The sequence below is a fragment of the Eublepharis macularius genome, chromosome 2, assembly GCF_028583425.1.
Source record: "Eublepharis macularius isolate TG4126 chromosome 2, MPM_Emac_v1.0, whole genome shotgun sequence".
Lineage (NCBI taxonomy): Eukaryota > Metazoa > Chordata > Lepidosauria > Squamata > Eublepharidae > Eublepharis > Eublepharis macularius.
Window position 1 is genome coordinate 153,517,708 of NC_072791.1, and position 237,138 is coordinate 153,754,845.

Here is a 237,138-nt window from a genome sequence, read left to right on the forward strand (position 1 = left end):
GCACCATAAACTGAACCCAAAAGCAAATAAGGCGGCCATATGGCACCCTCCAAATCAAGTACAGGGACTCACCCCAGATCATAAATGCACTGCCAGACTAAGCAACCGTTGAAGTTCCCAGGCTGACATCCATGGCCACCTCAAATATACATTACAGCAGTCCATTCTAGAGGTTACTGTAGCGTGGACTGGCATAGCTAGGTCAGCAGGAAAGGCGCCAAATTTTGTGCCAAGCAAAGCTGGAAAGAAAATGCACTTTCCCCAGCCATACCCATTTGCTTATCTAACCAGAGAGCTGGGCCCAACACTACTCCCAAATTCTTCAGTTGATTCTAACAAAGAAACCTTATTAAGAATGGGCAGCACACCCTCTGTTCAGCTGCTATGGACATATTGTCCCCTGCTATACAAAATGCATTCATGGTCTGCTATGTCCACCAAGGGGCCAAGGCCATTCCAGGATGGGCAGGTCCCACCATCCACTGGGAATGACTGCCTTCCCGTGGTTTTACCCTAAATGAACTTCAGTGACACTTCAAAGATGTGAGCCTATAAAGACCTGAGAAAGCACCTATTTGGTGATGGGAGGTCAGGAGACAGCAGAGGGTCTGAAAAGACACACTGATGCCTTGACCTGTCTTCCTGAGGCTTCTCATCTCTGCCTGTACTGATGTTTCCCATTGCTGAAAACTCCATCATTAGTTCAGTCCTGCAATATCCAGATTCCCGCTAATACTCTAATCCATTGCCCCTTTGCTACCCTAGTCTTGGGCTCTTATAGCACAGTACAGAATTAGGGATGGAGCCTCTGCTAATTCAGGGGCAAGACATTTTCAAGCTATTTTCTCTCTCTTTCCCACTTGCCACTTCAATCAATACCATCCCAACTCCTCCTCTGCCACATTACTGCAGTCCCCTGATGCATTATGGGGCAACCTCCAGGAACAGCAGAAATATATAACATGAGCACATAAAGGTCCATGTAAGCTTGATCCAGCACCTTAAGAAATACCTTCTCCCTTTTGGAACCCAGTGATACATCAAGGTGATGCCCTGCTTCATATTCCACCTAGCTGAGAAGGGAAATATGTGAGAGCACAGAGCAGGTTCTTCTAAGTTACAGCACCTCCTTTGTCTAAAGTTGCCAACTCTGGGCTAGAAAGTTCCTGGAGATTGGGGGGCGGGGTGGACTCTGGGGAAGGTGAGGAGCTCAGTGTGGTATAATGCCATCAAATCCAACCTCCAAAGCAGCCATTTTCTCCACGGGAACAGATCTCTGTTGTCTGAAGACCAGTTATAAGTCCAAGAGATCTCCAGGCCCCACCGGGAGATTGGCTACCCTACCTAAAGAGCTCCTTCCCTAAGCGTGCAAATAACAAACATTACAAATCATAAATAACACCATTTTAAAAAAATCAGCAGGCTTTTATGGGTGGGGCTATTGCATTTACTAAATGTATTGTTTTAAATTCCTGTTGATCACTTTGATTTTAATGTAATAGTAAACATAATGTAAATGTAAACTACTTTTGGACCTTGCAAAAGGGAAGAGGAAAAACCAGAATATAAATAATTTTAAAAAATTAATTAAAACCACCATACCCTTCCTTAATTCCTGTTTCTGAAGTGGCATTTATGAAGAGCTGCAGGCATGGATGAATTAACTAATATGCAAAGTATACTACTGCAAAGCACTTCCCCCAGTCCCTCCATTCTGCGTTAAGCCCATCACCCCGCTTTCAACTTGGAAGTGTGTGGTGGGAAAGGCCACAGAGCTGTGGGGAAAATGAATTTGGTTTAAGTGGCGAGTGCCAACTCCTGGGGGGAGGAATGTGTCCTTTATCTTGGAAACTGTTCGCCTCGGCTCTCCCTTCAGCGATTCAGTCCCTAGCTGCAAAAAGCCCTCAACCATGCAGCCGCGATAGCCTTTGCGAAGGAGGTCGGGGCGGAGCCCCCCCCCCCCATTTCCAAGTGGATCCGTCATTTCCCTTGAATCCAATTCCTCCGACGGATCCCCCTCCCCACCACCTTCTCCTTCCCGCTGCGTGCCCCAGCCCTGGCAACAGTCCGCGTCTCCTTTGAGCACCGAGAAGGTATCAGACGTGCGTGCACTAAATGAGAGCTCTTCAGTTAACGACTCCGGCTGAGCAGCGAGCACGGGGCATGCGGGCAGATTGGCGCTGAGAGAGGTGGGCTGGCACGCAGCTGGGCGCTGAGAACTTTGGAGAGGCCGCGCTAAGCCGCTGATTAACTGCTCGGGCAGCCTGCCAGCCCAGGGGCCCCGTGACTAGCATCGGCCTCTACAGGCAGGCTTTTCTTTGGGCCTCTGGCCCGAACACATCCGCTTTTTAAAAAATCGCCCTCTTTCCACACGAGGCAGCCGCTCTCACGCGGCCCCAGCTGGCAAGAAGACGTGGCGTTGCACGCGTCCAGCGTCTCGTTGAAACACGACTCCTGTCGCGCGTCCAATGCTGGCCACGCCGGAGATCCACAGCGAGGCAAAACCATTTCTTGCGCCCACTGCGACCTTTTAGCCCCTCACAGGCTAGTAGGCCGGTGACCGTTGAACTGTTACGGCAAATAACGCGTAGTTTATTTGCACGGCTAACAGGCGCGTTTCAGCCCTCTGCGACTGCAAAATTCCCCGAGAAAGTGATGTTGCCCCGCCAGTGTCACATTTAAATCAAGCCCAGCATTGCATGCTGTGGAGATTTCATGCCCAGTTTAAACTGGGAGTATGCAAAGTCAAAGGAGTCGATTCTTAACCCGTCGGCCTCAAGTCCAAACGGCTCTCTCTGGCCGTCGGGAGTGCCCCTACCTGATTAGTCCACACAGTCGCGGCCCCTGCTTAACAGAAGCAGCGCTTGCCAACGCCGGGCTCCTTCTCTCCCCTGCCTCCCCAGGCCTCGGGAGTCTGTCGCTTCCGGACGCTTATTAATTGGGCTCTTTGACCCGCCACCCAAATTGGCAACTGCAGCGCATTGAATCACCTCTTGAGCACAGTTTGTCCAGGCAGAGACTGATGCCCCCTGCCTGCTGCCATGGTAACGGGTTTCTGCCAGCAGCGGGGTCAATGCATGCAGGACCATCGATTGGTGGGGGGGGGGGCATGGTGATAATCCCCCGCAAACCAGTTTGGAGACTTTCTGACTTCTAAACCCAGCACCAGGAGCAGTCGGCAATGCCACCTATTCCCTTGGGAGCCAATGAAAGAAGTCCAGCGCTTCTACTCACACTCCTCTGGAGACAGAACTGTGAGAAAGAGACAGGAGCCTTTCTGCAGCTCGCAGGTTTGAGGCCCGCAGCATCTCTGCATAGACTTACACGGCCGCTCAGAGCCCTCAGTTCCGGGCAGGGATTCCCGATAGCTCCCTGCCCGGCTCCAGAGGGTTAAACTGATTTGCATTCCGCGCCATGCGCCAGCCGGGAATTGCACTTTTATCGGCCTGCGGTGGCGGCAGCGCTGAATTGGGCTTGGGAACTCTATTTGTGAACGAGCGCGAGCGCCCCAATTATTCCCGGGGAGATAAACGCGGTGGCTGGTGCCTCATTAACATTCCCCAGCCCAGGCTGCCTTAGACGGAGCTCGCTGGTGCGGCGTATTGATAAAAAGAAAGCAGCTGGGAGACGCAGAATTTGCTGCACTCGACGCTATGTAAACACGCACGCCCAAATGCACGTACCTACACAGATTAAGGCACACAATAATTGTGTGCTGCGCACGTCCACCCTCCTAACAGCTGCACATGCACTCACAAGGAGTCACCCAAAGGAGTGCGCATTCACACTTTGTGCATGCAGGAATATTCAGCTAGGAGACCCAACCGACTTCCATTCCCTGAAGCCATGGGAGATTCTTAACTCCTGTTTCTTGAAACAACCATTTTTTTACAGGCTATATCTCTGCTTCCTGAAGCTGCCATTTCCCCCAGCCATGCTGGACAATGAAGAAAGCAGAAACCCCCATCTTTCTTTTCAAATATACTCTGGAGGAGAGGCTATGTTACTTAAAGCATAACATTCCCTGGAAAACATAATTTAATTTAATAATGCTAAGACTAAAAGGCTGTAGGAAAAGATGGAACCAAGTGACATGGCTTCACTCAATAAAAAGCCATGGCGTCCATTTTGCAAAATCTTAATAGAACTGTTAAGGATAGGTCGTTTTGGAAGTCCATAATTCATACGGTCACCATAAGTCAGAAGCAACTTGATAGCACATATGTGTGTTTATATGTAAAGTGTGCTCAAGTCACAGCCAACCCATGGCGACCCCACTCAGAAAACAGGTTGTTTACCAATCTCACCCTCTGCATAGAACCAAATACTTTGATCTTTGGTGCTCTCCTGTCCAACTACTAACCAGGATGGACCCTGCTTACCTTCCAATATCTCACAAGATCAGAGATCCAGAAGGGTTAGCTGTGTTAGTCTGCAGTCTTAAAATACTAAAGAGTCCAGTAACACCTTTAAAACTAACCAATTTTATTGTAGCATAAGCTTTCAAGAACTACAGTTCTCTTCATCAGATGCATCTGACAAAGAGAACCGTGGTTCTCGAAAGCTTATGCTACAATAAAGTTGGATAGTCTTAAAGGTGCTGCTGGACTCTTTACTATTTCACAAGATCAGGCCAGCCTAGGCTATCCAGGTCAGAGTTTCTGCAGCCATACATAAGCCTTTACTAAGGAAATTTTGGGAACAGGAGAAGTTTTCTCCCCAAACTGAAAGTTGGTCAGCTTTAGAAGGACATCCCTGAATCCAGAGCTCTTCATCTCCCTTGGACAAAGACTGGCGTTACATCAGAGCCCTGCTAACTTATTAGAGTTCTGTCAGTAGTAGAGTGAAAGATCAGCACTTTGTGCTACACAGAGGCCAACATGGCTCTTCATGGAATGCCAAGCAACAAAAAGTTCAGGAAGAGAGACTAGGGGTGCTATGAAACCACTAAAGTGCACTTTCCCCTCCCCTTCAGTGCCAGCCACATTTACCCACATATTCCTGGTATAGAAAACAGGCAAAACTTAAAAGGAATTTTCCCTCCTGACATTTAGTGCCCTGGCATGGGTAGCAGTTGCAGGGCCTGTGCCACATGGAGGCAGGGGCCCCATTGCCTCCCCTGTGTCTTCAACTCCAGTTAGCAGCAGCCTCGGCAGCCCCCTGGGGCTGGCTATTGGATTCTGCTTTGCTGAGCAGAGCCTATCGATCTAACAGTAATTAAAGTTGCTCCAAACTCCTACTCAAATTCAGCCTTGCACAGTTTGGTGTGTGTGAGAAAACACCCTTGGCCTGCAGAGAGAGGGAGGGGCAATATACCAGAACTTGGTTTCTGTGTACCTAGGGGACAGGGCTATGAGGCTTGTGTCTCTGGAGGGTTTGGTTGTGCCTTGTGGGACAAGCTCTGGGTGTAATTTGAGACACAGGGCCTGATGCTGTTGATCCCATTTCTGCTGCCTGGGATACCCTTGAGTGGCACAGATGTGCCTGTATGTTTCCTGGTGTTATTTGACTTCACAGGGCAGGGGGTGTTTCATTTTTCTGTGCCTTGGACTTAGGCCTACTTTATACATTATGCATTCCTTGCAGAACAATTCTGTGCAAGTTGACTTGCCAACCTCCAGGTGGAGCCTAGAGGTCTCCTGGAATTACAACTGATCTCCACAGTACAGAGATCAGTTCCCTTGGAGAAAATGGCTGCTTTGGAGAATAGACTCTGTGGCATTACACCCTGCTGAGGTTCCTCCTGCCCCCAAACCTCCCCCTCCCCAAGCACAAATCCTAAATCTCCAGGAATTTCTCAACTCAAGAGTTGGTAATGCTGTGTATAAGAAATAGCAGGAAATCAGAAGTTGTGACAATTGGACACAAGTTTGTTTCATGGCACATAAGTGTCAATGTGTTTATTAAATCTGCATTCCATGGTCTGTACATGGAAGTTATTTCCAATTTCTACTCACAGCAATCCTGTGAGAGATTAAAAGTGGTGATTGGATCAGGGATTTGTGAAGTTTTGAACTCAAGTTTCCCAATTTAAGATTATCCTTATCCAGTATCCACTATTGCTTATACACGAGGAAGCCAATTGCACAGGAGTGAAAACCTCATGTATTGTCACACCACTTCTTGCACATTTCACAGAAGTGATTTACATCAAGTAGGAGATGTGTAATCTGGAAAACAGCTCCATGAGACAGCAACAAGGAGTCCCAGCTAGGGAAAGACCTGTGTTTTGTCAAGAAGAGCAGAGTCAGAATTAATTCCTCTCTTAGGTTCAGAAAGGATATTGTTAGTGTACTCCTAAGTAGATGTGAGCTGGCAAGAAGTTTTGCTTGTATGGGAAAGGGATGGAGTTTTTCTCAGATACAGTTTCTGAAATCCCAGTTTGGGAGTGATCTCCAGTGTTCTCAAGACTTCATAATGGAGAAGCGCTTTTCTCTCCCTCTGCTCTCACACTGATCTGGCTGGTGCTGCAGTCCCTCCCTCTAGCTCCATGCCATTCCCAACATAAAAGGAGAGAGCCAAAGGACCAGAACAACCCTATATACTGATAGCTCTCCTCTGCTTCAGACGAGGCATCATAGCCCTGCCTTGGTTGAGTTCAGAGAACCCCAGCTAGAGCACCACCATCCAAGTTGTTGCCTCAGGCTCTCTGCCGAGATCTCTTGCATGTGGAGACACACGTAATTGATAGCTTTGGGCATTTTTTTCCTGTCCTCATGCAGTGTGATCTGTAGTTCATTTTCATGCTCTTGCCATCCTTATGCGGTGAGCTATTCATATTCCTGTTTAAGAAGTTGGGGGACTGAGGCCAAGACCACCATGAAGGGAGGTTTCCAGGGTGCATCCGTAGATCGTGCTGAAGGCAGAGTGAGTGCAGCCAGAAAGTGGGTTCCATTTGGGAGAAAGAATGCATGCTGGCTTACAGAATGTAGGGACTGAGCACAAAGGATTGGGAAAGGAGCAACCACTTTTAGATGAGAGAGGAAAAGGACTCTGATTATTACCACTTGAAGATTACCACTTGAAGATCCAGGCACTCAAAAAGGGTTAGCAAAAGGATAGGGCTCCACCAATCAATCTGAGCCTGAAACCCTTGGCCCAGGAGCAAAGGTAGCGTGGGCAGCTTGCAACCTACCAAGCCAAACACAGTCTACCAGCCACGCATTCTGGCCTGCCAAGTGTTTGACAGCTCCTCCTCCCACCCCGGATTAATCACATCCCAAGCACTGCAGGCCTAAAAAGGTGGGGGGGGTTCCATATTCATGGAACTAGCAGCAAGTACAGAATCTGTGATATATGGGTTGGAACATGGATCAGATGGCAGAGTCTCAGCTGAACTCTCCCTCCCCCATGGATGTACCTGCACTGTCCTGCAATCTTCTCGAGCAACCTGGCCACTTAGCATGCAGAGGAATGCCTGTCCCAGAGATGCCAGCCTCACATGGGACAGCACGCACTGTCTCTGTGCAGCAGCCAACACGGCACTCAGCCCCAAGGACACCATCTCCTCCAGACACAAGGCAAGGGCATCTGCCTCTTTACATTCCACAAGAGTAACCCCTCAGATGCGGCAATGCCCTCTGCTGGGAGATGCTGGGGCTGACATACCCTCCCTTAGCTCACCTTTGCAGCATACTCTGTACTGGACATGTTCAGGCCATGCTGGGCCACAAGGCTTTGGAAAGGTCACTTCCCTACTATCAATTACACCTCAGAAAGTGCTTGAGGGACAGCTCCATCTATACTGCCCCACACTCTGGCACCTTATACACAAGGAGTTAGCCATGTTAGTCTGTAGTAACAAAATAGTAAAGAGTCCAGTAGCACCTTTAAGACTAACCAACTTTACTGTAGCATAAGCTTTCGAGAACCACAGTTCTCTTTGTCAGATGCATGTGACGAAGAGAATCCAGTATTTTATATTACTGTTCTTGTTATGCCTTTCTCACTGAGATCCAAGGTGGATTACACACTGCCAAGTAGATATAATCAATAGCTAGGACATTCAGTGAGCAAAATACAATATGATCAACAGTTAGGACATTCAATGAAAAACAATACAATATAGTACAGTAGCAGTAAATTTGAAAATGAGCATAAAGCTGAACACGGAAATGAAACCTTTGTGAAACAAAGCTTAATTAACATGACATCTTTAGCAATGTCAGACTACCCAACAGGAGGATATCTACATCAGCAGAGAGTACTCAATAGCATAGTCTATAATTCCTGTCTTCTTACCAACCTATCTGAGCTATTTCTTATGACACAGCCCTATAATCTGAGTAGAAAGTCCTCTGGAACAATTCAGTTTTGCATAGTCTGTGGAAAGCCGAGAGTGGAGCTTTTCTGACCTCCTCAGGCAGGCCATTCCACAAGGTAGTACTCTTTAATCACGTTGACTGTGAGTACGACAGGCTGCTTATAGTGCGTGATAGAGTAACTAATCTGTGTTGAGATTTGGGGGGCATGTCCTAGGAACAATATGAATTGCTGTCTGTGATCCTGGAGTGGCCCAACCACTTGCCACAGAGAGACGATCAGAGGTCAAAGGGTGTGAGTTTGTGTGCGTGCAAAGGAGAGACAGACAGACCAAAACATGTTTCTTGTGCTATAGGAGTGTATAAGTAAAATTCGATACTCAACAGGAAATTCAATTCTTAGCACATTTGGTAGCTAAAATCTTAGTATGGGGACACTGCCCTCTGCTGCCATGCAGCAGCACTGCCAACCCCAATCCAGCCCAGACCTTATTCTGAACCTGAGGGGCCTGGTGGGGAAGGAACCACCACATACACTAATCATATAGACAAACGCCATGTGGATTCGTGGTGGAAGGCCAGTGTTTAGGGCTTGCTTTGACCTGGGGATGTTTGGCAAAAACCATGTCGGAGAGCCTGGCAACTGGAAATCAGGTCAGGCTCAGAACAAGACCTGGGCATGAGTTGAGAGAGTAAGATAAGAAAGGCAGGAAACATCATAGTTATCTTGAATGACTGTTGGGGTGTGGGATGCTTCATATACCGTAGCCTGCTCCCCTATCCCAACAGTGACACCCGGCATCCCCGAAAAGATGTCATAAAGACTGGGAAATGGGCTACAACTTTCTGCAGTGACTCGTGCCTGATGAGGACCACTTGAGGAAATGTTAAGACCTACATTAGCAGCAAGGGAGCTGTGTAAAACTACAAAGATTTCAAGGGCAGTGAGCATGTTGGGCACACTGTGGTTCAATAGCAGGTTTGGTGAGCTTGGAGTAGAAACAGTCATCACGTTCACTGGAGGCTGGAAGGCAGTGGAAGAGATTAAAAGAGCCCTTCCTGAGCTCCCAAAAACTCCTTCTGCTGAGAGAAAGTAGAACTCATCAGGAGAATGCCACACAAACTCACTTGTGAAACTGTGCTCCTTGATTGCGTTCTGTGCTAAAAGTGTAGATTCATATCTGTCTTCTCCCATGAGCCAAATGGACACTAGAGTGGGACTGCTAGGCCCAGAATTAATCTCCCCCACTTTGGTAAAGGGAGGATACATACATGTACATGCAAGCCAAGTTCACACGAACAGATATTTCAGTTTAAAAAATTAAACCTATTTTTCTCCTGCACGCTTAGGATTGGGAGAAGTAAAATTGCCACTGCTTTCTGGCAGGTTTCCAATGCCTAACAGCAGCACAAGAGGCAGAAATTCAATAATGCAGCATTTCTTGGCCCAGAGAAGCAGCGATGAGGAAAGTTTCACCTATTGGATTTCTGCCTACCACACAGTTACCCACTTCTTCAGCTCCTTCAGGCCATTGCAAGACAATTCGGTCATGCACCAGCAAATCATGTTATGCCATTCGCTTCCCAGCCTGAGGATAATACCAGGAGCCAGGCAATGACTCAGAGCTGGACTAATGGATTCTTGCACACCTAACATGATTTCTGGGGTGGCATTTCCCTACGCATTTCTGTGTGCAAGGGAGAAAAGAAGCATATAGACTTCAAAAAGGAAGGAAACACAAATGTCTTCTTGGCATTTCTGTTCTGTTCTGTGCACTGCTCCAATCAGGAGCCTTGCTTTTTCTAGGCCTAGCCTCCTCTGTCTAGGGCCCCCGTTGGAAGAGACTGACCCCACTTCCTATCACTCCCCAACACAACTCTTCCCATTCCAAGCTTTGTAACTTTCTCATTAGTATTATGCTGGCCTTAAAGTTGCTCTAAATCTAAGATGAAAATGCACCCTTGGAATTATTTTCCTCACTTTTAATTTATACTTACCTCAGGCTATAACAAGAAATCATGAGGCGTTGTTTATGCAACTCTGGCAACTATGTATTGGAACATTAACAATAGAGGTCCAACAAGGTCAGACACACAGAAACACCCAATTCAGCATGATTTTGTTTCTCTCTCTCTCTCTCTCTCTCTCTCTCTCTCTCACACACACACACACACACACACACACACACACACACACACACACACACACACAAAAGGCCTAAGGTAGCTCAAAGCTGCACTCTGAAATACAGTCAATTGAATGGCTTAAATAAAAAGATCATCTATCCTCAGCCTCAGCCTCATTGTGTTTGTAGCCCACCTTTCCTTTCAAAAAATTAGAGCCATTTGTATGGCAGCGCTCAGGCTACATACACTTTGCTCGAGTCATGCTAGAGCATTTGATGTTCAAAAGCCACATGCTCAAAAGATATGCACAGGTCCCTGATCTCAAAGCATATTTCAGAGCAGTGGTGGATAGTATTTCTGGAGTGACTACCTTGGAGTTAGGGTTGCCAGCTCCAGGTTTGGAAATTCCTGGAGATTTTTGGAGTGGAGCTTGGAGGATGGGATTTAGGGAAGGAAGGGGCCTCAGCAAGGTACAATGCCAGAGAGTCCAATGTTCAAAGTTGCCATTTTCTGTAGGGAAACTGACCTATGTGGCCTGGAGATAAGTTGTAATTCTGGGAGTTCTCCAACCACTACCTGGAGGTAGACAACTCTACTTAGAGTACTTTTGACTCCAGTCCAGGCCTGTACAACTTGTGACCCTCCAAGCCAAATGAAGTCCATCAGCAGGTATGGTGGCCTGCTAGGCACTTAATACACCGTTTTGAGTTGGGTCCATGGGCACCTTGGGGGGAAAGGGAACAAGCACTGTGCAGCACTGGAGGCTAGGTCAAGTCTATGCCACAGCCAATGAATTCTGATGCATACAATTCCCAAGTGCATGGTTTTTATTTAGGCCCCTTTCCCTCTCCTTTTGCCAGTGCCAAGATACTTTTTTCAAGGTGAAGTACCTAATTCTAGCTGCTGAATTTTAGAATCCCTCAGGAAAGTCACCTTCAGCCACTCCAACCCTCCAAACCTAGGCAGAGAGAGCTCTGCTTTTTTGCATCTAGGTGGGCAGAGCAGCAGTTGTTGATACCACCTTCTGCTTCTGGGCTTAATTTTTACAAAAAACATTCAGAGGGAGAGGGCGGGGAAGCAGCTGGCAATGGCTGCTGCTATTCCTTACTGTCTCAAGGCGAAGGTGGGCAGATCAGCTGGTAGTAGAGGAGAATAAAGTGCTTTCCAGTTAGTGCACAGGGCTGAATACAGGAGGCCGTTTGGTTGTGGTGCCTGGACTATAGAAACTCCTGGCATGTGCATGAGTGAACCAGCCCTTGTCCTTTGTGCCTCAGCTACTAGTGACACCTTTATATACAAGAGGAAATGTTCCCAAGGATGCTGCTGTTCCTTCTCCCTGTAGCAGCCACTTTAAGGGCTGTCTCTGATCATGGGCCTGGCTGGTGCGTGACTATGTTGAGCCACTGATGCTAAAACCGGAGTTGATTTGAATTGCCCATGCCTTCATTGATTTATTCAGGCAGCCAGCCGCCTGTTCTGTTTTTCTAAAAAAATCTTCACAATCAGCTAATAGTGGGTGCCACCCTGAACTTCTCAGAGGAAGAATGGAGTAAAAATCTATTAAAAACAAAGCAACTCTGAGAATTTCAGGGAGCAATGTGCAATGACCCTAAGTACCTGTACGGGAAGTCAATCCTATTGAATTTGGAGTCAGCATCAAAATGAGGGGTAGGGTTTGCTCAAGAGACCAGTTGTATTCCTTCAAAACAGTAAGAGGGAGTGAGATGCACAGAAGGAGCACTTTAGTGTCTCCTGCCTAGGATGTATGACAGCAAACCACAGCACACGTCAAAAACAGCATTGTTTGGGGAGGGTTATGGGTACATTTGGACAGCATCAGTTTAATGCTGCTAAGGGCAATAATAAACAGGACAGCAAAGAACACATGATACCTTTGGTTGAAGCTGTGACCAGCGTTCTCGGTGGCCCCATTGGCTGAAGGGCCTTGACCACTAATGCACTTTCCTGTTTAAACTAGCCAAGATCATATATAGCCTGGATAATCATCAATAGGTTCAAGTAGTTTGTTTCCTGAATGAAGGTATCCAAAACCAAACCCCGAAGTATGTAAAGCTAGGGGGTCCCCCCCCCCACATGCATTTTTGCACTTACCAAGACTGAATCTTATTATCCACTCTCCCACTGTTATAAGATCCCCATGGAACTCCTCACAATCTACTTTAGCTTTAACTACCATGAATAATTTATCATCTGCAAATTTTGCTGCTCCCCAGTTCAATCCCTTTCCCAAGTCATTAATGAGTATGTTAAAAAGCAGAGGTCCTATTATAGATCCTTGAGGCTCCCCGTGGTTTCTTTCTCTACACTGTGCAAATTGACCATTTATGCTTACCTTATTTCCTATCATTCAGCTGCTTGTTAATCCCCAAAAAGATGCTTCTGCTTATGCCACAACTACTTAACCTTTTGCAGAAGCCTTTTGATGGAGGACTTTACAACCTGTTTTATGAAAGTCTAATTACACAAACCTTTATTCCACTTACTTTCTCTTTCAAGATTCCAGGACAGTTGATAGGCAAGATTCCCTGTGCACAAGCTTCTTTAACTCTTTTATCATGCTAGATTTTCGTCCTGGAATCATCAATATATATCAAAGCAAGTCCCTGACATCCACAAGACAAAGGTAACACCTGCTGGGAAGGCCAAAGACTTGAGGGACATTGTGCTTCCCACATTTGACAGGGTTCAATCGACTCCTGCTGACTTGCTTAAGAGCCTAGGATTTATACTGGACCCCGCATTGCTGTGTTGAGAAGCAATGCAGCCACAAAAACACTTTTCACAAGTTCATTTAGCTTGGAAGATGGCTCACTATGTTGACTTAGCCAGTCTGGCCATATGGATCCATGCCAAAGTGACTCTGAGACTTTATTGGTTACCTATCAGTTACCGTGTTCAATTCAAGGTACTGGTTATCACATACAAAGCCCTTCATGGCCTTGGACCCTCCTATATGCAGGACCACCTCTCCTGATATGCTCCACCAAGACAACTTCACTCATCTGAAGGTACCAGCCTGCAAATGGGTAAGGTAAACAACCTGCACATACACCTTTTCTGTACTAACAGCCACCTTGTGGAATGGCCTGCCTGAAGAAGTTAGGAAGGGCATTTTTATAAAGGAATGAGACTACAGTTTAACAGAACAGGTCATGCAGGCATTTATAAAGGGAATCAGGGCTGTAGTCGATGCCGCTGTGTTATGGTGTGTGTTGTTTATTGTATGTGCTAGCCTGCTCTTACTATAATGCTTTCTTCTTGTTATTCCTTTTCTGCTTTGTTTGACATATCACATCTGGTACATTTTTGTATTTCTAATTTTGTAATCCTAGTCCCATTACATTTCCTTATATTTGATTGCATTGTTTTAAACTGTGTAATTTTATGTGGTGGCCCCCACTTTATGGAATGGCCTGCCTGAAGAGGTCAAGAAAGCCCTCACTCTCCTTTCTGCAAATTACAAAAAACTGAATTTTATACAGATAATAAGGCTGTGCTATAATAAAATGGTTCAGAGAAATGCTTTGATAAAGGGATAGGGACTGTTGACTATAGTTCTGTGTACTGTCTGATGCTGCAAGTATGCTCCTCGTGGGTAATTTCCGTATTATTAAATATGTCATGTTAAATTGCTTATGCTTTGTCTCAGCAGTGTTTCAGTACTGTACCAGATTTCTGCTTGTTTTCAAATTTCTGTAATTCCTACCCTATTGTATTGTTTATTGAATGTCCCAGCCATTCATCATATTGACTTACACTGTGCCATCTGCCTTGCGTTGCAGTGAGAAAGGTGGACTATAAATAATGTAAATAAATAAAAATAATCCACCTTCAGTCTCAATGTGAAAGCTATAAACAAAGTAAGTATCAGGCAACAGAATCAAGGGAGGAGCTATGCAGATGAGGGGGCAAACTTGATTCACAATGTCACCCACTGAGTTCTATAAGATGCATTCCGAAGATTGTCATGAGGGCTGAAAAGCGGGGGGGGGGGGAGCTCTTCTCTACCCATCTATTAAATAATTGATGCCCACACCAAATCTGGTCACTTCACCTCACAAGACACTAATGAGATAGCCACTGGTCCCATTTCCCAGAGGCCTGCAACTCCAGAGTTTTCCAGCTTTTGAAACATATATACCGAATATAGCAGGTCAAAGTCAAAATGGTCCAGGCACAAGCCAATCAAGCTGTCATCTGTGGCCCTTCCAGCCACCACAGCAGAAACCACTCTGCTCAGACCCAGCCAACAGCATCAATAAAGTGCTGATTGCTCGACGTTTCCTTCTCTACCAACCAGCTGCAGTGCAGGAAGAGGCAACTGGTGAGCTGATATTCAATGCTGTCGTAGCTCTACTTGCTCCTGACCACCAGTGGCCCTCCAGCAGAGCAGCCTACTGGAAACTTTCCCTGTAAGTTAAATGGCCAGTCCTCCCCTGGTAGAGCTACATGGAACAAAGGTTAACTAAGGCCAAGTTAGGGGGATGCAAAGCAAATCCTAGACTAACACAAAGCAACAGAAGGCTGACGTGTAAAAGGTTTTAATTACTGTGAATTTACTCAGGCCTCATTCCTATAAATGCAGGATGTATACAAAGAGGAAAAGATTCTACTTCTTTCCCAGTAAGGAACTCTAGTCACATAATAGGTCTTTAATTGGTTAAATGTCAAGACCAAGGCAATCACACAGTATTGCAACAGGACCTGAGCAAATGGAATTCCACTCCCTGCAGGAATTGCCTGTACTTGTGACAGCCTCACTTCAGGTCAACCATTTCCTCCACTGCTGCTGTTGGTTCACCAGTGTGCTCAAATTCTTGAGACTGGAAGGAGCCAGCCAATGCGGAAGGAATGCGGACCTAAACCCTCTCTTGGATCCCAGCAAAGGGAGTTGCTTTGGGTCGTCCCTCACCCTCCACCCCCGCCTCGATCATCTGAGGCTAGATAGATGGAAACATGACAAAGGGCCTTTTCAGTTATGGCACCAAAACTATGGAGTTCTCTGCCTAGGAAGATTAATTTGTTCCTTCTGTCATTGTCTTCCACTAGTTGGTCAAGTTTGTTTTTTGTTTTGTGTGGCAATTCCTTGTTTATTTTGATTGCTGTTTTTACATATGTACTGTTTTAAAGTTGATTTTTAATTACTTTTTGACCTTGCACTACCTTTAGGGCCCTAATTGGATGGAAAGGTGGGATAGAGATGTTTGAATAAAATAAAATACAATTGCTGTCTTTAGGCACTTATGTACTTTGAACCTTAGCATCCACTACAGCCCTCACTATACAGCTGTAATGTAGGGTGGGACTTTGGCTTCCTACTGGAATAATTCTGCAGTCATCGCTTTGAAGATTCAACATGACAGAAGGCATTGTAGTGATGGCGAAGAAAACTGGATTTTACCATTTTAATAGGGCTTGTAAAAATTATGTTAAGAAAACGTTCTAATCTATTTGTAACCACTGTCTCTGCAACCTTTTATGAAAGGGACGGATGGTAAAGTCCAGAGCAGAAATGTGCCCGCACCTTCAAATCCTAACAGCAAAGTGGATACCTTCTGCATGCTACAGACTCCATTCTGTTTGATCCCCAAAGCACCTGCTGAACACAGGCTCCAGTCCTCGTGGGAAACTATTTGAAATTAATGGAAAGCTAACACCCCCCCCACCTTTCCTCCAGAAATGCATGCCGTATCCAGCTGCTGTTGATCCCCCAACCATTTCTCCACATTCCATTGGAGCCTTAAGATCAAAGCTTCACCCAGCAGCAGAAGTTATCTGAAAGCAGACCTAGCCTTTGAGCCTCTCACGCTGCCCCCCTCTCTGTCCAAGGCTGGAACCCTGTTCCTTGACATAAGCAACCACTGACAAATTAGACAACATCCGTATGGCCGCTTCCTCTGAGGCTGGTTTAGAGCCCTATTGCAGTGGAAGAAGCAGTGCCCAACAAAAGGGGGGGGGGAGCTAAAGGGTGCAACACTATGGGAGTTCTGCTAGTCTTTTTGCCACATGGGCTGCACCACCTGCTCTGACCCTACAATGCCCTCAGTCTATCTGCATCCAACTCTGGGTTATCAGCCAGGATGCTGTGGGGCTGCTGGGAATTGGGTGTGTTAAATGAGAACTCCTAAGATGCAGGGGTCATACAGATATGCCCTATTGTGTCTGAGTGGTCTAGTGAGTGAGAGAATGCCACAACTCTGATGTTTCTAAACCCCTTTCCCACCATTTCTTCCATCATTTGTCAGGTAGCACCATGACCTCAGGCCATGGCTGGCTTCCTTCTTTCAGAGGAGAATTTGCAGCAGTTCTAGAATGAAGAGAAAACGACTCATTTCAAATGCCTGCAGCCCAAGAGAGAAACTCCTTTTCCCTCGTCCATGAGTAGGCCTGGAGATGCCAGAACGGCAGGTCTAGACAGGAAGACAGGATGGGTCTGGAGAGTGGATCTGATGATGTCATCACATGCGACCACATTAGGACGTGCTCAGCCCTCCCTTTTGGGGGCTGCAGGAGGCTACATCTAGGTCCTTCAGAGAATGATTTGATTCTTGAAACTGCGACTGAGCTCTTTGTGGGGAAGGACAATGGAATTCAGAATGACCACTTCAGCAGGGATGGTCACATTGCAACCTGTCGAGGAAGGGACATGAGAGGCATCAGCGAGAAAGCAAGAAAATATCATCTCACAAGAGAACTTAAAGAGCTGCAGCGGCAAGACACTCCACCCATCTGCTGCTGCACCAAGGGCCACTCAGTGGTTACCTCCACTGCCTGCCCTCCCCACCCCAAGCTAACACCACAGCAAGGGAAGACAAGCCTCGCCTCAGCTATCAGCTAAAGAAAGAGCAGCTGTGGGGAACAGAGGCAGGTTCCCCCACTCCTCCCAGCAGACAAGTTGTGTTTGCAGCAGTAGGGAAAGAGGGACATTCTGGCCCCTGTCACCAGCCACCAGGAACAAGGGCTACTGGGTAATGATACTGCCCCATCACCTGTCAGAAAAGCCGCAGTGGAAGAACAGTCTGGCCTGAGCTGGATCCAAATGCCTGTTAACTTTCACCCCTCCCCCCTTCGCTCGTGTGTCTCATTTTTCAGGCTGAAAGCAGGGGCCAGGGTCTTACTGTCATTTGCACACAATTCCTGCTGCCAGCACTGTTACTAATTTTTAATTGCTGGAGATAATTTTGTCTGGAAAACAAAATATAAATATAAATAAAGGCAGGAAGGTCTACCTGATATAGAGGGGAGGGGAAGGAAGCTTACTGGGAACTGCAGCAAAGGGGACAGAAGAAGCTTACCCAGAATGGTGATGGAAGGGGTGAGGCGGCCATCTCGAAAAAGTGTCTCACTATCTATCTTTGCATAGGGATCGTTAGGGTTGGGGTCACTGGGGGTGCCCTCCACACGAGCCCATCGTCCAATGGTGCTGTCCCAGCCCACAATGCTGTTCAGTACACAGGTGTGGTCCTAAGGAAAGTGAGGAGAAAATAGATGAGGTACCCCACACATAATCAAAGACTTTCTGCCACAGTAACTGAGGAAGGTGGGGCTTGCTTCCCTACTCTATCTAAGCTGGCCACACCCTGCATGGCAATCTGGAGCCAGGGTAGCTGCAAGGAAAAGCACTCGCATGAACATGAACATGGAGAAAGTGCTAACCAAGAACAGGTGTGTAGAAGGGAGTCAAGGAAGAGCAGGACAACAGTTCCTGGTGCATCCTTCTTTCTAACTTCATGGCTTAGGGAAAGTTTTTGACTGTGCCGTATGTTAAATTTGAAAAAAGGAGTCAACAAGGCTTCAAAGTCTGCAAATGTCCTACCATTCTTAGAAATGGAGCCACATTTACAGCCTCGGCTGCACTGACTGTTGACATCCATACACAAAAATCTACAGCCTATTTCACGGGTTTACACAATCACACATTTAACACTGAGCTTGAAACTTGCTAGTTATAATCACTGAATATGATTTTTTTAAAAAAACTTTACAGTATTGTAGTGCCACCTGCTGGGCATGAACAAAACAATTAGCGTTTACCAAGAAATAAACTCCCCTGACTGATTTACTTCTTGATTTACTATTTTAAGCTGAAGTATGCAGTAACTGTAGCTTTGCACTCCCCAACCCCACAGCCACTAGGGCTGCTATTTTGGCAAGGAGAGAGCTTTTAAAGCCTTTCCTCCCATGCCATTTGCTTGTTAAAACTCCCCCCTGCTGCTTTTATCCTTCAAAAAATTTTTTAAGGCCCTTGAGAGTGGCCTTTAGTGGGAAACTGGCATGTTAGGAAAAGATTTAAAAGTCCCTTTCCTACATCATTCTCTTAGCAAACACTGCATTTGGGAAAGAAAAACCACCTTTAAAACTCTACATGGAACTACACATTGTACCGCTCATCCCAACCCGGCATGTGTGGCAATAATATCCCATTCCTTTAATGAATTTCCTAGGGGCAAATACTACTGTTTGAATTCTGGAGAAGCAGTAGCTCAAAGGAAGGCGTCTGGATCTTCAGCTATACATGAGCAATAAAACTGTGTATTTTATAATAATAATAATAATAACAACATTTGATTTATATATCATCCTTCAGGATGACTTAACACCCACTCAGAGCAGTTTATAACAAAGTATGTCATTATTATCCCCACAACAAACACCCTGTGAGGTTGATGTGGCTGAGAGAGCTCTGGAAGAGCTGTGACTGATCCAAGGTCACCCAGCTGGCTTCAAGCAGAGGAGTGGGGAATCAAACCCGGTTCCCCAGATTAGTGTCCTGCCACTCTTTATTCAGCCAAAAACAGATTTTGACCCAGAGATTAAAAATCTCCCTTGGGAGCAGCACCTACCTGAAGAGAAGCCCCATGCAGAATGATGGATTCACGCACACGCACTCCAGCTCCAATTGTTACCCCTTTCCCAATGGAGACATTGGGGCCTAGCTGTAGGAAAAGTGCATAAGAACATGAGAAAAGCCCCACTGGATCAGACCAGTGGTCCATCAAGCCCAGCATCCTGTCTCACACAGTGACCAACCAGCTGCCCTGGTGGGCCAACAGCATGGCATAGAGGCCACAGCCCTCCCCTGACGTTGCCTCCCAGCAGTGGCATTCAGATGTGTACTGCCTCTGAATGTGAAGGTTCCCTTTAGTCACCATGGCTAGTAGTAGAATAGACTTATCCTCCTATCGCTCAGTGGGCAAAGAGGTATTTCCTTCTGTCTGCCCTGAATCTACTGGCCATCAATTTCATGGATGTCCTTGAGCTCCAGTATGTCATCCACAAATCTGGCCACTATACTGCTCACTCTCAGTTCCAGATAATTCACAAACAAGTTAAACAGCATTGGCCCCACTACCAATCCTTGTGGAACCCCACTGCTTAATTCCTGCCACTGTGAGAAATGTTTATTTATTCCTACTCTCCACTTCCTGTCATTCAATTGATTTTTAGCCCATAAGAGGACCTGTTCTCTTATGCCATGACTGCTAAGCTTACTCAGGAGTCTTTGGTGAAGTGCCTTGTCAAAAGCCTTTTGAAAATCTAACTATATTATGTCTACTGGGTCACATATTTGTTCACTTTCTCAAAGAACTCTAAAAGGATGGTGAGGCAGGACTTCCCTTGGCAGAAGCCGCGTTGATTTTCCCTCAGTAGGCTTTGTTCCTCTACGTGCCTAACAACTGTCTTTGATCACAGTTTCTACTAATTCGCTTGGGATGGATGCCAGGCTAATTGGCCTGTAATGTTCTGATCTCCTCTGGCTCCCATTTTAAAACTTGGAGTAACATTTGCCGCTTTCCAGTCTTCAGGTCCAGTGGCTGATTTTAGTGACAAGTTACACTTATGGGTTATTATATCAACACTCACATTTGAATTCCCTAAGAACCCTTAAGGGTACACCATCAGGATCTGGAGATATGCTGGTTGTTAATTTCCACAATAGATTTAGAACTTCATCCCTCATCCCTTCGATTTGGTTCATTTCTTCAGACTCCTTCCTCAAAAATAATAGCTGTGGCTTGGGTACATGCCACCCACTTTCCACAGTGAACACAAATGAAAAGAATTAACTGATGGCTTCTCTGCCATCTCCCCATTTTCCTTAGCCATCCTTTTATTCCTTGGTCACCCAAAGGCCCAAATGCTTCTGAGGCTGGTTTCCTGTTTGCCTTGATGTTTTCAGCAATCTGCTCTTCAAATTCTCTTTTTGCATGCCTAACTATTAACTTATACTTCTTTTTCTAGATCCTGTGCTTCCTTCTGTTCACTTCATTGGAACAGATCTTCCACTTTTTAAAAACCTTTTTGCCTTTGTATGGGTTCTTTGACTTGGATCTTTAGCCAAGCCAGCATTCTTTTAAACTCAGCACTACCTTTCCTAACCTGGGGAATGCATACTATCCGGGCTTCCATTAGTGTCAGTGCAAATACACTCCAAGCATCCAGGGATTTGACTCTCTTGTGTTTCCTTTTCATCTTCCAACTATTCCCCTCATTTTTGTAAAGTTCCCTCTTATGAAATCAAAGGTTACTGTTTAGGACTTTAGAAGTAACTTTCCATTACAATGCTTAACTTAATACCACTCTGGCACTGCTCCCAACTGGTGCAACAACACTGACATCTCTCAATCAGGTCTGGAGTCCCACTCAGAACCCAGAACAAGATCACTGCTGCTCTGGTTGGTGCTGTGACCAACAGTTCCAGTGCACACTCATTTATGATGTCCAGGGATTTCATTTCTACATCAATGACTTGTTTACCCAGTCAAGGTGAGGGCAGCTGAAATCACCCCAGTATCACATTATCTCCTTTAGTCACCTCCACTATTTCCTTCTCCATCTCAAGAACCTCAAGGATTTGATCAGGTCGGTAATAATACACCCTCCCCATAATACACCCTTAGAACCCAGTATCTACACCCATATCACTTCTGCCAGAGAGATCATTCCCTCAATGTTTTCTAGCTCTCTGATATACAACACAGCACAAAGGGCATCAGTGAACTGGAATGGAGGTTGTTATTTCATACACGTGCTCTATTATGCCTGGGGCACAGTCTCTAGGCTTCTGACCTCACCCAAGATAGCCCAAATACAGCCCCTAGGACTCAAAGCCATGTGCTGGGCACATTATACCACTATACTTACCACAGCAGTTGAATCCACAGAGGCTGTTGGGTGGATGTAGACATTCCCTGTGTGGAAAAGAAACAGTAACAGAACTGGTTTTTCTTCTTAACTGCAGGATGTTGAGCATTAATATTAGGCCCACCAAAATCCTTGTGAAAAGCATTGTGCTTTTCTAAAACCACATGGGCATCCAGCTACAAGGCCAAGTATCTTTGCTATCCCAAACCAGGGTCTCTGGGCATGTTCTGTTCAGGATTACCTTATCCCTCTCCTATAGCTGATTCTGGACCAGGCTGCTAGAGATTCCTTTACAATCCAGCCACCCTATAGGAACACATGCTAAAGGAAGTTTCCCCCCAAGTATAATATGTTTGCAGGTTCTGGCACCAAGGATAATGATCTCTCCTACTTCAGAGAAGAAAGGATGATTGAAGAGAGGAATGAGGAAAGACAGGGCATTCCTTTTATATCCCAATGCCTCAAAGAGAACTATATAGTTTCCTAATCTGAAGGACCAACTCCTCAGGTCCCTCCTCCTTTAGAGTTGATGGGTCTCTCTACTTGAAACAGTGTCTTTTTTGTTGTGGAACACTTTGTACAGGGATTTGTGCCAAACATCCTCAATAAGAGCCAGTTTGGTGTAGTGGTTAAGCGTGCAGGACTCTAATCTGGAGAGCCGGGTCTGATTCCCCACTCCTCCACTTGAAGCCAGCTGGGAGACCTTGGGCTAGTCAGGGCTCTCTGGAGCTCTCTCAGCCCCACCCACCTCACAGGGTGTTTTGTTGTGGGGATAATAATGACATACTTTGTAAACCACTCTGAGCGGCCATTAAGTTCTCCTGAAGTGTGATGTATAAATCGAATGTTGTTGTTGTTGTTATTAATATCCTTCAAATACCAGATAACCTTGTTTACCACTGTAAATTCAGTTTGGTTTCTGATAACCTGAACAACTTCTTTACAGTCCTTGTTTTAATGTTCAATACATTTTGAACTTTTCAGTGACTACAAAATAATGGAAAGGTAGGAAAGAAAACTCAATCAATCCAATGAAATCTATTAAATCTTCAGAAGCACTGCAACAAAAGCAACAGAGACAAGAATAGCATCTGGTCCATAGAAACTTTTTAAGAAGGCCATCACAGAATATGGAGCAACAGGCTCCTGCGCTGAAATAGACAGACATGGCCCAAGACCCCTGGAAATGGAGCTACAAACCCAGGCTCTGGCCTCAGCGATCCTGTTGATATGTTGCCAGAGAAGAGGATTGTTCCTTTTAATTTTGGAGCACAGACTGTGCATCTTGTGTATCTGCTAACAAAATGTGTCTGGATTTGGGGGAGGGGGTGGAGCCAATACCTCGGATAGTGGGCCCACCAGTACGGTTCTGGGCAAGTCTCTCAGGATGGCACTGGCTGTAGCAGCTCAGGTACAGGCGGCTGGCATAGATGGCAGACCTAGCAAAGTAAACCAAGTAGACGTGTTATGTCTGACACCATCACCAAACAGGATGTGTATTTTCTGACTACCTTTCAAGACAGAGTCTTGGAGGCCATCCTAAAGGCACCCAAAACCTAAAACAAGCAGCATTGATTCTACCTTGGACAGGCATGGGGTCTCTCTCTCTCTCTGCAGACAACATTCCCCTAATCCTATTCTACTACCCTCCTCCCCAACTCTGCCTCAAGATGCACAAATTCTTTTCCTTTTCCCCCCAAAATGGATTCTTGCCATCCATGTGACAAACCCAATTAAGATGTGTTAACAGAGAGTGTAGTGTCATGGTAAGAGTGTTGGACCAGGATCCGGAAGAACCAGGTTTGAATCTCCAATGGAAGCTCACTGGGGCCTGTGATCTTGGGCCAGTTATACACTCTCAGCCTAACCTACCTCACTGGGTTGTTGTGAGGATAAAATGGAGAAGAATGATGTGAGCCACCCTGGGTCCCCAATGGGGGAAAAGGTGAGACATAGACGAAGTAAACAAATAAACACTAAGTTCGAAAATAGGATAAGAATAAAGAAAGCCCACTTATGCTGCTTCTGAGAACCATGTTATTAATTTGAAATTCTTTTTGGCAAGATCTGGGGGGTGGGGGAAATTACAAGAAAAATGGGTTACGTTATGCAGGCTGGAGGCTGTGGAGCATTATCATGAAAGAAAAACCTGAGATTAGTGTCCATCCCCCTCAACATGAAGTTGTGTTTTATTTATTTAAAAGATGTGTATGCCACCTCTTCAGACCTGCTTCAGACCAGGCTCACAATAAAAACAGTAAACACAAATCAAGTCAATGAGAATAAAAACAAAAACAATACATCACCAATAAAAACAGCCAATAAAAGCAAGCCAGAGTATAAAAGTGTTTAAAACAGAGCAGTCTAAAATGATGTTGATGAAATAGTATGAAAGCTAGAAGCCAACCATAAGACAGCTAAAAAAGAAGGAACTCCTTAGTTAAAAGCTTGCGTGAAATCTTTTGTCCTGGTATCTAACAGAAAGTAAGGTAGGCACTAGGTAAGCTTCAATGGGGAGGGCATTCTAAAGGCAAGTCACCACCACGACAAAAAATATGTAAATACAATGATAAATAAATTCATCTCACATACACACAGAATATGCACAGACTTGCTCAGAATTACACCCTGCCTCCTTCATACGCCAGAAAGCATCCAGGCTCATATCAGATAGTTTCTCCCTCCCCCTTACCCAGCAGACTTGATCTGGCTCCAGAAACCTTCTGTTTTGTAAGCAAAGAGGCGTCCCTGCCCAGCAAGTGCTGTGAACACATCCTGCTCCAATCTGATGGCCTCCGCTCGCTGCCAGCCATTGGCATTCTCCTCTCTGCAGGGATGGAAGAAAGTAAGAATGAGGGAGTCAGCACTGCCCACTGGAAAGATAATGCCTAGCTAGCAGCAAAAAGAAAGGTTGGCTGAACAGGAAATCGCAAACTGAGGACTGAGGATGGAAACAGTGATGCTTCCCCAGGTGACGGGAACCAAAAAAGCCCTTTCTAAGCCTACGTGCCCCGGGCCTACAAAGCAGAGCCCCACTGACACCTGGGTGAAGAGCATGCAGAATGAAGGGAGAGACTGGAACTTACCCAATGTATGAGCCCCTGAAGGTGGGCAAGTGATGGCAGGAGGGGAAGAAGGAAATGTAGGAAGGAGAGAGACGGGTGGGGGGAGGAGAGAAAGAGATGAAGATGAGTGATCTGCTGCTGCAGGAAGGGCACAAAGGCAGGAGCTGGTCAAGATACTCACAGAAGCAGCTCCTGCTGGTTACGCTGGAAGACGGCACCGATGTGCCGGAAGATGGCAGGCGTGAACAAGTAGATGCCACAGTTGATGAGCTCGCTAACAAAAGTGCTGGGCTTCTCCACATAGTGCAGGACCTGGAGAAGAAAGGTGTCATCTTGGGAGTTTGCCACACACTACTGGAAACTGCTTTGCCTGGAGCTAAGAACCCAAAAGGAGCAGTCCGGGTGCCAGTAAGGGCATGCCAGGGATGTGGCTGCCCACTAGGACACACTCCCTGCCTAGCTTTCCCTCTGGTCCCACACATACCTCATGAGAGTCAGCATTAGCCACGATACAGCCATAGTTCAGAGACTGCTTTCTGTTGGCCTACAGAGAAATAAAATCATTGACACAGGAGAAGTATGGTGGGCTGAAAGAAGGGGGCGTTAGGTGATCAATAATTTACTGCTGACCAGAAGCCGGAAAGGGATTGCCATCTGCAGCCCAGGCAGGGCTGTCAGCCAAGGACAACAGATATGTGATCTTTACTGATCTGAGAACTTACGTAGTGTATAAGCTAAGGCAGACTCCACCTATACCACTTGAAGTACTTTCCAGCCCTGTGCCCATGCATGTGAGAGCCAGCACGACATTCTGAGTGTTGGATAGGGATCTGGAAGATCCAGGTTCAAAACCCAACTCTGCCATGGAAGTTTGCTGAGTGATCCTCTCTGAGCCTAACCTATCTCATAGGAATATTGCTGCTGTGAGGATAAAATGGAGAAGGGAAGGATCAGGGTCATAAGCTGCTTTGGGTCCTCACTGGGGAAAAAAGCAGGGTACACATCTAAATATATAACGCAAAAAACAGAAAAGCAGGTTGAAATGTGCTTGTTTCTATATTAACTGATGGTCATACAGAACAGGGGATTTAAAATGGCATTTCTACCTTCACTTTACAAAGCTTAGGTGAATTTGCTCTCAAAGATTAAATTATGAACTTGGAAGTCCCTAATTTGAATCTTGCCTCCACCATAAACTCAGAGGAGACTTCAGGCAAGTTACCCTTGGCCATTCATTTGTAAAGTAGAGACGATGATGATAATGACGATGACAACAACAGTCCTTGCATCACAGGGTTCCCGCTCCCATTCCCCACTTTCCTCCAAGCAACTCAGGGCTGCTTATATGGTCTACCTTCCTCATTTTATCGTCACAACTCAGAGAGGTGGGTTAGGCTAGACAAGGATGTATCGCCGTGGTTATCCAGTGAGATTCATGGTCAAGCGGGGATTTGAATCTGGGTCCCTCAGGACCTAGTGTCACACTCTAGCCACTGGTCGTTCTAAAGATTATATAGCACTTTCTAATGTTTAAAGTGGTTAACATTACAGACTTGAACCCCACAGCTGATCCTCCCCTACATTCCCCAAGCAGGGCTCCTGTTCCAACCAAGGCTGCCCATTACCGTAGTGCCTAGCATGAGGAAGGTCTCGGGATTGCCACGCAGCCGGTGGAAGGTTAGCATCTCTTCTAGAGGGAATTCGGAACAGACATCAGCGTTCAGCACAAAGAAGGCCTCAGGGCTACCCGAGAGGATCTGGTCCCGGAAGTGGTAGATGCCACCACCCGTGCCAAGAGCTGCATATTCTTGTAGATACCTAGAAAGGAGGATAGAACGGCCTTGTTTGCAGGAGGAACAGTCCATGCCGAGGCTAACGAGTTGACAAAGCGTTCGTTGGGACTCAGTCAGGAAACTCAGGATCTGAGTGGCTCATTCTGAAGCTCTTCCTTACCCTCTCCTTGCCTTGGCCAAACTTATTTATTTATTGTTTGTATCTGTCTGATCAGGGCCCAAAACAGTTTTTCACATTGTTCTCTCCTCCACTGTATCCACACAACAACACTGTGAGGTAGGTGAGGCTCGAGAGATTGTGACTGGCACAGCAAATTTTTAAGGCACAGCAGAGATTCATACTCAGTTGTTCCAGGTCTTAAAGCCAAAACAGATGTTATGGTGCCCATGGGTGCAACCTGTAGGCAGCCAACACCATTTTAGAGGAAAATTTAGCTGTTTAGAAATGGCTGTGAAGGCTGAGTCAGTTATCGGGGGCTGTTTTGGCACTTGAAAAAGTGCAGGGGGAAACGAGATTGTATGGTGCCACCATGCTATAGGCCTGGTCAGGACTGGGCCCTTGTAGCATTTTTTAAATGGCTACATTCTCTAAAATGACGTCAGTGGCCATAGGTTGGGCCTTTGGCCACCATAATGTTTGGTTTAGCCCTTACTCTAACACTAATCACTATGTCATGCCAGCTCTCAAGAGGGTACTCACCTGATGGGAATCTTGAACTCTTGCTGGGCTGACACCAAGAAGCGGCTGAGGGCTTCGTTGGGCTGATAGAACCCAATCAGGAGAATCTCCTTCATGTTAGGAACCTATCAATGACAAGAAGCAATGTGAAATAACACCAGAAGTCACCTCAGGCTCTGCCCAAGAGAGGTTATCTCTCAGTCTTTGTTTGTTTTATAGTACTTTAGAGCTGAAGAGAATATAATGACCCCAGCCTTCCTCTCACCATTGTCATTACCTTAGTGCATGCCTCAATGTGGTGCTGAATCATAGGCACCCCTGCTACAGGAAATAGGGGCTTGGGTACTTCAAAAGACAAGGGCCGGAAGCGAGTCCCTGCAGGAGGCAAAGGTCACAGAATCAGAGGGCTGACATTCACTGCAACTCAATTCTCCCTCCCTAAGACAAGAGCAACCAGCTTGCAAATGCTACCCTTCCAAGATGCCTGGATCCTGCTCCAGGGGAGAGCTTCCCCCTCCAACTGCCATTCATGAAGTAATCAGAAGGGGGGAAGCAAGATGCATCCAGGCACTCCCCTCCACAGCACTGGGATCTAGCTCCAGATAAGAATCTCCTTCCCACAGAATGCTTGTATTTAATATTCATATACCCACATATAACAACAACAACAACAACAACATTAGATTTATATACCACCCTTCAGGACAACTTAATGCCCACTCAGAGCGGTTTACAAAGTATGCTATTATTATCCCCACAACAAAACACCCTGTGAGGTGGGTGGGGCTGAGAGAGCTCCAGAGAGCTCTGACTAGCCCAAGGTCACCCAGCTGGCTTCAAGTGGAGGAATGGGGAATCAAACCCGGCTCTCCAGGTTAGAGTCCTACTACTCTTAGCCACTACACCAAACTGGCTCCCATATATATTATTGCCCTGAACATTTTTGGGAGCCAATGTTGATTGGGAAAAAAAACCTCCTACAGTGACAGATTAGGATCTGGGCAATGTAGGTTCAATTCCCTGGTCTGCCATGGAAACTTGCTGGGTGACCTTGGGCCAGTCACACATTCTCAGGGCTGTTGTGAGGAAAAAATGGAAGAGAGAACAATGTAAACTGCTTTGGGTCCCTACTGCAGAGAAAGGAAGGGTATAAATAAAGTAATTAAAAAAATTATAATAAATAAGCCACTGATCATGATTTGGGTTACGTAGACTGCTCTGCTGTGATTCCTGATGTGGCAGAAAAGTATAAATGATTTTGTATAGAATAGAAGGAAACCTAGGATAATATTTAAAATATTACAAGAGAAAAAAAGCTGAGGTGATGCCAAACAATAGACAAATAAAATTGGAGACAACTGATACTAAGGAAGGAATTCATAATTATTTATGGATTAAGACATCGCTAAAAACCATTCAAAGACAAGATGGACCCCATATTGTGAGAGACGGGTTACTAAAAATATGGTTTCAATGCAGAAATATATTAAGCACACCAATTTCGCCACTGATATGACCAACAGATGCCTATTATGATATTATTACAAGAAATAAAATAGACAGTTAATTATGAATATATGATGGACAACCAAGGTAAAATAAAAACATGGGAAGAAATTCAAGTCCAGGAAAAGAACATCCCATGGTTGATGTATTATCAACTAGTGACCAAGCTTAAAGAACAACCATCCAAAGAAGGACAACGATTAAGAGAGAAAACAATATTTGAACAACTATTCTGTGGCAAGCCCAAAAAAAGGTTAGGAAAAGTATATAAAATCTTATTGCAATATGAAACAGAATCAGAACAGATCAAAAACTGTATGATTAAATGGATGCAAAACTTTGGTGAAAATATTTCAGTGAGTCGATAACAACAACAACAACATTCGATTTAAATACCGCCCTTCAGGATGACTTAACATCCGCTCAGAGTAGTTTACAATGTATGTTATTATTATCCCCACAACAAAACACCCTGTGAGGTGGGTGGGGCTAAGAGAGCTCCTAGAAGCTGTGACTGACCCAAGGTCACCCAGCTGGCTTCAAGTGGAGGAGTAAGAAATCAACCCTGGTTCTCCAGATTAGAGTCCCACACTCTTAACCGCTACACCAAAGTGGCAATGGGAAAACTTATGGACTAAAAAAATTAAATTTAAGGATTGCTAAACGTTAAGAGAAAATTGGAATAAAATATTTTAGAAGGTATATTACTCCTAAGGATATTGCAAAAACTAGTAAGGATTATAGCAGAAAGCGTAATACCAGTGTATGGATGCAACTTTGTATCATATGTGATGGTCACATAAAAAGGCAAGAAGATATTGTAAAGAAATATATGAGAAGATGCAAAAGATATTGAAATTTTGCTTTGTGCTGGGCCCAAAAAATATGTTATTAAATATTTTACCAAGTAATATAATAAAGGAGCATAGCAAACTTTTTAAATATATGATGACAGCGGTGAGAGTAGTATATGCAACAAAATAGAAGGCAGAATTTTGTCCAGACATGACTGATTGGATTAATAAATTGTATGAATATGTGTAAATTGCAAAATTAACTTCTTATATGCATAACAGATCAAACCAAGAATTTCAGCAAAAATGGAAAAGTCTTTTTGAATATGTGCCTGCAAACTAAGGAGAATGACATAAGAAATAATAGATCAATTGTTAGCAAGCTAATACGCTGAACATAATAAGATTGAATATAATGTTGAATATAAATTATAAAAGGCTGTACATGAAGTAGCTTAAGCGTCTATGGGGAAGGAGGGGGGAAATATTATGTAGTTTATTCTGAGGAGCCTGAGCACATAGGTACAGAGGCTTGAACAATGGGAGAATGCAAAGGCATCAAGTGAAGCTGGGCTTCATTTGCTTCAAAGTTCAGCCCCAGAACTTGTTTTCAGTGCCAAGATTCACTCTTTACACAACCTTCTGCAGATACCACCCTGCAGTTGGGTAAAATCAACAGCTGCCCTCACACATGCTTTCTCTGCGGTAGCCTCTACCTTATTATGCCTGAGGAGAGGAGGAAAACTCTTACTTTCCTGGCTTTCTGCAACCTATGCAAAATTTAATTATTCAGGAGGGTTTTCTACCCAGATTATAGGGCTTTGTCATAAGAAATAGCTCAGAGGCCTTAGCAAGGGACAGGGGCTATAGACTACGCCATTGGGTACTATCTGCTGATGTGGATATGCTCTACATTGCTGAACATGTTACAGTTTGTTTCAGGAAAGATTTCATCTCCTTGGCTTTATGCTTTTTTCAAATTTTCTGCTACCATTCCCTATTGTATCTCTCACTGAATGTCCTGTTGTTTATTATTGTACTTCACTCAGTGAATGTCCTAGCTGTTAATTACATTGTACTTCACTTGCACTGTGTAATCCTTCTTGAGTCACAGTGAGAAAGATGAAATAACAACGACAACATTGGAAGAAGACGGTTTGCCTTAGAACATGCTTATACCTCCTTCCCTCCCCTATAAACTACAGTCTCCCATACACAAATTTGTGAACAGGCGTCCAGGACGAAAGCTGCACTCCATCATTTCTCTCCTTCTCCTCTCCAGAAAGTGAAGCGGCGTGTCCCCCCCCCCCCCCATCCTCTTCTACACAACCCTACAGGGAACCCTAAAGGGAAACATCAATTTAAAAACGGATTGAACTTTACGGAGCTGGAAGAGTCAAACGGGGCCACACAAGATGACCGTGGAGGCCTAACTGCAAACAGAATCAGGTGGGGAACAGCTGGGCGGCGCTGGATACTGCTGGCTCTCACCTTTTTGGGGGCCCCCAATGAGGACCACGGCTTTCAGCATTGCGTGAGGCGCCTGGAACAGAGCAGGGGCGGAACTTAACGAAGGCGTCGTCCGTCCTCCTCGGATGGACCAGAAGGGTGGGAGGGCGGCAGAAAAAAACACCGCGGGTTGGCAACGCTTCCCCGGGTTCCCGGCCCCGACGAACACCGAGTCCCTCTTCCGAGCACGTGAGAACGCCACGTCACAGCAAAGCCAGCTTGTGGCTGCAGGGCGGGGCTCCAGGAGAGGGCGGTGTAAGGGAGGGCAGCTCTTCCTCCTGCTTGCGCGTTGGCAGCTTGCGCCCGCCCGGGGGAAGCGGGCACGGCGGCGCAGGGCAGCGATTGCAATGCGGGGGAGAGGTCAAGCGGAGCCTGTTGGTGGGGAGCGGGAGCCCCAAGCATGATTGCAACAGGCAGAGCTTCTCGCTTAGCCGTCAGCCATGTGAAGTTATTTTAAAGAGAGTACGTCTGAGCATGTGCAGATGTTTTTCTCTTGCTATTCAGATAGTATGACCTCTCTGGCTTTGGGAGAACGGTGGGGAGATCAGAGGCCGTCACTTCTTGAGCAATCCGAGGCAAGGCTGTTCTGAGCAATGAGTGCCAGGGAGCCAGTAATCAGTGTCATTATAAACATTTCCAAAATTGTATTGTCGAAGGCTTTCACAGGCGGAGAATGATGGTTGTTGTGGATTTTCCGGGCTGTATAGCTGTGGTCTTGGCATTGCAGTTCCTGACGTTTTGCCAGCAGCTCACACTGTGACACTGAGAGATCTCTGTCTTTTGGTGCTACACCTCTGAAGATGCCAGTCACGGCTGCTGGCGAAACTACAATGCCAAGACCACGGCTATACAGCCCGGAAAATCCACAACAACCATTTCCAAAATTAATTTCTCAAGCTTGGCTCATCTCTTCTGGAAGACCTCTCTCAAAAACAAATATGACAGAGATAACCAAGAGAAACGTCCTTTTAAAAAGCACTTTGCACGTGCTCAGAGGTGTTTTCATTATTATTCACTCACATGTTCTGGAGTTGAGTTCTGGAACTCAGAATCTGTTCTGAGGCTAAGCCCTGGTTTGAAATTAGCCTTATGAGTGTTGTGGACAGACTGAACAATCATATAGCTGTATGGGAGGGGGAGGAGAAACATGCATGGTGTTACTGGCCTGTGATAAAGACACATGGTTGTATGCCACTCTTTTGCTCCCTGTCTTTCATGCCTGTGTCACATGGACAGGGTGGGTAGCAGCTGTGGGGCTCAAACAATTCCTGATATGGTCAGTAAGGACTATTTATATCTTTGGAATAACAAGCTCAGTGGGTGGGTGGGGCTGTGGTGCCCCTTATCACCTGTAGAAGGCGACATTGCTAAGGGAATGACAGCAAAGCCCTGGCTGCAGAATTGACCTGTAGTCCCTGCAAACAGCCAATAGGAACTTATCTTCTGGAAGTGATGAATGCAAGGCTACTGTGGGTGGAATACCAACAGGTCTCAGGCAGAGATCTTTCACTTCATCTCCAACCTGATCATTTTAATTGGATTTTGGGTGTGAACCAGTGACCTCCTGCATGGAAAGCAGATGCTCTACCACTGAACCACAGCCTCACCTACCTTGTATAGAATTATTGTGATGACATGCTGAGAACAGCAACAAAGATTACTTTTGATTCCTGAACCTGATGACAGTCTTGGACCCATTACTGGCTCCAACAATGAGAGAGAAGGCACTATGTGACATCACTAGGGATTTTCAGTAGGATCTGTGTGGAGATCTTCCTGATGGGTGGGGCCATCAAAACATCAGCAATGGAAGCATTGCAGAAAGGTGAGTGAAGCAGAGTGTCTTCCAGATACTTTGAGCAAAGTGCTCTAAACAATGACTCTGGGGACTTTCAATTGCCACAGGTCAGCATAGGATCTGGGTTGCCCAGTGTCATGACAGCTGATCACAACAGATTGATCCCCTGGAAGCTTCATCTTCTTATGAAGCAGTGGCTGGTCAGGTAGGTGATGTCATTGAATCTCTCCGTACAAAATTGGACTTGCTGCCTGAGATCGCTTTTTTAATTTATTCACATAGCTCCAGGGATAGCTAATATCCAGTTGAACACAGTCCTTACCTCTCAGCTTGGAGGACAGTGAATCTACCCTTTACCTTTTCAGCTGTACTACGATATTTTTGCAGAAGATCACAGAGAGAACAACAGCCGAATGTGTAGTACGAAATGTAGCTTTCAGTGCCTAGCAAGCCAGCAGTGTTACTTGTTAAGTCTGCTATACCTCTTGCATAAACATTTTGAAATGCCTAGAGAAAGTAAGTCCAGATTTCTCATCTTGCAGTTCATACAGGAAAGGAAGACACAAACTATGGAGGAGCAAGAGGTTTTGGAACTCTGCATGAGTACGTGTGAAAAATAAAGGATTATGTAGGGCACAGAAGCACTGTTCCTCATAGAGGTCCTTCCCAGAAATCTCTCTTTACTGAGATTAAACTCCCCCTCCTCCCCAATGCACATAAATTCCCAGGGTTTCGATTTCTGGGCCAGGAATACATGGACCACACAGAAAGCCTTGTCTTATCAAGTGGTTTTATTTAGTTCATACAGCAATAAAACAGGCAAGACAAGTCTGGAAGTTCCTGGGGTGGTTCACCGTCTCTGCGGTACCGTTTAAGGGGTGCTGGTGTTTAGGGCATGCTGCTGCCCATGACGCATTTGTGGCAATGCTATTGGCTGGGCATGACCCCATCGGTCCAAGGAATAGAATCAGTCCTGGGGCGGGATGGGGAAGTCTTGCCAGGGAGTCAGGGACCACGTGGTGCAGCTACTGAGGCAGTTACATTGGTGAGAGAATTGAGGGGGCAGTGAGAGAAACAACAGGCTACTCTATTTCATCTTAGGGGGATACCCTAATTCTGCAGCACCATTGAGGGTCCCATTGGTTTTCCCCAGCTCTGAGGGGCTAGGCAGTGCCATTTTCCATCCTCAGTCAGATTCCAGGGTCTGGCAGTAGGATACCCTGGGCCATATTTGGTGAGCATGGAGAGATTTTTTTGTGCGGGGGAGCCATACAGGTGGAGGGCAGGGGCTCAAATCACATCAACACGTGCGAAGGACTGGTCCATGCCCAGGCTGTTCTCCACGAAGACCTCATACTTTCCAGCATCTGCTGGTGTCACCTTCTTGATGGTGAGAGTTGTTGAGTCACTGCCGATATTATAGTACACGCTGCAGAGATGAGAGAAATGGAGCTCTCAAAATAGGAGCCCAGATGTACCCAAAGATGGGGGATACCTTAAATCTTGATGTTACTGTAAACTAACCCTCCTCTTCTCTCCCTGCCCTATGTAAGGTTTCAGACTGAATGCTGATACTTAAACTTAGTCCTGCTCCACCGTATTTGCCCTGCTCCATGTAAAGTAACTTGAGTTCAGTACAAACAAGTACTAAGCGGGCAAGAAATGGGCCCACAATCAATGTTAAGTGAAAAAATCTCACACTCTCTGATCACAGCTGGAAGAACTGTGCACGTTCCTTCCTATGCATTTAGTAAAAAATGCACACATTAAACATTCTCCTTAACAACTGAGGGCTAGATACCTCCTTCCTAAAAAAGAATGACAGTTAAATTCTTGTGATTCTGCATTAGACATAATATTCCACGCTAGAACAACAGCCTTAATTATTTCTACACCTCCTGATTATTAACTGCTGTGGCAATGTAGGCAAAAAAAAGGGGGGGGAATGGAAACCTGGCACTATTCCTGTTTCCTTGCTTCGCACCTGCCTAAATTGTGTTGGTGCTTTTGGGGGATCTCCATGTTCAAAAGCCCAGTTGTGAAGCTCACTCACCGATCATCCTCTTCAATATCCTCCCCATCCTTGGCCCAGCCCACATCTGGTGCTGGCTCCCCGCTGATATGGGCTATCAGGTTGACAGTGCTGCCCTTCTTAGCCTTTGTGCTGTCTGGGCCCTTTTCAATCTTGGCAGGTACTGTGAAGGAGAGGTGGGGAGGTTAGAGTACAGATTTTGCCACTTGCTTGAAAGAAATCCTGCTGCCATACATCTACTATTTTTGGAAAGATAGTAGGAAGGGGGAGAGCCCCATGGTGCAGAGTGGTAAGCTGCAGTACTGCAGCCCAAGCTCTGCTCACGACCTGAGTTCAATCCCGGTGGAAGCCCGGTTCAGAAGCCTGGTTCAGGTAGCAACGCCGTGCCAAGAAAACACTGTGATGTGACGTCCCCCCATGGGCAAGTAATGACTTCTACCCACTAGGAAGGGGGAGGAAAAGCAAATTGGTGGGACTCAAGGAGTGAGCTTGTGGTTTTCATTAAGGGGCCCCTTTTCTTTCTCCTCGTTACTGAAGCACTGCTTTGTTTTACAAATTGCTGTGCTGTTCCTACCACAAATGATGGCCTCCTTTAGAGGACAAGATGAGGTGAGAATTATATGTTGTCAGTGGCTTCCCCATTTATTTGTTTGTGTGTTATTTGTAGTCTGCCTTTCTCATGGAGACACAGATTTCATGGAACACTCCAAGGAGGACAAGTGAGGATTCTAGATTCTCTAGACTTCAGCCTAGACCAGTGTTTCCCAAACTTTTTTTCATGGAGGAACCCTTAAATTAATTTTTCAAATTCTGAGGAACCCTCTACCCATGAAAACATTTATAGGCCAGAAAAAGTTGATGGCAAGGTCTGCAATTCAATTACTTCTAAAATATTGTCATTTGTATTGTTAATGCTTGGTAATGATATGAAATGAACACAGAGATGATACAACTAAGCTTAACCTTAATAACCATGGTATTTCAAAGGATATTTGGAATTTTTCGTGGTATATCTAAATTTTAATTTATTTATTCTATGACTTCTCACAGAACTCCTGATGGTGTCTGGTGGAACCCTGGTTAGGAAATGCTGGCCTAGACTTTAGTGCTGGCTGGGTATACTTAGAGAACAATGTTATTGCAACTGTTCTTGCTGCTTCCAGAGGTTATTTATTTATTTACTTACTTTTTTATACCCTACCTTTTCTCCCCAATAGGGACTCAGAGCAACTTACATCATTCTCCTCTCCTCTTTTTAAATCTTCACAACCACCATGTGAGGTAGATTAAGAATCATCATGTCTTGACTTCTGGCTTGGGATCCATGAAGGTCTAACGCAGCTTAGGGAGCTGAGCTGTCCGAGTCGCTGTTTGTAGGGCTGGAGGGGTGCAAACTGCCCGTAGCCCCCTGTTCTCAGGCGGAGAACAGGCAAGTACGCTCAAGACCTTGAGGGCGCGTTGATCTCGGGTGTGAGGGGAGTTCTATGTAACGAGCCCCCATCCACCCTTGAGGTCCCACCCGAAGAGAGGTTGCTGAGATCTCTGCAGTGACTTTGGAGTCAAATTTTGGCATAAGACCTACATGTCCAAGCTTCAGCAAACTAAGAAGGGAACCTGAATCGATTGGATAATCGAAGCAGCGATTACAACCCAAGAGAAACATTTAAGAAGGTAAAGATTGCTATCTCTCATAACGGGACTGATTACAATAAGAAATAAAGTGACAAAGAGATCTAGAAAACTGCAAAAGACTTGATATATAACTGAGAAAACTCCGGCAAATAAATTATTAAAAAGTGACATTGTAAAGAAAAGTTAAAGCAGAAAAACGACTATTGTTTACATACCTGCGGCTAGAGAGAGATAGTGGACTGTGAGAAAGTTTTAACATCGCGAGAACTGCTGTGAAACGGAGAGGAACAGGAAGTGCATCAGAACCATAAAGAGTTTGGCGAGAAGCGGCTTGTACGCAGCGGAAGTGGAATATCGCCATTTTTGAAGAGGGCAAAGCTGCGGCTTCAAGGAAAACGGAAGTAGGCCATCTTAGACAAGGGTAAGGGCGGTTGCCTCAAAACAAAACCATAGAGAAAAGACGCCCGACATTTTGGACCACGTAAATATCAGTTTTTATAAAAATAACCTAAACGTTGACTTTTAAAAATAAAAGAAAATAATAAAATTGCGCCAAGGAGTTAAGGAAAAGAGCAGACTCATGGGAGCGAAGTAGAGCTAGCCCCACGATGTCAAAGAAGGAATGGCAAATGGCACTGGAAAACCTAGACAAAAAAGTTTCGGAAGGGAACAAAGAGCTTAAAGATATGATGCAAGAGATGGCGAAAAATTTGAAAGACTTTAAAGAGGCACTTAAATTGGAGATGGCAGAACTAGTTAAGAATATGGATCAGGTTCAAAAAGAAATGCAAGTCACACAGCAGAGAGTTAACGCAGTAGAAAAGGCGGCCGATACTTTGGCAGATGTGCAGAGAATGGAGCTGAGAGGCGTGAAGGGAAGAATGGCCGTAGCTGAATATAAACAAATGGAAAGACAAGTGAGATTTCGTGGAATTCCGGAAGTTTTGTAAAAAACAGCCCAAGAGCAGATTACAGAAATTTTGGCAGCATACCTGGGAAAAGAAGAAGAGGAGATCGCAGCGCTTCTGGACGTGGCATACAGAATTAACTCAAAATTTGCAGCTCAAAGGAAGTTACCAAGAGATATGATTGTGCAATTTATAACTAGAAAGACAAAAGAGTTAATTGTGAGTAAACAATTTCAGGACCCATTAGAGGTTGATGGGAAAGTGGTGAGAATCATGAAAGAACTGCCCAGATCGGTGTTGTTGGAGAGGAAGAAGTATAGAGAGCTGGTCCAGATGTTAAAAGACATGAAAATCAGATACAGATGGGAAATACCTGAAGGACTGGCTTTCGAATTTGGTGGTGTAAGGAAAATCATCAGATCTGGCCAGGAGATGGAAAGGTTTATCAGGGACAATGAAAAAGACTTACCAAAAGGAGCTAAAATTTGATCATGGAGTGTAAAATCATATCTTGGAATGTAAATGGACTAAATTCACCTTTTAAACGTAAGACTATTTTCCACTGGCTTTTAAAACAAAAATGTAATATAGTGTGTTTGCAAGAGACACATCAAAAAACAAGATGTGAAATATTTGAAACTTGCAAAACTTGGAAGTGAATTTGTAGCAGCTTCCAAAAAGAAAAAGAGAGGAGTTGTATTATATATAAAGGAGGAGCTACAGCCAAAATTGGTTCTAAGTGATACAGAAGCTAGATATATTGCAGTGGAAATAATTTGGAATTCTAAGAAGATTTTGGTGATTGGAATTTATGCGCCTAACGGGGCAAAAGAAAATTTTTTCAAGGACTTACAGGAACAATTAGATTAATTGACTTATGATCAAATAATTTTGGCAGGTGACTTCAATGGAGTTACAAATTTGGAAGAAGACAAGAAATCTAAAAGTGCACAGAAAAAGAGAGGACTTTTGCCAAAATCGTGTTTTGCGATTAAGGAACAAGAAAGTCTGGAAGATGTGTGGAGGAGACAAAACCCGAAAAATAGACAATATACATTTTACTCTGCAAGACATTTTACACTATCAAGAATTGACATGATCTGGGCCTCCAAAGAACTGGTGGTTTGGACTAGAGATGTGGAGATAATGCCCAAGGTAGGCTCAGACCACAATCCAATTATGTGAAGATTTGGGAAAAATTAAAAAAAAAGAGAACGGAGGATAAATGAAGACTTGCTGCAAACGGAAGAAAATATGGCGTTGTTACGAAGAGAGACCAAATTTTTTATACAGTGCAACTTGAATAAGGATGTACCAACTAACAAGGTATGGGACACATATAAAGCTGTTATTAGAGGAACGCTAATGGATCTGAATGTAAGAGCTAGGAGGAGTAGGGAAGAAAAGAGACTTGAAATTATGGAAAAAATTAAAGCCAAAGAGATACAACTTAAAAAAAGACCAGGAAAAAAGAAAATATTTCAGGATATGAAAATCCTGCAGAAACAATTGACGGCAATGAATAATAGAGAATTGGAGTGGAATTTTAAAAAAATGAAACAGAAGTCGTTTGAAGGTGCAAATAAGCCTGGGAAATATTTAGCGTGGCAATTAAAAAAAAAAAGGAGAAGAAAATCATAACAGGAGGATAAAACATTGACAGATCAATCAGCTATTAGTAGAGCCTTTTTTAAATTTTATGCAAAGTTGTACCAAAAAAAAGAGGTGAACAGAGATTCAATAGCGGAATATTTGGAGAAAGTGAAGCTTCCAGTAATTTCAGAGGAATGGAAAGAGAAGTTAAATAGGGAAGTGACAGAGGAAGAAATAAAAGAAGCTATACAATCAACAAAATTAGGGAAAGCACCGGGACCAGATGGAATAACAGCAAAGTTTTATAGAATGATGGCCAATGAACTGACACCGTTTCTAAGTGAGGTAATTAATGGAATATTACAAGGCCAAAAGATTCCTGATTCATGGAATGAAGCTAATATATCATTGATCCCGAAAGATGGACAGGATTTGACCAACGTTAAGAATTATCGGCCAATCTCGTTGCTGAATAATGACTATAAAATATTTGCGAAAATTATGGCGGAAAGATTAAAGGGATGGAAGTCGGAATTTATTGCAGAAGAACAAGCTGGATTCCTACCTAATAGACAAATTAAGGACAATTTAAGGACAGTAATAAACGCTATTGAATATTACGATAAGCACTGTGATAGGGAAGTTGGTTTCTTTTTTGTAGACGCGGAAAAAGCATTTGACAATTTGAACTGGGACTTTATGTTTGCCACTATGGAAAAGCTGCAAATGGGAGAAAAGTTCATACAAGCAGTTAAAGGAATTTACAAAGACCAGTGTGCAGCGATTGTAGTTAATGATGACTTGACTAAAAAATTGAAAATAGGTAAAGGTACAAGACAAGGCTGCCCATTGTCTCCATTGTTGTTCATTTTGATTTTGGAAATTTTGCTGATTCAAATTCGAGAGGACGATACAATTTGTGGCATAAAAATAAAGAAATTTTCCTACAAAGTCAGGGCATTTGCGGACGATGTAATGTTGATAGTGGAAGATCCAATAGACAATATGCCAAAAATAATGGACAAAATAAAGGAATTTGGTGATTTGGTGGGATTGTATGTGAACAAAAAAAAGTCGAAGATATTGTGTAAGAACATGACGAAGCAAAAACAGCAAGAATTAATGGATATAACGGACTGTGAGGTAACTAATAAAGTGAAATATTTAGGAATTGAGTTGACTGCAAAAAATATAGATTTATTTTAAAATAATTATGAGAAACTGTGGCAACAAATAGAAAGAGACTTGATAAAATGGAATAAATTAAATTTGTCATGGTTGGGAAGAATAGCAGCAGTGAAGATGAATGTGCTACCACGCGTGATGTTTTTGCTGCAAACTGTTCCAATTATCCGAGACTTCAAACAATTTGACAAATGGCAAAGAAAAATTTCAGACTTTGTGTGGGCAGGCAGGAAACCGCGAGTGAAAATGAAAGTATTACAAGATTCGAAAGAAAGAGGGGGGCTGCAACTGCCAAACATAAGATTATATTATGAAGCAATTTGTCTGACATGGTTAAAAGATTGGATAACGCTAAAAGACTGTAAACCGCTGACTTTGGAGGGACATAAAAAGTTGTTTGGATGGCATGCCTATTTGTGGTATGATAAAGTTAAAGCAGACTCTATGTTTTTGCATCACTATATCAGAAGAAGCCTTTTCACAATCTGGAAAAAATATAAGAATTATATGGAAAGTGGTATCCCTTCATGGGTGGTACCATATGAAGTAATAGATCCGAGAACTGTCTATAATTAACAACAATGTTTAACTTATAAAGAGATAATGTCGATAGAACATAGAATACCAAAAATAAAGACACAAGAAGAGTTATCTCCTCACTATGGATGGTTTCAATATAGGCAAATTAGGGATCTTTACAACTCGGACTGTTTAAAGGGAGGAATAAGACTAAAAAACTCGGAGTTAGAAGAAGAGATTTTACAAGAAGGCAAAAAAGATATTTCGAAAATATACAAAATACTTTTAAAATGGTATACGGAAGACGAGACAGTCAAAGTCCAGATGGTGAAATGGCCAATAAACCTTCATAAAGAAATAACAATGGAATCATGGGAATACTTGTGGAAAAATACTTTGAAGATTTCAACTTGTACCAACATTAAAGAGAATGTATACAAAATGATGTATAGGTGGTATTTAACGCCTAAGAAAATTGCGCTTGGAAATGCAAATATGTCAGATAAATGCTGGAAATGTAAAAAGCATGAAGGATCATTTTATCATATGTGGTGCACTTGTGAGGTAGCTAAGCAATACTGGGGAGATATAATAGAAATAATTAATGAGATTTTGCAAACCCAAATAAATAAGAACCCAGAGTTGTTGCTTCTGAACTTGGGAATGGAAGATGTTCCAATGCAGTACAGAACATTGTTATTTTACATGATTACAGCAGCAAGACTTTTGTATGTGCAGAAATGGAAAGTGCAAGAAATACCAACTATAGAAGATTGGATTTACAAATTGCTGTACATGGCTGAGATGGACAAAATGACAAGAAAACTGAAAAATCTGGATCCAGGAGAATATATTGAAGACTGGGAGAAATTGAAACAATATCTAGGAAAAAAATGGGATGTGAAAGGAGGACTGTGGCAGTTTGAGAATTATTAATATGTGATTTTATAAAGGGGAGAGAGAAGTAACTTTACCATTAATGGTGAAATTTAGCTATTAATTAATCTAAGCTAATATTAGTAATAAGGAGATTGTATTAAAAATAGATTAAACAGTGAAATGTAGATTGATATATTAGAAAACTGGAGATATAGAAGAATTTGAATATGCTTAGAATAAGTGATATATATAAGATTTAGAAAAATTATGGTTAAGAGTAATTTGAGAAATAAGATGGGTTAGGGGTTGGAAAGCTGTTGGAAGTCAGTACGGAGGGGGGGAAAGGGTGGAGGCTGATATAATTTAGATAAGACGGGGAATTTGTGTATTGAATAATATTTTATGTACTCACCAATAAAAAATTTTTTAAAAAAAGAATCATCATGTCTTATTACTTAACATGGTGCCTTTTGTCCATGGGACTGCATGATTAGGAAGGGTTATTCTCTGGGTGTTTAAAGCCTTAGAATTTAAAATGTGAAGATATGTTTCTTACAGTGATGTGGACCTCCTCTGCTTTTCCCCTTGTTCATATATTCTTGTAGGAGCTCCCTGAGTTGCAGATTCAGTCCAAAGATCCAGAACCAGAGCGAAACTGGGACTGCATTGTGGAGTTCCCCCAGTTGTTGCATGAATTTGGGGATCACTGTCAAGGCAGCACTGCTGCTATGGGCCAAATGCTATTAATAAATACACTGGTAAGGGGCATGTCCTATTTCTGAAGAGAGCATCCTCTTTCAACCCAGGAATGTTTGGGATTCCCTGGTATGTGATATAAAACTAGACCCCTCCTAGGTGCCAGTCTCAAGGGTCAAGAAGTCCCCTACCCTGATAAACAAAGTGCCCTGTGCAGATCTGGGATCATAGCCTTGTTATGTTTATTCCTGAAAAGACAAAAGTCTAGCTCATTAAATGAGGCACAGGGGCTAGGGTTTTTTTTCTTACACAAGATACATGACTATGAATAGAACTGAGCAGGACTACAGCTTGAAGGAGTAGAACAGGCAGTATCACCTTCCCCGATGAAGTGTGCCAAACTGAAACACTCCCAAAAAGAGGAGCTTCACCAGAATGATTTGGTTGCCCGAGGGATGCCCATGACTAAGTTTAGAAAGGTAGTGTGGCTATGTAAGGAAAGAGAAATGGACCATGTTACCTTCCACAAGGAGACGTGCTGAGTCGAAACACTCTCCGAAGGGGTTCTTCACTGAGATAGTGTACTTGCCCAGGTCAGCAAGGCCGGCGTCACGCACTACCAGTGCTACAATATCAGGGTCCTCAAAGATGTAGCGGTACTTGGGCCCATCCTTGAGCTCTACATTATCTTTGGACCAGCGGATAAATGGGTCAGGGAAGGCACTGATGCGACATTCTAGCTTAGCCGCACTTCCCTCAATCAGCATCACATCTTTGAGGTTCTCCAACACTCGTGGAGGGCCCTTCTCTTTCAGTTCTTTGCGGGACCTGGGAGTGGAAAGAAGGAAGGCACTGGACATTAAAGACTCCTCTTGGGGTCCTGCAGGTTCCCTTCCCGTTAACCGGAGTCTGTACCAGACGTCCTTTCTGTGGGGATACTTTGGGCCAGACCATGAAGACAGATGGGGATGATTGTTACTTGGTAAAATAGCATGGGACATAATTATGCAAGCAACATCTAATACACTTGGAATGAAAATTCCATCGTCAACTGGCCAACCCCCCACCCCCACCCCCACCCCAAAGTAATTTGTTAGTGTGCTTAATTGTTTATTTCACCAGAAAATGTTTTAAATGTCCAAGAGATAGAATCTGACTGATTGGAAAATTCAGACAAATTATATGAATTCTTCTTTCTCTAGCCCCCTTTCCCTCCCTTTCCCCAGAATTGACCCCCCCCCCCATGTCAATGGGGAAAATGGTTGGCTTAAATTCTTTTGATATTGGCCTGCTTATACTGAATTGAATAATCTGAGTTGTTTATTTATAGATGATGCTATGACAAATGGAAATAACCAGGAATAGAGTGAGGCACTCAGTTGGCAACTGATGAACAGTTCAAAGACTGGATTGGGCAGAGGGGCTGGGCTATGTGAGTAGGTGGTAGCATTTAGGGTGCCACCAGGATCATTGTATTGTAGAGATTAACTTTTGGTGGAGAAAAGCTGGAAACTGGCCTGGTAAAACAACAGCCACGTTTCATAGATCTAGAGTAGTTAGTCATGTTAGTCTGTAGTTGCAAAATAGTAAAGAATCCAGTAGCACCTTTAAGACTAACCAATTTTATTGTAGCATAAGCTTTCGAGAACCACAGCTCTCTTCATCAGATGCATCTGACAAAGAGAACTGTGGGTCTCGAAAGCTTATGCTACAGTAAAGTTGGTTAGTTTTAAAGGTGCTACTGGACTCTTTACTATTTAGCTACATAGCAGTGTACCATAAAAGCTCTGGAGATTGGAGTGCCATCAACTCCCAACTTCTGAAGAATTTCTGGCTGGACGGGAAGATGCAAAAGCTAGACGTTTCCCCACTTGCCAGAGTCTTCCTACTTGATGCATTTCTAAAGCTACCCTTTTGCTGTCCAGCTTGCTTCCTGGGTTTTCCTGCATCCCAAAGTCTTCACAGCTGGCTCTGTCACACACCACTTGGACCTCTCTTCCTTAGTCCCATGGCTACATTCTGCTTGGCCCACCCCCATGTTCCATACATAGCCCCAGACTACCACTCCTCATAATACTCCTAATCTGCCCTTCCTTACACTTTGAAGACACTCCTGATGTGTTACCACTACTAGACTGATACATTCAGTCTCCTATTTTAGCTCTGTGAGCTGTGAATCTCCTGCTCTAAGCATACGCCCTGTACCTATTGTTCCTTTCAGCACAGTCTAAGGCTGCTCTTCCCTATACTCTACATTCTTCTGTAAATGTACAGCTAACTGCTGGAGACCCCAGGCTTCTCCCTTCAGCATGCCCCCTGGACATAACTCTTTTAGCCCATGCCTTTCTAGCCAGCTTCCCTTTCCTGGATGCTCCTGATGATAAATGTTTGTTTGTTAAATGTATATGCCACCTTTCCAGGCATCTGGAGGCATCTCACAAAATAGAAACAATACATTAAGTCATAACAACAACAACTTCAAAATTATCAATATTAAAACAAGCCACAAACATAAAGAGCATACAAACAGCATAAAACAAATCCAACAGCCTAGGTGCATCCTACTCAGCTGCTGTGCCCTCCTTACCTGTGCCCACGGTAGGAAGCCTGGATGCGAATGGCAGCATTCTGCACCTGAGCGTCATTAATGTCCAGGGCGAAGCCTGCTGGAGGAGGGGCTGCTGGCTTCTTGGGGGCCATCTGTGGGGGAATAGCGGACTCATCATCACAGAGAGAACACACCCACTTCTCAATGCTGCAAACCCCAATCCTCCTCTGTGCTTCCACCCTATACACAGCTGAGGAGTCTCTGTGAGTGCCATCCCTTACCCCTCCAGAATCTTTCAAGGCAGATCAACTAGACCCATTGGAGGCTGATGAGAGCTGGGACATGTTACTATCCTCTTGTTATTAGAACCCCAATTTAAAACTCCACGAGACAAGAGTTAGTGTTTGTCCCACTGAATGGCTTGAAATCATTAACAGGTGTCCATTTGTGGCCACATCAGGCTGAGGATTACAGTAGTTAAGATGTAGCTTCCTGAGTTTCTGGGGAAAGGTCCCTGGGAGGGAGGTGTTGGGGTGTATGTGTGTGTGTTGGCTAGGTTGTAGCAGGTGTTATAGGAGCCCTGTCTCTGTGCACAAGGCAGAATCTCTTACCGTCAGTAACACCAAGGCAGCTCTTCTATGATGGAAAAGGCCACAGGGCCTTCATCCCTCTCAAATTTATATCACTGGAGGAGAGATACTAGGCCTGTTCATATCCCCAGCTGCATTCTTGCCTTGACGTCTCCTTCTTTGGCAAGGGGGGGCATACCACCTGCCCAAGCGGGAATCTCAGGCACTCCCTTATATAGCCTGTTGCCAGGTACCTGTGAGAATTGGGGCCGCGCTGATTGCAGCCCAGTGCTGTGTAATCACATTGACTAACCCAGGGGACCTGAGATGGAGCAGCTGCATCATTTCTGCCCTCTGGCTGAAAGATGAGCCAGGGAGTGGCAGGCCGAGCCCCCTCCCCGCTGTCTGAATTGCTATCGACATATGCCGCCTTAGGAAGATCAAAAAGGATCAGGAGGGAGGTGAATGGTCTGTGTGTGGGGAACTGGGTGAAGGCTGTCCAAACAACTGGTGAGTCGTAGAGCTTTGTACAACTGGATGAATACTGTACTGTCAGGATAAATTATACAAGCAAGCCGTTCATAGAGCAGCTGACGGAGAACGTGCCTCCATCTCTACTGCACAGTGAATCATTTCATAAGAAGAGCCTCACTGGATCACACCAGTGGTCTATTTGGCTTCCCGGAATGGCTAGTTAGGAGCAGCTGACAAGCTCATCGGTAGGGCATGAAGCCAGCAGTTCTTCCTCTTTGTCCCGTGTGCCATTCAGAGCGATACTGCCTCTGATCAAGGAGCTCCCATTAGCTGTCATAGCTTATATCTCTTGATAGACCTGTACTCCATGCATTTGTTCAGTCTTCTTTTAAAGTCATCTTAGGCAGTAGCCATCCTCATTAGACTTCGTGGCCATGAATTCCCATAATTATGCATTGCATGAAATACGTTCTTTTTCTGTCCTGAATCTACACGAAATCAATTTCATCGAGTGACCTAGCATTATGAGAGAGGAAGAAAAATTCTTTCCGTTCGATACACATGCTATTCCCAAGGAGTGTTTACAAAGTTCTCTTAAGTATGTATGCCCAAGAACAGCCTCTCTCTTGTGGAAAATTGTATCCTTCGATTGCTCCTGTTCTGCAAATAGAGCTTCCACCATACTTAATTTCTCTAAAACTCAGGCATGCGGGGCCCCCAATTTGGAATGAAATCATGGCAGAATAGTAACCACCCCTTATGCTACTGTCCCAATCAGAATGGGGCCCTGCACATCTGATTTGTAGAGAAATAAAAACACTGAGAATTCCCAGTGTCATCAGTAGTTGAAACTAAGATTGCCAACCTTCAGACGGGGCCTGGAGAATTACAACTGATCTCCAGACTATACAGATTAGCTCCCTGGAGAAAATGGCTACTCCAGAGAGCATATTTGGTGGTATTCTACCCTGCTATGGTCCCTTCCCCAACCCCAACCCCAGGCTCCACCCCCAAATCTCCAGGAATTTCTCCATCTAGAGTTGGCAACCCTGGCTGAAATAGAAAGGCATTTAGCACTTTTTTTAAAAAAAGGCCTGGAAAAAAGAGTTAAATCAAACTGCCTCTGGATTCCAGAAACAAAGGATTCTATAGGACAGCAGTCTTCAACTTTTCCAGACAAGAGACCTCCTTTCCAGACAAGAGTCCCACATTCTGCCCTGCCCCCCTGGTAGAATGGGGGACTCCCTGAGCCGCAAACATGTAACATCAGCGTCATGTGAGGGAGAGGATGATCCAGTCTTTGAAACCTGCTAGTACTAAAAAGAAGTTTTCATCATTGCTTTTCATTTCACTGTCTTGCTGCTCCTCAGCATGCACGCAAGAGAGGCAGAGGCACGGGGTCCTGGCTCTCTATACATGTGCACTAGCAGCAGGTACTTCCAAACAGAAACAAATGGCAGCTCTATAGGAAATTCATGACCCCACAATGGGTTGAAAACCATTGCTGCAGGAAAGAATTGGGCTTCCTGTGGTACTTCCAATGCCAGTTCTTACAACCAAACAGGCACGTTGAAAATGTAGGTTGAGGGGATGTGAATAGAACTTGCCATGCATGCATAATACTTCACCATATGCCTGGCTTGCTTTTACCATGTCTCCTCAGAAGGACTGAGACTAGTTCAAACGGTGGCATAATGAATGTTGGCTGATTAGCAAATTGCCTATAGTGTTGCCACATTTTTAACTGTCCCTTCTTCTGTGCTTTTAACACTAGCCAGTCTCACTGCAATCTAGGTGGTGAAAACTTCATCCATTTACTTTTGCTGAAGGCCAGTACAAAGCTGGATACTCTAGCTGGATAGTTTCAGGTAGGTAGCCATGTTGGCCTGCAGTAGAACAGCAAGATTTGAGTCCAGTGGCACCTTAGAGACCGATAAGATATTTCAAGCATTAGACACCCTTGGAAATTCTTGTTGTTCTCTAAAGTGCCACTGGACTCAAATCCTGCAGTTCTAGCTGGATGTGTATGTGCAGCCTTTTGTGTGACCAGTTCATCTTCTGCGTGGATTTGCTCAGCCCACATTTTGAACAGGCCAGTTTGTTCTTACAGTTAAAGCCCTAGAGTAGTCTTGTAATGCAGGTTTCACTAGCATTATCAGGACTGGACTAAAAGTCTTCAGTGAAGAGTCAGTAATCAAAGTCCCATTTCTATTAAAATACCAATGAATTTCAAAGGAAGTGTCTTGAAGGGCTGTATCCTAACAAAATTGTCCACATTGCATCTCTGAACGCGGCTGCCTTGGAGTCTAGGATTTGTTTAATTTCCCCTGTACCAATTGCACACACCCCATGATATCAGGTTCAAATGCTGAGAGAGTCCTGTCCCTTGACAAATTGCACAGAAGGGAGAATGTTACCAGGCAGTACTTTTTCCATGCATGCTGCTGTGATGGGGAAACCCATTCTTGGCAGAATTCTCTTTTCTTTGCAGATATCCTTTCTTGCTTGGACTTCGCAATTGAGATCCAAAGCACTGTGGGGCAAGCAGGGTTTGTGCTCACTTTTGTGTTCACAGAATTCAGTAAACTAATAATGGGTGTTGTGTTGCAACTTTTTCTGTCCCTACTGTTGCAGCCACAACCACCTGTGCTGAATTTCACAAGACAATCCTGCACTGCAGATTCATTTTGTGATTACCAAAGCAGCTCAGCTGCTGTTTTCCTGCCAGATTCTCCTTGCTCCAGTTGAATTCCCCTCAGAGTTGCCAGTTCTGGGCTCTCCCCACCCACACTGATTGACTCAGAGAATCTATAACAACATTAATAATAATAACATTCAATGTATATACTGCCCTTCAGGACAACTTAATGCCCACTCAAAGCAGTTTACAAAGTATGATATTATTATCCCTACAACAAACACCCTGTGAGGTGGGTGGGGCTGAGAGAGCTTCTAGGAGCTGTGACTGACCAAAGGTCACATGAGCAATCAGGACTCTGAAGAGAGAGAGCTATTAAAAGGATAGATAGGTAAGACCAGGGGCCTGTCTGATGTGCTTCCGCAAAACGAGGTCTCGAAGGAACACAAAGTCACTATCCTCCAGGCACTCTTCAACTCAGGGGCAGATTAGCCATTAAGGCCGCTAGGAAAAATCTCAGTGGCCTAAGGGGTGATCTCACACCTCCAAGGCCACCCTGGCCCAGAGCAAGAGGTGGCTCTTGCCCCTTTTAGGGTGGCCCTACTAGTCACCACCACAAGCTAGATGGCTGCCCATCTTCTCATATTTATAGGATTTCAGAACTATCTCCTAACAATAGCTCACAGACTCTCTTCAAAGGGTGCACATTCATGGCTAACTAATTGTCTTATAACTTCAACCACTAGACAAGGTTATTTATATTTGAAGCATCTTCTTAAAGTATATAAAATTGTTATTTCATCCTTGCTACATTTTACCTTAAGAAAGTGTATATAAAATTAGTGATTACAAGCTTTTTATATATATGAGTATCTTTTGGCCTTCAACCAATAAATCCATCCTTGAGTCATATCACCAACTTCTGTGAAGTTACACATTCCTTTCATTCTCAGGTACTCTCTGCACCTGGGCCTCAATACATTGTATATGTTATTTATTTATTTATTTTATTCAGCTTATATCCCACCCTTCCTGCAAGCGGGCTCAGGGTGGCTTCCGACAAAATAACTGTTAAAATGCAATAAAAAACATTTCCCCCCCGAAGAAGAAGACAACGACACCCTCTTCAGGCCCTGCAGAACAGCCTCTGGCAGTACCTCAGTTGCAGGAGCCTCTCCAGGCCTCCAGGCCTCTCTCACCCTTAGGCCAGTTGCAGCCGACGCCCAGGCACAACTCTGGGGAACATTCTGCCAGTGCTGGATCTAGGGTTGCCCGCGCCCGGGGCAACCCTAGGCTGGCGACCTTGCATGCGTGTGCAGCGCGCGCACGCTCCCCGCGCTGCATGATGACGTCATCACGCAGGGCGGATCAGAGGCAGCGTGCAGGGCTGGGAAGCCGCCCGCGCCATTCGCCTACCGGCGAATGGCGCAGGCGGCTTCCCAGCCCTCCGCGCTGCTTTCACCTGCCCCGTAGGACAGGGGGCGGCCGGTTTGCCGCGCACCCCCTGCCTTGCAGGGCAGGCAAAAGCAGCGTGGCGTGGGTGGCCCCGCAGCCCCCTGTGCTGCCTTTTGCCTGCTCTGCAGGACGGGGTGCGCGGCAAGCCGGCTGCCCCGTCCTGCGGGGCAGGCGAAAGGCAGCGCGGGGGGGCTGTGAGGCTGCCTGTGCCCTCTGGCAGCTGCTCCCGGCGCCCCCTCTCTGGGGGCGCCAGGGGCAGACTACCCCCCCTGCCCCCCCTCGATCCGGCGCAGGCGGCTTCCCAGCCCTCCGCGCTGCTTTCACCTGCCCCGTAGGACAGGGGGCGGCCGGTTTGCCGCGCACCCCCTGCCTTGCAGGGCAGGCAAAAGCAGCGCGGCGTGGGTGGCCCCGCAGCCCCGTGCTGCCTTTTGCCTGCTCTGCAGGACGGGGTGCGCGGCAAGCCGGCTGCCCCCTGTCCTGCGGGGCAGGCGAAAGGCAGCGCGGGGGGGCTGTGAGGCTGCCTGTGCCCTCTGGCAGCTGCTCCCGGCGCCCCCTCTCTGGGGACGCCAGGGGCAGACTACCCCCCCTGCCCCCCCTCGATCCGGTCCTGCATTCTGCAGCCACTCAGCAGACTCACCTGTCTCCTGCAGTTGCCCAGATGGCTCCACTTCATCCAGGCTCCCAGGAGGTTGCCATCAGCACAAGCCAGGCAGGCACAGGCCCCAAGATGCCAAGGGAGCCACTAGGGAGAGTTCAGAAGCAGCAGGGGCGAGCCAGGCAGAGAGCAGACCAAATGCCCCACCCTAGGTGGGGATGGAGTGGGTGGGGCCGGGAGACTGCAGAGTCTACCCAGCCCTCCTATCAGATAGGCTGGGAGCAGGGCCAGTCAGGGAGACTGGGTGGCGATTGGGGGCAGAGCCAGGGAGGTGGGGCAAGGGGAGGCCTTTAAATTCAGGTTCCTGTGAAGGCCGAGGAAGATTTTTCAGGGAGAGACAGCTGGAGTGTGCTGCTACTCCCAGGGCAGGAGAAGGAACAAGGTGGTGCAACCCCCTTCCCTGCCTATCTGAGGCCGGAGGACACCTGCCTGGAGAGCTGGTAGGATGGCAGGCCATCAGGAGAGGGCGCCAGTGAGGGAGGAGCCTCACAGATGGTTTACCAAGACAGTCGGTCAAGGAGGAAGAAAAAATAGAGACAGGCCACGAAAGTTTCACTGCTGCTGTGTGCACTTTACACCACACTAGTGCTGGCAGGCAGAGCTCCTGAGGTGGTTTAGTGATTCCAGGGCCCTGGGCAAAAGTCAAGGAAGCCTCCACACCCCCTCTTTCCACCCAACTCACTGATTTTAACCGACCTTATAGGGTTATTGTAGAGGTAAAATGGATTAGAGGAGAATGTTGTAAGTCACTTTGGGTTACCATCAGGGAAAAAATGAAGGTATAAATGAAGTAAAGAAATAATTATACCTATTAAGGCACATAAGCCAAAGTAACCCCCACATCTGTCCAAAAGCTACAGTTGGTCCAGAATGCTGACTGCAGTGGGTTGTAGAGACCATATCTCTCCAGTCTGGCTCCACCTGCACTGGCTTTCAATTTGCTTCCAGTCCCAATTCAAGGCACATATGGCTTTAGGGCCAGCATAACATCACTCCCATGCGAACCTACACAATCGCTTTGGTCATCTTTGGAGGCACTGCTTCAGGTGAGCCTGCCATCTGAGGCTATAGAGCTTCTAGTGTTATGTTTATTGACCCCTCAGTCAGTCATTAAGTTCATTTGGGCCAACCACTCTCCTGGGCTGACCTACCTTACAGGGCTGTTTTGGGAATAAAATGGAGTAGGAGACGGCCATGACCGTGAGCTTCTTGGAAGAAGGGTGGGATAAAACATATAGATAGATTTATTATAGATTTTCTTGGATAAAAAAAATTGAATTGGATATAAAAAAGAACTGAATGGTAGAACAGAACTGATTCACTGATACAAAGGACTATACGCAGCTTCTGGTATAACAGATAGTTCAGAAGTGAAACTTGAAGGATATACAGTAGTTCAGATGTCTCTTTGGAAATATATTAGAAGATTCCTGGATGGCTTCTAGGAAGCATTCTGCCCTGCAGTGTGAGACAGTGTCCTAGGAGAAGCTTTCTCGGCTTGAGAGAACTGCCCTCAGGAGTCATACACAGTACACAGAACCCCATATCATAGATACAGCAGAATCCAATGTAAAACTTGTCCTGGATTGTACAAATTCAGGCTGCAGGTTTCCTAGTCTTGGGTTTTTGGGTGAGGGAGGAATATATCTGTACATAACCCAATGATAGGCCTGTCAGTAGTGCTTATTTTTGTCTCTGACGTGGTACGGAGGATAAACTTTTTTTTATTGTGGACATAAGTCACTTTGTCGTATTAGTTTCCCAGAGATCACACAGAGCCATTGGGGTTATCCACTGCCTTTATTTTGACTCTTGGTTGCTTTGCTTTCTCCACACCAGAAGGAAATTAGCATCTCCACAATCAAAACACACTGGAGCACTGGAGGAGTGGGGGATGAAAAGATGGAGGCCGGGAATCATGGTAGTGGATTCACACAGCCAAGTCTGGACAGGATATAGCATTCATGCAGTAGGACTTGGGCCCTGGCCAAGCTCCTAGACTGGCCTCGAGCTCAGCTCAACAGGTACCATTCTCGCCAAATCCAGGTCTGTGTTTCTCCATCTCTTGGATGTACCCTCTTGGCTCTTGAATGCAGCTGTGAGAACTTCTAGATCTGGGTCTCAAAATGGCTTCCACCATTTCCAGTGAGACATATCAGGTCTGGTTTGCTATGGACCCTTCACAAGCCAAGCTTCATGGCAAAACTGAAAGACCCAGGCCTGTTTCCTCATCCCTGTGAATGAATAATTCTCCAAAGGCAGACAGCTGTCATCCAAGGCCATTAGGAGGAAAGGCGAAAGACCCCCTCCCATCTCTTCCTCTCCAATGAAATCCAGCTCACCTCCCCACCCCCAAACAGAGCCAACATATGCATCCTGGGAAGCCCAAACAGGGGCACATGTTTGCCTAACTGTGGAAGGACAAGGTACATGAGCTTGGAGAGCCTGTGTCTGTTTGTGTAGGGTTCATTACGAGTGTTTTGGAAGTGCCAGGATGGGCTGTGGGCAACAGAGTCTTAAGGGAGTGGTGTGCGCATGTATGGAGTGGGAGAGAGGGCATGTGGGAAGTGGGAACTTCAAGGAGGCGTGCAAGGAGATAAGATGCCAGTGTCTGTATCAGCTTTGAAGGACAAGAGAGGACTACAGTGTGCCTGTCACCTGTAAGTGACAGAAAAGTACATGCTGCAAGAACAAATTTCCAGAGTGGAAAGTGAGGAGTGAATAAGGAGAAACTGCTGGTAGGTGCCTCACACTGCCAACCTTTTGTAGACACTCAACAGATGTGGTTGGCAAGAAACCCCAGGGACATTCCTACTGATTCTTGATTTCTCTCTCCCTTGGCATTCCAAGTTATTGGCTGCTCCTAAGATTGAGGATTGGGGTGGACACCATATGCCCCTTGCCCTGGCCTTAGGGCCCCCAAATAATGAAGAGTTCCATCTTTAACCTGTGTGTCACCTATACAGGTGGGGGCTTGATTTTCCCAGTGCTAAGCCTTCATCACAGGCTCCAAGGTTGATCCCTCTTTTTCTTCTCCCAGCTCAGGTTAATGATGCCCCACTGCCTAGGACTGCAGACAGCATATTGTACGTCTGCTGTTAATCAACAAAAAGGGCTGGTTGCTTCCAGGGACCTGATTTACACAGGGTATAGGTGTAGCACTTTAGGCATAACACACAAGGGACCCTCTGAAGTCCAAGAGAGGTGCTATTTTGATGAGGTGGCTTGCTCACCTTGGCCTAGCAATGTCCTTGCTCCAAAGCCCCTCACAGTTCCCAGAGTAAGTCTCCCCTCCCTGAACACAGCCCCACTGTAGAAAATTTTTGCAACCTGCCATTTTCTGTCGTTGGGCACTGATTCGACCCTCTAAGGCAGCTTATTGCCAGGACTGGTGGGTGGCGTGAAGAATAGCGGCCAGTGCTGACGACTCTTCCTGATCCATGAGGTATATCAACCAGTCCCACCCTGGCTGGGTGGACAGGTGCTTGGCCCATCACGCCCCCTGCTGGAATGTTCTGTTGCTCCTCCGGCAGGGCAGGCGGCTAGGGCATGTGGCTGCTGGCGCCATGGTAGGAGCGCAGTAAGACCTTGTGCTTGGTGGCCACCATGCTGCGCCGACGCTGGTGCTCCACTAAGAACTCTTTCAGGCGACTAGTGGTGAAAGTGAGGGTTTGGCGGCGCAGCTTCATCAGATACGCATCTTGGAGCCAAGGGTTGGCAAAGCAATCCTTGATCGTGGGGCGGCTCCTGCCAGGACAAGAAACACCAGTTGGAAACCGTTCTTTTCTCAGCCCCTTCTATCAGCTAATGGACAAACAGCAGGGAGACTGGTAAAGTTACTTCTTGTAGGAAAGTGGTGGGACTGAGGTCTAAGGTCAGCAGTCTTGTCTGCTAGGATGCCCCCATTCTCGCTCACCAAGAATCCTTGCCTTCAGCCTGCTTTCGTGACCATATTCTGATTTGGCTCTGCAGGCATGACCCTGTGATTTATAATTCTCACTCTACAGTGCCCAAGGTCTGCATCTGAACACTGGAGGAAGCGCTTCCAGCCTAAGCAGCCTTCCCCAATGTTGGTGAAAGAACCACTTGTGTTTGAGGACGGTTTCAGACTTTGCTCAGTGAAGTTGCACGCTATCATCTTTAGGCACTAAAAATCAAATGATGATTTCAGAGATGCGGGATAAGAACTGGCTTCAGGTGGCACTGTGTTAGTGCAGATACCACCATTTGACTCCAGCAGCTCATAGGACTTTGTCATAAGATGCCAGATTGTAGGGTTTCCTTCCCTAAGTAATCGCATTGCCAGACAGTGCGCTGCTTTTTATCACAAGAACTATGGGATGGATCCAGCCATTTTTTCCTAATCTCACCAAATTCTCCTCCTTAGCCAGTCCCTGTCTTACATACCTTTCACCCATGCAGGTCCAAAGATGCCTGGCATAGCCTTTCCAGTGGTCAGAGGGAACCCTCTCATCCACTTTTTTAATCAACAGAAAAGCTGGTTGATCCAACTGTATGATTGCTGCAGAACAATACTGCACAAAAGCACTCATAAACTCCCCTTATCTAAGATCTGGCTTGAAGATCTCTGAAATTTTGGATCAGGCTGGTCTGAAATTGTCTGCATAAGGAAACTCTGCCCTTGCTAACACATGTAGCGATGCTGCCTAGAGCCTTTTCTTTTTAGGCCACTCACCATGGATAGGCAGAGAGGACCTTGCGGATGAAGAGTGCAGCACTCTGGGAGACATTGGGGTATAGCTTGAAGGCATCATAGCGCCCTGCCAGAATCTTGCTCTCTGTCTCCAAGGGATCCACTTCAAGAAATGGTAAGCGACCACTGAGCCTAGTAGGAAGACAAGAAGGTGGATGGAGTGGAAAGTCAGTCCCAAGAGGGCCATGAAATCATTCATCCAAACAGCCAGCTCTGCAAACTACAAGCAGTACTTCCATAGGAAGTGCCATATTGCAGTTATTTACCAGAGCTAAGGGGTGCCAGTCGATGGGACAGCATCCGGGAAATATGATTGCACCCGCATGACCTGCACCTGTCCCTATTGTGGACATGTCCAGATGAGGCAAAAGGAAATATGAGGCCTGCCCATGCCTTTGCCTAATGTATACCACTCATTCCCATCTGTGCTCCCCTGCAGGTCAGATTCTTGCACGCACCCACTCTAGCTTTCACTTACATGATGTATGTGAGAACTCCCACACCCCAGACATCAGCTGCTGAACCAATTGGATCTCCTTTTACCATTTCTGGAGCTGTAAAGGAAAAAAGAACCATAAAAATGACTGCAGGTGGCGGAAAGAGCTGCTTCTTGTCATTGTGCTACAGAGATTCATTTGCTGAACTTAGGCTCCAAGGGAAAGGTGTTGGTGAATCTCCAGTGGTGGCCTAGCCCAAGGAGTGAGCAGCTCCTTGGGGGGAAAAGCAGAGCTGTGGACAGTAAACAGTTCTAGGCTTACAGCCGCAGCACAGAAAGGCAAGCTGAGCATTTGCAAGGAAAGGGGCCCTTGGCTGCAGTGCTGTGTTAAAGCAAAAGGGGATCATTAAGAGAGGCGTGGTATGTCTCAAATGGACAGGAAATGCTCAGGCAGCATGGACAGAGTGAAGCAAAAGGATCAAGAGGGGACAGCAAGAAAAAAGGGGAAAGGATGGATGATGAGCCACAAAAGTGGCAATATGGGAGTGAATTCTGGATGGTGATACTGCCCAGTCATCACGATTTTATCACTCCTGCCAAGGATCATTCACCACAAGGAGGCAGTATTTCAGAGATATTCAGAAGGGCCTTTGAGCCTTGCTCCATGTTGTGGGTTCTAGTCCCAGGCAGTAACTTCAAAAATCCAGCAGTGGGATGTTTTGTAAAGGAACTAAAGGTCTCTCTACACGTGCAGGTTTGGGGTCTGGGGAACGCAGGTTTCTGCAGCCATACAGCAGTTAAAATGTAAAAAGTAAAGAAGAGCCCAAATGGCCTCAGAATGGGGGAGGAGCCCCCTGTGGAGGCATTCTGAGGCCGTTTGGGCTCTCTTATTTTTTAACACCCATTCCCCAAAGGTGCTGTGTGGCTGCATGCAACTTGAGTTGGGTCCAGAGAATCCAGACACCACTTTTTAAAAAACCTGCAGGTCTAGCTTTGCCCTAAGAAAGGTCCCTTCTTTTTTTCTCAGTGTGAGCCCTTTAGAAAAGATGGGCTGGGACAGAAACCAAGTGCTTGATATGACTGGGGGAGGAATTCCCCGCTTGCTACCTCCACAATCAGCCTTCTCACTATCCCTGCCAACTCACTAGCACGTAATTCCCTTCCACTAAAGCTTATGTACTATGGTATATCGACTTCAGCTTGCCTTTCACTCACTCCTTCTGGGCATCCTCCTACCCAATTCTATGATATGCCAACCCACTCAATATACTCACCCATATATTCTAGTGTGCCAGCACGGTGCTCTAGCTGGCGCAGCACCAGTGGATTGTAATTCTGGGCGCTGCCAAAGTCTATTATTTTTACTGTATTTAAGGAAGAGACAATAATGTTGTCAGGCTTCAGATCAAGGTGGATGATGCGCCGTCCATGCAGATACTCCAGTCCCTGGAGGATCTGTGTGACATAGCCTACAACATCCTCCTCAGAGTAACGGAACCTGTAGGAATAAACGGGCAGTCAAGAGGATGTCCACCCCCTGTGTCCACACTGATACCAATAACCTTAAGGGGTGGCCATTAGCCCTGAACAAGACCACTCAGGAGCTTGAGCTGGATGTTAAACACCTCTGATTGCTCTCAGTTACAATCTCCTCTAGGTTGAGTAACAGTTCACCTCCTTTTATGATGTAAATGTGTTGAGATAATCTTCTTAAAACTTTTCTGTACATTCAACCCCATTTGGGGCTGGCTTAAAGCTTTTGGCTGAATTAAAATTTAGGCATGTCTCCATCCACCCTGTCCTCCCATGCTGAGAGGCAGGGTAACATAACGTTGAACTATCAAAGTCTGACCAGGACACCACCTCACTATTTTTCTCTTTAATTTCAGTAATTTAACTATCGTACTGTTGTGGTCCACATAGGGTTGCCAGGTCCAGGTTGGGAAATTCCTGGAGATTTTGGGGGTGGAGCCTGGAAACAGTGGAATTTGGGGAGGGGAGGAGCCTCAATGGGGTATAATGCCACAGAGTCCTCCCTTCAAAGCAGCATTTTCTCCAGGGGAACTGATGTCTGTTGGCTGGAGATCAGTTGTAATTCCGGGAGATCTCCAGCTACCACCTGGAGCCTGGCAACCCTAGGTCCACATGAGTTAACCTGGATTCAATACAGCTTTCCAGGCACCATCACTAACATACATTCAACTAATCTACAAAAAAGCACTTAGGAGGAGGATAAATTCAAAATCCTGAGGAAGGCGCTCCTGGAATTTGGGTGTGAGGTGTTTGCTCAGGGTTTTTTGTATGTGTGTGTGTGGTTGGTCTCACCCTGTTTTGTGTGTGTGTGATATTGGTGGTGTGTCAAACTTAGATTGCAAAAAAGTAGTGCATTTGTAATAGTTACTTTTTTGAATCTCCTGATCCTTAGATCCTGCTGAGTATAACTGTGTGTAATCTGAAAAACAAGCCCCCTTGCAGGTTCAGCCATCTATTTTCTGTTATGTGTCCACCGGGGATAGTGAGGTCTTTTTTTGTGCCTAATGCTTTATCCACTCCCTTTATTGGATTTCATTGCTTTGCCCCCAGCCTGCCCAATGTTCCATCTCATGGAGATTGTTCTAATTTGAATCATAGCCTAAAGATTTTGCAATCCCCCACCTACTCTAGTTCTGTACCATCAGCAAAATCTAACATTCTTTTGAAGTTGTTAATCATAATATTGAATAGTGCTAAATCCAGGACAGAGACACAAAGCATTTGGCTGCCAACATAAAATAAAAATAAAAACAAGGGGCTTTGGAAAGCTCTTGTTTATAGAGAATGGTCTGAAATAAAAATCTCGGCAGTAAAATAAGAGTGTTAGCAGCACAGAAAGGCATCTGGGGTCTTCTGACATTTGACTCTGGACAAATTCCCATAATGATTTTACCATCCTCCTCCTTTATATATGCAGTACCATAAATAAGGTTTGTGATGCTTATACAACACAAACATTTAACAGGCAGGTTCCTGCCCCAAGAAGTTTAAAACAGACAATTAAGCCCAGGGATGGAAGATGTTTTTTATCCAGCTATTCGTCCAAGGGGCATAGGACAGTGTACATGGTCCTCGCCTTTTGACCTCAAAACAATATTGTAAGATAGGTTAGGTTTAGAGAAAGTTACTGGACTAAGGGCACACAGTAAGCTGGGAGTGGGGCACTTCAGCCTGAGTGTCTCTGATCCAAACCCAACTTTCTAAACACTAGACCACAGAGAGAAGAAGTGGTGGGGAAACATGGGTTGAACATGAATATATCCAACTACACATTCATAGGAATCATGAATGTCATAGTGTGGGAATAACTTGCACACTCTTATCTTTCCCAAAAGACTTGATGGATCACTGTGAGGGGGAATCATAATGTGAGCAGCTCCTTCCATAGCTGCTTTTCTGGGTCCTTGTAGCACAGGGTATGGTTGTCTTGCTGGAGCTATACTAAATGGGCCCCTACAAAATCTCTAGAGGACAATGTTGCTGCCTTCATTTTGTGTCAGATTGTAGTCTGGATGAAGATAATATTGTTAAATATTTAGGTAACATAAAGACGACCGGACTAACTGGCCTTCATTTCCCTTCCTCTCTGCTCATTTGTAACTCATCCTCATTAATTGCCCTGAGCAGCCCAAATTGTCAACTCTCATCACAGATTTCCTCACAGATTTCCAGGTCAACTAAAACTGATTAGGATGTACAGAGATCCATAAAAGCTCTTTTGTGCCTTGATCTGTAATTGTATGTGACTTTACCTCCCAAACTCATCTGTTGCCCCATACATCCCCCTCCCAGACCTGCCATGAGACCCCAACACACCTGTCAACAAAGTGGTAGAGAATCTCCTTCCCATTGCAATGTTCGGTTATGAGCACCAGATAACGGGGTGTGATGTAGGCCTCGTGCAATGCCATGATGCGCTCGTGGTGCAGGCCCTTAAGAAGTTCATATTCCTGAAGAACACTCTGCTTACCCTCCGTCTCATAGGGGACAATCTTGGCCATAAAGCGTTTGCCTGTGGCATTCTCTTTGCATTCTCGGATCACTCCAAACCGACCCCTGAACATACATATGGAACATGTTCAGTGTGTGTCTTGAATGCTTGCTTGGCTTGTCCAACTAAGGCACAATCCCCCAACAAAGCTCAAGTAAAGATGAGAAGCAGGGACACAACATTTGATGCAGAGCCGATAGTTTCCCTGTTTCCCAAGCAGCTTGGCTTCTCAAAACCTGGGCCAGTTTCTCAAGTGCTCTGATCAGCATCAAAACCAGTTGTGGTATAGACTAGACATTCCAGTTTGTTTGTGACTGGAGTCTTTTTCCAGCACCACGGTAACCAGTGATGGGGAAACATGAAGCCACTCACTCATCCTCCAACATATCATTTTGTGACATCCAAAGCAGAACATGTACACCCCCCGCCCCATCCCCATGAAGACAGATGCAATGCTCATACATCTCTCCATGGAAGGAAGCTGTACTAGGTTTGCTTGGGACATTACGAAGAGGCACAGAGAACAGAACGTGCAAATAACTTGTGCTTCCTATTCCTCCCCTGTGCTTCAACATCCAAAAGTGCGGTTGGCTCTGGATCTTAAAAACAGCTGATGCATTAAAAGAGCAGAGAGCTTGAAGTTGGTGAAATTCCTTGAGGACTGGTTCAGGTCCAGAGATCACATGGTACTGATGCAATTTGCTTAATCACAAAAATTATATAGCATATATAATTCAAATCCTATCTTCAGAATGCATGTGAGGATTCATAAGGAAGTCATTTGCCAGGAGGAGAGGTGGGGCAGAAAAAAGAGGGAGGTTTTCCCTCCCCCCTGCCTTTCCCATGAATTGTGACCTTGTGGGCAAGGTGAGTGGGAGAGGCAAGTAACAACCAAGAGTTCTTGAGGCACTTTGCTAGACCTCAGTTTCCCTGCCCCAATCCCCCAGAAGAAGCAACCAGTCCGTGGACTACCCAGGCTTTTGCAGTTTTTTTTTTTAAAAAAAGAATTCAGCACTAAAATACTATTATATCAATATAAGGCTATAACTATAGGTGCAGCAGGTTCTCTGAATTCCCAGCTTTCATTTAAAAAGTAAGTCTCTGGCCCAGTGTCCCCCTCCTTTTTCCCATGGAGGAACTCCTAAATTAATGTTTTCAAATCCCAAAGAACCGCTACCTATGAAACATTTAGAGGCCAGAAAAAGTTGATGATGGGGAGTGCAATTCAATTACTGCTAAATTATTGTCAAGAAAATTTATGCCATGATTTCTTGTGGAACTCCTGATGATGTCCAGTAGAACCCCAGAGTTCTCTGGAACCCTGGTTTAGAAATCCTGGTCTAGTCCCTTTCCTTGCAAAAAATATGCATTTTTCCTTATATCTTTGCAAGGGAAGGGACTAGAAGCTTCCATTTAAAAAAACAACAACTGAGAATTCAAAGAACCTGCTACACTTATGTTACAACAGTATATTTATATAATGATATTCTAGTGCTGATTTTAAAAAACATAAAAAGCCCTTGAGGGTGGGAGGAGGACATGGCTGCTACAGAGACGGTCAGAGAAAATGTCTGCCATATAGGCTGGAAAATCCACATTTTCCCACCCACACTGCAGCCATCCAGGGTTCACTGCAATCTTTCCCAAAATTTCAGAGCAAAGCAGGTCTGAGAAAGATTGGAGCAAGACCAGGGAACCCCTTCGAGGTGCACGGATTTACCACAATGTTGTGGGGAAAGGTGAGGGCGGGGGGAGGATGCTCCCCAAAAGCATTGAACTAAGGGCAGATAATCCATGTGGAAATAGCTCACATCTTGTCACAGGCATTTCCCTCCTCCTTAAACTTGGGGATGGCACCTGGACAAAAGCTTGCACTGGCAGCAATTCAGTACTCCCCAGTAGCATAAAGACAGTGTAGCTTTACTACCCTTACCCTAAGAAGTGCTTTATGTTAGAGAAGAAGTGGGACATTGTTTTGATCCCTGGTAGCTTTGTGCAACGGTCTGTCCAGCCCCATTTCTTGCTCTCTATAACTTCACGTTCCCTTCTGGGTTACAAGCAGATTGATAATTTATCAGAGCGCCAATCTGCCAGGCCAAAGTCTGTCAAGAGGATCGAACATTCCCCCACCCCACCTAACCTTGGTGACATTTGGGTCAGAGTTGGCATCCAGTCACTGCAATGTCTGTGGCCAGTTCACATGGACAAGAGAAATTAGTCATCGGCTGACAAGTTCACTACTTCATAAACTTGACTCTATTTGATCAAAGCTATTCAATTCATTCTGCAGAATGAAGTGAGGTAGAAGAATTTTGGACTGCACCCCTGCAGAGTATCAGATTCATGGAGAATAGGTCCGTCAGTGACCATTAGCCAAAATGACCCAGATCCAGAGGCAATACATTTCTAAAGATCAATGCTGAGGCAACATCAAAAGGAGGCCTTGAGCCTCTCTACCCTGTTGGTTGGTCCTCCAGATAACAGGTTGACCACTATATGATGCGGGACTAAATGGACCAGTGGTCTGATCCAGCAGGGCCCATTTTCGTATATGCTCTTATCTTTTTTTAATGCTACCCCATGTAAAAAGTGCACTGCATGTAACAAACCAGCACACTAGAAAGAAGGATACACTAAAACATTCCCCTTGAATGTTTGGATTTGGGAAGTTCTAGACTAACCTCCTTAAGCTTGCTAATTTACTGTGTATGGGAGGGGTGTCTTGAGGGAACATTTATAAAAATGGCAGTCTCCACCTGCAAGCTGAACTGGTTTCTTCCAAAATTCTACCAGTTTGGTTTACCACATCATTCTGCATAACATGTAGAATAGCTGCCTGTTACACCTCTGATGGCTTGATTGCATGAAGTGGCTTCTACAAATCATCTGTCATGCAGTAAAAATGGTTCCATGGACTGTCTAGTAGAGATGAGAGACAGAGGAACAAGTAGATTTTGGTTGCCTATACTGTAAGGCAGCAAGTTAGGTTGCCTTGAGTAGAAAGGGAAGGGTTGACCTCTGAAGTGGGATACAATCCTCTGAAGGGAATTGGAGGGGGAGGGCTGGGACTGCTGCTACTACAACATGGAGACCTCTGTGACATTTAGGATCAAAGAAGATCTCTCTTAGCATTGCTCCTAATACTGAGAATCCCTGCGCAGAACTGACAAGTCCCTTACCTTGCTTTCTCGTCCAGGAAGGTGTAGGGCTTTTGAGGGACCCCCTGGCGCAAGGATGAGTCATCCTTTGCAGCAGAAGTGAGCCTGCCCCTGGCACCACTCCCAGTGTCCCTGCTAGGGGTCATGTTTCGACTCACAAAGCACGCAGAGGAAGGCACCTCCTCTGTAGGGGGGATTGCCAGGGGACTGGATGCATTTTCCGTGTCAGTGGGTGCTGCTGGTGGGTTAGAGACGAAAGAGGTGGCCACATAAGGAACAGCTTTGGGGGAGATGGTCACTAGTGAGTCTGCCATGTTGGTTGGTGATGCAGGGGAGATAGGAGAGAATTTGGAGAGAGAAGAGCCAGGGGTGGTGGCTGGGCCAGGTGAAACCTTGGTGGTCATTGAGGCACTGTGGGCACTGAGAGAAGATGCAGTCCTGGTAGGCTTCAGTGCTGGCTCTGGAGAAGACACTGTGATGGCTGGATATTCAGAAGAAGATGCATCTTTGGAGGACTGTGGCATGGTAGTGGCCTTTTCTTTCTCTGCAGCCAGAGGCTTCTCCTCCTTGGATGGAGCATGTCCAAGTGCAGGCACTGACCCCTTCTGCTTCCTTGGAGGGGTGGAAGGCATTTGGGGCTCTGTGGTTTGGAGTGTTGGCCGTGGAAGCTGGTCAAGAGGGGTCTGAGTAGATCTGCTGGAAGCTACTTTCTCTGTGGCAGTTGTACTCTTCTTGGCAGTGACAGCTGAGTGGGCAGCCTTGGGTTCTGCATGTGAGAAAAGGGAATAAGACAGCCGCAATAAGCAAAACCCTGGTCCAAGCTAAGAGGCACATGAAAATTCATGGTGTGGAATTCTCAAATGGGCCCTTCTCAGCCACTGAAAAGTGAAATGGAAACTACAGCACAGCCAAATGAAGTAAGAAATATCTTCCCTCTTGAGGGAAACTGTGGTCCAGTGCCATGGGGTGGGATTGAAACCAGGTTCCTTTCCACACTATGTTTTTTTAGGATTGCTGTTGCATTGCTCTTCCACTGTAAGGTGAAAATGGAATATACATGTGGTTTGACATGGCAGTTAATATAGCATTGGATTCCTGTTAGGATCGTGCATCTTCTGTCCCCAAGCAAAGGCAAAAGTGATTAGCACCTTACTCCTATCAGAAAGCCAGCTAAGGAAGCCTGCTGGCGTGCCTTGGTGCCTTCCCTGCTGTACCCCCCACTCCCACAGCTTTTCAAATGTGAAAGGAGACAGTCTAGTCAGTCTGTTTCAGCCGACACTTCTAGCTTCTCTTAGAATCTATAGGCAATTTTAGGTAACTCTAGGTAACTCCTACTTTTAAAAAAGTGACAGTAGCACTATTTCACTGCTCTTCTTTTACAGAACTGAAATGTATGAGCAAGCACAAAACAAAATAAAACATCTTGAATTCTGTAAGAGTTCTTACTTCCTAGCCCTTTAGTTCATAATCTTATCTTGTTTATTCTTAGAGATCCTACCATTTGTTTGTTAACTTTTAAATTGATCTGTTACTGGTACTGTTTCTGTGTTGCAAATCAGAGGAATTCAAATCATTTTTTGAAAACTTCCATTCCCACAATCATTTTTTTTAATTATGAATTTATGCTCCACCCCACTTGCTCTAATGGACTGTTTAATTAAACATTTCCTGGTTTCATTATCTTTATGCAATTGGAGCTGTTTAAAAATAATAGGGCAAAGGACTGTGTTGCAGGTCATTTAAAAGTGGCACTGCCACCCAGGGAATGTCAGGGGCAACTGCAACTATACCACCAACCCAGCCACTCTGCCTCACAGGTGCATTGATCCCAGATTACACTGGACAGACTAACATAACAACCTTCAAGACAAAAATATTACTACAAATTGGTTTTGAAAACTGAGAGGGCAGCACAGACAGCACTGACGTCCATTGGATTCTTCAAGATAGCTGCATGATGGCAATTCCAGACAAAATGGCTAGTTTGAAAGCAACTCAGACTATAGGAACTCCAGGCTGTGTACTACCTGGCAAGCACATCCCTACAAATAACAGTCTGACCAGCTGGTATGTTGAGACTGAGCCGGGGGTTCAGCATTAAGAAGACCACATTCTCACCTGCACTCTCAATGAACACCTTCCCTGAGGGGTTGCTGTAGGGTCCTTGTCCAGCCTTGTTGGCGCAGGCAACACGGAACTTGACGTTGCTCCCAACTGGAAGATCTGTTACATTGAAGTAGCAGTCAGCAATGCCTGAGTTGACTAGTTTCCATTCATGCTCCCCTGGGTAAGGAACAGAAGGATATTAGTGGGTGTATTCCTCAGACACAGGGACTTGGTGCTGCTTTTGATGTTTGTTGTGTGGGCTCAGCAGAAGTGGCAAGTAAGAAACTGCACTTTTCTGGTACGGTAGATTAAGGTATGGGTACACTCACCTGTCTAGACAGATGAGGACCTTTGGCTCTTGTTCTTAAATTTAGCCTGACTCCATACATGACTTGAGTAGAACACAAAGAGAATGGAATGGGCCAGGAGAACAGGGAATGTTCTTTTTCTGCCTGCATGCATCATTGGCTGTTTTGGAATGGTCAGGTAACCAGTGAATAGGGTAGCATGTGACAGGTATTGGCTGCACTGTGACCTAATCAGAGGGATACTGCACATAAGGCCATGAGAGCCAATATAGTATCCTATGTAGTCCCTGAAGAGATGTGTAGATGTACTGATCTGCCCAAGGTAGGGCACATTGATCTCTCCGGTCCTTGATGGGAGGAGAAAGGAAGAACTGCCAAAACCGCAGGGTTAGGCACAACACCTCCGGAAGCCCCAAAATGGAGCAAAAGAGGATAGGGATTCAGATGAGGGTATATGTAAAACCACTAGAGTTTCTACAAAGGAAATAGATCCAGAGCTGTGTTAGCTGTGTTAGTCTGCAGTAGCAAAATCGCAGAGTCCTGCAGCACCTTTAAGACTAACCAACTTTATTGTAGCATAAGCTTTCGAGAGCCACAGCTCTCTTCATGATGAAGAGAGCTGTGGCTCTCGAAAGCTTATGCTACAATAAAGTTGGTTAGTCTTAAAGCTCTCTTCATGATGAAGAGTGCTGTGGCTCTCGAAAGCTTATGCTACAATAAAGTTGGTTAGTCTTAAAGGTGCTACTGGACTCTTTGCTATTTTATAAAGGAAATAGAAATGATTGCTGCATCCAACTGGTGCGTACCATCCATCTTGCGTTCCAGAGTGTATGTGCATGGTGCCTGGCTATCTGCTGGCCTCCACAGAACCAAAACTGTGTTCCTGTACTTCTGGGGGATTTCTGGAGTGCCTGGTCTCCCAGGAATCCCTGTTTGGAGCGGGATTGAAAAAGAGAAGATAATTGAGGTAATTGACAAAACACAATAAGTGGGACAGACCTGCCCATAGAGGTCTGGGGGAGTCATGAGACATCCTCCTTCTGCGCTTACGTGCTACAGAGAGTGTGCAGGAGCTGGTGGCAGTGCCCAGGGCATTTGTAGCATTGCATTCATAAAGGCCTGCATCCTTCTTAGAGGCTTTAGAGATGGTGAGCAGCTGACGGCCGTCTTTACAGGCCACAATGTTGAGGACGCCCTCTGATACAACAGCACACTTATCTGCATGAGACAGGAATATTCAACAAACACAACCTCTTTGGACACACCAATAGCATTCCTACAATGCCCTCCATAATCCTCTTCCATCCTGAACTATGTAGCTAACTTCCTATGTAGTTTTGCTTAAATATGTGAGCTTCAAATGCAGCAGAAGTATCTTTGTGCTGGCAGAACCCAAGATGTCCCAATCCCAATGCAATTAAACTGGTGCTTCTGGATCCCACATGTATGCAACTATTTGGGTGGCAACCAATGCCAATCAAACAAGACCTATACCATAGAGATCCAGGGATAGAGTGGTCCCATCTATTTCTGTCATGGTCCTGTTACTCAAATGTATTAGTTTAAAGCATTAATATGTTGCCTTTACATTCAAATAGAATCCCTGAGGTGGCAAATAACAGATATTAAAACATTATAATAATATTTAAAATTAAAACAACTGCTTTCAGTTCAATGCTAGAGCTCTAGGCTGTGTGTCACTTCAGTTTTTTCTTAGCTTTATGGTTGGTCCACCTTCAGTGATATCTCGGTTGTTTGGTAGGATGCCTCTTTGGCTGTTTAGGTGGATGTGAACCAAAATCAACCCCCAGGCATTATGGGACTCTTGGGAGCCAAGGTTGATTCTTGTCGCTCAACACACACATCCGTTCTGCTCCTGATGCCTACCTTTCATCCACAGTATGTGGGGGGCAGGGCTGGCCGCAGGAAGACAACAGAGTTGCACTGCCTCTCCTTCCAGCAACACCTGGTCCTTCAGTTTTATGTGGAAAACTGGAGGGAAGTCTAGAGAGGAAAATAAAGGCAGAAATTATGAACTGGAGGAAGCTGCGAGGCACTTCAAAACTGATAGTAAAAAGTTTAGTAGGCGTATTTTCCTGGGGAGAATGATCACTTGAACAGTCAAGTGGAGGCTACAACTATAGCCCTGGAGAAGAAAAAGTTAGAGAGGACAGCTGAAGTTCTCTGGGGAGCTGGATCAAGCCTTCTCCACTATCATCAATTCCCCCCCCCCCAGAATGGCCCGCTCCAATTTCCTGAGTAATTGTAACTTTCTAGAAAAGAAGAACAGGTGTGAGTAGTTCCCCATTCCCCCAGGTCCCCCAACTGAACTGAGCCTCTCTCACAGCAGTGCCCCATCCCAGAGCCATACCTGACTCACTGAGCACATAGGGTTGGCTCAAAACAACAACACCGTCTCCTCTTAGGTTGGCAGGAAGGTTGGGCTGTGATGCAACCTTGTCCTTCTTGGCTCGGGACATGTTCCAGCGCTCCCAGCGAGAACCACGACGATGGCCATAGCTGGAAACTATGGGGAAAAACACGCGAGAGACAGCTAGACAAAATATTCTGTGAAATGGCTGGAGACCTGTTTGACACAGTGCTGGCTTTCCTTTGCTGTCTGTCCTCCATGCAGGATTTGACACTTACAGCTCCACATCTCACAAGTTCTATTGTCAGCTCCAAGAACCCATTTCATTCTTCCATCTTGGTCTTTTATTTATTTATTAGATTAGAAACTGTATGTGCCACCTCTCCAGAGACCGTCTTGGAACCTTCCTCAATCCCTATTTCTACTATTGTTTTTCTGGAATGTGTACTTCATAACAAGGGAGGATGCTGAGCTGGCATGACAAATTTTGACACCTCCCTTTCTCTTCTCCTTGTGCGTTTCTCCTTACTGAGCAACACCATTTTCTACACATTCATTGACAGAAGGAATGGCTTCCATGGGAGAGGACATGATGAGCTCGACTTCCAAGGCACAGTTGATCCACAGCATTTCTTTAGAAGAAAAAGTCCTTAGCATATGGAATAAGTGTATCAATTGATATACCTTTAAGGGGACCTTTTCACAGTTACTACCAAAGCCCCAAAGAACAAATGCATCAAGACTTGAGTTGGGATTTATATAGTTCTTTTAAAAAAAAACATTCAGTCTTCTAAAAACTGAACCATACGCTTCTGTAAAATTAAAAGAATAATTTCAGCCACAGAGGCACAGATCAATTGTTTAAATTGACCAAGGCTCACCAGAATTTATCACTAGAAGAATTTACTTCCAGTGCTAAGGTTCAGGTCAGAATTCAGCTCTACATCCCTAGCCCCTGCCCCCCCTCACTCACCTGGCTGGTGGGGGGGGGGGAGAGGCACACACACAAAGCACATGCACACTTCCACACCGCGCTCTGATGGGAGGCTGTAGGAGTGCACTTTGCTCACGCACAGGAGGTAAATTCTGGCGCCTCCCCCTCTCCCCAGTATGGCCCCTGGAGACCTGGCAACCCCATTGGGATCAGGGAGAACAACTGCCAGGTTTGACAAAGGACTAAAGGGCAGGGAGACATTGGGAGGTACAAGACCCAACAGTTCCCTCTTTATTAGAAAAAAAGCTTGCCATTGCAAAGTAATCCACAACCAGGCTTACTGTCTGCCATAGTGGGTGGGCTGGGATGTATCATTACCTATCTCACACTCCTGCCATTTTTCTAAAAATGTTAAAATAACCCAGCAAAATAAGTGAAACTCGAGTCAGGACTAGTCTGCACACACAGCAGAATGAGGTACAATTTGGAAGTGGCTGAAAATGGCTGCTCCGCTACAGATTGTATATGTGCAGAGCTAGAGTTAGGAATGAGCTAGTCAAGCTTATTCCCCAACTTTTCTGAGCCTGCGGACACTTTTGGAATTTTGAGAGGAGGTGGGGTGACTGCTACACTAGGATTGCCAGGTCCCCCAGGGTCCAAGGTAGGGTTGCCAGGTCCCCCCCCCTGCCTGGCACCTACCTGCTCTGTTGTCTTTCCTGCATGCACTCTCCTGGGCCCACACGATGGCATAACTTCTGGAAAGTGACATCGTTGCATGGGCCGCGGCCGCTCTGGGAGCGCTCCCGCGCTCTGTGGGGGTCCCCAAATCAGCCCAGATCAGGCCTGAATCATCCCAAAATGGGCTGTTGTGGAGTGCAGGAACACTCCCCTGCTCCTCAGCAGCCGGATCCAGCCTGATTTGGGCCCATATCGGGCCAGATTGGGCCCATGGAAGAGTGCTGTGCTGCCCGGGAGCATGGCTTTGGGAGGCCCGTGCCTCCCCCGCCAGCCAGGTAAGCGGGGGTGGGAGGTGGAGGGTGGGAGCGGGGGATCCCCCATCCCCAGCAGGGGAATGGCAACCCTAGTCCAACCTGTGGGGGGGAGGGGGGAGGCAGCAGTGTAGTCACCCTCACTTGCACACACTCCTTCATAGCACTGGAAAATGATGTTATTTTGATGATGTCATTTTCCGGTGCAAGGGGGAACCTATGGGTCATGCCAGGGGCAATTGATTAAAAATCACCCTCAAGCGCATGCATGCACTGCGCGTGCATGCCTCCCCCAAGGGTGCCTTCCCCCCTTGCCGGCAGGTGAGTGGAGACAGAGGGGCAGGGGCTGAGGACAGGGGGTCCCCATCCTCAGCCAGAGGATGGCATTTCTACCACCACCCCAAAATGGCTGTCAATGAGGTAGCACCAACAACCAAAAGGCTGCCACAGGAGACAACCACTGTGTTTGCCTTTGCTAGTGTTGCCAGCTCCAGTTAGGGAAATTTCCAGACCTTTTGGAGCAGAGCCTGGGGACGGTGTGGCTTGGGGACAGGAGGACCTCAGTGGCAATACAGTCCACTCTCCAAAGCAGCTATTTCCTCAGGGGAATGGATTGCTGTAGTCTGCAGGTCACTTGTAATTCTGGGAGATATCCCAGTCTCCTGGAGGCTAGCAAACCTTGCATTTTGCAGAATGGGAGCTCCACCTTGCGGGGTTCCTCAGGGCGCAATCTTATCTCCCATGTTATTCAATCTCTACGTAAAGCTTCTAGGAGAACTCATTTGCAGCTATGGGATGTCACCAATATGCAGATGACACCCTATTCTATATCTCACTGTCCAGGTCCCCACAGGATGCAGTAGAAATATTGCATTGCTGCCTGACAGCTGTAGTGAAATAGCTAAAAATGAACAAATTGAAATTGAACCCAGACAAGATGGAAATGATGCTTGTTGGGAAGGCAGAGATCTTGAAGGACATTGTACTCCCTACTTTTGATGGAGTTCATTTGACCCTTATAAATTCGATTAAGAGCCTAGGGGTTATACTGGACCCAATGCTACCACTAGAAAAACAAGTTAAGTCAGCTGCAAAAAATGCTTTCTACAACCTCACTCTAGCCTAGAAGATGGCGTCTTACCTCAACATGACTGACCTGGCCACCTGGATCCATGCTATGGTAACATCAAAACTTGACTACTGTAATGCACTATACATAGGTCTCCCATCTAAGTTAACTAGAAGACTCCACTTGGTGCAAAACGCTGCATCCTGAGAAGGAGCATGAACATCACCCCCATTCTGCAGTCACTCCATTGGCTCAGTTGCCATGTTCAGTTCAAGGTATTGGTTATCACATACAAAGCTTTTCACAGCCGGCATACCTATGGGACTGCCTCCCTCCCTATGTTCTTCCATGGCAACTTTGCTCATCTGAACAGGGCCTCTTGCAGGTGCCACCCTGCGCATGGGTGAAATCAACAGCAGCCTGTACATGGGCTTTCTCTGTGGTGGCCCTTTCCCTGTAGAACAGCCTGCCTGAGGTTAGGAGAGCCCCCACTCTCCTAGCTTTCTGTTAATGATGCAAAACTGAATTATTCAAAAAGGCTTTTGTGTTATACGGAGGGGTCTCAGTTGCTCTGCTAATGAGTTAGGGACCATAGACTTCACCCATAGATTTCACCACTATGTTGCCTTATGTACTGCTATGTTGCCTTACATACTTTCTGTTGCTTTAAATATGTGCTCCTATGTCAGCCCTAGAACTGCTTATGTTCTGTTTCAGCATTTATTTAACTCTGTATCGGATTCTTGCTAATGTTATGTCTTTGTAAACTTGTGTTTATTTACCTTATGGCATTGTTTATGAAATTGTCCTTGACACTGACTGTACTATTCTCACACTGTGTAATCCACCTTGAGTCTCAGTGAGAAAGGCAGACTATAAATGATATAAATAAATAAATAAATTTGCAGAGAAGGAGGGAGCTAATAGGCAGTCAACCAGCAACCAGGATTCCAGCAGTGAAGCTTAGGCTAGGAGAAAATAAGCTTAATATGTGGAAGGGACTTGTGAGCCACATTCCTCAGAGAGACTATGACTCACTGTACAACCTTCCCTTCCAAATGCCTAACTTTTGGTTTGAATTTGAGATGAAGATTAATTTTTAAGAGACCCCCCAAAAAGTAGAGAAGGTCATGCGGTTGTCTTCCATTGTATTCCTCTCCTTTCTCAATTTTGATGGAGCGGGGGAGGAGCTTCAAACTTCAGCCCCTAATGGTAGAATTCCCAGTGTTCCACGAACCTGCCTACCTCTGCTATGACATGCATACTGGGTGGTGAACAGTCTCTTTGCAGGAAACAGTATCTCCTCCTCCACTGTTGATCAGGGAACTCACTTTGCAGAAGGTACAGGCCCACAGGAATGTCATCCCTTTCTTCCCCAGATATATAGAGGGATTGCTGTAACAGTTAAAGTTGATGAGCAGAGACACCTTGCAATGTAACTATTGCTGGACTGTATCATTACAGACAGCAGGGTGTTCAGGTGTTTGAAGGCCTGCACAAAATATTTCCTATGTAGAAAATCAGCATGCCAGTATGTTTCTAGGCTAGCCTTTTCCCTTTCATATGTTCCCCTTTCACATTAGTTTTGTATGTTTCAGGAATATTTTAGGCGAGGAAGCATTTAGACAATTTAATCCCATATATAATCTAAAATGATGCAGCTCAGCAACAAGGCACATCACACAGGATTCCTGCTCACCTGCTTTAGTTCTAAAGCTAGAAGATTGAGGTGATGAATCCCTGCACCATCTTCTTTATGCATCTGTACAGCAATATATTCAATATGCCCCCTTCCCCAATGCTTACCATTGCCTGTGGATGTCTCAGACTGGAAGGACTCTGTGGAAGGGACATTGGCAGATTGGGCTGCCAGTTGATTCTGTGGGATGCCCACCTGACGCAGGTTTTCACCCTCAGAATTTGCACGACGTAGCTGAGAGAGCAAAGGAATTCTCTTCTCAGGCTGTCTGATGCGGTCACCAACAGTGACAGTGTGGTCTCCATCAGCATGCTGCTGTGAATGGCTGCGTAGGTGTGTGGAGAGTCGCTCCATGGTGGTGCCAATCTTCCTGCGTACAGCCATGACAGGTGACTCGCTGGATCCGGGGTCTGACTGCAGGCTGTCTGAATCCTTTTTGTCCTTGGACACCAGGCTCCTGGAAAGCCGCTGGCCCTGGACTATGGTTCCCCCTGCTTCTTCCTCCTTCACCTTTCTCCTCTCAGTGGGGGGCGTGCGTCGGAGTCGCATTGACATCCTGCGAATGAAACCAGTTTCTTTCTCCACCTCATGCAGGTCTTGCACTGAACGAGAGCGCTCACCCAGGCGCCGAGAGGCCACAGACTTGGACAGCTCTAGTGGAGCACCCGCTGGGCTTGGCCGATAAATGCCTTCTTCTCGCACCTGGGGCCCCACCAGCTGCCGCTCCTCTGATCTGGAAAGGAGTTTATGGCCCCTGCTGAGGGAGCCTTCCCGGCTTCTCTTGAACTTGGCTTCAAATACCTCTTGGGAATCAATGTCCAAGATGCGTTCAGTACTAGAGGAATGAGCAGGGACAGATGACCCCTTGCCAGATATCGGAGCTGCCACTTTGTCATATACAGCAGTGTGGGATTGTGTATCTGCTGAGGAAACTTGGGGTACACTTTCTGGGGCAGCAGCAGATGAATATGTTGCCTCCTTGTGAGCTGGAAGCATGATGGACTGCATAACCTCGGCATAGGCAGAATTTTTGAGTGTTGAGCTGCCAGGAGTGGGTGAAATTGGTGTGAGTGGTATTGATTCCCTTGAAGGAACTATGGCTTTTGTAGACTTTGGGGTATCAGGTTTGATGAATCTAGTCAATGGCTTGTCCTCAGAGCCCCTTGCTGTTGGTCTCCTCAAGCTAGGCCTAGTACTAGGTTTTATTGACTCTTCCATCTCAGGGGTGGGTGGCTTGGAGGGAACCTCATGGGGTGTGTGTGGTCTGGACTCATTTAAGGCTGAGAGTGATGGCGTCTCTTTTAGTCTCTGGGCCTCAGTGTGTGCCAAGGGGATTTCTAGTGGTGCTCCAGAGCGGCGGTGCAGGATAACAGGCTCCCCATCCCCCTGACTGAATGAGCTGCTCTTTTGGAGGAGGCGCCCCTCAGGGGGCAGTTGCTGAGAGGCTGTCTCGCTAGAGGCTGCACGCACCATCTTATGTCCAGGAGACAGCTGTTTCTCCAACCTGGGAGGCCGGGACACCTTCTTCTCAAGGCCAAGTGTCTCCAGCAAGGGTCCTCTCAAGCCACTTAATTTGCCATCCACAGGGCTGCCACGGAGCAAGCGTTGGCGCATGAGCTCCAAACGCTGAGTGTATTCTTCCTCAGGCAAACCACCCTTCCTATGGTACAATGTTCCAGGACTGGGGCTCCGACGGGGCAACTCCATGGAGGCTGCCTTGGTCAACCTTTTACGGGAATTAGACTGGTACTCAGCTTCATCTGAGGGAAGGTTAAGCAATAGTGCGCTATCTGCAGAACTGCCACGACGCAGCTCCCCCTTGCGTGAAGTCTTGTCTGATGTTTCTGGGGAATCCAGACTAGAACCTTTCTTCAGGGCTTTCCTTGGGTATTCGGCCCTCTTCCTGGCATCACGAGTCTCCTCATCAGAACAGCCAAGCTCCTCAGCCTCTGTAGAGCGCTTCCGTGGCAACATGCTCTTCTGCCTTCTGGCAGAGGATTCCACTTCTTCCTTTCTTTTGGTGTCCCCAGCAGCAACCTGTTCTTCATCCTGCCATTCCATGGATGTACCTTCTTCATCCACTGGAGTACCATCTGGGCCCAGAGGCTCATCATCTGTGGGGATCTCAGTAAGAGACATGCGAGAACCAGAAAATTCAGGCTGATGGGGCATGGGAATATAGGGCAATTCTTCTGGGTCATCAGAGTCAGAAGACGAGGACAGTACTGAAGTCTCCTTGAGAAGGCGTGGCACAGCAATGGACAAGTGGCTGGATGTGTCCTCCAGAAGCTCTGGGATAGGCCGTGGCACCATGTTGCACTTGTAACTGATCTGGGAGCGCTGGGGACAGAGAGCATATTTGGGGTGGAAAAGAAATGAGCTGCAGTTCAAGCCAAAATACAGAGAGTCCTAATCACATCCCCAACTTCCATTACAAGGCTCTGTCCTCTTAGCTTGTGCTGACATACCTATGGAAAGTGCCCTCTCCTGTTGTAGAGTCTAGGAAGCACATAGGAAGTGCAGTACACAGTCAAGAGAGTGTAACATGTATGTTTCACAAATGTTCCAAGGGAGAAAATGTGTTACAAATGCATTTGCAATAAGGACTGTTACGCGGGCACATGCCCATGTCCTGGGACTGACCACAGTTCTCCTAGTTTGTTTTGTGACAGCCTTATCTCACCTTCCCTTCCCATTCTTCTTCAGTGCAAACACTAACCAGCCAGCCCATTAACTACCACCACCTCAAGTGCTGCCCGCACGGGATTTTCCATTCCCAGCACCAACTTTACCTGCCACCTCCTACGAGATATGAAGAGCTTGAGATGATCAGTGCTGATGCTCTTGCCCTTTGCCAGTGTCTGGAAGGAAGGAAGATGGAACCAGGGCCAGTCGGTCAGTCAGAACTAGCTGCTTTTGTTCTATGCCAGTGTGGCAGGAGGCTAAACTGGAAGGAACCCCTCCCTCTAGTTCCTTCCTGAGGGTCAAACTAGGCATGCAGATTTTTAAAGCGTTGGGGTTGGGTTCCTCATACCCAACGGGTTCCCTGCAGCCACACAGCAGCTGTGAGAAACGGCTGTTAAAAATACAAGAGAGCCCAAATGACCTCAGAGCTCTACCACAGGGAAAGGAAGAACTCCTGCCTCCACCCCCCACCCCGCAAGTCATTTCACATGTCAAAATAGCACAGGGGGAGGGTATTTTCCTGTTTTTACTGCTCCACACGCACAGAATACTTGTCGTAGAGCAGCCAGACCCTGGAGACAGCTCTGACTCCTCTGCTGAAGAACAGCTAGATTCCGTATCTATCAGCCACCAGCCAGCTGCAACTGAGCAATCAGACAAGGAATCACAGTTAGGAGCCCTAGAGGTGTGAGTTCCATCCCTTTGCTGGCAGCTGACAGTTCAGGGGCAGCCAGCTGCCCCATCTCCTCCAGGATTCCCCAGTCAGCATAGGAACAGAGGACAGTTACAGTCTCAGTGCAGGTCAGCACACCTCAGAGCTCAGCACAGGCAATCAGTTGCAGAGGAAGGAGAAACATCACCAGAGGCAGCTGTTGCAGGTGTTAGGTAGGGCTCAAAGAGTATAAAAGTATGAGGAAGGAGCCCTTCATTGTGGCTTCAACAGATTCCCTTAGACATTGACCGGCTGCTGTTGTATTGGACTTGCTTCTTGGATAACTGACCTTGGCCTGCTTAGACAACTCTGTAGAATTTGTGAGCTCTGTTTATTCAACTCTGACATCCTGCCTTTGATAACCAGCCCTGTTTTCTGCCTGAGTTAACTCTGTATATTCTGGCCACTGCCCGAAACAGAACAATACTCCACGTGGAACAGCAAAAACAGAGACACCCCCCTCCCTTTCTATTTTGGAAAATGGCTTAAGTGGGGAGGCAGGAGCATTCTGAGGCCATTTGGGCTCTCCATTATTTTTTAACAGCCATTCCTCATAGCTGCTTTGTGGCTGCAGGGAACCCAGACCCAGCTCTTTAAAAACCTGGATGTTTTCTTTGTCTTTACCAGCTTGTAAAGAACTATGAGTATAAGAGCTATGAGTAAAGAACTATAAGCAGACCCCTTTGATAGCAGCAATGCAGCACTTCTTGCCAGTTCTGAAGGACCATTTTATCCAGCTTCTCTCGGATCCATCTGATCAACCTGTCGTTATCCAGAAACAGATCTTCAAAATTTTCTAAGCCCTTGTTCAGTACACATTACCCCTTGAAACTTGCATGTCTAGTTTGACCCTCAGATTTTCTCCTGTCTAGAAAATTACCCCCACTCCACCCCCCCACCCCACACACAGTGTGAGTCTCACTGTGGACTCACCTTGAACCAGGGATGTTCTAGGGTCTGCTCTGCATTGGGTCTCCTGTTTAAAAAAGATAACAAGAAATCAGGGTGTGAAAGTGACATCTGCTAGACTAGACTGAGGGAAAGCTATATCTAGAGGTGTCCACTGTACGTCAACAACACCCTCTCAATCTTCTCCCTCATAAGGAAGAATATCTGATTCCTCCTTTCTTTCCAACACACCCTGTTCCCCAGGATCTAATCATGTTACTCAATGAGCAATTTTCTGGCTTTTTAGGACAGTTGACATCCTCACTACTTGGAGAGAGTGGTATTACTGACACATGGTTTCTCAAAGGGAAGTGGCTGTATCTCTTAGGAACTTGCTATCATCATCATCATCACAATAACAATAACGACAACAACAACAACATTTGACTTATATACCGCCTTTCAGGACAACTTAAGGCCCACTCAGAGTGGTTTACAAAGTATATCATTATTATTCCCACAACAAAACACCCTGTGAGGTGGGTGGGGCTGAGAGAGCTCCAGAGAGCCATGACTAGCCCAAGGTCACCCAGCTGGCTTCAAGTGGAGGACTGAGGAATCAAACCCAGCTCTCCAGATTAGAGTCCTGCACTCTTAACCACTACACCAAACTGGCTCTCTTGGATAACTGACCAAGCAAGGAAGTCAGAATGAGGGTATATTATAATTGGGGGAGGGTTGCCCACAAGTTGTTGGGGGGAAATCTCTTTCCATCTTAGGAGATGGAGGACTGGGACTCTGTGACCTACTGAGAGGTGTTTTTTCCTTTTACTTCATTAGAGGAAAGGATTTCACTTTCTGACTTGGTGAAGGCAAGGCCTTGCTCTCTCTGTAAAGTGAGTGAGGAGGAGGGCAGGAGTCTTCCTTGTGTCCCACCCTAGCAGATTAAGACCCTTCCTTTTGTCCTAGAAGGAACCTCATAAGACCCAGTTACTCACAGGCGATCATTAACCAGCACTTTGATAACAAAGCCCTTTGCCTCGCGCGTTAATCCTGTGAACATGCTCTCCTCAAATGCCACATTGTAGTTGCGGATGTTCATGAGTGTGGTCTTGTCATTTTCACCCACAAATGGGGAAATCCCTGTAAGGCTAGGAAGAGAAACAGTCAGAAAATTCTCAGCAGGTATGTCTGGGGAACAGTTTCTGCCCAACATACATGGATGCAGGTATGGACATTTTGAAGGTTCCCCTGAACCCGAGTTTCAACCATGGGATTAATGTAGGTAGGTTCTGTGGAGAGCACTGGGCCTGGCATATAGGGATGAAAAAATGAAGATTGTAGTATTGCTCCTTGTGGAACCCATTATATGTGATTTGGGGGAGATGGGAATGGCCTGGACAGGCCTAGCCAAATCTGAAGCTTACCAGAGGTATGTGATGACTCCCACTGGCCTGTAACAAAGAAGAGAGACCAAATTTCAGCATTCTCACAGGATATTCTAAGAGCCAGGCTACTTGTCTTTGTTGGCACCTATGTTTGGCAAATCTAAAAGAAGATGCCTGATAGCCCACAACCTTTTGCGGGATGAGTCCACAATGTCAGGCCATTCTACAGCCTGCACTGTTAGGGTTAGCCTTGGATTATGAAGAGCATGCTGTCATTGCCTCAGACTGGCCTCACTAGCCTTGCGCTGTTCTGTAGCAAATAGCAGATCCTGATCTGCAGGAGTCAAGGTGAAGCAAGCTGCACAGTCTGTGGTGCTGAGACACATCTGTTCCTGAAGTGCTTCCATGCATGCACACACCCCCATACACACAGCCTCTGTGCCTAACGTTCTCCATGAAAGCCAGAAATCAAGTGTCCAGCGTAAATGCCATGTCTTTCTACCTTTGGCAGACCTAGATCACTTTCTCATGCACAGGCTAAGCACTTCCATATCCAATAACCCCAGTTCCCTGAACATGCCTGATAGCCAAACTCAGGGTTTCCCCTCTTTAGCTTGCTCCTTTCTTGTATCTTATTTCAGAGATACTTAAGGCACAAACATGCATAGACACATATTACATCATGCAGGTTCCTCTGTTTACCAAACATCCGTGACATTGGAGACAGGACTCTGGCTGATGATCTCAGGGCTTACAAATTCAGGGGTGCCATACTTGCAGTACTGCGGCTCGTCTGGAGTCAGCTCCTGGGCATTGCCAAAGTCACAGATCCTCACCTGATCACTGCCCAGTTCAGCCAGCAGCAGGTTTTCCGGCTATAGAGAAGAACGGCAAGCAGAAGCAGTAAGGAAGTTACCCCAGTTTAAAACCTTAGCAAAAATCTCCCTCAACAGTGAAATGTGCTGACCCGCAGCACGCTCTTACCAGTAATAGCACCAATGGCCAGATATTACATAAATCCAGAGTGGTAGCTGTATTCGTCTATTGCAGCAGTTAAAATGGAAGTTTAGTAACCAAGACTAACACATTTCATCCGGCAACGTGAGCTTTGCCTTACATAAGCCTTTGCTGGAATAAATGTTTTTAGTCTTCAAAGTGCTATTGGATGTCTGTTTAACATGACTTAATTTGTTTCACCAGAGTATTGCCTACAGTTAACCTTGCATTACACAACCCATTCAAATATGTTTGGTAAAAGTGTGTTACTTAGAAGAGCATCCAGCCTTTATTTGGTGGTTGCAAGAGAAGAGGACTCCACGTCCTCCTTAAGAAACCTGCCGTGTGGTTACCCCCCCCCTGCCCCCCCCATGCTTTTTTACACTGGCAAATGTCTCCCAACTGCACTCTCTGTTCTTCCTCATCCTCATTGATATTAGAGCCATTTAATGCCCCATATCACCTCCTAGGAAGCCTCTGAGACTTTCTTGCCAGATCACCTTCCATCTGCTCTTCAATATGCTAACCAGCCGGAGTTTCTGAATTTTGTCAAAGATGCTTTCGGTGGAGGTTTTCTTGCCTCAGGGCACAACTGGCCATGCCTCTGAAGAGCCCCTTACAAATCCAATTTGCACAACCACCATCCTACTTTCTCTTTCCTCTGGCAAAATCCACAGCCCTTGGGCTTGTTCTGTCTTACATCCTCAGAGTTGGAGCCAGAATCCTGCAGTGTGCTGCCTGTGCATGGAGATGCTCCGTGAACCTAATCACAATACCTTTATTAAGGGAACCGTTCTCTGTGCTGCCCTCAGGGGCCTCATCCACTCCAATATAACCTTCACTCATTCAGTTCTCACAGTGATGAAAGCTTTACCCAGAACTCCTAGAATGTTTTGTCTTTACTAAGGAATGTGGCTGAAATGTTTTTTCTGAAGCTTCACTGTGTTTTGCCAGTACTTTGTACTTGTGCATTCAGGTCTGTTTGCACTACTCAGGCATGATTTATATGTTATTGTTGCTGGAAGTCATTTTGGTATTGCCTGGTCTTATACCACCCTGGGTAATATCTGCTAGGAAAAACCACGTGTGATGGAGACAGGACCCCAGCACCATCGTCTAGCAGGAGGTGTAATTGTGGTGAGGGAAATAACCACATAATTAATCTCTTGCGTTTGGCTCTTCTCTTCACTCTCTGGTGTGGAATGGGATAGTATAATAAAAAGTTAGAAGAAGATCAGCCCTAAATCAAAATGCAGATCACTATCCATTTTCTTTACACATTTACATCTGCCTGAATCTAGAAGACAGTTTCATATTGCCACAGTGCATTAGAGTCCAGGCAGTTTCCCTCCCTTTTCACTTCTTGTTCTCTGTACACATTACATTTTCCAGATGTCAGCTGTGAGTTCCCTACTGGGAACTCAATTCTCAAGTGCAAGGGACCCCAAACTGGGACCACAGTTGTCCCTCTGCACCATTTTCCTGACTTGAAATAGCTCCAGAGGGTGCCATTTCCTCGATGGGAAACCCACATGAAACCTAACAGTGAACGTGCAGCCCCCAGTGGGGCAAATAGCAACTGTGCAGCTGTTTCAGGTCAGAAAAATGACACGGGAAGGCTTAGGCCTAGGGTGCCAGACCGCTGGTGGGGGATCCTCATCCCCACTCCCCACACCCCGCCCCCACTTACCTAACCAGTGGGGGGAGGCGCACCTTCCATGCATGCTCCCCCACAGCGCTGTGCACTCCTGTGCACAGCAGCCGCTGAGATCGAGCCCGTTTTGGCCCAGATTGGGGCCACAAGCGTCTCAGAACGGACCCGTTTCAGCCAAAATAGGACTCATTTTGAAGTGCTGCAGAGCACAGGAGCGCTCCTCTGTTCCACAGCGCCCAAAACGGGCCTGGTCCACAGCAAAACAGGCCCGTTTTCAGGTACTGCAGAGTGCAGGAGTGCTCCTGCACTCTGCAGCACCTCAAAATGGGCTTGATCCACAGCAAAACAGGCCCTTTTTTGGGTGCTGTGGCACGCTCCCAGGGGCCGCGCGATGATGTCACTCCCGAAGTGACATCATTGCGCTTGTGGGGACGCACGCGCGCTTTGCACATGTACACCCCCCTCTCCCCCAAGGTAAGTGCCAGGCCCCTATCCCCCGCCGGGAGGTTGAGGGGGCCTGGCAACCCTACTTAGGCCCCTTCTCACTGTCATGGCCCTGAACCAAACTGGGCCCCCACATGCTTGAGAACAGAGTAGAGAAGTCACAGCTGACATCTGATCCATGGGGCAAACCCAGGAAAGATGTATAGAAAATGTCCATAGGCCCTCAGACTATATCTCCCCCAAAGTTGTACTGTCGTCTCTGTACATTAAAATGATACAAACTTGGGTGAAAAATCCTAATTTAAATTTATTTTGATGGGATCTGAAGTTACAGAGACTGACAGGGAAAGATATCTTGGAGTTGGTGAATAGTTAAATGAAAATATTAGCTTGGGGTGTGGCAGCAGCTTAAAAATGGCCGAATCTATGCTAGGGATTAGAAAAGTTCTGAAAAATAGTCAGCCAGCATTATAGTGCCATCTGCATTGCTGTGCCATGCTATGATCTTGGCCTCCCAGGAGTGCTCTAGTTGCTGTGTCTTTATATAATTTCAGCTTTGTGGAAGTTTTATGTGGTTTATAGAACAGTGACTCAGTAGATGCAGACTGCTGTCAGTTTTACTATACTTAATTTGAAAGATTTGGAGTCAGGAAGAGTCCAGCCCCAAATCAGGACATAGACCAGTGCTTGACTTCTTTACATATTCCAAATTGGCCTGGATCTAGTAGACAGGTTTTTCCCCCTTGATAAATAGTGCAGAAGTGTTTGTTGTGCTGCTGTCACAAGTCCATAATGGTACAGGCAATGGACAGAACAGTCTGGCTAAGATTGACCACAGGACATGCTGGGACGGGCTCACCTTAATATCAAGGTGCAGGATGCCATGATGGTGAAGGTAGTTGATTCCCTCCAGGACCTGCCGCATATAGGAGCGTATCTGCAGGGAAAATAACCCAGGGGAAAAAGCCATAGTTAGATATGATCAAAAGTACGCTTCATTAGCTTCCCATATACGGAGTGGGGGAAACTAGAGCCCTCCCCAATCTGTCATTACAATGGATGCCTGTTCTTTCTTAGACCATCCAAATGTCTTTCTGAAAAACTCATCCTAGATGATGAGCAGATGGAGCCATAGACTGGGTTGTTTACACCAAGTAGCAAAGGGAGACAATCATGGAAGAACACAGAAAGAACAAGCTCGTAGAGCACCGTGATCACCTAACTAATGCCAAGGTCATAAAGCCTATGAAGTTAATACAATTTAAAGTGACCGTGCCTAGTGCAACCACATATCTGAAAAACAGTCAAAACGGAGATGTCCATGAGATCCACTCTTAGTGCAATTGCAGTTCTGTTGAAGAACAAGAAGAAGTCCAATGAAAACTAACTGTAACAGCGGTACCGGTGTGTCCACCCGTTTCCTGCTGTTAACTTCATACGCTTTATGACCTTTGCATTACGCACTTTATGGCTATTGTAGCATTCCATTGGTGGCTGACCCTGTGCTTTGAGTGCTCTGGGAGCTTCAGCTGTATTATGACTATTGTATTGTATTTGTATGAACTTGACATTTGACTTGATTTTTGGGAATTTTCTTGTTTAACATTACGCATTTAGTTAGTTGATCACGGTGCTCTACGAGCTTGTTCTTTCTGGGTTGTTTACACCTGCAGGCACTCACTTCAGATTCGCTCACAGAGGATTTCCTTGCTATCCGTTCCAGCAGTTCTTCTCCAGTGCAGCTGTATACTCTGTCAAGGAAAAAGATGTGCACAGAGAAGCAACAGTGCTTTCCAACCTTGTGAACGGCATACCACAATCTTAAGTTATAGACCTACGAAGCTATCAGATTCCTTACAGTGGTGCCCATCTAGGAATTCTGTATCTGGAAACTGCCATAAATTCCTGATAATCAGGTAAAGATCTTGATCACAGGCTGTGATCTGACTTCCTGCAGATGCATAGGTGAGACAGACTACCCCTAGGATCAGGGCCTCTTCAGTTGTGGCACCCCAAGTGTGAATAATTTCTCCCCAGTTATTTGCCTGATGCCAGATCTGATCCATTTCTTGCAGTAAATAAAGATGTTTTTATTAATCCAGATATTTAGTTAAATATTAATTTACAGTCTTTGTGGATTTCATTGGGTATGGGAGTTGGTGAGTTAACATATTTCATGTCTTGAACTTTTTAAAGAGCGTACTTGCTAGGTTTAATTTTAGCTTCTACTTAATGGTTATTTAGTGCTCTGCTATTTATCTGCTCTTATTCGTAGTTTATCTGTGCTCTAATTTGTGTTTGCATTTGTTATTACTTGTGTTATCTTTTAATGGTCACTAGGCTGATTGTTCTTGCTTGTCTTATTATGGTTTATGGATTGATCTACTGAAAAATTGGTGGGAAGGATTTGGATATTTTATTGTATATTGATCTATGTAAGCTGGCCTGAGAAACCTTTGGGCTGAGGGGCGAGATGCAAACAAAATAATTCCACAGACCAAAGCCCAAGATATTGTCTCTCCCCACCAGGTGCCACACATAGAAGATACAGCTCCATGACAATGATAATAGCATTCCTCTTCTCGAAGGCATCATGAAAGTAGACGATATGTTCATGGTCCAGCTGAGCTAGGATGCCAAGCTCACGGCGTGCTGATTTCTTGGCCTTGGCACGGCATGGGATAAACTTGGCAGCGAAGGCCAAACCGGAGCTCTTCTGAGTCACCCGCCTCACATAGGAGAAAGCTCCCCTGGGACACAGGACATACCATTGAGTGAGAAATCATATTCATTGCTTCTCCACTGGATTAACTGGATTGAAGTCACCCCTCCCTTGATGTTGACCCAGCCAGTCGAAAGGGAAGTGCAGGGTGTATGGCAGAGTGAATTACCCTATGGAAGTGGTGGTGAGATGGGGAAACGAGCGGCCTTTGTCTAGAGATAAGATCCACCCCATAATACCAGTCAAGTCACCTTATTTGGTGAAGCATCGCCCATTGTTGTGGGAATACAGGCAAGTCCAGTTCTTATTGGTGTCTCCCATGCCTGAGGGGATAGCCAATTCAAAAAGAACCAGATTTGTACACAAAGAAAGGTAGAGAGGAGGGAGGACAACACTATTGTCTCTTTGTGTAAATTTCCCAAATCTGTGGTTGCAGATTTCCTGTGCTGAGTACATGATAGATCCAGTGATCAATAAGCTGCATGTCCCATGGTATGGCCCGTTAGTGAACTCATGCTTGTAATTCTCAATCTTAACACCCACACATATCCTGCAAGCAAGATTTTCTTTATAGATGCTGGGACAGCCTCCACGAAGAAAAGGTCCCAGGTCAAAATAGTCATAGATTATTATTCCTTTCCCCCTTGTAGGACTATTCCCTCCTCCTCCATTACCTGCTGATTTCCTCGTGTACATCATAATAGTCAGCCAGGCGACGGGTTGTGTGTGATTCCTCCTCTGCCCGTGCAGCATCAGCATCTGGCACCACTGGAAAGCAACAGGGAGCAAGAGTAGTAGAAATAAAGTACAAGCCTCAAACCACCTACCCTACCCCCCTTGCTTATGCACCTTTAAAGCCAACTTCCAACAAATGAAATTCTTTGCAGGATGTAATGAATTCCATGACTCTCAATAAGGACTCAGCTATCAGGGATTCTGGGTCTTGAATGAAGAACCTCATGGTATGAAGCTGAAATCTAGCTTAGTGAGCTATCTCAGAGTGGGTGCACTCAAACTTCAGAGATTTACGAAAGTAATAGGAATGTGCAATCAAAACAGTATGACTGGAAGGTAGTATGAAACACTGGATTGGGTAAGAATAGGATATATACCACCAGGATGCTTGTGTCCTGCTCTTGCAAGAGCAATAAGGATGTACATTTGTAATGAAAACAAAAACAAAAACAAATAAAAGTCTGCATTTTTATTCATTATTATAGGGGGAACTAACAGGGAAACTAATGACATTCATTAATGTATGTTATTCTCAGTCTTGCTGTCTAGTTTAGAGAGTTCAAATAAAGTTCAAAGGGGAAGAGAGTCAGGGTAATGAAACTGACGGATTCTTTGGGTAGTTCATTTATCCAGTATTTCTTGCAAGTTGGATTACTAAAACCTGCGCTTCTTAGGGCAAGTAGTAAGATACGTACCTGCACGGACGACAAGCTCAGCCTTGCAAGACACTTCTCCAGCCAGGTTACGTGCAATGCACGTGTAGACCCCGCTGTCTTGCTCTGTGGTGTTCAGAACAACCAGTGAGCATTCACTTTCTTCATACACGAAGCTCAGGTGGTTGCTTTCAGTTAGCAGCACCTCATCCTGTAGGAGACATTTCAATAAGACAAAGCTACTGCAGGCATCAGGTTAGAGGAAAGAACTTTTATTTTATTGTGGGGTGCCCTTAAGATTCCTGCCCAAGGCTTCCTAATCCTTCCTTCAACTTCTTTCCCCTCTGGAATGTCTCCACATAGTTCCATTACTCATGAATGATACAATCATGACAGTTAACTTGTGCATTCCTGCCTTAGAGAGCCGCTTGGACCTTATGCTGCTGTTGACTGAGCCTGGAGCTACTTTCTCAGATCTTTCTGGCAGCAGCACAAAAGGAGGCACATATTGTTGCACTGGCTGGGTCGGAGCCAAGCAACCCTCCACAGCGGCAATTCAGCTCAGACCCAGCTGGTCATGGCATGGGAGGAGACGATAGGTGAGCTTGTGCCTGTCATTGCTGGACCTGAACTGAGCTCCTTCTCATGCGCTGCTCAGTTTAGCAGGCTCCAGAGCCATTTGAACAGCCCAGTGCAGTCTTGGATCAGTGGAGATTGTCAAATTATTTCCACAGCTCTGTGTGTGGCAGCATAATGGCATAGCCTACTCAATCAGCATCAAAGTGGAGAATGTGCACAACCATTTTCAATGACACTCCTGACTACTTCACAGGGGGCAGAGAAAACTTAGACTGAGAATGGGCTGGGGTTGATGGGCATCAGCAACACTGAGGGGCATGGCTGAGATAGAAAGGGTCCCAAGGTTGAAACAGAAGTGCAGTGAAAGGGCGGACATGGCAAGAGATCATACACTGAAGCTTAAGAATGTCCCTCAGCCATAGGTTGACCCAGGCATGGGCCCGCACTCACCTTATACCACATGATGTCTGGAAGAGGCTTGCCCTCTACCACCACAGCAAACTGTGGTGTCTCACCCACCCCAACTTCAATGTCTTCCATGATCGATTCAAAGCACGGTGCCTCTATTGAAACACAGAAAGATCCACTCAGGTCCCTTAGCCGCCATGAAAATTATCCAGCTCAACTAGCAACTGTTGTTTATCCTACTTCCTCTCCTGGAGATCTCCAGTCTTCTCTCTTAGCCTTATATAAAAGCCTTGGGCTGCACCACTCCAAAAAGGCAGAAGCCTCTGTGATGACAGACTATGCACTGTGCCTGAAGGAACCGTTGGAAGACACATGAGGCATCCAACTTGCTGAAGCTAAGCAGGTCTCAATCTGGTCAGCACCTAGATGGCAGGCCTCCATGGGAAACTAATGTCCACCACCACCAGTTACATAATGGAAGAAAGTTGGGATATGAATGAAACAAATAAATAAATAAACATTGCATCTGGTATGAAAAATCCTGCCCATCTCATTATAAGAATGCTTGAAGTGCATAGGTAAGTCTCTAACCCCATTGATATGGGTCTTCAGGGGACACATTGTACTCAGAGCAGAAACTGAGAATGAAGGTGGGTGAGCATCCCATACCTGCCAGCTCCAAGCTGATGAAGCAGTGGTCATATCCATGCTGGTTGCTCACCTCGCAGGTCAGCTCCCCTACATCCCCCTTGCCAACCCGGAAAAAACGCAATGAATGCTGGTCATCATCAGGCATACTCATCTCCCAGGCAGGGTCACCATCTTTCAGCACCACACCAGATCTAGGAGAGACAGGAAAGAAGATCATGTAGGCGGAAGGCTAAGAATGGCTATCACTGCACAACTTGTTGGCTTAACTCTTGCAAAATCAACTGTTGTTCATCACTTTGCATTGGCCACTGCCTCCATAGCTTCACATCATGTTTTTCTTTCCCCCTTTTTTAAATTAATGAGACCCATTGTTTAAAATAACCTCCAGTGTTATAATCAGGGTTTGCAGTGAAAAGGACTGGACCATGTAGTCGAAAGCTTTTTCTGTATCCAAAAGCAATAGCATATATTCTTGCTTACTTTCCTCCATTAATTTAATAATATCCACTAACCTTCTAGTATTAAAAACCATCTTCTGATGCCCTGAGGAATAGACACACCACCGTCTGCCCTGAAACAGCACTGGACGGAGTCGTTTTCCCACTTTTGCTGCTCCATGTGCACCAAATATTCCATGTGGCACAGCAAAAGTGGGGGAACAACTCCCCCCCCATCATTCTTTTGTTGCAGTAAAATGGCTTGGAGGAAAATCAAGAGCCCTTCCTCTCCCCAAAGTGGCATTCTGAATGGGTTCTCCTTTATTTTTTAAAGCCATTCCCTGCAGCTGCTGTGTGCCTGCAGGGAAACTGAGTTGGGTCTGGGGAACCTGGGCCTAGCTCTTTAAAAACACAAACATGTAGTTTGACACATAGTGGCAAACCGAGGATTGAATCTGAGTGTGAAATAGTCATTAGATTGGCCCTTTAGGAATACTGAATTTAAAATTTTGAATAAGAATATTGTAACTCACCCTGAGCTCATAAAACAGGATGGCTTTTAACAAAACCAAAATATGGACATAGCCAAGAGTGCTCTCTGCAGCCTGTTCTGGGACATTCTCTCTCTGCCTCTTTTCTGTCTCTTCCTGGCTCTCTTCCTCCTCCTCCCCAAACACACGTAATGGCTGACATCATGACAAATGGCAGGAGTCTCTTTAATACCACTCCAATTGGTATTTTACCTAACAACTTGCCAGGAGCTGTGAGCTGGTTATAAGAGTGTAACATGGGGGCTGTCCTACCTCCTCCAGGTGACAGCAACTTCTACATGATTGAGGGTTACAGTGATGCAGACTGGTTGCCCTTCTACAGCATACACAACATCAGGTTTGTCCAGGATCAGGGGAGCCTCTTCTAGATAGGGACCTGCAAACACAGCCATCAGAGCAATAAAAAATACCACTGTAATTGGCAGTGGGAGATGGGACCTCCCAGTTCCCAGCTTTCTAGGCAACAGTTTCTTGTGGACCATTGATCTGGAACCCTGATGTGGGAGATTCTTTCCAAAGGTTGTTCCTGATCTGTTGCATCTAGTGAGTGGGTTCTAGGCCATATCTTCTGAACGGGATAAAAATTTTTGCCAACTGAGCTCTAGGATGCACTCTACCATAATGAGCTTAGTATGAGATAGCTTTGGAAGACTGCGGAAGCTTCAATTAATAAAACATATGGCAGCAGGATTAATGACCGGCACACATTTTTATTAACATATCTTGCCTGTATTGAATCTCCTGGATTAGCTGTCTCTTTGCTTCCAGACACAATGGAAAGTATTGGTTATTACATTGAAAGCTCTTAAATGGTATTTAAAGGACCACTTACACCTATATGAGCCAGTAAACGTCCTTCTCTTTGTTCCTCACCTTCAGAAGCTCAGTCAGGTCACCAATGGATAGGTCGTCTCTGCAAAAACATCTCACCTGCAGAACTCCAACCCCACAGCTGCTTATCTGGCACTAAACTCGAGTTCTTTTAGGTGTAGACTTGAGTGTAGACTTTTTTGTTTGCATTGGTTTTTGGTTGAAGCTTAATTGCACCTGCAGTTTCTGTTACATGGTTTTGCTATTTGCTTGTTGGGCACGCTCCTTAATTTGGTCCTAATTATTACTCTGTAGTGATTTTATGCATTTATTTACAGTGTACACTGCCTCAAAAGCTGTTTAATAAAAATGTATGCAGAGTATATATTTTAATAAATAAATAAATAAAACAGAGTCCTAGTCACATGGGGGTAGGTCTTATGGTGAAACTTCAGGCTTAGAGAGAAAATGCTTATTTTACTCCCTTCATTAGTTATTTAAGAGGCAAATCTATATTATAGACAACTAGTTTAATAGCCAAGACCTCTCCTATCAGAATGCTCACTAAACTACATTTCCGAGGATTCTTCAGGGGAAAACAAGTTGAGTTTCTAGTATAGACAGGCCATAAAATATCATGTATAAGGGGCATAATGGTCCCATTTCAGGATATTTTAGATAAGCTTGGGAGAGGTTATGTGTTAGCATACATATTGAACCACACTCCTCAGCACAAGATGAAGTAAGTGCAGTGAAGACAGCACCAGAACCAAAATTGGAATTATATCCTCTAGAAATGGGGATATTTACTGAGCTAAAAATCAGCCATGGAAAATGCAGGATGTCCGCATTTTATATACAATACAGAACTTGGAAAATGAATGAAAAGGCCACATTCTAACTCCCGCCAGTTCTAACTACTGTCTGTTTCTTGCATAAGTTGGATGACATGCAAAACACTGTCTTTTTCATCTTGAATTCTGCCAGGTGGTCCTCTGAAGGCCATTGTGCATTTTCTTTTTTCCCCCAGATCTGTATTCTACAGCCTACAGGAATTGTGTAATGTACAGATTCATTATTTAGGAGTAGATTTCACAAGGTTGCGAGGCAACAGTTAACCTATGCCTGATTGATTGGGGGGAAAATGCCCCACATTCAAACTGACCATTGTGAGGACACTGGAACTAGATGAAATTTTATTGGCTCTTATGATGGAATTGTTATCAATTATTTGTGTTTGCATGAAGAAATAAGAGTCAAGTTCCGTGGCAAAGAGTTGTAAAACTTCAGTTAGGCTACAAAGTGAGGTCTACTCCATAATATATTTACCACAATACATGTACCTGCAATACATTTATTCATTTATAAAGGTCACCACACGTTTGGTGAGTTGAAGTTGTTAAGTTGCCACCTCAGGAACCCACCTGTGATTTTGTGTGGTCTTTTTGGACCATGGCAACAAGAATGTTTGTATTATAGTCCTGGGAAAGAGGCTTCTAGTATCTGTGGACCATAGAAATGTGATTCAAACTTTTTGAAAGAATGGAGACTATCTAGCTGCCTGTGTACCTATGGTTCTCCATCAAAATAATGGCTTCCACATGGTCCTATAGTTAGTTAGCAATAACTCAAGGAACATGGAACCTCCAGAACTCCAAGACAGGGTATGGGGGCGGGGAACATGTTTCAACTGAATTTTTTTAAAAAAAAACTTTTATGACATACAATTAGAGTTGCCAGGCTATGCACAATTCATTAAAAATAGCTTTTGAACAACCTACTTGAAGCAGCAGCAGCAGCAGCAGCACTCGCTCCCACTCTCTTAGGGTGCTTTGCTTGGCCCTTCCTACCTCTCCTTCCTGCTTGTGCAAAAGGAACTCTGGGGTCGGCAGTTCTTAACAGGATAGACTCGGGAAGCCCCGAAATTCAGAATGTTGCTTGAGATGGCTGTTCTAACACTGCCTCTGACTGGCCCTAGCAAAGCTCACAAGACTGGGATAATAGATACGTAGATACAAGGAAATAAGTTCCCGTAAATAGACATGACCTACAGTTCATCCTCGATTTCCCCCCCCCCCTCATAGTAATGGGGATTGCAGCCTGGGCCAGGCCCCTCTGGACCTCCAGGCCTCAGTAAAGTGTACCCTTTCCCCCATGTAGGGGCCTGGAAGGCAGGGGGCATTGAAGGATTTCGGTATCGTAAGCAAGTTTGTATTTTAATGGAGATGTAGTGTGACCTCAAAGATGCTAGAGACAGCCAGCAATGCCCCTGAGAGAGAAGGCATTCATGGCTCTTTGCCATGGGCTCTGGACAAACTATGACGTACAGTAGGTTGGACTTTTAATCTTCTGTACTGCAACTTAAGTAAACTCTGCAGGCTAATTATAAAACAAGTGTAGAAAGAAGCAAGAGGTTAAAAATGCAACATTTTCTTCTCCTATGATGCCTCTGATGCAAATCATCCGCTTAGAAGGGCACTTGGGTTTACTTTAAACATGCAGCAGCAATATAGTGTACAGTTTGTCCCTTCGCCTTCCTTGCCTTCTCTCTGTCTGCCCCCATCTGCTTTAATGGCATTTCTTTCTCATACCTGCAGATACAGCTCACAAGACCAGATTACAACATCCAAATAGACTGTCCTTGGTCCTGACCTTTCTTCTCACCACCAATCGCTTAGGTGTAAGGGGAGGCAGCTTCTCTTCCAGTTCCCTCCTCCCAGTCATTTCCACCTTTCCCCTTTCTTAACTTTTTTGCCATCTTACCACGATCAAGGAGCTGCACGGGGTCACTGGGAGGAGAGGGTTTGCTGTTGGCCTTGGCTGTCGTTGTCAGGACACGGAATAAGTACCGGATACCCTTGGTGAGAGCCAGAATGGTATAGCTGGTTTCATGCACACCTGTGGCAAAAACTGTCCAGTTGCTGGTGCCCAGGATCTGCTGCTGGAGGGTGTAAGTCACAGAGGCAGGATCTGTAGAGAAGAAGAGAGGAATTCCAGTAGTGCTCACAATTTGGCATCATGTTTGACTCCCTGTCTGTCCCTCTCCAAACCAGCACTGTGGTGGTGGTGAGGAGGGACCTGTTTGCAAGGCAAGGAAATCTCAGCCTATAAGATCAGCTGACAAAGCTTCCTGTTCTGTCCTGCGGCTACATGGCCTCTTTCCCTGTAGCTTGGTTAGCAATCCCTTTGTTGAACATCAGTTTTTCAGTAGCAACAATAACCACAGCTGTGGTTGTATACCGTGATGTTGTAGGAAAAGAGAAGAATGAGGTATTGAGCTCAAAACAGTAATAATTTGGTAAAGAAACAAGCATGTTTCTAGTCCTTATGGCTGTGAAGATATACTCGGGAGAGTGTGGACTCTGCATACTACAATTTCAGAAGCCAGAAGCAGCTGAATAAGATTTCTACTGATTAAAAATGGGTCTTTAATGGCCTGCATAGCTCCTTGTCCCTTCTAATGATGAGTTAAACCAGAAAAAAAAGATGTTGAGCACTGCAGAATGAGTTATATATAATAAAGTAAATTGTGTGGCTTTACTTTAATCAGAATGATTTATACAGGCTGCAGGATTCTATTTTGCTTAGTGCAGATTTTAATTTTTTTTTTTAAGTGAAGAGGACAGCCCTGACAATTACCAGTCAGCGGTAATATGAATATGTTTTCCAATTAAGTTATGCAAATGTGTAATGCCCCTTTATCTGCTAGCGCTATATAGACTTAGGGGGCTGAACAAAATAACAATGTCAGCTATTGGTTTATTTGCAATCAAAGTACCACATTGTGCACACACAAGCCCACTGCACACACTCCCAATCTGTTCTCGCCTGCCCCCCCCCCCCCCGCTTCTTTCTCTCTCTCATACACACAGAGAGATGCCTTCCAGGCCCTGGTTACCAATAGCAGAGTCCAGCCACTTGGGCTTGTTCCATTGCAGTGTGACAGCTCGGCCAGTGACAGTAGCTATGGTGGGTGGCCCATCTGGGGGAGTAGGCACCACATCTGCAAAAGCCAAACATGGAGACAGAACATTTGAGTCATGGAGAAAGAAGAAACGCCAGGATGCTCTGCTGATTGAACCCAAGGGTGCCGTAGGGCCTCCCAAAGCTTAAAGAAATGGAAGTCAGCCCATTGTCTGGAGCCCTCCCCAGCGGAACCCTTTGCTCCAGATGACGCTAGATCCATAACCAGTTCATACAGGGATGGGTCCCCTTTTTAATGTGTAAACCTAGAATGTCACGTTTGACTGAGTCAAACACATATTTGGAAATATTGTGTATCATACAATCACTCATCAGAGCACAAGGTTTGATTGCAGTTCCTGTACAGTAGATATTTGGTGGCAAATTCAGGTCTGCTGCCATTTAATGTGTAAATGGCACTGAAATCACACATGAGAAGGGTTGCCAGCTTCAGGTTAAGAATTTTCTGGAGATTTGAGGTTAGATCCTTGGGAGGGTGGAGTTTGGGAAGGAGAGAGACCTCAGCAGGGTCTAATGCCATAGAGTCCACCATCCAAAACAACCATTTCCTCCAGGGAAAATGGTCTCCATTGTCTGGAGATCAGTCATAATTCTGAGAGATCTCCAGGTCCCACCTGGGTGCTGGCAACCCTACCCACAAAGGAGTGTTCTAATGACTTCAGGACAGCAGCCTGGGGCAGACTGGCCATTAAGACCACCAGGAAAAATCCTGGGGGTTGAGGGCCTGGGAGGGGGGGCACCTTTCCCCTCCAGGGCTACCTTGCCCCCAAGAAAGGGGTGCCCCTTGCCCTGTTAGGGCAGCCCTTACCGCTGCCCCAAGCAAGCTGACTGTCCCAGCCCCATGTCAAGTGGGTGAGCTGCTGCATGGGGCCAGAGAAGCTGGCTCACTCACAGCAGTGGCTCCTCTACTCACTGCCATGGTGAGAGAAGTGTCTTTTGCTCTTCCCCCCTCCCATCCATTGGAGGTTGGGGCTGGGGCACTTCCCAGGGCTGTTTTTGCTTTCCAGTCTGCCCCTAACAGCAGCTCTATTGCCCATTTTGTTTTTGATCTCATTGGATGAAAGAATCACCTTCTATCTTCCTAATAATAGCTACAGGGCAGCAATACACATTCCCCCTCTCTCCCATAATATTAGAGCTTGGGGTGAAGTTGATGGAAATAGATTCAGAATGGACAAAAAAGAAGTACCTTTTTACTCAAAAAGTAATTGTTATGGAATTCAGTGTCAGTGTATGTAATTATGGCTATGATCATAGGTGGCTTCAAAAGTAGATTAGGTAGACTCATGGAAGAGAAGGCCACCAATGGCTACTAGTCATGGTGACTAAAAGGAACCTCCACATTCAGAGGCAGTAAAGCTCTGCAGACCTGTGCTAGGAGGCAACATTAGGGGAAGGCCTTGGCCCCTGTGACCTGTTTGTTGGCCATCCAAGGTTGACCACTGTATGAACCACAGTGTTGGACTAGATGTAACCACTGGTCTGATTTAGCAGGGCTCTTCTTACGCTTTTATGTTACATTCTTATATCAGATCATGCCTTGACACAGGCCATTGTGACATCCTTCCTTTGCACTTCCATGCTGGTGTGAGGGACAGTAATAATAATAATTAAAAGTTAGAGTTATACTCCCTGCAGCTGAGAAGGTGGACACCCAAGCAAAGCATGCAGATGCTAAATAGGAGCTCCCCAAGTGGCCGTCAGTCCTTACCTGTGACATAGAGGTGTGCATAGCAGGTGGCCTTGCCCACTTTGTTGGCAATGACGCTTTTATAAACCCCAGCATGGGCATGGCTGACAGAAACGAAGACCAAGCGGTGTACATCCTTGTCTACAGGGGACAGTGGAAGATGGAGTTGTGGAAGGGGAGGGGAGGGAGGAAGGAACAGAGAATGATTGGGGTTACAATCTAATCCTTGAGGAAAAGCCATTTGGAGCAGAGAGACACCAACAGTGGCATGCTGCTGAGGATATAATGATAAGTACAGCGGGAGAATCTTACAGGTGCTGTTGTAAGATCATGCATTCTCACAGATGCAGTGGATGTGGGTCTAGGTGAGTGCCAGGGGGGCTCGTTCTGTTGTACTCCCAGCTACTGGAATCCCAGCTTTCTGTCAGAGGTGACCCTACTAGGAAGCAAGATGAAGAAGCCACCACAGATAGTAGTTTTCAAGTGCCATTAAGGGGATCATAGGTGGAAACAAATGTATCTGATCCTTCAGGCACAAGCCACTGGGAAGTTTTCCTGCGCAAACCTCACTGAAATAAATGGGAACTGCACAAGAACTCAGCTCCTATTCAGTGGAAATTGCAGAGGAAAATTCCTGGTGGAATGACCCCAAGTTAAGGGGAAGGAGAGCGCCATTTGGATCTTGCATATCAAACATTAATGTGTCATGAGTTGGCCCTGCCTTCTCTTAACTAAGTACTGTGGGAAGGGCTGAGTAGGTGGCCAAAGCTCCAGCTGGTGTTTTCTTGAGCTCAGTCCCATACATGTGTGGGAAACCCAAAGGATGGGGCATACACTGCATCATCCTGCGGTCATCTGTGCTCTCAACGCGCTGGCCGTTGTGGAACCAGGTGATGGAAGGGTAAGGTAGCCCAGCCACTTGGCATTCTAGTACAGCCTCCTTGGAGTCTACCACGTCCAGGTCATGCAGTGGCCGCAAGAAGTCGGGCATGGTGAAACGTTCCACTTCACTCTCTCCTTGTTCTGGTTCCTCTGGAATAGATGGCATCTTCTCTAGTTTGGAGCTGCCAGGAGAAAGGAACAGAAGAAGCATCTAAACTACTGCATGCAGATCAGTGACAGATCTTTCCTCGGGGTTCCCACAGCCCACATAAGGTGGTCAGAACCATAGATATAATAACTCATCCCTACCCTCTAGGCACATGAAAACCCACTTCCCTGAGCAGACCATTACCAAGCTTCACGGGAGACTGTAAACAAAGTTCTAAATAAAATACACCCCAGAAAAGGAGGAATACAAGTTTCCGGTCAATACAGCCTAGGATGAAATAGCACAAGGCAAAATAACTATGAAAGTCATTCCATGGTTAAGAATGACAACCAAACCATTTCAACTGGACTGTAAAACATGAAGCAGACTTGGGTTATAATTGTAAAGCCATTGCAAGAAAAATATACTAGGTCAGACTCATCCCGTAGGGACAGAGTGGGCATTGGGCTAGGGAAAGTGGATCTCAACCACTTTGGCAGCAAAGAGAAGTAACAAAGAATAGAGAACACAGTCAAGCAAAGTCAGCCAAAGAATATATTTTTCACAGCTTTGCAAAGAGACAAATTTAATAATCTGGGACAGGGAGAAAACCTGCAATCCATGCATATTTCAGAGCAGTAGTCTGTAACTATAGCTGCTGCTCCTGCTTGCATAAAATTTGGGAATATTGCTTAGAACCCACAACACTGCAATCACTGTCCCTAATTACAATAAATAACAATATTTGTCTTTAATGAGAACTGTGTTGTTGTGCAATCAAACAAACAATTGTCAGGATAATACTTTGCGTTGTCCTGGACAGCCAAATAACTGTTTACATGCCTGGGGTATCTGTAATTCTCTTTAACAAGTGATTAACTTTCTTGGTCCTTTCTGATGTTCCATATAATCAGTTCAATTGGTCTTAATATAAAATGTCTCTATTTTGTTTTGCTAATGTATCTCATTTTAAGCATGCTAATTATAGTAGCTCATCAACAGACTGTGCTCTGAAGAGCATTTTTAAAACCTGGAGCTGGATGACTCAACAGAGTGCCCTAAGACTGTGGTGCTTGAAAGCAAAGCCAGTTCCCACAAGGGCTGTAAGCTAATAGCACCCTGTCCGACCAGGGTTCTCAAAGGCCCCTATGAAAGGGTGTGGGTGTGGGTGTGAGTTGCACAAGGTTCTTTTGTTGGGCAAAAAGCCAAGATATAGCAGAGCTTGCATTCCAGAGAGCTGCCCGTAAGTCTGGGACAGTGAAAGCAGCAGCTGGACCTGATTCTCATGACTCCCGGATATGGGAGTGTCAATGTCATTCCCAAACAGAACTGTGGTTAGGGGAGGGAGGGAGACGGCCACTGCTCACTGACATGTGTCAATAGACTAGATCGTTTGAAATGCATAAGTTATATATAACTTATATATGAACAAGTTGTTTGTTGTTCAAGATAGAGCTGGGAGGACTAGGAAGCAAGAAACTAAAGGCAGCCCCCCTCCCACTTTAAAATGGTCTAGATCTTTAATACATTAAAACACTCTTCAGCAAGGTATGGTGTGAACTGAATTAGGAGGCCACAGATAGCTTGGCCTCCAAGGCATAGGCAAAGCAGCAATGCCCTGAAGAGACTCCAAGCGCCCACGACACATCCAGCACTGTCCTGCCATTTAATGAGGCCTTTCAGCAACCAGAACAGCCAGCCCTTCTTCCTCTTCCCTTTCTCTCTCCCTCCCTCATTTTACTCACATCTGGGAGCTTGCTGCGGGACGTGGCTCCTCCACATACAGTTCTGCAGAGCATTCAGCCCGGCCGTGCTTGTTGCTGGCACTCACCCCATACTGGCCCTCATCCTCTGAGCTTACGTGGAGGAGAACTAAGGAGTGCAGCCCCCTGTCTTGCTGCAAACGCACAGTTTCCCCCTCTTGCACAGGCTGGCCTGCATCAGATACACACAATAAGAGACCTGGCCCAGAAGGGAAGCAAGCACATAGACAAGTTGCAACCAGTGTGATACGGTGACCCCCAAAAGTCAGAGCCTGAATGGACCTCTCTGCTCCTTGAGAAAGGAAAGAGACTGACAAGAAGCCATGCCCGAAAGGAAATGAAATACCCTTGCCCACTGCCCAAGTCCCAGAAGGGAATAGTAGGCAGTTGGTTTCTCTATCTGCAACCTTCTCTTTTTGTATTTCCAAGACTGGCATAAGCAGTAGAAAACAGTACCAGTTTTCTGTACCAACTCAACTAGACTTTAGAAGTCTTCTGTACTTCCAGATCTCATTAGAAGGGGAAATGGGGACAATTACCAAAGCGAGTCCAGATGACAGTAGGTGGTGGTTCCCCACTAATCTTGCAGTCAAATCTTGCCGTTCGTCCCTCCACCACAGCCACGGTCTCCAATGTGTGGGTGAAGAGAGGCTGGCGTGAAGGCCATACCGTCAGCTTGGCACTGCAAGTCAGCTCATCTGTAAGTCACAGGGAATGGTCAGCAATCGATTCAAGGCCAGTCTCTTCTTCCTTTCTAAGGCCTTGACATGAAGCTGGAGAAAGTAGCTTACTGTTGTTTATCTGAATTTGTCCTAGGTGCACAATCACAATATTCCTCCAGGGTCCTCCTAATACATCTAATTTTGTTTGCTATGAGATCCTAATATTTGGGATTTAGTTTTTCTAACTTTGCTTTTGTGAACTTCACAACAGCCTGGCACATAGAACTAAAGTAGGTGAGTATTTTCTCATCACTTTTATCTTCATGTCATGAAAAGGGTCATCGTACAAAAGTTCTGGATGCCAAGATACTGCTCACACAAGAGCAAAGGCAGAAAAACAAAGAGAGCTATTCATCACGGAGAATTCTCCGGACTCTGACAGTATCTTGTCTACATTCTACAGTAACAGAATCCAGGAATCCCTCAGTGGGGATACATATTGCAGTTATTACATGCTCATCATTTCCCAGTCCTCTTCTATAAATCCCTACAATAGGCACTGTGTTTCTTGGTTATGGTATTTTCATTTGACACTGCTGCCGCCATGGGATATACCAAGTTTAGCCATCAAAGAGAAGGATAATTTGAATGGAGGAAGACTGATCTTCAATTGGGACTTTGCTAATTGTGGCTCGTACTAGGGAATATTACCCAATGTGGTTTCCATCTACCTAATGCAATCTCTTACATCAATCTTGAACTTCATTAATATAAGGACCACAATATTTTTCTTTTGCTCACTTCCTTGTACGACTCCTTAAGTACTGGAAAGACATTTGACTAATTACTGCCTTTTCATATTCACAGTGCCATATTTCCCCCCTCCTTTGTTCCACCAACCCCATGCAACTTGAAAACCTGTTTTGCACCCATTACCATCAAAATGAATCCAATTTATTCTGCTGCACACCCAGTTTCCCATTTTAGGACTAAAACAGCAGACACTGATCTTTGCATCCATGTTTTGAAACAACATTTTCTCTTCCCCCACCCTTTCCTGTACTGAATAGTCATCCTGATAAAGAGACCCAGGGAATTCAAAAGATGCACAGATCTTTGTCATATTTTGGCTAGCCCCAGTGAAAAGGCAATACACAACTTTTACTTTTGGAACTCTCCTGTGGACCAACATGGCTACTTACAACCTTTTTGTCTATTTTTGGGAAATACCTGAAGGAATGTGACTCTGTCAGAAAGAAAAAAGATACTCAGAATGAAAGGCCCATTTGTCTCCATATAAGGCTCTCACTACTATCTCGTCACATATGATGAAGTACACAGGTTGGGTCTGAGACCCCACCCTGTGCCAGATGTAACACAATCACATATTAATTGAGGTGTCTCCTCAATTCCTGCCTGTATGGTGCCTGATTAGGATCAAGAATGTAGCGCATGTGGAGAAGGGGCTTCCGTCTTTACCCTTGCACCATTTTCCCAGCCTGAAAGAGTCCCAGTTGGGTATTACTGGGCCAGGGGAAGAAACTGACATATATCTGATGGAAACCTGAGCTTCTCCAAATAGCACCCTGCCTGAGATTGTTTCAGTCAGGGACGTAGCACAGAGAGGGAGGCTGAAGTCCCTGCATACCATGGCTTCAATGTGAATTGGACCTGCACAGATCTGGGAGACATGCAGCCAAGCTACAAGTGATGCCTTACACAGGTTGGACACTTGTCAGCTTCCCTCAAGTTTTGATGGGAAATGTAGGCATCCTGGTTTTATAGCTTGGCTCTCCATTATAGCTGCAAGACCAGGATGCCTACAAACCTGCCTGCAAACTCAACCTGGCCGCAGACCTGGGGAACATTCATCTGTGGTTTGGCGCCTCTGCCATGACACTTGCTGGGGACCCTTAGGCCAAGAGGATAAAATCAAGGAGGGGAGAAATAATCTGTGATTTCTTTACAGATAAAATTAGATATTTAAAGATTTACACATCTGCTATGTCCTTAGCAGCTAACCTTAGATCAGCTTATTTCCCTCAGCTCCCCATATGCAATGTGGATGCAGTAAACACTAAAGTAGATAACAATGTCAGAGATCCATGAATGGATCTCCCATTTTAAAAGCATTAGTAGCTGTGGGGGAGGGGAGAAGATTTGTATGAGGCCCATGGAATGGAGGTTGTTCACTCTTTCTGGCACTGTTTCCCTGACCTCAATCCCCCCTCTGAGCTGCTGTTTGCCCCAAGGGGGCAGGGAAGCATAAGGCTCTTTATGGGTACCTTATGTTTCGTTTGCAAGCGGCTAGCAGTTATGGGGGTCAGAACTGAGTGCAGAAAACTAGGCATGCAAGAACTGTTCCTTCCGATTTTATAACTTCCGTCTAAGGGGGAGCTAGGGTTGCCAGTCTCCAAGTGCAGCCTCCAAATCTCTTGGAATTACATCTGATCTCCAGATGACAGAGATTAGTTCTCCTGGAGAAAAAGGCTGCATCGGAGGCTGGACTGTATGGCATTATACCCTACTGAGCTCCCTCCCCTCCCCAAATTCCACCCCCCCATATTCTATGCCCAAATTTCCAGGAACTTCCCAACCCAGAGTTGGCAACCCTAGCTAGAGTTCCCCAAGACTATTGTTGGCACTTTTAAAGACAACAAATCATACAATTTGCCTACCACATAGGGTAAGGATTATCCTACATACTTAATATAGGTAAGGATTACTAAGAATGTATGTGAAGAACAAAAAACTCTCTAAAATGCTATAAAATGCAAAGTATTATTAGTGTGTGCTAAGATGTGATAGGTACATGTATGTATACGCAAAGGATATATATTAGGCAAGAATACAGGCCCTGTTCTTTGGGAAATGACACTTTTTCATTCTATTTCCTCCTAAGGAAGGTGTTAGCTCTAACCTCCTAGGATTCCTCACCATCCAGGAAGATGCTTTTAACAGCTCCACCACACAGTTCCCCCAGTGACTCTTGGAACCTGTCTATTTCCTGCTTCCTAATTGATTTACTGCCTAGGACAGAGAGATCATTTCCTGGACAGAAGAGGAGAGGAAGCTGATGTCATGCAGATCAGACTAGAGCTACTCAGAATGAGAAGGAAATCAGGGAGAGTAATTTTCCATATACTTTGCAGTAAAAAATGAAGCTAAACAGAGAAGCAGGTGTGTGTGGGGGGAGGGGAGGGGTTGGCCAACATAAAAATGTGACGTGGAAGCAGTCTTTTGTGTTTATTCCTGCTTTCCTAGTACACGTCAGTGCCTGGAAAGGCCAAAATGACTCATTTCATACACGCATCATTCAATAGCTTCATATCAGAAATCTAAACACTAGACAATAAAGTGAATGTATTTAATTTCTAACAGCACAACCATGTCACTTCTCTCTCACCTTACTCCTTCCCAGATTTCTCTATTTTTTTCTTGATGTTTTCTTGTTTGTCAGGCTATAAAATGGATATAAAATGCTATACTGTGTTAAGAGATGCAGAACTGAGGTGAACTTTCTGTAATGTGGACTCAGGTATTCTGGCACTGACTTTCTCAAGGGAACTGCCAATCGAGAGGCAGGATAGGGTGCAGGTGAAACAATGGCAAAGAGATCTTCCTCATCTTCCTTCTACGCACAACCATTCCTTTGCTGCCCCTATCAGTCTCACCACCTTTGGCAGCCGAAGCTTTCATTTGCACCCACCCCTTTGCTCTTATTCCTGGGTTACTCTCCTCTACTGAGCCAAGCTACAAATGACACTTAACACAGGTTGGACACTTGTCAGCTTCCCTCAAGTTTTGATGGAAAATGTAGGCATCCTGGTCTTACAGCTTGGCTCTACATTTAATTGAAGTTTACAGAGCTGCAGTCTATGGGAGGGAGAACATGTGGTCGAGAGGGGAGTGCAAACATTGGGCTCTCACCAGGCGCCCCCTTTCCCCTTCACTGGGTGTGTGTGTTGGGGGGGGGGGTCTGTAAACTTCAGTTACATGGAGAGCCAAGCTGTAAGACCAGGATGCCTACATTTCCCATCAAAACTTGAGGGAAGCTGACAAGTGTCCAACCTGTGTCAGGCGTCACTTGCAGCTCGGCTCTCAGCTGCATTTGCACACATAGAAGCATGCTAAATTGCTCCGATTCGCCCACTGCAATCAGTTCAGTACAAAGTACGTTTTGAACTAGACGCCACTACCACTGACCCATTGGAATGAGAAAGATGGTTGCCAGCAGTGAAAATGGGAAGAGCAGATAGAAAGGTGACAAGCAAAAACACTGTGATCAAGGTTAAGTGCCCAGCCTAGACTGAAATTCTAAGGTTTGCAGAGTGAACTCTGTAAGAACAGATTCCAAGGATTCTGAGGTTTCCCCACTTCAAGGTCTAAAGAACCTAAAATGGGGTTGTTGGGTTCCTAGGCGGCAGTCTTATGTATGCTTTCTTGGGAGTAAATCCTTTAAACACTATGGAATTTATGTTTGAGTAGACTTGCATCCTGAGTTTGTTGGTGTTACAATTCAGATGCCAAGCTAAGCATAGATGGGGCTTTATATGCTGGCGGTGGGAAGCAGAGGGGGACCGCTTATTGTCTTGGGTGCTGCGTGTATAATGAAATAAACCATGATGGAATATGTTGGTTTAGGACAGGGTGTAAAACCGGCACTGTGCTTTGACAAATCCCAATGTGAACCGTGTCCATATGACTTAGCAAGCCTGTGGCTGAGCACTTTGCTGTTTTGGAACATGGATTTTGTGAGCATGCAAGTACACGTGTACCCAACTCTGCATGACCTGACCACTCTCCCTAAGCCTATACCTTTGCTTGTTCACAAACGGGTAAGGAGCTATGTGGAGATGATTCTTGGCTGTGTGAGCCTTGGTTATCAGAGCCATCACATTAGTCTGCTTATTAGTCTGCTCTCTTCACTTGGGTTCATAAAGCAGGTGCCAGCCTGCACATGGGCGAAATCAACAGCAGCCCATACATGGGCTTTCTCTGTGGTGGCCCCTACCCTGTGGAACAGCCTGCCTGAGGAGGTCAGGAGAGCCCCCACTTTCCTGCCTTTCTGCAAATGATGCAAAATCAAATTATTCAAAAAGGCTTTTTACTCAGGAGGGTTGTAGGAAGGGGGTCTCAGATGCTTTGCTAATGAGTTAGGAACCATAGACTTCACCACTATGTTGCCCTGCATATTACTTGTTGCTTTGAATATGTGCTGCTATATACTACCTGTGCTTCATGTTATCTAAAGTCAGTCCTAGAATTGATTGTTGTTTCAGCAATTCTTCAACTTTGTATTGGATCCTGCTAATGCTGTATCTTTGTAAAATCCTATGACATTGTTTATGGAAAGGTCCTTGACAGTGTATGGTAATGTCCTGATGCTAATTGTATTAATTTCACACTATGTAATCCACCTTGAGTCTCAGTGAGAAAGGTGGACTATAAATGACATAAATTCTACTATATAAAAGGCTAAGCGTGTTTCAGACATCTCCCTACCCTGGCGCATCACCAGAGGGCGCTAGCACAGGCCAAGTACAGTGTATCAGAAAGAAAGTGGTTGGCATGATTCCTCCCATTTTCTGCTTCATGCCCAGAAGACTGAGAGTAATGATCAGAAATGTTAGTGTTCTTGAATGTTCAACAGAGTTTGATATGCAGGAATTAACAGGTAAAGTCCGGCATGGAAGCAAAATGTTATCACCTATTAATATGGGCATATCATGCTGATGCTAAATGGATAGCTTATAGATGGTTGCAAACATCTCCCAACATGCCTTAGCATAGCCTCCTTCCTATAGGCCATTTTGACCTGTGTCAGGGCAGCACGTCCTTGTCCTCGGTCCTTACCTTTGGCTGTGCTTAGCTTGCATGTGTAGACACCACTATCATCCTCATGCACAGAGGTAAGCAGAAGCTTGCATTTTCGCCCGTCGAAATGCATCTTACACTGGAGCAAGGCGGGCTGGAGCAGGCGCCCCCGCCACAGCCAGTCCACGTCCACATCCGGTGGGCCAGACACCAGGCACTCGAAGAGAGCAGCATCCCCAGCCCCCACCACCACGTCCTGCAGGGGTGCCAATACGGCCAGGGACTGGGTCTCAGGGTGCACTGGGGACGAGGAGGGAGGGAGGAGGAAATGGAAAAAGAAAGAGAGAGAGATGCATCTCTGAGCAATGAAACAAAACAAGGACAGAATGCAGGGCACGGGTTGGGGATTGCATGCAGGGGGCACTGGTGGCTAAATAAGGTTGCCATGCTGGTCAGTATCTTGTTGACTATGGATGTAATCAAGAGTGAAGGCTGCATATACATCAGACTTCTGGCTACACTCAGTAAAGTCTATTCTGCAATGGAATGAACAAAACAAATATGGAAATGTAGGACCTTGGAACTTTCCCAGGGTAGGTCTGAGGCTCAGCTAACCAATGTCCATCAGGAGATGTATACTTCAGTAGCAAAACTGATGACATCTCTGCTAGAACAGAGCTTGGATGTTTGAAAAAACAGGGAATAGGAAGCAGATGTAACTTGCAGTTCCCTTTCCCCCGCCTCTCAAATATCCAGAGCCACATAACAGGCTGAATGGAGCAAAAAAAACAAACAAACACCCTGAATGGCTCAGCCTGTAGCTGTAAGACCACTACCAGGATACAAGACAATAGAACAAATGACACACTACACAGAAGAACAACAGGATTCTTCTGAAGGGAGCTCTGACTCTCAAAAGCTTATCCCCTGAAAATCCTGTTGGTCTCTAAGGTGTCACCAGAATCAAATCCTGCTATTCTACTGCAGTCCAACACAGCTACCCACCTAAAACCATTACAGAGAAGATCCATGATTGACTCTCCCAGCACTTTATTTAAAAGAGATGGGTTTGTATCAAAACCTTAACACAGGAGGAGATCTCTAACATCTTCCCCACATTCCCCTGATGGAAATCCTCTTCCCTCAACGGCTATTAGCAGTCAGGGGGAGATGGGTGTAATAGGCCTTCAAAGTGGGGATATTTTTATTTTCCATCAACATATTTCCTCTGCCCAACAAGGAACCAGCCGGGAAATTCCACACATTTCAAATTCAGCAGATTGGGGCAAATCACAGCAAATACTTCTGTGTATACTTTACTTTTCAGAACTCAAGAAGGTATTAAAGTTCCTTTCCCTATCCTGTAAGAGCAGGGGATGGAAGGAACAGCTAATGAAATGTGCGACAACTGGAACAGCTTTCCCCCCTCCCAAAGGCTGGCAACTCAATAACCACTACCACAGGAAATGTGTGATGGGGGCAGGGAAGGAAGGCAGCCATATTGTGAAGCAAATTAAACTTGAATGAAGGAATGATGGACTGTGGAGAACACAAGAGCAGGTATGAGGGTGAGAAGGAGCCACGGGGAAGGGAGAGACGGGGATCTGTGCTAGGAACAAACCACACAGCACTTTTACCAAACAAACAGACTTTATTTCATCTACAAAATAGGGATTCACTGTTGTCCAGCTCCCGTGAGACCTTCCCAGGGGCACAATGGTGGCCAGAGGCTGCATTCCTGGCCTCTTCCATCAGAATGCTGCACAGGCCAGCAGACCCAAGTCTAGTTGGCTCTCTGTGTTTCCCTGAACAACCTTCTATCCAATACCACACTGGGGCAAGGATCCCTTTCCAATGTGTTGTGCTGTCCAGAGACTTCTTGCTGGATGCTGAGCTACGTGGTCTTCTGCCCACAGAGACCTTCTTAGACGTGAGGGACAGCAACCTAGCCTGTTGCTTCCAAAGCTACCTCATTTGAATGTGTGGGTCCCACGGTGAGCATGAGCCTCTAGGGAGGCTGGTAAAGGGATAGTTGAGTTAGTGCTCTGCCCTAGGCCCCTGGAAACAGAAGTGGGCAATAGAGGCAGGGAGACACAGACACACAGAGAAAACAGAGCACCACACATTGGCAACAGTTCAGGCCAGACAGAAATGGATACTGGCACAGGGATTGCACACCACGGGCACCTGGAGGCATATGGCCTGCTAGCACAGGCATGGTGCACCATACTGTAATGTTATGCCCTACAGCAGCCCCCTCATTTGAAGAGGCTTCCTACCCAAGCTCTAAGGAGATGCCACAAATGGGTTTGCCTCGCACGGCTGAAGGGAGCCCGGAGCTCTTCTCCCACCCACTGCATCCCCTCCCCCTCAGCTGCAACCAGGCCCTGTGGGTCCAGCCGAGTCTCGGTGCTGGCCGTCCAGTGGATAGGGGCAGGAGCCAAGCCTTGCCAGCCTGATTGGTTCAGTCGCGCTGGGAGCAGAGGCAACTGCCCAAGGTGCCTGGCTAGAGCGGCCCAGGGGCCAGCAGCACCTTAGCTCACTCTCCCTGTACAGACAAAAACACAGTCAGCAAGCAAAGGGTTAGTGTAGCATGGTGGACACAGAAGCAAAGCACAGACAAATGCACACATGCCTGGTCTAAGCAAAGTGGGTGCAGAGCAATAACACACAGGGATAGATATTGCCTCACACACACACACACAGATACTTCGCCTGAGAGTGTCCCCCTACTCCAAGGCCAACCCACTCCACACCAAAACAGACAGAGGTCTTCATTGGAAGTGTCAGGAACCTCTCTGAATATAAGGCCCAGCCAGCTGATATGGTGAGAATTCTATGTCTGAAGGTCCCAGCCTTTTACAAACAGAATGGTCAGGCATACAAAGGCTCAGTTTGGGTGGAGGGGGAGGTGAAGCCTTCTGCCTGCATTTCCCAATGTAAAATGGTCCCAGTAAACTGCTTTTTGTTCCATCAAGGCAATTAAGTGTACCTGTAGGTCACTGCAAGTACCTTCCATTTAGGCTCCTGAAAGGCAGCTATAGTTATTGCTCTGTTCCCCTCAGGGCAAGCAATGTTATTTATGTATGTATTTATTTAGGTACTTTATGTACTGTTTTTCTGTCTATAAAATGCACTCAAGGGGGCTTCAATACACACAAAATATAATATTACGTAAAAACATCAATCAACAGTACAGAAACTAAAAGACAAAGGAAAGAATAAAAGAAATCCTATTTAAAGGTCTTTCAGAACAGGTGAATTTTTTTTTTAATCAAAAGTTTTTAAAGGTTGATGGAAGGAGTGTAATCCACAGTTTAGGGGTGGCTGCCAAGAAGGGCTTTGCCTGGATTCCTGCCAACAGACTAATCACAGGGACTGCCAGACCGCACAAGGAGGCGGCAGTAAGTGTGCCTGGTCAAACAGAAAGGGCTTGTAACTAAATGGCAACAATCAGTTGGGTTTGGGGAAAGAACCAAGTGTGCATCCAGACTGGGGGAGCCACGGCCATATACTTTCAATCGTCAGTGTAAGCGTATGTACAGATCTGGCTTCTCCTACCCAGCTCTCACTCAGACGCCCTAGCTACACTTTATGGGATTATTCAGTTGTCGCCAACCCACCTCTCTCCAGTAATGTCTAGATAAAACAGCAGACAAAAAAAACACACCTTCTACTAGATGCTACAGGAGACACAGACCAGTGGCAGCCCACCCACCCCCCAAGCACTGTAAAGCGCTTATGTGGTTGCTCCCTTGCCTGATGCCAGTAACGATGCTTGGCAAGAGGTGTGGGGAGACATTGTGGGGCATCTAGAGCCCCTTGGGAATGATCTAGAAGGCTGAATGCACACCATTGGAACGAATGTCTTGGGCAGCACTGAACGGGACCAAGTGAGTGAAAAAATACAGGAGGGGAGCAGGCTGTGAGTTGGTATTAAATGTGCTGCAGAATACTGATCCCCATGTAGCTCACCCCATTGCCTCTACAGTTGGTGTGGAAGTTACAACCGGGAAAAGAGTAAGAAGTTGCACTTGCACAGGTATAGGCACCCATGGCATCCTCATGTATCCACAATCCACAATCCCTACAATCTCTCTTTCACACAAATGCTTTCTCCCAAACACTATAGCTTAGGGCTGCCAGGTCTCCCACTATAGCAGGAAACCCCTATGCAGCAGCCCCTGACCCCCACTGCTGTTCAACAGGGTGGTAAGGGGAAAACATGCTGAAAATTACTGTCACTCTGACAGCATGATCATGCCTTCCCGCATTCCTGTCTCCTCTACTCTCCTTCTGGGTTCCAGCTGCTAGCTGACAACCCTGCCATAGCTGCTGCGTGTGAACCTAGATGGGACAGGAACTGTCAAAAGCACACAACAACTGGTACTCAGCTGCTAAGCAACCATCTGGAACAGGATCTTGAGAAGGCAGCAGTGGCAACATACAGAAGGCTCTTCATAACTTAAGTAAATGAGAGGAAGCATAGTCTACCTGCTAATACTTTTATAAAAAAGGAAAGCAGTGTCAGATGTTGCAGATGACAGCAAGCAGCAGTATGAGATAGGCCTCCAGCAGTTTGCCTGCTAAGCTTCTGACTGCTGCGTTTCTACCTGTAGGGATATTTTTCCCCCATGGACAGAAAAGCAGCTGCGGGCCATTTTTAAAGGACAAATAGCCGTAGGGTTAAGCAGGCTCTCTTCCCTGCTACTTTGTCATTCCCAACTACTTTTCATTAAAAATACAGACTGGCGAGAAGAAACACAAAGCGATGCATCACATCTAGCTTTACCCCCATTCCCAGTGGAATCTCAGATCTAGGAACCTGTCCAGAGAGCTCTCGGAACCTCATCCTAACTATTCTTCCCAGGATTCTTTGAGGGTGATCATGACAGGTAATGGTCCAAGACATTTTGGTGCCTGAGGCAGAAAAACAAATGGCACTCTACCCCCATGGGAATAAAAGTGTAATGATAGATTAAATAATTGCTGCTTTCAAATGATATTCCAGATCCACCCCCTGAGGCGGATTACTTCACCTTGCCTAATAGGAATAGGAAGGATCATACCAACAAAAGTAATAAAAAAGAGACTGAGCTGTGAACGCAGAGATCCTGGATCAAATCTCACTCTGCCACAAACTCACTAGGAGGCTTTAGGCTAGCCACTGTCCCTCAGCCAGAACCCCTCAAGCACAAGATAATGCTGGCCTATTGTATATGGCTGAGATAATGTATGTGTCTGTTTTGAATATTAAAAATATTATATGTCTGAGTACTCTTGATCCTTCTAAGCCTGCGTGTTCTTCACCTCCCATGCTCCTGAATGAAGCTTTAGCCAAATTAACCCACAAAGTTCCTTCGTTTAGACTGTTCAAGAACTTGAGATCTGGATGGCTAAGCCTAAAGCTAATCATAAAGAAGAGGCAAAGTTCTGCCCAGGCCAAGCATTGTCATATGTTCTAGAGGCAGAAAGCAGAATAACAATACATGAGGGGAGATGAAGTCATGGAGGTGCAAGCTGCTAATGAGCAAAGGGACAAGAGCTTAGAAAAGGGGAAGGTGAGGGCAAGAAGGAAACATGCACACATGGGGGAGCAATAGGAGGGAGGTGAGAAAGGAAGAAGCAAGCAGGCAAGCATGATATTCTGAGATCATCCCACGGGAGGCAAGCATTAACCCCCATGCTCTTGTCATACACGTAAGTACCTTGCACATCAAGCTTGGCTTCACACTGCTTTGTGCCATACTCATTGATGGCCTTGCAGGCATAATAGCCAGCATCAGTGCACTCCACCATTCGGATATGCAGGCAAAAAGAGCCACCCTCCTCCTCCTCAGTAGAAATGCGCCGCCCATACTTTATTGGGTGTCGGTTCTTCAGCCTAGGAGACAGAAGAGAGGAACTGAGAGCCTGTTGACCTTGTACCCTCATCCCAACTCAGGATCTTCTTTTTCTGCCCTTCTAACATACTCCACCTGCATGGCTGGTCCTTCCCTTGGCCACCCCAAATCCTGTTGCTGCTGCAAATGCATCTTTTTGTACAAAGCAGTCAAGGTATTCCAGCTGAAAAGATCAGAGACCCCAATTTTCCCCATTGCTACTCTCTCCTATCCAGGCCAGCCTATCCCTTATCATATCAAACACCTTTTAGAGGATAAATGCCCAAGGATCTTCCATTCTGCCACCTATCTACAACCATTCCAAATCTGGATCTAATGCCTGCTGGAGGAGAATGGCCAATGTTGCAAATTTTACTAGAAAGCAATTTTAATATTCTGCTGGTCTACACATTACCCAACCTTGAGTCAACTATGGCCAACTGAAAGCCAGAAAGCAAAAAGGAAACAACTTTCTTCCCAATTTACAGATGCTTCTTGGTCTGATCATTTGATGCTGATTTTACACAGTAGAGGCAACTGGGCTGATGACTATTTACAAGCCTGGAAAAGGCCTGCACATCCCAACCCTGCCAGGACAATGTAGCTACTCTTGAGGTCATGCATACCCACAGAATCCACTCACCAGTGCACAATGGGCTTGGGCTCCCCCTGCACCTGAACGCGCAGGACCACATCGTGTCCCTCCAGTATTGTCTGGTCACTCAGTGTCACCTGCAGGAGACAGCATCAGGATAACGCCAACAGATAAAGGGAGCTGGAACTAGGATTTCCTTAGGCATTAGGGCAGCACAATGAGCTGCAACACCTTCACTAAAGCAAAGTGAACACAGGAAGCTGCCTTACACTGAGCCAACTCATGGGTTTATCAAGGTCACAGTATTGTCTGCTCTGACTGGCAGTGGCTCTCTAGAGTGTCAGGCAGAGGTCTTTCATATCACCTGCTCCTTTTAACAGGAGGTGCTGAGGACCGAGCCTAGGCCCTTCTGCACATGAAGCAGATTTTATTTATTTACAAAATTTATATCCCACCTTTATCACTAAACCATCATGGCCTCTCTGGTTTGGAATTTGCTTCTTGCTCCCAGTGCCAGAGCAATTGGACAGTGAGACTGTATTGCGCCTGTCAAAAGCCCCAGACCTCTACCTTCATCTAAGGGAGAGCCTGCATAAAGTGTGGATGCTTATTAAGCAATGTTGAAGCTTTACACTTTTCCATTCCCACATCATCTTCTCTAGTGTAACTGTCCCCCTCACCTCAAAGGATGGTGCAGCCTTGAAGTTGATGCCCACATGCACAGGGGCTGGGCCGATCTCAGACCGGGGTTGCACTCTCATGACACGGTGATGTCGAGGAGTGCCGGCTTCAGGGAGCTCCTCCAAGGGGCTCAGATACTCTTCATCTGATGTGACGGGGCTGCTGAGCTCATGGTGAGGTGCCAGTCGACTGTGGCTCTCCGGAGGAGCTAGACAGATCATAGAAAGGGGAGGTGAGGAGTATTTATTTATAGTCTGTCACTGGGACACAAGGCGGATTACACAGTGCAGGTTAGTATGAACAACAGCTAGGACATTTAATAAACAAATACAGTAAGGTATGGGTTAAAGAAATTTGAAAACAAGTATAGAGCACAATAGAGCAGTAGGGGATTCTAGCCCAAGGAGGAAAAAATACCAGGAGTACATCCACTTAACAAGAGGTGCTTCCACTCAGGAATTTTAAAGGACTGCATGATCACAGGCACAGACTACACTACAGAATCTAGCTTTCTATGTACTATCTCAGTTTGGCCCTCAGTTTTCTGAGAAAACTATTTTGTTTTTTAAAGAGGGGGAGGAGAGATATTACAAAGAATAAAGACAAAAGACCATTAGAATACACTGGCACCTTCCAAATGGCTAGAGGACTACAGTGTATTTCCAAAGGATGACAGATAGCCACCTAAGATGACTGGCTGCTTGTACAGTATTTAAAGGCCATATATAAATGTCCAAACTTTAACCCCTAACGCCCCTCAAATATACACTGCTGTCCTCCATGGCCGTAGACATGTGTTAGGGTAGGCCAAAATATTTCACCTCCCACCAACATTTTCAAAATAAATAGAATATTGTTTGGGGAACTTAATCTGCCAAGGAGGTTCTGGCCTCACAGTGGCTTCCCAACGCAGAGCCCCTTGCTTCGTGCCTCTGAGGAAAGCAGGGGCCCTACAGAGCAAAGGGGAGAGTTCCTCGTGCTCTTGGGCGCCTCTTCTCTTTACACCAACCAGGCGGGTGTGCAAACGGTTAAGCGCCCCTCTCCGTCGCCGTGGGTTGGCAAGGCCGTTTCGCATCTCCGTGCCAGGCAAAAGCCAGAAACACACAGCGAGTGCCCGGGCTGCCCCTCTCTCTGAGAATTCCCATGACCCCAAGAACGCAGCGAGCACAACACAAATCCCTGGAGATATCCTCCCGAGTCAATTTGCACATTCTTTCTCCCTCTGCCTACTTCAAGCGAAATACCAGGTTCTTTTCGGAGGCGACGTCCAACGCGCAGAAGTCAGGCAAGCGGCCCCCACAAACGAGATGAACGGGACAGACGCCAGAGCCGGGGCGCAGGAAGCCAGGAGCCTGCCGGGAGACCCCTGCCCGGCGAGCCGCGGCAGAAGGCGGCGCCCGCGCTTCAGGCCGACCAGCAGCCAGCCCCTCTAGGGCTCACATTTCAGATCAACCCCTTCGTGATCTCACTCGCATCCTTTCGGAGAATGTACTGCCACCCGCCCAGAAACAATGACAACGGGGAGTCTTTCTACTGGTCTCGCCGGCGGGTGGGAACGATGGAGCAAGGAAGGTCCCTTTCGGGCAGCTGCCCCCTCCCCTCTCCTTTCTCAGGGCTGCTGCTACTGGGAGCCCTGCAAACCAGGCCCTCTCGGCCTCATTCCCGACTGCTGGCTGGTTGTCAGGCAGGCTGGTCTAAACCAAGCCTTGTAGGGTAAAGGCAGCCTCCGATATCTTTCTCGCAGCAGCAGCAGCAGAAGCCCGGCTGGCAGGCAAAACACCTCACAGGCAGGGTCGCTAGAGCCAAAGCCTGAAGCTGCTGGGCTCTGGCCCTGCTAATTGTCTTGGGAGCCTCCAGCTGCCCTCCTACATCCTAGCAAGTTGGCATTGCCTCATCTTTGTTCAACCTACACTTACCTGGTCGCACAGTCAAGATGGCGCTACAGCAGGCCTCACCCACTTCATTGGTCGCACAAACAGTGTAGAGGCCGCCATCAGCCACACGGGCACTCCTGACCAGCAGGGTGTGGCGTTCGCCCTCTGCTTTGATAGGGCGAGTGGAGCTGCTCCGAAAGGGAATCCCATCTTTCCGCCATGATACTGTAGAGAAGGGGAGGGGAAGGGCAAGTGATCAAAGCAGACGCAAGCACACGTGAAATATGCCCCCATTGCTTCCACTGAGAACTAGAGTGGCGGTGTTGCCAAAATATATCTGGATGCCATCACAGAAATGCTGCCTTTTCTGAATTTCCTGCAAAGAGCAACCTCCACTTTTTTTCATATCTGTATATATATATATCTTTTCTCTAAACCCTTTCTCAGTCATAATGCAAGGCCACACACTGGTGATGCTTCAGGGTGACATGTTTGAAGAGATTTTGCTGCTGGCAAATTACTTATCTGTAAATGTTAAATTCTTGAATAAAATAAATAAACAAAATAAAATAGCGGTATACGGGTGGAGCCTGGCAGCCTTTGTCCACTTGGGAGGCAGAGCCAAGGAGCAGAGTGCCTGGTACTTTTGTTTGGATCCAGGACATAGTTCAGAGCAGACTTGGTCAATTCACGTAAGTGTACAGCGAAAGAAGACTGAAGATGGGAGGAAATAACTTTGCGCTTGCTTTCCCGGCAACTGCCTGAAAGCCAATACTCATCCCAACCCTAATCAGACCATCTTGGGGGCCTGATTTGCAGCTCTGCTCTCTACACCTGTTCAGTAGCAGAACACCACTGGTGGCAATGGCAGGTGGTTGCTGTTGGAATTGTAGATACTTCTTGAGATCCTCCTGCCTCCCCAGGAAATTTTTGTAGTTTGCCACTAGGACCACAGTTCACATTCAAAAGCAACAGCACCTCTTACAGATTCAAGGTGGACAAGACAGTTACACAGAAACCAAAAAAATATTCATGGAGTTGGTAGAGCCTCATTATGGGAAGGGAATTATTCCCTAGATCCACAGGAAAGGAGACATCTTTGATCTTCTTATAGTTAATCATGTTTTGGTAACATCCAAGTGAGATTACCTCAGTGCATTATATCTAGGGATGCCTAGGAAGAGTGTTTGGAAATTTCAATTGCTGCAGAAATCGGCAGCCAGGTTATTGACAGGAACCTGCACAGCCAGTCACTGTCAAATATCTACTCTGTATTTGGAGGCAATACAAATGCTCTTGTTTTATCTTTAAAGCCTTAAACAACCTGGACCAGGATTTCTTAAGGACCACCTGCTTCAACCTTTGTCCAGCTGTTCCATAGAGGTCCCGCTTCAGGTTGTCCCTCACCTTCAGAGGCAAGATTAATGGCTACTGGGATCAGAGCCTTCTCCATTGTGACACCTGGATTATGGAATACCTTCTTTGGGCACATTCACCAGGTGCCTATGGTATCTTTTTTACTTACCCAAATTTGAATTTTTAATTTTTTAAAACATTTGAAATAGCTTTATCTTGATGAAGATCATAGGTCCATTAAGGTCAGTAATAATTACTGTGGTTGGAAGAAGTTCTCCATGGTCGCAGGCTGAGATCTTTCATATCACCTGGAGGTGCCAGGAACTGAACCTGGGACCTTCTACATGCAAAGCAAACACCCCACCATTGAGACATGACCCCACCTTTATGCTTTATGAGCTGTTTCAATTTTATTGCTGCTGTTATTGTAATGGATATTTTTAATCATTAGTTGCTTTGAAGGCCAATATTGATAGAAAAGTGGAATACAAATTTTTAAATAAATAATATTAAAGATTAGGGACAAAGACCAAATGAGAGAGTATCTACTGAGGCCTATTATCTTGTACCAACCCCATGTTTCCCCACCCATTCCCCACCCTCTGTCTGGTACACCATGCACTTGCCTTCTGGGGAAGGATTGCCTGTGATTATACATTTGAGCAGCACCTCAGTTCCAGCTGTGACTGTTACATCCTGGATAGGGATCTCAAAGATGGGGGCCTCCAGTGGATCCTCGCCAGCTGAGATGTAGGAATCATCAGAAGATTCTGCAGAGAGGAAGAAAGAAGAGCTGCAGAAGGGGCTGTGTGGAAGGCCGGGGCCCTAAAGCCCCGTGGGGAAGACAATATTTAAATCTTAATGCCTCTCTCTTTTCATGGTAAGCCTGATAAGGAATGTGGAATCATATTGTCAGGAGGGTTCATATTGTCAGCACCAAGTCCAGCAAGGGGCCTAGATTGGTATCTGATGAAGGGAGCTTTGACTCCTGAAAGCTTATACCATGAAAATCTAGTTGGTCTTTAAGCGTCACTAGACTCAAATCCTTCCATTTGCAAATGGTCACAACCTGCTCAATACCAGCTCTGTCTTCCTGGCTCTTCTAGCTTTTTCAATACACGGTACAACAGATTGCTAATTCAGTGTTACTCAGTTAATTCCCATGGGCCAGACCGCATGAGATGCTGGGAATTCTGCGTCCAAATCTCCCAGCGTATGTGTGTTTAAGCTCAATTCTTAGGCATGAGGACTGGAAATGCTACATGAGCAGAGATGTTTGCATCTTTCCCAAATGCCACTTTCCAGATCTAAAACCGCTTAGGGAGCTGCTATTTGCCCTATTAGGGAAACATACAAATACTTGTATTTGTTCTCCGGTGTGTGTGTGTGTGTGTGTGTGTCAATGATGGCTTCCCAAGGCTGTTTGAAATCATGCCACGCTCCCAATCAGAGTTGGGTTCCAGTGTGTCCGACAAACTGATTTTGTTTTCAAAAAATGCTGGATACTCTAGGCACTTGTCTGGCTTGGCTCCCAGTGGCAAAGTCTCCTTCCCTCATTTTTTGCCATTCTGATGCCAGTAATTGTGGTGACAGGTTTCTGAGAAAAACAAAGGACCACCTATTTTGAGTGGGAAACTTTTCAGAAGGAAGTTCCATAAAGCCACAGTTACAGCTAGATACATTCAAGGCCAACACCAGGCATGAATGTGTCTATCTGAATGACTGCTTATTCTGCAGGGCTATCCAGGAAGAAAGTCATCACATTCTTCCCAGTTCCTAAGCATGCATAAATTCCTGTGAGTCAGTGACCCAATGCAGCAGCTGTAACCAAGTGTGTGCTCACGTTCATGAGTATGCCCTGCATGCCACCCTTGCCTAAATGGAATCAATATTTTCTACCACCAATTGAAGAATCTATGCACTGAATGGCCTCTTCAGTACATCCCTTTGCTTCAACAGGCAAAGAGCTGAAAGATTCTCAGTCAACTGGCAGACCACGTTCATTGCCTCTGCACAGCAAGGCAGTCATCCCCTTTCCTTTCAGTAGCCATAAACAGACACCCAACCATGGGGAAAGTTAGCCACGAGAGTATCTCTCAGAGCTTATGATTCCAAATTTTTAAAACATTTATTCTAAGCACAGAGATGTAGAAACAAGGGAAATTGAAGAATAGAAATATATATTTCTAAAAAAGAAAATAAAAACAGTTTTCAGCGAATCTCAAACATACAGTTTTTCCATTCCTCTACACTTCCTTTGAAAGCCTTCTATAGGTTTTGAAAAAGCTGAGAATGGCCCCTTTTGCCCAGCCATTATTTTAGGGGTTCAGTAGAAAGAAGGGGGTTAATCTTGACCAACCAGAAAGTTTGGAGCAGTTATCTGCAAATATCCCTTTAAAAAATCCCTAGCAAACAAATCTAGGTACTCATGATCAAATGGGTATGGTGCCCATTAATTGAGGTAATGTGCAAAAAGGTGTCAAAAACAGGAAATTTGGGACCGTTAATCAACAGAATCCTTGATAGCTATCCTTAGGTGTCAAATCTTTGGGGCTTATGTGACATGCCTTTAGTGAAAGAAATAAGGATTTCTAGCCTACTGGTCTCTCACAAACGACCTTTCTGATGTTTTTCTGTCATAGGAGTTACCTGGAATATGCATTAGGAAAACTGCTGCTATGCACTGCAGAGGCATAATATGTCAGCTTCAGCCCCCAATTTGTAAAATGTAGATAATCGTGCTAACCTATGTTACACAGCTGTTGTCAGCATTCTTCTGGAATTTGCTAGGTAAATGGACAAATAATCCAAACAGCAGATCTTGTTGCTCTTGACCCAGATGATATTTGTGCTCAGAAATTACTTTCATAAAACCTAAGTGAACCATTTGGAAATTATACTTCCCTGCAAGCCAACTGTGAACCAATTAATTGTTGAACATAACCACACCATGTCTTGCATTCTCCAGATATTTGGAGACTGATCTTTATCTATGAAGTTGCCCCTCAGCATGATGGTGGAAGCATCAATCACAGATCTCCCAAGGTTTTTAGAAATATTAACAGCATTGATAAAGAGGATCAAAATAGACTGTAGCAAGAGTGATGGGCAGGGAAAGTCAATTATTTTCCTCTGTGCAGTTTTTCCCTGATGCAAATTACCTTCCTCCTAACCTATTGGCTCTGTAGTGTTAGATATCCAGGTACCTATCTATCACTTGTACGTTTCACCCTATAGAGCAAATAGCTTAAGGGGAGTAGGGTTTGCATCAGGAAAATAATGTGTTAAAATGATGCGTAGCCCTCCTTGTTACTGTAGTCCTAATCCAAACTGCCCCCGTTCCTCTACAGCTTTTGTGGAGATACTGATTATGGATCTCCTATGTCGTGCATAGTTTGACATATGAATGCTTTCCTTCCTCTCTCAAAGACAGATTCCTGCTGTTGGATCTCTTATATTCCTCTAACTTCCAATAATCACAGGGATGTGCGGGTCTTTCTTCAGTTTTATGGACAGCTATGAAGATGACAAGTTCAGTCAGGGCTACCTTATTTGCTAGTTGTATGGGCTTTGTATAGATTTCAAATCCATCCTATTGTGCTAGGCATGTCCTGTAAATACTTTCAGATTAAGTCTTAATCAACCTTTCTTCTTTCAGCAAAGATGAACCATCTATTTATTTATTTTTTCTGAAATGTACCAAAAATGTGTTTGATTAGCAAAAATAGCAAATTCTGATAGTGTTTGTGGAGTGTGGGGGTGTGAGACGGTGAGAGAGAACGTGTGTGTATGCATGTGTGTGAATGAAAAAGACTATGTGAATGGAAGATGAAAGAAACAAGCTGATTCCGCACACGTTGGATAATGCACTTCCAATTCTCTTTAGAGATCATTTGGAACTGAATTTTTCGAGTGTGAAACAAAAAAAATCCACTTCCAAATGATAGCTAAAGTGGATTGAAAGTGCATTATCCAACGTGTGCGGAATAGGCTTGAGTTACTTTCTGCCTTTGTACATTAATGAGAAAATTTATGAATCTCAGCAATTCAAAGGGTTCTGGCACTCTAGCAACATACACTCTCTGTCCTCATATGAAACATATACAAGAAGAATTACTTACATAGCACTTTGGTGTGAGAATTAATGTGAAGCCCATGTGTATGTGTATTAGGAACCATAGACTTCACCATTATATTGCCTTACACATTATCTGTTGCTTTAAATATGTACTCCTATATACTGCTTGGGCTTCATGTTGTCTAATGTCAATCCTAGAATGGATTATGTTCTGTTTCAGCAATTTTTCAACAGTGTATTGGATCCTTGCTAATGCTACGTCTTTGTAAACTTGTATTCATTTACCCTATGACATTGTTTAAGGAAATGTCCTTGATACTGTATGGAAATGCCTGCCATTGTCCTTGCAATTGATTGTACTAATCGCACACTATGAAATCCACCTTAAGTCTCAGTGAGAAAGGTGGACTATAAATGACATAAATAATAAATAATAAGTATGTAGTCACAGCTGACAATTGCATACTGTATGTATATGGACCAGAATACTGTGCTTGGCTGTGGCTTTCCCATGCATATATGCCATGTGAAACACACACATGTGATCATTATATGTAACAATATTCACCTGAGTTTCATGCCAACTTTTACATTAAAGTTTTTTTCTATGAAAGGATTTGATTATGTTTGAAGTTCCTCGATTTCCTTTCTTGGATGCAAAACCAAGGTTGGAAAAACACTGGGGAACATGTGAAAGTTAATCTGAAGCCTTGGAAAATGGAAAATAGCTGAATAATACTCATGTTTTGACATCCAAACTTTCTGTAGAGCATAAAATTGGCTTTGGCTTGAGCAACCTGGACTGGTACCATGAGGAGTGTCAGGAGTTGTCATTCAAACTGATGAGTGCACTGGCTAAGTGCTTTAGCAGACAGAGCAGGAAAGTACAGGAAAGGGGGTCTTGGGGACAAGCTTGTCAAAGGACTCATTACCTGAAACATCCTACAGGACATAACAAATGGACCTTAAGAGTTCCAAAGCACCCCCAAATGCAATCTTGACTTGGTAACCCCAGCTGAAGTATACAGCAGGCTTGCCAGGAGCTGGTCAGCATCATGGGAAGCCTGTATGATACAACCCTTTTTATCCTTGCTCAGGGAGGCAAGCTAAAGTCTCTGCCAGCAACACTGTTTATCCTTCCAAAATAAATAGTTGAGGTGCAAATGGCAAGTAAAAAAATTAGAAGTAGTGTGAATGGTCAGCACATGGTGGGGAAGGACTGGCTCTGTCACTCATCAGAGCTCAACTCCCTTATTCCATTGTAGGCTTGGGTTTTCATATCATTTTTGTGCAGCCTTCTCAGCCCCATCTGACCACAATCTCTGCTCCACTAATTCTGCTTGGGCTAGTACAGCTCTCCAGCCTAGCTCCCACTGTTCCCTATACCCAACGTGAAGCACTGGTGAACCTTCCAGGAAGGGCCTGGCTGAGGTCATATCCCAAATACTGATGGGCAAGCAGCCCTGTAAGAAGCAGTCAGAGGAGACAAGAGCCAGCTTTGCCTAAACACAGGTCCTTACCAGTCCCTTTGACGAGCCCATCCAACACTAGCTGGGCATGGTTCTTCATAATGAATCTCAAGGATGTGCCTAGCCTGGAGAAAAGGCACTGGGGGTCTTTCCATTTGGGGGAGAAGGAGAAGGTGGGGGCACAAAGCAGAGTATTTCTTCCTGGTTTTCCCAGATTCTTCCCCAGCAGCACTGGCCCTCATTTCATACCTGGTTCAGGCGACATTCTGTGGGTCCGGCGGCCTTTTCCTCTGCTCCGCACACTCTTCCCTTCTTGAGGTTGCAACATATTGTCTTTTTTCTCTGACACTTTCCCAGTCTTTCTCTCTGGCTCTCTGTTTGTGCCATGAGTTCCTGTCTTGCTTTTTTCTGTGCCTAGTTCTGTTCCAGTCTTGGCCCAGGGCACAGAATGTCCATCCTGTCCTGACTCCCGTTTCCGGACATGTGAGGCCTCACCTGGACCCTTTGATTCACGGCTCCCTTTTGATGTATTCACAGAGCCCCCATCTGTACTATTAGTACCCTCAAGGGGCCCAGTCCTCCGTCCCAATGGGGCAGCACAGGACAGTGGACATTGTTCCACCTTCTGCCGCAGATCCTGTCCATTCATCTCAGTTTCCTTACTGCCTCTGTTCTGTTCTCCATTTGGCTCACCCATTGCTCCATTCCTTGACAGAGGCTTTTGTATCCCCTTTAGTTCATCTCTGGGTGCCACTAGCCCCACACTGGACAACACCAGCTGCTGCACACCATGCGCATTCTCTGTAGGTGGCAAAGCCTTGAGTGGTTTGAGCTTTCGTGGTGGTGGAACTCGGGGGGCAGGAGGCTCAGTGGAGGTGCGTGGAGATGGTGATCTAAACAATTCTTGTGATCGCCGAAGCTGCTGCTGAGACACAGTGCGCTTGATGCGGCCAAGTTCCTCGGTGAATTTGTGCTCAAGGTCATACACATGGCTGGAGAAGCGGCCACGCTCATCCAGGGATGCTGCCTTTTGATGGAAGGCATGGCGCCGGCAAGCCACGCCTCCCCATTCTGAGTGGGTATCCTCTTGCAAGTCCTCATGAGAGCCAGCTGACATGAAGGGACTGGCACCATCAAAGCCGGCCTGATCAAAGGAGCGTGTCTTCCGAAGTGGTAGCCATGTGTGGCCAACAAAAGGGTTCTCATTCTGCTCCAGGCTTTTCCTGCGCTCCTCAAAGAATCTGAGCTTGTCAAAGATCTTGGAACCTGACCGTGGCAGCTTGGGAGATGGTCGAAGGACAGACACACGGCTGGAGGCCTCGCTCAGTGGTGTCTGGGGCCGTGATTCTCCTGTGCCGGTCTGGGAGTAGCCAGATGACTTTGGGCGCTTCAGCTTTTCATCAAACTCTTCTGATGCCGTGTCTTGAAACTCAGGAGGCATCAGCAACTTCCTCCGAGGAGCCACTGGTGGTGTGGGGCCACAGCTGGCTCCAGGTGGTTGGACTGGGCATTGCCCTGCTCTGGGGGACACTGGCCTCTGGAGAGGAGGTTTCTGTGCAGGTGGATGGAGGGTATTTGTGCTGGTTTTGCTGCTATTGTTGGTATCATCCCTCCGGTATCCACCATGGGGGAGATTACTGCAGTTAAAAAAGAAGGCATGGCAAGGTTTGCTAAGGTAGCAGAGTCTGAAAATTTAGGGCTAGTGAGCTGCAAAATGAGAGATACCTAAAAGGGCAATAGTCTATGGGAACAGAACAGACCACCACCACCAAAGACATACAAAGCTCTGGTTCAGATTGAAATGACAGCACAGGTGTGCACCATTTTCCTAATCTGAAATAGCCCTGCAGAGCTGCTGCAAATTGCCCTGTTAAGGTAAACATGCCTGTCCAGATGAGGACCTGTATAAGGACCTGAAGCTGATTCACACATTACAAAATACATAGGTTGGGTCTGGGGTCCCCACCCTGTGTCCTATGTAACAATCACATATGAATTTCAGGTTTTCCTCAGTTCCTGCATGGCTCTGCATCATGGCTGTGATGCATATGGAAAATACCATGGGGAAAGGCAGGATATAAATGCAATAATAATTAAATAAAATAAAAGAGGTTCAACCTACCCCAGCCCCTAGTTAGATTTTCCTGACATGCAGTAATCTTGGAATTGTAAACTCATGGATTTCCCAACAGGCCAAATATCACCCTCAAGAGTGTTTCAGATCAGGGAAATGGTGCAGGGGCGGGGCAGAGGGGAGGCAAGGCTAAAATCCCTTCTCAGCTCGGAGACTCCAGCTGGTGCAGAATGCTACAGCTCGTTTATTTTCAGGAACTAGATGGAGCATGCGTATTACTCCCATTCTGCAGTCACTCTGTTGGCTACCCACCAGTTACCAGGCTCAATTCAAGGTCATGACTATCACATTCAAAGCCATTAATGGTCTCGGCCCCTCATATCTGTGCAACCTCCTCTCCCTGTGTTCCATCACAGCCGCTTCGTTCATCTTAACAGGGCCTTCTGCAGATTCTACCCTGCAGTTGGGTTAAATCAACAGCTGTCCTCACACATGCTTTCTCTGTGGTAGCCCCCACCTTATGAAATGGCCTGCCTGAGGAGGTCAGGAAAACTCCCACTGTCCAGGCCTTCTGCGAACTATGCAAAACTGAATTATTCAGGAGGGCTTTCTATTCAGATTATAGGGCTGTGTCATAAGAGATACCTTGGTAAGGGACAGGGACTATAGACTATGCTATTGGGTATTGTGTGCTGATGTAGATATGTTCTTGCTGGATAGTTTCCACATTGCTAACAGATGTCATGTTAATTAGTTACGCTTTGTTTCAGAAAGGTTTCATCTCTGTATTTTAGCTTTATGCTTGTTTTCAAATTTTTCCTATTGTATCTGTTCATTGAACATCCTAACTGTGGATCATATTGTATTTTGCTCAGTGAATGTCCTAGCTGTTGATTGTATTACATTCACTTGCACTGCGCAATCCGCCTTGGGTCTCAGTGAGAAAGGTTGACTATAAGTAAATAATTAAAATAAAATAAAATAATGACATATTACATTGAAGAGACCTAACAACACATGTGCAACTGTTGTTGAGGGGCTGTTACACAAGACAAGTGGTGGGGATACTGGACCCAACAAATGCGCCCCGTGATGCATGAACTGGCAGTGTTAGCCTCACATGGGAAAACAGCAGCTCTGTGGAGTTGTTTCAGGTCAGGAAAAGGAGGATACAACTTGAAGGCCTATCTCCCTGCCCCTTCACATCGTATTCCTAACCTGAAACATACTTGCTTTTTAAAAGAAAAAATGTTTGGGGGATTTTACGGAACTCCCAGTAGCAAACCGATGTGGCCTTTGGTATTCAAAACTCTTTCCCCATATTACATTTGCTAGTACCCCAGGCACAGGGGTGGCAGGACAGATTGTTTTCACATATCCTGTAACATCATTTTTTGGAGCTCCACATACCCCTTTCTGCAGCACGCCTGTCTTTTGTTGTGATTCGGACTGCGTAGGGAGCGCTGGGTCCCTGCCGCATAGCATGAGGCTGCATTAGCAGGCCTTCTGTTCCCTTCCGGCTCTGGGATTCCAAGATTGGCTAGTGGGTTTGCTGAGTTTCTTTGTCTATGGTTTGGGGGGGGGAAATGGCTACAGGATCTTGCCTACTGAACGAGTTGTGCTGGGCTGCCATGGGAGGCCAAAGCAAGAAATGTTGCCAGGAGAGGACCAATTAGGCTGGAAGCCAGTAAGCTGTATGGGGAGGGGGGCAGACATGACAGAGTTCTTAGTGTAGCCAGAAGTGCAGCAGAAGGGGGAGGGAAGGAGACGAAACCACACAGTTGAAGCCTGAATACCGCACACTTCCGCCTGATAAAAGTTATAAGGCATACTGTACATACACCTGGTTGGCATGCATGCTTGTTTTAATGCCAAACACTTTCCTTACAAAAAAAATGACGTGTGCATGTTCAGCTGCACACTTTCCAACACCCACACAGATACAATTGTGTATATGTATGCTTAGTCACATACCGTAGTTTTTCCTTCAGTCTTTAGCAGCACAGGAGAGACGAATGGGGGGAGGGGGAGCAACCTCAGGAAAGGAGGGGGTAGAGGAGAGAATCTGTAAGGGCCTCTTGCTCCCTCACGTTGCTCTGCACCCACTCTCTGTCAGATTCTTACTACTCTCGCTGTCTGTGGCCCAGCATGGGATTGGTTGTCATTTTTCAGACTATGACAAGTCTCAAGGAAGAAAAAAATGGCTGGTGTCAAGTTTCTCATTATGAGAAGGGCAAAAAAAGGATTTAAACGTGTGGGAAGTGCCTGCTAATGGCTCAGAAGCTAGAGGGGAGGCTTGGGAGAAAGAGCTTTGGCACTCTCCATAGCTTCTTTCCTGGAACCCAAACGATTGCCTTCCCGCCTCTCTATATTCTTGCAATCAAAAAGGGTCCTAGGATTCTATCTCTGGGTTGAGTCATAACAAAGCCACATGGCCTGTAACGAAAATCATCACTGCAGTAGTTAGCAAAGAAGCCATCACATTATCGGAGAGATTCTGAATCGCATCAGCAATTAGTTTCTCTTCTCCACAACGAAGTTTGCTAAAAAGAAATGCAGGTGTTCCTTGACAAATGGGGATGTACCTTAGTACATCAAAGTTAGGGTGCCAGCTCCAGCTTGGGAAATTCGTGGAGACTTGAGGGTGGAGAGGGCAGGGCCTGGAGAGAGCAGGGGTTCAGGTGGGTATAATGCTATACAGTCCACTCTTCAGAGCTGCCATTTTCTCTGGAGGAACTGGTCTCTGTGGCCTGGACATCAGATGTAACATCTCCAACCTGGAGGCTGGCAACCCTACATCAAAGGCTTCCTGCCCAATTTCCACTACGTTCATCTTGGCTCATGAACAGGCAAACTTTGAGTACACCTAATCCTGGGATACAGATCCTCCCAGAAGAATACCTATTCTGTGGTTTCCATTGTTATTAGAGTCTGCCCATTTAATTTCGCAGTTACTTGACCCCAGTGGATCCTGTGAGGGCTGGCTAAAAGAGACACTGCTTTTATGAAATGACCATCCCAGACTCACTGGTATTTGTTTCCCTGAAAAAGAAAGGTGAAGAAAGTAACTTTTTTTCCTTTATTTGAATGTCACGTTGACCAAATAAAATCTGCTTGAGATGGACAAGAGCTGCCCTTCTCATTCACAGAAAAAAGCCAGTGGCAGATAATGCCTATGTGGACGTACTGTATTTTGCTCATCAAATCTTTAATAACCTACCTCAGTATAAGTCAGAACTCTTTCGGAGTTTTTTCTTCTATGGAGCAAGTCATACACATGCCAGCAAAAACAAACAAGCATTGTGGCATGGTGGAGTCAAGGTGATCGTCTTCGTCCTTCTGTGCAGCCCCACATTGGGACTGCGCAGGCGCAGGCCAGCCGCGGAAAAGATTTTTCTAGCTCTAAGAGATGTGAGGGGGACGTTCGGATCCACCGCGCATGCGCGCCGGTGTTCCCGCCAATTTTGAATGCATATATATCCGAACGTCCCCGGCATTCCCTCAGTTCCTTTTTCGCCGCCGTCGAAAAGGTTCTATTGTCTAGCGTTCGTTTCAAGCGTCTCTTCGGAGTTTTGGATCGTTTCTTCTGCTGGTCGGTATTTTCCCCTTGTCATCTGTCGGGAGATACCGTTCATTATGTCGCAGACATCTTTGTTTAAAAAGTGTCATAAATGCGGCACTAAGATGACCCATTCGGACGGCCATGAGCTCTGCCTCATCTGCCTGGGCGAGGGGCATGTTGTCGAGCGCTGCTCCATTTGTATGTCCTTCACTCCGAAGGCGAGGAGTGATCGGAAGGCCAGGCTCCGTGCCTTCTTGTGGGATGCCAACCTTCTCCCCCCCAAGCCGTCAGGCTCTTCGGGAGATAGGCCGCGCTCCGCCGCTCCGTCACCGGCGCCGTCTCGTAAGTCGCCAGAGCCGCTCCCCTCGGAACCGACGGGGCAACCCGTTCCGGAGGCCCGACCTGATTCCGGTTCCGGGGATCGTCCTTCGAGCCGGAAGGCCAAGAAGCGTTCCGCTCCCAAGCCGAAGTCCTCCTCCAAGCCTTCGGTTCCGGAGGCTGTTTCGGAACCCCCGTCCAAGAAGGCCAAGGCGAAGTCGAGGGCCAAGGACCGTGCGTTGTCCCCAGCTCCGACTGTGCTGCCTGGTTCTCCGACCGAACCAGTCCTGATACCCGACGATGTGGTGAGTCTCCGCACCCCGTCGCCTCCTTGCACGCCTCCTCCGTCGGTTCCCGAGGAATTTGTGCCGTTTCCGCCTTTCCCGGATCCGTTCCAATCTTTTGAGCGCTCCCTGCCGTCCGCCCCGGCGCCTTCAGAGGCCTCCGTTCCACTGCCGTCTACCTCGTCGGTTCCGATGCCTCTTCGCTGGCCTGCCCCGGTGCCTGCTCCTCTGCCCCCTTGCCAACCGGTCGCGGGGGTTGGGAACATGACCTCCTGGCAGGATTTTGTGGCGTGGTTCCAGCAGTCGCTGCCCTTCCTGCAACATCCGTCGGTTCCGATGGTCTCCGTTCCGGCTCAGCCAGTCGGGCTCCCAGCACCCGCTCCTCCACCTCCGGGCTTGCCTCTGCGACCGCCGGTTCCTGCAACTTATCCGTCGGCCCCGACCGCTCACCGGTCTTCGGTTCCGACGCAAACCTCGCCGGAGTTTTCGGATTCCGAGGATGATGAAGGTCTGGCGTCACCGTCGGAGTGCTCTTCAGACGCGGCCTCGGATCCTTCCCCGGATGACACCGTGGGTGGGCCCCGCTCATCGTCCCCGAATGACGATTACAGGCTATTCTCCGAACAAATGGTGCGGATGGCCGCCGCGCTGGAGATAGACGTCTCCTCCACGACCTCCAAGCCCAAGAGTAAGCTGCTGGAGGCGCTGTATTCCGGGTCCCCCGCGTCGGTGGCGTTTCCCCCTGTGGAGGATTTTGTTGATAACGCTCTCGCGCTCTGGCAGACGCCGGCGTCCCTGTCCGCGACGGCAAAGAAGGTGGAACGGTACTACCGTTTAAAGCAAGATGATTGCCCGTACCTCTTCAATCACCCGAAACCCTCGTCGATCGTGGCTGAGGAGGGTCAGGCTCGGTTCCGTTCCGGTTCCTCGTCGGCCCCGGCGGACCGGGAAGGCAGGAAGCTGGATGGCGTGGGCAGGAAACTCTACTCATCCGCGTCTCTGGGATTCCGTATTGCCAACTTTCAGGCCATAATGGGGTCCTATAATCTATTCCTGTGGAAGAGGCTGTCTTCTTACCTCTCCGACCTCCCGGAGGATCGCCGCCACCTGGTTAAGGCCCTCCAAGCCGAGGCCGTGAAGCTGTCAAAACAGCAAATGACAGCTGGCAAGGACGCCGCCGACTCTGCAGCGCGAGCGATGGCAACTTCGGTGGTCCTGCGTCGGCACGCCTGGCTCCGGTCCACGGCCCTGCCTCCAGAGAAGAAGGCGAAGGTGGAGGACTTCCCGTTCGAGGGGCCCCAGCTCTTCTCGGAGAAGACGGATGAGTCCCTCTCCCTGATGAAGAAGAATCAGCAGACGGCCAAGTCCCTCGGGGTCGCCCCCTCAGCCCAGTCGTCGGGTCCGAGGTATCGCTATGGTCGGTTCCGATCCTACCAGACCCCTTACCAGCCTTACCAGCAGCGTCAAGGGCGCTTCTTCTCGGGCCAGTCCTACGGTCACCGATCCTACTCTGCCCAGCAGCGTCACCCTTCCAGGCGCTCCGGCCGGTCCAAGGGCAGGCAACAGCCCTCTTCGCCCAAGCCTTCGACCTCGGCGCAGAAGCCCTCGGTCTTCTGACTGCGCCTGAACGCTCCCCCGTTGGCCTCCGAGGGTGCTTCCTCTGCTGCCCAGTTTCTGGACAGGCTTCGACCTTTTTTGCCCTGTTGGCAACGTGTTACTTCTGACGCTTGGGTCCTGTCCATTGTGGCCCATGGTTACAAGTTAATGTTTACGGATGCACCCCCTCTCTCTCTCCCTCCCCGTTGTTCTCCATGTTGTGATGTTGTGTTACACAATAATGTTATGGAGTTGGTTACCAAAGGTGCTGTCCGGGTGGTCAATGTCTCTACTTCCCCCTGGGGATTTTATTCCAGATACTTCCTTGTGGATAAGAAGGGTGGAGGTTCCCGGCCCATCTTAGACCTTCGGGGTCTCAATGGTTATTTGAAGGCTGAGAAGTTTCGCATGCTGACCCTGGCGCGAGTCATGGAACTCCTGGAAGTGGGCGTCTGGCTGGCCATTCTAGACCTGAAGGATGCCTACTTCCACATTTCTATATTTGAGGGCCACAGGAAATACCTGCGGTTTGTGTATGGGAATTCTGTGTATGAATATACAGTGTTGCCCTTCGGGCTAGCCTCTGCACCCAGAGTCTTCACAAAGTGCATGGCCACCGTAGTGGCATACCTGCGGTCCCAGGGTTGCTTTATCTACCCGTACTTGGATGACTGGCTCCTGGTGGGACCCTCGCCTGACTCTCTCCAGGCCCATATTGCCCTCACTTTGTCCGTGCTGGCTAGGCTGGGCTTGGTGGTTAATGGGGATAAGTCTATCCTGACCCCAGGCATGGCCATTAGGTTTATTGGGGTCCATTTCAATTCCCTGCTGGGTAGAGCCTACCTGCCCCCTGACCGGTTGGCCAGGCTTTCCGCTTTGGCCCGGCATTTTATGCATTGCCGGTATCAGACGGCCCTTTTGATTCAGACACTGTTGGGCCTTATGGCCTCCACCACAGGGGTGGTTTTCTTTGCGCGCCTGCGTATGAGGCCTCTGCAAAACTGGTTTGTCCGGAGGTACAACCCCCTCACCATGGGTCAGCACCAGAGGTTTTCCATCCCCAGGGTGGTGCTGCGCTCTCTGGCCTGGTGGACTGTCCCTGGGAACCTGTCTGAAGGTTGTCCTTTCGGCCCCTTCCTAGCCGAGGTCACGGTTTATACCGATGCCTCCAACTTGGGATGGGGGGGGCGCTGTAGACAGCTTTCGGCTCAGGGCATCTGGTCCCCATCTGAGGCATCCATGCATATCAACCTTCTTGAGCTTAGGGCGATCCGTTACTCCCTCGCTTCTTTTGCAGATGCCATTCGGAACAGGAGGGTTCAGGTCCTGTCGGACAATACCACGGCCTGCTACTACCTCAACAAGCAGGGAGGGACGGTCTCGCTCAAGCTCTGCAAGGAGGCAACAACTCTATGGAATTGGGCCATGGTCAACAACGTCCTTCCCAGAGCCGTGCACATTGCCGGGGATCTCAACACCTCGGCGGATGCGCTGAGCAGGGTGTTTCTGCCTCAGCACGAGTGGTCCCTAAACAGGGTTTACCTCGACCAGGTTTTCCGCACATGGGGCACGCCGTTGGTCGACCTCTTCGCCACTGCCCGCAACAAACAGGCCCCGCTGTTCTGCTCCCGGGCCGGCATTGGCCGCCACTCCCTAGGGGATGCCTTCCAAATACCTTGGTCCCCAGGGCTCTTTTATGCCTTCCCGCCCTTTCCGCTCCTGTACAAGGTTCTTTCCAGGGTCAGGGCCTACCGAACCCGCTGTATCCTCGTTGCCCCTCGGTGGCCTCGCCAGGATTGGTTCCCCCTTTTGCTCTCCCTGTCCCAGGGGCGATGCCTCCCCCTGCCTCACGCCCCGGACCTCTTAACCAGGGACGGGGTGTGGCATCACGATGTGGCTGTACTGAATCTGGCTGCCTGGCTTCTGGGCAACCGGGAATGAACCTCTCTTCTGGGGTGCTTGGGGTGATCTTGAATGCCCGGAAACCGTCCACCAGGTTGTCCTACCAGAGGAAGTGGTCACGTTTTTCCCGGTGGTTGGCCCCAAAGGGGGTTTCTCCCTTTAGTTGCCCGCTCCCTGTCATCCTGGACTACCTCCTGGATCTCTGCTCCCAGGGCCTTGCGTTTTCCAGTATTAAGGTCCACATGGCTGCAATCTCTGCCTTCCATGAGCAGATTGATGGGAAGACAGTTTTTACTCACTGGCTTTCCAAGCAGTTCCTGAAGGGCCTGTTCAAGACCTTCCCTCCTAGGGCCCATCCCATTCCACAATGGAGTCTCTCCCTGGTTCTCTCCCAGCTGATGCTCCAGCCCTTTGAGCCTCTATCTTCTTGTCCCCTGCCTTTGCTCACTCAGAAGGTGGCTTTCCTGGTGGCAATCACGTCCTCTAGGCGTGTTGGGGAGCTGTCTGCCCTGCGGTGTGACCCTCCCTTCCTGCAGTTTTTCCCTGGTACTGTCATGCTCCACACTAGCATGGAGTTTCTGCCCAAGGTAGTCTCAAGGTTTCACCTACAGCAAAAGGTGTTCCTCCCTTCCTTTTTTCCAACACCTTCATCCCCAGGGGAACGAGCACTACACACATTGGATGTAAAGCGTGCTTTATTGTTTTATTTGCACCGCACCAATTGTTTCAGGAAGTCTCCTGCCCTGTTTGTGTGTTACTCTGGCCCTCGCAAGGGCTCACCTGCTTCTGCCCAGTCCATCTCTCGCTGGATTGTGTCTACGATTAAACTTTGCTATCAGCATGCTGGAGTCCAGTGTCCCTTGTTGGTTACCGCTCATTCCACTCGAGCGCAAGCTGCTTCTGCTGCCTTCCTACGAGGAGTGCCGCTCCGGGACGTCTGCCAAGCTGCGACATGGTCCACTGCAGACACTTTCATCAAGCACTATTCTGTGGATGTGCATGCACGACGTGACTCGGCTGTGGGCACAGCTGTCCTGCAGTCCTTGTTCAAGTAGACACTCACACCCGCCCCCATTGGTGAGATGCTAGTTACTCTCCCAATGTGGGGCTGCACAGAAGGACGAAGACGATAAACAGGGTTTCTCACCTGTAACTGTTGATCGTCGAGTCTCTTCTGTGCAGACACACATTCCCTCCCGCCTGCCCCGCTGTGAGTGCTTGGTTTCTTCCATTGTTTCTCCGGCGGCTCAGGTGAACTGAGGGAATGCCGGGGACGTTCGGATATATATGCATTCAAAATTGGCGGGAACACCGGCGCGCATGCGCGGTGGATCCGAACGTCCCCCTCACATCTCTTAGAGCTAGAAAAATCTTTTCCGCGGCTGGCCTGCGCCTGCGCAGTCCCAATGTGTGTCTGCACAGAAGAGACTCGACGATCAACAGTTACAGGTGAGAAACCCTGTTTTTACCCCCCCTCCCATTTTTTCCATACCTCATATACCTGTCTGTCTAGTAAGGACCTAATACATTGCATCTGATGAAATGGGCGTTAGTCTCAGAAAGCTTAGGCTAGAGTAAAACAACGTTAGTTTAAGGTGCAACTAGACTCCTATTTATTATAGCTTCTGAAAAGTTACTTCTGGTTTTGGTAGGAATCCAAGGAATCTGGCATACTTATAAGAAGTCTTACCTAACTGCTGGTTTACCATGATACATGATTCTTTATTACAGCACTTAGCCAGTACATTTACCATAGAAATTTAAGTGCTGGTTTACCACATTGTGGTGATCTAGAGTAAAAAGGAGGGGAGGAGAGGGGCATATAAGAAGGCCCTTTTAACCGTGAGGAGAGTGGACTATAAATTAAATTAATAAATAAAATAAAAGATGCTTAGCCATCCCAGAACTTATCAGCATGTCTCCGTATTTGCCTATGTTCATGATGCTGTTTAATAACAAGCATAATAGCTACACAATACTTCAATTTATAGTTGGAGCTCCTTGAGAGGGGGCTTCTTCACTTCTTTTGTTGTTATGGGAAGAGTATGGCTACTGTGTTTGGATCAAGTCCCTGTCTACGACAATTATTTCCTGCTTATTATCCCCTGTTGTATTGTAACAGTTCCCTCTTATATCTTTTTTCCTGAGAACTTTTTTTTCCTTCAGTTTTTCCAATGAGAAAATTTAAGGACCAATGGTGGCGGCGGGGTGGGGGGACTCCTGTGAACCATTTTCTCTTTTGGAATGGCTAAAATGCTTCATAAGTCAATGTTTTTCTCACTCAAATGTATAGCATGAAAACATATGGGTACTTATTCCATTTTTCCTATGAAAAAATCAGAAATTTTTAAGGGGGGGCGGACTCCTGTGAACTATTTTCTCTGCTGAAATAAAGGCAAAATTTAACTCAAAATGTATAGTATGAAGATTTTTATCGAAAACAATCTACAGCACTAGATAATGATAATTCTTATGTATAATGTAGATAGATAAAACATCTTAAAGAATATGTTTATTGTTAAATGTGAATAATTTTGGCACCAATTATGATGCTATACTGTGTTTAATGATAATACATCATTTAAAAAGACAGTGTTTTCAAGGTTATAAAGTTTAACTTGTTTTCTAATTTTTATTTTTGTTTTTTTTCTAGCTCTCAGATGGCAAAAATTAAGATTCGTGTGCTCAGATAGCATAAGGTACAGCAGTTTGCAACTCTCTCTTAAGAACTGGGTGTATTTGCAATGTTTCTTATAGAAAACCAAAACTTTTAAATTCCATAAATGTGCCAGATAGCACAACTTTATAGATTAAGTTATAAATTATGCATTTTATGTTGTTAAATCAGTAAAAGTTTAGTTTTTAATACAGATGTATTGCATACTTTTTGCCATTTATGCAATACTGCCACCCCCCCCCCCAATTTTGGGTGTTTTTTTTAAATCCCCCCCTCCCATTGCTTCAAAGTATGTGGACATTTTACATCTCTAGTGGAATTAACTGTCAAAGGGGAAATTGCTATTTCATTTTGAACACCATATCTAGATGCAATAATAATTTGGCTACTTTACATTTGGCACAATCCAGCCAAAACGGAGTATGTTTAAGTTCCACTGATTTCAGCAGGGTCAATTTACAAAGCACTTCTAAGCAGAGTTAAACCCTCCTAAGTCCACAGAAGTCAATGGGCTTGGAAATGTGTTACTCTGCTGAGGACTGCACTGGGTATCATATACTTCATTTTCTCACCGAAATAAATGGAGCCCAGACCTGCTTAACACTGGCTGGCTTGCACTCATATTTTATGTGTTGTAGTGTTTTGGATCCAGAATTCATAGGGTTTCAGTGCCTTCTTGGCCATGGAGGCTCCTTTACTAGCCCCCACCTTTACCACCAAATAGCTCAAGAGAACACTAATCACTACACTTGAGTTCGCACTAGAATAAAATGCTGCTCCTCTTAATGCATCTATGTTATTTTAACAACAAATACCTCAGGGTCCATTAACGGTTTAGCAAGTTTAGCATGTACTCGACACCATGCTTGGGACTGTACTGTACAGCCCTGAGTGTTCCCTTCTACCTTTCAGCAAGGAGTGCTCAAGCCCAAAGGAAGAGAAAAAGTCATAGAATGAGATGAGTCTGTTCCTTATGCTGTTAGACTAGATTATCGCTGGCAGGGACACATACCTACCTATGACAATAGCTTATTACCTACAGCATCATCAATGCAACAATCAGGAAAATGATGGCAGAAGGCTGTGAAGGTGAAAGTGGGGAAAGATACTGCCACAAGGGGAGCAGTAGGAAAGGCAATGATGGGATAGTGTGGAGGGCTTCAAGGGTTTGGAAGTGCAGTAGGGGCTTTGGATGCAAAGACCTATGATGTCAGGGTTTAGGGGTTATGATGAAAGGGCTCAGGAAGGATTTAGTGGTGCATTGGAATCAATGGCTTAGAGGCTGAGGGTTTAGTGTGGCATTATGACTGGGGAGGTAGAAGAAAATGATGGTCCCAGCACAATGGCCCTGCACCCCACTCCAAGGCCCCACAGCTACTTACACGTGCAGGGAGAGGGCACGGCCCCGGTACAAGCTGAAGGCACTGCCGTAGGGGTCGCTCCCCAGAGAGAGGCTGTCCTCGGACCCCGGGGCCACACCAATCAGCTCCGCCCGTGATGCCCGTACCAGCGGCTCCACCCCCAGGTGCCGGGCCTCGGCAGGTGCTTGCCTTGGAATGCTGGGGTGCAGGTAGGGTCCCCTCACTGTGGGGCCAGCATCTGGATCCTTCTCCAACACCGTAGTCTGGCTTCCTGGCCAACTGTAGTGCTCATCTTTCTGAGACAGGCCTGGCACTGAGGTTGGAGTTGTCTTCATGGAGGCATCCACCAGCGTGTCCGACTCCCCTGCCAAAACACAAACAGGGACTGATTGAGGGGGCTGGAACCTTCCTTTTCCACATGCATCAGGTCATGGCTGGGGGCTAAGACTGCTAGGTAGAGCAAGGCGGACAGCAGAACATTGATTGGTAGAATGAGAGGAGCTATAAGAAGCATTCACATCAGGGAAGGGTAGTTCTCAGAACAGCATGTAATATTCCAGAATTGTATAGATATTGCTTAATTCCAGAGGCTGTAAAATATCTGTTTCTTAGAGCATGCAGCGCAACTGAGTATATCATGTCAAAATGTAAGGTCATGCTTTGGGTGCTAAGAATAAGGATTTTACTCTCCACTGACAATTCATCAGCTGGAAAGAACAAGGAAGAGGAATAAAGACCTAAGTACCCCAGCCATCAATATGAAGTGAACAGACCAAAGGTACAATACCAGACATCTGCAACAGGAATAGGGAAGATCCATCATTTCTTATTAACAAATGTACTACAATCATAGTTGTGCTTGCCTTCACAATGACCCTGTAAGGTACTGCAATCCTAAGGAGAGTTATAACCTTCTGTGTCCATCAATGAATTTAGAAGGATGCAACTCTGCTTTGGCCCTATTTTTCCCAGTTTACAGAGGATTGCTTGCCCATATCACCTACTGAATCTATTGCTGAGCAGGAAGTTGAACCAATGGAGGGATGGGAACATCCTCTGAACCCCACACTGAAGAAGACACAGACCAAAATCTCATTTGACATAATTTTGCCTAGCTGGGAAACTACAGCAAAGGGCACAAGGCTGATCAAAATGAATGAAGAAACAATTGTAGGACAGCCATCAACACTGCCTCTCCATGGGCTCTTCTTGCTCAAATCTGGTGTAGGGACAGAGAGCCAAGAGGATGCTTTCCGTTGACAGTAGTAAAGCAGAAGGCAGCTTCTGAAGCATCTCCCATCCAAGTTACTTGGGGCTTTATAGACTGGGCTGGGTTTCTGCCTTAATTCTTCAGGACTGCTGAAAATGTATTGTGCTTGGTACAAAATACAACTTCCTGAGAGTCTCAGCTTCTACTTTATTTAAAAAATCCAAGTTTCTAGCCCTTCCAGCTGTAAAGACATGCTTGAAAGAGTGTGGGCGCAGCCTGTAGTCTCTTCCAATCTCTAGCAGAACAAGAACATGAGGTACAGTAAAAAATTGCAGAAAAGATGTAAAAATGAGATGAATTACATAAATTACCAACTTTGAAACATTTGTTCAGGTTTCAGAAATCAACTTTTCTCACTGTAGAATTTGGAATGCACAGGTGCAGAATTTTTGTTTATTTTAGCATAGAGCATACATAGTAGTTTTGTGAAGTGAATTTGGAATGAATGTGTGCGTGATCACACTTCTGGCAAACAGAGACTATTGGTTCCATGTAACCACCAATGGTGCACACTCCAGGTATCTTAATACCTATTGGTTAATCCCTTCAGTCATACACTCTCTCACACAGGGTCAAACTAGATGATATGCTTGAATTCCACATATGGAGCTCTGAATACCTTTTTTTAAACAAAAGGTTTTCTTTGTAAATGGCAGCCATATAATAATAATAACAACATTCAATTTATATAGAGGCCCAGTTCATATAGCGGAAGAAAGTTAACCCTCCCCCTACCTTCTCCCTGACCTGAAGCAGCCCCACAGAGCTGCCATTTGCCCAAACACACAGGGATTCTGTATGTTTCCTATATCTTTTTAGTTATTTTGAATTCAGAAGCATAATGTATTTTAATTTATTCAAGTAATTAATTAATACAGGTGTATGCTCTTACATATGAAGAGAGAAATCACACTTTTTATTCCTAGATCTGTACTCACAATTATGAAGGCACATTAGACAAAAATACCCAGATGGTCATGCTGGCCCATTAGAAAAAAATACAAACAGTAACATAACACTTATTAGAAACAACTAAAAAATGGCTAAGGCAGATTAGAATCTCTCCTCCACTACCAGCATGCATTTGCAAGAGTGGGTGTATGTATGGAGGGAGAATCTATTGACTTCATGATGCTTAGATCTTTTCTACCCAGGGAACTGTCTCATTAGGGACTGATGAGTGATTAAAATGTGGAATTCACTGCCAGAGAATGGAGTGATGGCCACAGGTATAGACAGCTTTAAAAGGGCATTAGACAGATGCATGGAGGATAGATCTATCAGTGGCTATTAGCCATGGTGACTAAAGGTAACTTCCGCATTCAGAGGAAATAAACCTCTGAATACCAGTGCCCCAAAGCAATATCATGGAAAAGCCTCAGCCTCTGTTGTCCAGAGTAACTGCTTGGCCACTGTGTGAGATGATGGACTAGATGAATCACTGGTCTGATCCAGCGGACCTCTTCTTATGTTCTTATGACTTGCACATGGCCAAAGGATTGAGATTATATGTGCAACAGTATAAGATAAGCAATCCTCTCCCTTGGATAGAATCCCCCTTGAGATTCTCATCTGTCCTTCCACCTCCATGTCAGGGCCAGACTTCCTTCTTGTGTGCCTTTGCTTAACCGACTCCATTTTTAATCCTTTCAGTGTTTAAGTGTTCTCTTCCAGGTGCCAAGGTTCCCAGGCAGCTATCTCACAGAAAAGGATTGTTTTGGCTACCGACGTTCCACCAAGAACCGGCCTTGGGAAGTTTCCGCGCTTTTGGCTTCAAAGGGGATGTTTTGAGAACTGTGGGGGGAGGTTGGGCCTGCTGTGATCTGTTACTCTGTTCCTCATGCTTTGCCTTTCATTGGTAACAATGCACATGTACCATCCTGGACCTTGTGTTCAGGCTAGTGGACTATAATGAACTAATTCTTCAGTAAAAACCTTTTGGAAACAATGGACTGTTGTCTAATTGCAGAAGGTAGTCTGGAGTAAGAACGTTATCTAGCCACAAGTCTGACACTCCATAGGTAAAACCTATGTAATATATTAAGGTAAACTGGAGGCTTTGTACATCAGTGCCTACACTCACAACAATCCTCCCTTGTCCACCATGAAACAGGTAGGCAAATACTATGAATCCTATGAACTAGCCTTGTATTATTTACTAGCAAAGTGACTAATGTTATGATTATATGTGATTGGGAGGGCTTGTATTATGGTTGCCAATTCCAGGTTGAAAATTTTCTGGAGATTTAGGGGTGGAGCCTGGGGAGCTTAGGACTTGGGGAGGGAGCGACCTCAGTGGAGCATAATGCCATAAAGTCCATCCTCCAAAGCAGCCATTTTTCTCCAGGGGAATTAATCTCTCTAGTATGGAGTACAGCTGTAATTGCAAAAGATCTCCAGGCCGAACCTGAAGGTTGGCAGCCCTAGTTTGTATATTGCAAAAGCCCTCCCATTTCAAGGGTGCACTGCAGCTTTGCTTGCATATTATATGCAAAACTAAATATCCAGATTTTGTTGTTTAAAAAAGGAGATCTCTAGCTCTTTTCATTGTGGAAATATGCCTTTCCCCTTTATCTCCACAACAAAAGGAACTAGAAACTTTTTTTAAAAAATCAAAGCTGGACATGCAAAGAACCTGATAAACAAAGAGTTATATCATTATAATGGTAAAATTATATTTAACTGCCAATTTTTTAAAAAAACACGCCCCCACCCCGCCGTGGCAAAAGAAAATGTTGCTGCAGGGGTAAGGAAAATGGCTGCCATATGAGTGGGACCAGGAAAATCCAAACTTTCCCATCCACCACCTGGCAGGCATCCAGACTTTGCTGAGATCTTTACCAAAACACTGCAGCAAAGCAGGTTTGGAAAAGATCAGGGGAAAGCCAGTGAAACCCCAAGGAGATGCACAAATGCCCCACAATGCTGAAGGGAAGCAGGAAAAACCCACTTCCCAAATACATGAAACCTGGGACAAATAACTAATTTAGAAATGGCCTTAGTCATGTTAAAATGGGATGAAGTTTGGGGAACTGGCTTTTTAAAGGAGTTAAGTAGAGATGGATTATTCTGTGAGATTGCCATCACTATTAGAGTAACATAAGCAAAGTCAGTTTCTTGGTAGGCACTTCTGCCCCAGACTTAGGGATCCGCGGTGCCCGCTGGTGGCAGACAATCTCCCAGCAGTTTGTCTGTTTGCCCACTGGTTGCTGGCGACTGCTGGGAGGTTTCAGGCTGCCCAGCAATTGCCTGCCACCAGCAGGCACCCCGGGAGCATGCACGGTGCATGCACTCCCGGCAGACACGAGGACGTCACTTCCAGAAGTGATGTCATTGTGCCAGCTGTGGGAGTGCTCCCGCACTTACTTGGGGCCGATTCTTGGGCCCTGTGCAGAGTGCAGGAATGCTCCCATGGCCAGCGCAATCATGTCACTTCCCAGTAAGTACCAGCCCCCACCCTGCTTCCGCTGGGAGGGTATAGGGACCTGGCAACCGTAAACCCAGTTCTGTGCAAAGTTCACTTCAAACTGTGGTCCCTGATAAAAACCTAAGAACTGATTAGGACGTGTGATCTGCAGCACACTCCCTCCATTTGCTTTGTCGCTCTGGGGAAGGCAATTTAAGGCCATTATGGTGACTATGCATATAAGAGAGCTGAGATGGGGAGGCTAGTTAAGGACGATAGCTCTTCAGTTTTATTTCTGTGGGATCTCAATGACCTTTACGCTTTGCTGAGTCCTCCTCTGATAGAAAGGTTCTCTTTTGTTAAATTAATGTTCAGTGCCAGGTAATATGTGCTGGCTTTCACGAGAGGGTGCTGTCAAGCTAACGGTGCCTCCAAAGAGCAGTCATTCTCATGCTCCAGTGGTGGTGGTTGGCAATGGGAATAGGGGAGGAGGTCAGAAGGGAGGAAAATCTCTTAGGGACAGAACTTCAAGAGAGCCCGACATCCAAAAAGCTATCCTCCTCAGAGAGATGAGACAGGAACCATGTTAGTGACACAGGCACAGACTGCCTTTGTCAGAGGAACCCCAGGAAGATGGAGGCTACAACAAAACATGAGGCCATTATGAGGCAGAAAAACCGAGATTTCAGATGAAAATGCTTGGGAAACTTTGCCAGACCCTCCATCCCCTACCGAGCTTCTACTCACCTGTAGGGGAGCTATAGGTTGTATCATCCTGGAGCTGGCTGCGTTGGGTCACCTGTGTGCTGCTGGCATCATCCTCTCCCGTCTCTGAGTCTGAAGTGAAAGAGAAAATGGCAAAGTGTAGAGGGACCTTGCTGAACACATCACAGTCCATAGCCTCATCTAAAGGGCTGGCACAGGTCCATTCATCACAATTGTATAGAAAAGCCAGCAACAGACTCAACGTGACTTACAAGTCCTTGGTAGGATCTTGGAAAATTCAACCCACATCATGAAAATTTTACTTTTCCAATCCCCACAGCTGTGCAGATAAGTGGCTGATTTGAGCTGTTGAATCAACAATTGATTCAAGAGGCCATAGGTGGTAAAATCATGAGAACGCTTACATTTAATCACACTCTGATTTCATTATTTACTCAGTCAATTTCAGGAAACCTGTAGAGGATTTTGAACATCTGGGCTAGGGAATACCAGGGAATAGGGCCAGCCCACCAAGATGGAAGTCTCAACAGGCAAGCAATGAACTAGTGACACTTCCCAATGTGACAGGCACTGCTTCTCAAAAACAAAGCTACACACAAAATTGGTCATATGTTCTGCGTGGGCAGAGATGTTGTTGTACAAGATGGGAGAATCCTGGGGTTATACTGTTGTTTGCATAACGTGTGGTGGTGGAGTTTTCATACCCCTTTAAAGCTCCCCCAATTGTGTAACAGATGCAGCACCAGTGCCCTGGAGTCAGCCCTGTTCAAGGAAGCGCATCAAATGCCAAACTGTATTGTTTCATCTGTGTGCAAGAAAACCTGCATGTTACCTGGAGTCCTACAAATGCAAAGGCATGCTTGCACAGCAACTTACATCAACTCAATAAACTACCTTCCTCCCATATTCTGTATCTTGGACTGGCTGGGGCATAGGGGAAACCTCCTTGCACACTGCAGCCATATGTAAGGAAACCCTGGTGACTCTTTCTCCCTAAGGAGGATGAGATTTGCATTGTCAAAAGAGCAGGAAGAACGGAAGGGCTTAACCCTTCTCTCCTAGAGTCTCTTCTCCACACTTCCTTTTATCCTTTAGGTGTTCCAAATTTGTGCTGGATAAATCTGGAATATTGGGAGTGAGTAAAGCAACTGAAGGCAGGAGGAAGTTTCAAGGGAATAATCTTTGACAGAAGAAGTATGAAGCACACCATTCTTGCCTGCACTTTCTCCAGAGGACATTTTGCAAAGGCAGAGGACATCAGGACAAAATCATACCTTATGAGCAGTTGTATATAACTTTCCTCCTGTTTTTTAAGTAAAAGAAAAAAAGCAGTGACAGGAGACTGTTGTATTGAATAAGGACAAGTGGATGGGATGGAAATGCTTAACCCTTTCCTTACCAGTAATTTCTCAGCTCAATATCTCCCCTAAAGCCCCCCTTTTTATTCCTGAGCACTGAGGAGGGGGTAGATACGGAGATCTATATATACTTTCTACTGCAGCTTGGAGAGGGGCAATGGGTAGAAAGATGGTAGGGAAAGGCACACTCCACCTGCTCTTTTTCTACTTCTGATTACAAGTATATGAAAGTGATGATGCAATTGTGTGCAACATGTAGTTTGCCTCTTGGTACACCAGTAATGTCCAGGACATTCAGTGGAGACATGATCTCATAGGCAGGGCAAAGAAGAGCCACTGCACATCCTCAAAGAACAGCAGAATAATAATAGAAATCAATATGTCTTCCTAAGTCCAAGGTTGAGATAATATATGGAGCTGAATGAACAGCAGAGCTTTGGGGAGCCCATTGCTTTTTGCCAGAGTGGGTCCTGTGTAAAAAAAAAAAGAAGCCACTACCAATAGTTTTTAGGCAGTCGCACTCATTGCCTTTCACTGGAGTCTTTACTCCAGAGCTCAGAGAAGCTTCTGCACAGCATTTTTACTCCACATTCCCCCCCCACCCCAACTGCAGCAGTTCTTTGGGGGATTTCTATATGACTCAGTAGTGTGGTCATCTACCTTCCAGATTTTCCCTGGCTCTGCTGTAGGTTTTCCAAAACCTGTTTGGATTTTACTTGCTGAAATATCCTACCCAAAGCAGGTTTGGGAAAAGCATGGACAGCAAAGTGCAGATTTCCACACCTCCCCACCCATATATATCTGGCATCATTTTCCCTCACTGCTTTCCCCCCTCCCCACAACCAGCAGGCTTTCTTTCTACCTATTCTTTTTCAGTAGTAGATATATTATTATAGATTCTTAACCATATAGCAATATACCTACCACCATTTTTAAAGAACAGCAAAAAGCCCACTTGGTGGGATAGAGGGAATAGCAAGTAGGAGAGAAAACCACAGGAAATACCCCTATGCAGAAGTTCTGTTGTCTTCGTGAAAGCAGTGGCAATAACATCAGCAATGAGAGCGAAATGGAGAGTTGTTTCTGTTGTAGAAGCAAACAGCTACCGCCAGAAGATTCTCAAGTGACAGGAGGCAAGTGATGGGAAACAGGATGGTTAGGAAGTGCTCAGTAAGTTGAGAAAAAGCCAGTGAAACAACTATGCAAAGTGAGTTGCAGGCAACTCTGTTTCTTTGCTGAAACTTACAGGCTAAGAAAACCATGTACATAACTGAGTAATTTCTGCCAATGGTCAATAATAGAGTCACCCGAACTGACAGTGAGTATTGCAAGGAGATAAAAATTGTTGTCTTCATAAATTTGTGCTGGAAAGCTACGAGAATAGGGAGAACTGTCATACCATGTGCAGATTATCATACACAGAGACCTCTCTCTACCACTCCGCCTCAAATGGTCGCACACCTAACACTGCTAGTAGATAATGACTACAGGTGAAGGTTAAGGCACATCTGAAAACAACAGGACTATGAAGATGGAAAGAACTGGGGGACATGGAAGTGGGATGAGGAACAGATGGAGCCAGGGAAGAAAAACACAAGACAGCATGGTTCCTACCGTAACTTTGCTTTCTGCAGGAGCGGAAAACTTCGCTTCCATAGGGGCAGCAAGAGAAAGAGACATACATCAACAAAGTGTTACTGCCCAAACCAGTCCAGAGTCCCATGAGTATCCCAAAACATGATGCTGGGGAACAGAAAATATCTGTCCAGAAGGGCCCAAAGAGCTTTGGGATGGTATATGTGTACATGTGTAAGAGGGTGAGGGCATGGCACACACTCATGACAAGGGGAAACCCAGGGAAAGACGATGCAGGAATACAACCATAGAAAACATAAGATGCTGGGCTGGGCAGAGTCAAGTTTACTTTGAGCAAAACAGACCAGTGAAGCCAATGAGCCCAAGAGCCAAGGGCTGGGTGGGCTGTGACAAGACATTTTCTCAATAATCAATGAGTGTTTGGGGGAGTTTCACTTGAGATTATCACTCTTTTCTCTTCTTCCATACCAGTTCCCATTGGTACCTTTCTCACAGGCTGCAGAAGCTTCTGCCTAGGGACCAAGTTAAACACAATGTGATTGAATCACCAGCTGTCTTATTTTGGCCCTAAAAATAACTTTGGGAGCAAGTTATATGGAACTGGGCTACGGCACTGAGTAAAGGAGGGGCTGACTCCCCAGGCTATTTCTCTGATTGGAAGAAATTGAACAGGGGAAGAGTGCTCAAGGAGATTCTGCGACTTGGCTACTGGCAAGTCAAAGAAGGACACACAAAAAGTTGGAAAAAACTGGAATTATGTAAAGAGTATTGGAATCTAAACCACTAGAGTGCTAAAATGTTATATAATAATAATTTTGTCTATGTATTGTCGAAGGCTTTCACAGCCGGAGAACGATGGTTGTTGTGGGTTTTCCGGGCTGTATTGCCGTGGTCTTGGCATTGTAGTTCCTGATGTTTCGCCAGCAGCTGTGGCTGGCATCTTCAGAGGTGTAGCACCAAAAGACAGAGATCTCTCAGTGTCACAGTGTGGAAAAGATTTTGGTGCTACACCTCTGAAGATGCCAGCCACAGCTGCTGGCGAAACGTCAGGAACTACAATGCCAAGACCACGGCATTACAGCCCAGAAAACCCACAACAACCATCAATTTTGTCTATGTTCTAACTTGGTCTCTTACACTATGCACTCAGTTCTACTTTAATATTTATATTATATATCTTACTGGAAACTTCTCTGTGGAGGAAGGATGACTAATTACTGACACCATTTGTTTCTATTTATATATTAACTGAGACTTTACGCTATTTGATTGTATTCTTAATTTTATACTGATATTTTCATGTATGTGTTACATAACAGCTTGGGACTTTTTTATCTTACTTTTGTATATTAACAGTGTTCTCTCATTCACCCAATTGCTGAGATTATTATTTTTGAACTTGGGTCAACCATTTTCTTGGTTCCAGCTTTCACTGAGTTGAAGTTTTGACTGATAAAATTCAATCAACTAACCCCACCCCGCCAAATACAGTTTTTGATAATCTCAAGTGAATATTGCCACCTTATATAAAGTGACACGAACAGTGTAATCCTAAATAGATTTAAACTCTTCTAAGTCAATTGACTTCAGGGGACTTTGAAGGCCGTAACTCTGTTTAAAATTTCACGAGAGGCTTCTATGATATCTGCACCTTTGTTTTCTCCCTCATCATCCCAGCATATTTCAAGAAAATATGCACTCATAGTACACAGATTATCTTCTCTTTTGACTTCATTCAGTACAGTTACCATAGTGCCCAAAAGATGAATTTTCTTTTACTTAAGAGCTGACGGCAGGTCACCTTTGAGAAAGCACAGTTTTTCCTATAATTGCATCACTGCAGGAGAAACTGCACCAGCAAAAGATTATCTCATAAATGGACATAAACCTCAACCTGGTTCACACATGCACATACAACACATTTCTCCCATAGCATGGATGTACTGGAGCACAGAGCTATGGGCCAAGCCATTTGCATGCCCTTAATTCCAGCAGGACTCATCCTTTACTGGTCTGATGTACCCCAGCTGTAATATCTTAGGGTTAGAGGACAGCATGTGGTAAGAAGGGGCAGAAGTAATACAACGCACCATGCGTGAAGCGCCCAAAACGCCGCGAGTGCCCACTTTTCTGCAAGGAAAAAGAAAAGAGGGTTACCTAGGATGGGTAGACTGAGATGGAAGCATCCACTAGAAATAAGGAGCCTACAGCATTTAGCAGCCAATCTCCGTGGGAATTGGTGCCCCAACAGAAGGGCAACATCAAAGAAAAGTCCACCCAGAATGAGCGGCTGGTTTGCTTCTGTCCCAGGGCAGGTGCTACAAAAATCCACAGATCATTCATCACATTACCAGGTATGTGTGTGCTTCTTCCAGGACAACCAACAGATGGATACTGAGCACAGGGTCATAGGTAGCCTTAGAGAGAAAACCCAAACTGAAGAGCCTGAGCATTTGTTGCTGTCCTGGGTTATCATACCACAGCATGCTGCAGGTGAACCAGATTCAGTCCCTTTAATGTGAGCCAGTTCCTAAACTGATCACACACAGTTTGGAAAAATAGTCCACTTTTTACCCTCCTTTTGCAGCACTCTGGCAAGTTCTGAGCAGTGCTTAACTGTGAGAATAGCTCCAACTCATAGCTAGAGAATCCACCCAGAGAGGCACATAAGGCACAATTCCCCCATAGACAAACAGCCCAGTCACCACAAAATGCAGGATGCATCTTTCCCATAAAGAGGTGCTTGTTCTACACTTGCAGTTTTCTACAGACATACATACAAAGATACCAAATCTAGATATCCACCAAACAGCCACAAGCTGCAGAACTGCCACTGATAAGGGCTCTCTATACCCCTTACTCTATAGACATTAGACAATCATCTATGTGGCTCCCAGCAGGAAGATGCCCGATGGGAAAAGGTTACTGGCACATGAATTAAACTACATCTAACCTTCTTAAGTGGTTGACTCCCCAGGGGACAGATCAACTGTGCCTTCTGGAGGGAAAAGGCAGTTCTCTCAATTCAGAATCCAGTAATACTGCCTTACTTATGTGCTTATATTCATACGTGCAAGACTCATCCACACATACACAGGCAAAAAGCCACCCACTCTTTACCCCCAGCTTTCCTGCTGTCCCATCTCCCAGCAATCTGTTTCAATAGCCAGATTTCTACAGTGCCAAATACAAGGCTGGTTGTGTGGTGAAACACACACACAAACACTGTTAGCAGTAAATCAAGGTGAATGACAGCATCATTCTGTGATGACAAGTGGGAAATGAAGTGAGGCAGAGTGCTGTTGTAACAAAGACACCCCTCACACACCTCTAGAGCCTGGTTCTCTTTTGTCCTGGACATCTTTGCGGTGAGGCAAGTCCCATAGACAGACTGAGCCCCGAGGAAGCAAATGCTCTACAGTGCATGTAATCTGCTCCAGGTGGATTTGTATTCTGACCAAGCCAGCTTGCCCAGTGACGTTGGCTCTGGCTGGCAGCCCACGTGCCAGGCCAGGAAGATATATGAACAGATTAGATATGTTGTCAATGGATAATTCTCCCATTAAGAAATGAAAATGCAATAGAGGACCATTAACGGGTACCTGGCTGGCATCCCTCTGAGGCAAGCTGAAGGCAGCGGGCAAACACTCACTCCAGGAGTTCAACACTGCTTTTCTACTCAGAGAATGGCGCCATCAAGAAAGTTAGCCTCTAGGCAAACAAAATACGGGAAAGAGCAACCCACAGCCTATGATTTCCACCCCACCAGAAATCCTGCTCAGTAGATATCACCAAGGATGACAGGAAGGGGGAAAAAACAAAATGTGGTAGAAGAGACAAGTTCAAGCCATGGAAAGGGTCTTGACCTCCCAAGCACAGTAGTGCCATAACTGAAGAGTGGTGGTGGCATATCCGGCTCCCTCTCCATTTCATGCTCACAACAACCCTGTGAGGTAAGTTAGGCTGAAAAAGGTGGCCTAAGGTCACCCAGTTGGTATGATCACCAAGCGAGAATTTGAACCCAAGTCTCCCAGACCCTAGTTCAGCACTCGAAACACTACACAATGCTCCTCCACTTGAAGAAGGTAAGACATGATGGGGAATCATGCTGCTGCCTCAAAAATACTGGGGGCATGTGGTGGGAGGACATGTCCTACAACGCCGGCTTTTCTGCTATGATCCCCCCCGTCAGTTGCAAAGGGGAGCCTCCCTCTCTGGTTGGAGGCCCCTGAGTGACGTCCTCGCCACGAGGAGCCGTGCTCCTCAAGGGACTGAGGCGTAGTGCCGGATGACGCAGAGGTGCTCCGCTTCCGTGACCACCAGGCTCTGGACTTTGGAGGATAATGGAAGGGCCCCCATTCATCTCCTTGGTGAAGGGGCTTGTCTCTTGCGTTTAAAACCCCCTCCATACAACCCTTCCTCTCGTAAACCACTTTTTTCTTGGCAGCAGTGCCAGTTGCCTGCTGAGGAGAAGGCACATATAACCACTGTTTTACACACACACAGAGGCACACACACCTTGATGTGACACTTCGTCCCCCCTCCCAGCATAGAGGGTGTCCTCTCTCCAAACTCCCCCGGAAGTCCCACCAGGGGGCACCCGGTGTGGTTTCGCCCCTGCTGCCCTGTGTCCTCCCTGACGCCTGCCGGGCATCCGCTCTCTTCCCTCCCACGAACTTCCACCCCACGACTGGATCCGTTACCTGGAGACGCTTTTTCACCCAGATCTTCTTCATGTCCTCCCCACCTCACACTTGGCGCCCTCCCAGCCTAATGTCAGCGCGATGCGGCGGCAGGGCTGGGCCCGGAGCACAAGGGCGGCCGGAGCAGAAGGAGCATCCTCTGAGCCGGCGCCGGCCTCTCGCCTTCCTTCTCCTCCGCTGATGGAGCTGCCTTGCCTGCCGGCCTGAAGCCTCGCCCGCCCGAGACAATGACAGCGCAGGCGAGGAGGAGGGGGTGCTGGGAGAAAGGAGGGGCCGCGGCGAGGGAGGGGTCGGAAGGAGGAGCCGGGGGCTGGAAGGGCAAGAGGGGCCCGGCCAAGTGCCCCTCCCCGACGCCCGCGCTGGCAGGGCATCACCGTGCGGTCGAGCAACTGGGGGGACGCGGGGAGGGAGGGAATGTGGCCTTCTAGGAAGGAGCAAGGCAGGAATTGAAAAACGTGCCCCCAGGTTCAAACCAGAGACTCGGAGGTGGGGCTCACGTCTAGGCAAGGAGGGATCTGGACTTCTCTGGCATTGCCCAGTACTTTCCTGCTACTTGCTTCCCTGGAACAAAACTCTTGCTGGAGTGGATCGATGCAGCCACAGCTATTACCCATGGTAGCTAAATAGAGCCTCCATGGTCAGAGGCAGTACATCCCAGGTGCCAGGGAAAAACAAGGAAGGAAAGGCAGTTGCCTTCATGCCCCAGCCATGCCTGGAGACTGGATGCTGGAATATTCATCTGATCCAGCAAGGCAATTTTTAGGCTTTTATGCTTGCAGCTAGAAGGTTGAACAAACACAAGTACATTGCAATTAAGGGTTTAAAACATCAATTAAGGGCACAACATCTACAGCAGCACACACATTACTCATCATTTGGGCCACCAGAAACCCTGGCACCCACCATTCCTTGCTGCTTCACCAATAAAGAATGCCAGGAGTGTTCTCCTAGGGTACTGCACAGAACAACATGGGAATAGCAAAACCCCAGCCTTAAGCATTTGCAGTTTACATTGGATGGGTAAAACAAGGAAGGGTATGTGGGATTTATCATATGGTAGATAATGTGTGGCTACAAGGCATGGGTACAGTGCCCATGCCTCCCCCCCATGACATCCACATATCGTACCTTGTAGCTTTCCACAAATCTTGCTCTCTAGAGCCACCAAGCCATTCATTCCAAAGAAGCAAAAGCATGGACCACCCACAAATGACTTCCACGCACTCTTGTGTAAAGGATTTGGGAGATGCAGCTGAACCACACACAGCTATGCCCACACAGCCATCTCTTCCCATACTCTTTCCAGCTGTAGATTTTGTCAGCATAACCATTCAGCACAAGGAAGGCCAATTCAGGGCACTATCACTCCTGTACAATGTGCATAAGCAGTAAGGGGAGCATTTCTCATTGCTGTGCTGACTCAATTGTTGCCATGCTGACTCAGACTACTATTGCTGGCGCCTACAGGTCAGCATTCTGTCTCTAGCATGGCTTATTCTAGAGAAGAAGCATACCAGCAGAGCAAGGTGGGGATACCCTCCCATCTTATGTTCCACCTCTAAATGAGGAGGATTGCATCTCTGATTATCATGACCAGTATTAATTAATGGATGTGAAAGTTGGACAATGAAGAAAGCTGGCAGGAATAAAGTTGATTCATTTGAAATGTGGTGTTGCAGGAGAGTTTTGCAGGCATCACAAATGGCCAAAAAGACAAGTAAGTTGGTTCTAGATCAAATCAAGCCTGAATTCTCCTAAGAAGGGCAAATGACAAAACTGAGGCTATTGTAATTTGGTCACATCACGAGAAGACAAGACTCACTGGAAAAGTCAATAATGCTAAGAAAAGTAGAAGGCAATAGGAAAAAATGAAGATCCAAAGTTAGATGGCTTGACTCAATAAAGGAGGCCGTGTTCTATAGTTTGCAAAATCTGAGCAAGGCTGTTAATGATAGGAAGTTTTGGAGAAATTCATTGGGTCACCAGAAGCGACTTGACGACATATAAGACACACACATTGATTAACAGAATTCCAGGCACCTCCTAAGGTTTGTTACTACTCTAGCTTCACCTTTCAGAATCACCTCCCTCCCTCTGGCCAACATGGGCTTCTCCACATCCATCATTCAAACATAGCAAGTCTTCTTGAATTGGCTCAGTACTCTCCACAGATTATGTTTCTATATATGATGGACCCCCCCCCCTTCACTCCCTCACTCTGAGGCAGATTTTCCTGCCAAAATCTGAGGTTGCCTGCTTTGGCTGAGCAGCTCCAGTAGTATGTTTCTATTAATGATTTTAAAGTTGTAAAGTTCCTTTTGTCCCACCCTGATAAGCAATTATATTTTAGGCTTTTTAGCCCAATTCAGAAACTTGATTGGGGGTGTGGGAAATGACACTGGAGATGGTGTAAAGTTCAAAAATAAACAACACCTTTCTTGAACAGACAGGGATAAAATAAGGACAGGCTGGGAATGAAATTACTGAGGTAAAATTTGTTGGTAGAACAGAATACTCTTTAAGTTTCAGGCAAAAAGTTTAAGCTTAGGTTCTTAGCTCTTAACAGTGAGAGGTGGTTGGTTTAATACTGTGGCTTCTGTAACAATGTTTCTTTACAGAGTTCCCTTTTTCAACTGAAGTTTCCAGAGGTTAGTTCACTACTGTTTTCTTTTACAACAGACCCAGGGTCTTCCTTAGAGCCGAACCCCCTTTAGACACTGGGTAGGAATTAATCTTCTTTTCCTAAGAATTAATCCTTCTTCACTTGGGTGGAATGGGAGTTTCTACTTATTACCCAAATCCTCTTTGCCAATAACACTCCCCCCCCCCAGTTCTATTGTGATTGTGTAAACAGGTTTCAGTTTGAGCTGGCTTTAATACTTAGAATTCTTATCAAGAATTTTCCCTCAAAACACTGGTGGTACAATTACGGCAGCAGATCTCTATTCCCTCACGTCAAAGGGGAACCTGTCTGACCTTCCCTATCAGACGCTTAAACACACTCCCTCAAACCCCAACTCCTAGCAGAACTCAAAATCCTGTCAGCAACCCTCTCATCCTGAAGATGGGTTCTGACTAGCCGATCAGAGGGAAGGGAGAAGCCTGCCAATCAAGTTCTTATTCCAGGCCACTGTCAACTCCTCCAACCCTCTGAGTGCTACACTCCCGAAAGCTCTTTAAATTGAATTCCGTCACACTATACAACTTCCACACAGTATTCTTGGACAGAGCAGTGAGAGGGAGGGAGGATCTTCCCTGCATAGCTTCTTCACTTGTGATTGGAAGCATTCAAGCAGTAGGGACTTCATGGCTCATTGCAGTGGGCATATCTATTGTCTGGGCAAGTATTATATAAGTATTGCTTTTATAGGAAATTAATATTCATTGTCTCCCCCAAGAATCTTGGGAAATGTAGTATGATGAGTGTTGAGAATTTTGTAATAGTTCTCTTGTCCCCTTCACAGAACTATACTTGACTGGCTTCCCCCAATTTCTTTGGGTTTCTGTCTCTAATTTGCTGGTACCTGTTGAGAATCTTTCTCTATATTTACTAATAAAAATACCTTCACGTTAAACATTCTACACTGGTTAAACATTCTAAACTAATGCAGTTCTGCATTCTCAATAATAACCACAATGCATCTACATAGTTGATTAGCATTAGTGGTCTGAAGAGAGTGAGGTTAGAAAAACTGCACACAATGGGGAGTCATAGATCTGCCTTAAAGCATGCCTACTTAAGTACTCTCTCAAAAGTGAATCCCTACAGTGGAGCAGAAATAATCTCTGTAGGGATCTGGTGGTAGCAAGAAAACTCTATGGTAAGTTCTAGAGGAATAGATTTTAGGCAGAATTAACAAGATCCTATTTAAAAGAGGGTAGTCAAGCCACCCCAGGTTCATTGAGGACAAATGTGATTTGCCATGTTCCTTTGATGCTACAGAGCTAATGGCTACAGGGCTAATGGTTCCTTTGATGGCTACAGGGCTAATCAAGTTCACACACATCCTCTTCCATTTGAGAAGACACTCCAGAGGCTGGACAGCTGCCACTGCAGCTTCAAGCTAGGCACTTTCCAGAAGATGCAGAGGTGTGACCAAGGAAGAGGTTATCCATCGAGGTGATTCTTGGGAGACCCAGCATCTTGGGTCTGGCTCAAGCAAAGATACTGCAGAATCTGTATCCAGTGCTGGTTCCATGGAGCCAGCTTCCCAATCTCAGCAAGAACATCAGTGCATTGAAGGAGGCTTCCACATTTGTATCCTTGTGAAATAAGGAAGTAGGAGTAAATCAGACACACGTCCAAAAGCACACTTAACAGCAGTGCGGTCTGTCAAAGAGATGTGCATTAGGGTGCACAATCCCATTCTCTATGTACATTAAAATTCATATCCAGATAGCTATTTCATTGAAAAGAAATGTCTTGTGGACAGACTGATTCCACTCTCAGACAGACATTTTGGAAATAAATGTGCATCTAATAATATGTCTGAAATTCTTCATTTTTCATTCAGCGAGTGAGAGGCAAGTGGGAGGAAAGTATGAGGCTACTTCCAGTCATGGATCTTCTTAGTTGCACTCAGTCACCTTTGTTTTTTAAGCAAAGATCTTGTCTCTTGCTTTGTGACCACATTTCTGTTTTCTTAATAAATTAATCTGAAGAAATTCTTTTTTGTATTTTGCTCCTACATTATTTTGTTATATTAAACAAGAAATACAATATTTGTTATATTAAACAAGAAATACAACGCTCTTTTGATTTCAAATGTGTTGATCCATGAAAAAATAAACAGAAGAAGGGTAGGGCAGAAGGGTAGGGCAGAGGGAAGGACTCTATTCCAACTAAGGAGAAGGAAGGGGAGCAAACAAGATACATCCTATACAAGGTTACTTGGAAGTAAGTCCAAGTGGGTTAGTAGAGTTTATTCTCAAGTCAGTATGCAATGGAATACAGCCGTAAGTACATTTTAAATGTCAGAGAGAGAAAACTCGTTTCCTGGAGAAGTAGCACAAACTTCAAAGACAAAGGAAAATCTAATCTGGAGGGTTTTTCTTGTAGGAGACCATGAAAGAAATTCAGCGGCTCAGTCTCTAAAGCAGCAGAGCTAATTGTTCTAGCTAGGGAGAAGTATTTAATATTTTGAAATCCCAAGAGATAAAAGGAGGAACTTTCACAAAAAGAAAAACACTATAAACGATACTAAAAAAGATTATTAATTGAATTTTGAATTCACATACTTCCTGCAGTAAGCTAGTTTTCTTTGTCATATTGTTTGGATAAAATTGTGTAAATTGGAATAATCTTCAGGGTCTTCAAATGATCATTCTATTCAGGCATACGATATCCAATTCGAGAGCAGAACCCCTGTTAGTCTGTTGCGGTAATACCAGAAAGGAGTCTTGTGGCACCACACTTTAAGGATTAACAAATTCAATGTGGCATATACTTTCAGGGGGCCTGCCCTGGATGACCCAGGCTAGCCTGATCTTGTAAGATCTCTGAAGCTAAACAGGATTGGCCCTGATTAGGGGGTAGATGGGGGACCACGAAGGAGGACCAGGGTGGCTCTGCAGAGGAAGGCAAAAGCAAATCAAGGCAAGAGTTCACCTCTTGCCTTGAAAACCCTGCGAGGGGTCGCCATAAATCAGCTGCGACTTGACTGCACTTTACACATAACATGTACTTGCAGGGACTAGACTATAGATTAGCACAACATTTTTTATTTGGGATAGAATCTGGGTCATTTCCTGCTCAATCCTATCCAGTTACTCCTATTACTCCAATCTAAGCCCATTGAAATCAATGAACATAGACTGGAGTAACTTTGCATAAGACTGTACTGTTCATTTAGATTCTTTAATACAGCATTGCGATAGCACATAACTGAGTTAGTTAGCCAATTCAGGTCATTTCCATTGGTTTTAATGGGAAACAAATTTTCATCTTTAACATCCTCAAGGATTATAGTCCTCCAGGGCTGGATTGAGGGGGGGGGCAGGGGGGTAGTCTGCCCCCGGCGCTGCCAGGGAGGGGGCGCCGGGAGCAGCTGCCAGCTGCCGGAGTGCACGGGCAGCAGCGCGGGCAGCCTCGCAGCCCCCCGCGCTGCCTTTCGCCTGTCCTGCGGGACGGGGCGGCTGGCTTGCCGCGCACCCTCTTTCCTGCAGGGCAGGCAAAGGGCAGCGCGGCCACCCACGCCATTTGCCTGCCCCACAGGAGAGGGGGCAGCTGGCCGCCCCCTGTCCTGCAGGGCAGGTGCATGGTGCGGGTGGCCTCGCAGCCCCCGCGCTGCTTCCGCCGCCCTGCGTGATGATGTCACCAAAATGACATCATCACACTTCTCCAGGAGCGCGCACGCACTGTACTCGCGCACAAGGTTGGACTAGGGTTGCCCTGGGTGCCAGCAACCCTAGATCTGGCCCTGTAGTCCCCATGTCAGTGATCATTCTCAAATGGCAGCCAGAGAGGAGAAAGGATACCTGTTTTATAGGATATGGCACACAGCAGGAAACCTGCTTTTTTTCTGGGAAAAGAGGTGGTGGAACTCAGAGGGTTGCCCTCGGAGAAAATGGTCACATGGCTGGTGCCCCCGCCCCCTGATCTCCAGACAGAGGGGAGTCTAAACTCCCCTTTGTCTGGAGATCAGGGGGCGGAGCAACCAACCATGTGACCATTTTCAAGAGGTTCCGGAACTCCGTTCCACCGCATTCCTGCTGGAAAAAAGCCCTGCCTGGGGGTAAGAAGTGGGTGTTTTTTCGCCTGTGTTTTGCTACCTGCTCCTCTTCTACACATTGATTTCAACACACATATGTAATCTGCAGAGGGCTTCTGTGATTCCTAGAAATGGTATGAATACAACAGCAGATAACAGTTTGTAAGGAAAGTTAAAATTCATGAATAGTTTCAATGGACCAGAAACTGATGGCACATGCTTAAGTCAAGGATTCTACTTGAACAAACAAACAAGGCCTCACTCTGTGATTGAGGAGGCAGGGAGCAGCTGTCTGCGTCATTTCATGCAGGGGGTAAACATATCTTCAAGTCTCCAGATACCTGAGTACAGGCAGGCAGGAATAGCTTAAAGCTTTTGATAAGACGATCATGTCAGCCTCACAGAGAATGAAAGACATTTGCTTTGTTTTGTTTTTAAGAGGAGTTGTTATGTTTTATAGGAAGCTGGTTCCTGAACACAAGCGATTTCTGGGTGAAGGTGTCACATGGGCAAGATCAATCAAAGCTTACGGCAAAGGTGCCTTTGTAAAAATATTTTTATTTTACAACTATCTCTGCCCTCCTCCTCCTGTCATAGCAAACCGTTTTTAATGTTGCCTAGCATTCTGAAGTTTTATCAGCTTGATTTATTATTACATTTATATCTCACCTCTCTGCCATGCTGTAACTCTCAAGATGGCTCACATAGAGTTCCTTGGCTGGTTCCCATCCAGGCATTGATCAGACCAAGATGTCCTCAACATCAGAAAGGTTGCTGGGATCAGGTGTCATTCATGATACCCTAGGTCCACCTATGCAGTCATTCTTAGGCCTGGGCTACATATGCCGTGAGCAGAGTAAGAAGGCTAGGAGGTGGCAGAGTTTGGGGATGGTAAAATGGACTGCACCACTTCAGTCTGCTGGTGATGGTGAGAGATTACATTTTTTCAAAGTTTCTCTGCATTACAAATACTCCCCTATAAGATGCAAACGAGTACTAGGGCTAACCTAGGCTGCAACTAGGGCTAGGCTAGACCCGCTCTTCCCGGTGTACTGTTGTTGTTTTAATTTGTAGGGAGTTTTTACATGAAGCAACATTAAAAACAATACTCTCCCTATCTATCTCTTAAGTAGGGCTGCCAACTCCAAGTTGGGAAATTCCTGGAGATCTGGAGGGCGAAACCTGGAGAAACCTGAAGATAGTGGGGTTTGTGGAGGGAAAAGACCTTGGCATGGCATAATTCTATAGAGTCCACCCCCCAAAGTAGCCATTTTCTCCAGGTGAACTGAACTCTGTGGCCTGGAGACCAGCTATAATTCCGGGAGGTCTCCAGCGACTACCTGGAGGCTGGCAACCCTACTCTTAAGTGTTACAACCCACTCTGCTAACTCAAGATTCTACCTCCTGATTCTGCATTAGGTGTAGATTAGGCCTGGTTGTCCCTAGGACAGGAAGGGGCATGTTTTGCCAGGCATGTGCATGAAAGACATGATCCAGTTTCCCATTCGAGGGTAATTGAAGCCTGAAGAATATCAACTTGGCAACTCATATTAACAACATTTCAAAAAGACATTTTCAAAATCTCTCCAATAGGCACAGCATTCTCAATGAGAATAGGGACCAGAAAATAGAGACTGTCTTTGGTAAATAGATCATTAGAGCCCATTTTATCTATTCATACATTGGTACATTAACAGTGAAATTCTAAGCAGAGTTACTCCAATCTAAGTCCATCGATTTCAATGAGTTTAGACTGGAGTAACTCTTCTTAGGATTTCACTATTAATCTTGTAGTCCCAGGGCAGGAGCTTCCATCAGGGCCCGCTTGATCATTTTGAAAGCCTGCTCCTCCTCTTGAGTCCAAAGATCAGTTTGACACTTTTATGCAGGGGTTTAGTCAAAAGTCCAAAGCGAGGGATCCACACTCTGCAAAACTCAGCCATTCCCAAAAAGGCTCTTAACTGTTATTGCATCTGTGCCTCCTTTCAGGCCTGGCTTAGGGCCCACTGGCCTAACCCAAATACTGAACTTTAGGTTGACCACTATTGCCCAGGATTTCCATAGATAATGTCATCATGCCAAGGGCTTTAGTTTGGCTGAGGCCTGTGTCAGTGTACCCAGCTCTGGACCTCAGAGACAAAAAGCTGGTCAGGGTTGCCTGATATCATTGGCCCTATTACTGCCTTGGAAGCAAGAGGGAGAGCAACAAGGGCTGCAGTTTGATTCCCTATTTGGCCTCTGGCTTCCTGTTCAGAAAATTAATATTGAGACTCATATAAGAAGGCTGCATTACAGCACATCTCTTTCCCCTGCAATTTCACTATCTTAGGGGGATATGAAATTGAACTGGAGTTTTCCTTGCTGCAGTGAGAGGCATGGGGGATTGTGTGTGTGTATGTGTAAGTCATGATCCTCACATTTGGCAAGATATCTGCAGCTTCTATAATTGCATTTTATAGGGATAATACCTACTACATGTGTTAGATATTTGTACTTAAATAGAGTATAGTGCCAACTATGTTGCACTGGCTATTAACAGGTACGAGCTTTCATGTTCTGGTACCACATCAAATAGTACAGCTATCAGCAGACCCACCACAAGAAGGGAGATTTAGGAAACTAAATTCCAAGGAGCCTGGTCACCATGGGGAGTGAAACCCATAAAGTTTGGCAAAGAATGTGATTTGTTCTTGTGTGATCTTTAGGTTGGATCTAGGTGGTATGAGAGAATCTTTCTGGGGGTTCACAGTTGATTTCACAAGTCTACATTACCCATATATACAGCATTCTTAAGGTTCTGAAAATGTTTGATTGATGTTTCTCCAAAAAAGTAAAATGCCAGTTTTTTCTAGAGGAATTCTGTAGCTGTCATGCATATGCCAGATTATTAGCACATTTTCCAAATATAAATGTTTTAATAATACTTCACATGGATGTCAGGCACAGAACTCCCCATGGAAGAAACTGGCTTGTACCATTTGTTCCTTCCCTCATGAATCTCTTGTATGAGGAATAATACCAATTTTTGACTGTGTGCAGAAGAGCAGGGGTGGTCGAAAGGTCTAGAAAAGCACAAACTTGGTGGCATATAACTTCTTACAATGGATGAACGTGAAGCTGAACCAAAGCTGAGAGCCACATTGCAGTGGAAGTGTGAAAAACAAGAAGAACCAGGCAGCTTATTCCAGTGGATGAGACCAAACACTGTGTCAGGTTTTTCTTTGGGCGCCACGGCATTGACCACTGCAGTGCCTGGCTTTCACCCAAGGGGGGCATCAGGGATACTGCAGGACTGTGTTCTGTGGAAGGAGGGGTGGTATACATCACCCTGTCACCCTCTCAGTCCACTCGCCGGCCTGCTCAACCTGCCCCAGCTGTCCCTCACACTTCTCTACTTCTCCTCCTCCTCCTCCTCCTCCTCCTCCTTCTTCTTCAACAGCCCCCGCCCCCGCCCCCGCCCCCGCCCCTTCTTCGTCATCCTTCTCCACTCCATCACTACTCCTTCACAACAATCCACCACACCCTGTGTGTGGACTTCCCTTTTATCCCTTCACCAATTCTCTGCTCCACCTGTCAGCCACGCCCCCTTCTGGCACTCTAGCCACGCCCTTGGCTGACTCAGGGCGAAGCTACAAGTGACGAATGACACTTGAACGGCAAGTGTATTTCTCCCTGTTCACTTGCGCTCCACTCAATCCACTTGCTGTTCAAGTGTCATTCGTCACTTGTAGCTTGGCCCTCAGATAACTGCCCCTGGGTTTGCTCTGCAGGCTGTCCAGGACAGTTACACCTGTGCCTTCTTGGCTGGCTGCCAAGCTTTTCCTGTAGAGTGCGTCAGGCAGCTCCAGCTGTGGCTGCTTGCCTTCCTGCCCCACCTGGCTCTGGCTAATCCCTTCTAGCCTGCCTGCAGGTTGGGGTGTGGCTCTGTGGTGCCTTGACTGCCTTCCCTATACTGATGGTAAGGTTTCTGTCTGGCTAGCTGCTGGCTGGCTGTCCCTGCTGCTTGTGCCCTTTCCCTCTGGCCTGGCCTCCTCTTGGTTGTCCTCACTCTCCCTGCCTGGGTTCCTAGATTCCCACTGGAGGATGGGGCTTGCTGGCCTTCATCTGCCCCTTCTAACCCTCTGAAGCTTGTGTGCTTCTTTCCCTCCCTCCTGTGCTGGCAGGTTCTGGCCCTGGGTGTCTGCTGGGGCTTCTGGGTGGCTGTCTCCTGTCCCCTTCTCCCGGCAAGTCTGGGGGCTGCGCCTCAGACCCCGGACACACTACTTGCTGCCCTGCTACTTTTACAAGATCATGATTGTACCAGTTAAGATCACTAACTCTTCTCTCTCTTTTGTTTTAGCAGTCCTCCTGAGACTTTAAGAGCTTCATCTGGGGAGAAGGTTTAGGAGCACCGTTCTTCCCATAATTTCATCGCCACATTTATTTTATTATCCAGCTTCTCCTGGATTATATCACCTTTGGGGCAGAAGTAGGTCTACCTACCACCAATCCAGCTGTGAGGCACAAGCAGCCCTGGCCTCTGCATCCCGGATGTTGTCAGCTGGGTGTATAAGCTCTTTCAAAGACCTAATTAGTAAAAGGGCAGGTTATATATCCTTGAACCATGAATTAACAACAACAACAACAATCTCCTCTTCCTTCAGTCTAGCACATATAAAACTACCTGTTCAGGGGAAAAATTCAACCTCATCTTTTATCTTTGAGATGCTGTTTCATTGTTGGGAGCAATCAGGCATGTAATTACACACACACAGTCTGAAGTGGTATGCTTTACTGCTTGTTTCTGCCTAATGTATAAACTGGCCCTTAAGGCTGAGCAAAGCATTTTTTACTCTGAATCTCCCTCCATGGTGCTGGCCTTTGCTGCTGGGGACATTCTCAGGGCACTTGAGGAAACCATGCCTTCACAATCCAATGGTTGCCTTGGTTTGAGGCAAGCATCGGCAGGTTGGCTTGACACAGGGTTGCCAACCTCCAGGTGGGGCCTGGAGATCTCCTGGAATAACAACATCTGCAGACAACAAAGATCAATCCCCCTTCCAAAATCCCACCTTTCCCAGGTCCCCCCCCCCCAAAGCTCCAGGAATTTCCCAACCCAGAGTTGACAACCCTAATTAGATTTTAAAAATTCTGATACTTCACCAGCTCCAAGCAGAGAAGCCAGGGCCAGAGGCTGACAGACTCTGGGGAAGAGAAGCTAGCAGCAAAAGCTTTTTGTTTGTTCCTGTAGCAGCTGGTGCTGGCAGAAATGGTAGGCCGAGCTTGTGCTTGTATTCTAGTGCCAACTGAAGGAGTTGCGCAGGGGAGTGGGTGTGAGTGCAATTTTCACAGCTGCTGCAGACAGGTTGCTCTGCTAACAACCACCCTGCGTTCCTTAGTTCATATAGTTTGTTGGGGTTGATACAGAAGAAGGGAAGAAATACATGCAGCCTGCAACTCTCAGCAAAGAAGCATTTTAAATGATGACCCGGGTGCTGAGCTCCTCACATTTGCAAAAAAATCAGAAAACACAAAGAAGGAAAGAAAGTGTGTGTTTTTTTAAACGAACTGCTGAACTGATATCTTCACAACATTAAAAAAGAGAGAGAGCGCTCTTGCAATGCTATGCCATAAGGTCTCAGCTGCCATTTTAGGGTTGCTTAGCAACCCCATTAAACATTTCAGAAGGTGGTTGTAGGAGAGGTGGTCAGTGGTAGCCAGTTTGGTGTAGTGGTTAAGAGCAGCAGGACTCTAATCTGGAGAGCCGGGTTTGATTCCCCATCCCTCCACTTGTAGCTGGCTGGGTGACCTTGGTTCAGTCACAGCTTCTAGGAGCTCTCTCAGCCCCACCCACCTCACAGAGTGATTATTGTTGTGGGAATAATAACAACATACTTTGTAAACTGCTCTGAGTGGGCGTTAAGTTGTCCTAAAGGGCGGTATATAAATAGAACGTTGTTGTTGTTAGTTATTGGCAATAGCAGGAGGGAGATAAAAGCAAGAGTAGTGGAAGAAAGACGTGCCAGTGGATGGCAGCAGAGAGGAGGGTGGGGAGGAAGGGGAGGGTGGGGAGGAAGGTAGCTTCAAGCAGTACTTGAAGAAAGAGGAGAGAAGAAGGCACTGCAGAAGTGGTGGGAGGGGAGAAAGGAGAGGGAGGAGGTGGCGGTGGCGGCAGCAGCAGGAGCAGCGGCAGCAGGGAAGTTGAATGGGTCAAAAGCAGCAATGGGAGGGACACTAAGGCAAATGAGGTTTCTGGGGTTGCCAGCTGCCTGGAGAAAAAAATGTCCTTCCCCTTTAGTAGAGGCTTAATAGGATGTTATTGACCCGATAATATTATTTATTTCCATGCTGTGAAAAGCTTCCAATGCCCGTTTCTACACATTAAACCTCTATTAAGGTTTTGTGGAATCTAATGAAAACCATGCACAGTTTTGAATGTGTGCATTCTTATAGGTTGTGTTTCATTATTTACCATGCTTGCTTAAATTAATAATGGCTCATTGAATGTGCTTATAATTTTCTGTAACAATTCCAGTTGGGCATTTCTCTTTCTTGTCTTAATGCACCACATCCTTGGGAAATTTATTCAGCTAGCATAAACCAGCTCTGATAATTGTTGAAGTAACTTTAACATCTCACAAAGAGCTGCTTGTTTGCCATCATAAATACCTGAAAATAAACACGAATTCTGTAATTGGTAGCTTGTCTTTAACCTTCACAATTTTACTTTATTTTCACTTGTACGGTATTTTTGGTATGTTGAGAAATAGACAATTCATCAAGAAAAAAGGGCTTAGAAACATGTTTTTCATACACTCACTCTATAAGTTCTCAACAACATGTGACGTATGAACTTCTCAGATCTGGATTCAGTGAGGGTTTTTTTCTGCATATGCCTTTGGAAGAAACTTAGAACTGTACAGAGCTGGATTCATTCTTACAGTATTTATTCAAATGTAAGACTATTTTTTCCAGGTATCCCCCCACCCCCTTGCCACATACATATAAAGAGGGGGTGTCATCTTAAATTGGCATACAAGTTATAGTTATGCCCAATATATTTTTTTAAAAAAACCCTTTTCATGTATAACATTTTTAGATGGGCTCATATAACATTCAGGGCCCTCTGCCTTTCAAGTATATATGGTAGATTCAATTTAGTAAGAGTAGAGGAGTCATGTATTTTCATTTACTCATAACAGCATTTACATAAGTCAGTGTGATTTATGTATCCTTGACTCTCTTATACCTTATTTACTCACATATAGGCTGTCGTCACACGGGCCGTCGTCACACGGGCATCTCTTCCGTTAAATTTACAGCATATAGCGTCCTACCTGTTATCGGCACAGTAACGTTTCTTTGGGTCACCTAACGGATCTTTGCGCCACCAGCTGTCCACACCGAAGCACTCTGTTCTGTTCTCTCTAACCGCGCAGAAGCAGCTCCTCCCTTTTTTTTTTTTATTATTCTGGCGTTTAATTCCGCTATAACGGAATAACAGCATATAAACATTCCGTTAGAGCAAAACATTATGACCCTTTTGTTTTTCCAACTTTGAAATTATATAAATAGCCCTTTGCCTGCAGAAAACTCCCTATCTGACGTGATCCCCATCGCTGAAGACTCTGCCATGGCGATTGAGTCATTTTTACTTCAGCAGAAAGTTTGCATTGTGTTATGTCATTATGGCGTTATAAGGACATAATAAAATTAAAAAAAGGGGAGTCGCAGGAAGAAATGGATTCTGGGATTGAAGGGAGGGCATAGGACGTTGCGAGGCGAAATACATCGATGTGAGGCATTCACACTGAGGCACAAAATAGCGCGACTATCAAGCACAAAGCAGAAGAGAGAAAATCGTGTTGGAATAAGGTGGGTGTTTGCCGGGAAATAGCGCCATTTTAGCGCTAAATAAAAGCCCGTGTGACGACAGCCACGGGCTTCTATTTAGCGCGAAAATGGCGCAATTTCCCGGCAAACACCCGCCTTATTCCAACACTGATGCGATTTTCTCTCTTCTGCTTTGTGCTTGATAGTCATGATATTTTGCGCCTCAGTGTGAATGCCTCACATCGATGTTTTTCGCCTCGCCACACCATAGGCCCATCCTTTTTCTCTCTCCTCAATCCCAGAATCCATTTCTTTCACAACTCCCCCTTTTTTTTGTAATAATGTCCTTATATCGCTATAACGACATCACACAATGAAAATTTTCTGCTGAAGAAAACAAGTAAAAATGACTGAATTGCCATTAGAGAAATTTTTATTTTAACCCAAAACCACACCTCGCTAAAGATGGCCGTGTTCAGTCATTTTCTGGGTTTTTTTTTAATTACGATGTTATATTGATATAATGACTTTATTTTTTTTGCGCGGGAAAATTTTAAACTCCGCAACCGTTCTATCCGACTTCCGCTTTCAGTTTTGCGTTACCGAGAGGATCTTAGGCGCAGAAGACTGCAGCCTCATCCAGCTGACAACAACTTCAGTTGTGCACACGGATTTCAGATTATTCAGGAAACAGCAGTAGATTAGGAAGCTAATGTTATTCCGTTATAGCGGAATTAAATGCCAAAAAAAAGGGGGGGGAGGAGCTGCTTCTGCGCCCATTAGAGAGAACGGAACAGAGCGCTTAGGTGTGGACAGCTGGGAACGCGAAGAAACGCGAGGTGACCCAAAGAAACGTTACTGTGCCGATATCAGCGATGACGGTATATGCTGTAAATTTAACGGAACAGATGCCCGTGTGACGACGGCCTAGTTAAATTTCTCTTAAATCAAGTTTTTAACTAAGGAAATTGGGTGATTATTAGTCGGGTAAGCAGGGTTTTCATATTGAGCCTAGAATAAATAATTTGAAGTCAGAAATCTGGGCCCTGAAAGTGGTAGATCATGCCAGAGGAGGAATCCACTCACCACTCAGTACTGTGAAATAGTAGTTTGTGTTGCTTTAACTATAGATTTTGGGGGGGGGAGCACAATTTCCCCTCACAGTGAGATTTTAAGATCTGCACAAAAGGATATTTTCCTCCAGGCTTGTTGTGAATCCTAGGGATTTCCCTCCCTCTCTTGTATACACAGAATCTTTGACCCACAGCAATTTTACCCTAAGATAACCCCTATAAAAGTAGGGGCTCATGGTCGTGAAATACGCCACAACTTACCTACTTTTGTCTTCTTTTAAGTAATCTATGGTACTAGAGTCTAAAATTGATGGGAGAGAAGTCCAGAGTGCTCCTAGATTGTGCTGCTAGTCCCTAAACTAGCTAGAGTTACTTTAGCATTGTCTTTAACATTTATTGTGGGGAGAGATGTTTTAGGATGAGCCCTTTCAGTTTGCTTACTCTCTCTATGAGCTAAACTAGACATTCACTTTTTAAAAAAGCTGGGTCTGGTTCCTCCAGATCCAACTCAGGTTACTGCAGCCATGCAGCAGCTTCAGGGAATGGATATTTAAATATAAAGCAGAGCCTGTTTGGGCTCAGAACACAGCCAGGGTGAGGAAGGACTACTGCCTAGGGTTGCCAATTTCCAGGTGGGGGCAGAAGATCCCCTGGAATTATAACTGATCTGTAGTCTACAGGGATCACTTACTCTGGAGAAAATGGCTTTTTTGGAGGGTAGACTCCATGGCATTATACCCCATAGGGGTCCCTCCTAGTCCTTCCCCAAACCCATCCTTCTCCAGTCTCTCTCCCTACCCCCCGCAAATCTCCAGAAATTTCCCAACATGGAGTTGGCAACCCTACTTTTCCTAAGCCATTTCCATGTTGAAACAGCTTGGTGTAGTGCCAGTTTGGTGTAGTGGTTAAGAGTGTGAGACTCTAATCTGGAGAGCTGGGTTTGATTCCCCACTCCTCCACTTGAAGCCAGCTGGGGGACTTTGGGCTAGTCATGGCTCTCTGGAGCTCTCTCAGCCCCACCCACCTCACAGGGTGTTTTGTTGTGGGGATAACAACAACATACTTTGTAAACCACTCTGGGCATTAAGTTGTCCTGAAGGGTGGTATATAAATCGAATTGTTGTTGTTGTTGTTGTTGTTGTTATTGGGGGGTGTTTCCTGTCTTTTATGTTTCTCATGCACAGAATCCTCAACATGGAGCACAAAAGCAGAGAAATACCTCCCCCCCCCCCCACAGCACTGTTTTAGCAAGGGAAGTTGCTAGGGGTGGGGAGGCATGAGCCCGTCTTTCCCCTATGGTGGCATTCTGAGCCAAATGGGCTTTGCTTTATTTTTTTTATATAGTCATCCTCCATAGCTGCTGTGGCTGCAGGAACCTGAGTTGGATCCAGGGAACCCAATTCTGGAACCAGAACTCAACTCTTTAAAAAAGTGAATGTCTAGCTTGGCCCTAATTTGCATTCATCTACTTTGTCTCTCCCTCTAGTGGAGTAAGTGGAAAAATCCTGTTACAGATGCTGCATGTGTGGTCCTAGAATTCAATTCTTTTTTATGCTTTCCTAATTATCTCCGCTCTTGTTTAACTCCACAAACAAAAATGTAGTCAAGACAACAAGAAATCAGAAGACAGCAGGAGCAAATTGACGATGAGTGATTTAGCTGCTAGTGGCCTAAAAGACATGGGCTTTATTCAGAAATAAATCTATTGAATTTAATGCAGTAGAAACTGGTCATAGGTTTACAGCCTCAATTATTTAGCCACCATCAGCAAAATGATAGGAAAGCAGTAGACATACAAAACTGTCTTGTGGTGAGACAGACCCTTTATCCACCTAGCTCACTGTGGTTTCCTTTGACTGGCAGCAGCTCTGGGGCAGAGAAAAGCCTTTCCAAATGCCTAGTGCCAGAGATCCTTTAACTAGAGATGCCAGAGTTTGAACCTGAGACCTTTCGCATGCAAAGCTGTTGCACTACAGCCGTTTTCACACACCTGCCGCCAGAACATCACGCAAAACACCTGGAATACAGCTTCTTCTTGCACGAAATCGCGCCAGGAAGATGCTGTCATCTGGGAGTTTTGCGCAAAATCACGTCTTCCTGGTGCAATTTCGCGCAAGAAGAAGCTGTATTCCAGGTGTTTTGCGTGATGATCTGGCGGCAGGTAAGACGTGTGAAAACGGCCTACAATTGAGCCATGACAGCTTTTTTTTTTAAAAAATAAACTTTTTATAGCCATGACAGCTTTGACTGGCACTATAGTACCAATGCTAAAGTTTATACTCCTCTCAGTACCAAATTGCATCTCTTTACTATCACCCACCATTTCACTCCCATCTCTCTTAATTTTGTTGTGCTGCTTCTTTGCCCCTCCTTGCTTATCAAGTCCCAAACTGGGATAACTTGTGACCTGCCAAGAAAAATGCAGCTCCTGTATCGTGACCCACTTGGTAAATTTCCTGGATTTGTTACCTGCCAGCCCTTGCAAAAAGAGCTTCATGTCTTCCTTCCATGGGATGGAATTCCCAAAGATCCGTATCTTCAGCATTCCCAGAACCATCCTACCTCCATCTTATCTCCAGTCTCTTACTCTATCCTCACTATATTTTTCAGGGCCTGACCATTTACTTCACCTTTCCAACCCCACCTAATGAAGACTAGCACTCTTGGCAGAAACTCTAGTGCTTCTTTGTTCTATACAATACTTTGCACTAAGAGCAGAACCACAAGTGACAAAAGGCACAGATTGGACACTTGTCAGCTTCCCTCAAGTTTTGATGGGAAATGTAGGCAGCTTGGCGGAATGTTGGACAAGTGACAGTTGAAAACTCCATTGGACAGCAGTCAGAGAGCGAAGCTGCGAGACCAGGATGCCTACATTTCCCATCAAAACTTGAGGGAAGCAGACAAGTGTCCAATCTGTGCCTTTTGTCACTTGTGGTTCTGCTCTCACAGTTGGACTGTGTGTATATATAAAAAAATCAAAATTCTATACCAAAATGAGAAGCGTTTTGCAATCAACATGTATTAGTTAAACAAGCAAATTAGTTTCATTAAATCTATTTTCTATAATTAGGCCATTTTAACTATTTTGCATCTGCTAATCAATGGGAGGGACTAGGAATTATGTAGGCAGGGCTGGCGCCTCCGGTGATGTGGTGAGGCGGGCACCGCGGGGCCGGAGGGGGCGCTGGAGGGGGTGCCAGGGGCGGAGGCGCATGTCCCACACCACTGCCGGCCAGCCCTGCGCCGCTGCCGCCCGCCCAGGAATGACAGGCGGCTGGGGCGGCGTGTGGTGTGCGGGCAGCCTCCTTGCTCCACTCCATCCACCCGCTGGTGGCACTGCGTGATGTCATCATCACGTGATGACATCATCACGCAGTTCAGCTGTGTGACCGGCACCAGAAACCCTGGCGCTGGGGCTGTATGTAGGATATTGAAGCCATTCTCCAGCTCTTAGAAATCTTATTTAGTTTCCCCTCTGGCTTTTGAGAGTTCAATAAGCATTGTTTCCATACTTTAAAGCACATCATATAATCATGTGAGCTAGAAACTTAGTTTAAAATTTTTAAAAAGCTGAGATTTTTAGGAAGCAAAAATCTGTACCCTGTACAACAGTCCAGTTCCCATTCTTATACATCTGTGGAATTACAGCACTACTGTCTAAATGTTATGCAGTAGGAAGAGACAAAAAATATTGACCAGTTATCTTGCTTTTGATTTAGCTTCTGCCTGAGCTAAGGCTCGCAAAGTCTTCATTACTATTGGTTGTTTCCTGCTGGCAGCAACCGATCAATGCTGTATAATAAAGACCAATCACTGTACTGTAAATAAGTTACTTTGTATATAGTTAATGCAAACTAAGGATTCTAGTTGTGTGTGCCTATTGGTTGTTGCTTGAAAAGGGGCGTGGCTTGTGTACATATAGTTGGCTCCTGTAGAACCTGTCTTCTTCACTCTGTCTGCTTCCAGTCTTCAATAAAGCTGTTACTATGAGCTGAAAGCTCAATCCTTAATATGGTGTATGTTTTCTTTCATATCGCACCTGTCCTCTTGGGATTCATCCAACATGGGGTGCAGAGGAAGCCCTTCTGCAGCCTGCTTCAGATGGAAGATCCTGGATGGGTAGCAGCAGGGAAGGCACACATCTCCTTTTGTGCTGCCCAGGATCCATCTGAAGTGCGTTGCGGTGGAAATGCCTCTGCAACCTGACTTGGTGTTTCTTCTGCATTGTACTGTTGAGCGATCCGCTGCTGTCCTCCCAGAATCCATCATCCACGGCAGAGACATTTCTTCTGCACCCCCTCACCAAGTCTGCAAGGGTGGTAGCAAAAAGGGTGTTTGGATTATTTCAATAGCTTGAGCCAACTCTGAGCTCCCCTTTTTCACAGAACTGAAGATGTTAAAAATGGTGGTAAGGAGGGGGAAAGTAGTCAGCCATTTTCTGAGCCAAGAGTCATTGCGAAGCTCAGAGAAAAGCTAAGATGCCTGAAGATTCAGTGCAATGTTCCAGCATAAGGATTATATTTACTCCCCTTGTGGGCCTGGCACTTGCCCTCGACTTGCATGTAACACAAGCTCTGGCTGCCCTGCTAGAATCTGAGGGGCTGGCACATTCCATAGCAAAAATAACCACCAAGCCCCAAGCAAGAGCCTGACTGACCGGACAGCTGCATCAGACAGAGCCATCACACGGAACAGGAACTGGCAAAGCTTCTGGTACATGCTGCCACCTCCAGCATGCACAGGCCCCAGTTCAGAGCGCAGTATTTCCCCGTGAAAGCCTGCACTTCCACACTGGACAGTGCCACGTCAGTGCGTGACAGATAACCACAACAAGGCTGCCATACATCTCCTGGAGTGTTCACTGGGACAATTTTGCCTATCACTCAGGCTGGATTCCAGGCCACGTGTCTGCTTATGCTCCTGGCAGGAAAAAACAATGAGGTTCCCCATGGCATGAACAGGCATGAATTTGAGGAGGGGGGATTGGTCTTTTTTTAACTGAATGATATACAGAAGCAATACCTGGTATTTGATCTTGCTCTTGCAGGTGCCATCTTCTCATTAAAGCTGTAACTATTCCAGATGGGACAACTCAATTGGATTACGTGGCTCACTGGAAGGAGCGAGGAGGCTATTTTAACTAAGTTATGTCTAAATCATACATAGCTGGAGTGGGCGGGGGGGGGGATGTGAAAAGAGACTTTATCTGATAGATGTTTAAAAGGAGGTTAGAATCTTAATTGTGATTGAATCTTATGAGATCTATAGCCTGGTTTCATTTGTTGCTTATCCCATTGAGATTCAATAACCTTCCTCCAAAGAACACAGGATGACATGCATACGTCTTATTCCATTTAATTACAACAGCCCTGTGAGGGTGGTTAGGCACAACTAGAGCAAATCTTACACATTCCTGTGCTGTTATTTAAAGGGGGAAAAGACAGGCAACCTGTATTTGGCCATCTTTTTCCCTTACAAGGGTCAAAAACAAAAAGCATGGCAGCTCTAATCCAGTACCCAACCCCATGTCTGTAATGAATAGAATGTTAAAGAAATCCAGTCATGGATCTCCTGGGGAGGTCTTAATGATTCTGGGGCCTTGGACAAAAGTCCAGGATGAGCCCCCCAAATCATTGCCTTCCCACAAGGTCTTCCTATTTCCCCCTTGCCTGGGCCACCCTACACTGAAGGACAGGATGTTCCTCGCCCCTTGCAAGAAGGGTCAGGCACATGTGGCAGCCTGTCACAGGACAGGAAGATCCAGTGTCTCACTCAGAGCCCTCAACAGTAGGTGGACCAGGGTTGCCAATTCTGGGTTGGGAAATTCCTGCAAATTTTGAAGGTAGAGCATAGGGTGCAGGTTTGGGGAGGGAAGGGAAGGGACCTCAGTGGGGTATAATGCCATAGAATCCACCCGCCAAAGCAGTCATTTCCTCCAGGATAACTTATCTCTGTAGTCTGAAGATCAGCTGTAATTCTGGGAGATCTCCAGTGCTCACCTTCAAAGCCTTTCATGACTGGGGTCCACATATATGGACCACCTCTCTCTGCCTGTTCCTGTTTGGCAACTTTGTTTTTCCTAGCCACCAATAATCTGGGCGCAAGCTTATTTTGTGGCTTCCCCTTTCCTCTGCAACAATCTCCTGAAAGAGGTAAGGGAGAACCTACCCTCCTGACAGCAGCTCCAGCAAGGCCGGAAAACAAGAGTTATTCCAGAAAGCTGCTGGGGCAGCCTGAGCCTGGACAAAGGGGGAATAGTGGTGGCATAAGGTATTTTTTTGGATTGATTTTTAATGTTTTTTTAAGATACTGTTTTAACATTCGTTCTATGATCTTGTTTAATATTGTTGTTACCTGCCTTGAGTCCTGAGATGTCCAGGAAAAAGACAAGCATATAAATATTTTAAATAAAAAATGTTTCAAGCCAAGTGCTTAACCGCTCTTTCCCAAATAGATTGCTTCCTATTCCGTCTTTATGGACAAATTGGGAGAGGGAGTTAAAGCTAGGTGCTAGGTATATCTCTTAGAAACCAGGCCCTTGGGAAACAAGGGCAAATTCTCCAGTAATTGTACAACACATTAAGTCCTCTCTTGAGCAAATCCCTGACCTGCCAACATGGGAATGTTAGACTGTTTTAGCAGATTGGATTATTATTCTGTGCTGTTGAGACTGTGAATCTAGACAGGTACATTGTAATGGAATTGCAAGATCAAGATCGAATAATGTGGATATTTCTAGCCTAACCTTTTCAAAAGACAGGATGCTGACATTTTTCCATTAGTAACATCTTTATCTTTCATGGTTGCAGAGAATACGGTTAAGCATTTCCCATCAAAACCAGCAGACTTGTAATGGACGCAAACTTATAACAGTGTCAGAACCATTTTAGCAGTCACAGGGGATTCAAAGCAAGGAGACTGGGGGGGCCCAATTAGAAACCACAGACTGTCTAGAGCACAGGAAGCTTTATAGGCTCTTTGTCTTACAGCATCACCTATCTACAGTATGGTTGGCCACTGCCATTTCCTGCACCTACAAGACTTTCCTATTCCTCAGCAGAGTGCAGGGCTAGTGATCCTTGTTTCTTAGCCCAGTCAGGCCGGCTAACCGCTTCTCCCTCTGCCTCTGTTTGCCATTTTATTATTTTTATCAGTATTTCTTAGTTATTTTCATTGAACTGATAGGTCTGTTACATTAGTACTGACATTTTACATTTGTCCAGATCACAATGCAGGTTTTTAATGGTAGAGCAAGCTGCTAAAATATCCCAAGAGAGAAATAAAAAACCCACAACTTTAAACATGTTGACACCCTAGGCTGGGATAGTAGGTGAGATGAATGACTATGTAACAGTAGAGTCGTATGTTTCCCTCAACCTATAATTTCCCTAAACAATAACAAATGATTTATAATGCTTTATCATTATGAAAACTTATAAATGTCCATATGATATCTTGCTTAAATACAAGTTCTTTGTCATGTCCTGGGCTGTGCAATGTCTACAACTGAAGAAAGATCAGTGAGGAAAAGCAGATCCTCTTTGTTGTACATTGGAATCCCTATGAGGACAGTCTTATTCATAGGCCTCATCCAGCATCAATTAAATCCAAATTATTTCAATCACACGAAAATGGTAAGATACAGTATTCCTGAATCTTCTCCTTTGCAAGCCCCACTAACCAATGGGATCCTCCCTCCCTATATTCCTCCACGGCAGCTTCGCTCATCTGAACAGGGTCTCCTGCAGGTGCCACCCTGCACATGGGTGAAATCAACAGCAGCCCGCACACGGGCTTTCTCTGTGGTGGTCCCTATTCTGTGAAATGATCTGCCTGAGGAGGTCAGGAGAGCCCCCACTCTCCTGGCTTTCTGCAAATGATGCAAAACCAAACTATTCAGAAAGGCTTTTTACTCAAATGGGAGGGCTGCATTGTAGGGATGAGGTCTCAGAAGCTTTGCTAATGAGTTAGGGACCATAGACTTCATTACTATATTGCCTTACGTATTATCTGCTGCTTTAAATATGTACTCCTATGTACCACCTGTGCTCCATGTTGTCTAATGCCTGTCTTAGAATTGATTATGTTCTGTTTCAGTATTTTTTCTACTCTGTATTGGATTCTTGCTAATGCTATGTCTTTTAAGCTTTTATCTATTTACCCTATGGCATTGTTTACGGAAATGTCCTTGATACTGTACTGAAATGTACTTGGTATCAGGGCTGGATCTAGGGTTGTCGCTGCCCAGGGCAACCCAAGTCTGGCTGCCCTCACGCAAGCTCCCGGCGCTGCGTGATGATGTCATTTCTGCGACATCATCACACAGGGCGGAGCATGCTGCCAGCATGGCAAGCTGGCTGCCCCGGCGCATGGTGCGCTGCGGAGCTGGCGGCGGCAACGTGGGCGGCTGAGAGGCGCCTGTGCCATTCGCCTGCCCCGCTGAGGAGGCGGCTGGCTTGCCGTGCGCTCCCTGTCCTGTGGGGCTGGTGAATGGTGCGGGTGGCCTCCCCCCCCTCCACTCAGCTGCCCACGCTACTGCCGGTGTGCTCCCGGTGGCTGGCAGCTGTGCCCGGCGCCCCCTCTTTAGTGGCACCGGGGGTAGACTACCCTCCCTGCCCCCCCGTCAATCCAGCCCTGCTTGATATTGATTATGCTAATCTCATACTGTATAATCCGCCTTGAGTCTCATGAGAAAGGCAGACTATAAATGACATAAATTAATAAATAAATGTACTCCTATAGCTTCACTAGGCATTCAAGAAGACTATAAAGAAATAATGCTATGTTAAAGTACTAAAGTTTGGTAGAGTCTATTTTCATGTGGTTGTTATTACTATTGTTGTTTTTGTTTATTTATAGGCCACCTTTCTCACTGAGATCCAAGGCAGATTACATGTTGCAAGTGAATATAATATAATCAATAGCAAGGATATTCACAGTGCAAAAATATAATATGATCAGCTGTGCCTTCCTGCCCCGGTTTTTTCACCTGTTGATTATCCGTGCTTCTCCGTCTCACATTCCCATGGGAATTTTGGTCTGGAGTTGGGTAATGAGGGCCTGCCATCAAGAGATGTTTCATCAATTGGTATATTTTTATTTATGGTTTTAAATGTGATTTTATTCATGGTTGTTATCCGCTTTGTGCCTGCATAAGCGGGGAGAGCAGAATATAAGATTAATAAATAATAAAATAATAATAATAATTAGGCCATTCAATGAAAACAGATACAATAGGGTATGGTAGCCAGCCACACATCTGAAAATGAGCATAAAGCTGGACACATAGATAAAACCTTTTTGAACTAAAGTATAAGTAATTAACAGGACATCTTTAGCAACATCAAACTACCCAGTAGGACTATATCTACATCAGTGGATGGTACCCAGTAGCTAGGGTTGCCAGCCTCCAGGTGGTAGCTGGAGAACTCCCAAAATTACAACTGATCTCCAGGTCACAGAGATCAGTTCCCCTAGAGAAAATGGCTGCTTTGGAGGGTGGACTCTATGGTATTATAACCCACTGAGGCCCCTCCTCTCAGCAAACCTGCCCTCTCCAGGCTCTATCTTCCATATCTCAAGGAATTTTCCAACCTTGAGCTGGCAACCCTACCAGTAGCCTAGTCCAGGGGTCCCCAACTTTTTTGAGCCTGCAGGCACATTTGGAATTCTGACACAGAGTAAGCACAGCAACAATATGGTTGCCACAAAATGGCTGCTACATCTTACCTTCAGTCACACAGTGAAGATCCTTGTGCTCTGGAAACAGCTTCTGCCCAAACAATGTTTTTCAGACTCTGCACTACCAATCAATACTCCAATGGCCCATCAGAAGCTATGCTTTGTAAAAGCCCCACCCACTTTCTAAAAAGACTTGGCAGGCACAAGGAAGGGTGTCGGCTGGCACAATTGTGTGGCCAAGTCTATAGTCCTTGTCCTTTGCCAAGGTATCTCCTCGAGCTATTTCTTATGACACAGCCCTACAATCTGATTAGTTAAATTCAATAAAGAGTCAATAAATAAAAGATTGATTATCCTCATATTGCAGGTGGAGGTTGAAGTTGAAAAACAGAGGCTTGATTACAGCCACCTCATAAACTTGTGGGCTGATGTGAGATTTGAACCAAGGATTTCCAGGCTCCAGCCTCACACTTCTGGTCCTTATACTAAGAGTGTTAGCACATACACCCAAAATACTTACTCCCTTGAAAGTGTGCTCCAGAACAGCTTTGAATTACATCCTAAACCTCTGTTTACCAAGACCAATACTGTGTCAAATATCTCAATCAAATTTCCTCACTGGAGCAAGATCTTGTCACTCACATTTCTGCATCCTTGCTGTGCCTGGTTCCTTACTCCTTTTCTCCTGCTCAGCTCTTTCTTCACTGGTGCCCCCTCTGCCCCTTCCCTTGGCAGCAGATGCTGACACTCTTGTTCTGCTGCCGCCCTTCATTCCATTCCCTGCACCCTTTCTTCAGTACCATATCCTTTGCCAAGGACTCACCTGGCCCTTTTCATTCTCCTAAGATTCTGACTTGGTGCCCAGCCTTTCCATGTCCATGCAGCAGTGCCTTCCTTGTGGTTATAGCCCAAGGATCACCCAGTCCTACATTCAGCCCAATCCACCTTTGCTGGTGCTGGCTTCAGGACTGATGCATTGAAGGACAGATGCACAGAAAGAGGCTGCCCTGCTGATATGAATTTTGTTCTACAGTCATGGGAATTGAGAGTCTCCTTCATGCTAATCCAGTATCTCCTTTTCTTGGTCATACTGCTGGGTAAAACAGGAAAAAGGAATAGTAACTTTGCTGGCAGGTCTCAGTGTTTCTATGTCCACTGTCAGTTGATTTCCTGGTATCCTGCCCATTGTGCTACCTAGCTGTACAGATGTGGGAAGTACAACTAGAGCTACACTCTGCATCTGTGACAGTGACTTTTGGAGCTACAAACAAACAAAAGGTGCATGATCTTAGGTTTGCAGGTAGCTGCATAGAGGAAGAATTTCAGGAACACCACATCTTAAACAGGACATCTGCCTGTTTCAAGAGGTGCTGCAGAAAGTCTACCAAGCTATGGACAGAAGGGAGCACAATAAACCTTTCAGGTGTTCATTTGTTGTTAGCAAAGAGTCAAATACATCATCCTTAAACACACAGAAGCTTGCATAAGTACGTTGACAGGTCTACACACACACCTACAGATTTGTATTTTCTGGCTGCCAGTTTTAAAAGGATTCTTAAGAGGTAAGAGCTGGAATCCAGTTCCTACAGGGTGCTAAAAAAAGAAGGGTGCCGGTACTCGTGATATCTGCTGTCTTGGGAGCCCACGCCCACCTACCAAAAGAGGTGTTAATAGTGCAAAAAGAGTTACTGCCAGAGGGGAAAAAAAACCCCCTGCAGATAACGGTTGCCCCCTACTGGACTCTGTGGTGAAATGACATCTCACCCCAAAGGTAAGAACTTTACATCTTTGGAAGACAAATGTTTAATATCTATTCTGTTGTAAGTCAATGGTTTTAACCTAGTAATTCTCCCAGCCATTGATGATATTGACTTACACTATGTAATCCACCTTGGGTCTCAGTGAGAAAGGAGGACTATAAACAACATAAATAAAATCAATCAATCTTAGGGATCATTCAAAGCTATTTGAGATATTAGGAAGCATCTTCTTCCCACTTGCAAAGTCAATGGAAGTGAGTTGTTTTATACTGCTCATACTGCCATGAGGAGAACATTCCAGATTTCTCCCCCAGGCCCTTAGTCACACACAATGAACAGAAATTAAACAAGAATGGCCTCACCCTGGTGTTCAGGCAAGAAAGAAAGAAAGAAAGAAAGAAAGAAAGAAAGAAAGAAAGAAAGAAAGAAAGAAAGAAAGAAAGAAAGAAAGAAAGAAAGAAAGAAAGAAAGAAAGAAAGAAAGAAAGAAAGAAAGAAAGAATTCTCCATTTATGAGACTAAATATATACATTGAGCTTCCAGAAAACAACAGAGGGGACAGTAGGGAGGCCAGGCCACTTGCCTGGTACCCTTGAGAGGATTTGGGGGGTAGGTAGGAAAAAGAACGCCAGCATCAAACCAACATGCAGATCACTTTCAGTGAAAAACCAGAAGTGATGTAATAATGTCAGGGTGACATTCTAGGATTTGCCAAATTTATATGGTTAAACCTAGAGTTTTGGGCAAATTCTAGAGCATTGTCGCTGACATCATGATGTCCCTTCTTGTTTTTGCCAGATATGATGCCACCCACCAGCTCGACTCTGATATGTGTCCCCCATTTTCTCTTAATGTTTCCTCTGCTGGCCTTTGAGGTGTCAGCAGACAATGGAGGGGATGCCCAAGAAGTCTTCCACCATGGCAGGAGACTTGGCATCCCTAATGTACACTTCCTAAACACACAAACTCCATGCTCATAAACTGGTGATAACATACAGGGCAAAATCTGCACAGCCGTGTCCATTCCTACTCTAATGTCATATGCAGAGGGATTATGGTTCACATGTCCACAGCCTCTTGTCATGTTCTAGGAACATTACCAAATTTCATGATTATTTTGAATCAATTTGAAAGCTGGAGGATTTTTGTAATGGTGCCTGAGCATTCAAGACAAAACTATGGCCATCAAAATAAAAAAATATACCAGTTATAAAACTGACATTAAAATTAATTTTGACAAACACCACACAAATGAGGTCTACTAAGAATTGAATGAAAATGGCAGTACAATATTGTAAGCAGAACAAAAAAAAATGGGGAAAGAAAATAGGTAGGACAAAAATGTTCCCTGGGATGAAACTGAAAAAAAGCCCTATTGATACATCTCTCCTTGGCTCCATCATCACTCCTCTGCCTGATTAGTCACCACATAACCTGACATGCTGCTCACAGTTCTAGTGAGTTTTTCAGCCCATGTCCGCCTCTGGCAGCCTGCCTTACCCCCTTGCCAAATCTTGTGCTTTTCCTAACTTTGCTTCTATGGACTGCCTCGTGATTCAGGAGAACCTGGCGCATGCACCTGCCTACTCCTTGACAAGTGCCCTCTGCTAAATCTTTTTGACCTAGTTGAAGAGCCCACTTTTTGTTAATCATAGAGCAGAATATAAATATAATAAAATAAATAACAAAATAAATACATGCAGGCCTTGTAAGGGATACTCCTTATTAAAAAGCATACATTTTATGTGATTTATTGACATAGCCATACTGGTTAACCGTATTGCTATGAGGCTTTGATAAAACCAGACTTTCCAAGGATAAAGATGAATTGCTTTGGGACAGCAGTCACAGGCACGTGGAATCACCTTGAGAATAAAGAACCTCTATGCTTTCTCAACATTTATGATAAAGATTGCTGAAGTGCTGAATGAGCTGGCAATGGCCAATCAGAATATTGGAAACAAGCAGCCAATCCTCTCCTTCGATCCACAAGGAACATTCCTTCTAAGAGCAAACCTGAGCACTGTGCATGGGCTACATTTTCAAGCTCCATGGGTACTGCAAGCTAGGTTCCTTTTCAATATGCAGTCTTAAGAGAAAGGCAAGCCTGTGGGAATATGCAGGATCTCCTGGAGAGAAAGGCAAACCATTTACTTGCTCTCAGTCTGGGGTGAGGAAAATCTTCAGAGTCCTCATCACCCTTGCCCCCTGTCCTGCCACCAGAAGGATGCCCAGCATGCCTTCCACAGAAATTGCAAAAATTGAACAAAGAGACACCCGCCAGCAATGGCCCGGCACAATGACTGGTTGTCTATTCAAAAGTTCATGATTTATGATTCACAAAACATGAGCTACAAAAACATTCATTGGCGTTAAAGCCAATTTACTGGTAGTTAGGTGATACTGAAGCAGAATTTGCCTCAGTATTAACCATTACTCACCCACACACACTTGCACACTTCCTGTGAACAAAATGTATGCACAGTAATAATGAATTCAATCTTGACTTAAGGAGTATAAACACAGCAAAATTCTATGTTGATGAACAGGACAACAAAACAGTGTGAGGGTGTTTTGAAGAACCTCAGCCATAACCTTCCGAAGCAACATCACCTGTGCCTGACCATGATCACAGCTGTGTTGAATTCTTTACTACTGACTGTAATTCAAAAAGGGAAGGAACGACAGTACAGCGAATCAAAACAACCAGTCAAACGTAGAAATGTAGTTAACCAATCAAAGGCCAATTACACATGCAAGGTATGATTCACTGGTGAGCTTTGGGGGCAGTAACTGATTAAGCAACACAGTGATACAGTACATCTGTAAATGGATTGTGTTTGATAGACTGCCACATTGCTCCACTGCAACTGCACAAGCTAGGGCTGCCAATTTCCTATACCCTCCCATCAGGAGTGGGGGAGGGGCTGTACTCACTGGGATGATTATTCTTGCACCCACACAAAGTGCATGCCCGTTCCTGACACTAAATGAAGATGTCACTTCCGGAAGTGACATCATTGAGCTGCCCATGGGAGTGCTCTTGTGCTTTGCCCTTTTCTTTGAGAACTGGCCGCATGGATAGAGCAGGAGCACTCCTGCAGCTGGAGCGATCATGTCACTTCTGCATGTGACAATGCCACATCTACCAGGAGCACACACACCCTGCATTTGTCCAGTGTGCCTGCCAGTGGTGGACAATTGCCTGGCAGCTTGGAACCTCCCCCCAGCTGCCAGCAATCACTGGGTAAGCAAGCAAAACACCGGGAGGTTGCCCGCCAGTGGCGGGCACCTGGAATCCTTAGAGCAAGCGCACATCAAAAAACCCTGACACAACCTGAACAGTCTGTAAAGGAAGGTAGGAATGACAGGGAAGGTCCACGTAACAACCCACATTGTGGAATGACAATCATGAAAGCAATGCGATCAGAGGCACCCCAGAAGCAGGGAAAACACTGATCAGCCCTGCTGTCTGGAAGATGCCATTGTCCCATTTTAACCAGACTTTTGTTAGAACTTTGCAACCCCCCCCCCCATATTTGAGGCCCTACATACTTTATGAATGGTTTCTAAAGTCTAGTAGGCCTGTGGGGGATGAAAGGATTACAGAACAAACGGCTCCATAACTTATCTGACCCCCTGTGGTGTTCAGCTGGCTGCATGGCATGGCCCCACTGGGAGCAAGACTGTATGTGTCTAATTCTTTCTTGCCTGACTGATGTCCAAGAGCCTTTGGCAGAAAGAATAGCGGTGTGTGTAGCAGAATACTGAGCAAAGCTGCTCAGAGGGAGGAGGGGCACAGTGAGAGAATGGGGGAAACCGGCAGAGCTGTAACGGCCCCAGAGAACTTCACACTTAAGGCTGCCTCACACATAATGAATTTCCTACATAGATATGACTGCAGCCTACAGGGAAGCTGTGTGTACAGTTGTCACAACTGACAAAGAGAAGAGAAAGCCTCAAAAGTTGTACTGGAAATGGTTTATTAAGGTTTGTGTTGGTATACTATGCAGGTTGTTGATTTGTTTTATAACTGTCCCTAAAGAAGAGTCACCTGACCCAAATCTTGTGGGGCCATTTGAATGTTTCCTCTCCTTTTTGTTGCAGTATTGATGCCTGCTTTTCTCGCCCCCCCCCCACACCTTCCCTCAATATATTTCACGTCTGATACATCACAGTGTGTTCTTGTGGTATAGAACTGTGGTGAAACAGAAGTGTGTGTGACTGCTGTCAGACACGTTGCACTGTCCTTGTAGCATTTCCTCCACAAAAGTGATAGCCTGTAGGAATTTATTCAAATACCGTATGCCATTAAAAAGAGGAAGAGGTGTCTTACATTCTCATACAAGTTACGGTTATGTCAAATAATAAAATTTTAGTAGTCACACATCATGTGTGAGGCACAACATTGCACTAGATGAGAAAACTTTAAAAGCCAGGAGTCCCTTTCAATGCCCCCCTGTAACCTAATTTAATAGAAATGTCATGAAGGAAGAACTGAGAGGCACAACAGAGGCATGACCCCTTCCCCCCTCATGAACAGAATTTGCAAAATGCCTTCCTCCACTCATATATACATATTCTTCCTCCCCCTCCTGCATTCTGCTAGGAGTTTAACTTTAATGGAGGAGCAAGGATCTCAACAATATCACAGATTTGTTATTTCAGGGATAAAAGGACAGGCTGGAATTATTTAATCTTGCTTCCCCATTCCAGGTCAACAAATTTCTCAGATTTCTGCTGGATGAAGGTCCATTGATCGGAGCTTGTCTGAGCAGGGGTTACCTCCATAAAAATGGATACTCCCACTCTGAGCAGGTAGTTTGCAGTACAAACCCAGAGAAATGGTTTTAGACTGGAATAACTTTGCATAGGATTCCATTGTTAAAAATGCCTCCCTGGAAAATGTTAGCCTTGTATTTGTTGGCAGAGTACCTATGCAGCAGTCAGGACACTGAACTGATTAACAGTAACAAAAGCTTTCTTTATGGAGATAAACTGGATAGGAAAGAGAAAAAATAGATTTAGCTCTTTGCTAGTTGAAAAAGAGTGTGTGTGGAATTCTAAAAGAAAGGCCTAAGAATAGCATTCTGTAGACAAACAAGGAAAACCCCATTTAGAAAGAAGATACTCCCCCTACAGTCCTGCCTAGCTAGAGCTTGCTGCCCTGTGCAGGATCTTTTCCCCTTCATCTTTCTACCCAAGCCATTGCTTACTCCAACAGTAATCTTATAGCCTGATCCTAAACACATTTATTAGTAAGAAAGTCCTATCAGAGATGTGGCATAGCTTTCTTTATTCTTCCATATGCTTGGACAAATTTTGACTACAAGTCTCTCTACACAAGACATCTTAGAGTCTCTAGATGAGACATCTGACACATGAAGAACACATGTTGGGATATGCAATATTAGCCAGGAAGGGTAGTTTAAAAAAGACAGAGCCTGTGGCAGGGCAAAGGTTTTGCTATATACTAGAGCTGTGTGATGGGGCTGTGAAATGCCAGAAGGGAAACGTCAACCCATTATAACCTGCCAGCCTGGCTCTGGAAGACAGCTCCAGCACATTTCCATTCCTTGCTGCCCTCCCATTGCAATCCTACACAGTTTAAGACTGGAAAGGTGAAATTGACAGAGCCTTTGGGGAGGCAAAGATGAAATTAACAAACCTCTAAGGAGCTCTCTCTGCAGGCTCTGTCTTTTAAAACTATGCTTCCCAGCAGATATTGCATCTCCCTACACTTGACAAATACACACCGAGGTGTCTCGTGTAGAGAGACTCTTACAAGGGGATGCTCAAGTGACTTACTTTCTGTGTGTTCTTACATTCAAGTATACTCTGTCTCCCTTGCAGTGCATGTGTATCTACAACGGGAGAACAAGTGTAAGATCTTTCAACTTGAGTGTCCCCATGTATGATGTCTTGTGTAGAGAGACTCTACGTAATGAAAACTTGTTACTTCTTATTGAAAAATCATTTTGTGCTCTATTTTTGCTTCACAATGTTTTGTTGTCTATGTTTGCTGTCTATTTTAGTATTAGTTAGCTAATGAAGACTTAAAAATGGTCAAAATGCATTGGATTTCTAAATATTATTTCCTTTTTTTTACAAACTTATTGAAATAACAATACATATATTATTCATTATTTTTAATTATGGCTATATCCATATCTATACCAAACACTGCATGTGTGCGCATGCATGCACACACAGAGCAAAATCTAAAAAGACATTTAACATTCTATATGTCAAATATATGTTCCAATCCTTCTTAATAAAGTACCCAGTCTACAAATATTGAAAATATTAGACACCGACAGATTCTTACTTCTGCTAATATCCACATCTATCACATCACTTTTAAAAAAGTAGAATTCATGTATATCTTAAGATTGTTTCTTTGACATTCTTGTTAGGTTTGATTTTGTTCCGATACAAAATGAAAGGCTGTTACAATCTTTTTTTTCCTATACACAGGTTTTCCCTTTTACATTTTCTTGAATGAGATTTTTTTTCCATGAGCATTATATATCATATTTTATGAGTCCATATCTTTGTCTTATGCAACTTTTTCCCATTTCTAGGCTTTTGCTAGTAATAGTCTTGCTCCTGCAAGTGGCTTTTAATTATATTTTTTCAGGTATTTTTGCAGGAAGAATGTTTAACAGGGCCATACTAAGATCACATGGAATTTTGATTTCTAACATTTCACTCAATACCTTAAGTATTTCAGACCAGTATCTTTGTGCCACTGGACATTGCTACCAGATATAAAAAGAGAACCCTACATACTTCTTGAAATACTAGCACATACTGGAGTGTACCATTATTGCTACTCTACCTGGAGGGAGGTACTAACTATACGTGATTTTAAATATATTCTCCCTTATTCTATTGTTGACTGATGCTTTTATAATATCTTTATGTAATTTGATCCCAAGTTCTTTGTTTACTTTATTTATATCCCACATTTCTCACCAATGGGGACCCAAGATGGCTTATATAATTCTCCTCCATTTTATCCCCACAACAGCCCTGTGAGGTAGGCTAGGTTGAGAGTGTGTGGCTGGCCCGAAATCACCCAGCAGTTCTTCTGGAATGTTTATTAGGAGTTGTTTTCCCCATCTGTGTTTGTAAATTGTACTTTTACTTTCCAGATTTGCCATCAATCCATAAATTGTGGCCACCAACCATTTCTGCTTGGTGGTTAATCAAGAGTACATTCAAATTTAGTACAGTACAAAAAATATTCATCTGTGCTTGTTTTGCTCATAAGAAATTCCTGATATGGAGATTCTGAAAAAGGTAGAGCAACCTCACTGCTCTCCCATTGGAGGTCTGAGAAGGACTTGAATGTACGGTCTCTGATTAAAACATCCACTTTTGTAATACCCAAATTAATCCATACCTCAGAGTTAATAGATCTATAAGCTTCTGTGACGTCAGTGTGATATACAGCCAGCATGCAAGGAGAAAATCCTAACACTAGTTTAATTTTACACTGATCCCACAACAATCAGAATGCATTGGTTCCTGGATCTTATGTTGATTGGGTGATCCTATCATTGTGTTATGCCCACTGTATGGGGAACAATTTCTGCTAAATCTCTTGCTCCAGCAGAGCACAATGATGGGGAAAATGTACGCTAGATGTCTAATACCCCTGTGTTTATAGGAGGCTATCATTAATGCAATTATTGTACTGGCAGCTTGGTGTGGAAGAGGGGAAATAGGCATAACTGGGATTCCGGTGGGGAAGAAATTTGTCTTAAATTGGACTTCCATACTCACTTGAGAGTCAGTTCAGACCTTGATGCTGTCTGTGTGCAAAAGAGGTGGCATAAGTGAAAAATAACTGGAGTCAGTGAAAGCTCTCAAACGAGTAGTCCCCTCATTTCCTAATCCTTTGCTCCCCTTCCCCACAGCCATGTTGAGGAAAGCTACAAGTGATACCAGACGTGTTTTTTAACAGGACAGGGACATAATTTTACTGGGGAACCATAGTTTTCAAAGACAGTTTTCAAAGACAGATCCATGCTAGATCACTGGGGGGAGAGAAACTTTGCAATCATTTTCTTGCAGTCTCAATGGAGAAATAAACTACCAGCCCTTATAACAACAACAACAACGTTCGATTTACCGCCCTTCAGGACAACATAATGCCCACTCAGAGTGGTTTACAAAGTATGTCATTGTTATCCCTGCAACAAAACACCCTGTGAGGTGGGTGGGGCTGAGAGAGCTCCAGAGAACTGTGACTAGCCCAAGGTCACCCAGATGGCTTCAAGTGGAGGAGTGGGGAATCAAACCCGGCTCTCCAGATTAGCGTCCCGCACTCTTAACCACTACACCAAACTGGCTCTCCCTTCCTTCTCCTCCCTCCCCTCTTCTTTGAAGTTCCTCTCCCCCAGTGATCCCACACAGGTCTGTCTTTGAAAACTATAGTTCCCAGGTAAAATGGCATCCCCAACACGTTAAAAAATGTGTGTGGCGTTACTTGTAGCTTAGCTCAAATTTGTCAGCCATAGTACATTGCCAAAAAACAACAGGAAAAGTTCCACCAGAAACCACAATATTTACCAATATAACTGTTTTGTCTATTTGAAGTGCAAGTGCTGAATAAATGTGCAAATACATTATCTTAAGTACCTCATACAAATAGAACAATAATTTACAAAAACAGTTACAAATGCAATAATACAGTCATTTTCTTTCCAGGGTTTGGATGACCAGTTGATGACAGACCACATGCAGGTAAGTAAAACTGATAGTTTAGTCCAATGGGTAATCCTTTCTCTTTTATCCTTTCTGTTATAGGTAATATATGGCCATAGAAGAAGATTTTTCTGAGTGTTTCACACCAGATCTCAGTTCACAGAGTGTCCTTATATTACCTATATTACCTATAATAGAAAGGATAAAAGAGAAAGGATTACCCATTGGACTAAACTATCAATTTTACTTACCTGCATGTCATCTGTTGTCAGCTGGCCATCCAAACCCTGGAAAGAAAAAGACTGTGTGAATTATTGTATTTATAACTGTTTTGTATATTATTGTTCTATTTTATTGAGGTACTTAAGATAATGTATTTGCACATTTATTCAGCACTTGCCCTTTAAATTGACAAAACAGTTATATTGGTAAATATTGTGGTTTCCGGTGGAACTTTTCCTGTTGTTTTTTGGCTTTGATATTTCTAGAACAGCCTTCTTTGTAGTTTGTAGCCATAGTACATGGACTTGAGAATATCTGCAAGGGCATACAGATCTTGTACACCAAGATATGCCAGATGGGACTGTACAATTCAACTCCCTTTTTTCACCTATGAGTACACAACAGGGACTTTGAACAAGCAACAAACAGCCAACAGCCAGGGAGAACAAAATAAATAAAGGGCATATGATTCCCAACTCCACTACAAAACATCAGATACAGTTATGCAAGGATGGGAAGGCTGTGCCTCAAAGCCAGACCCCTGCACCCCTCTTTCCATTTCTCCAAGGATACAGGCATGCAAAGCACTCAAACACCCATAACTGCAGAGTGTGTCCCCCACCACTGTGGTATGGGCAGGGGGAGGTGCAAGTGCAGACTTAGCAGCTCCTCTTCTCAACAAGTTGTAGCAGTGAACCAGAAAAGAGGACACAGGGTAAGGAGGCAACTAACAAAGAGGGAGGGCCTCTTGGCCACAAACTCCAAAATGCAGGCAAGTCCCATTTTTCACTTGAAAAAGCAACAGGGAGAATCAGCATTTTTTGTAGATGAATACCCAAGACTCCATTCCATCTCTTGCCACTACAGGCCAAAAGGTTATGTTCTTAAGAACATAAGAAGAGCCCTGATGGATCAGATCAGTGGTCCACCTAATCCTGCATCCTGTCTCACAGAGCAGCCAGCCAGTTATGTTCTTGATTCATTGTTCGTTGTAGACTAAAAACAAGAGCACACAGGGTGTAACAAACAATAACTAGAGACAGAGGTCCAGTGAACTTCCCTACATGATCTCCTTCAGCAGATAAATAAGCAAATTTGGATATCAAGGAAAATGTATACCTGAAGCACTCAGAATGGAAGATCACCTAGGCACCTTTGCTTCACTCACCAGCCCCTAATAAATATCAGTCACAGGAAGAACTGTTGCAAATGCTACCAGTTACTCCTCACCATCCAATATCTTTCTTGCCTCTGCACAGGAAACCAAGCAGCTAGAATTATGGGGGGGGGGGGATTGCTGGATATGTTGAAGAAAGTTGTTCAAGACAGCTATGCACTCAGAAACAGGGCTAGCCCAGCCCCATAACTAGATAGGCCACTAAGGGAGTCCAGAGGCCTAGAGTAAAACAACCTAGTAGAAGGGCATAAAACAATAGAGTTACACAGTTATATTATCATATGTAGATTAGAAGAGGCATCTAACTCATACTAATGCATACAATGTACCAAGACCCAGGTGCAGGGAGTATCTGAGAATGGCAGGAAAGTATAACTTCATAGAGGTTGGTAGCATTATTCAAGGATAGTTACATTGGTGGAGGACCAAAAGATATTCAGATGTATGAGAAACTATAATCACGAATTCTACATAGACTTTGTTAACACAAAAGGGGTTGAAGGAATGCACAGACTACTGCTGGAGACAATTGTCCACCCCTCCTGTGTCAAAGTGGAGGCTGCCGCCAACATCACCCACCTTCCTGCCTTTGCGGAAAGGACGGGAGTCGTGGGACCCATTCCCCCCTGCTCAGAGGGGACAGACGGTGCTGTTGATAGGGGGCACCGTGCTGTACAACCATATGTGCAACAGCTCCTAAGCTGTCACTCATGCCCAAAAGTGGTGGATGCAGACATCACCCACCTTCCTGCCTTCGTGGAAAGGACGGGAGTCGTGGGACCCATTCCTCCCAGCTCAGAGGGGACAGCCGGTGCCGTTGATAGGGGGCACCATGCTGTGCAACCATATGTGCAACAGCAGCTGAGCTGTCCGTGCCCAAAAGCAGCAGCTGCAGACATCACCTACCTTCCTGCCTTTGCAGAAAGGACGGGATGGGCAGGACAAATCATTGGGGTCATAGTAGTTCCATCCAGAGAGGGAGAGGTTGAAAGAGGGACTGGGAACTTGTTAGGGAGAGGAGGACAAAGGGTTACCAGCTGCATCGTGGAGCAGGACCGGGAAGACCCAAAAGCAGCAGCAACTGACATAACGCACCTTCTTGCCTTCGCAGAAAGGATGGGATGAGCAGGACAAATCATTGGGAAGGGTTGGAGTGGTTCCATCCAGAGAGGGAGAGGTTGAAAGAGGGACCAGGAATTTGTCAGGGAGAGGAGGGATGGGTAGGACAAGTCATTGGGAAGGGTCGTAGTGGTTCCATCCAGAGAGGGAGAGGTTGAAAGAGGGACCGGGAACTTGTCAGGGAGAGGAGGACAAAGGGTTACCAGCCATGGAAGTCCCTTGTGCCCAAAAGCGGCAGCTGCAGACATGACCCACATTCCTGCCTTCACAGAAAGGATGGGATGGCCAGGACAGGAGAGGTCGTTGGGAAGGGTTGGAGTGGTTCCATCCAGAAAGGCAGAGGTTGAAAGAGGGACCGGGAACTTGTCAGGGAGATGAGGACAAAGGGTTACCAGCAGTGTTGCGGAGCAGGACCGGGAAGACCCAAACATTTGCGAGCCATCATCCGAGAAACCCACTGAGCTTGGTTCCAGAGCTTGGAGCAGCCCCGAGAACTGAGGGGGACTAAAGCGGTACCCCACCACTCAGAGACACCTTTTCTGTGCAGGCAGTACAGGCACTAATAATAACCAATGTGAGCCCTCATCCGAGATACCCACTGAGCTTGGCACCCGACCATGGAAGCAGCCCCGGGAACTAAGGGGGGCTAGACCACGACACCACCACTCACAAAAACCTGACCTGAGCAGCCACAGGACAGGTAATAGCAGTAAGTAGCTTTGCCCCGGAGCCAGTCAGCGGGTCAGAGATCTTGAAGCCGCTGCAGAGGAGCTTTGCCTAGATTAGAACCACAGTAGATTGGGGTGGCTCAGAGCCCAGGTAGGTCCAGGTCCAGGAAGGGATATCCAGGCAGGTGGAAGTTGACCTTAATGAAGGTCAACATGTCCACCAGGTCCAGGTGCAGACATGCACGGTGGGGATGGAGGAGGTCTCACAGGTGGGAGAACACCCATTCGCTTTGCACCCTGGTGGAAGGGCAGACAGGATGCTGGTTGCCACGATGGACAGGTCCAGCCATACGGCAGATTTACTCACTCAGTACTCCAAGGGGTTGGAATGGGGGGGGCTCGGTGGGCTCCGCAAGGTACTCTCACACCATGACCCCCGCCGAGTCCTCCACTGCAAGAGATGCGCCCACTGTGCTGCGGCCAACCACACAGCCCACCGACGAGGCCCAGAGATCGAGTGGGCACGTTTGGGTTGGTCTCTCCTGCCATGGATCTGTTCCCACCTCCTCCTCCTCCTCCTCCTCTGCCACCTGCCCCTCGCCCCTGCCCAGTTCCCTCCGTTCTGCCTTCTCTGCTTGGAAATGGAGCATTGCTTTGCGGAGCTCCTTTTTCCAGTGCTGCATCTCGCCCTCCCGCATGGCGATGCTGCCCTTGATATGGGGGTCACAGAGGGAGACCATTTGGTACGGCACCTCATGGTGCAGAGGATGCAAGTGCTCGGCCACGCACGCCTGCATCCTCCTCACAAAGTCCCTGACCCTGGGGAGCAGCTCTTGCTTGTGCTCGAGCCCCTTGGCCAGGAACTGGTTGAGCCCATGGATCAGGGGGATGACCTGACCCAGGCTGGCCTCGTAGGAGCACAAGAGCTTGGTGGCCTCCTTAAAGGGTTTCAACAACCGGGACATCTGGGCAAGGTCTCTCCATTCCATGGAGCTGAGGCTGAGCTCCTCTCCCTTCCTCAGAACGTCCAGTGATGACAGGATGTCCTGCAACAGGCCCTTCTGCTCCGCCAGACGACTTACCATGTTGTAGGTGGAGTTCCAGCGGGTGGGCAGGTCCTGATAGAGGTGGTGCTTGGGGTCCCCCTCCCCCTGCCTCTGGAGCAGCTCGCGGGAAAAGTTCATGCTGCGGGAGAAGTGGGAAGTGATGCACCAGCAGCTGTCCAGCAGTTTGCGCATCCACAAAGTTCCCTCATTCCAGCTGGCCCTCAGCTTGCTCCCTAGCCTGAGAACATCCCTCATGACCAGGTGCAGCTTCTGCGCCATGCACACCAGGCCTGGGAGGGATGTCTCTTTCAGGGCTGCTAACATGTTGCTTCCTGCGTCCATGAAGCCATGGACAAACCCTCCCCCACCCCTGGCCATCCACTCCCTCAGAGCTGCCTTTATTGTGGCGGCGATGTTCTTCCCAGTATGAACATCGTCCATCCCCCGGGCCTGGAGAAGAACTACCCTGTAGCCTGGTGTCAAGCCTGGGGCGGCAGAGGTCCTCTGGTTGCCACCAGTGGGCGGTGATGCCAAGGTAGCCATGATGGCAGCCGCTCCAGAGGTCTGCCATGAAGTGTATGGTATGGCCTTTGGCAGCTGACAGCTCCACGAACACCATGTCTTGCACAGGACTCCATGTCTTGCACGGTGTGCTGTGACAGCATGGAGAAACATGGGGCAAAATGCTGAAGCAGCCTGTGGAAGCCCACACTCTCCACAACGGATAGGGGGAATCCTTGTAGGGCAATCGTCTCTGCCACGACGCGAATGCCCGTCTCCTGAACCCTTGATCTCACCCTTTTCAGCAGCACTATCCCTGACCCTGAGGGAACAACCTCTGCAAGGGCGGCCTGCTTGACCGTTCCACTCCCACCGCCAGCAGCCTCGGGGCAAGGCTTCTTGCTTGGGGTGGATTCTGGTGACCCTTCCGCTGATCCCTGTTCAGAGGAGCTGGTAGCCCTCTTTCTCCCCCTGCTGGATGTTTCACTGGGTGAGGACGGAGACCACAGGCTCGGGTGGTGCGTCAACTCAGGACCGTTGACAACAGGTGCTTCGGGTCATTGCCCCTGCACACCAGGCCATCACAGACACGGCACTGCACCACATGGGGGTTATTCGGAAGGGCCCGAAAGTGTCTCCACACAGAGAGGTTGAAACGTGGCCCACTAACTGTTCCAGGGGAAGGAGGATGAAGGGTTATAGGCTGCGCTGCAGAACTGGCACTGGAAGCCAGAGTAAGGGGTGGACTGCAGACAGAGACAGCACCGAGAGTTTGGGATGGGGACGTGATGGATGTTTCATCGAACCCCAAACATTCCTCTATGGATCCCTCGCCCTCCTCTTCCTCCCCAAAAAGTTTAAAGAGATCCTCTTCCCCCAGCGGCAAGACCTCTTTGGCCTCCTCCACAGCCCCCTCAGATGAATCTTGGGGAGCAGGAGTTTCTGCTGCCCCTGAGCCCTGCCCAGTACTGCTTCCTGCGGGGCAACCAGGACAATCTTTGCACTTTCCCCCACGACCACCCTTAGCCCCCGCCCAAAGCTTCATTGTGCCAGCAAACAAGAATTAAAGACGAAAGAACAGAAGAGAGCCCTCAGCCGAGGTGCCCACTGAGCAAGGACCCAGGGCCTGGCAGCAGCCCTGGAACCAGAGGGAGGGGCTAGAGCCCTAGCCCAGCACTCCTAGATACCTGACCAGATCAGGCACTGATAATAATGTGAGCTCTCAGCCGAGGCGCCCACTGAGCTTGGCCTCAGGGCCTGGCAGCAGCCCTGGAACCAGAAGGAGGGGGTAGAGCCCTAGCCCAGCACTCCCAGAGACCTGATCAGATCAGGCACTGATAATAATGTGAGCCCTCAGCCAAGGTGCCCACTGAGCTTGGTCCCAGGGCCTGGCAGCAGCCCTGGAACCAGAGGGAGGGGCTAGAGCCCTAGCCCAGCACTCCTAGATACCTGACCAGATCAGGCACTGATAATAATCACTGTGAGCCCTAGCCAAGGTGCCCACTGAGCTTGGTCCCAGGGCCTGGCAGCAGCCCTGGAACCAGAGGGAGGGGCTAGAGCCCTAGCCCAGCACTCCTAGATACCTGACCAGATCAGTCACTGATAATAATCACAGTGAACCCTCAGCCGGGGGTGCCCACTGAGCAAGGACCCAGGGCCTGGCAGCAACCCTGGAACCAGAGGGAGGGGCTAGAGCCCTAGCCCAGCACTCCTAGATACCTGACCAGATCAGTCACTAATAATAATCACAGTGAGCCCTCAGCCGAGGTGCCCACTGAGCTTGGCCCCAGGGTCTGGCAGCAGCCCTGGAACCAGAGGGAGGGGCTAGAGCCCTAGCCCAGCACTCCCAGATGCCTGACCAGATCAGGCACTGATAATAATCACAGTGAGCCCTCAGCCGAGGTGCCCACTGAGCTTGGCCCCAGGGTCTGGCAGCAGCCCTGGAACCAGAGGGAGGGGCTAGAGCCCTAGCCCAGCACTCCCAGATGCCTGACCAGATCAGGCACTGATAATAATCACAGTGAGCCCTCAGCCGAGGTGCCCACTGAGCTTGGCCCCAGGGTCTGGCAGCAGCCCTGGAACCAGAGGGAGGGGCTAGAGCCCTAGCCCAGCACTCCCAGATGCCTGACCAGATCAGGCACTGATAATAATCACAGTGAGCCCTCAGCCGAGGTGCCCACTGAGCTTGGCCCCAAGGCCTGGCAGCAGCCCTGGAACCAGCGGGAGGGGCTAGAACCCTGGCCCAGCACTCCCAGATACCTGACCAGATCAGGCACTAATAAAAATCACTGTGAGCAATCAGCCGAGGTGCCCACTGAGCAAGGACCCAGGGCCTGGCAGCAGCCCTGGAACCAGAGGGAGGGGCTAGAGCCCTAGCCCAGCACTCCCAGAAATCTGACAAGATCAGGCACTAATAATAATCACTGTGAGCCCTCAGCCGAGATGCCCACTGAGCTTGGCCCCAAGGCCTGGCAACAGCCATGGAACCAGAGGGAGGGGCTAGAGCCCTAGCCTAGCACTCCCAGATACCTGACCAGATCAGGCACTGATAATAATCACAGTGAGCCCTCAGCCGAGGTGCCCACTGAGCTTGGACCCAGGGCCTGGCAGCAACCCTGGAACCAGCGGGAGGGGCTAGAGTCCTAGCCCAGGACTCCCAGATACCTGACCAGATCAGGCACTGATCATAATCACTGTGAGCCCTCAGCCGAGGTGCCCACTGAGCTTGGACCCAGGGCCTGGCAGCAACCCTGGAACCAGAGGGAGGGGCTAGAGCCCTAGCCCAGCACTCCCAGATACCTGACCAGATCAGGCACTAATAATAATCAATGTGAGCCCTCTGCTGAGGTGCCCACTGAGCTTGGCCCCAGGGCCTAGCAGCAGCCCTGGAACCAGAGGAGATAGATCTCTATCCCACCCACACAAAAAACTCAATTTCCAACGCACTCTCCCTGTCTCTCTCCCAAAATGCTAGCAACAGCTCTCTCCCACTCCACTGCCTGCTGAAACTGAAAGCCAGAGCTTGGAGCACACTTCCTTTTATAACCAAAGGTCCCATAGAGCAACACAGGAGGTCTGTGGCTGTGGTCAGAACTGCCTAACAAGGTTTGCAGGGATGAGATTGGAGTTTCCATGGCTACAGGACACCCCCTCCCCCTCCCTCCCCCCTGGTCTCTGCTCCCATGTAACCAATTGTAACCAATTTGGAGCTCCACACTTGGAAGGAATACCTGCCCATCAAGCTAAATTGGTCTTAGAGTGGGGTTTCCAGGGCAACAGACAGAGTTCAAGCAGTCCCTGCCTCCATTGCCAAGGGAATTGATTGAAGGCGCCTGACTGTCTGGCTTCACGAACAGTGGATGAACGCACAAACGAGGCTTCTGACGACCACTTGTTCATTTAAAATTGTGCCTCACGAACAGCTTGCTTGCAAACAGCCAATTGGGCTGTTCGTGCTTTCTTTCGTATTGCTGTTCATGCCCACCTCTAGTACTGAGACACCATCTGACAGCTGTGGTCAGAATGTGAACAAATTGAAACAACCTGACAAGAAGGAAGAGATGCTGAATGGGAAGGTGGAAATATTGAAGGACATTGCACTCCCCACTTTTGATGAGTTCAGTTCACCCTTGCAGACTCAGTTTAGAGACTAGGAGTTATACTGGATCCTGCACTGCTGTTAGAGAAGCAAGTTAAAGCAGCTGCAAAAAAATACCTTCTTCAAGCTCAGTCTAGCTTGGAAGATGGCCCCCACCCATGACAAGGCCAGTCGGGCCACCTGGATTCACACACTGGTAACATTGAAACTAGATTACTGTAATGCACTTTGCATAGGTTTTCCCTCAGAGTCAACTTAATTGGAATCCGCCCTGAGCCTGCTGATGCGGGGAGGACAGAATACAAATTGAATAAAATAAATAAATAAACTTAGATACTCCAGTTGATGCAGAACACGGCTCAGGTTTTATCAAGAGCTAGATGGAGCATGCATATTACTCCTATTCTGCAGTCAATCCATTGGCTGCCCATCAGTTACCGGGCTCAGTTCAAGTTTTTGGCTATCACATACAAAGCCCTTTATGGTCTTGTTCCCTCATATCTACAGGACCACCCCTCTCTCTATGTTCCGCCACAGTAGCTTTGCTCATCTGAATGGGGCCTTCTGCAGGTGCCATCCAGCGCATGGGCAAAATCAACAGCTGCCCATACATGAGCTTTCTTTCTGGTGACCCCCCCCCTCCACCTTATGAAATGACCTACCAAAGAGGTGAGGAAAGCTCCCACTCGCCTTGCTTTCCACAAGCTATGCAAAACCAAATAATTCAAAAGGGCTTTTTGACTCAGATAGGCATGCTGTATTATAAAGAAGTGGTTTCAAAGGGATAGGGACTGTAGACTATTATGTACTGTCTGTTGCTGTAAGTATGAGCCTACGGAGTAGTTTCTGGGGTGTTTAGTATGCCAGGTTTCAAATCGCTTAGGCTCTGTTTCAGCTCTGTATTGGATCTCTGCTTGTTTTCAAAATTTTGCAAGTTTGCACGTGTTTATTAAATGGCTTGGCTGTTAATTGTATTGATTCCCACTATATAATCTGCCTTGAGTCTCAGTGAGAAAGGCAGGCTATAAATAATGTAAATAAATATAAATAAAGGATATTTTTACTCATGCATCTCTGTCAGGCTCAGCCAGGTCTCTGCAGAAACAAACAGTTCAGCTTTCCTTCTTCTACTATGCTGACAGAACTCACTCCACCACGGTGCTATTCAATAACATCCATGACCGTTCCAGCTATGTGTTGTTCAGAAAAGGGCAATTCCATATACTTTTCCAGACGCTGAGAGGTGGGAGGCAAATGCTCATCTAGATAGCAAAATCAGGGAGAGTGATGTTTCTAAATGACGGTAGGTAACGTGATCGTTTTCCCTTTTTTCCTGCAGCAGGCTTCCTTCCTGTCCTTGTTTCCTCTGAAAAAGTTTCTTTCAAAGGAGAAGCATTTATGGCTACCTCTCCTCCAAGAGAGGCCCAGGCAACCTAAAGTATGCCTGCCATACATACTGTCAAAACATGACCAACTTCGAAGATCATTTGTAGTAATAGTGTTTAGATAGAAGACAGATCAATATGGGTAGCCGAGTTAGCCTGTCTGTAGCAGTAGAAAAGAGCAAGAGTCCAGCAGCACCTATAACACTAACAACATTTGTGACAGGGTATGAGCTTTCGTGAGTCACAGCTCACTTCTTCAGAAAGAAGAGATCTGATGGATATGGAATATTTCTCAATATAAGTTTTCTTTTTTACTTTTACCCTGCCTGCTGTCTATATCAATTTAATGCTGTGAAATAGCTGTGTTTTGTTGCTGCACAATTAACTCTGCTATTCAGGCTCTAACAAGATGTAAAACTCCACAATATCCCAATATAAGTTGCATGACGGTTAGCAGATACTTCTTCCCCACTTGTTGTTTTAAACGTGTACTCCTATGAGCTAACTGTGCTTCATGTTGCCTAATGTCAGCCCTAGAATTGCTTATGTTCAGTTTCAGCAGTTCTTCAACTTTGTGACCGTTTCCACACGGCTTACCTTCTTCCGGAAAACAGCGTCTTCACGCACGAAATCGCACGGGAAGATGCTGTTATCACACGAGAAGACCCTGTTATCGAGGAAGACAGCGTCTTCTCGTGCGATTTCGCGCGATAACAGCATCTTCCTAGCACAATTTCGTGCACGAAGATGCTGTTTTCCAGAAGAAGGTAAGCCGTGCGGAAATGGCCTGTATTGGATCTCCAGTTAAAATGATCAGGTGGTAGGTGACATGAAAGACCTCAGCCTGAGACCCTGGAGAACTGCTGCAGTTCTGAGTAGACGGTACTGATCTTAATAGACCCATGGTCTGACTCAGAATAAAGTCGCTTAATGTGTTTGGCTCTAGTGTGACGCTGTTTGAGATGTGTTCATGTGCTTCTTTCCATCACTTTCTCGAGAAAGTCTGTAGGTAAGGATCAAAGCTTTTCATAGGGTAAGCTTGTGCTTTTTCACTGAGTGATGATGACTCCATACAGAGCTCCTTCCATAATTGGCTAGATGTCTGAGATCCTTTCCATTTGAGGGGCTCCAGCAAGGGGGAAGGAAATGGTATAACGTGGGTGAAACCTCTGAGAAGCATGTGTCTCTTTCCCATCTGCTCCTTTGGAGGTGTGATTAAGAAAGATGCCGCTCTGGGACATTATGGGTACTTGTCACATTGCCTCTCACATTTCTCACCATTTTTGTTGTTAGTAGTACTCCGAGTCCTTACCTTCATTTTCTGAAAGCCAGATTTTTGTATCCCAGTCTCTCACTTTGCTTTTACCTCACCAAGCTATAGCCAGTGAAAGTTAACTACTTCTGATGAATTTGCTGGGACACTGTGCATTCTTCCTTATGCCACTGGGTCCTTTCGAAAGGACTTGTTCCCCTCACACAGACACCAGTACAAATATATACTGTGTGCATTGTGTGTGAGGGGGAGGTCTCGGATGACTCTTGAACTCCTTTGCAGAGGGACCTCTGGATTCTACATGCAGGCTTCCTCATGACCACCAGGCAATGGAGAGAGCGGACTGCTGCGAACAGAATGTGCTTCCCTCTCTGTATGGCTTTAGTTATTTTAGTTATTTGGTGTGGAGAGGTTTCTTTTGGCTGAATCTGAGATGAGAGGATTAGAAATCCTCTCTGAAGGAACCTCGACTGTTTCTGACTAAACGTATCGATTGGCTCTTTCTCACCCCTGAATCATTGGAGGAGGCCTTTGATAAGTTTGCAATGTGGGCTCTTCCTGACTGTTCTGGTCAATAGGTGTGGAAAGGAATGAGCGTGGAAGGGTGATATTAGTGCAGCATTCAAGCCACCATGAGATATTCATTGGTCTTTTTCCTGCATGGCTAATATGGGGATATTGTTGGCAATGGCATACAACATGATGATTAGTGGATAGTGGCAGAGTTTCTCGGGACATCATAGAAGTGTCTGTCAGAGCTGCTAGTTTAACTTGCATCTCTGCCACCATTTTTTTACTTTGCTATGTAAAATACGTGGGGCTGAGACTATGGCCTGTTGACGCTAGTGCTGGAATAACAGTCATTGAAGTCTATCAGGATCAGGGGCTGACCCTGTCCATCTACAGCCAGTGTGATGTACTGCTTCAAGTGCTGGGAGACTGAGGTTCGAATCCCCACTCTGCCATGGAAGTTGGCTGAATGACCTTGGGCCAGTCAAACTCTCAGCCTAACCTACTTCACAGGATTGTTGTGAGGATAAAATAGAGGTGAGGAGAGCAAAGCTGTAGGCTGCATTGAATCCCCATTTAGCAGAAAAGTGAGGTATAAATAAATAAATATTATATATATACACACACAGTGTAGCCATTCCTGACTTCACTGTATTCTCTGTCCATCTTTTGTTTTCATGTAGGAAATGAGGTAAGAGGGCTTGTCAAGACTCAGCTGCTCACATATGCAAATACCTCATAGACCGTAGCAGCAAAAAGCCAAAGAATGCTGTCATACCATAAAGACTATTCATTGTTTTTTCTGCAGCATGAGCTTTGGCAAAAGAAGCAGCTGCTTCATCAGACCCCTAAAGAGAAACATGAATCTGAAGTAAGTTTTAGTCTGCCAAAGCAGAGCTGACCACAAGCATGAAGCCTGGCATTCAGTTTGCATGCCAGACAAGTTAGCAAACTAGTCAGCATTAACAAAAACTCAGAGTAAAGTTAGCAGTATGAAAGGTAGGGTGGGGGGTGTTAATGCCTGAAAACAAGGAAACACAGTTCTCAGCAATGCCGGCCACTGGCAGCAGCAGGAAAGCCTGCTTGAACACTGCAGCCCTGGGTGTCTCTCCAGCTAAGCCCAATGAGAGCCAAACTACAAGTGACGCCTGACACAGGTTGGACACTTGTCAGCTTCCCTCAAGTTTTGATGGGAAATGTAGGCATCCTGGTCTTGCAGCTGTAATGGAGAGCCAAGCTGTAAAACCAGGACGCCTACATTTCCCATCAAAACTTGAGGTAGGCTGACAAGTGTCCAACCTGTGTAAGGTGTAGCTTGGTTCTGAAAGTGGCTGCTTTGTTGTTTGCACACTGCATTACAATTGACAAATATTAATAAGAATAAGCGGGAGGAAATAGGCTTTTTAAAAAATAGCCCTCAAATGTTAATTCCATGTGCCTACCTTATTTTCACACAATTGTTAAATACCTGCCTACCCTAAAGTTTGTAGCAGCCATTTATCTCACCTCACAGAGGCTACTGTGGTGAGCAACATGTAACTACTTCCGGGTAGATTTGCAGGGTCCAGAACAGCAGCCGCCTCATGAGCTGATTTACATGTTTGTCCAGCTCACAATTCTTTTCTGTGGTAGAGGGAAAGGTTAAAAGAGTCTGTATCTTTCTTCACAAGGCGTGCCACGGAATGCATAACATGACAACACCATGAAGAGGCCTATGTGCTCAGAGGCCAAAACAGAGCGGGGTGGGGAGCAGATGTCACTGTGTGGGTAGTGTCATGTTAGTATGAGGTGCAGGGGTGGGGGAACCCATTCCTTTACCACAGAAAGCGGACTGTCTCAGACATGTACGTGAGATTGAAGTAGTCTTGTACTTATGAAGTGCTAGTATTCATAGAACCAGAAGCTTCAGCCCAAGACACAAAGCTTTTGCCCCTTAGTGGTCAGAGAAGGCCAAGGAAAAAAGAACAAAACTCCCTCCCCCTTTTACAGCTTGAACATGTAAACATATGAAGGCATCACTCAGTGAGACAAGCTATTAGCCCAGTATTGACAACTTTGATTGGCAGCAATGATCCATGTGGATATCCATACCAGCCTTCTCAGGAATTGGACCGTGCAGGTAAAGCATATTCTAACTATGCAAAGCTATGTCTCCTCACCCTTTTTCCTTAGCCACATGGAGTTGTACAGGATTTGAACCCAGGCCCTTGTGTACCCATAGCAAGAATCATGTGCCTAGAAGACTAACAAACGTCATACAGCTTAGACCACAGCTGGCATCCTGATCAGTGGGTTGCTATATACAATCTCTCTGCATTTGGGAAACAAACATTACGTCTTAGATGTTTCTTGGATGCTTTTGATCCTTCACAATGAGAATGACTCTTGGCTTGTGCACTGATTCTCTGCCAAGCAGTCCCTAAGGAGCATGCCCTGAACTTGTTGTGGACCCAGACATTTGGTTCTCATTGGGGAAGGGGGTGGAAACCATGTAGGGACAGTGGTACAATCATGTGTCCATCTCAAACAACTTAGCCACTAGAGGGTGTGGCTAGGAGAGCGCATATGCATGGTATTAATGAACTTTGACAGTTCTACAGGGACTACCCAGTCTCTCCAAGGGCTCTAAAACAAGTGTGGAGACTGAATTCCCATGTGCCTCTTAAAAATGCTTCTGTCAGGTTTTTGAATGGATTGATGGCCATGCAGGAAGGTTGACTTACATTCTTTACAATACAGGTGTGAATTCATTCTAGAAATGGGCTAAGTAGAAGGGTGTAGTGGTTAAGAGCACGGGACTCTAATCTGGAGAGCCGGGTTTGATTCCCCACTCCTCCATGAAGCCAGTTGGGTGACCTTGGGCAAGTCACAGTTCTCTGGAGCTCTCTCAGCCCCACCCACCTCACAGGGTGATTGTTGTGGGGTAATAATAACACTTTGTAAACCGCTCTGAGTGGGCATTAAGTTGTCCTGAAGGGCGGTATATAAATCAAATGTTATTATTATTATTAGCTGCTTAGGGATCATGGCATAGAAGCAGACTTGCAAGACTCTCCACACAAACAATTACCAAGAAGCTCTTGTTAAAAGTGTTTGCTAAACTGATGCATTTTCAAGCCCAGCAGTATTTCTGTCACTCTATGACATGACCTCCCCCTCCTTGGTAGAATTAATGCTAAAGCCATTTCCAAATCACAGCTGCCATTTGATTCCATGCTGGGAACACAATCCAGAAATTCCCGACACACCTGGAAAACATATGTGAGATTCTCCCCTGGGCTGGGAGTGGAGTACACCCAAGGCTTGTTTGCTTCCGTGCCCTCCCTGGCACACCAAAAACAAGGGCTGCCAAGTCTGGAGACTGAGCCCTACGAGGAAAGGTTGAGGGCCTTGGGAATGTTTAGTTTGGAGAAGAGGAGATTGAGCGGGGACATGATTGCTCTCTTTAAATATTTGAAAGGCTGTCATTTGGAGGAGGGCAAGGAGCTGTTCCAGTTGGCAGCAGAGGGTAGGACCCGAAGCAACAGGCTTAAATTACATGCAGAAAGGTACCGGCTGGATATTAGGAAAAACTTTTTCACGGTCAGAGTTGTTCAAAAGTGGAATCAGCTGCCTGGGGAGGTGGTGAGCTCCCCCTCACTGGCCGTTGTCAAGAAGAGGCTGGATGAATCTTTGTCAGGGATGCCTTAGGCTGATCCTGCACTGGGCAGGGGGTTGGACTAGGTGGTCTGTGTGGCCCCTCCCAACTCTTGTGATTCTGTGAAGTCAAGGCCCTGCAAGAGTTCTTCCACCTTGAACACCGGAAGTTTTCCAGATATGGCTTATCTTGCCATTGAAGTGGCTGGGGAAACAACATCTGTCAGCATCATAAGATTACAGGAAGGGTCCCTGAGACTAGGCCCAGCAACCCCAACCTTAACCCTAAATCTGAGGACAAAGTTACTTGGGAAGCTCAAGTTATCCAGATGTGTTAACTGGCCCTAAAAAGTTGTAGGGGAAATCTGGATTTGGGCCATAGCACTGGGGAAGGGAGGAGTTAACTCTCTGCTAACCTGAAGGGATTTAAATCCCAGTAAAGAAAAAATGCAGGAATACTATGGATACCTGTGCTTTTTTTCATTCCAAGATTTAAAGCAGCCCAGGGGATCATCAGCAAATGGATAAACGAGACCAGGAGGAAGTTCAAATTCTCCCTTGCTGCCGGACCATGGCTCTGAGTCATATCACCTCCCCACGGCTGCATTTCAAGGGCCAAAACCACCTCTAGAGCTGCTGTCACCATCTCCAACATCACGTGCAGTTTGGCCCTAAGCAGAGATCACAGAAGTGGGACACAGAGAAATGGAATATCTTGGCTCCATCCCATCAGATGATCCCAACTGATGGGCTGACCCTCTGCACTGTGTTTCTCCTTCCATCTTAATAGAGGGCCCATTTGAGCCAGAACCAGCCCCCCCCCATTGCATCGAGAGCAATGATGAAGATGGCACAGAGGCCCTTTGTTTTTGGCCGTTTCCCCCCCCCCACACACACACACAGTCCAAATAACATGCCTTGTTCTGAACCTCTTTATCATGAGTGAGGGACAGGCAAAAGATTCAGATGGTGTGCCATAAACTGACCTATGTGGCGGGGTGTAGGAGGGGTGTGAAGAGTTTTAATTTCCTGAAAGGACTCAGCTTTCAGATGCTCAGAATTGCTGTGCTCACATGTGGTGCCAGGGGGCTGGGGAAGATAGTCCTGGCCAACGCCCCTGGTCTGCCATGTTTTGTGTTGGTGCTAACTCATACCTGTTGGTACTATCTCTTCCACACAAAACAACATACTTAAATCTCCTGCTTCCAATGTCTATGACTCTAATGACTCAGGACATCCAGTGGGTGAAGTATCAACAGTGCCAAAAATCCCGACTAGAGAGATGCCGGCGTTTGAGTGCTCTTATAAGACTTGCACCCTAAACCCTGTATGTGTGAGAGCAGGCAGCGGCAGGCAGAGGGCTGGTAATGGGGTTGCCATGATCCACCAGGTAAAGGTTCTCACACTACTGATGCACAATCTGAGGCACCATATGACAACACATCATATTACTTGCCACCTTCCATGAGCCCCCAAGGTGACCAAGGTTCCCAGCAAACCTGGGAGGCATTCTGCACATGTTCTGAAGCGCTTCATACCTGGCCACTGATGAGGCACAAATTCAAACAAAGCTCTCATACATTTTGCAGCCCCCAGCACAATACTCAGTAATCCTGTGAAAGTAAAAGAAACTTTTCATGGGTCAAATGCTTATGAGATAATAAGGCTAAGTTCCTATCCCAGCTGCCCTATGCCTTAACCTGTGACAGAGAGCTGCCCTGTGTGTGAGTGATTAACTATATTCAGAAAACTTTTAGAAGGAGACGCGCCAAAGCACAAACCTGCCTGCAAACTAGCCACTTGGAAGCTCTGCCTCCTTAATCTCAGTCAATGTGCTTACTCATTGAGGAATGAAATGCACCCTGTGCATGGTCAGAGGCATCTCATCATTGTTTCACAGCTTCTAGGTCTGTACATTTACCTGAGAAACAGATTCCAATCCAGAACAGAGCCTGGGCTCTTACTAAGCTCTGCTAAGTACTGATCAGACACAATCAGATCTGAAGATCTGGGGCCACATCTGGGAAGAGTAGCAATTACTGTTTCCCTTTGGGAACCTTATTGCTGATGGTGGATACAAAGATTACTCTTCAGACACCAGGTAGACTTTCAGTGCATGCACGCACATTGCCCACCACTGCACCCAGCTGGCCCTGTGACCCACATTGTCCATACCTTCCATGTCTGTGACTGTCACCGTGGCACTAGTGACAGCTTCACCATGCTCATTCTTCGCTATGCAAGAGTAGACCCCACCATCCGTCCCTTTGCTGTTGCGGATCCAGAAGCTGCCATACTCCTCTTCCTCTTTTTCTTCTTCCTCAGCAGGGGCAACAGGTACCTTCTCTTTGTACCAGCTCAGATGTGGCTGGGGGCTGCCAGTCACGACTACCCTTAGAAGAATATTGTGGCCAATGCTGGTAGCTGTGTCCTTCAACTCCTGCAGGAAGACTGGGGCGGCAGGGATCCCTTCTTCCGCTGCAACTTTGGCTCTCTTAGGGGGGATGGCAGGACTTGGGGGGGCTCTCCCCAGGCCACGCCCTATCCCCCCAGCCTCTTCTGTGGCCCGGTTGAGGTTGTTCAGTCCCTGAGCTTTCTTCATGCTTGGGGCCTGATCACTCAGTAGCTGTTACAGAGTTTGTTGCTGCAGTTCTGTTCCTTGCCTGGGCTCTGCGCTCCCACCAGCCACAGGGCCCAGCAAAGCCCCCCAAGCAGACGTTTCCCTTGCTTGATGTTCACCCTCTCTGTGTGTGACCCCCAGTTGCTGGGTACCTGCCAGGGGGCATTGACGCTGCTCCAGGTGCCTGCCCACCCAGCCAGCCAAAGTCCCAGAAGGTCATTTCTCTACCAGGCAAGGGGTTATTTTTAGGCTGCTCTCAGGTTGCAATCAGCCCGTCCCAGCACTTCAAGGGGGCTAGGCTGTTTGCTGATGGCTCGGCCCTCTGGGCTTGCTCAGCACCACCTCCCCCGACCTGTAGCTCCTGAAATCCTGATGAGCTGTTGGTGAGCCCAGCACCCCTGTTACCACAGAGTCCCCCCCCCCACCTTTTCTGAAGCCTGGCATAACTGAACCTCCAGCTTCCATGCAGTTCTCCCCCCCCCCCCACACCACCACCCCAGAGCAGCTGCCGCCTGATTGTCACATTCCTTGATCAAGCTGAGCAGAGCAGAGCGTATGACTGAGGTGGCTTAGCTCGCCTAGCAAAGATAGACATAGGCGAGTGGCGCTTTCCAGATTACTGTCAGGGGAACAGGGCCTCTCAGATCCAGCTCGCCCTTCCCCGTTCCTGCAGTAGAGACATCAGGAACACCTGAAATGCCTGTAACTCCCCTCTGTTGCTTAGGGTGCACAGGGAAAATTAGGGCATAGCTCTGACATCTGCGCCCTCAGCATAGCCAACGTCCTTTGAGATGTACAGAGTGAGATGCAAATCAGAAAGAGGCTGCAGGCCAAGGATTAGTGGAGCTCCGGAAGTTGAGGTGGAGCAGCTAAAGGCTCATCCACTGAGGAATGGAAACAATTGTCCAGAATGCTGACCCTGCAAGAACAAAACCACAGAGGGCTTCCGGGTGGCCTCTGTTGAGACTGGCAGTGGTCACTTACACTGAGGGCTGCCAACTGGCCTGGAGAAAAAAAAGGTGTGGAAATGGCTGAGTGTGTAGAAACGGACAGTTGAATGTATTGTCGAAGGCTTTCACGGCTGGAGAACAATGGTTGTTGTGGGTTTTCTGGGCTGTTTGATTCATCCTGGGTTTGATTGCTCTTCGGATTTCATTTCTGGAGTAGCCATTTGCCTGAAGTGCGTGGTTTAGATGATTAATTTCCTCATTGAGAAAGGAAAAACAGTCTCCTACAGGAAAACTGTTTTTGCCATATATCAAAGGAATTACTGATCAGATGGGAAAGCTTATGAAAAAGCATAACCTTCAAGCAGTATTCAGACCCACCCGAAAAATACAACAGATGCTACGATCAGCAAAAGACAGTAGAGACCCCCTCACCTCTGCAGGAGTATACCGTATACCCTGCAGCTGTGGACAAGTGTACATCGGGACCACAAAGCGTAGCATCCAGACAAGAATAAAAGAACATGAAAGACACTGCAGACTTGGACAACCTGAAAAATCAGCAGTGGCTGAACATAGCCTAACTCAAACAGGGCACAGTATCTTATTCCAGGACACCAAAATACTGGACAACACTTCCAACTACTTTGTTAGACTGCACAGGGAAGCCATTGAAATTCACAAGCATAAGCAAAACTTCAACAGGAAAGAAGAAACCTTAAGAATGAACAGAGCATGGTTTCCAGTTCTGAAAAACACCAGGCTAACAAAACACTCTACACCCGACAATAGCCCTGCAGAGAAGATTAGCACATCAAGCACCAATCCATATGCAAAAGAACCTCCTCAGGATACAGTGAAGCCTCCCGCCATTAGCATTCCACACCCTGGGAAACTCTTACAGGATGACTCAGCTCAACCCCATCCCTCCTGAGTAGATACAAATGACCTGCCAACATCTTTTCCACACTGTGACACTGAGAGATCTCTGTCTTTTGGTGCTACATCTCTGAAGATGCCAGCCACAGCTGCTGGCGAAACGTCAGGAACTACAATGCCAAGACCACGGCAATACAGCCTGGAAAACCCACAACAACCATCGGACAGTTGAATTTTTTCATGGCTTCAAGTAAATAATATGCCATTAAGCCTGTATTAAAGGGGCAGAATATTTCTCTCCAGGCCAGCTGGCAATCCTACATGCATGTGGATGTTTGCCCTGGTTTGAATGCTTTGGGAACTGGGTCCCGCCCCCGCCCCCGGCATAACATCATGGTGCTGCCAGGTCTCCCCTACTGCATTCTTTCCCAAACCTGCTTTGCTGCAATGTTTTGGGACAGATCACAGTAAAACTGGGGTGACCCCCCATGTGGATGAGAAAGTCTGGATATTCCTGGTCCTGCCCACATCAGTGCCAGTCTCCCTGTTTCTCTGTGTCCAGATGGGGAAGCATGAGTGGACATAAAGAGGCAGGCAAAGAAAGAGGGGGGTTGTGGTGAAAATAGTTGCTTTTTACAGCTAAAAAGCATGTCTGAGGATCCCTTTAGTGTCACGCATCTGGTCTGGCTCAGGGACTCTTGCCAGGGAAAAGAAAGAGGGGAAGGCAAAGATGGAAGGAGGCTGGGAAGGAGGAGAATGCAATGGGGCGGGGGGGGGAGGCAGGACAGGAGGCAGCATGCAAAGGGTTGTGGGGAGGCACAGACTGACCATGGGCTGGCCCTGCTTTTTGGGCATGTCAGCTAAGCATGGGGAGCCCCAAGGAGGGATGAGCATCGCCCCCAAGGAACATCGGGCAGCACTTTCAAAAATTAAAATCATCCTCAGTTCCTGCCCCACACGTTATAACAACAGTAAAAAGCAACTATTTTCACAACCCCCAACCCCCACTATGTGTAATGTAGAGTAAGCAGAAATGCGAGAATATCATTCAGTCTTGCTCCAGCAATATGCTCAGAGGCCCCTGCACCTGATGCCGTCAGACCAAGGGAAAGTTTGAACATGCTGCCCCCTACTGGAGAAAGGTAGTAATTGATTTCAGCAAACACCAACAAAACGCCTCTTATTGGCTCAAACTGAAGTAACTCAAATACTTCAAACCCACAAATAAAAAATACACAGTAAGTGAAAATAGAATGATTCAAAAGCCATATGCTTGCCTATCTCTTGTTCCACTCAGATCTCAAAGAGCCCTATTAATACTGAGCTGTGCTTTTGAAAACGCCACACACACTTGCAAACAACCTAGTGAGTATAACAGCATTTTATTACAGACAGAGCAGCTGATGTTCCACATGAGGTTAGAGACCCCTCCAGCAAACTGGATATAGATAACAGAAGTCAGAAGATCTTGTAAGGGACATGTGATAATTCTATTGCAGGCCAGAACCAGCAAAAATATATATTTAGCCTCAGTGAACCATCAGTTGGGTCATATATATATATTATAGATATACACACATTCATATTATACACAGGGGCAACAGCACGGATTTTACATGCTCACACAGCCTCTGTATATGCTGCAAAACCCTCTGGTTTTTCAGAGTTCTGATGCATGTGTCCCAAATCCACTTTCAGACATCATGGCGGCAACGTCTATTGAGAGGATCTCCACACAGTTGTCATGCTTTCAGTGGGCACCTCAGAACATCCAAAACCAACCCAGGTAATTTGATGTTGTGCATGCACTTACTTAATGTTTTTTTATTCTATCACAGTTGGTGAACAAGACTATAAAACCAAATAATTAAAAAAGCTGAAATTGTTAATAAAGCAAATTAAAATTCAAGAACAAACCAAGTCAGCAGCCAGAGAATCAGTGGAATGAAGCAGAAGCAAAAACCCATTTCCCAAGGGTGGTGGTGGTGGTGGGGAGAGATATAAATACAAAATAAAACAGACCAATGCAATCAAGAAAATGCCTGAGTGAATAAAACTTATTTTACCACCTGAAGCTAGGAAGACCAAATGCCAGGCAAGCAGGAAGGGCATTCCAAAGGCCCCCTTTCTGGCGGTCACACGCCTGACTTAAGAAACTGGAGAGTCATGCAGAGGAAACAAAGTACTTAAGTTAACAGACAGGCACAAATGGGAGTAGCAGTCACAAATTTTAGGGCTTTAAAGTGACCAATACTTTGAAGTGTGCTCAGAAGCCAATGTTGTTCTTGTCATATTAGGGAAATGTTTGTGGTTATTCGTCTCTGTCAGGTGGCAGTCTACCTGTCTTATTTCATTCTGAACCAACTGAAACTCCCAAATGGTATCTGAAGAAGGGAGCGCTGACTGTTGAAAGCTTATCCCCTCAGAATCTTGTTGGTCTCCAAGGTGCCACTGGACTCAAATCCTGCTGTTCTACTGCAGATCAACCAATTAATACTATCCCAAATACTTTGTAATGGCAGCCTGATTTAGAACTGGCAGGCATGCTGGAGCAGGGGTGGGGCGGGAATAAGGCAACAACATTCTAAAGGGCTCCAGGGGCCCATGGAGCGGGAGTGGGGAGAAATCGAAAGGATCTTTTTTGGAGGCCCATGATGGTGCTTAGTTGGCCTGAGAACTGAAGGTTTGGGTCCATGAAGAGATCTTTCACACCAACATTTATTATATTGGACAGAATTATAAATCAATTCAGAAAAATGTGCCTGAGATAACATATCTTTTCTATATCCACATAATTTACCCAAGTGATTGATTTCCCATCTGGACTTTCCCATGACGATGTTCTTGATGACTCCCTCAAGTCGTCGCCTGCCATGCTGTGTTGTTGGGGAGGGAGAGTTCAGCATTCTATTGTGGTCAGAGTACCACATCAGAGACGCCTGGATTCAGATCCCCACTGGATCCGCTGGGATCTTGAGCTAATTAACTTACAGTCTAATCTACTTCACAGGATCGTTGTCCAAAGGTGAGCTAAAGATCTAATAAATAAAACTAAAAATTTGTTGCTATAAAGTATACTGAGAGGTCCAGAAATCATTACAACAGCAGCTGTCAGTTGTATGCATGGGAAACATGTATATGTATTCCTGCCAGCAGGAATTCAATAAATGAAAGATTGCCTAACTAAAGTAAGCATCACTTTAAAAAAATTTTTTTAGGGAAATGGTCACTTATTAAATGCTATTTTCCCAACACTGAAAGAATCTCGACAATGAAATTAGATCATAAAGTCTCATTAAGGCTGGTTCTGGACATGAGTTTACATTTTGAAGACTCCTTTGGCTTACAGCAGACTTTGTTCCGTTTGTGACCCACCAAGCAGAATGTAGCCCATTAGCCATGTATCGATACCTTCTCAGTGCCTGAGAACTCCCCTGATTTTGCAGTACTAGGCAGGCAGCAAAAGGTTTATTGAGACCACGGTGGGCCATCACATCTGGTTGGCGAGCTGTGATTGGTTTGGTGGATCAGAAGTTGAGCAGAACGGTCTTCTCACTCTCACGCAACCAATGTCATTGGATACTACTGACTGTAGTGGCATGGCAATAATAAATGCATTTGCTAAGGGAAATGAAGTGTTTGTGGCCAGAATCAGAGACAAGCATCTGTGATCAGTGTATGACAGGTGAAGAGTTGTTAGTTCTTCCTGTTCTTCTTTCCTCCCCATTAACCACATCAGCATTTTATTCAGAAGACATTTTTGATTGTATTGAGTTTTCTATGGCCTCAATAAAGATCATACAGTTGTAGCAGGCTGATTTTTTTGTCCATTTAAATATGTATTTGATCGTTATTTGTGTTTGTGCTGAGATAGTCCAAGAGGAGGCAGCCAAACTAGACATTACTTCTTTTACAAGATTTCACCACGGAGACAACCCACACTCTGTGCAGTCACACAGCAGCTCCAGGGAATGGCTTCTAATTAAAAAAGGAGAGCGCAAATGGGCTCAGACAGCTGCCATGGGGGGGGGATGGCTCCTCCCTTTCCCCCAAGGCTCCCCCCTCCCCCATGTGTGGAGACATTTCCCCATTTCTGCTGCTCCACATGATGGTATTGTGTGCATGTGCAGCAGCAGAAACGAGGAAAACTGTCGTCTTTTTAGATATTTACCAAAGGTGGACTTGATAAGGTGGGGACTACTTTCAGAAGTTCTGCCTGTAGGTAGATCTTAAGGTTCTAGAAAAGCCTGAATAAATCATTAACGTTCATCTACTAATATTCCAATCATGGCAACTATTAATATTTCACCCAAATCAGAATGAATCTCTGTACCAGCTTGTTATACGTGAGTACTTATGAGAGCAGTTTCTGTGCTTTCAAGAAACTCCCTTCTGTTACGTATGATGCATTTAGCAGTCCTAAGCAGGTCTACTCAGAATCCTTCAGTGGGGCTTACTCCTGGGAAAGTGTCCTTACTAGTGCACTGTTAGAATGTCTCAGTGGTGGGAATGTAATGTTGTCCACACCAGGCGGCATGATGCTTGTTACAGGAATACATTCAAATAGCAAGGCCACAGTACAAATACTTTTTTAAAAAAAGGCTTATTCTTGATTTTTGATGGATGCTGGAATTTTAAAAATGATGCAGGCATTGAGATATATCCAATTTTTTTAGCCTGACAAAGATAATGCAAAACCTATTGGGAATTATTAAATTACAATTGTACCTAATTGTCTTACCCTGTTGCACTTTCCCTACTATTGGTGTCCCCTCCCCTGGCCATTTTGTTTGTGGAGAACTTGAATTTTGTATACTTTTAGGCTGCATATTAATAAAGACGAATAGGGGCTAGGTAGAGTAGGGGGCTACCGTTGGTTTGGGGGTACAAGTTTTATGTGCAGAAATTTGTATTCTCCCGCTTTATTCCTCACACTTCCTGTTTTTGCACTTCTCAGTCACATCTATGCAAACACCCACATCATTACCCAAAGGGCAAAAACAGGAAAAGGGAGCTCCCTCCGTTTGTCAAAAATCTAATGTCACTGTGCCCTACTTTGTTTCCTTCTAGACAGGAGGTAACCGTTCTCTTCATGGTCGCCTGGAGCAACAACTGTTACAGTAATAGTGACATGAAAGGCAGTCCAAAAGTAGGGACGTAAATTCCTGTTTCTGAAAAATCCATGAGTTGGAGGTTTGTCAATAAAAATTGTTTGTGCGAATATAGAGAGATTTTTGAAGAGCATCTTCTCTGGTATAGGAATCTGTACGTTGCTTCAGTACAGCTGGGACTCAGATAGGAGAGTCCATGTCTTGTTGGACTTGGTACATACTAGGCATGCCTGGGGTGTTGTGGAGAGTGTTGATTCACACTGTAGTGCTATGTGAGGGAGAGATGTTCAGCAGACAGCTGGGGTTTTTTTGGCTACAGCTGTAATGAGGGAAGTTGGACTTTTCAAGCCACTCCTCATTCACGCAGTTTATTCAAGTCACAGGAGGCCTCTGTGGAACAAATGTTGACAGGCTTAACCATTACGATAGGTGAGACATGTTCCTATGTTTTAGATTGGGCCTTGAATCTGAGAAAGTTTTCTCCCAGGACATACACCCTGGAGGAGGCTCACTTGGCACCTAGCCTGGCTAGCTTTGGGTACTAGGTAAAACCTTGTTTTTGCCCAGACTTTCATTGAAGGCCAAACTACACGTTATGTTGTTTTCTGGCTCCACCCAGGCACTGTGTGATCCAGATGCTCTTGCAAGTTCCCAGGAGCCCACGGCCTAATTTAGATCCGGATGGCAGGGGAGGGACTTCAGCCTCACCCCATGCCATTTTCATGCATTTGTGAGTTCCCCACTGAGCACTGATTTCCTAGGCTCATGGAACCCCATTTGGATCAGAAACACAGTGTACAGGGAGAGAGTGCTTATTTGTTTCCCCACTTTGCCGTGCAGGCAACCTTTCATACAAAACACCCCAGACTCCAGGTTCCTGCTGCAGCTTGATGGATAAAGGGGAAGGGAGGATTTTCCAATCTCCTTAGAATGTTGTGCAATGCCATGACATCACTTCCATGTATGAAAGTGACACGGTAGTATCTGCCCCCCAATCCCCACAGGGGTTGCCAGCTGAGGGCTAGCAGCCATAACTGAGGTACCTAAAGGTTTCCCAATGGGGAAAATCAGGGACCATTTTGTAGAAAAAGAGCTGAACTCATTAGCATAACTTATTAGCATATGCCACACCCCTTGGCATCACCAGAAGTGTGCCATTAGCATAACTGATTTGCATATGCCACACCCCCTGACATCACCTATCCTGACTGTTTTGTATTCAATCCTGGACATTCAGGGACGAAATTGGGCCCAAAATGGCAAAAAGGGGCTGAAAATGGCCAAAAAGGGGCTCAAAATCATCAGGATTGGGCCACTGCTGAGCAGGAGAGTGATCCACCACCCGTCATAGACCCGATCCGGGCCGTTTCGGCCCCATTCCAGGCTGAAACGGGCCCAAATGGCTGAGAGTCAGGTGGGCAGGGCCACCGGACATGACCTCTTTGGGGAACTGCTGGAACTGCGTTCCTGTGCGTTCCCCCTCAAAATGAGCCCTGGGGAAAATAACCATCCTCTGGGACCATTTCAGGACAGGAAAGCACCTTTTCCAGATGTGCTGTGGTTCTGATCTGAATGCAGCCCCAAGTCTGGGAAATATGTTTTCAGTGGGAAAATCATAAGTGCACGTCTGTCAGTCTTTATGGCAGCCCTGGACCTGACCCAAGGACAGTGTACCATGTAGTTAGGCCCTTGTGGTCTCTCTATCCCACACACAAACATATACCCTCAGTCCTTTGTGGGTTTGGGAGCCGATTGTCTTGACACTGGATCCTTTTTATTGTTTGGGGGATGATAGTATTAATTTGTGATCATATTTTGCATGTGATTATATTTTGCATGCTTTCCTTATTATTTAAGTTATCTTTTGAACCCATATAGATTAAAGAGTGTGTTTCTAGGACTATGGGCAAGGGAGGGACCAAAGGGACCAAGTTTCAGGGGCTTTCTCCACCCTGGGGAGACCCATGGAGTTGGACAAATCATCAGATTTACTTTCACATATCTGGGTTGGATCTGGATGGTGTGAAGGTATGGCCCAAAGGGAATCTTTATCTGGAAGCTCTCAGCAGCCTTATAATGGAATACAGTTTTTCAAAAAACACATAAAATTAATGACTGTCCAGGGATGTGTCGCCTAAGTCTAATAATCTGTACATATTAGTTCAAAACTAGAGCCCAGAGAGCTATTTCCATTTTTGTTCCACCAAAGTGCAGCCAGACACGACAGTGCAGGAAAGGTCAGGCATGGTGGTTGCTGTGAGATCAGAGACCCCTGCTGCAGCTCCCTGGAAGACCAGCAAAGCACAGAGTGACTAGTGGGAAAGGGCAGCCGACTAGCTTTCCTTGATTCTAGAGTGAAACAGGATTTTCCCAAGTATAGGCTGGAAGAGAAAAAAAACACAGAGAACCAATTTTGTGCTCCATGGTTTATTAATCACTTGGCAGAGCCAGGTATGTGTTGGGGTGGGAGGGTCAGGGGCATAGCAGCCTCTCTCTCCATCTTCTCTTTCTCTCACACCCATAACCTACTCCTCTCTCTTTCCTCCCATTTCAGTCACCTGCCAGTTCCTTCTTTTATCTTGTCCAACTCCCTTAAGCAGCCCCTTGTGGCACCCTGGGCAGGGCAGATTTCAGATCTGGGATGAAAAAAGGGGAGAAGACAGGGGAGCCTCAAGTGGATGCATCAGTTCCTCAGAGTCTTCCTCCTCCTCCTCCTCTTCCTCCTCGGCAACCCTCACAGCCCCTATCCCATCCTAGGAACTTTACTTTGCAGCAGGAGTGGAGCATTTATGCTGTTTGAGGCCAAGCCTCACTCACGTGGAATTAAAAAGAACAACACTTCCTCCTTTGGGGTTCTATCCTTTATGACCTCTTCCCCCTGCATTGACAAGAAGCCCCACCTAGGTGGAAGGGTAAACCTTCACCCCACATGGCAAGTCACGATAAGGAGACTTGCTCAGCTGGAAGGATGGACGTTCATTGAAGCTAGAGAAGCAAGTCCCACCAACCCCCAGGCAAGGAGTCCCGCTCCACGGTGGGGGAGGGGTGCCCTGTGGCTTTGGTCCCGGAGGCAAGGCTGGGCAGTTGGCTCATCCTCATTCTCTGGGCTACAACCTCTTTCCCTCCCTCCCCATATCCTGTCCCTCCATGGCCTGCGGACAAAATGTTACCACTGACTGCAGTTTCATGGAGGGAACAGGGGCCTGTATCTGTGCTGAGGATGGGGGTGAAACTATATCAGGGCATCTTTACCTGGGTCAGTGCATGAATGATGCATGTATGAATGGGTGAAAGTTCTATGTGCAAGTGGTGGCCAGAGCTTCAAACCCTACAGTGGCAGGAAGCCTCCCTCCAATGCATGCACATGGACATATGAACAGACACAGAGCAGGACCTCTTTGGCAGCCCTCCCCTTTCCCTCCCCCCAGCTTCTGGGGCAGGAAAAGCACAAGGGAAGCAGGAGAGAGGCTTTGGAGGACTGGGTGCAGGGAGAGCCTCATACACTTGGTTCTGTGTGTGAGGCTCTCCCATGATGCCAACACAAGACAAGTATGCAGGAGAGTGTGTAAGAGCCAGCAGCCCCAGGTTTTTGCACATGGGAGGGAGAGGGTTGAGATGGGCCAGTTGCCTTTCTGGGGATGACAGAATCTACAGCATTTCATGTTGCTGCTGCATAGCTTCACTGACCACCTGGACAGCAAGAGAGAAGAGAGAGAGAGAGAGAGAGAGGTTAAGGAGAACTTTAGCTATCACTGGTTGCCCTGTGCATGCTTCTAAAACAGTGGGACCCTATCTTCACATCCACTCCCAAGCAGCCATTGTGCTCCCCCTTCACTATGACTCCCTGTTGCAGAGAAAGCAGTTAATCCCAACCACTGGGAGAAGAGAAAGCTGGTCAAGAGCTAGTATGTCCTAAGCTAGCCCTATATCTCTCTTCCTGAGAAACCCAGCAGAACTCTGTTTACAAAGTTTATCTGCTCGCTATAGCAAAAGGCCACAGAGGGTCCAGAATTCAGCCAATGTTGAGTGGTCTTTTCATAGGTTGTACTGTTGCCTTCCAACCAAATGTCCCATTCCTTGGCTGACCCAGGCTTGCCCGCTTACCTCCCCATCACGTGTCTCAATGGTTTTGATAGTCACTGTTTTCTTGGTATGGACCTCAGAGCTCCGCTGCTCTGGACTGGTCTCTGTAAGACAGAAAGAGAAATCAGGGAGTAATGGCTGTACCCTGTGCCATGGGGGAAAGGGGCTGAAGCCAGCAGAAACAGAGCCAAGGCCACGGCAATGAGCCTTTTTCTAGAAGGAAAACACATCATTTTCCAGAACACGGTAATGTTTAAATTTCTCATTCTAGTGGTAAGGTCAACATTCATCCCTGCATAACCCCATCCTTTCACATAAGAGGTCTATCCAATCAAGTGACAAAAGCTCCCCTACATCCTCATATATGTGTATTTACACAAACTGCCTTGAACACTCATGCTCTCTCACACAGATACACTCAGCAACACCAGGACAGACTGCAATACGGCTCAGCTACACATGACATGGGGGCATGAATGTAACTCCTAGTGGGTTTCCCCTGTAAATAACCCAATTCTAGTTGTATCCTGAGGGGAGGGAGGTGGTTTCAGCCTCCTATCCTACATTTTCTGGACTGAAATGCCCCATGAAGCTGCTTTTTGCCCGACTGGAGTAAACATAAGGCCTATATGTTGCCCTAACACAGCAAATAGAGGCTCCAAAGAGGTCTTTCAGGTCAGGAAAATGGTGCAGGAAGGAAGACTTCACTCTATTCCTTGTGCCATAGTCTCAGTTTGAATCAAGCCCCTCCCACACGATTTTTACAGAGGGGAAAATGCTGGGAGTTCCATTCACAGAAGTCCCAGCATTTCACACAAAATTATGTACGTTTATTTGTCCCATCTTTAAACCACTTTCTCAGAGCTCCCACACTCTCATATACAATGAAGTCCATAATTTTGGGAGGACAGAGGGCATGCCTACTGCACAGGCCCCACTTGCTCTCCCAAGTAATCACAGTCCTTCCTGTGCCAAAGCAAGCCATCCCAAAGCCGAGTTGCAAGTTTTGTCTGCTGCTGCAGCAGCCAAAATGAAGGAGCTCTGATTGCAAGACCATTAGCCTTTGCCTAATGAACTATTTGCATAACCAATTTTGAACAGAATATCCTTTCAAAGAACATTTATTTGGGGGTAGATCATCTCTCTCATTTGAACAGTACAGCTGAATTATTATATGGGATGGGCTGATACAGAACTGCTGTGATGGCATTCAAGAACTGGCGCAACTGACCCAGCACATGGACAGTGGAGGCTGGTAGAGGTAGAGATGGGTTCTGTTCAACTCGGAAGGTAGCTAGAACAACATGTCACACACAAGTACATATATCAAAATCCTGACAGCCCGCTAGCTGTAGGGAAAAGCTACAATGGAAAGAGAGGTCTGAAGCAGCAGGGGGATGATATATTTAATACTTCCTCTGCCTCCCATATGTCTCCTGAAACCCCATATTTCTGCCTATTGGATTCTGGACTCATTTCTCCTTACAAGCACACATTTGGAACATCAAGGGAGGAATACAGCTTGAGTGGGGTATGATGAGCAGCTGAACAGTAGCAGTTGAGGAAAGGTAAAGCCCTCACTAGTTCTGCCCTCATAAGATAACTTGAAAATTGGGGTCAATTGTCCACCGATACTATTCAGTTTCACATATACCATAAATGGCATTCTTTCATACACCGAGAGGCCAGAATCTATGTCACTTACCTCGGAAGTTGATTGCAGAAAAGGTTTGGATGGGCAATGAAATTCTACAGGGGAAGGGGAAGAATAGAATCAGCACAGTCAATGGTTCCCATTTGTATTTCTTGCCTGTAACTGCTCTTCTGACACTCTCCTAAAGAAGATGCTAGTCTTTCTGTTTCTGAACCTGAACAGACTGCACTCTTTTTGCTTAATCACCCAAGACAGTTTCTGATCATTTTTATAATTACACCATCTTGCCTTGTTCAGCATTTTCCTAAGAAAGGGTGCCAGGATGGGCCAAAATATGCTGCAGCCCCCTTTTCTGGCCTGTTTGTTTCACAGGTGACAGCTAATTCCACCAGATATCATCACAGAGATATAAAACCCCTGACACTATTTTCCAGTTGCCAAACCCAAGGACTTGTTTTAGCCTCACAGTAGGATACTAGGCCCTCAAGGGCAGCTAAGCAAAACATCCTCAAAGCAAGATTTCTGAAGGATGAGGCTGTCAGGCGTGCAATCTCCATGCACACACTAGGCCCTCATAGAGAATACAGAGCCAGCACTTACCTGCTCTCCTCGCCTTCCAGCAGCTTGCGGTAGGTAGCAATCTCCACATCAAGGGCCATCTTGACATTGAGCAAGTCCTGGTACTCCCGCAGGTGCCGTGCCATCTCATCCTTCAAGTGTCGGATCTCCTCTTCAAGCCTCTGGATGGTGTCTTGATAACTGCCAGCCTCCCCAGCAAAGCGCTCCTCCATCTCCCTCATCTGTCTCATCAAGGAGTCGTTCTGGAAACAAAAAGGAAGAAAAGTGGCACTTCAGAACTTGTGAAGAGGCAGATACGCATTTCTTTACCTTTTCCTTATCCTCTAACTATTGCCATGTGATAAAAACTGCACCTGCAAATGAGGGCAGTAGCCATTTTGGATGAGACAGTGCAAACCAAAAACAAAATAAATGAGGGAAATGGTGGGAAGGGGAATGGGTCACTAAGACCCATCCACCCAAACCCAGAGAATAAACAACTTTGTAGCTATTGGGAGACAGAAAGAAAGGGACACTTCCAATACACTGAACATAAAGAAATGCAAGACTGAACCTGGGACCTAATGCATAGGAAGCATGTGCTCTACAACTGAGCTATAGGCTATTCTTAAGAAACAGGGAATGCCATCTCAGATGGCCATTTTGTATTTGTTTTGTATTTGTTTTTTTGTATTCTGCTAGCATTTGCTAGCTCTTAAGGGGATACTTCACTAGGTAGCACAAGAACAGCTTTGAGTACTGAGACTGTTAGCTTCATTTTCCCGAAAGGGCATGCTATTGATTTGAATTGAACCCCTTCTCCTGCCAGTGTGTCTCACCGTGCCCTTGAGTGCATCAATCTCACAGGTGTAGGACTGGATCTGGTGCCGGAATTCCATCATCTCCTGCTTGGCTTGGCGCAGTTGATCATTGTTTTTATTTGCAGCCTGAGTTAGGTCAGATACCTATATGCAGAGAAAAGGTAAGAAAAGCAGATTAACATCAGCTATATATCTGTGAACGAAGCTCACTAGAAGCTTCCCCCATACACTTCAGCCAATGCAAATCTTGTCTCCATACCTTGGACTTGTACCACTCCTCTGCCTCAGAGATGTTCTTTGCAGCAATGCTCTCATACTGGGCTCGGATATCACGCAGCGCTGCAGTCAGGTCTGGCTTCGACACATCCATCTCCACCTGGATTTGCTGCTCCTGTAACTGTGATTGCAACTCCCGGATTTCCTGGAGAGCCAAATCCAGCACAAGATCAGTCCAGGTGCTATACAAATAGAACTGGAGTCTCTTAGATCAGTGACCAATACTTCTGCTGCTTTATGTTCCCCCCCACACACACACTTGTCCATATGAAAATAAGATTTCCATTACAGCTCAGCCGCAGTCATCATTCGTTCACAATTGCTGTTCCCCCAAAAGTCCAACTCCGTCCCGTACCTATTCAGTAGCCACTCCTCCCCTTCCAGTAGCCATTGTTCTGAGGAATACTGAGCAAGAAGGGAGAACCTCAAAGGCATTTGGGTACATGCTTACCTCTTCGTGTACCTTTTTGAGGAACGCAATTTCCTCCTGCAAGGATTCAATGCGCCTTTCCAAGTCAATACGGGCCAGAGTGGCTGCATCAACATCCTGTGACAGCAAAGAAAGTAGGATATGACCTCTGTGGTAACAGATGCCAAATGAGCGGCCTGTGTTGTTACAGGAGCACAACTTTGTAGGGCAGAAGAAATAAACTAAGTGGGGCTATTACTAAACTGTATGCTTCTGAAAAGACACTGGAACTGTTGCCCCCTGTGACCTCATTTGGGAGTCTGGCCAATCAAAATTGTGTAGGAAATGAGGACGTCTCTAGATGTGAAGGTTTTTAAAGAGCTGAGTTTCCCGCACCCACACAGCAGTTAAAAAGTAAGTGGCTGTTTAAAAGTAAAGGAGACCCCAAATGGCCTCAGAATGCCTCTTCAAGGAAAGGAGGGGCTCTTCCCTCAAGCCATTTCTCCATGTCACAATAGTACGGGACACAGAATACTCCACACGAAGCAGAAAAAACAGGGGGGGGGAACCTCCCTCTCATGCTATTTTGACACAGGGAAGGGTTGAGGGAGGAGAGAGGAGCCCCTCCTCCTCCCATGGAGGCATTCTGAGGACATTTAGGGTCTTGTTTATTTTTTAACAGCTACTGTCCAAAGCTGCTGTGTAACTGCAGGGAACTTGAGCTGGGTCTGGGTCTGCATCTCTAGAAGCCCAGGCATAAAAAGCCAATTCACACGATCTTTGAGCCTCTGCATTCAGTCCAAAGTTTACTGCAATTAGTTTAAGCAACTGAGAAGTGTTGAGAGTCTGTGGTGCATTGAATGGGTTGGTACTAGCAATGAGCACTCCCTGCACCACTTTGCCAAAGGCACCCAGAGACCAGGATGCTGAAAACATCAGCTTGAATAGAAAATAGGAGCCCAGCAGCCACATGCCCAAGGATCGTGTGGGAATTTTAGCTTTAAAAAGGGAGACATATGAAGAATGCAATGCCAAAAAACTCACACAAGTCTACTCATGTGGCATATTTTTATATTGCCTCTCCTCCAAGGAGCTCAGGTTGTTCCTCTCAGTTTTATCCTCACAACAACCCTATGAGGTAGGTTAGGCTGAGAGAGAATAAGTGGCCATCATCACACGGTGAGCCTCACACCTGAGTGGGGATTGAACCTGGGCCTCCCAGATCCTAATGCTACAAGCCTTCTTCAGTCAGTGGACTCAATGACTTAGTTTCTACCCATTTTGGACAGCATTTTTTCAACCCCCCCACCCCCAGCAAAGGGAACAATTGCAAAGTCTGGACTTACAGCTCTGAAGGCAGCCAAGTTGTTTTCTGCTTCTTCCTTAAGATGGATCTCCTCCTGCAGCCTGGGAGTGCAGAGTAGAAAGAATGGCTGTCAGACGGCAGATAACCCAGAGAGGCCTGGATGCAGCTCTGCATTTTACACTCCCCAAGGGGTCCATCCAAGCCTGTGACCTGTGACTCCATCCAACCCATAGGAGTAACGGATGCATAATTATCTTGCATTCCAGGGGGTGGGGTGGGTTCTGGCTCCAGGCCAGGCAGGGAGCAGAGAGGAGCATATCCTCCCATTGCCTGTTATAGTCAAAGCCTCAAGCACAAAGGCATGAGCTCACCAATGGATAATGCTTATTCCCCCTTCCTTTTAGGGTAGTAGAACTTTGCTGCATGGATGTGGGATGCAGCCTGAGCCAGAGACCTGCAAAGAAGCAGCATGGGAAAGTGCTGGGAAAGGGAAGACCCTTGGTCTGGGCTTCTGAGGGGGAGGGGTGGATAGCCAGGTATTCTCAGGAAAAGTGACAGTGTGATACTAGAACAGGATACAGGAACAGGTGGAATGCCACTGAGGTGCTGGAATGCCCTGTATGTTATCCCAAGCATTTCACATGGGGGAAGGAATTAAGTCTCCAGGTACATTTGGACATAAGGAAAGGCTGTGTAGAGCATGGGTGGGGAGTTCGGAAACTCTTTGTCGCAGGCAGCACTTAACTGTCAGCAATCTTCTGACTATGGAACGCCACACCCAGATCTCCCATTATACCCGTTCCCAAGCAATGGCAGCACCAAGGCCCTAATCCTAGACATTTAGACCTGCACCTACTGCTTGGATCAACTTCAGCTCTTGCAGTACCAGAACTCACAATGAATTTTGCCCAATCCCACCCCCCTCTCTGTCCTCATTTGAAGGGGCAAATGCTGGAAGATAGCAAGGAACATCATCTATCGTGGATTTATGGGGCTCTTAGTTTATCTTACAAGCTCTTCCTTCCTTCTAATGGAACTAATTTATTGCAACTCTACATAAAGTGGGTGCTTGTTCTCTGCCCTGTAGGTGAGTTCTAAGCCCACCTGCCCAAGCAAAAGTAACCAGCTTGCTGTTTTCTACAGGAAACCGCATATCACTCTGGCAGCATCTTGGCCTCACACAATGGGTGGAAAAGTAGCAACAGGTGGAAAAGAGGTGAGCCCTTTCTCTCACTTGTTGGGCCATTGTAGCTGAAAGGCTTGTTGTAGGATCTAGCATGCTCTGCTGACAATGAGGGGAGGCATTAGAAGCAGTGCCTGTTGAGGGAATCTGCCTCTGAATAGGAGAATGCAAACCACTAACTTTTTGGTAACCATGAGGCTATTCCAGGGCAGGTTGAAAGAAGTCTTTGCTCTCCTGGAGTCTCTTGTAAAGATTTCTCCTTTATTATCCCTCTGAAATGCCAGAACTTCCTGTCAAAGCACCCAGCCATCTTGGCTCAGCATTCTTTGCTTTCCGCTAGGCCCAGTTGTGCCTTGTCCATCATAAGAGCTAAATCAGGAGGAGAAAAGTGAGAGCTTCTAATTTTCCCTAGGCTGGCCACTGCCAAAGAGTCAGAGACTAGCCCTGTCAGGTTATTTGCTTCTTCCTTCCTAAAGAAAGATCTGTGTATGTGATTGTGGATCCCTCCCCCACAATGGCCTACCTTTCTAATAAGCTACTTAATCCTTCAACTGCCCGTGTCATAATAATGTTATCTAAATCCGTTGCTACCAGGAAGTGTGTGGGAGTGGAAGGACTGGCTCAGGCTAAACCTTTTCGGAACTAGATACACCACTCCATGGCCTCTGGATTCAACTAGTGACCCCTGCAGTCAGTTTCATGCTCTACTTGAGGGGCAGCTGCTCCATTTCACTGCTTTGTGCTGCTTCTGGCCTGATTCCAGGACTGTGGCTGACTTTATTCTTCTCCCTCATTTACCCTCTTATCTTCATAATGGGGATTGTGGGACATGGGAGATATTCAAGCGATTTCAGTCTTCTACTCAATCTGGAGCCTCAATTGATGGGATAATAATTTAGATTTGCCATCTTTTTTTTTCCTGCGTAAAAGATGCCTGACAGGCAGACATTCAACAGTTCTGACCTTCCCTGTTATTGCATCTCTTCTGAACTTGGCTTGGAAGAAAAATAGGGTGCTAGTCTGCACCTGAACAACCAACACTTGATAGTGCGGCGTCTTGCAGAATGTGCTGCCCCAGAGACTGAAGCAGAACAAAATGAACTCTAGAGAGAAAATAAATTTTTGGCTTTTCGAGAGCTGGAAGAGGAGTTGTAGCACCCATAAAACAAACCTTACTTACTACCAAGAAATAAACCTGTTTTTAAAAAGCTACTTTTTACTTTAATGATACTACTCATACAGCCTATTCGGCTCTGAGCAGTGCCACACTAGAATTTTTTAAAAGCTAAAGGTATGTTGGATGAATGAACTTTCTCACAATTGTACGTGTTCCAAATCTTGAGGTCAGAAGAAAGCTCCAACTAACATCTAAAAAATGCTTCATTGTTGTGCGTGTAGTTCCAGCATCCATCCATTTTTAAAAATGCCTTATAACCTACCCTATCCCTAAAGCTCAGGGTGTAGGAAGAGAAACAATGTTGTTTTCTAACTCAGGTAACTGTTATACCAACCTTTTTAGAAAAGTCACTGTCCATTGCCATTTTATGATCTTGAGAACAGAGGCTGATCAATACAGGAGAAGTAAGTCATGGGACTAGTTGCTGAGCTGGGATATTTGGACAGATTACAGTAGGTAGGAAAAAGCCATAAAGCTGACTAGGATTCAGAGACAGACTTAACAGCAAGGATCAACTATCTTCAGCTTACCAAAAGAAAGGTCAAAAGGTTATATGATAAGGAAGTGAAAGCAGCTATTTGGAGGTGAGTCTCACAAGGGCTCTAAAGCTTTCTTTTTGTCAAGAGAGAACAGGTACCTGTCACTGGCTATTCAAGCTAAATACCTACCCCATGAGAAATCGTACCCTGGAGTCTGATAAAGAAGAAAGAACGACCAGGACATACTATCTACACATGTGCACAGGTGCACATATATTTTTAATTGTAATCTCCAAATCAAGCTGGGGAATTGAAAAAAAGACACAGCTCAGTCATCTTTGTTAGACTAAAATGTAAAGTGATTCTTTTTGTGTCAGTAGTACTCTGTGGCCGTAGGGTGTTATGACTCTCTGAAACAATGTAAAATCTATGAGGATTCTTCTAATCCAGATTCAAAATCTGTTTTCCCCCTTAGACTGAAATAGATCTACTTAAACTTAACATATTTCTTTAAATTGAACATCTGTGTTGGAACAACCATCTGGACTGGCTAAGTTTATAAAGATAGAAAAGAAGATCTGAGGCAAGGGGGTGTTCTGGCAAGGGGAAGACAGTACCTTCATTAGACACACCCTGAACTCTCATGTTCCAAGAATAAGTAGCTTGGCTTGGAGCCAAGTGTTTGGAGGAGATGCTTACTCCTCTCTACTAAAAGACAAAAGCCTATCTTTCCAGGAAATGACATAACTCCAGAGTATTAGGTTTCAGCTTTACAATGGATAGTAAGTGCTAGAATGACTTCTGTAAAGGTAACTAGCATCCTGATCAAGGACATTTGGGGCAGAGAAATGTTAGCAGCTTGGAAAGAAATGTTGCACTAGGGTGAGATGAGGGAGAAGGACCTCAGCCATTCTTTCTACTCTGTGTTTCTTGGAGATGATGTGTAACTTCTGCTTTGTGCTGCCCTATCCTGATTACTCTTTCTCTGGTCAGAGTATGGGGCTAGGCAAGAACGCCCAGTACACAGATGCATATGTAGATTAGGGAGCAGCAATTAAGCTTGTGGCAGAAAGAATAAGCAGCTCATTCTCACCTTTGCTTCAGCTTCTGGAGGTCATCCAGCAGATTGTCCCTCTCCACATCCACACGTGCTCGCTGGCTGGTCAGAATCTCCACCTGGCGCCGCAGTTCTCTCAGCTCCTCTTCATAGATCTCGGCCACACGGGTAGGCTCCTTGCCTTTGAGCCGGTTTACCTCGGCCACCATGAGTGCATTCTGCTGCTCCAAGAAACGCACCTTCTCAATGTAGTTGGCAAAGCGGTCATTGAGTTCCTGCAGCTCTACCTTCTCATTGGTGCGTGTCTGCAAGAACTCCTGGTTCATAGCATCAGCCAGAGAAAAGTCAAGGAGCTCACCAGCACCTTGATAGGTTGAGCGTAGTGGAGCTGAGTAGCTGGCACGGAAGCTGGATAGGCTGGGTGGTGCAGCACCACGGGACACCTGGTAGACCCGAGAGGTGACGGAGCTGGCTGAGGAACCCTTGCTGCCAAAGGAGGCACGCGGGAAAGAGGGTGAAACTGCCCCACCACCAAAGGTACGGCGGTATGAGGAGAGCCGCTGGCTGGAGGAATAAGACTGGCTCATGATGATGGCTGGATGGGACAGAGGCAGAACTGCAACAGCTGCTCTGTGTGAGCAAGGCAGAGTCAGGAAGGGGATCTGAGCTCTGGCTATTTGTATCCTTTTGCCCTGACATCATCCAACTGTCTCCTCCCCGCTTCCCCCACCCTTCACTTTCCAGTCTGGAACAGCTGTGGATTCCTCTGAGTGGAATGCACCATGGGGCTGTGACAGGGGGATGGCAGTAAGCAAGTCATGGGACATGACAGTTCTGATCTGCTTAGGAACAACTAGGCCTCAGCTGGGCATAGGCTGGGAATACAGCCTTGGAGGCAAGGGAGAGATACAAAGGAGGAGTGTAGAGGGTGTGAAAAAATGCTGGGTTTGGAAAGTTAAAGATAGGGAGAAGTGGCTGAAGAAATGTGACTGATTCAGCTGAGGAAAACGAGTGAACTACTTGCTGATATGTTTTAGAAACGGAGGAAGAGATGCTAGGGATAAATTAGAACATTTACATTCCTTCGTAGTAACAATAGAAATATACTATATCATATCAATATATCTCATTCTTAATGCGGCCAGATCTGTGGGTACTTAAATCCAGAAACTGGAGCCATGAACAGAAAAGATATATCTTTCCACAAACCTGAAAAATGCCTCAAATTTTCAGAAAAATCTGAAATCTCTAAAAAAATGTGTTAAAATACATTGGTTAAAACTCCTCAAAATAATAGAAACAGCACATGTAGCTTTAAGAAATAGATGCCCTCAGTGGCCATTACCAGACAATCACAACAGAATTGCTAAGCCTTCAAATCTTGGTTTCTGTCAGTAAAAGGCAGGGGGAAGGGGCAGAGCTCTTTCCAGGTCTGTTACAGCCTTTGAGGGAGGACTCATCAGGGCTAGGCTAGATCCAGCAGCAACCATTGGGCTACTTGCTACTAGAGAGAGGTGCTGTAGCATAGTGGTTAAGCGGTTGGACTGTGAATCAGCACTCTGCTGGTTTGAATCCCACAACTGTCAGGTGGCTTAGCAGGTGGCCTTGGATAAGCCACTCCACTCAGCCTCAGCTCCCCAGCTATATTGTGGGGATAATTATAATACTGACTATGTTTACTGCTCTAAGTGGGGCACTAATCTGTCTAGAAGAGTGTATTATTATGATGATCATGCAACTTGCATGACACAGCCCGGCTCAGCTGCTTGCTAGTGCTCAGCATCAGCCCTCTCAGAAAAGCTAATGTGATGTAGCCAGGGCTTTTTTTCAGCTGGAACGCGGTGGAACGGAGTTCTAGAACCTCTTGAAAATGGTCACATGGCTGGAGATCAGGGGGTCGCGGCCACCAGCCATGTGACCATTTTCTCCAATGGCAACCCACTGAGTTCCACCACCTCTTTTCCCAGAAAAAAAGCCCTGGATATAGCTGTTAAGCGTTTCAGACTAGGGTCTGGGAGACTCAGATGCAAATAAAACTCTGCCATGGAAACTCACTGGGTGACCTTGGGCCACTTACACATTCTTAGCCTAACTTATATCACAAGGTTGTTGTTAGGATAAAACGGAGGAGAACAGAATAATGTCAGCTGCTTGGGTATCCACTGGGGAGAAAGGTGAGGTATAAATGAAGTAGATACATAATAAATATAGCTGAAGATCAGGTGGTGGGTGGGACGAGAAAAGGTGACGGAAAGGTGCGGATATGGGAGTTGTCAGAAGTGGAGAAAGAGGAAATAGTGTAGGGAACACAACAGAGGAAAAGTGAGGCACCCTCAGCCTAGGGTTGCCAGGTCCCCTTACCCTCCCATTGGGAGGGGGGACCCAGCACACACCTTTTTAAACTTCTCGCATGCATTCAAAGTTCAGGAGCACACCTGAGATGGCATGATGATATCATTCCTGGGAGTGACATTCTCACGCTACCCTGGGAGCATGCCTGGGAGGCCTGTTCTCCCCCCTCTCCCCCCTGCTGACCAGGCGAGTGGTGGCAGGGGACAGAAGGTGGTTGTGGGGGATTACCTGCCTATACTGGAGGACCTGTGATACCTACCTCTGCATGTCCTTTTGGGTTCCCCACTGTGCAGCTGGGCCCAGCCAAGCGGCCAACAGCATACAACTTGGTAGGGATACCAGGTCCCCTTACTCCCAAAGTGGGGGGGGGGCCCGCAGGGTAGGTGAGGGCCTGATTCTGAGTCCTCTCTTTGGTGTGCTCTGTACACACACACTCTGGAGGACCCAATGATGTCACATCTGGTTGAAAATAGAACTGACAGGGTCTCAGCAAGTATACCTGGTAAACTGGGATAGTAAATCTTTATTTGGAATATAATATCTTCTTAGTTAGTCTATCACGGCTTGTTTGGCAGGTTAGTAGTAATTTACCATGATACTCTCTTTGCTTCAGGGTCTCAGCAAGGGCAAAATTGGCATTTTCACTATGTTTGGAGCCGTTTTGGCCTTGCTGAGTCCCTGTAGCTTCTGGTTTTCAATGAGAAGCATGTCATTGGGGTTTCCGGAGCACGTGCACCATTTTGCCATGTGCTCAGGTGGCTCCAGGCATGCCTCCTCACTCCATTCCCCCCTCCCCCACCAGCCAGGTGAGTGGGGCTGGGGGGGGCAAAAGGTGGGGTAGGTGATCCCCTGCCCCCCACTGGGAGGCTGGCATCCCTACAACTTGGCCACAGTTTTCCCATTGAAAGGGTGCCCAGGGGAGGGAAGGAAAGAAAGCTTATTACAGGGGTAAACAATGATAGGTTGGCTGGTGGGTGGGAAGGAGAGAAGGAAGCAGGGAAAGGGGAGAGGCTGTGAGGGCTTTCATGGAAAGGAAAAGAGGAAATATTGGGGCAGGAAAAAACGAGATGCCCTCTGCAAGTCCTTGCAAGTCCCCTCTGTGTGTGTGTGGGGAGGGGGAGGTCAGGGAAATCAAGGAAACAAATTCTCATGGATGACAGTGAAGCCAAATTATGAGAAGTTTTTTTATTGAAGAGTCTGAATCTGAGGAATATAACTGAGGAATATTCAGCGCAGGTACTAGAAACAGACCAGATGGGGGTCTGACCATTCGCTGCCTAGTGTACCATTAGCCATTCTGAGGGCTAGACCGTAGAAGAAAATAGACAGGCCCCAGAGTAGGCTGGAGATAGGGGTGTACACCCATTTCAGGGGGTGCAATTGTAAAGCAAAGGGGTTTCTACGATCTATCACTGACAGCTGGAATTCCTGATTCTGGTGAGCAAGGGGACACACCTTCCAGGATCACCAAGCACATTTCAAAGCCGTCTTGCAATAAATTTGTCTTATGAAGAGCACAAAAGGTGTTGCAGCCTCTTTGGCTTATATCCAGGGACCAAAAACAAGCCAGATATCCTTGGAAAATGGGGGAAAGAGGGGGGATTCTTTGGCTACTACTCTCTCTCCTTCCCAGTTTGGGGGCTGAGTCACTGGCCCATCTGCCTGCAGTGAGTCACCCTGTTTATCCATGTGCCCACAATGGAGCCAGCCTGTGATGTCAGAAGCTATACTCCTGAATCTCCTCCCCCTGTGCATTCCCCAAGTGGCAGCTACTAAACTTAAATAGCTTGATTGCTATGCAGGCAGTAAGTGGGCTATTCAGAGACGGGGAAGGAAGAGGGACACACAGGCAATGAAAAGCCTGCTAACGCTTCCTGCTGCAGGAGAACAGCAGCACCAGAATGTCAGCATGTCTCTTGAAGATAGTTGGGTGTGATTTGGACATGCATCTGTGGCACCACCCGTGCTTCCTGCATAGTTCACTGTAACCCTGCATTGCTGGACTGAGAAGGACTATTCTAGATGGATGGTGCCCGAAATAAGACACGTCTATTATATTCTATGGGACTGCAATGTTCTAGACAAGAAGCACAGCATGTGACACAATGCCCTTAACTGGGTCTGCCCACCACTAGTGCTGAAAATTCTGCAAGCAAAATTTTGAGTCACACAGGACAAAAATCTTCTTTCAGCTAGGTTCCAGTCTAGGAATACAACTCCTGCTTTTCTCAGGCTTTCATAAATATCATTCTTCCATTGAAATCCATAGGACTTTTAACATGCTTGGCTGAAGCTGGATCATGGCCTATGTTTGGAATGTGCTATAATATGTACAGTAAAATAAGCAGCATAAGACAAATCTGAAGCAATTTAGGTCTTTGATACTTGGACCCAGTTGGACTTCCCTGGCCACTTTGCAACCTCAAATTACTGGTAGCAACAGCATGGGCGGTCAGCCATCTTCAATGAACATCAGAACTCCAATTTAAGGTTGGCATCTCCTTTTTGTCTGCCACCTACCCTTTCTCAGTTTCCTGTAAGGCTCTACACGAGATGCCTTGGTACGTGTTCATCAAGTGCAGGAGACACCATATTAGCCAGGAAGCATAGTTTTAAATGACAGAGCCAGCGGAGATCACTCCAGAGGAGATGGATTCTCTCACAGCCCTCTGCTGCCTCTGGCATGCTGGACTGTCTCCCCTTCCAGAGCCTTTGCCCTGCCACCTTCACTGCTTAAAATTTTAAATTAACCGAAGCTTGGCAGGGCAAAGACTCTAGAAGGAGAGACAGTCCTGCATGCCAGAGGAGGCGAAAGGCTGTGAGAGAATCCCTCCCCTCTGGAGTGATCTCCACTGGTTCTGTCATTTAAAACTATGCTTCCCAGATAACATTGTGTCTCCTGACACATGAAGAACATGTGTCAGAAGCCTTGTGTAGAGAGACTCTCAGAGAGCTCTGCAAGTCCTGGTCCATCAGATAGCCACCAGCAACATTAAAGATTTGATCCCGAGATACTTAATAGTAGTGACCTTGGTCAAGCATTTAAGAGAAAGTCAAGAAGCATTATCATAGCAAAATAAGCCAGACGTTCATATGAAAGAGAGGTAAAATAACTGGGATTAGACTGAAACAACTAGTCTTGCAAATACAAACAAATAAAAAAGTGCAGTCCGAAGCATTTTTACTCTGAAGTATGTCCTCTTGGTCTCAATAGGTCTTACTACCTAGTAAGTGCATTTAGGTTTGCAGCCTGAGGTTCTAACATATGCCTACTCTGTTTTCACAATAAATATTTTAGCAGAGGATCCATGAGGCATTCAGATTTCTTAGGTCTCCCACAGCATGCAATGATACCTCTTTGGTATTCTGAACCCTGACCTCTAGTACAGGAGTAACTCCTGTAACCTTTTTGGGTGATGACCCTCCTTGACCTGAATGACATCATACCCTTTTATTGTCTTTTCAGGTCCTGGTCAAATTCCAACACTCATGTATCCTTCCATCCAGGGATAGTACAGCACATTCTAGTATCTAGCATAATAAGAAGGGTTATCTGAAAACCCAAAACTATGTAAAGTGAGAGGAGATGCCTGGGATTGAGGGAGGAGGGTTTGTGAGCATTGTAGGGTAAGGAATATGGTGGGTGGAGGAAGCCAACCATCATCTGCAGGAAGTCTGATATAATTGGAGCTTTACAAGAGTAGATCCTGGTAAACTGGTGAACTTTCAGCCAACTTCTGGTGGACCATGTATATGTATTGCTTGCTATGATTCTGGCAAAACCTATACTGGACAAGACAGGAATTGATGTAATCTTGCAAGGCACTTCTTACGATTTTAAGTAATACATGGCCAGAACCACTTAGCACAGATTGGTTACACCATAACTGTTCAGAGATCATCATCAGTATGCACTCTTAATTGGTACTGTGAATTGCGGGGGGGGGCTCTGAAGGGTACGATGCCATAGTATCCACTGTCCAAAGCAGCCATTGTTTCCAGAGGAACTGATCTCTGTCATCTGGAGATCAGTTGTAATTCTGGGAGATCTCCAGCTATACTTGAAGGCTAGCAATCATAAGTGGCCCCCCACAAGTCTTGAGTCCCCTGCTTGTAAGAATGAATGCCATACAGGTAATTTACCTCTAAAGTATAAATGTTACTCAAAAGACTGAAAGTCTCTTTTTAGAAGGCCAAAAGGTAGAAATTTGTGAAGTTAGATATTTCCTCATATGAAAAGCATTTCTTCTATGTCTCTGCAAGCCCCAAATGGTAATATGCACTGTAAGCAAACTGAGACATTGAGATGCTAATAGAATTAGGATCCAAGTCTGGGATCACTTCGTCTATCTAGGCTGAGATCACCCTACAGGGGAAATATGTCACAAACCTTCTGTCCTGGTTTTGAAAAATGCATATTCCGCGCACATACCCATCATTCCAGATCCCAAGCATAGCCTTATGTCCTTATAATGCAGAGGCGTTAAGCAGTCATCTGGCCCCAGGAGAAGAAAGAGACCTTGAAAGCAAGGCTAGGCCAGGGACACTATAGAGGACGGAGAGAATATTCCTTTTTGGGCTCTTGGCTTAGCACAAGCCTGTTTTGCTTTCCCTTTGGACCATGTTTACAGTACATTGTGTCAAGGACAGACATAAGAATGACAAGCAGAAAGAGAAGAGGAAACACTTGAAGATGGGTGTACAAAACTGGCTAATTTCGATCAGTGTTTTCAATTTTCCTTTTTTGTTGAATAGGGTTGCCAACCTCCAGGTGAAGCCAGAAGTTCGCCCAGAAATGTATCTGCTCTTCATACTTCAGAGATCAGTTCCCCTGGAGAAAATGATAGTTCTGGAGGGGTTCCCAACTTTTTTGAGTCTGTGAACATCTTTGGAATTTTGACAGAGGGTGGTGGGTGCAACCACAAAATAGCTGCCACAAGAGGTGGAGCCAACCACAAAATGTCAGGGAGTGAGGTTATACACAACTTCAGTAATGCAGTAAAGATCCTTGTGCTGTGGTGGCAGCTGCAGCCAAAGCAATATTTACAAAATTTGCACTGCTGATCAGATCTCCAATGGCCAATCAAAAGCCCTGCTGGGCAAAAGCCCACCTGATCCCACTCATTTTCTAAAATGGTGGGCTCCGGTAAAGGCGCCATGAGTGCCACACTGGTGACCTTCCTTTATGATATCACATACCTTCTCTCACTTTCTCTCCTTCCCAAATTCCACCCTCTCAAAGTTCAGCCCCTCAAAACTCCAGGAATTTCTGAACCCAGAACTGGGAACTCTATGTTTTGAGCTGTCTGCTAAAACAACCCTTCCACGTTACAGACGATTTGATGGCATATTTCAGGGCATTCACTACAGGTCAAAGCCCCGTGGTACAGAGTGGTAAGCTGCAGTACTGCAGCCCAAGTTCTGCTCATGACCTGAGTTCAATCCCGGCAGAAGCTGGGTTCAGGTAGCTGGCTCAAGGTTGACTCAGCCTTCCATCCTTCCGAGGTCGGTAAAATGAGTACCCAGTTTCCTGGGGGTAAAGTGTAGATGACTGGAGAAGGCAATGGCAAACCACCCTGTAAAAAGTCTGCCAAGAAAATGTCGTGGTGCGACGCCCTCCCCATGGGTCAGTAATGACTCGGTGCTTGCACAGGGGACTACCTTTACCTACCTTTACTACAGGTCAAAGCAGACAAAATGCTGGGAGATCCTTGACCAGCTCTCTCCAGCATCTTCAAAAGCTAAATTTAAGTCATGCCATGCCATTATTGGGATTGGGATATACAGGGCGGGGAGAGGGACTTTAATCCTTCTACCCCTGTCTCCCTCCAAAGTCTTCATAGGCTAATAAGAGCACTAGGAGTGCAGTTTAGGTAGGCAAAAACATGCAGAGGTAGAAGGATTAAATCCCTTCTCTTGTCCTTATTTGTCCCCAGTCTGAATTGTTCCCCCATGTGCTTGAAATTGAGCATCCTTTGTGTCTAATATGGGGGATGCTGCTGCCATGAACTGGTGCCTGGAGCCAGTTTTGAAATAGCTGGGGGTCAACAAGCTAAAACTTAATCCAGATAAAACAAAACTGCTACTGGGGGGTGGGGGAAACTTGACCCAAGGATGGGGGTATCTCCTGTTCTGAATGGGTTTGCACTCCCCCAAAGAATCACATTCATAGCTTGGGGGTGCTGCTGCACCTGGACCTCCTTTAGGTTAATAGGTGGCAGCGGTAGCCAGGGGTGCCTTCTACCAGCTGAAGCCTTCCCTGGACAGGAAAGATCTTGTCACTGTGGTGCATGCCTGGTAACATCTAGATTAGATTACTGCAAAGTGCTCCACATGGGGCTGCCCTTGAAGACTGTACAGAAGTTACAGCTGCTACAGAATGTTGCAGCCAGGATGTTGAGTGGAGTGCATCACAGGGACCACATCATTCCAGCCTTGTTCCATCTACACTGGCTCACTATTTGCTTCACGGCCCAATTTAAGGTACTGGCATTGACCTTTAAAGCCCTATACGGCTTGGGATAAGCATACCTTGAGGACTGCCTTCTCCCATATGAACCTACCCATTCACTCTGGTCATCTTCAGAGGCCTTACTTTGGATGCCTCCGCAATCTGAGGCTAAACAGGTGGCAATCTGAGAGAGAGCTTTCTTGGTTGTGGTGCTGAAACTTTGGCCGTTTCCACATGGCTTACCTGAAGCTGCGCCATGCCGCAACGTTGCGGATCGTGCCGGGGAAAACGTGAAATATCGCGTTTTCTTGTGCAAGTTTAGCGCGATGTCGCACAAAACTCGCCATGGCCTACTCGCCATGACAAACATCTGATTGTGATGTCATGTCTTTATATTTTATTGCATTGTTAAATATTCTACATAAACATTTAAAATGCTGTTTTAGTGCCTTGATATTCACTACCTTGGTGGCTGTCATGACCCCCTTTGACTGGTCGGACCTGGAGGGCTCAGAGGAGGACTCTAGAGACCAGCAGCATCAGGACAGGCCTAGTGCTGCAGAAGCACCAATTGACCACATGCCAGAAACTGCTCCACCAGAGCCTGCAAGCAAGTTCTCACTGCTTGCAAGCCCTTCCATTTCGCCTGCTTATGAGACCACCACTGGGGCCTTGCCAGGTAGGACACGAGCCAGGGCCCATAATCCCTCCCGTACTCCTCCCATGCTGAGGGAATGGCAGTGGTGCCAAAGGGCCTGGGCAGAGGTGGCACAGAAGAGACGAAGTGCAAGGCTAGCAGTACACCATCTCCCTGCAGACTCAGGCCAGGCCTCTGATGGCGATATGTCCTTGAAGGACCATGGCCAGAACAGAGCCTCCTGAGCCCCAACTCCTGCTGGCAGATGCAGCTGAGCCAGATCACTCCTCAGCCTATTTAGGATGATGCTTGGAAGAGCTTCTGTGCAGGACCAACTGGTTCATTTTGAGCAAGCTATGTGGTCCAGCTTTCGAGCTCCCCAGCTCTCAGCCTCAAGCCTCCAGCTCACTCACAGGCCAGCTGGCCAAGCAACTGAGAGCGGAACTACAAGTGACAAAAGGCACAGGTTGGACACTTGTCAGCTTCCCTCAAGTTTTGATGGCAAATGTAGGCATCCTAGTCTTGCAGCTTGGCTCTCTGACTGCTGTCCAATGGACTTTTCAACTGTCACTTGTCCAACATTCCGCCAAGCTGCCTACATTTCCCCCATCCATTCATCTGTTTGTGTTCATCGTCGGGAACAAATGACAAACAGCCTGTTTGGGCTTTTTTCCTGTTCGTGCCCATGTCTACTCAGGAATCGTTGATGAGCTACCTCATCTAAGTCCAAGTATGTAAGTCCAAGTATGTAATGTCTACCAGGTCACCATTATCAACATACTTGTTCACTTTCTCAAAGAACTCCAAAAGGTAGATGAAGCTGTACTTTTCTTGGCTTCTGAGAAGCCACACTGATTTTCTGTCAGCAGGCTTTGTTCTTCCATATTCTGTCTTAGATTACAGTTTTTTTATTAATTTATTAATTTACCTGGGACTGACATTAGATTCCCCTTTAGATCCTTTTTTAAAAATCAGTGTAACATTTGCTACTCTCCAGTCTTCTAATCTTCTGTTCACTTCATTGGGGCAGAGCTTTCACTTTTTAAAAGAAACTTTTTATGACTTCTTTGAGTTGGGTCATTAACCATGCAGGCATCCTTTTAGACTTGGCATTACACTTCATAACCTGGGGAATACATTCTATCTGGGCTTCAATTAGTGCAGTTTGAAATAGTTTCCAAGCATCCAGTAAGGGTTTGACTCTCTTGTGTTTCCCTTTCAGCTTCCTTCTAACTAGTCCCCTCATTTTTGTAAAGTTCCTTCTTTTGAAATCAAATGTTACTATTTTGGACTTTATGGGTAATTTTCCACAGAAAAAAATGCTGACCTTAATAGTATTTGTGGTCACTGCTCCCAAATGGTGCAACAACATCCACATCTCACATCAGGTCTTGAGCCCTGGTCAGAACCAAGCTCAGGATCACTGCTCCACTGGTTGGCTTGGCTTTGTTACCATCTGTTTCAGTGCACAGTCATTTATGATGTCTAGGAATCTTATTTCTACAGCATGACACAAGCATTTTAAGCATTAAAACAGTGGCAGCATCCCTGTGTCGGACACAAGTATGCTATCGTGTTGAGTTTGGCCCTGAGCTCTTAAAGACACTGGGGGAATTTGTGACCGCTGTATCATATAGTTTGACTCTCAATATACTTGTTGTACTGGCTAGGTACGCTGAGCCCTATGTTATCTGAAAATAGCACATATAACACAGCAGGCACTCTCCTGTAGCTGCATGGCAACAGGATAAGTTTGGCAGTGTTACATAAGCTATTTTTCAAGGCAGTTTGTCCCCCATTACTTTTCTTCTCCCTCAGGAACCCTTGATCAGTTTCTGAGGAATTCAAGGGTTCCCTAGGGGATAGATCAAGATGGGTAGCCATGTTAGTCTGTAGCAATAGCAAAGAGCGAGAGTCTAGTAGCATCTAGACTCACAGAATTTGTGGTAGGATTGGATATGAGCTTTTGTGAGTCAAGGTTCACTTCTTCAGGGTTCCCTAGAACATAGCTGGAGATTTCGTGATCTAATTAGTAGCACCATTCCTCTGCAGGGAGGGCTAAAACTAGCTGTTTCCACACGTCTTACCTTCTACCGGAACATTGCGGAAGAGAGTGTCTTCTCGTGCGAAATCACGCCAGGAAGATGCTGTCATCTGGGATTTTTGCACAAAATCGCATCTTCCTGGCACGATTTCGCGTGAGAAGATGCTGTCTTCCGCGATGTTCCAGCAGAAGGTAAGACATGTGGAAATGGCCACTGTTAGGTTGCAATTCAGAGAAATACAGCTGATTTACGAGCATGAAACATAAGTGCTACGTAAAAAAAGGAGAATGATCTAGGGCTGTTTAGCTGACACAAAGTTAGCCCAGAGAAACTAATCTATGTTGAGGTGGCCTACTTTTGGTGTTTACTTCATGTTTTCAATAACTTAGCCATTGGATTTTAATTGAACCCCAGTACATACATGTATGTGTGATATATATAACAACAGCATGTATTATCTTTTTTTGTGAGATGACCTTTCTAAGTGCTCCTTAGACTTGTGTTGTTCCAAGTTGCCAAGCTAGTCTACAAGTGTTGTAAGGTTGTTTGTTCCCAGCTTTGTAGGATGGAGCTCTGCCCAAGGAACACAAATGATGGGACAGGAGATGAACCCAAATTAATTAAAGGGCCCAGGCTCGAGTAATGCCTTTTTTATGGCATCCTAGAGCAGCCTCCACGTCTCCTCCAAGCTACCATTTTTATAAAGGGAAGAGCAAGCCAGCGTGAAGGAACTATTCCTCAGCCAAGCCTTGGAAGCACTTAACATTCCCCCCCATCCCCCCAGCTGTAATATGTGACGCAGTGACCCTGCTCATTGCCTCCTGAATTTCCCTTCCTCCATCTCCCAACTGGAGCACCTCCAAGCATAGGGTAAAGTTGGGTTCATCTCCCAGCTGCAGCCTGCGCCTTCTTGCCTGACTGTAAAAGGGAAGGTATTTCCAGATGGGGATTGTCTCATCCTTGTATTGTGCAGGAGGTGGGGATGGAGAAAACAGTTACCATCTGGAAAACAGTTACCATCACCCTCACCCTTTCCCATTCAGCCATGATACCTGCCTTCTCCATAACTTCCCTCCGGTCTTCTTGACCTCTTTCTGTCCTCTATCTAACCCTTCATATCTTTCTCCTCCTCATTTCTAGCTTCCAAGACACAAGACCCCTAATATGGAATTATAGAGCTAGAAGACTGGAAGGATACTGACATAGTTTTAAAGGGAGCTTAGAGAATTAAAGGGCTCTTCAGAAGACTGCCAGCTAGGGGACAGGTTAAATATGTAGGAGGTGAAGCAGATAAGGAGTTTTAATGTTTCCTTTTTAATAAATAAATCCTTATATAGTTTCAAATAATCTTGCACTCCACGTTTTTCAGAACTCATCCCCCATAGACACAAGGAGATGCAGCTCAGCAAGCTAATGTTATTGATGGGTGATAATTGGTGCATGTTGGCAGTTTTCACTGTGATTTATGCATGGCTGTATTAGATGGTGATGATGGAGCAGCATAACCATCACTTTCTGTGAAGCTGCATGCCATTCTGCATACATAAGGTTCTGGACAATCAGATCTCAATTTAATATATTTTTTTTTAAAAAATGAGATCATCTGTAAACATTCAGACAGAGAAAGACAGTCTAACCTAAAGATCAAAGAAAAGGAATTGTTTACTGTAAGCACAGCATTTTACCAAGAATATAACTGACATGGCTTCTTGGAATGAATTACATTGCCTGATATGGACTTCAGTAGCTTCTTGCCTTTTAAACAAATTGTTATTCTTCCATTTGTGGGGTGTTTTTTTTACATAGTCATTTGTTTTGCATAACTCTAATTTTTTATTGTATTCTACTATTCATGACTCTTTTTCTTTCCTTTGTACTTTCATTATTGCCCTGCCGAATAATCTGATTTTACATGTAAGTTTGAAGGTGCCAAAGGCACCATTTACGGGAGACAGAGGTGGCATTCACCTATTCCTTTTTCAGACTGCATATGGTTATCCTTAGGAACATCTATATTTATGGTTACAATGTGGGGTTTTTAAATTTCTAGAAAATTGTTCACAAATGTATTCAAATTGATAATGTAGCATAGTGGTTCAGAGACTGATGTGCGAATAAGTCCCTGATTCTAAGCTTGTGTTTGCCATTAACTTAGATGACCTTTAGAAAATGGAGGTGGCAGTACCTACCATACAAGGTTGTTGTTAAGAATTATAACTAGTGAATAAGATTGATGCATGTTGAACATTTGAAAGCACTATATAGATGCCAAATATTACAAAATACAAGTGGAGACCAGTGAGGACTCGCAAAGGGGAATGTGGTCCCCCTCCCCACATTTTTCTTTCCTCCCTCCCAGTACTCTAGCTTCACCACTCATCCATCTTATTTTTCCAGCCTGCTGTCTCCCACCACACCGGCTGTTTTCACACTACTAACCTGCTTCCATAATGTCGCAAAACATCGTGCAAAAAATGCAGAAGATAGCGTCTTCTTGCGAGAGTTTTGCGCGATGTTGCGCAAAACTCTCGCGAGAAGATGCTATCTTCTGCGGTTTTTGCGCGACGTTTCGCAATGTTGCAGAAGCAGGTTAGTAGTGTGGAAACGGCTACTATCAGACACATTCATGTCCACTTTCTGAAGTGAACTTGTGGACATTATTTTGGATTATCTAATCGTCCATACTTGTTTTGGCAATCAAAAATGGCTGCCAACCAGGATCATTTTAATAATGCGGAATCCTAAGGTGCCATTTCAGATGGGAAGGGGGAAGCAAGATTCAAAAAGAGGTTTGAAGGCCTATTCTTGGATATATTCAAGATTCCCCAGGTTTGCAGAAAAAAATTAAGAGAGGAGAAAAAAGAAAATATTATTAGGTTTTTAAATGGGGAGATTTCATGAGATTACCTCATGAGAATTTGGTAGTAGGGTTGCCAGCTTCCCTACCTGGAAACTGGGGGATGGGGGGCAGTGGGTAGGTGGCAAGCCCTTATCTATGCATCTCACATAAGTTTTCACCCTGTTTGGGGCCAATTTGGCCCCAAAGATACTGTTGCTTCCAGTTTCAACCAGAAGTGACATCATCAGAGCACCTCTGGAATGCAGGCATGCCATTTTGATACATGCTCCAAGGCTCCTGGCCTGCCCCCCTCTTCGCTAGCCAGGTGAGCAGGGCTGGGAGGTGAAAGGTGGGATCTCCTGCCCCACCAGGGGGCTGGCATCCCTACATAGGGTTGCCAGCTCCCCTTACCTTGAAACCAGGAGATGGGGGGCAGTAGGCCCCGACTGTATCTTGCATGCATTTTAACTATATTTAGGACTGATTTGGCTCCAAAGAGATTCTGTTATTGGTTTCAATCAGAAGTGATGTCACTGGCCTTCAGAGCATGTCCTTCAGAGCATTTCACTGTGTGTTCTGGGGCTCCTGGCCTACCTCCTCCCTCATTTCTCCCCATTGGCCAGCTGAGCGGAGCTAGGGGGGAGTGGGGGCAGGTGATCCCCTACCCCCACCGGGGTCTAGCATGCCTATCCTGGAGTTTGACTGAGATCTAAAATAGAGCATAAACAATGAAAGCCACTGGGAACACAAGTTCACTGCCCTCTTCCTACCCATTCCAAAATGGCTTGACTTCAAATGCTGGGGGGTAGGTGGGCAGGATGTGTTTCCAGTGCCCACTGAGCAGAAGAGAAAGTGCACAGAAAGGACAGAAGCATAAGGAGGTGGAGTCTGAGCTAGTACAGGGACACAGTGACTTCTAGTTTCCCATCTAGCATTTGGAAAATTGAGAACTTAAGATGCAGGAAAGGGGAATTGAAATGAGAGCTGGCAGCAGCCACACCCCATCCAGGCAGGACGTTTCAATTCCATACAGACACTGTGCAGCATGGAGCTGATTTATGGAGAAAATCTAAACTAAGAGCTAAATGTGTCCATCTTGATGATAGTCAGGTGTGAGGGTCAAAATGACAGGTGGCAAATACCAACTGAGTACAGAAACAGACTTTCACCAAAGACCTCTGTGGGTCTCTGAAGCAATCATCTCCTTTCTCGATTCCCATCCCTGCATGTGCCCCTCTGCGGATTAATGGGGGAGCTAGGAAGAAGAGCTGTAGGGAGAGCCACAACTTAACTAGATGAGAAAGTATTTTTAAGAAGTCTGAAACCATTTTCTTTGTGTGTACAAAATACATACACAATGGAAACAACATTTCCTTGCCTCTGTGAAATGAACATTCCTATGTATGCCCAGCTGGGATATAAATGCAAGGAATAAATAACTTCAAGTGGGGGACCTGCAAAGACTTGCGGGGGCATCTAATCCCCTCCCCATTAGTTCTTCTTTCCTTCTCCTGAAAGCACCCACAGCCTCTCCCCTTTTCCTGCTTTTCTCCCACCCCACCCCCTTTATCCGTCCGTGTTTTCAGCTTTCCTTCCTTCCTTTCCACTGGCAGCCTCTACTCAGGAAAACTGTGGACCAGTTGTATGGTGCTGGCTGCTGCAAGGCCAGGCCCAAGGCCAGGTCCAGTTGCATGATGGGGAATCTGCAAGGATGTAAAAGGGGCACCTAATTTCCTCCTGTATCCCCTTCTCTACACTGTTTCCACCTTTAGTCCTGGCAGCCCCCATATCTTTACCTTTCCCCTTTTCCTTCTCTGGTTCCTACCCACCAAACAACCTACCTTTTATCTGTCTCCTGATCTTCATCTACATTTATTATTCCATTTATACCCCGCCTTTCTCCACAATGGGGACCCAAAGCAGATTACATCATTCTCGTCTCTAGCAGCCACTATTATCCCCTGCCACAGAAGTTGCTGTTACAGTATTCTAAGTTGAACTTCTTGCTTGTAAAATGTGCATAGAGGTGGCTGGATATAATATATGAACCAGCCCTTATAATGATTTGTAGAAACGTTTATTTTATTTATTTATTTAATTTATGTCATTTATAGTCTGCCTTTCTCACTGAGAGTCAAGGTGGATTACGCAGTGTGAGATCAGTACAGTCAATATCAAGGATATTTCCATAAACAATGCTATAGGGTAAATAGACACATGTTCACAAAGACACAATATTAGCCGGAATCCAATACAGAGTTGAAGAAATGCTGAAACAGAACAAAAGCAATTTTAGGGCTGACATTAGACAACATGAAGCACAAGTAGCTCATTTGAGCACATATTTAAAACAACAGATAGTATGTAAGACAACATATCGGTGAAGTGTATAGTCCCTAACTGTTAGCTAAGCTTATGAGAGCCACTCCCTACAATACAAAAGTTTTTTTTAATAGTTCGGTTTTGCATTGTTTCCGGAAAGCTAGGAGAGTGGGGACTCTCCCGTCCCGACCTCCTCAGGCAGGCTGTTCCACAAGGTAGGGGCTACCACAGAGCAAACCCATGTACGGGCTGCTGTTGATTTCACCCATGTGCAGGCTGGCACCTGCAGGAGACCCTGTTCAGATGAGTGAAGTTGCCATGGAGGAACATAGGGAGGGAGGCAGTCCTGTAGGTATGCTGGACCAAGCTTTGTATGTGATAACCAATACCTTAAACTGAGCATGGTAACTGATAGGTAGACAATGGAGTGACTGCAGAATGGGGGTGATGTTCATGTTCCTGCTTGCCCCTGGTAACAGTCAGGCTGCAGTGTTTTGCACCAAGTTTCTCGTTAACTTAGATGGGAGACCAATGTATAGTGCATTACAGTAGTCAAATTTTGATGTTACCATAGCATGGATCCAGGTGGCTAGATTGACCATGTCGAGGTAAAAAACCATCTTCCAGGCTAGAGTGGGTAGTAGAAAGCATTTTTTTGTGGCTGCCTTAACTTGTTTTTCTAGTAGTAGTACTGGATCCAGTATAATCAAGTCTGCAAGGGACAGACA

At 46.0% G+C, this 237,138-nt stretch overlaps 4 protein-coding genes across 4 annotated transcripts; all 4 read right to left on the bottom strand.

Moving 5' to 3' along the window:
* Positions 1-14,934: 14,934 nt before the first annotated feature.
* GMPPA (GDP-mannose pyrophosphorylase A) lies at positions 14,935-31,088 on the bottom strand. The gene is made up of 12 exons (XM_054972801.1): positions 30,883-31,088; positions 27,369-27,466; positions 27,113-27,216; positions 26,245-26,437; positions 25,104-25,163; positions 24,801-24,931; positions 24,247-24,381; positions 22,896-22,993; positions 21,555-21,601; positions 19,253-19,345; positions 17,705-17,873; positions 14,935-17,039 (listed from the first exon to the last, which is right to left on the bottom strand). The coding sequence occupies exons 1-12, from the start codon at positions 30,920-30,922 to the stop codon at positions 16,939-16,941; spliced, it is 1,269 nt and encodes a 422-aa protein (XP_054828776.1). The 5' UTR covers positions 30,923-31,088; the 3' UTR covers positions 14,935-16,938.
* A 2,383-nt stretch (positions 31,089-33,471) lies between these two features.
* Positions 33,472-45,454, bottom strand: SPEGNB (SPEG neighbor). Its single transcript, XM_054970253.1, has 5 exons — positions 45,302-45,454; positions 44,730-44,842; positions 42,663-42,970; positions 34,752-34,893; positions 33,472-34,127 (listed from the first exon to the last, which is right to left on the bottom strand). The coding sequence occupies exons 2-5, from the start codon at positions 44,840-44,842 to the stop codon at positions 33,989-33,991; spliced, it is 702 nt and encodes a 233-aa protein (XP_054826228.1). The 5' UTR covers positions 45,302-45,454; the 3' UTR covers positions 33,472-33,988.
* Positions 45,455-52,262: 6,808 nt separating this feature from the next.
* SPEG (striated muscle enriched protein kinase) lies at positions 52,263-199,927 on the bottom strand. The gene is made up of 41 exons (XM_054970456.1): positions 199,380-199,927; positions 138,681-138,770; positions 133,279-133,621; positions 119,733-121,120; positions 114,563-114,706; positions 112,623-112,805; positions 110,706-110,914; positions 110,074-110,162; positions 109,257-109,432; positions 103,588-103,848; positions 97,609-97,767; positions 97,052-97,241; positions 95,111-95,340; positions 94,298-94,417; positions 92,501-92,605; positions 91,366-91,572; positions 88,045-88,168; positions 86,823-86,995; positions 86,196-86,308; positions 85,209-85,377; positions 84,453-84,546; positions 83,606-83,806; positions 82,738-82,798; positions 81,916-81,993; positions 78,665-78,837; positions 78,002-78,028; positions 77,573-77,725; positions 76,620-76,662; positions 75,082-75,150; positions 72,397-74,629; positions 67,599-67,754; positions 67,115-67,231; positions 66,278-66,445; positions 66,034-66,156; positions 64,932-65,096; positions 62,835-63,579; positions 59,481-59,720; positions 56,906-57,129; positions 55,674-55,749; positions 55,178-55,327; positions 52,263-54,228 (listed from the first exon to the last, which is right to left on the bottom strand). The coding sequence occupies exons 1-41, from the start codon at positions 199,804-199,806 to the stop codon at positions 54,024-54,026; spliced, it is 10,401 nt and encodes a 3,466-aa protein (XP_054826431.1). The 5' UTR covers positions 199,807-199,927; the 3' UTR covers positions 52,263-54,023.
* Positions 199,928-209,172: 9,245 nt separating this feature from the next.
* DES (desmin) lies at positions 209,173-220,412 on the bottom strand. The gene is made up of 9 exons (XM_054970605.1): positions 219,801-220,412; positions 215,909-215,969; positions 214,605-214,700; positions 214,137-214,298; positions 213,896-214,021; positions 213,099-213,319; positions 212,550-212,593; positions 210,866-210,948; positions 209,173-210,451 (listed from the first exon to the last, which is right to left on the bottom strand). Exons 1-9 carry the CDS (start codon positions 220,349-220,351, stop codon positions 210,410-210,412), a joined length of 1,386 nt encoding a protein of 461 aa, XP_054826580.1. The 5' UTR covers positions 220,352-220,412; the 3' UTR covers positions 209,173-210,409.
* Between the last annotated feature and the right edge of the window lie 16,726 nt (positions 220,413-237,138).

Excerpts from the sequence above, each read along its gene's own strand:
- GMPPA (XM_054972801.1), bottom strand. The coding sequence starts at position 30,922 with ATGCTGAAAGCCGTGGTCCTCATTGGGGGCCCCCAAAAAG. Across the intron at positions 27,217-27,368 it reads ACATTGAGGCATGCACTAAG|GTTCCTAACATGAAGGAGAT; the intron begins GTAATGACAATG and ends TGTCATTGATAG. Across the intron at positions 24,932-25,103 it reads CTAATGCTGACTCTCATGAG|GTCCTGCACTATGTGGAGAA; the intron begins GTATGTGTGGGA and ends TTTCTTCTCCAG.
- SPEGNB (XM_054970253.1), bottom strand. The coding sequence starts at position 44,842 with ATGGCCCCCAAGAAGCCAGCAGCCCCTCCTCCAGCAGGCTTCGCCCTG. Across the intron at positions 34,894-42,662 it reads AGCACGTCTCCTTGTGGAAG|TACCTGCCAAGATTGAAAAG; the intron begins GTAACATGGTCC and ends TCTCCTTCACAG. Across the intron at positions 34,128-34,751 it reads GATATTGAAGAGGATGATCG|CGTGTACTATAATATCGGCA; the intron begins GTGAGTGAGCTT and ends TCATCTCTGCAG.
- SPEG (XM_054970456.1), bottom strand. The coding sequence starts at position 199,806 with ATGAAGAAAGCTCAGGGACTGAACAACCTCAACCGGGCCACAGAAGAG. Across the intron at positions 97,242-97,608 it reads TGTCATCTGGACTCGCTTTG|GCCAGCCTGTGCAAGAGGGG; the intron begins GTAATTGTCCCC and ends TATCTGATGCAG. Across the intron at positions 75,151-76,619 it reads TAGAACATCCCTGGTTCAAG|ACACTGGCAAAGGGCAAGAG; the intron begins GTGAGTCCACAG and ends CCTTCCTTCCAG.
- DES (XM_054970605.1), bottom strand. The coding sequence starts at position 220,351 with ATGAGCCAGTCTTATTCCTCCAGCCAGCGGCTCTCCTCATACCGCCGT. Across the intron at positions 214,022-214,136 it reads AGGAGTGGTACAAGTCCAAG|GTATCTGACCTAACTCAGGC; the intron begins GTATGGAGACAA and ends CTCTGCATATAG. Across the intron at positions 212,594-213,098 it reads CTGGAAGGCGAGGAGAGCAG|AATTTCATTGCCCATCCAAA; the intron begins GTAAGTGCTGGC and ends CTTCCCCTGTAG.